The sequence below is a fragment of the Mesoplodon densirostris genome, chromosome 5 (genome assembly GCF_025265405.1).
Source record: "Mesoplodon densirostris isolate mMesDen1 chromosome 5, mMesDen1 primary haplotype, whole genome shotgun sequence".
Taxonomy (NCBI): Eukaryota; Metazoa; Chordata; class Mammalia; order Artiodactyla; family Ziphiidae; genus Mesoplodon; species Mesoplodon densirostris.
In genome coordinates, this window is record NC_082665.1 from 120,843,538 (window position 1) to 121,091,091 (window position 247,554).

Here is a 247,554-nt window from a genome sequence, read left to right on the forward strand (position 1 = left end):
CATGAGCATTTGATTTCCTTTGGATTTACAAAGAATCTTTTACTAATACACCTTCTGGAAGGGCAACACATAATGGGCTCAGAGATAAGTCATTTGTTCCTTTGAGAGAATGGATTTACTGCATATGCTTGATATAAGTATTTGTTTCCCTCTTAAGGAATATATGAGATTTGCTGCTGGAGGGAAACAGGTTTGTGAAGGGGGGAGAAGGGGTGAACTTCGGGAGCCTGGACCAGGCTGAGGGGTGGGCGCCGTGGGCTGCCTGCATGTGGGTTCTGCGGGGCACGGGACGTGGGCTGGGGCCTGGGACAGTGGGGGGCGGGGGCTCACTCACTCCTGAGGACAGTCTTCTCCCAGATGTGGGTACTTTCTCCCTGTCCTGTGGGCATCCCCTTCCCCTGGCTGTGTCACCAAAGCCGGGCCCCTCCAGAGACCTCAGTGGCCTCCTGAGAGGCCTGCCGGGTGTCCTTCCTCCCTCATCCCTGCTAGGGCCTCTCCCCAGACACTGCACCCTCACCCCAACGCCATCCTCCCTGGCTCTCCTGCATATGTCCTCTGTGGGGGAAGGAAGCACCTTGTTCTGGTTCTCCTCGTAACCGTTGTTCCTGAACTCTAAACCCATAGCCCCCACACGTGGTCATAAAAGCAACCATTGTTGACCTTGGGACATTTCCACCAGGCTCTCCGGTGATGAGGTCCTCCGGCTGCCGCTTCCACTCCCTGTTGCGTGTCTGTCCCCGCCTCGGCTTTCCTGTCCTCCTTTCCGCTGGGCACCGGCCAGGTGGCTGCCAAGTCGGCTGCCCCTGCTGCACTCCAGAACACTTCAGGAGTGTCCCGGCTGAGGGCTCCCCACGGTGAGGCAGGCCTCCAGCACTTCTTTCCTTGTCCTCTCAGCCCAGTTACCACAACAAACAGCAGAGGAGACATTGGTGAGTGGGCAGAGTTTAAACTGTGCTGTTGACCCCGCCCCCTCAGTCCGCCCTGAGGAGCTGCCGGAGGGGAGCTGTGTGCCTTCCTGGGCATCCGGGAGGGACCACAGCCCCCAAGGTGAGATGACACCTGGCCAGGTGCCCAGGCAGGTGGGGGTGAAGTCAACATGCTTTAGCATTATGTGTTGACCTTGGCTTAGCCGGTCAGAATTCTAGAACTGGTCAAGTCCGTGGGAGCCATCGGTGGAGCCAGCCAGGAATCAAGATTGCTTAAGTGCCTGCTGGGTGCCCTGGCCTCTGCTAGAAGCTATTCGTACTGCCAAACTGGTGCTCCAGCTTCCCGACTGCCCCAAACTTCTTCCTCCACTGCTCCAGGAGGCTGCTGTGGTGAACTCCATTTGTTTTTTTGTTTGTTTGTTTGAAATTAATTAATTAATTAATATTTATTTTGGCTGCATTGGGTCTTTGTTGCTGTACACGGGCTTCCTCTAATTGCAGCGAGCCGGGGCTACTCTCCATTGCGGTGCGCGGGCTTCTCATTGCAGTGGCTTCTCTTGTTGCAGAGCACGGGCTCTAGACACATGGGCTCAGTAGTTGTGGCTCACAGGCTCTAGAGCACAGGCTCAGTAGTTGTGGCTCATGGGCTTAGTTGCTCCGAGGCACGTGGGATCTTCCCGGACCAGAGATCAAACCCGTGTCCCCTGCATTGGCAGGCGGATTCTTAGCCACTGTGCCACCAGGGAAGTCCCTCCATTCGGTTTTGATTTCCCCTTTGACCCTGTGTTTACTTGTCAAGCAGACCTCGTTGGGGTTGGCACACAGGTAGAATTCCGTGTTAATGTGGGCCCAGCTATTCCGGGTGCTGACCAAGAGCTGCACAGACGTGGTCATCTCCACTCTGTTTAGTGAGAAGTCCTGTGTTAGGGTAACATAGAGTGAGTGTTTAGATGGGGACTTCTTTGGGCAGCTATCCAATGGTGAATAATATTTCAAATAATATTCTGAAATATATTTCTCAATAGTATTTCAAACATGTCAATGATCTTTTGGGATTTCCTATGTGTTATTTGAGGAGGGGCGGGATTCATTGCTTTTTGCAGGTTTAGCCAGTGAGGGAGATGGGTTTTCTGTTGTCACCATGCTGACCCTCAGGCTTATAGCGCGTCAGGGGTCCTCAGCCAGTGTCAGCCAGGGGGCCATCTGTTCACTCTCAGTGCAAAGGAGGCTGATGGGGCCACAACCAATTCTAGTGAAGCAAAGAGTATGAGAAGGAAGAGGAAGGGAAAGAGGAATTAGTGAAAGGAAGCATGGCCTGTGATTTTATAGCACTGATTGTTTCCCCCATGGTTCTAAAGGTGCTTTGAACTATGGCCCCATCACTGAAGTGAGAGAGTAGCCTCTTAGACTACTTGGAAAGGCAAAAAAAAGTATGTAGGGGCTGCTCTTTCATTAAGAAAATAAATCCTGTAACTTTAAAGGAATTAAAAAAAAATGACAGTGAGGTTGGACTCTAAAGTGGCTGATAAAGAAAAAATGTAGTGGTGTCCTACTGCTGCCTGAAAGAAAATACAGAACCTGCATCTGAGATGGGAGGCATTATTTTAGTATTCAGGGGAGGCTGGATCAAAGTGAACACTCTGTATGTCTGAGCATGGCTCCCTTGGAAGGCGAAGCCTTAAAGCCATGACTTTGTGAAGCAGCAGAGGCAGAAGATCAAAAGATAGAGAAATTAACACAAGTCGCTTTATTTTAAAGGCAGGTTTGCCTCGGCTAAAATAGGGCTGAAGGTAGAGCCTCTGGTGCTAAGAGGGCTGTGCATGAAGCCCTTTCTGTGTAGTTACCAGCTTTATGCTCAGGACAGGGAAGTTTGCAATGAGGAAAAGAGGACAGTCAAACTTCTGTTGTAAAACCTAGAGCAGATGGGGCTGCAGAGATCATCCAGTACTCTTTTTCCTCCTCAGTGAGGAAACAGGGCCTCATGAGCACAGCCGTTAACCTGGTCGATGTAGAGGCTGCCCAGAACTCGGTGCCCTTCTCCAGGGTCCCTTAAAGTCTGAGCCAGTGGGCCCCTCGTAGATGATGCAGGGACCTTTAGCAAATGTTTCTTTCTTTTTAAAAATATTTATTTATTTATTTTTATTTTTTGTGTTGGGTCTTTGTTGCTGTGTGCGGGCTTTCTCTAGTTGCGGCGAGCGGGAGCTACTCTTTGTTGTGGTGCACAGGCTTCTCATTGCGGAAAACGGGCTCTAGGCATGCTAGATTCAGTAGTTGTGTCACGCGGGCTCGGTAGTTGTGGCGCACGGGCTCTAGAGCGCAGGCTCAGTAGTCGTGTCGCACGGGCTTCGTTGCTCTGCGGCATGTGGGATCTTCCTGGACCAGGGCTCAAACCCATGTCCCCTGCATTGGCAGGCGGATTCTTAACCACTGCGCCACCAGGGAGGTCCTGCATGTGTGTATTCTTTTTCAGATTCTTTTCCATTATAGATTATTGCAAGATATTGACTATTGTTCCCTGTGCTATACAGTAGGATCTTGTTGTTTATTTTGTATATAGTGTGTATCTGTTAATCACAAGCTCCTAATTTATCTCCCTTCCCCTTTTCTAACTGTAAGTTTGTTTTGTGAATCTGTTTCTGTTTTGTAAATAAGTCATTTGTATCATTTTTTAGATTCCACATATAAGTGATGCCATATGAACTTTGTCTTTGTCTGACTTACTTCACTTAGTGTGATAATCTCTAGGTCCATCCATGTTGCTGCAAATGACATTATTTCATTCTTTCTTATGGCTGAGTAATATTCCATTGACTGGGTTTTATTGATCTGTACCTGTGGGGGTAACCAGGTGTGAAGGTCTGGCCATCTCTGACTGGGGACAGTCTGTTGTGGAACAGCCTCAAAACCCCCTAAGGGTTGGGTACATTAGGAGTTAATCTGAGTAGGTAGAGAGATGAGTTTTCTGACAATCGGGAGTCTGGGATGAGATTTGGATCCTGTCCTGTATCTTACACAGATATAATGAAACCAGAGGACCGTTGGATCATAGGAAAGCATAGAAGCAGTTTCTGGATGGGACACTGTGAGAGCTTTGAAGAGATGGGAGGCCACCTTGAGGAGGCAGGACCAGAAGTTGAGAGCCCTCTATAACACAAGGGAGACTTGGGGTGTGGGATGAGAGTTTAAGCTGGTAATAAGCCTGCAAGCCAAGGATCCATCCCCTGGAGTTATCCTGGGAACCTAATTACTAAACTTTCCTGAGTAATCCTTGATCATGGGGCCTGATAAAGTCCAAGCTTACTGCTGAAACTATGTTAAGATAAAAGCTGTTTTTATTCATTTGATATCCATTAAAGCTATCACAGATTAATTATTTTTCAAAAGAAAGAAAACTATGCCACAGTTCTGCAAGTAACTTATGACCAGATGTTGAGATCTTGGTATACCCAGTCATGCTTAAAAATATTGTAAGAAATCTTCAGACAGTAAAATCTAAAAATAAAACCCCTTCAATTTAAAAAGATGAATAAGAGAAAAAGCATTGTAGTTCAAGAGATTTATTGGCTCACTTATTTTTATTTATTTTTGAAAAGAATCATGTTATAATTTAATGCCAGATGCTGAGACCCAGATATACCCAGTTTTGTGGTGGAGAAGGAGGGTCCATATAAAATGCAAGCAAGTACCCAAGGGACAAAACGATGAAAATCACTGGTTGCTTATCTGAATAGTCAATGGGTACCTGTGAGCTACAGTTTGTCACGTGCATGAATCCTTGATCTGAAAATGAGGGACAGTGGTAGTGGCCGTGGTAGAGGATGGGAGTAAAGATCTTGTCCCACTAATTTACGGTGTCTGAAGAAGATTTGGAACCACGGACAGCTTCATATCTACCGGCCTCCTACTAAGCTACCTGGGGTGAGTTGAAATTGCGTTTCATAATATTGTCCCTAACTGTGCCCCTGTCTTTCTTAGTGCCAGAGAGGAGTCTGAAGCACATACATGGCAGTATTTGCACTTCCCTACCCCATTCACACAGCTGCCTTCTCAGATCTCGACTTGCTCTGGGTTACAGCCTTAGTGGTTTTAGGCCAGATTTCCCAGCAGGACGTGGGTGTTCTTACCTCTTCTTCCCTAACTACACCAGCTGGTGTCCTGCTGATCTTCAGCTGTGTCACATCCCATAGGTCACACATCTCTACCTTTCGGAAGTGAAGGTGTTAATATAGAGGCTCACCCAGTGCTCTCAGTAAAGGGTAAGGGGAGAATAAAGAGCATCCTAGGATGATTGTAGAACTCACCGTGCTCTTAGCCACAAATTGAATGAAGGTAGAAACTTGTCAAGAGCTTTATACAATTCAAACTGGTGTCTCATGCTACGGATGAGAACCTAGATTTAGAAGGAGGGTCTACCTGGTCTGGTGGGAGAAGTGAGTGGAACAGGAGGAGAGACTGTGGTCTGTGCACCTCTGACAAAGGCACTGGAAAGGGGGACCTTCAAGTTCAGAAGATGTCTCCCCTCAAAAAAGCTTTAGAAGGCACCTCAAATGAAAGGAACTTTCGATTAAAATCAAGAAGATGAAAATCGAAATGAATAAATAAGGAAATAAATAAAAATTCTTCACTTAGAATTTTTAGAAAATCAGCTAAGTGTAGATAGACTATGATAAGGTTGATGATAGTTTAATATCTTTACTGTAGGGGTCAGGGGGTGGTTATTTTGTCACTGTCTCTTCTCTAGGTTGTCTTTAATCACTATGGAGGGTCTGAGATTTCACCAATTGGCAAGCTAGTGAGTTTGCTGCCAAGGTTTCATGAATGCTGGCAGAAGATGAGCTCCATGGGTTAGGGACAGGACTTTATGATTCATAACAATGACAGTGACAAGAGAACCAGCATTTTCTCTCACTGGTTCTTTGAGCTCCAATCTCCATAGGGTGACGCCTGCCCACACAGTGGAGAGAAATCCTGAGATTAGGGAACTCAGACCTTTTATAATGGACAGTAAGTGTGCCTGTTCTTTGCTCCAAAGGAAGACAGTCTTTCTTCCAAGGTTGTTTATGATACAGATATTCTTGAAAAGATAATCTGGAGCAAAGGCAGTGAGTGCCTGTGCTTGCCAGATATACAGCACATGAGAGACCCATAGAGAATGCCTCCTAGCTGCTGCGTCCGTACAAAGGAGAAGGAAGCTAGTGTATATGGCCTGCTTGTTCTGCACCACGCACTGACCAGGAGACTTCTCACAACTTACCTCATCAAAGCTCAGAGGTGGGGGCTTCCCTGGTGGCGCAGTGGTTGAGAGTCTGCCTGCCGATGCAGGGGACATGGGTTTGTGCCCCGGTCCGGGAAAAAAAAAAAAAAAAAGCTCAGAGGTGGTACTGTTGTTTTATGAGTAAGAAAGCTGGTGAGTAATGGAGTATCAGTTGCAGGATTTGGATATGCATTGCATACTTCTTATGCTAAGCATTGTGCTAAGAAGTAGCTGAGACTTAATTAGCTGCTTATCAGCTGCCTTTCCAGGCACAGTTCTAAGAGTTCGCTATGAACTGACTTATGCATTTCTCATAACCAAGATTATCAGGTGCTGCAGAGGAAACTGCAGAGGAAATTGAGGCATGGGGGATGATGGCGCCGAGATTCAAACCTGTGGTTTATCCACTGTGCTCCTGTGTTCTTTCTTCAGTCCTCAGGGTCACACCAAGGGGGTCCTGGTGAAACTAGCATGAACCCAGAGGATGTGAAACGGTTTGGAAACAGTGGCAAGTAGGAACAGTTGAAAGGGTCGAGTGTGTTTCATCTGCAGAAGGATAAAGGGTAAATGATGATTGTCTTCAGATATTTGTAGCCATGTCTTGTAGAAAGGTAGAGTTTATGTGTCTCCAGGGGACAGAATTGGGTCCAGTTAGGCGAAGCCATATCATGGCTCAGCAGACCCTGCTGTACACAGTGACTGGAACTCCTTCCCCTGCCACCCCTTCCTGTCCCCTCTCTGAGCATTTTCCCCTGTCAGACATGCCCCAGAGAGGGTTCCTGCATGAGTGGGGCGGGAGGGAGTTCTAACTCTAGGGAGCCCCAGCCTGCCCTAAGGGGGCTGGAGGGGTTAGTCTCAGATGCATCCCTAGTCCTGCAGTTCCCAGCATTCTTACGGAGGGACCCACCAGGATCTTGGCTAAGTCCTCCCGCCATCCCTGATGGGTTTGGTTCCATCCCTGTAATCACCAGCCTCACGGCTCAGCCAGGTCCTGGCAATTGTCCACAGACATATCAGTCCCACCCTTGCCCAGTTTGAGGCAGAACAGCATTCCTCTACTGGATGGGAGGTTGAGTTCGAAGATCTCCCTGCACTCTTAACTGTGTCTGTGGTTTTGTGACTTACTCTTTCCTTGTCGAGTAGCCCATGCTTTAAAAAGCAAGTGGGACCAGGCGGTTGGGTCCATTGCTGCTCTGTAAGGACCTGGCTGTGGACCCGTGGTCACTCCCCTGGTCTTGGGCAGCTCCAGTGCTGAGTGGAACAGGTCTGGTCCAGATGCAGGTCCAGGAAGGAATTTGGGAAGATGGTGAAAAATAGGAATGGTGGCAACTGGTTTAATGGCATCTGTTCCACTCAGCCAGAAACATCTTCTGTCAGAAGCTACAGACACCCTAAATGCGGTCTCAATTAGCCTGTGCATATCTTTGCAATAAGTACATTCTCATCAAAGGATTTTAGAGAGTGATGTTTAGCCCCATGTAAAGGGCATGATCAGGATCTGATCTCTGATCCCGAAATAATGTCTCTGCTATCCCAGATGTCGGGAGTAGCTAAAAATATACTTAAAACTCTGAGGAATTCTTGGTTTACTGGACCCATCTCCTTTTTCTATTGACCTCCCTCCGGAAAGCAAGGGAACAAAGAAATGAGCCAAAAAGCTTTAATTATCCAGTCTGCTGACATTATTTTATCTGAGCCGCCGATATTAAGTTTGCACAGCATTGCATTTCAATCACAGAGCTAAGAGCAACCTCTGCAAACTTGGGCCTTTGTCCTGCTGATCGTTGTGGCCAGTATTCTGTTTTCTACCCCATCCCACCCTCCCTCAGATTTCTTAAATTCCGAAGTTCTGTGTGGCACTGGAAATTATCTGTTTGTGGAATGTCCATACTTTAGGAAAGTCCCTGAACTTGTGTGTTTATTCCCTAGTTCCATTCCCCTCAACTCATCGTGGCCATTTGTGGTTGAGTTCTGGCATGTGCCCATCATTGAACAAACCTGGATTTGGTAGGAGCATTTTGCCCTGTTTCTATCACTGACATAAATGAAATTCTATCAGTTTCTATCATTGACATGTGGAGAAGGAAGAGAAAGTCTGGCCAGTTTGTTTTTTTCTTCCTTCATATACAAATTTAATTTTCCCTGTTATATCTTTAACATTTCTGGCCCGTCAGATGTACCTTCAATTTCCATTTGGTTCTCTGGGCTGTGACCTTTCACCTGGTTTAATGTTGACACTGTCACCTATGAGCTGGTTTATTTAGCACCCAATTGATGCTATTGTTATTGCTACAACTAGGTCACATTTACTGAGGGCTTCTGGTGTGCCAAGGACTGTGCGGAGGGCTTCCATCTTCAAGCCTCTTCAAGCAAGCACTGTTACAGTCCTGCCCATTTTACAAGTGAGGACACAGGCTGAGAGGTTAAAGCATTTGCTGAAGGTCCTACAGCAGAGCTGGGATTGGAAGCCAGGCACCATGGCCCCAGAGTTGGTTGATTTCACGCCCTTTTTCAAACTGCCCACAGGCCCTCTGCTGTGCACACAAGTGTCCCCACTAATGCTCCAGGGAGTGTCAGTGTCTTTATAAAACCCCGTCCCCAGCAAGTGTTTACTAAGAAGTGACTGTGCAGGACACCACCATGGAGATACAACGATGTCCAAACCTGAGCCCTTCCCCCCACCCTCCTGGGCGCTGCGGACACAGAGCCTCCACAGTCAGAGCAAGGGCGCTGTTTCAAGGCCTTCTCAGCCTGGTGATAGTGATCCTGTAAGCTAGAGACGCCTGGGGGCACTCCCCTGGGCCGTGCTATTTGTGGTGGCCCCCCACAGACATTTTTCCACCTGGAGCCAATGTTGTGGCTGGACCGACCCTTGTGGTTCTTACTAAGACTGCAAGACACAGCTCAGTAACAACCATCAGGGAACTTAGAAAAGACAAGGCTTATTGCTCGCAGGTCCCTGAGGGTGCAAGACCTCCCCGGGGCCACACAGCGAGGGGTCGGGGGAGAGAGGGAGAGAAAGCACGAGATGGAGCAGACCTGGGGTTCTGCCTTTATTGGGGTCGAGGGTTGGAGGACCTAGAGTTTCAAGTGTTCACTCTTTATTGGTGAATTTAAAGCATAAAAGCAGGAATTAAAGCACAGGAAGGGAAAAACCAGCGAACGGTCAGTTATCTAGGTCACCAGAGCTCTCTCTAAAAAAAGGGAACCTCATGGGTGGGGCGGCCTGGCTGTTTATCTAGTCCTGTAGCTGGCAGTGTGTTTATTCGAAATGGCTGTCTTTGAAGTGGAAGCCTCAGCAATCAAAAGCTACATGTCAGGCACTTATGTCACAATCAGAAAAGCTAGTTGTCAGGCACCTTTGTCTCTTGTGTTTGCTGCTCTGTCTCTAGGGTCTAGAATAGCACCTGGCAGGTAGTGAGCTGTCAAAACATATGCGATAAATAAACGAAGTACTAATTAAACAAAGCCACGGACAATTTTACAAATAAATGAAAGAATACATTAATTCCAAGAAAGTATGAAGGACATAAACTGAGATTACAGGATGGCCTTTTAAACTATGTGCAATGAGCTGTATGAAAAATTCCACGTATTGTCCTCATTTTCTGTATTTTATCACAGATTGGAAAGTTTGTCCGAATCTGTGCTCAAGAACCTGTGTCATAAATCCTGCTGGGAAGGCCTTAGAGAAGAGGATACCTTGAGGTTAAGGTAGGACTCAGCTCTGCAGAAAAGGCTCAGAGGCATCCAGGGCTGCCCCCATTGGCAGGATTACAGAGGAGAGAGAGCAGAGACCCCATGTTTTGCTTGATAACAATAGTTGTTTTGAACTTCATGACTCCTTGGGGTGGGATCCTTCCCTGTCTTGCTCAATACTTGCCTCATTTCCCAAGCCTTGCCTAACTTGGTCAGATATCTAAGTGCACATCCCTTCAAACTGTGCAGGAATCCCTGGACCTGGCTCATACCTGGGCCCTGGCACCAGATCAAGGAGCTCAAGATCAAACTGGGGCTGAGGAAGGAGAGCAAAATATTTGGGGAGCCATGAGTCACCCCAGGTAGTATACATTGACAGAAATTAAGAGGACCTAGATTTGAGAGCCATAAAAATTTCAAGCACTTTGCCTTAGTAATCGAAATTCTTGAAATATATTTTGAGTATATTATAATCTAGAGTGAAGGAGAAGTTATGTTCATGAAATTGTGACTTGTGATTTTGTTTGTTTTAGTGAAATTGGAAACAACGTAAATGGTAAATAACAGGGATGTGATTGAGTAAATGATGGTTCATCCACTTGATGGAATGTTACAAAGTTATTAAAAATGAGACTTAGGAAGAGTGTCCTGTAACCAGGAAAAATATTGTGGTTTAGCCTGAACAAAAGTATGAAGATGAAGGCAATGATAGTGTGTATGTATAATTTTGTTTTAAAAAGTACATATATAGAAAAATACTGGAAAAAAATATAAAAAATGACGGTATTTATGTTAGGAAAAAAGTCATTTGCAATCATACTTACAACCAGACTTTCAACAAATATTATTTATTTATGAACAATGACAAAAGTGGATGGAACAAAGGAACTAGAGTGAGTTTAAAGTTCATGCAAAAAGTTAGCAAACAGTGCAGAAAAGGGAACCCTCCTACACTGTTGGTGAGAATGTAAATTGGTGCAGCCACTCTGGAGAACAGTATGGAGTTTCCTTAAAAACCTAAACATAGAGCTGCCATATGATCCAGCAATCCCACTCTTGGGCATATATCCAGAAAAGACAAAAACTCTAATTCAAAAAGATACATGCGCCCCAGTGTTCATAGCAGCACAGTTTACAATAACCAAGACACGGAAACAACCCAAGTGGCCATCAACAGGTGATTGGTTAAAGAAAATGTGGTATATATATAATGGAACATTAGTCAACCATAAAAAAGAATGAAATATTGCCATTTGCAGCAACATGGATGGACCTAGAGAATATCATATTAAATGAAGTAAGTCAGACAGAGAAAGACAAATATTATGCAATATCACTTATATGTGGAATCTAAAAAATGATACAAATGAATCTATATACAAGACAGTATACAAGACAAAAACAGACTCACAGATATAGAAAACAAACTTATGGTTACCAAAGGGGAGAAGGGATAAATTAGGAGTATGGGGTTAACACATACAAACTACTGTACCTAAAATAGATAAGCAGCAAGGATTACTGTATAGCACAGGGAACTATATTCAATATCTATAATGACCTATAATGGAAAATAATCTGAAAAATATATATGTAACTGAATCACTTTGCTGTACACCTGAAACTAACACAGTATTGTAAATCAACTGTAGTTCAAAAACACAAGTCAGAAACTAAGACACTGATGGTCTAGAAAAGGAGCGAGGACAGATATGAGAACATGTCCAAATATAACCCAGTGCGTGAAATAACATAACAGTTTCCTGGACTGAGGGCACGTGAAGTACAAGCTTGGCCAGAACAGAGTGAATGTGGCCAGGGAAAACATCCTTGAAGTCATGTGTCACATCCAGACTTAAGGAGATGGTGGGAGTGATTAGGGTGGTCACACACATCCTATTTCCCCTGGACAGTCCCGGCATAAGTGTTAATAGTCCCTCTCTTCACTCTCAGAAGAGTCCTGGTTTGGGTAATGTGTCATGTGGTCACCCTAGTTATTGAAAAGGAAGGAGGGGGACAGTATAGGTTGATGGTAATTGCTCTGCCGGTTTCCTCTAGTGCATAAGAGCTGGTGAGTTAAGATTCCCTGATGCTGAGGCAGGCCCAGGCCTGCCTGGGAGAAGTGGCTCATTTGAGTATAGCTCTGCTTCCTGATTAGTTGTAGGATAATCACAGTGGTTGTTCCTAAGCTGCTGTAGCATGTAGCTAGAATTCATATTTCACTCTGACCCAGGAGCTCCTCTTCCACCTCCATCCTTCCTTACCTATCCCACAAATTGAGTTCATGACCATTCAAGTTTCATTGAGCAGAAGAGGATCTACAGTGAGAATAGATAATTTGCCAGCTGAGCCGTCCTCCTATTTGTGTACCTGGGAGCAGTTCTCCCTAGAAAAGTCCTTGAATTTTAATAGAAAAGCCCATATATGGCTAGTGCAGAAATACATTGAAATGGTAGAAAATAACTTGAAGCAAACAAGAACTCGGCCTGGGAGGGCTCTGTTTCTTTCTTGGTGTCTACCCCGTGTTCCGTTGACTCCGTCAAGGCTGCCTTACTGGGAACCCCCTTTCAGAGCGGAGCACCAAGCTGACTATCTGTGATGCAGGCTGGGAGCCCAGCCTTAGGTTCAGCTTGCAAGAAAAGTGCGATTGTGGGGGAGGCCCCTCCCCTGTGCCCACAGGAGGATGGGTCTGACCCCGAGTGCCCAGAGTTGCCCAGCTGGACCTCACGGGGCTTGGGGAGCAGACTCAAGGGACGTCCTTTAGGCAGCATCTCCTCACAGTGTCAGCTCGGAGGGGCTTCCGGTCAATGGGGAAGCCATACAGATGCAGCTCACTGTGCACACGGACAGGCAAAGAAATGCTTCAGGGATTGCAGAAGTGAAGAGATAGCTAGATCTTTCGTAGATGGTTTGTCCTGTTGTTTGGTTGAGCATGGCAGGTGGCAAATGTGGGGATAAGCTAGCTCTCTTTGGCTTTTCCTGGGCTTAAGCAAGAAATTACCTTCTGGAACCTGGATATTATTTTTCTAGTTAAGAGGTGCGGGAAGAGGGTCGGGGGGAGCATTGTCTCAACTAAGAGAGACTTGCCAGGAGCCTGCAAAGATCAGCTGAGAGAGAGGACACCCAAGGAAGTACGCACTTGTGCCAAATTGCAGCTTCCCAGAAGCTCACTTTGGCCTAGAAACCAAGAGGAACAAAGCCATCGGGGAGATGGAACCCAGCCCCAGCTAACAGGTGTGGGGAGGAGCGGAGTTCTTCAGTATAAATAGTTTCCCCCCATCAAACACTGGACTCTAGGAAGTCCCAGGGGACTGCTTTCTCTCAGAAAAATCCCGAATTGAGTAACCATAAAAAACCAGAGTGAGAGTAAAACTGATTCTTACTTCAAGAGTGAATGATAAATTATTTCATTAGAGTAATTAGAAGTGCATTATTAATTCAATAGGTCTATTTGGTATGGATAAGCACATTTAGTAGTCCTATTTTGGCCTAATCTACCACACCTGGAGAGGCCTAGCTGGTTGGCTGCTGTGTACAGGGGGTGGAAGCGTACCTAAATTGCCCTGGAGAAAATGTTCTAACAACTAGGATGGCCATTTCAAAGCTTTGCAGTGATGGTAAACAATGTACTTCCTTTCAGAGTCCTGTACCCATCTGATTACTGCGGGGGAGAGAGAACACTTAACACCCAATAAATGCTGGGCCCATGCTCCCCTCTAGGCAGATGCTAAGAAACGAACTGCTGATTTGTGTTGGCTGAGTGTCCCGAGCAGAGTGCAGAACTGGGGGGTTCAGGAGTGGAGAACATGAAGGGTTTACCAAGTCCCGTGAACAGGCCAGGGCCCACCAGCTGTTTTATTTCCAATCCCACTTTCCTGGCCCCTGTGGTTATATTGTTCTCCTTTGTTGATCTGGCCTCCCCAATAGGATTCCAAGCCCCCTGTCTTCAAGGTCTGTGCTCCCCTGGCCAGGCGTGAGCCCAGCTGACACATGGGGTAGCCCTTGATCTTCCTGCTGGGCCCCTGTTTCCAAGAGAAGATTGGAGGGACAGGGGCCCTCTCCTCCCCACTGGGCCAGTTGAGCTAACACCTGTGAGCTTGGTCCTCTCTCCAGAGGATCGGTCACACTTGGCCGTGTTCCTGCTGATGCACCATCAGCTTTCTCCATGCCCTTGCCTCCGGGTTCCCAGGGGTCACCATGTTCTTTCTCAACAGCGCCCCTCCGGAGCAGGTTTGGGGCGGGAGAGGAGAAGAGACACATGTTAGCCTTGTCAGTATCTTCAGTGACGCCTGAGGAGGAAGGGAGGGAGACATGATTGGTGGGAAAAGTCCTTACAGGAGAAACTGCGTCACTCTCTGTTATCGTCCATTGTTGCAGATGGTAAGAACTGGATGTTCTCGGCAGCATCCCTAATCGCCTGCCGAGACAGAGAAGCAGAGGGCGTCCTTTGGGAGGGAGGAAGGGAGGCAGGCAGGTGTGGTGGGGAAGGGCCTTGAGCCGCAGCCCAGCGTGAGGGTTCAGCAGGGCAGCCGAGGGCCCGCACACCGGGTGCTTGAGTGGCTTCTCCCGCCTATTCAAGGAGCACGAAAGGGAAGGTGAGAGGCGGTGGCCTGCCCGCCCCCAGCCAATGTCCTGGGTCCCGGAGCCTGTCTAGAAGAGGTGTGAGGGGCTCCCCAGTCAGCAGCTCCGGGGGGAGCTGGGACAGGCTTAGAACATCAGGTAGGGCCTGTGTGAACCTCGAGTTGCTCAGCTTTAAAGAGCCACAGCTGGAGGCGAGACTCTAGAACCTGCAACATGCTCAGGGGGAGCTGCAACAGTGTGGGTGGGAGCTGAGGGGCTGGGCTGGGCTGGGGAGGAAGCAAGCAGGCTGTGAGCTGCCTTTATCTACTCTCGGGTGGGGCTCTTCCCCAGCAGGTTGATGGTTCCTGCCGTCCAGAGGCCTCCTCAAGGCCAAAGTGAGGAGTGCTGGCCCTTCCAAAGCTGCTCCCTGAGTCTCAACTTTCTCTCACTCCTGTCTCTTCACCCCCTGCTGTTCTGCTCCCTTTTCCTCCCAACACACAGAGCCCCGTGGGGTCCGGGACAGAGCTGGGTAAACACACAGTGATGGGTGTGTGGACAGACTGTGTGTTCTGACCCTTCAGCCGGGCTGCTTCCTGCCCTGCTGGGAGCACAGTGTTGATAAACCTGGCTTGATTGGCTCAGGCGATCAACATGGATACCAAAGATAATGTAAATATTCTAAGTAGTCACAACAGAGTCGCATCTTTTCAGCATGCTTTTGTCCAGATGTGGAGTAGGCTTTTTAGACAACATCAGGGACCTAAGAAGTTGGGATCTGGAAGAAGATTCTTGTAGATGCGAACCACAGGAATGAATGAACTTCTGGAATTTCCTTGCTGAGAGGGGTGTGCGTGCTTGTGGCTGTGGCTTTTGGCTACTGTGTATACATTCTGCTTCCTGGCATACAGGGCTTAGCTAATGACTAGCAGGCTGGTTGATCAGTTCAGAACCAGGAGTGACTGGCAATTGTCAAACGAGTTCCCTTAGCACGACCTCCCCACCCCGCAACCCCCCCCCCCCCCGACCCCGTCCAGCCCCCTGGTGGGAGGTAAAGGGTAGCTTGTCAGAGCTGCTGTCTGCAGACCAAAGTGAATGAGGCCCCCGCAGGTGCTCAGGCTCACAAAGGCTGACAGGATGTTCAAGTCAGGTTATAACTGGTACCTTCAGGAGGGATGTTAGAGGTCTTCTAACCCCAGAGAGGTTAGGATACTCCCCCAGAGCCCACTGTTAGCACATGCTGTCTCTGAAATTCGGTAGCTCTGGCCTTAAGTTGGGCTCTTCTCTCTGAGCCTCAGTTTTCTTATTGACAGGCTGAGGGTAAGCTAAGGCACCCTTGTGTTCTGGGGCTGTGCATAATAATCTGGGACAAGACACCAGCACCCTGGACTCCAACCCACTCCCGGCTCCTCCCTCTTGCATCACTGACAGTGTGACATTGTCACCAAGGCTCTGAACCTTGGAGTCAGAGGCCTGGGTTCAAATCCAGCTGATAAGAAGTAGCTGTCGGGCCTCCCTGGTGGCGCAGTGGTTAAGAGTCCGCCTGCCGATGCAGGGGATACGGGTTCGTGCCCCGGTCTGGGAGGATCCCATATGCCGCGGAGCGGCTGGGCCCGTGAGCCATGGCCGCTGGGCCTGCGCATCCGGAGCCTGTGCTCCGCAACGGGAGAGGCCACAACAGTGAGAGGCCCACATACCGCAAAAAGAAAAAAAAAAAAAAAAAAAAAAAGAAGTAGCTGTCATTGTTAGCTTTGCGATTTTGGATATATTGCTCAACTTCTGAGTCTTCTTTTCATCTTTAAAGTGAAAATCATACCTCTTATAGAGTTGCTTTGAAAATGAAAGTTAACTTAAGTAAAACTCTTAGTAGAGTACCTGGCTCCTGGTAAGCATTCAGTAAATGGATTATCTTTATTAGTAATAGTAGATATTGTGGTTCACGGTCACTTCACTTGGCTGGACCTGAGGTTTCCCTTCTGTGATACAGGGTTTGGGTGGGAGCAGTGCTTCTCTGACTTTGCCATCCCCAGGGAATTGGAGAAAGAACTAGTATTCTGAGGGTAGGGGCTTGGGGTGTAGCCTGAAGCAGCTTGCAGAAAGCATCACATTTCTTTGAAGTCTTAGGGTAATTTGTAAAATCAACTTATAGTTGTCATCTGGTACAACAATGTGAACACATTGGTTCCCATATAGAAATGCTTCCCCCAGATCTTTTGAGTATAGTTGATGTTCCAGGAATGAGTTGTTCCACTCCGGGGTTGGGGGTGTGATGGTATCATTGCTTTTTTTTTTTTTTTTCTGTGGACTTTGCCTTTTTTTTTTTTTTAACATCTTTATTGGAGTATAATTGCTTTATAATATTGTGTTAGTTTCTGCTGTATAACAAAGTGAATCAGCTATATGTATACATATATCCCCATGTCTCCTCCCTCTTGCATCTTCCTCCCTGCCACCCTCCCTATCCCACCCCTCTAGGTGGTCACAAAGCACCGAGCTGATCTCCTTGTGCTATGCGGCTGCTTCCCACTAGCTATCCGTTTTACATTTGGTAGTGTATATATGTCCATGCCACTCTCTCACTTCGTCCCAGCTTACCCTTCCCCCTCCCCTTGTCCTCAAGTCCATTCCCTACATCTGCGTCTTTATTCCTGTCCTGCCCCTAGGTTCGTCAGAACCATTTTTTTTTTTATTCCATATATATGTGTTAGCATACGGTATTTGTTTTTCTCTTTCTGATTTACTTGTCTGTATGACAGACTCTAGTCCATCCACCTCCCTACAAATAACTCAGTTTTGTTTCTTTTTAATGGTAGAATAATATTCCATTATATATATGTGCCACATCTTCTTTATCCATTCATCTGTCAATAGACACTTAGTTTGCTTCCATGTCCTGGCTATTGTAAATAGTGCTGCAGTGAACATTGTGGTGCATGTCTCTTTTTGAATTGTGGTATTCTCAGGGTATATGCCAGTAGTGGGATTGTTGGGTCATATGGTAGTTCTATTTGTAGTTTTTTAAGGAACCTCAATACTGTTCTCCATAGTGGCTGTATCAATTTACATTCCCACCAACAGTGCAAGAGAGTTTCCTTTTCTCCACACCCTCTCCAGCATTTATTGTTTGTAGATTTTTTGATAATGGCCATTCTGACCCTTGTGAGGTGATACCTCATTGTAGTTTTGATTTACATTTCTCTAATGATTCGTGATGTTGAGCATCCTTTCATGTGTTTGTTGGCAATCTGTATATCTTCTTTGGAGAAATGTCTGTTTAGGTCTTCTGCCCATTTTTGGATTGGGTTGTTTGTTTTTTGATATTCAGCTGCATGAGCTGCTTGTATATTTTGGAGATTAATCCTTTGTCAGTTGCTTCATTTGCAAATATTTTCTCTCATTCTGAGGGTTGTCTTTTTGTCTTGTTTATGGTTTCCTTTGCTGTGCAAAAGCTTTTAAGTTTCATTAGGTCCCATTTGTTTATTTTTGTTTTTATTTCCATTTCTCTAGGAGGTGGGTCCAAAAGGATCTTTCTATGATTTATGCCATAGAGTGTGCTGCCTATGTTGTCCTCTAAGAGTTTTATACTGTCTGGCCTTACATTTAAGTCTTTAATCCATTCTGAGTTTATTTTTCTGGATAGTGTTAGGAAGTGTTCTAATTTCATTCTTTTTTTTAAATAGATCTTTATTGGAGTATAATTGCTTCACAATACTGTGTTAGTTTCTGTTGTACACCAAAGAGACTGTCTTTTCTCCATTGTATATTCTTGGCTGCTTTATCAAAGATGAGGTGACCATATGTGTGTGGGTTTATCTCGGGGCTTTCTATCCTGTTTCATGGATCTATATTTCTGTTTTTGTGCTAGTACCATACTGTTTTGATTACTGTAGTTTTGTAGTATAGTCTGAAGTCCAGGAGCCTGATTCCTCTGGCTCCATTTTTCTTTCTCAAGATTGCTTTGGCTATTTGGGGTTTTTTGTGTTTCCATACAAATTGTGAAATTTTTTGTTCTAGTTCTGTGAAAAATGCCATTGGTAGTTTGATAGGGATTGCATTGAATCTGTAGATTGCTTTGGGTAGTAGAGTCATTTTCACAATGTTGATTCTTCCAATCCAAGAACATCGTATATCTCTCCATCTGTTTGTATGTCTTTAATTTCTTTCATCAGTGTCTTATAGTTTTCTGCATACAGGTCTTTTGTCTCCTTAGCTATGTTTATTCCTAGGTATTTTATACTTGCAATGGTAAATGGGAGTGTTTTCTTAATTTCTTTTTCAGACTTTTTTGTCATTAGTGTATAGGAATGCAAGAGATTTCTGTGCATTAATTTTGTAACCTGCTACTTTACCAGATTCATTGATTAGCTCTAGTAGTTTTCTGGTAACATCTTTAGGATTCTCTATGTATAGTATCATGTCATCTGCAGACAGTGAAAGTTTTACTTCTTTTCCAATTTGGATTCCTTTTATTTCTTTTTCTTCTCTGATTGCTGTGGCTAAAACTTCCAAAACTATGTTGAATAATAGTGGTGAGAGTGGGCAACCTTGTCTTGTTCCTGATCTTAGAGGAAATGGTTTCAGTTTTTCACCATTGAGAATGATGTTGGCTGTGGGTTTATCATATATGGCCTTTATTATGTTGAAGTAGGTTCCCTCTGTGCTGACTTTCTGGAGAGTTTTTATCATGAATGGGTGTTGAATTTTGTCAAAAGTTTTTTCTGCATCGATTGAGATCATCATATGGTTTTTATCCTTCAGTTTGTTAATATGGTGTATCACATTGGTTGATCTGCGTATATTGAAGAATCCTTGCATTCCTGGGATAAACCCCACTTAATCAAGGTGTATGATCCTTTTAATGTGCTGTTGGATTCTGTTTGCTAATATTTTGTTGAGGATTTTTTCAGTTATATTCATCAGTGATATTGCCCTTTAGTTTTCTTTTTTTGTGACATCTTTGTCTGGTTTTGGTATCACGGTGATGGTGGCCTCATAGAATGAGTTTGGGAGTGTTCCTCCCTCTGCTGTATTTTGCAAGAGTTTGAGGAGGATAGATGTTAGTTCTTCTCTAAATGTTTGATAGAATTCGCCTGTGAAGCCATGTGGTCCTGGGATTTTGTTTGTTGGAAGATTTTTAATCACAGTTTCAATTTCAGTGCTTGTGATTACTCTGTTTATATTTTCTATTTCTTCCTGGTTCAGTCTCGGAAGGTTGTGCTTTTCTAAGAATTTGTCCATTTCTTCCAGGTTGTCCATTTTATTGGCATATAGTTGCTTGTAGTAATGTCTTATGATCCTTTGTATTTCTGCAGTGTCAGTTGTTACTTCTCCTTTTTCATTTCTAATTCTGTTGATTTGAATCTTCTCCCTTTTTTTCTTGATGAGTCTGGCTAATGGTTTATCAATTTTATCTTCTCAAAGAAGCAGCTTTTAGTTTTATGGGTCTTTGCTATTGTTTCCTTCATTTCTTTTTCATTTATTTCTGATCTCATCTTTATGATTTCTTTCCTTCGACTAACTTTTGGGGTTTTTTTGTTCTTCTTTCTCTAATTGCTTTAGGTGTAAGGTTAGGTTGTTTATTTGAGATTTTTCTTGTTTCTTGAGGTAGGATTGTATTGCTATAAGCTTCCCTCTTAGAACTGCTTTTGCTGCATCCCATAGGTTTTGGGTTGTCATGTTTTCATTGTCATTTGTTTCTATGTATTTTTTGACTTCCTGTTTGATTTCTTCAGTGATCTCTTGGTTATTTAGTAGCGTATCGTTTAGCCTCCATGTGTTTGTATTTTTTACAGTTTTTTTTTCCTGTAATTGATATCTAGTCTCATAACATTGTTGTTGGAAAAGATACTCAATATGATTTCAATTTTCTTAAGTTTACTGAGGCTTGATTTGTGACCCAAGATATGATCTATCCTGGAGAATGTTCCATGAGCACTTGAGAAGAAAGTGTATTCTGTTGTTTTTGGATGGAATGTCCTATAAATATCAATTAAGTCCATCTGGTCTAATGTATCATTTAGAGCTTGTGTTTCCTTATTTTCTTTTTGGATGGTCTGTCCATTGGTGAAAGTGGGGTGTTAAAGTCCCCTACTATTATTATGTTACTGTCGATTTCCCATTTTATGGCTGTTAGCATTTGCCTTATGTATTGAGGTGCTTCTATGTTGGATGCGTAAATATTTACAATGGTTATATCTTCTTCTTGGATCGATCCCTTGATCATTATGTAGTGTCCTTCTTTGTCTCTTGTAATAGTCTTTATTTTAAAGTCTGTTTTGTCTGATATGAGAATTGCTACTCCATCTTTCTTTTGATTTCCATTTGCCTGGAATATCTTTTCCCATCCCCTCACTTTCAGTCTGTATGTGTCCCTAGGTCTGAAGTGGGTCTCTTGTAGACAGCATATATACAGGTCTTGTTTTTGTATCCATTCAGCCAGTCTCTGTCTTTTGGTTGAAGCATTTAATGCATTTACATTTAAGGTAATTATCGATAGTATGGTCCCATTACCATTTGCTTAATTGTTTTGGGTTTGTTATTGTAGGTCTTTTCCTTGTCTTGTGTTTCCTGCCTAGAGAAGTTCCTTTAGCATTTGTTGCAGAGCTGGTTTGGTGGTGCTCAATTCTCTTAACTTTTGCTTGTCTGTAAAGGTTTTAATTTCTCTGTCAAATCTGAATGAGATCCTTGCTGGGTAGAGTAATCTTGGTTGTAGGTTTTTCCTTATCATCACTTTAAATAAATCCTGCTACTCCCTTCTGGCTTGCAGAGTTTCTGCTGAGAAATCAGCTGTTAACCTTATGGGAATTCCCTTGTATGTTATTTGTTGCTTTTCCCTTGCTGCTTTTAATATTTTTTTCTTTGTATTTAATTTTTGATAGTTTGATTAATATGCGTCTTGGCATGTTTCTCCTTGGATGTATCCTGTATGGGACTCTCTTTGCTTCCTGGACTTGATGGACTATTTCCTTTCCCATGTTAGGGAAGTTTTCAACTATAATTTCTTGAAATATTTTCTCAGACCCTTTCTTTTTCTCTTCTTCTGGGACCCCTATAATTCGAATGTTGGTGCATTTAATGTCCCAGAGGTCTCTGAGACTGTCCTCAATTTTTTTCATTCTTTTTTCTTTAATCTGCTCTGCAGTAGTTATTTCCACTATTTTATCTTCCAGGTCATTTATCTGTTCTTCTGCCTCAGTTATTCTGCTAGTGATTCCTTCTAGAGAATTTTTAATTTCATTTATTGTGTTGTTCATCATTGTTTGTTTGCTCTTTTGTTCTTCTAGATCTTTGTGAAACATTTCTTGTATTTTCTCCATTCTGTTTCCAAGATTTTGGATCATCTTTACTGTCATTACTCTGAATTCTTTTTCAGGTCGACTGTCTGTTTCCTCTTCATTTATTTGGTGTGGTGGTTTTTTACCTTGCTCCTTCATCTGCTGCATATTTCTCTGTCTTCTCATTTTGTTTAACTTACTGTGTTTGGGGTCTCCTTTTCACAGGCTGCAGGTTCGTAGTTCCCGTTGTTTTTGGTGTCTGCCCCCAGTGGCTAAGGTTGTTTCAGTGGCTTGTGTAGGCTTCCTGGTGGAGGGGAGTAGTGCCTGTGTTCTGGTGAATGGGGCTGGATCTTGTCTTTCTGGTGGGCAGGGCCGCATCCGGTGGTGTGTTTTGGGGTGCCTGTGAACTTAGTATGATGTTAGGCAGCCTCTTTGCTAATGGGTGGGGTTGTGTTCCTGTCTTGTTGTTTGGCATGGGGCGTCTAGCACTGGAGCTTGCTGGCCATTGGGTGGAGCTTGTTCTTAGCATTGAGACAAAGATCTCTGGGAGAGCTCTTGCCAATTGATATTACGTGGGGCTGGGAGGTCTCTGGTGGTCCAGTGTGCTGAACTCGGCTCTCCCACCTCAGAGCCTCAGGCCTGACACCAGGCTGGAGCACCAAGACCCTGTCTGTCCCACGGCTCAGAAGAAAAGGGAGAGAAAAAGAAAGAAAAAAGAATATTAAAAACAAAATTTTGGGGCTTCCCTGGTGGCACAGTTGTTGAGAATCTGCCTGCTAATGCAGGGGACATGAGTTCGAGCCCTGGTCTGGGAAGATCCTACATGCCGCGGAGCAACTAGGCCCGTGATCCACAACTACTGAGCCTGTGCATCTGGAGCCTATGCTCCACAACAAGAGAGGCTGTGATAGTGAGAGGCCCGTGCACTGCGATGAAGAGTGGCCCCCGCTTGCCACAACTAGAGAAAACCCTTGCACAGAAATGAAGACCCAACACATCCATAAATAAATTAATTAATTATTTTAAAGGTGCTCTTATTAAAAATTTTTTAAATTATTAAAATAATAATAATAAAAAAGAAGAGAGCAACCAAACCAATAAAAAAAATCCACCAATGATAACAAGCACTAAAAACTAAACTAAGATAAACATAAAAATCAGAAACAAATCAGTCATAGACAGCAAACCCCAAATCTACAGTTGCTCCCAAAGTCCACCGCTTCAATTTTGGGGTGATTCGTTCATTGCCTATTCAGGCATTCCACAGATATAGGGTACATCAAGTTGATTGTGGGGATTTAATCCACTGCTCTTGAGGCTGCACGGAGAGATTTCCCTTTCTCTTCTTTGTTCTCACAGCTCCTGGGGTTCAGCTTTGGTTTTGGCCCCACCTTTGCATGTAGGTTGCCCTCAGGCACCTGTTCCCTGCCCAGACAGGAGGGGGTTAAAGCCACGGCTGATTAGGGCTCTCTTGTTCACTCAGACCTGGGGGAGGGAGGGGAACGGTAGTCATAATTGGAATGAGGGGCGAGCCTGCAGTGGCAGAGGCCGGTGTGATATTGCAACAGCCTGAGGTGCCCCGTGTGTTCTCCTGGGGAAGTTGTCCCTGGATCACAGAACCCTGACAGTGCAGGGCTGCACAGGTTCCCAGTGGGGTGGGGCGGGGGAGGGTGTGTGTGTGGATGGTGATCTGTGCTTGCACACAGGCTTCTTGGTGGCTGCAGCAACAGCGTTAGTGTTTTATGCCTGTCTCTGGGGTCTGAGCTGGTAGTCGCGGCTTGTGCCCGTCTCTGGAGCTCACTTAGGCGGTGCTCTGCCTTCTTTGGGCACACAGGGAAGGAATCCCCTTTCCTCACACACCCCGAAACAATGGTCTCTTGCCTCTTAGGCAGGTCCAGACTTTTTCCCGGACTCCCTCCCGGCTAGCTGTGGCACACTAGCCCCCTCAGGCTGTGTTCACACAGCCAACCCCAGTCCTCTCCCTGGGGTCTGACCTCTGAAGCCAGAGCCTCAGCTCCCAGCACTGCCCGCCCTGGCGGGTGAGCAGACAAGCCTCTCAGGCTGGTGAGTGCTGGTCAGTACTGATCCTCTGTGCGGGCATCTCTCCGCTCTGCCCTCCGCACCCCTGTTGCTGTGCTCTCCTCTGTGGCTCCGAGGCTTCCCCCCCAGCCCACCCCCCGTCTCCACCAGTGAAGGGGCTTCCTAGTGTGTGGAAACTTTTCCTCCTTCACAGCTCCGTCCCCAAGGTGCAGGTCCTGCCCCTACTTTTTGTCTCTGTTTTTTCTTTTTTCTTGTGCCAGGTACAATTTTTTGCCAGAAAATCACCACCCAGGTACGTGGGGGTTTTCTTGCCTTTTGGGAAGTCTGAGGTCTTCTGCCAGCATTCAGTAGGTGTTCTGTAGAGGTTGTTCCACATGTAGATGTATTTTTGATGTATTTGTGGGAAGGAAGGCGATCTCCATGTCTTGCTCCTCTGCCATCTTGAAGGTCCCCCCGATGGCATCATTTCTAAGGTCCCTTCCAGCCCTGACATTTCAGGTTCCCAGGGTGAGCAAGTCTCCTCCACAAGGGACCTGAAGTTGGTACCCAAGAATCCTAAAGGAACCTCGAGAGACAGGCTCCCCTGTGCCCCTCACCCTAGTGGGGCTGCACAGTGCTAGGTGGGTGCCACCAGCAGAGGAGGGAAGATGATGCAGCCCCTCAGAGTGAAGACTGAAGAAGCCTGAAGGAGGAGCGGGGCTGTGTCTGAGCCTGACTCTCCTCCCTTGGGCTGATAAACCTGGTTGGGTTGGGTTGGGTTGGCAGCCTTCCACCACCCCAGGTAAATTCCAGGAAACACTAAGCCATTGTTTCTCATCCAGAGCTGGAGGCTGTACTGGGGACAGGTCCTCATGTCATGGGAGGGCAGGTAAGGGCAAGGGGTGAACTGCCTGTGGAAACACAGGGCTTGTCACACTGCCAAAGCATCCTCCTGGCCATTCTAATGCAGCACCCAAGGCCAGGGTCTGGGGTTGTGCCTAGCCAGAGGGAGGAGAACTGAGGGGAGTCTGGAGAAGAGCAGCACACTTTGGGGGAGAACACAGAGATGTCTGGCCTGTGAATGGGAAGAGAGAGCATCTCTGTGCGTGGGGTGAGGCATATCTACTGATGGTGGCGTGAGTCCTACACAGACTTGCTAGAGATTAGCCAGTAAGCATGGTCTCTCCCTCAGGCATGAGGGATTGAAATGAAGTCACCCATTTCTTTGGGACAAATAAAAGGGGCTTTCTCTGGGCAAGGGATTGACTACATTAGTCAAATCTGTACCCATCAGATATCATTCCAATAAAATCTGAGGGAATATCAACACAGTTGTTATACTGGAAATTTCCTTTTGGGCATGGTGTTTATTATGATAAGATTCAGCATATCTTGCTAAATCCTCCCCGAGCATGTTACCAAATTGAGCCAGGATTTGGAGTAAGAAGGACTGGATTCTAGTTCTGCTTTATTAGCTATTGACTTTAGGCAAGTCACTTGGTCTTTGAGCCTCAGATTTCCTATCAATAAAATGGGGTTGTAACGTATCTCAGTATGTTGTGAAGTTGAAATGAGATCTTGATTGGGAAAGCATTTCATAAATTGTCAGTAGCTCGAAGTTTATTATAAAGCAAAAGCTTTTGGTAGCATTATCTAAGAACATGCTACCCTCTAGGCCCTCCGCAACCTAGTCTCAATCAATTTAATGACTATATCTCTCAAAACCTCCCCTGACCCATCCCTTTCCCAGGTGAGTTTCCTTGCACTGACACATGTACCACCATCTTCCCCTACCCAGCTCAGCTCTCTACTGCAGGGCTCACTTGCTTAGATGATCATGATTCATTCTAATGAATTCTTGTGCCTTGGAAACTTCAGAGATCCCCGCCCTCCTCTGGTCTTTGAGGATACATAAGTCCACTCTGGGCCCACTTCCTCATCTGTAAAGTGAGGGGGTTGGGCTAGATGATTTAGGTCCCCTACCAACCCTCACATTTTGCGATCCAGCTGTATTCCACTGTTCTAACCAGGAAGCTAGAATTTGGGATAAGAGCAATGCGTATTGTCTAGCCAATGACAAGTAACTGAGTAAGAGAAGTCAATGTAGGAGTGTGAATTAGTAATCTACTCTCTGTGATAGATGAGGCTATGTTTGAGGCAGTATGTCTTTTTTTTTTTTTTTTTTGTCTGCATTGGGTCTTAGTTGCACGCGGGGTCTTCACTGAGGCGTGCAGGATCTTTCATTGAGGCATGGGCTTCTCTCTAGTTGTGGTGTGTGGGTTTTCTCTCTCTAGTTGTGGTACAAGGGCTCCAGAGCATGTGGGCTCTATAGTTTGTGACACATGGGCTCTCTCATTGAGGTACGTTAGCTCAGTAGTTGTGGCATTTGGGCTTAGTTGTCCTGCAGCATGTGGGATCTTAGTTTCCTGACCAGGGACTGAACCCATGTCCCCTGCATTAGAAGGCGGATTCTTTACCACTGGACCACCAGGGAAGTCCCTGAGGCAATATTTCAATGAACGAGAACATATAAGTGAAATGTGATACCTCTGATTGGTCCTCCTAGCTGACTGTTACCAGAGAGTCATCATTTCCTAAGTGCTTGCTATGTGCCAGGCATGGCTAGAAATTGCATTGCAGTTACAGTGTGTTGGGTATTCTGAGTATCCACTTTGTGTTAGATACTTGACCTTCCCTCTAATCTCCACAGAGCCCTATAGAACAGATTTACGGATGGGAAAATTGAGGTTTAGCGAGATTAAGTAAATCACCCATGGTCATCTGGCTACTAAGTGGCAGAAGCAGGTTCAAGTGCAGCATGTCTGACTCCACAGCCTGTGGTGGGATGGCTTGCCCAAGTCCACTGGCTGGCATCACCACCCAGCTCACTCTTAGATTGTCAATTTCTTGTTCCTAGTGTCCCAGGACTGGCGGTTACCCCAACAGTGTTCTTGATTCAGTTCTGGGCTTGACCCTAGAGTAGGAATTGATCATTTCTCTCTGGTTGGGGCAGCCAACCTAAAATTTCCAGGGGAAAAACCCACCTGGATTTAGCACCCTCCCTCCTCTGGCATGTTGGAGACACTGGGTCTTGGCTCCCTCCTCATTCCTCTTCTCTGTGCACCTGCCCCCTTGTCTCAGCGCTAATCAAGAGTGGGAGAGAAACTAGAAATGCATACACTGTTGGCCAGGCCTTTGGCTTCAGCTGGAAGAGGCAGGTTTCCTCTGTGGGAGTAAGTAGAAAACAATTACAAATTCGCATTTCAAATCCCAGAGCCTGTAGGAGTTGGTGAAGCAGGCTGGCTTGCCTCATATTCTCATGCTGTGTCAGGCTTTGCCAAAGAAGGATCCCCACACCTCTCAGTAAGGGAAGCTCGGGGAAACAGGGATGTGGTGGAGCCAGCTTGGGCCCCAGGAGGTCTAGCAGGAGCTGTGGACGCCTACGGCTGGAGAGAGTCTTCAAACTCAGCACTAGTTCTCATGAGCATCCACATCTCTGCAGACCCTCCTGTCGGCTGTGCTCCCGCTCCCCCTCTCCTTGGAAGACACCGTTCCAGCCAGTGCCTGAGCCTGTCACGGGGAAAGGCAGGCCTCCCATAGAAGGGTCTTTCTCATTCTCTCTCCTCGCATCAGCCAGGCATTAGGCCAGCCACAGGGCTAGTGTTTTCCCAGGAGACACAGGCCATGGGGTGCTGGCAACTCCCCTAAACTGTGTGGAGAGAAGCTGGGTCCATGTTCAGTAGCCGGGCCTGGGTGAGCTCCGCTCACAGTTCACTTGCAGCCGTGTTCTCAGAATCCAAGGGCCCTCCCAGCACAGGATCCTCTGGGCCGGTCCCCTCAGATCATTACCACAGGGCCAGGTCCTGGCAGAAAGCTGAGGGGCAGCATGTGCTTCCAGTGGCTCAGGAAGACGGGATGGGACATGCCTGTCTGGAGCTGGAGAAGCTGCTCAGGGTCCCTCCAGGGAGGGTGTGATGAGCAGAATCATGGACTCCCTTCCTGGGCCTTCTTTTCCAGAGCTTTCCTAGGCTTCACTAAAGACCAGGAGAGGAATGGCCGGGCAGGCTCAGGGCACAGAGTGGGGACCCTTCCCTTTTCTCCCTCTCCTCCACTCTCACCCCTCGGACACTACATCCCTAATAGCGCACCCACCACCCCTGCCCACCCGCCACCCCTTCCATGTGCTCCCCCTGCCCAAGACTCCGGTTTCAAAATAAATTACTAAGTGTTGGCTAAATTGGAGGAAGGAGAGGAAGAATGAAGTGGTAGAAAGAAAAGGAATATATTCCACTTACTTTATGAGCAAATGACTCTGCCCAGCACCCTGCCCCTTTAATTTTGCTGTTAATATTTGCCACTTTGCTAAGGGAATCACCTTAAGTACTTAGTCCACTCCTGACACTTTAGTGCTCACTAAACAGGAGCTATTATTGGTTCCTTTTTCTCCTCTTTTTCCTGGGGTTTCCCCTCAGATCTTTCAGCCCCAGCCCCTCTCCGGACAGACCTCAGAGAATCAGAAGCTCGACCTGGGAGAGGCCAGAGGCTGCGAAGCTGGAATGACTGCGTTCATGCCCATTCCTAGCGCTGGCCCAGGCTTCAGTCTTCATGGCTTGTGCCTGTGTCTCACAGGTGTGTGCCGAGGGCCAGATGCGCCTGTCAGCCTGTGAAGCCCTGCGTGGAAGGCCTGGAACAGAAGTCTCTTCTTTCTCCTCTCCTGGTGTCCCAAAGCATCTTGTCTCTGCTGTGGGCTTGACTCCCCCTGCTGGAACCTTTCCTACCTGCCCAGGTATCCTATGGAGAGCTGGCAACAGTCATAGAGACACAGGTGAACTAGGGAAGGAAGGTCCAGAGAGGCCCTTCAGGTCAGAGAGAGAACCAGAGATGGGAAGTGGCTTTCTCAAGGTCACGCAGTGGCTAGGGTGCAGCCACAGTGAGCACTGGAGCCTCTGACTCTCCTGAGCTATTTAACCGTCAGGTGCTGCCCGCCAATTTTCCTGAGCTGGCCCCCTTGTTGGCCAAGGCTGCTTCTATCCTCTGAGCTTCTGACAGAAATCTTAAAACAACAGTGACAGCAACAACATTAACAATAGCAGCCACCATGGACTGAGCACTTATTCTGTGCCAGAGACTGGGCCGGGCTGTTTTTTATACACATTGCTGACCCTCATAGCAACCCTGCAGGTAGGAGAGTATTAATAGCACCTCCATTTTACAGATGAGTAAACTAAGACTTTCAGAGGTTGTCACTTTTTCAGGCCACAGTTTCACAGTGGAGAATGCACATCTGACTGCACAGCAGTCTGTTCCCTGCGGAGGGGCATCCTGTCGATGGAAGCCACAAGCACCGTTCCTGCTCCCCAAGTGGATTTCCTGGGCTCCCACGGACCTAGGTGGGGCTGCTCCTGCCTGAGTCCTCACAGTGCTCATCTCACGGGCACATCGGCGTGGCTTAGCAGGATGGAGGGGGAGGCAAGGTATTTGAGAAAGGGATGGTTGAATAAACACGCCTGTGACCCCAGACTTACTTCTGCAGGGATGATACTGCTAATGAGCTGAGTGAACTTTAGGATGTTGCTAAGATGATAGGAATGTGCATGTTGCTAATTTAATTATAATCAGGGTTTCTGGCTCTGATTTCTTTTTGCATGTGACTTTTACTGCAGAAAGCTTCTCTCATCTGGTCTCATTAAATCTCAAATTAAGCAAGAATCCCAACAGTAAGAGAGCAGCTCCAGGAGGGCAGGCCTCACTTGTTCACACTGTGTGTTCATTTGGCTGTGTTTTTTTGGTTTGATCCCCTTTTAAGAAAATTTAAAAATAACTTTCTGCCAAAGATGTGGGCACTCAGGGTAGAGTTGCTGAGTGGACACCCTCCTCCTGCCCGTGGTCTGCTCCTCTGATGACGTGGCTGGGCTGAAGCGGGTAGGTCACCTGCCTATAGAAGCCCAGACTTCCTTTTAAAAAAAAAATAAATTTATTTATTTATTTATTTTATTTATTTATTTTTGGCTGCGCTGGGTCTTTGTTGCTGCGCACGGGCTTTCTCTAGTTGCGGTGAGCAGGGGCTACTCTTCGTTGCGGCGCACGGGCTTCTCATTGCAGTGGCTTCTCTTGTTGCAGAGCACGGGCTCTAAGCACACGGGGTTCAGTAGTTGTGACACGCAGGCTGCTTGACCCCATGTCCCCTGCATTGGCAGGCGGATTCTTAACTACTGCGCCACCAGCAAAGTCCGCCCAACCTTCCTTTAATGTGTCTTTCAAGAGGAAAGGCCCAGGACACCATGGGGAAGGAAGGGCTGCCTGTGGGCTCAGGGAAGAACTCAGCTGGGGGGTGGGGCAGGAAGGAGTGGGCTGGCTTTACCTGATATCCCTTAGGAACCCGGAAACCTGGGCCCAAGGCTCTCAAGGATGCCAGCAGGAAACCTAGAGAGTGTACCCAGGGCCGGGTGTGATTGTGTTCACTTCACACCCAGGCAGCCTGAGAAGCAAAGAGGGGAAAGGATTTACAAGTTACATGCCAGGTTTAGAGCCAGGGCTGGTACCCATGTGTCTGGAACCAAATGCCTACAGGCCCCAGAGAGGTAGACTGTTTATTGTTGTGACCTGTTCGCCCACTCCTTTCCCTACATCCTCTCTCTAATGTTCACATGTTTGCTCCACAACAAAATTAAGGGATACCATAGTTTGGAAGTGATTTTTTATGCTTTTTAGCCCAACTTTCAATTTATTCATATATCCCACAAGTATTTGTTGAGAACTTACTGTGTGCTCATCCGTATTCTAGGCATTAGTGAGCAAACCACACAGGACCTGTGACCTAGTGGAGGGGCTTATGTTCCAGTGGGGGAGACAGATGTTAATCAAATAACCACATGACTGCATAGCGGCCAACTATGATGTATGTGATAGACACACCTTCCATGATTTTGTCCGAATTACTGTCCTTAGTTCTGTCTTTCAAAATGACTTTCCAGTCTCTGGTTGCTCCCCAGAGTCCTCTGTCTAGGAGACCTAGATCTGGAGTCACCTCTGTTCCTCAGGGCGAGTAGCATTGTTTTTTTGGATTCATTTCTTCCTTTATTATCCATAAAATATTCAAATATCTACCATGTGCAAGATCTTCTGGAGTCTGTGGTGCATATTCAGTCTTGACCAAGAACTCAGTTGCCTTAAAGGTGTACTCTTCATCAGTATCTGTCTTCAAATCTCTCTGGTCCACATATGTTCAACCATTCCCCTTGGAAAAAAAGATGGAATCAAATTAGGTATTGATTCACCCTCTCTCCCACCTGCCCGTCAAAGCCTCACACCACTACTCCTATAAAACCACTATTCCCCTTCCACTTGTGTGCTTTACAGAGGACAGAAGAACAGATGGTGGTGGGGAGAGCAGGAGATAGGGTAGAGCAATGGTTCTCAAAGTGGGCCCTGGGGACCCTGGGACTCTTTCATGGGCCCAGGAAGTCTAAATAATTTTTGTAATAAGATGTCATTTGCTTTTTATAATAAGATGTCATTGCTTTTTTCACTCTCCTTTTCTCTCAAACGGAGTTTTACAGCAGGTACGAACACTGTGATGCCACAACCAACTGGATGCAGAAGCACATATGAAAATCTAGCTGTCTTCTATTAAGCCAGACATTAAAGAAATTTGCAAAAACAAACAACTCTTCTTACTAAACTTTTTTTTGGGTTTTGTTTCAGAAAATGTATTTTTCTTTTAAAAGTGTTATTTATGTTAACCTAATGGGTTTATTATTGATGTTTTAAATGAACTACTATTTCTTAGTTTTAATACAGTAAAAATTTAATTCAATACAGTAAAATATTAATAGCAGCAATTCACACACAAAAGCTCTTTGGGATCTTCATTAATTTTAGGAGTATGAAGGAACCCTGAGACCAAAAAGTTTGAGAACTGCTGAGCTAGTGGCTAAGGGGTCAGCTAGGTGTTAGGAGAAGGTCAGCTAGGTCAAGAATCAGACAAGAGCCAGTAGAAAAGCTTAAATCCACATCATTTCTGATTTGGACATCTGCAGTCTGTCCCAAGGTGTGAGTTGCATAGGATGAGAGATTCCTTTGGAACTATGGAAATACCTTCTGTCCCCTGGAGGAGAAAGACTGGACTGGTCATCACCTTGCTACCATGTTTTAGAAGTATGCGCCAGGCACCACTCCTGAATCTCTCCAGGGGTCAGGACCCACGCTGCTAGGTCCTGTTCTCAACGTGAACACAGTTTGTGGAGCATGGTTCAAATCTCAGCCCAGATTCCTTAAGACAGGAGCACAGGAGTCTCCCATCCCTCTGCTTTCTGAGTTTGCTCCCACTCCGGGGATTATAAAGAGGGCTTCTTCAGCTCAAGGAGGAGGGAGCTAGGTCTCAGGAGGCAAGGGTCCCACGAGCACTGGGTGGTAATCCCAGGCCACATGTGCCTAGGGATGGGTAGTGTTCCAGGCCAGATGTGGAGTTGGGGGTGTGCCCAGCCCCTCCAAGGACTCAGCTCTCATCTTGACAGTGTCCTCCCTTTGCTCCACACTCAGATTGAAACCTGCAGCTCTGAACAAGTAAAAACCTGTGAGCTTCCATCCCTGGTTTCCCCAGGACTCCACTCAGAGCCTCTGCAGCTGGCAGCCAGGGGTTTCAAGGGTCACCCCATCTGGGCAGATTGGAACCACACATCCCTCTGACCGGGTGAAGTTGGCTGCTCGGTGCAAGGCAAGTTGCAACATCTGTGAGCAGTCAGACGAACGCCCCTTAACTTTTCAGTCTGGCCCTGGGCTCTGCTACATCTCTGGCTCTCCTTCACTGTCTTCCTTCTCGGACAGACCTTGGGCAGGCGTCTCTGCAGTACGGTGGTAAAGCGTGGCCGTCCACGCGTCCCGACTCATGGGAGAGCTGCCCAGGGAAGAGGTCACGGTAAGGCGTGTCCGTTCTCTGGTGTGTGACCCTGCCGCACTGCCTGCTCCGGTGGGTCACAGCAAGTCAACAGGCACAGCCCACAGCCAAGGAGCAGCTCGTTAGGATTAGGAGAGATTAGGGAATTTGTCAGGATTTGAATGCTCTGAAGAGAGAGGATTAAGGTGGGGAGAGGAAGCTGTCATTGCCTGTGGCATTTGCACCTCAGTGGTTTGCTGTGTTTGCTGTGTGCCTGTGGCTCCGGGGGTTCATGGCTTCCAGTGCAGAGCCCACTGGGAGCCCTTCCCTGTAGGGAAGGTATGGTATCTCCAGGATGCCTTGCTGCCGGATCAGGTGCTTAAGGACTACGATCATTTAAAATGTATGCACTTTGGGTAGGGAAGGGGGCAGCTGGTTTCTCTAAACTTGTTCTGCTGTGTACCTTGATTCTTGACTTTAAACTTTTCTCTGAGTCTTTTTGCCCTCTCTCTTGGCCATAGTTGAAAGTGTTCCTTTCTGGGTTCAAGAGACAATTGAAAGTGCTTTTGATCGAATTAAAGTCAAATTAATTTAGTGCTGCTTTGAAGGATTAATAAATTCTGCTACTTGTGAAAACCTTATTTGGCGGTGAGCTTTGGCCCAAGCATTGTGTGTATATGGCGGCGTGTGGCTTCCAGCCCTCAGACCACTGCTCTTCTGATCCCCGCCTCCTTTTTTTTCTCTTCTTACTTCTGTCTCTTCTTTTTTTTTCTTCTTACGTCTTTATTGCAGTATAATTGCTTTACACTGGTGTGTTAGTTTCTGCTTTATAACAAAGTGAATCAGTTATACATATACATATGTCCCCATATCTCTTCCCTCTTGCGTCTCCCTCCCTCCCACCCTCCCTATCCCACCCCTCTAGGTGGTCATAAAGCACCAAGCTGATCTCCCTGTGCTATGCGGCTGCTTCCCACTAGCTATCTACCTTACGTTTGGTAGTGTATATATGTCCATGCCGCTCTCTCACTTTGTCACAGCTTACCTTCCCCCTCCCCATATCCTCAAGTCCATTCTCTAGTAGGTCTGTGTCTTTATTCCTGTCTTACCCCTAGGTTCTTCATGACATTTTTTTTTCTTAGATTCCATATATATGTGTTAGCATATGGTATTTGTCTTTCTCTTTCTGACTTACTTCACTCTGTGTGACAGACTCTAGGTCCATCCACCTCACTACAAATAACTCAGTTTTGTTTCTTTTTATGGCTGAGGAATATTCCATTGTATATATGTGCCACATCTTCTTTATCCATTCATCCGATGATGGGCACTTAGGTTGTTTCCATCTCTGGGCTATTGTAAATAGGGCTGCTATGAACATTTTGGTATATGACTCTTTTTGAATTATGGTTTTCTCAGGGTAGATGCCCAGTAGTGGGATTGCTGGGTCATATGGTAGTTCTATTTTTAGTTTTTTAAGGAACCTCCATACTGTTCTCCATAGTGGCTGTACCAATTCACATTCCCACCAGCAGTGCAAGAGGGTTCCCTTTTTTCCACACCCTCTCCAACATTTATTGTTTCTAGATTTTTTGATGATGGCCATTCTGACCGGTGTGAGATGATATCTCATTGTAGTTTTGATGTGCATTTCTCTTAATGATTAATGATGTTGAGCATTCTTTCCTGTGTTTGTTGGCAATCTGTATATCTTCTTTGGAGAAATGTCTATTTAGGTCTTCTGCCCATTTTTGGATTGGGTTGTTTGTTTTTTTGTTATTGAGCTGCATGAGCTGCTTGTAAATTTTGGAGATTAATCCTTTGTCAGTTGTTTCATTTGCAAATATTTTCTCCCATTCTGAGGGTTGTCTTTTGGTCTTGTTTATGGTTTCCTTTGCTGTGCAAAAGCTTTGAAGTTTCATTAGGTCCCATTTGTTTATTTTTGTTTTTATTTCCATTTCTCTAGGAGGTGGGTCCAAAAGGATCTTGCTGTGATTTATGTCATAGAGTGTTCTGCCTATGTTTTCCTCTAAGAGTTTGAGAGTTTCTGGCCTTACATTTAGGTCTTTAATCCATTTTGAGCTTATTTTTGTGTATGGTGTTAGGGAGTGTTCTAATTTCATTCTTTTACATGTAGCTGTCCAGTTTTCCCAGCACCACTTATTGAAGAGGCTGTCCTTTCTCCACTGTACATTCCTGCCTCCTTTATCAAAGATAAGGTGACCATATGTGCATGGGTTTATCTCTGGGCTTTCTATCCTGTTGCGTTGAGCTATATTTCTGTTTTTGTGCCAGTACCATATTGTCTTGATTACTGTAGCTTTGTAGTATAGCCTGAAGTCAGGGAGCCTGATTCCTCCAGCTCCGTTTTTCGTTCTCAAGTTTGCTTTGGCTACTTGGGGTCTTTTGTATTTCCATACAAATTGTGAAGTTTTTTGTTCTAGTTCTGTGAAAAATACCAGTGGTAGTTTGATAAGGATTGCATTGAATCTGTAGATTGCTTTGGGTAGTAGAGTCATTTTCACAATGTTGATTCTTGCAATCCAAGAACATGGTATATCTCTCCATCTATTTGTATCATCTTTAATTTCTTTCATCAGTGTCTTATAATTTTCTGCATACAGGTCTTTCGTCTCCTTAGGAAGGTTTATTCCTAGATATTTTATTCTTTTTGTTGCAATGGTAAAGCAGGATACAAAATTAATGCACAGAAATCTCTGGCATTCCTATACACTAATGATGAAAAATCTGAAAGTGAAATTAAGAAAACACTCCCATTTACCTTCTGTCTCTTATTGATCTGCATTTAACTGGTGCTGAACAAAACCCCCTGGGTAGGTGTATTTGACTCCAGCCACTGAGTACTGCTCTGTCGATAGAGAAATTATTGCAGAAGCCACCCAGGACCTCTGGTGCTCTCGACTGGAATGTGGTCAACAGGCTGGATGAGGCATTAGAACGGAACAAGGATGGTTTGGTTTGATTTATAATAATTATTATAATTATTATTGGTAGAGCATTCCAGATATGCCAGTAACCATTAATTTGCAGTGTGGACGGAATATGTTTATGCGGCTGATGGCAGTGGGCAGGGTGATGAGCCGAGCAGAGCTGTTTGGTGCGCCTGGCCAGCCTGGGATTGGGCTCTGGTTCTGCCTGTGTGGTGGTTAATAACTGCCCTACCCACCCCAACCCCCCCCACCCCTCGCAGGGCACTTGCTGTATTGACTTGCCTGTTCTGTTTCTGACCTGAAGCCAGACCTTCCCTCCCGCCCAGGGATGGAAGACTTCTATCTTCTGTGTGTATGGGGCCGAGCATGTTCCTTTTGATGATAGCATCCAGGGCCTTCAGGAGACCTCAGAAGGTCAAGATCAAGAGGATTTATAGAGAGGATTCTGAGCCTGATGTCACCACTCTTAGTGTTCTATATACACTGTCATTCAAATCCTCCCGTCAACTTTGTGAGATTGATATTATCATTCTCATTTTATAGAAAAGGAAACTGAGGCCAGGAGAGTTGAAGTCCCTTGCCCAGCTAATAGCTGGAAAGTAGCAGTGCCCTGGACTTGCGGCTGGCGGCGACCCTTGTGATACCTGCCCTCACTCCACGCCACCCCTGGCGCTGGCAGCACAGAGTGTATTTGTCACCTGACTTCAGTGGCAGTGGACGAGGGCAGAGGGAACAGTGTCCCCTCTGGGGTATGGTCCTGGGCTCTGCAGGATATAAGAACCCCATGTTATCACACTCACCACATACACACATGTAATTGTTCACTGCTGTATCCCTAGCCCCTAGCTTGCAACGTGGTGGATGTTCAATAAATATATTTTAATTGAGTGAATGACTATATCTTGATTCTTGCCATTAAAATTATATCCTGATTACCTTGAAATGGTTCTGCAAACACATACACAAACACAATGATATAAATATGGCAAAATGTTAACTGTTGAATCTAGGTGATAGGTATTTGAGGTGCTCATTTTATCATTCTTTCTACTTTTCTGTTTGAAATTTTCCATAATGAAACTTATTTTTAGTTTAAAATTTCTGTATCATTAAATTCCTATTATTATTTTCCTTGTAAATATACACTCATATAACTGCCTGATATTCTACTGTATTTAACCAATTCTCACTGTTGGATATTTAACTGGTTTTTTTTTCTTTTCTATTTCTATTTAACTGGATTATTTTTCTGTTTATTTTCCTATAAGTAATGTGATTAGCATTCTCATATATAAATTTGGGTCTGTATCTCTGAATCCTTCCCAATAATACATTTCTAAATGTAGGATTACTGGGGAAAGAGATGGACAGTTTTTTCAGAATCTTTTTGACAAATTGCTTTCCAGAAAGATTGCTTCAGTTTATACTCCTCAGAAGGGTATGAGTACCCAGAGTCTCACCGGTATTGTATGTTATCTTTCTTTTTAAATGTCAGTTTGGTCAGTTTTTTAAAATAATAACTTGTCCTTAATTTGCACTCTTGGATTCTGATTGAGGCTAGGCAGCTTGCATTTGTGTTGTGGTCACTTGTCTATCTTCTGTGAACCATCCAAGTGATAGCTCTACCCATTATCTGTCAGGCTGTTTTCTTATATATAAAATATCCTGGTCCTTCATTCTTGTTGCAAGCATTTTATCCCAGGTCATCAAATGCCTTTTAATGTTGTCATTGGTATGCTGTGTCATCTGGAAGATCTCAGTTTTATGTGTGTATGGTAGCAGCTGTCAGCTTTCTCGCTTATGACCCCAACCTCAGACCCCCTTCCCACCAGCCAGCTCTGACTCCTAATAGGAAGCAAGAGGGTCCAGTGGGGGACTTCCCTGATGGCGTAGTGATTAAGAATCTGCCTGCCAATGCAGGGGACACAGGTTCGAGCCCTGGTCTGGGAAGATCCCACATGCCGAGGAGCAGCTAAGCCCGTGCACCACAACTACTGAGCCCACGTGCCACAACTACTGAAGCCCGTGCGCCTACAGCCCGAGCTCTGCAACAAAAGCTGCAGTGAGAAGCCCGTGCACTGCAATGAAGAGTAGGCCCCGGTCGCTGCAACTAGAGAAAGCCCGCATGCAGCAACAAAGAACCAGCACAGCCAAAAATAAATAAATTAATTAATTAAAAAAAAAAGAGGGTCCAGTGGTTAAGAATAGGAGCTTTGGTGCCAGACACTTGGGATCAAATGCCAGTTCTGCCCCCTACTAAATACTCTGACCCTGGGCAAATGACTTAATCTCAGTGAGCCTCGGTTTCTAATCCATAAAATGGCGATGATGAGATCATCTGTCTCACAGTGTTGAGGTAAGGAGCAATTGAGCTATAATTTATAAAGTGTTTAGAATAGTTCCTGGTATATAGTAAGTGCTACATAAGTTTGGTTTTTATTGTTACTTACTACAGTGAACCTGTGAGTCTTATCATTTGGAAAGGATTTTGTTTGCAAAGCTAATACGTCATCAGTGAAAGAGAAAGCTGGCTTTGTCAAGCAGGGGATGTGCCCTGTTACAAACAAACCTAGGTCTTTGTTACTTTAACTTGTAACCTCCATTTTAGTTTTGTTAGATGTTATTAAATTTAAACAAACTAATTACATGCCCAGATTATCACTGTTCATTTCTGTCAGCTTACCCCACTTGGCATGGGAAATAGTCTTGTGACTGACGATCCCAAGAAAATGAACAGAAAAATAAAAACTGGAAATACTCTTCCTCTTCAGTTTAGCAGACGTTGCAGGGCTGTGATAGGCCAGGTACCGTGGATTCCATGCTGAGTAAGATGTGGTCCCCAACCTGGAACCATCCCAGCCTGGTGAGGTTCCTACCTGGACTTGAAATCTGGAGCAGGGATACTTGGGACATATTCCAGGGGGTGGCAACGGGTGTCCAGTGACCTTGGCTAGGTTCTGACAACCTGGCTTCTCTCGATTGCTGCCTGTTTTCCCAGCCTGGTTCTCCAGCCTTTCCTGTGGACTTTGATAGCTTCCCTACTCCCTGTCTTTCCAACAGATCCCTTATCCATTTATAAGAGCCAGAGTCCATTTCTGTAATTTGCAACCAGGAACTGATTCATACCTGTTCCTAATTCCACTTCTAGAATTAACCCTAAGGAAATCCCTTTGTTCCAATCAACCTGTCAGCCCCCATAGACATCTTGTCTAGTCCCAACGGGGCCCTGGACCAGGAGTCAGGAGCCTGAGGTTTACTTGCCAGTGATGCCATCATTTTACTTTGTCTCTTTGAGTGAGTGACTTACCTTCTCTGGGCCTCAGTTATAAATGGAGGAGTTAGCCTGGATAACCTTAAAATGCTCCCTTCTCTGACATTCTATGACTTTTGAGGCTTTTTCACAGTCCGGTCCCCAGAAGTGGCTAGGGTCCTCCCTAGCCTTGCTTCCTTCCCTGCTTTCAACCCCTCACTCTCACCTCACCTCACCTCACCCAGGATCCTTGCCGTATTAACCCTAAACTCTTTTCTTTCTTGGACTATGGATCCCATTTTTCTTTAGCCCAAGAGCCCTCACAGTTCAGGCAAAAGCAGCTTTTACTTTCACCTTGAGTGACTAATGCAGATATAGATTCTGAAGGTTGAGTGACTATTAAGTATGACTTCAGATATCCATTGTAAAAACGCCAAGAAACATCTGATGTCTCTGTTCCTGCTCTAGCTGCCCCCTTCCTGGAAGTTCTCCATGGGGTTTTGGGGAGACCAGGACGTGGCCCTGGGAGCTGGCGTCTGGGGCAGACTGGGCTTCACCCCTGCAGCTTTGTGTGTAGGGGACACAGGGACTCTCATTCCCAGAGAGGAGCTCCAGGCGGCCCTTGACCTAGTGGGGCTCCCTGTAAAGCCCACGACACTGCGGCCCCAACCAGCACCCTGGGCACGTCGGCCGCCTGCAGGGAGGATGGGTTGTACTTTGTCTCCTCTGACCTGATCTTCCTTCCTGTTTGCAGACCATGGGGGATGTGAAGCTGGCTGCCTCGACACACGTTTCCAAAACCTCCCTCACTGTGGATCACACAAGAGTCGGCTCCATGCCCCTGACCGAGGCCCCTGCTTTCATTTTGCCCCCTCGGAACCTCTGCATCAAGGAAGGGGCCACCGCCAAGTTTGAAGGGAGGGTAAGGAGTGAGGCTGGGTGGGCGGCTTGCAGGGCACGTGGGGCAGGGTGGTTGCTTCTGCTCCAGCCTTCTCCTCGGCAGGCTGACCTGCCATAAAGCCTGCTTTCCTTTTGGACTCACAAGTAAAGTGGATATATGCCCATTGGCCCTATTTCTTTTGTTTATGGTTGACTTTGGGCCGTGCTGGAGAATTTGGGGGTGGGGAGGGACACTGATGTTTTGCTATTAATGCAAGTCGTGTTCTGGGTTCATGCACCTGATTCTAGGAGAAGAAGAGGGGGGCTGGTGGCAGGAAGTCTCAAATCTGACAATTGAGAACTAACTCTCACTTTTCTCTCACTTCCTACCTGGAAGGAGTGTTTGGTTAACTAACCCTCTCGTGTATCCACACGGTACATCCAGAGCAATGGGGTGGGAGATAGGACCCCTTATCTCAGTTCTGTCACCTTTTGCTAATGGGTACTGGTCTCTTGCCCTTACTGGGCCTCCATTTCTTCCTCTGCAAATAGGCAATGATAATTCCTCGTCCACCTTGTACTAGAAAGGAGAAGAGGAAGATGAGAAGAATATCGAGGTTATGCCCCATTGGTGACCTGCTGGCTCAGGTCACCAGGAAGTCAGATCATCAGCTTGATGCAGAGATGCACGTGGAAGTCAGGGGTTAGCAAGTAATATTTGTCCTGGATTAAACACGGACGATCTCCCCCAGGAAATGCTTTAGCAGCTAGAAGGCTTTGATCCAAGCAGAAGACAGCTGAGGTGATGAGGAACTCATAGGTTGCACTATGAGTCTACAAGTTAAGAGCAGGTACCTGAAAGCTTGTGGAATGAAGGAGTCAAGAGCATCACTCTTCCTGGATGACACTGGGCCTTGCCTCTGTTTAAGTGGCACGTTTGGCTGCGTGGTCCTCTGGAGAGTATTCAGGGGCTATGTGCTCTGCACAGGCCTGTGTAGTTAACTGTTTGCTGGTGGATCTGACGTTCCTTGTCATATGTTTTACTTGAAGAAGGGGAATGTTGGTGATGCTGCTGAGGGGTCTGTTTCTTCTCTCTGGGCTCTACCAGGATGAGGGCTTTTTTCTGTTGCCCTGACTGTGGTCCCTCCATCCCCACATCCCCACAGCTGGCAGGAAAGAAGCAACAAGAAGAGTCCCTGGGGATTTAGAAATGGGAGTGAAGTACTGATGCACACGACAACATGGATGAACACTGAAAACACGCTAAATGAAAGAAGTCAGACACAGAAGGTCACATATTGAATGACTGTATCTGAAATGTCCAGAACAGGCAAAAGTATAGCGACTAACAGTAGATGAGTGTGGTTGAGGGCTAGCGGGGAGGAGTGGGGAGTGACCGCCGAGCGGTGCAGGGTTTCTTTAGGGGATCATGACTGTTCTGAAATTAGGTAGTGGTGGTGGTTGCACAACTTTGTGAATATGTTATAAAACACTGGATTTACACTTAGAAAATTCAAAGTGAACTTCTGAAAAACAGCTTAGCAAAACTGATCCATACCCACCCTCCTGCCCTATTGCTTGTCAGAGATGAACTCCTCCCTCAAATTCAGAGAGTAAGAGATGACTTAGCTTCTGCAGATGAGGAGGGCTTGCTTCCTCTGCTGACTCTGGAGGTCATGAAGGAGTGGAGCCTTCGGGCTGTTTGCCCTGGAACCTTTGTAGAATGAGCACTGGCCCAGCAGTCCACACACTGGAGATCTCTGTTGCTCAGTTATCCTCTAGTTGGCAGGTCAGACCTTCTCTGGACCTCAGTTTCCTTATCTGAGAAGAAATAACTAGTTGTTTCTATATTTTCTGGCCTGCAGGGATGTGAAAAGAAAGCGAGTTGAAGAAGAAAATGGTAAAAGCAGTTCATAAAGTCAAGAAGTGTAGTAATAACAGTATTTTTTTAATGAGGTGACGTTCATATACATAAATTTAACTGTCTTAAACAATTCGATGGCATTTGATGCATTCACAATGCTGACTGCAGTATTCTTAAAGTAGAGCATTCTCTATGTGAACATTTTATTTTACTTATATTGAGGAAATGGTTGACTTTGTATATTACATGTGGGCTATAGGTCAAAGGGAATGTGTTCCTTAGAAGTCAGCCTTCGGAGCTCTGTTACCACTCACCAGCTTTCTGGAATTAACCCAGAACAGCACCTTGAGAGCATGCTGGTGTATAGTGGACACAGAAGGAAGACAATTCCAGAGATGTTAGGTGGAATGTCTGGCTCCATCTCAGAACTTGCAGAGAGAAACACAGAGGGAGGGGCTGTCTTAGAAAGCGCTCTGTAAACTAGCATGCTGCGAGTGTGTGTTATCACTGAAGCAAAGGAACACCTTGCATCAGGGAAGGGCCACGTCAAGTGACTCCAGAATGAGGAATTTTTGTTTGGATACAGAGATGCAGATGAGCAGCGGGTGTTCCTGACCTGGCCCCCTCAGAGAAGGGAAAGGTAGGGTGGTGGTGACCTGCGTGACACGAGCTTAGAGCAGGAGTTTCTAGTTTTAAAAGACCGAGCGCCAAACGGTCATCCCCTGATCACAGCCAGGGGTTCTCTGCCTCTAGGGCATGTTAACCTGCTCTGCTGTGGCCACTTGACCTGTCCTGCAGCTGACCCCTCTCTCCAGGCCCTGGGACGCATCCTGTTCTAGAGGCTCATTCTGTACCAGCCAGTCCTGGTGTCAGTTTCACAGCGATCTCAGGACCTCAGCTCTCCAGTCACTGGGCTCTTGCAGACTCTCTTAAAACTGAGCGACTTTTAAAATAAGCCTTCAAGCTACTTCTTAGGCCCAGGCTGGCACCCATCGCAGCCAGCAGGAACCCTTCTCTTCCTTGCAGCAGCCCTCAGGGCCTCTGTCTGCTTTCCTCTTCCCCCACGCCCCTCTAAAAAGTTGCCACTACCAGCTCAAGCCCTAAAGCCTGGGTGTGGAGGGTACTAGGATGTCCCAGCTTCTTCTGCAGAGGGCACGGGATCCTCCCATAACTGTAGAAACACAATGAACCCCACAGATGTGAGGAAGTTATAAAGGTTTGTTTCCTACTGCCTTCTGAAGCTGGTAATCAAAAGTTGGTTCAACCTTGTGTTTTCTGGTTTTATTCCTGAAAGAGGTAAGAACTGTTGCCCGGCCCCCCTTCCTCTTTATCCTATTTTTAGGCCAAAGACTTAATGAACCCCTTCCTCCCCGCCTTCCTCTTTCTATCAAAAAGACTTGGTGACCCTAAGACAGGACCACAGGTGCCCCTTGTGTTTCTTGTCTTTTTCTGAGAAGCTCCAAACTGTGAGATGTTCAGCTCTGTGGGTCTCAGTCCATCACATCCTTTAGGGTTTTTCCACTTTGTGGCAGATACTTTGGACCAACATGTAACCCACGACCAACCCTCTTTGCCCTTCCCTTTTCCATTCTAGAGGTCATTGTGAAGTTTTCCTCTGCAGCTAAGAGTTGCTCAGTGACACATTTGGCTGAAGTCAGCTAGGGTATTCCTAGGAAAGCGTTTGCTTTTCTGATTAAAACAAAACAAGGGCTTCCCTGGTGGCGCGGTGGTTGAGAGTCTGCCTGCCAATGCAGAGGACATGGGTTCGTGCCCCGGTCCGGGAAGATCCCACATGCCGCAGAGTGGCTAGGCCCGTGAGCCATGGCCCCTGAGCCTGTGCGTCCGGAGCCTGTGCTCCGCAACGGGAGAGGCCACAACAGTGAGAGGCCCGCGTACCGCAAAAACAAAAAAAACCAAAAAAACCCCAAAACAAGTCACTGGTTCTCTCATATTCCACCCCTCTCCTGCTTCCTGCCTTGAATGCAGATTTGATGGCTGGTGCTCAGGCAGCCATATTAAAACCATGAGGGAACAAGCCAGAATACAAAGGATTGGTTGGGGTGGGCATAGAGGGTGGGGGTGGTACAGCTGTTGAGGGAGCATAAAGACCAGCAGCTAAGAGACAGAAGTCCTAAGAGAGTTTCCTAGATAGGATCTTTGGCTGTGGTTATTCACACAGGAAATTTTATAGAAAGTGTTCCTAACTGATAAACAACACCTAATGAGATGCATGTGGAGATATCGTCTCTTTAAATGATGGGAATAACAGGGGAGAAGACATAACACAGAGAAGGACTAAAAAACCCTTTCAGACCTGTACCAAATCTACCAACAGTGAGGGGAGTGCTTGAGTTGAATGTGGCCGTGCAGTTAAAGCATTCTAGAGGAATTTGTTCCTCCCTGGCTGTGGCCATCTGGCTTGAACCAACAGGATCTAGGGTCTATGAGAGAAAGTCAACCATATGGCGCTAAGTGGTGATTTAATGTCATTACAGAAAACTACTATTTGATCGGGGTCTACTGATAAGGGCAAAGCTACCTACCCTGCCCCACCTTTTTTTTTTTTTTTCCTCTGCCAGCTTAAGGAGATTATAGTTACCAGAACTCATACAACTTTGGATCTATGTCTCATCAGTACCACCTTTAGACCCAGGCAACCTGAGCCCACATTCTAGAAACCCCTGTTCCTTCATCTGGCTGCACCCTTGCCCAAGAGCAGGGGATCTCTCTGCTCAAGGGATATACCCAGTGGAGCCACACCATCTGCCATGTTCTGAGCACCCAGGACCCTGGAATTCTCTACCAAAGGGCCCTGAGCCCACTTCTAAGACCTGGGTTGGCCTATTCCCGTGAGAAGACTTACCTAGGCCTGAGTGGAATGGTCAAGGGGCAGCTGTTTGCTTGGGGGGATAAGAAGGTAGATGAAACTCAGATGTGGGGATCTGTTGTCCGCCCACGGGTATAGCAGGGCCCTGACAGCATAGGATGGACGGTGCCACTGCCTCGTGTGTGTTGCTGGGCCCAGGGTGCTGGGGGCCTCCACGGACAGATAGTGGAGGCCCACACATATCAAGGGCTGACTGAAATGCCTCCAGCTGCTCTGTTGCCCCTGAGGGCGGCTAAAGTGCTGACGGGCTGCTTCCCCCAACATGGAGTCAAGTGTGAAAGGAGCGACATGGTAGGAGAAATACTAAAATTACTGGAGATTTCTTCCCTTCTGCCCTGGAATTCATTCTTATCAGAAAAAGCAAACATAGTGATAGGCCCTGGCTGTGCTGTGAATCAAACGAGCTGATACTTTAGTGCCTCTTGAAGTACAGCCCAAATGAGATTTCAGTCCAGACTGAGGGGCTCAGTGTTCACTGAAGGGGGCTTCACAATAACGGGCTAGCCTGGCCTCATTAAGACATGTTTATGTTTAAGGCGTGGAGGGTGGAGGAACAGGGAAGGCCTGACCCATGAAAGCGTGAATAACTCAATTTCCACTTTAACCAACATTGGTATCCTTCCCCCACTAACTTCCCAGTTCGCTTCTATCTCAGAAGCGCTCAACCGCTTAGAGAAGTTTGAAGGAAGCATCTGGTATGCTTTCTGCCCTCAGAAGTCTTGTTTTTGAACATGACTTGCGGTATCTTAGTCCCCATCCCCCCCAACCAGGGATCGAACCCGGGCCCCAGCAGTGAAAGCGTGAAAGTGCCGAGTCCCAACCACTGGACCATCAGGGGATTCTCTGTCCTCAGAAGTCTTAATGATGTGGTTCTTGAGAAAAACATGTGCCTATAAAACAGTAGGATATGACAGTATAATTAGATGCTTGAAATAGTTCAATTAAATAGTTTGTACTATAGGAATTTAGAGGAGATTAACGTGAGGTTTGCAGTGGCTTGGAAACTGGTTTCTTGCTTCTGGACTTCTGTCCTTCCAGTTGGTCCTACCGACAATGCAGGTCTGACTATGTCACCTCCCTGCTTCAATCCTTGAACCTTGGATGAGGCTCCTCAGAGCTGCCCACAAGGCCCTTCCAATCAGCTCCAAGCTTTCCAGCCCTGACCCCTCTTCCTCCCTTCCTCCCTATGGCTCACTCCAGCCCTGCTCGCCCACACAACAGTACTTTGTTCTGGTATTGCCTTTCTGGAGAAAGGGTAAACAAGGAAAGCATTTTATCTTCCCTATCGATTAGGAGTGGGGGCAGAGTGTGATAGGCCTACTGGCACCAGGCATATGGTCTTCGTCATTTTGTCCTCATGGTAAAGCAGCTTTATACCCATTTTTAAAAGTTAAAAAAAATTTAATACAATTTTTAAAGGTTATACTCCATTTACAGTTATTGCAAAATATTGGCTGTAGTCCCCGTGTTGTTCAATACATCCTTAAACCTATCTTACAGCCAGTAGTTTGTACCTCCCATGTCCCACCCCTACAGTGCCCCTCCCCACTGGTAGCCACTAGTTTGTTCCCTGTGTCTGTGAGTCTGCTTTTTTTTTTTTTTTTTTTTTTTGCGGTACACGGGCCTCTCACTGTTGTGGCCTCTCCCGTTGTGGAGCGCAGGCTCAGTGGCCATGGCTCATGGGCCTATCCACTCCGCGGCATGTGGGATCTTCCCGGACCAGGGCACAAACCCATGTCCCCTCCATCAGCAGGCGGACTCTCAACCACTGCGCCACCAGGGAAGCCCATCTGCTTCTTTTTTTATATTCACTAGTTTGTTGTATTTTTTAGATTCTACATATAAGTGATATCATGCAGTATTTGTCTTTCTCTGTCTGACTTATTTCACTTAGCATAATGCCCTCATATCCCCATTTTTTATAGAGGAAGAACCCAGGGGCTCAGAGTAATTACAAACCTTGCCAAGATTACGTCAGAAAGTGAAGGAGGCAGTACTTTAGGGTCCAAATCGTGTATTCCTCGCACTACTGATGTCATCCCTTTTACAGGTCTCATCTGGTTCCTTGAACTCAGTGACTGTTTCTTATTCATCTTTGTGTCCCAGGAGTAGCACAATGCCTGCCACATGATGGGTGCTCTGTTAGTGTTTGGTTCCCTTGAGAACCAAGTTGGTTGGGTCTGACTCGAGACTTCTTGCCAGTCAAGCCCATAGGGATTTGGTCCCATGCTTCTTAGGGTCTTGTCTCCCCTTCCCCCATCCTATTCCCTGCTCCCTTCTTTACCTGAGGCCATGCCTTTATCAAGAATGCCCTTCCTTCTCCCACTGCATCTTATCCAGCATCAAGATCCTATTTAAACCCTACCTCCTTCAGGCTACTTTCCTTAAGTATGTCTTCTCTTTAAAGCATTTTAACAGAGGACAGAGGAGCCATGGTAATAGGATGTGGAAGGTTCCCAATAATCACATAAAATCATTCATGAGTGATAACCGCAGGAAAGTGTTGACTACTTTGGCCTTTTAAAAACGTATTATTCATTAATCATCTCTGTGCCTATAATTTTATTATAAAGAAAAAATGATTTAAATGTTAAACTCTTTTTAAAACAAAAATTCCAGCAAAGTAAAAATGTTCCTTGCCTTGACCTGTACTTCTGCTCTCCAGAGGTAGCCACCATTAACAATTTGGGTATCCGTCCGGAAATATTCTATGCAAATATAAGCATAAATCTGTATATGCTTTTACATATACAAGTGGACCCATGTACATATACTGATCTGCACCTTGCTGTTTTTGCTTAACATCTTTTGGCCTTTTTTTTTTTTTTAACAATAGCACATAGATCTACCTCATAGGTAGATCTGAGCTAATCCTGAACTTTCCAACCCTCAATTGCTCCCTCCTCTGAATTCCTAGAATACTTACTTATCTGACTCATTTTTTCTTTTATTAATGTGCAGCTTTATCAGTTATTGTTTATTGTCTTTTGCTTCCTCAATGCAAATGAGTTGTTTGAGGTCTAGAGCTGCATTGTCCAGTAGGATAGCGATTAGCCACATATGGCTACTTAAATTTAGGTTAAATGAATTAAAATTAAATAAAATTAAAAATTCAATTCTTCAGCCACGCTAGCCATATTTTCAGCACTCAGTGTCCACGTGTGGCTGATAGCTACCGTGTTGGGCAGTGCAGATTATTGAACATTTCTATCATCTTAGAAAGTGCTATCAGAGAGGGCTGATCAAGGCCACTCTTGCATTTAATTCAGTCCCCACGTACTAGAGATCCACAGCTAGAAGATATATTGACAATGGCTGTTCCATTCACAATAGAAATAAGACATTAAATTCTTGATAATTTCCTTAGGGCATAAAATCATTCAAAGAAAAATGTAAAACCCTTGATGAACGAATCTTTGTTTTCCATTTTTGTTGAAGAGTAGTAATCTTGGTATCCCAGAAAGCTTGAATGTGCTCCCCCAAATTTCAATACCTGTCTGTTCCAGGTGGCTCAGAAATTCTCATGACAAGGAGACTGGTTCCTGAAGTATTTAAAGGAAAAGCAGCAGAATGGGAAATGACAGGGCAAGTCATGCTGAAAGTACAGTTGTCAGAAGTTGGTGGCCACTCTGATTCAAAATGCCAGACTGAACATATTTATTAACTTCTCCACCCTCCAAATGTGCCATTGAAATGAACATAAAGGGTTAAAAAGAATTAATTCAGAGTTGCACTGAGAACAGGAGAGGGGAATTAGTGGATGAGGGATTTCCATGGGTTTGCATGGATGGATACATCAGCGCTACCCACCATAACATATAAGTGAGAGCCACATATTTGAGATGAAAGGATTTGGAGACTAGGAGTGGGCTGTAGGGCAGAAATAGGGGTGATTAAAGGATGTTTACTTAATATCTCTATGGAGAAAACTGAAGCTCTTGGTGTCGATATTAATTAGTATCTCCAAAGAAAGTCTTTTTACTTTGCCACCAGGTGAAATGTGTTGACTGTCCAGTTGCTGTCCAGCTGCTCCATGCCCAGACACTCTAAGTGAAGCCCAGCAGTAGACATGCCCCACTCAGGGACACGAAGCTTGCAGTCAAGCCCCTCATTCAGGGTGACAGGACTACACACAGGGATGGAAAACCTCCATTTAGAAACTAGTTCTTCAATCATAGATTGTGAATAGTTAATTCATGGCCACCAAATGTTTGAAGAAAATATTTATACAATATAATATTGCTATCAAGAAAATTGTTCTTTTTTATACTTTTTTTAAAGTTTAATTAATTAATTAATTTTTGGCTGCATTGTGTCTTCGTTGCTGTGCACGGGCTTTCTCTAGCTGTGGCAAGAGGGGGCTACTCTTCATTGAGATGTGCAGGTTTCTCATCACAGCGGCTTCTCTTGTTGCGGAGCACGGGCTCTAGGCTCGCGGGCTTCAGTCGTTGTAGCACATGGCCTCAGTGGTTGTGGCTCACAGGCTCTAGAGCGCAGGCTCAGTAGTTGTGGCCCATGGGCTTAGTTGCTCCACGGCATGTGGGATCTTCCTGGACCAGGGATTGAACCCGTGTCCCCTGCATTGGCAGGCAGATTCTTAAAAACTGCACCACCAGGGAAGTCCCTGTTCTTTTTTTTAAAGTCAATCTATAGACAAAGCTCTAAAGTGTTAGTTAGAGATACAGAACAGAAGGTAAACTCTGTAAGCTTTGGCAAGCCGTAAGTAAAGGAATGTTGAATGATAAGGTAGAGGAGGGAAAGAGAGGAAGAGAAAACTACAAGGGCACTATTGTCCTCATCTTACATGGTAGGAAGTGAGGAGATACCATCTAAAACAGATGGATCAAATAACAGAGGCTTGAGTATATGACTTAAAACCATAATGACGGAGGTAAAAAATGGTCAGCTCATCAGCCATATTTGGTACACAGACATTTTATGTTTGGTCAGCAGTGTTCTCTTTGAGCTAAGATTTACAAATGGAAAACTTACACATACAATTCATTTCTGAATGGCTTTTCTCAAAAAACAAGACCTGACAACACTTGGTCAGTGGGTGCTACCCTTACATCTAAGCATGTCTTTGCCAGGTTGCTGTAGTCCCGACCTACCCCGATTCCCAGTCATCTCCCAACACATGGGCAAGCGTCTGTTGCTAGTTTTTTTTTTTGTTCGTTTGTTTTTATACAGCAGGTTCTTATTAGTTATCCATTTTATACATATTAATGTATATATGTCAATCCCAATCTCCCAATTCATCACACCACCGCCACCACCCCCTGCCACTTTCCCCCCTTTGGCGTTCATACGTTTGTTCTCTACATCTGTGTCTCAATTTCTGCCCTGCAAACTTGTTCATCTGTACCATTTTTCTAGTTTCCACATATATGTGTTAATATATGATATTTGTTTTTCTCTTTCTGACTTACTTCACTCTGTATGACAGTCTCTAGATCCATCCACGTCTGTACAAATGACCCAATTCCGTTCCTTTTTATGGCTGAGTAATATTCCATTGTATATATGTACCACATCTTCTTTATCCATTCATATGTCAGTGGGCATTTAGGTTGCTTCCATGACCTGCCTATTGTAAATAGTGCTGCAATGAACATTGGGGTGCATGTGTCTTTTTGAATTATGGTTTTCTCTGGGTATATGCTCAGTAGTGGGATTCCTGGGTCATATGATAAAACTATTTTTAGTTTCTTAAGGAACCTCCATACTGTTTTCCATAGTGGCTGTATCAACTTACATTCCCACCAAGAGTGCAAGAAGGTTCCCTTTTCTACACACACTTTCCATCATTTGTTGTTTGTAGATTTTCTGATGATGCCCATTCTAATGGTGTGAAGTGATACCTCATTGTAGTTTTGATTTGCATTTCTCTAATATTTAGTGATGTTGAGCAGCTTTTCATGTGCTTCTTGGCCATCTGTATGTCTTCTTTGGAAAATGTCTATTTAGGTCTTCTGCCCATTTTTGGATTGGGTTGTTTGTTTTTTTTAACATTGAGCTGCATGAGCTGTTTACATATTTTGCAGATTAATCCTTTGTCCATTGATTCATTTGCAAATATTTTCTCCCAATCTGAGGGTTGTCTTTTCGTCTTGTTTGTAGTTTCCTTTGCTTTTCAAAAGCTTTTAAGTTTCATTAGGTCCCATTTTTCTATTTTTGTTTTTATTTCCATTACTCTAGGAGGTGGATCAGAAAACATCTTGCTGTGATTTATGTCAAAGAGTGTTCTTCCTATGTTTTCCCCTAAGAGTTTTATAGTGTACAGTCTTACATTTAGGTCTCTAATCCATTTTGAGTTTATGTTTTTGTATGGTGTTAGGGAGTGTTCTAATTTCATTCTTTTACATGTAGGGGTCCAGTTTTCCCAGCACCACTTATTGAAGGGGCTGTCTTTTCTCCATTGTATATCCTTGCCTCCTTTGTCATAGATTAGGTGACCATAGGTGCATGGGTTTATCTCTGGGCTTTCTATCCTGTTCCACTGATCTATATTTCTGTTTTTGTGACAGTACCATATTGTCTTGATTACTGTATCTTTGTAGTATAGTCTGAAGTCAGGGAGTCCAATTCCTCCAGCTCCATTTTTTTCCCTCAATACTGCTTTGGCTATTTGGAGTCTTTTATGTCTCCATAGAAATTTTAAGATTTTTTCTTCTAGTTCTGTAAAAAATGCCATTGGTAGTTTAATAGGGATTTCATTGAATCTGTAGATTGCTTTGTATAGTATAGTCATTTTCACAATATTGATCCTTCCAATCCAAGAACATGGTGTATCTCTTCATCTGTTTCATCTTTGATTTCTTTCATCAGTGTCTTATAGTTTTCTGAGTATAGGTCTTTTACCTCCTTAGGTAGGTTTATTCCTAGTTATTTTATTCTTTTTGTTCCAGTGGTGATTGAGATTGTTACATTAATTTCTCTTTCTGATCTTTCATTGTTAGTGTATAGGAGTGCAAGAGATTTCTGTGCATCAATTTTGTATCCTGTAACTTTACGAAATTAATTGATCAGCTATAGTAGTTTTCTGGTGGCATCCTTCGGATTCTCTATGTATAGTATCATATCAGCTGCAAACAGTGACAGTTTGACTTCTTCTTTTCCAATTTGTATTCCTTTTATTTCTTTTTCTTCTCTAATTGCTGTGGCTAGGACTTCCAAAGCTATGTTGAATAATAGTGACAAGAGTGGCCATCCTTGTCTTGTTCCTGATCTTAGAGGAAATGGTTTCAGTTTTTCACCATTGAGAATGATGTTTGCTGTGGGTTTGTCATATATGGCCTTTATTATGTTGAGGTAGGTTCCCTCTATGCCCACTTTCTGGAGAGTTTTTATCATAAATGGGTGTTGAATTTTGTCAAAAGCTTTTTCTGCATCTGTTGAGATGATCATATGGTTTTTATTCTTCTATTTGTTAATATGGTGTATCACATTGATTGATTTGCATATATTGAGGAATCCTTGCATCCCTGAGATAAATCCCACTTGATCATGGTGTATGATCCTTTTAATGTGTTGTTGGATTCTGTTTGCTAGTATGTTGTTGAGCATTTTTGCATCTATATTCATCTGTGATATTGGTCTGTAGTTTTCTGTTTTTGTAGTATCTTTGTCTGGTTTTGGTATCAGGGTGATGGTGGCCTCATAAAATGAGTTTGGGAGTGGTCCTTCCTCTGCAATTTTTTGGAAGAGTTTGAGAAAGATGGGTGTTAGTTCTTCTCTAAATGTTTGATAGAATTCACCTGTGAAGCCATCTGGTCCTGGACTTTTGTCTGTTGGAAGATTTTTAATCAGAGTTTCAATTTCATTACTGGTGATTGTTTTGTTCATATTTTCTATTTCTTCCTGGTTCACTTTTGGAAGGTTATACCTTTCTAAGAATTTGTCCATTTCTTCCAGCTTGTCCATTTTATTGTCATGGAGTTGCTTGTAGTAGTGTCTTACTATGCTTTGTATTTCTGCGGTGTCTGTTGTAACTTCTCCTTTTTCATTTCTAATTTTATTGATTTGAGTCCTCTCCCTCTTTTTCTCCATGAGTCTGGCTAATGGTTTATCAATTTAGTTTATCTTTCAAAGAACCAGCTTTTAGTTTTATTGATCTTTGCTTTTGTATTCTTTGTTTCTATTTCATTTATTTCTGCTCTGATCTTTATGATTTCTTTTCTTCTACTAACTTTGGGCTTTGTTTGTTCTTCTTTCTCTAGTTCCTTTAGGTGTAAGGTTAGATTTTTTATTTTAGATTTTTCTTGTTTCTTGAGGTAGGCTTGTATTGCTATAAACTTCCCTCTTAGAACTGCTTTTCCTGCATCCCATAGGTTTTGGATCGTTGTGTTTTCATTGTCATTTGTCTCTAGGTATTTTTTGATTTTCTCTTTTTCTTCAGTGATCTCTTGGTTATTTAGTAACGTATTGTTTTTTTTTTTCCTTTCTTGTCTCTTGTAACATTCTTTTTTAATTTTATTTTTTTTATTTAAAAAAAATTTTTTTAATTAACAAATTTAATCAGTTATACATATACATATGTTCCCATATCCCCTCCCTTTTGCGTCTCCCTCCCGCCCTCCCTATCCCACCCCTCCAGGCGGTCACAAAGCACCGAGCTGATCTCCCTGTGCTATGCGGCTGCTTCCCACTAGCTATCTACCTTATGTTTGATAGTGTATATATGTCCATGCCACTCTTTCGCTTTGTCACAGCTTACCCTTCCCCCTCCCCATATCCTCAAGTCCATGCTCTAGTAGATCTGTGTCTTTATTCCTGTCTTACCCCTGTGTTCTTCATGACATTTTTTCTCTTAAATTCCATATATATGTGTCAGCATACAGTATTTGTCTTTCTCTTTCTGACTTACTTCACTCTGTATGACAGACTCTAGGTCCATCCACCTCATTACAAATAGCTCAATTTCGTTTCTTTTTATGGCTGAGTAATATTCCATTGTATATATGTGCCACATCTTCTTTATCCATTCATCCGATGATGGACACTTAGGTTGTTTCCATCTCTGGGCTATTGTAAATAGGGCTGCTATGAACATTTTGGTACATGAGTCTTTTTGAATTATGGTTTTCTCAGGGTATATGCCCAGTAGTGGGATTGCTGGGTCATATGGTAGTTCTATTTGTAGTTTTTTAAGGAACCTCCATACTGTTCTCCATAGTGGCTGTACCAATTCACATTCCCACCAGCAGTGCAAGAGTGTTCCCTTTTTTCCACACCCTCTCCAGCATTTATTGTTTCTAGATTTTTTGATGATGGCCATTCTGACTGGTGTGAGATGATATCTCATTGTAGTTTTGATTTGCATTTCTCTAATGAGTAAAGATGTTCAGCATCCTTTCATGTGTTTGTTGGCAGTCTGTATATCTTCTGTGGAGAAATGTCTATTTAGGTCTTCTGCCCATTTTTGGATTGGGTTGTTTGTTTTTTTGTTATTGAGCTGCATGAGCTGCTTGTAAATTTTGGAGATTAATCCTTTGTCAGTTGCTTCATTTGCAAATATTTTCTCCCATTCTGAGGGTTGTCTTTTGGTCTTGTTTATGGTTTCCTTTGCTGTGCAAAAGCTTTGAAGTTTCATTAGGTCCCATTTGTTTATTTTTGTTTTTATTTCCATTTCCCTAGGAGGTGGGTCAAAAAGGATCTTGATGTGATTTATGTCATAGAGTGTTCTGCCTATGTTTTCCTCTAACAGTTTGATAGTGTCTGGCCTTACATTTAGGTCTTTAATCCATTTTGAGCTTATTTTTGTGTATGGTGTTAGGGAGTGATCTAATCTCATACTTTTACATGTCCCTATCCAGTTTTCCCAGTACCACTTATTGAAGAGACTGTCCTTTCTCCACTGTACATTCCTGCATCCTTTATCAAAGATAAGGTGACCATATGTGCGTGGGTTTACCTCTGGGCTTTCTATCCTGTTTCATGGATCTATCTTTCTGTTTTTGTGCCAGTACCACACTGTCTTGATTACTGTAGCTTTGTAGTATAGTCTGAAGTCAGGGAGCCTGATTCCTCCAGCTCCATTTTTCGTTCTCAAGATTGCTTTGGCTATTCGGGGTTTTTTGTGTTTCCATACAAATTGTGAAATTTTTTGTTCTAGTTCTGTGAAAGATGCCAGTGGTAGTTTGATAGGGATTGCATTGAATCTGTAGATTGCTTTGTGTACTAGAGTCATTTTCACAATGTTGATTCTTCCAATCCAAGAACATGGTATATCTCTCCATCTATTTGTATCATCTTTAATTTCTTTCATCAGTGTCTTATAATTTTCTGCATACAGGTCTTTTGTCTCCTTAGGTAGGTTTATTCCTAGATATTTTATTCTTTTTGTTGCAATGGTAAATGGGAGTGTTTCCTTGATTTCACTTTCAGATTTTTCATCATTAGTGTATAGGAATGCCAGAGATTTCTGTGCATTAATTTTGTATCCTGCTACTTTACCAAATTCATTGATTAGCTCTAGTGGTTTCTGGTAGCATCTTTAGGATTCTCTATGTATAGTATCATGTCATCTGCAAACAGTGACAGATTTAATTCTTCTTTTCCGATTTGGATTCCTTTTATTTCCTTTTCTTCTCTGATTGCTGTGGCTAAAACTTCCAAAACTATGTTGAATAAGAGTGGTGAGAGTGGGCAACCTTGTCTTGTTCCTGATCTTAGTGGAAATGGTTTCAGTTTTTCACCATTGAGGACGATGCTGGCTGTGGGTTTGTCATATATGGCCTTTATTATGTTGAGGAAAGTTCCCTCTATGCCTACTTTCTGCAGGGTTTTTATCATAAATGGGTGTTGAATTTTGTCGAAAGCTTTCTCTGCATCTATTGAGATGATCATATGGTTTTTCTCCTTCAATTTGTTAATATGGTGTATCACGTTGATTGATTTGCGTATATTGAAGAATCCTTGCATTCCTGGAATAAACCCCACTTGATCATGGTGTATGATCCTTTTAATGTGCTGTTGGATTCTGTTTGCTAGTATTTTGTTGAGGATTTTTGCATCTATGTTCATCAGTGATATTGGCCTGTAGTTTTCTTTCTTTGTGACATCCTTGTCTGGTTTTGGTGTCAAGGTGATGGTGGCCTCGTAGAATGAGTTTGGGAGTGTTCCTCCCTCTGCTATATTTTGGAAGAGTTTGAGAAGGATAGGTGTTAGCTCTTCTCTAAATGCTTGGTAGAATTCGCCTGTGAAGCCATCTGGTCCTGGGCTTTTGTTTGTTGGAAGATTTTTTTATCACAGTTTCAATTTCAGTGCTTGTGATTGGTCTGTTCATATTTTCTATTTCTTCCTGATTCAGTCTTGGCAGGTTGTGCATTTCTAAGAATTTGTCCATTTCTTCCAGGTTGTCCATTTTATTGGCATAGAGTTGCTTGTAGTAATCTCTCATGATCCTTTGTATTTCTGCAGTGTCAGTTGTTACTTCTCCTTTTTCATTTCTAATTCTATTGATTTGAGTCTTCTCCCTTTTTTTCTTGATGAGTCTGGCTAATGGTTTATCAATTTTGTTTATCTTCTCAAAGAACCAGCTTTTAGTCTTATTGATCTTTGCTATCGTTTCCTTCATTTCTTTTTCATTTATTTCTGATCTGATTTTTATGATTTCTTTCCTTCTGCTAACTTTGGGATGTTTTTGTTCTTCTTTCTCTAATTGCTTTAGGTGCAAGGTCAGGTTGTTTATTCGAGATGTTTCCTGTTTCTTAAGGTAGGATTGTATTGCTATAAACTTCCCTCTTAGAACTGCTTTTGCTGCATCCCATTGGTTTTGGGTCGTCGTGTGTCCATTGTCATTTGTTTCTAGGTATTTTTTAATTTCCTCTCTGATTTCTTCAGTGATCATTTCGTTATTAAGTAGTGTATTGTTTAGCCTCCATGTGTTTGTATTTTTTACAGCTCTTTTCCTGTAATTGATATCTAGTCTCATAGCATTGTGGTCAGAAAAGATACTTGATACAATTTCAATTTTCTTAAATTTACCAAGGCTTGATTTGTGACCCAAGATATGATCTATCTTGGAGAATGTTCCATGAGCACTTGAGAAAAATGTGTATTCTGTTGTTTTTGGATGGAATGTCCTATCAATATCAATTAAGTCCATCTTGTTTAATGTATCATTTAAAGCTTGTGTTTCCTTATTTATTTTCATTTTGGATGATCTGTCCATTGGTGAAAGTGGGGTGTTAAAGTCCCCTACTATGATTGTGTTACTGTCGATTTCTCCTTTTATGGCTGTTATTATTTGCCTTATGTATTGAGGTGCTCCTATGTTGAGTGCATAAATATTTACAATTGTTATATCTTCTTCTTGGATCGATCCCTTGATCATTATGTAGTGTCCTTCTTTGTCTCTTCTAATAGTCTTTATTTTAAAGTCTATTTTGTCTGATATGAGAATTGCTACTCCAGCTTTCTTTTGGTTTCCATTTGCATGGAATATCTTTTTCCATCCCCTTACTTTCAGTCTGTATGTGTCTCTAGGTCTGAAGTGGGTGTCTTGTAGACAGCATATATGTGGGTGTTGTTTTTGTATCCATTCAGCCAATCTGTGTCTTTTGGTGGGAGCATTTAGTCCATTTACATTTAAGGTAATTATCGATATGTATGTTTCTATTCCCATTTTCTTAATTGTTTTGGGTTTATTATTGTAGGTCTTTTCCTTCGTTGTGTTTCTTGTCTAGAGAAGTTCCTTTAGCATTTGTTGTAAAGCTGGTTTGGTGGTGCTGAACTCTCTCAGCTTTTGCTTGTCTGTAAACGTTTTAATTTCTCCATCAAATCTGAATGAGATCCTTGCTGGGTAGAGTAATCTTGGTTGCAGGTTTTTCTCCTTCATCACTTTAATTATGTCCTGCCAGTGCCTTCTGGCTTGTAGAGTTTCTGCTGAGAGATCAGCTGTTATCCTGATGGGGATTCCCTTGTGTGTTATTTGTTGTTTTTGCCTTGCTGCTTTTAATATGATTTCTTTGTGTTTAATTTTTGACAGTTTGATTAATATGTGTCTTGGCGTATTTCTCCTTGGATTTATTCTGTATGGGACTCTCTGTGCCTCCTGGACTTGATTAACTATTTCCTTTCCCATATTAGGGAAGTTTTCAACTATAATCTCTTCAAATATTTTCTCAGTCCCTTTCTTTTTCTCTTCTTCTTCTGGAACCCGTATAATTCGAATGTTGGTGTGTTTAATGTTGTCCCATAGTTTTCTGAGACTGTCCTCTGTTCTTTTCATTCTTTTTTCTTTATTTTGCTGTGCAGCAGTTATTTCCACTATTTTATCTTCCACCTCACTTATCCGTTCTTCTGCCTCAGTTATTCTGGTATTGATCCCATCTAGAGTACTTTTCATTTCATTTATTGTGTTTTTAATCGATGCTTGATTCATCTTTAGTTCTTCTAGGTCCTTGTTAACTGTTTCTTGCATTTTGTCTATTCTATTTCCAAGATTTTGGATCATGGAAATAGAATCCTGGATCATCTTTACTATCCTTATTCTGAATTCTTTTTCAGGTAGACTGCCTATTACCTCTTCATTTGTTAGGTCTGGTGGGTTTTTATCTTGCTCCTTCTCCTGCTGTGTGTTTTTCTGTCTTCTCATTTTGCTTATGTTACTGTGTTTGGGGTCTCCTTTTTGCAGGCTGCAGGTTCGTAGTTCCCATTGTTTTTGGTGTCTGTCCCTAGTGGCTAAGGTTGGTTCAGTGGGTTGTGTAGGCTTCCTGGTGGAGGGGACTAGTGCCTGTGTTCTGGTGGTTGAGGCTGGATCTTGTCTTTCTGGTGGGCAGGTCCACGTCTGGTGGTGTGTTTTGGGGTGTCTGTGGACTTTTTATGATTTTAGGCAGCCTCTCTGCTAATGGGTGGGGTTGTGTTCCTGTCTTGCTAGTTGTTTGGCATAGGGTGTCCAGCACTGTAGCTTGCTGGTCGTTGAGTGAAGCTGGGTGCTGGTGTTGAGATGGAGATCTCTGGAAGATTTTCGCTGTTTGATATTATGTGGAGCTGGGAGGTCTCTTGTGGACCAGTGTCCTGAAGTTGGCTCTCCCACCTCAGTGGCACAGCACTGACTCCTGGCTCCTCAATTTGGGATGATTTGTTGTCTATTCATGTATTCCACAGATGCAGGGTACATCAAGTTGATTGTGGAGCTTTAATCCGCTGTTTCTGAGGCTGCTGGGAGAGATTTCCCTTTCTCTTCTTTATTCCCATAGCTCCCGGGTCTCAGCTTTGGATTTGGCCCTGCTTCTGCGTGTAGGTCGCCGGAGGGCATCTGTTCTTCGCTCAGACAGGACAGGGTTAAAGGAGCAGCCACTTCGGGGACTCTGGCTCACTCAGGCTGGGGGGGAGGGAGGGGCACGGAGCGCGGGGCGAGCCTGCAGCGGCAGAGGCCGGCGTGACGTTGCACCAGCCCGAGGCACGCCGTGCGTTCTCCCAGGGAAGCCGTCTCTGGATCCTGGGACCCCGGCAGTGACGGGCTGTACAGGCTCCCGGAAGGCCGGCGTGGACAGTGACCTGCGCTTGCACACAGGCCTCTTGGCGGCGGCAGCAGCAGCCCCAGCGTCCCACGCCCGTCTCTGGGCTCCGCGCTTTCAGCCGCAGCTCTCGCCCGTCTGTGGGTCTCCTTTAAGCAGCGCTCTTAATCCCCTCTCCTCGCGCACCAGGAAACCAAGAGGGAAGAAATAGTCTCTTGCCTCTTCGGCAGCTCCAGAATTTTCCCGGACTCCCTCCCGGCTAGCTGTGGCGCATTAGCCCCCTGCAGGCTGAGTTCTCGCCGCCAGCCCCAGTCCTCTCCCTGCGCTCTGACCGAAGCCCGAGCCTCAGCTTCCAGCGCCGCCCGCCCCGGCGGGCGAGCAGACAAGCCTCTCGGGCTGGTCGGCACCGATCCTCTGTGCGGGAATCTCTCCGCTTTGCCCTTCCCAGGTACGTGGGGGAGTTTCTTGCCTTTTGGGAGGTCTGAGGTCTTCTGCCAGTGTTCAGTAGGTGTTCTGTAGGAGTTGTTCCACGTGTAGCTATATTTCTGGTGTATATGTGGGGAGGAAGTGTAACGTATTGTTTAGCCTCCATGTGTTTTTGTTTTTTTATGTTTGTTTCCCTGTAATTGATTTCTAACCTCATAGCATTGTGGTCAGAAAAGATGCTTGATATCATTTCAATTTTCTTAAATCTACTGAGGCTTGACTTGTGATCCAGGATGTGATCTCTCCTGGAGAATGTTCCATGTGCACTTGAGGAGAAAGTGTAATCTGCTGTTTTTGGATGGAATGTTCTATAAATATCAATTAAATCTATCTGGTCTATTGTGTCATTTAAAGCTTGTGTTTCCTTATTAATTTTGTGTCTGGATGATCTGCCCCTTGGTGTAAGTGAGGTGTTAAAATCCCACACTAGTATTGTGTTACTGTCGATTTCCTCTTTTTTTCTTTTCTTTTTTTTTTTTTTTTTTTTTTTTGCGGTACACGGGCCTCTCACTGTTGTGGCCTCTCCCGTTGCGGAGCACAGGCTCTGGATGTGCAGGCTCAGTGGCCATGGGTCACGGGCCCAGCCGCTCCGAGGCAAGTGGGATCTTCCCAGACTGGGGCACGAACCCATGTTCCCTGCATCGGCAGGCGGACTCTCAACCACTGCGCCACCAGGGAAGCCCTCGATTTCCTCTTTTATAGCTGTTAGCATTTGCCTTATGTATTGAGGTGCTCCTATGTTGGGTGCATAAATATTTGCGATGGTTATATCTTCTTAATTGATTGATCCCTTGATCATTATGTAGTGTCCTTCCTTGTCTCTTGTAACATTCTTTATTTTAAAGTCTATTTTATCTGATATGAGCATTGCTACTCCAGCATTCTTTTTTTTTTTTTTTTTTCTTTTTGCGGTATGCGGGCCTCTCACTGTTGTGGCCTCTCCCGTTGCGGAGCACAGGCCCCGGACGCGCAGGCCCAGCAGCCATGGCTCACGGGCCCAGCCGCTCCGCGGCATATGGGATCCTCCCAGACCGGGGCACGAACCCGTATCCCCTGCATCGGCAGGCGGACTCTCAACCACTGCGCCACCAGGGAAGCCCCCAGCATTCTTTTGATTTCCATTTGCATTGAATATCTTTTTCCATCCCCTCACTTTCAGTCTGTATGTGTCCCTAGGTCTGAAGTGGGTCTCTTGTAGACAGAATATATATGGGTCTTGTTTTTGTATCCATTCAGCGATCCTGTGTCTTTTGGTTGGAGCATTTAATCTATTCACCTTTAAGGTAATTATCGATATGAATATTCCTGTTACCATTTTCTTAATTGTTTTGGGTTTGTTTTCGTAGGTCCTTTTCTTCTCTTGTGTTTCCCACTTAGAGAAGTTCCTTTAGCATTTGTTGCAGAGCTGGTTTGGTGGTGCTGAATTCTCTTAGCTTTTGCTTGTCTGTAAAGCTTTTGATTTCTCCGTTGAATCTGAATGAGATCCTTGCTGGGTAGAGTAATCTTGGTTGTAGGTCCTTCCCCTTCATCACTTTAAATATGTCCTGCCACTCCCTTCTGGCTTGTAGAGTTTCTGCTGAGAAATCAGCTGTTAACCTTATGGGAGTTCCCTTGTATGTTATTTGTTGTTATTCCCTTGCTGCTTTCAATAAGTTTTCTTTGTCTTTAATTTTTGCCAGTTTGATTACTATGTGTCTCAGCATGTTTCTCCTTGGGTTTATCCTGTATGGGACTCTCTGTGCTTCCTGGATTTGGGTGGCTATTTCCTTTCCCATGTTAGGGAAGTTTTCGACTATAATCGTTTCAAATATTTTCTTGGGTCCTTTCTCTCTCTCATCTCCTTCTGGGACCCCTATAATGCAAATGTTGTTGCGTTTAATGTTGTCCCAGAGGTCTCTTAGGCCGTCTTCATTTCTTTTCATTTTTTTTTCTTTATTCTCTTCTGTGGCAGTGAATTCCACCATTCTGTCTTCCAGGTCACTTATCCATTCTTTTGCCTCAGTTATTCTGCTATTGATTCCTTCTGGTGTATTTTTCATTTCAGTTATTGTATTGTTCATCTCTGTTTGTTTGTTCTTTAATTCTTCTAGGTCTTTGTTAAACATTTCTTGCATCTTCTTGATCTTTGCCTCCATTCTTCTCCGAGGTGCTGGATCATCTTCACTATCATTATTCTGAATTCTTTTTCTGGATGTTTGCCTATCTCCACTTTATTTAGTTGTTTTTCTGAGGTTTTATGTTGTTCCTTCATCTGGTACATAGCCCTCTGCCTTTTCATCTTGTCTATCTTTCTGTGAATGTGGTTTTTGTTCCACAGGCTGCAGGATTATAGTTTTTCTTGCTTCTGCTCTGTTGCCAGTTATGACTTTGCTTTTTCCCTAGCCACGTTCATGTTAACAGTGGGAAAGCTATAGATGGGCAGGAAGAGCCTCGTGACATTTCTTGTCCCTGCCCACTTTCTATACTTGAGTATCCTGCCCAGGGTCTGTAGGCGTTTGAGTTTGTGATCTTGTCATTAATGTCCAATAGAAGATCTAAAAATCAAAAAAGGACTGGTGAGAGAGGGGCAGTGTAAGCCAGTGAAATTTCTCATCATTCATAGTGGGAATCCACTAAGTGCTCTCTAAATTCTTAAATCAAGAAAGATACCCAGAGTATATTACCTAGAATTACAGAATTTAATGATAAGAAGAATGGAAAGATGATTTCTGTGGTTATATCTGGAAAATGATACTATTCCAGGGAGGGGAAAGAGTGAGAGGGGAGGAAACCTTTCGTCATTTTATACCTTCAACTTTCACCTTTTACCTTGTACACATTCTTACAGCTTGAAATTTTTTAACAGTAGAAAGGAATTACTTCCGTAATTTCTAAAAAAACACAATAAAATTGCCTATAAAAAGACTTGGTATATCTATCTGAGTTCAGTGTCCAGATTCTGTTTGATAAGTGGTCAAAGATGAATACACTGTTTACATTGAAAGGAACATTAAGTGTGGAAAAATATGTAGCACTGCATCAAAATACATTATCCAACACTGCCAGCAACTAGAGAAATGGAAATTAAAATACCTTTAAAGTATTTATGTACCTGAAAAACTAGCAATGCAAAAGATGCCAAAAGCCCACTGTTGGTGCTGTGAGGAAACAGGTGAAACAGGAAACTGTGCCAGGAGCACTGATTGTTGGTTCAGCCTTTTTGGGGCCCAAACTGGTAGAATGTTACAGGCATGGTAAAACTGTTGATGTGCTTTGCCAAGAATTCTGCTTTTGGCGCTATAAGTTAACTCTTAAAGGAGAAGGAGAAAAGTAGATGGTACTAGGATGTTCAGAGCACTATTTAAAATGAAAAAAGGAATTAGTTTGTGCTCAAAAGGAGATACTTAAAGAAACATATCATTTGGGGAGCTATACCCCTAAATGGAAACGTGTGTGCATAACAAGTGGAAAGAGAAGTGGAGTATGGACTCTATGCAGTGTGAGCACTGCCATCTAAAAGCATCTACGTGTTCACTACCTAAAATTAGAAGAGGAATCAGAACCATGTAAATAGAATTTTTTTTTGTTGTAAGTTCTCTATGTGTCTGTGTTTTTTAATTTTGCGGTGACAGTTTACCTCTCAGGGAAGAGAAGACTGTGCTTTGTGGATACATGTGTCTCTACTAATAAGGCCTTTGGGCCTCTATTATTTTAACATGTTTCCAATTACTTGACTGTCTGCTTTGAAATAGAAACAAAATTGTGTGGCAAAATGAGCACTGAGAGATGGAGACACCGGATTCGGCTTTTCTTATTCTCTGTGTTTGCTTGTGGTGGCCCGAGGGACAGGTGTGCAACTCCAGTTTGGCGTTCATCAGTGGGAATCTACATGGGCATGGGAGAGTTTGTGCAGGCCTGGTTTGGTTTTCTTTTTTTTTTTTTTTGCGGTACACAGGCCTCTCACTGTTGTGGCCTCTCCCGTTGCAGAGCACAGGCTCCGGACGCGCAGGCTCAGTGGCCATGGCTCACGGGCCCAGCCACTCCACGGCATGTGGGATCTTCCCAGACCGGGGCACGAACCTGTGTCCCCTGCATCGGCAGGCGGACTCTCAACCACTGCGCCACCAGGGAAGCCCAGGCCTGGTTTTTTTTTTTTTACATAGATACAATTTCTATGGAACCTGAGATGTTCGCATTCCTTGTAGTATACAACTTCCTTCCAACTTTAAATGAAGTTAATTAAGATACAACTTTTTTTAAAGTTGGCCAACATGAGTTGAGTTTCCTCTGTGCTCTGGATCCTGGGACTACAAAGAAAAGGAAAACATGATCACCATCATTAGTGATCTTGCAACTAATGGATTTTCAATTTTGGTAATGGAGAATTAAACTTTTCCTCCTCTCTGAAGCCTTTTCCAGATCCTCCAGTCCATTGTATTCTTTTCCATTGCCACATTCTAGGAGGGTTATATTCTACAAGTTAGGATTTGATTGGATGGATAACATAATATATTGTGGAAAGAACACTGGACTGGGATTCTGGTTCCTATGAAGCTGCCTTAAAACTTTCAACCAACCACCAAACCTCCCTGAGTCTCAGATTCCTCCTTATAATAAATTTAGATGACACTTAAGGCCCTTTGCAATCTGAAGTTCTATTATTTATATATTGTACTGTTTGTTCCCTATTTCACATGTCTGATTTTTAAAAAATGTGTCTCAGTCCCAGATTCTGGTAGGTACCCAGTAATAAGAGATTATTTGTTCAGTCTGTGGATTTTCTAAATTTTAATCTCTTGATCATTAATATTGATATAAGGTAGATTTTGAGTGTTTGGATTTGATTCATTTACCTTGTGTTTATTGAGCACTTTACCATGAGCCAGGTACTGTTTTAGCTGGTCAGAACCAGACGTGTTTAAGGAGGGCTGTATCAGGCTATAGTATTTGGGATCCACAAGTCAGGTTGGGAGTTGCACCAAATAATCTTGACAGTTGTTCCCATATTTAACGTATTATTATTTTATTCAGTTCCAACATCTTGGGGTTGGAGATCTCTTTAAAGATTTTTTGATGTGGACCACTTTTAACATCTTTATTGAATTTGTTACAGTATTGCTTCTGTTTTATGTTTTGGTTTTTTGGCCACAAGGCATGTGGGATCTTAGCTCCCTGACCAGGAATCGAACCCTCACCCCCTGCTTTGGAAGACGAGGTCTTAACCACTGGACCGCCAGGGAAGTCCCTGGAGTTCTCTTTATATTTTGTTCTGATCATGTCTTATTTTTAAATTGAGATATAATTGATATATAGCATTATAGTAGTCTCAGGAGTACAACATAATCATTCAATGTTTGTATAAATTGCAAAGTGATCGCCACAATAAGTCTAGTTAACATCCATCACCACACAGTTATAAACTTTTTTTCTTGTGATGAGAATTTTTAAGATCTACTCTCATCTCTTTTCAAATGTGCAATACAGTACTATTAACTGTAGTCACCATGTTGTACATTACATCTCCAGGACTTTTTAATATTACAACTGGAAGTTTATACCTTTTGACTCCCTTCACCTATCTCAAATCACACCCCCACTCACACCCCGGCAACCAGTTCTCTGTTCCACATGTAAGTGAGATCATACAGTATTTGTCTTTCTCTGTCTGACTTATTTCACTTAGCTTAATACCCTCCAGGTCCATTCATGTCACAGATGACAGGATTTCCTTTTTTTTTTTTTTGCGGTATGCGGGCCTCTCACTATTGTGGCCTCCCCCGTTGCGGAGCACAGGCTCCGGACGCGCAGGCTCCGGACGCGCAGGCTCAGCGGCCATGGCTCACGGGCCCAGCTGCTCCGCGGCATATGGGATCCTCCCAGACCGGGGCACGAACCCGTATCCCCTGCATCGGCAGGCGGACTCTCAACCACTTGCGCCACCAGGGAGGCCCTCCTTTTTTTTTTAATAGCTGAGTAATGTTCCATTATATATATATATATATATATATATATATATATATATATATATATATACACCACATTTTCTTTATCCATTCATCCATCAGTGGATGGATTTTTAATAATACACCATTCATTTGGATAACACATTATAATGTACAAAGCCCTTCTAGGTTTGTGAGAAGGTAGAAAGTGCTCATCACACTGTGTCCCATTTCTAAGCTCTTGGGAAAGAATAGGCAGGATGAAATGGAATGAAATGTATGAATGGAGGCCCAGTGACTCCCAGAGCACAGTGCTCTCAGGAAGAACTAGACCGAAGAATGATGCTGGGTCTCTAATCACCTTCTGTGAGTCGAATCTGCCCATCCACTAGTGGACAGCAGAGCTGAAGAATGGCTGGCACCCCTTGAGGGGTGAGAGCCCACCCATCAGGCGGGGTTAACCTGCCAGGGCTCCCGGGTGCTCCTCACTCAGCCCCATCCAGACTTCATCTTCTGCAAAGTTCTTCTTTGAGCTCTTCCTCTTGGCCCAGAGCCTTCCATGGTTTGGGGTCCAGGCTCCCTGACTGACATTCAGTGTTGTCCACAGTGTGGGTCAGTCCCCTGGGCCAGTGCTTTTCCCAACCACCCTACGACCTGAGCCCACCATCCCTGAGCAGGTCCTGGGCTTTGTCTCCCTGACTTCTGTCATATTTATAACTGGAATCTAGACCCCAGATATATAAGTAATACCCAGGCTCTTTCAAAAGTCACTTCTACCAGGGAGCCCATCCTGCTTCTCCCTGCCAGTTATGTTCTCCTTCCTTCTGAATCACCTGGAGCTTTCTTATACTGTCTATCTTTGGCTTTATGTTCTGGTTATTTATGTGCTTGCCACTAGAATGAGAGCTCTTTAAGGGCCATTTCTTACTCATTTTTGTATTCTTCATAGCATCAAGGATGGTATTCAATAAGGCGTAGTTAGATCATAGCTAACAAGGATTTAAATTTAAATACAACTGCGGTCAGCCTAGTGATACTAAAATCCCATCCTTTGCAAACTTCTTTTCTTGGCAGTTTTCTGGTCATCATAGGGAGCTGGATTGTCTCAGGACTAATGGTGTGACACTGGCAGGAGGGTTGGGCTGGTGGTCATACACCTGGGTCTTGGTCTCTAACTTGCTCTGACCTCTGGACTTTAGTTTCCTCATTTATAAATAAAGAGGTTGGACCAGATGACTCTGATGCCTTTTCCTGCTCTAACATTCCATGATTCCATAAACATACAATTTAAATACGATTTTGGAGTAGAGGCCGAGTGGTTTTATTAGTGTGCCCGCCAGCTGACCCCCAGGGCTACATGAAGTTGCGACCCTCAGGAAGGCTGGCCTGAGTGGGTGGTTTACAGGTGAACTCAGTTCAGCAAACAGTAGCTCTCTGCAGGGTGTTAGGTGCACCTGGGGTAAAAAGATGACAGAGAGGACCAGGAGACCATCCTGTCTCTCCATTCAAAGAGATTCACACTCTCATTCAGCTGAGGCCGTGAATCGGCCCCTCCACACTCGTTCCACACACATGTCCCAGATGGCTGGGACGTCATCTGGGAAGGTGGGATGTCAGACCTGATGGCTCCTTCAGGGTCACTCCTGGTCCTCGGCCTCTGCTCAAGGACACGCTGAAATGAGAGCAGGTGGGGCACCATGACAGTGAATAGATGCTGTGTCCTGACAGGGCTGGCTGAGTGGTGTGAGAATGAGAAATAGGCCCAGTCTTTTTCTCTCACTGGGTGACACACTGGGTCCCTGAGTGGCTCCTCTAAGAGATGCAGGTCCATCCCCCTCAGAAAACTCCTGTGGGATTCAGGGCAGGCTGAGGCGGTGGGAGCAGGGTGGGAGCCTGCGTGGACGGCGGCGGGGGAGGCTTGTCTGTGGAGTGTGAAGGTCTTGGCTCGCCCGGTCCCCCAGCCCTGGAAAGCCTGACAGGGGAGTGAAAAATGAGCCTGGAAGAGCTGGAGCCAGGAAGGCAAGGAAAAGCAAATCAAATCTGGATCCTGATTTTAAAGGCATGAGGCCGAGGGAGCCAGGCACCTGGACATACTTTCCACAGCCTGTCATTCTGGCCTCACCTCATCCGTGAGCAGTGCGGAGAAGCCGAGGCCGTGGAGGCCGGTTCCCCAGGCTGCGGCCCTCACAGCCAGGCCACTCGGGGCCAGGCGCCACCTCAGTCAATGCCATCCCCTGTGGGGCCAGAGGATGGGGAGACTTGCCACAGTTAAGTCCAGAGAGGAGAGGGGAGACACTGGTTTCTGGAAGTGACGAATATAATGACCTAGAACTGGTGGGTCCCACACACATGTAAGGAACTCTGGTGCTTGATTAATGACTTACCTGGGGCAAAGCTCTTATAATAAAGTCAAATCAGTCACCTCCCCATCCCCACCCCTTCCTTTTTAACAGCCAGAGCATGACTTTTTTGGAGTTTGGGGTAAAAATCTGGATACCTAGGTGCCTAAGTCATTGGTAGAGACCCTGTGTAGAGAGTGTGTCTCAAAGTGGGGTCCATCAGAAGCCACTGGGGTGCTTGGAGTTTCCCATCCCAGCCCCACTGAGGTGAGACCACGGGGTCTGCATCTGTGCACACCGGCCCTACACAGGCTCTTCTCCACACCACTGATGTGAAATCATTGGTCTCAGGAGGTAGAAGCACAGGTCACGGCTGCAGGTCTCAGCTGCACGTGGGTGGGGCTGAGGCTGTGAGACAGGAGGGGACTGGACTTGCGTGCACCGGGTAATTTACTTCTGGGAATGATGTGTCTGACGATCTCGGGTCAAGGGAAGGTGTTCTCTTTATTGCTCGAGCACAGGGTTGACTCACAGAGATCAGTGGTTCTCAAGGAGGTACTCTCTCTTTATGAACTGTATGTATATAGTGCTTTATACGTAAAAAAGAGTAAAGTTTTTTGCCCCCTTCTCCCCAAACCAATTTTCACCCCCTTAGGGGTGATATTGCCCTTGTATAAATTAAATTTTATAATGCTTTGAATCCTTTACTGGCATAGAGGTGAGAGATCAGAAAAGAGCAAAGGGGAAATATGGGGAGGGAAATATAGACCTGGGATAAGACGAGCACACAGAAATGAGTTTTGTACAGTCTTGTAGAGTTGATGGAGATGGGTTTCAGATGTGACGATAAGCTTCCTAAAAATCATGATCAGGTACAAGACCCACTTTGTCCTTCAAAAGTAAGCTCATTTACTCAGGAGATGTAATCACAGGACATAACTAGTAGGAGCTCTCCTGTGGGATGTACCTGGGGATGTGTGCACATTTCCTGTGTGTGAATAAGGGGAACTATCTCGATTTTAAAGGCAGTGAGAGATGCTATTGGGCAGAAGAGTGGAGGACCCTGGCTCTGTCGTTGTTCTCTGCTCTGTGATCCCCTCCTCCCCAGAACTCAGATCACCCAGCCATCTGCTCTTTGTCCCTAAACCAGCTCAGGCCACCCCCCAGCTGCTCCACACCTCATCTCCCTGTAGCCCTGAGCTCTGTTCTACATTTGGTGATGCTCCCTGAACCTTTCAGTTCCCCCTAGTCAGGTGAGAGGCATGATCTCTCCAAGGTTTTGGGCGTTAGAGGGATGGGTAGGGAGATGGGACTCCAGCTGTGGCAGAATGTGGGTGAAGGCCTCTGGGAGGCCTAGTTCATCTTGCCTTCTTCAGGGAGCAATGGTCAACCCTGTGCTTGTAAACATGGCCTTGCCAGGGCTTAAATGGTCATAAAATGTAGTGTAGGGAACCAAGAACCTCCGTGCCGTAGGGCAGTGGGAGGAGTAGAAAGAGCACAGGCCTTAAGGTCTGTTCTCTAAGCTCTATAGTGAGCAGGGAATAATAATAATAATAATAATTGCTGCCTCACAGCACTACTGGTTGGAGAGTTGATGTCAACACACAGTACTTCCCTAATAAAATGGTAGGCATTATACTAGTAACATGACCAGGATCACCAACCTGCCCATAGCACCACTCTAAAGATCATTTATACTGTCCTAAAACCACCTAAAATTTGTTTATACTGTTTTGTATCCTCCCTTTTCTCACCCAACATATCATTTTTCAAGTCACTCTGTCAATATAATTTTAATGGTTAATATTCCATTAACTTTGATATGCTACAATTTACTGAACCATTCCTCCATTGGTAGTTATCTAGATGGTTTCCAGTATTTCCTTTTACAAATTAAATTTTGGTGAACATCTTATACATGAAGCTTTCAATTCAATAATTAATATTATTTCCTTGGGGTTGATTAGTTTGCAGTAGAGGGACCAAAGGGACAAAGGCTTTGGGCATTTTAAAGTTCTAGTGCTTTCCAAAAGGCTGGTCTTTGGCTTGACATCTCTCCTTCATCTGTGAGATACAAACTTAGTTTGTCAGTTTGTCTCCAGCTTCTTCCTGCCTCAGCTCACAGCCTGGTTCTTTTCTGTATCTGCCAAACTGCTCTCTGAGCCAGAATCCTTCTCTAGGCCCCAGTCTGCATCTGCCTCTGCCTTAACCTACTAGTGCCAGCTTCCTTGACACTGACTGACAAAGGGATGGGCTAAATCTCAGTTTCAGGCTCAGAGATTCCACCAACCACATAGGGTCAAGTCTTGAACTACTCCTTGTTTTTCTTTTTCCCTTTTCTTCTCCACACATCAGGTCCTGGCCCAAATATTTACTAATTTTAATCTTCCCCTTTGAATCATATCCTTATTCAGAGTATATTTGTCACTTTGTCTTCATTGGATCCCAGAGGAGGGGCCTTTAGAGGTGGATACTGTCTCCCCCAGTAGAAAGGGGTTTCCTAAGATAGGGGCCAGGCCAACTGTACTGACTGTAACATAGGTGTGCAGCAGGTACGGGGCTAGGTCCTATGAGCAGGAAAACACTGAAGACTCGGTTCTTGTTCACTAAGCATTGATGCAGCCTGATTAAGGAGGTAAAGTGTGTGTGTGTGTGTGTGTGTGTGTGTGTGTGCACTTGTCTTATAAGATTTCCTTTGTTGAATCTGTCTTCTCCATCTCCTCTCTGAGAGTAGGTACTCCCTGAGTTGAGACTAGTTCATAATCATCTGTGTATCTCTTACAAATGACTAGCACAGTACCGGGGAAGGGTGCTTTGCAAGCTTTTGTCAAGTGAGTGAATGAACAAACCCTCCTCAGTAAATAAGACCTAATGCCCTTTGGCCAGAGTATAAAATACTATAAAATATGTGATAAAAGCTGTTGGCAAGAAGCACTCAGAACACCTCATGGAGAAGGTGGGATCCATCTTAGGTCATTCTAGGAGTCACTAATTTTTTCAATTACAAAATAAGGTTGTGGTGCTTAAATCTTGCCAACAGACCAGATGGTCTTAGAATAGCTTTTTGATACGTGGAATTTTCTTGCCCACAATCCTATTTGACCTCCTTGGAAGGCTGTAGTGGAAAAAGCATGAATTGGGGATCTTGTACAAATGACTTATCTTCTTTGAACTTCATTTTTATTACCTGTAAAATTAGCATAGTAATGCTGACCTTCTAGGGCCATTGGGAGGATTAAATGAAATGATGTGTATAATGTGGCTTGTACATCGTGAGGCCAAATGTTCAACCCCTCCATCCTTGTGTAGCAGGAGGAGGCATAGTAATGGCCTCAGGAAGCCTGTGCTGTGGTCTCCGCTGACCCTGCAAAAGCGCTGTAACCCCAGCCTGACCTGCTGGTAGGTTGCTTAGGAGAGGAGCTAAGAAGTGACAGGAAAAAGGTTTCATGTGCAGTTCATGAGTTAAGAGAATATTACTTAATTGTGGGTTTGATGGAAAACATTATGTGAGGTTAGTTCAGATCTTTCCAGAGGTCTGCCAGCAACCTCAGAAATGGAGCCTTATTGAAAACAGCTGGGGAGGAGGCTGGCGCCCAGCCTCCCCTTGCTTTTCCATGCCCAGAACTGTCTCGCCCCATGGATGGAGCTCAGCCCCAGCACTCTGCCAAGGCCCTGGCAGCCTCAGCTGGGGATGGGCAGTGGCTCTGCTCAGGATCAGACTCCAGCTCAGAGGCTGAAACCAGTTAAACCCGAGAGAGGATTTGGCCAGGACGACCAGTCGCTATTTCACTCAAGGCTTGGAGTTAACCACTGACTTGCATCCTTGCAGGATGAGTTAACCAATGCGAGGTTCTCTGGGCAGGGGTGTGGGGTGTGGGCTGTCTCCTGGGCGAGCGACGGATGGACTCCATTGTCCTTTGAAGTCCTTTCAGTGGTCCTGCTGGACACCAGCTAGGGAGTGAGGACACTGTCCTAAGCTCCCATTCAGAAGCCTCCCGCCCTCTGCTGCAAAGGGCCTTGCATGGAGAATGCTGCCAGCTCTGCTACAGCCGCAGCCCATTTGGTCTTATTCCAGCTGGTCACCAGCCGTGCCGATTTCAGCTGGATTTTCTTATAGACAAGTATGGCGTGCCATTCCCTCAGTCTTCCTTTCTGAGGGGACTTTTAGTCACAGCCGTTCTCTTTTTTATTTACTTTCCAAAAAATGGGCTCCTAGAAAATTTGCATAATTTGAACTTCAGTAAGTTAGGTTTTTAAATGTTTTTGGTGTTGTTCAAGAAGGTAAAATATATTCACTGTAAAAAAAAAAGTTGGAAATACAGAAAAGTATAGAAAAGAAAACAATCCCACCACCAGAGAAAGAAGCTGTTTATATTCTTGTATATGTCCTTTCAATTTTTCTTCTTTTATAACAGGAGGAACATATATGGTTATTAAACACCATATTATACATACTAAATAACTGTAGTTTTATAAGTTGCCTTTTTATGTAAATTAATATTTAATTAATGTTTTCTTGTGTGTTGCAAGATTATAATTTTTAATAGCTGTATAGTATTTCATCCCATCTTTGTACCATAATTATTTAAATTTAATTTATTTATATGCCTTAGAACAATTCTTGAAACAGATTTATTACACTCTCAGCCCATAATTGTTCAATTAAATTTTTCTCCTAAAAATAACTTAGAGCAAGAGAATCATTTATACATATTCAAAAACAGAACTCATCCATATTCTCCAGTGTTCCATGGAAGGAAAAGCTGGTCCAGTGGAACACATGTGACAGAAGGTATGCTTCCTATTTTGCCTTCTCTGTTTTAATGAGTAGAGTAAATCCTTTTGCTGTTTTCATCTTGGTTTCAACATCCTGTCAGTATCCTTTTATCCTCTAAATTGATGTGGCATCCAAAATTGATCTTTTGCATTCAAAAATGAATATTTCAAAGCTTTGCAGTTTCCTTCCTTTAAACAGTGCTGACGGAATTTTCCTTCTGGGACATGATGGTGTTCCCGCCACTGTAGCCACGACCAGCTTCCATCCCCAGTGGCTACCATCTGGCTGGAAAGTTATTTTAAATAGACTTAAGTTTTGGACATTTGGATTTATAATATTTGCTCTTTTAAATAACTTAAACTTACATCCATCATCATGGACAACTTTGATAATTCCTAAGGCAGATATTAGACTTATTGAATCTTTTAAAGTCTTTTGATAGCTATTTCCAAGTTGTTAAGACAGCCTTGTAAGATCACCATTACTATGTTAATTTCATAGGTAAGAAAAATGAAGTTCAAATTGTAACTCTCACATCAGCAGTGTTTAAGAATTTCATTTTCCCATACTCTTATAAGCACTGGTTATCACTTTACCTATTAAATTAACAAACTTTAATAATGAACAATATCACATTTTATTTCACATTCGCTTGATCACTTTTTTTTAATGTCTTTATTGGAGTATAATTGCTTTACAATGGTGTGTTAGTTTCTGCTGTAAAGCAAAGTGAATCATCTATACGTATACATATATCCCCATATCTCCTCCCTCTTGCGTCTCCCTCCCACCCTCCCTATCCCACCCCTCTAGGTGGTCACAAACCACTGAGCTGATCTCCCTGTGCTATGCGGCTGCTTCCCACTAGCTATCTATTTTACATTTGGTAGTGTATATATGTCCATGCCTCTCTCTCACTTTGTCCCAGCTTACCCTTCCCCCTCCCCATGTCCTCAAGTCCATTCTCTACATCTGCATTGCTTGATCACTTTTAAATTAAACATTTTTTTATATGTTTGGCTGTCTCATGAACTTCTTGTCCATACCCTTTACTTTTTTCTTTATGTACTCATTTTCCTTAGTTATACAAACTTTATGTATTAAGAACTTCCACCTTTGTTTTCTATATGTAATTCAAATAATTTTCGTTCATTTACCTTTTAATTTTGGTCATAACTTTATTTTTGTACAAAAGTTTTAAATTTAAGTGGCTAAATATCTTTATAGTTCCTGCCATTGTTATCATACTTGGAATCTCAAAGATTATTTTTTTCTAGCTTTTTTTAAAACTTTTAACATTTTAATCAAAATGTTTCTTTGTGTAGTGTGAGGTAGGGATCTTAAGTGTGATTTTTAAAAACATGATCCATATTTACTTAATAATTCATTCTTTTCTCATTCATTTGAAGGTACTTTTATCACATACTAAAGTCACATGTATAGAGATTGTTTTTGGATTTTATGGACTGTTTTATTAATCAATGTATGTATTTTTGTATCTGAACCAAGACGGTTAACACTTTAATATTATAGCTTTTTTTTTTTTTGCGGTACGCAGGCCTCTCACTGTTGTGGCCTCTCCCGTTGCGGAGCACAGGCTTAAGACGCGCAGGCTCAGCAGCCATGGCTCATGGGCCTAGCCTCTCCGTGGCATGTGGGATCTTCCTGGACCGGGGTACGAACCCGTGTCCCCTGCATCAGCAGGCGGACTCTCAACCACTGCGCCACCGGGGAAGCCCAATATTATAGCTTTTTAACATTTCCGTATTTAATAGTATAATCCCACTGCTTACTTTTAACCCAAGGACAAAGTATTTTTCTTTATTTATTCAAGACTTCTCATATGTTGTTTAGAAAGATTTGAAACTTTCATTATATAGATCCTTGCACATCTTAAGTTTATTCCTAGATGAAGTGTGTGTGTGTGTGTGTGTGTGTGTGTGTGTGTGTGTGTGTGTGTACCTTTTCTAACTGGTAATAGCTACTAGATTTGAAAACAATCTTGCTTTTTGAGTAGCTGGTTTATAACTGGCTAAAGCCAGTATCAGAGGTATATTCATAGTCTTTAATGTTTTTATTATAGAACAAAAAATACTAAAAAATAATGAACCAATTATTCAACTAACAAAATCAAATAATAGAACAAACCAGAGGAGACCATTTCTTTTATTTATATAAAAGACATGAGTTCATTACAAAGTAGAAAAATGATATTAATGAATATGTTTAAGGACTAGTCTTGGAAATAGGAAATAGGCAAGGCAAACCAGACCAACCAGAGAAAAACAGGAAATATAAATAAAATTTAGAAATGAGACTCTAACCATAGATCTGGAGTTGACAAAATGAGATTTCTGTGTTCAACTCTGATAATACATTTGGAAATCTTGAAAGAAATATATTTTTTCTAAGAAAATAGGAACTACCAAAATTGACTAAAAAAAGAAATTGGAAACCTGAAAAGTTCAGTGGAAGAAATTAGAAGATTGAGGGAACATCTCCTGAAAACATGCTGGATCCACATAGTTTTGTGGGTGAGTTCATTAAACCCTTCAAGGAACAGATCGTTCCAAGCTCTGTATTCATAGCACAAAGGTTATTTATAGCATAAATGTAATGTTTCTTTCAAGTTCTCTCTCACCTTTATGCATTCAGCTCTGTTAATTTCTTAGAAGACTAAGATTTGGGGTGGAAGTCATCTTAGAGGGGATGAAGTTTCCCTGGACAACATCCCAGCCAGATGGTTCTCCAACCTCCTTGTGAAGACTTCTGGGGATGGAGATCTATCATGTTACACTTGGTCCCTTTCATTGTTCAGGTTATTGTTACCCTTCCTTGTATCAGCTTAAATCTGCCTAGATCTTGGACCGGTTCATCCCTGTTCTGGAGCTATGCAGCACATAGATTGTTTTATACAAGAGCTCTTTATATTTGAAGACAGTTATGTCCTCCTTGTGGTGTGTTTTATTCCAGGCTAAATATACCTATTTCCATCAACTAGCCTTTATGTTCCTTCAGTAAACATCTGTTGAGCACCAGCAAGGTACCAGTGGGGCAGTAGGCATGGTCATCACCTCACTGATCATGAGCCCCTTCATCCACGTCCAGTTAACCTGTGGCACCTGGCAGTGGTGGTCAGGCCGCATGTGGCTGCCCTCTCCTTGTTCACACACCATGCTCTGTAATATAGCTTAAGACTGAATGAAGTTTAGGAGACTCTTGCCAGCTCCTTTTACACATGAGCTGCCCCCGCCCCTCTGATTTTGTCTAGCTGATGATTTAGAACCTTCACAGTACTTGTTCTCTGCTAACTTTCTGTTTATTTGGACATTTGTTCTTTTAGCATGTTGATTCTGTTAGCCTATGTGCCCCCAGTATTGATGCTAACTCTAGTTCTCATGAGCAGCTTTGCAGTCTTCGTTCAAGTAATTAATAAAAACGTTGGTGCAAAGGAGAAATATGAAGTCCTGGGACTTACCAGAGAGACCAGGTCATTAATGTAAAAATACTGGTTGATCACCTACTACATGCCAAGGAGTTGGTGATTCGCTGATGAGCCAAACCTCTGTAGTTCTTTCCACAAGCAGTCATGGTCTAGTGCTATGAGACAGGCAAGAATAACTAAATATAGATGAATTATGAACTCTGATGAAACCCACTGAAGAAAGAACATGGGGTGCCCTGAAAGCATAACAGCATGACCTAGTTTGGGACATCAAGAAAGGTGTTTCTGAAATGATAGTTGAGCTGGGACATAAAGATGGGAGAGGAGAGACATCAGTCAACCGTCCACTCAGTAGTGGATTTAGTAGTCCTGCTGGACATGGAGAGACCTTCAAAATAGATAACATGTCTAGTTCCCCCTCTTAGGTAACTCACAGCCTTGTAGGGAGTTATGCTGAATTGCCTGGAATAAACAGAAGCATAAGCTGTGTGATGGATAGTTGGTTGTTTCCAGCTTGGGCTATTATGAATAAAGCAGATGTAGGCATTCATGTACAGAAAAAAAAAAAAAAAGCATAACCTGTGTTACTGGCATAGGTGCTGACATCTCAGATTGTTGTCAGCCATTCTGATTCAAAATATTCTCATTTTTTCCAGTAAAGTCATCCAAATATTCTTGGAGTTCCAGTGTTTTGATGTTGAGACTTTATAACACCAACTCCTCCTTGCACCTGGAGGTTGCCCATGAATCTCTTGTCAGATAATGTGTCCTGATTTTATATGGAAAGTATGGTCACTGTGCTTGCTGTAGGGCAGAAAGAAATATGAAAGGTGATGTAATGGTGATTAGTTTGGCCCAGATTTTCTGGAACAGGCCTGATTTTAAACAGATAAATGTCTGCTTGTTTTTAAAATGCGGTCACTTTAGAGAATAGTGTAAGTTCTGAAAGCTGGGCGGTGAGAGAGATCAGAGGGCGCTGGATAATTGGGGAGACTCTCTAGGGGGGAGTGAGTGATTCTGGAGGAGGGGACAGAGAGGGGGAGGGTGTGGTGTCTTGGAACTGTTCCTCTCTTGGTCCCACTAGCCACACGTCTCTAAGGTATCTATCATGTTCACCTAATGGTGTATGGTGAGCGTTTTTTAAAAGGACAAAATTAGGAGGATAAATCTGATGTAGGACACATCCTGTAGACAAATAGCAATAGAGCTTTGCAGCAGGGAAATAACTGAGAATTGGTTGTACTGGCATTTAGCCCTGGCTGCAGGATATTTCTTTTCAGCTTTAAAAATAAGTACTAGGGGCTTCCCTGGTGGCGCAGTGGTTGAGAGTCTGCCTGCTGATGCAGGGGACGCGGGTTCGTGCCCCGGTCCGGGAAGATCCCACATGCCGCGGAGCGGCTGGGCCCGTGAGCCATGGCCGCTGAGCCTGTGCGTCTGGAGCGGACAGCAGTGAGAGACCCGTGTACCGCAAAAAATAAAATAAAAAATAAAAATAATAAAAATAATAATAAAAATAAGTACTATCTTTTTAGAGAGGGAGCACTGTCCCCAGTACGCAGACTACAGGTATATTTAGAGAAGTAGGCCCTCTGTGGCCTAGGTGTGGGGTGAGGGCAGGAGCAGCAGTGGCCTGAGCCCTGAGTGGTGTCAGGGATCTTTGCCTGGGTGAGTCACGCGGGTCTGGTGACCCAGCTGGGCAGCAGAGCTGAGGACTCTGACGCTGCTGTGGCCTGCATTTGTGGTTTGCATGTCTACTCTGGGGGCAGACCCTGCCAGGGGGAGCAAAATCAGCTCCAAAGAAGCTGAGGGCCAAGGCAGTGCTGGTTTTTTCCACTTCTCCCTGTCCAGCAGAAGGAAGGGAAAAACACCAACCTTGGAAATGGGGCCCCGGCCCTGGACCCAGCTGAGAGGCTCTTGACAGAAAACGGCTTTGGAATAAACACTGCTCTCACGCTTCCCTCCTGTCACTGAGAGTGATGGGCTCTGGACCCCAGGCATGCCCCTTCCTTCTGGGCTGCAGACTGGCCTGCCTCCCCTTGGGATCTGGACCAGGAATTCCCTGTCCTGCTCAGGCTACAGTGGGCTACAGTCGGTGAAGCAGCTACCATGTGTCGAGTGAGAGGCAGAAAGTGTTACCAGAATTCCCAGAGGCTAGGGTCTCCCTGAGAATGTGAGTGGTGGCAGTGGAGAGAGTTAAGCTTTTCTAGGCTAAAGTGGATTCTTAGGGGCACAAGACGTTTACAGACCCTTTAGTACCCAACCTAAAGCTGACCCTTTGTGCAACACAAAGTATGAACCAAGCCATCTTTTCAGCAGCCCTCTTCCCTGAAGGCACCCCAGAGGCACCATTCTTGCCTGTATATTGCTTCTCCCTGCCACTTCCTGACACTCCCCCAGGGACTGGCAAACCCATTCTTACCTCTTCCCTGTTCCTGAGGCCTGGAGTTGTCTGTAGCCGACTTGCTCTAAGTCAGTAAAGACCTAACTTATGAAGGTGACCCCGGTGCCTGCCGGCACATCCACTCATGTTTAGCAGCTTCATGGACTGCACCTGGAATCCTCTGAGCTGGGTGGTCTGAGCAGTCACCCACACTGAGGCCGTGGCCAAGCCCAGCCTACAGGCTCCCCCGACGCTGATGCTCTAACAGTGGCACCTATCGAATTTCTTACAGTACTCTGTGATTAGAAAGGAAAACGCATGCCCAGGCTTTTTGCAGACTGTTTACCCTCCTCCTTTCACTAGGGATATTCTAGGACATGGGGAGAAGGGCTATTTGGGCTACAAAGCTCCCAACACAGGAAACCCTCAAGCTTCTCTTGTAGCAGTCTGGGAAATGGGCTGGTTTTGATACCTCTCGACCAGCCATGTGTTGGTCAGGCAGAAGCAGGCTCCACTGACCCTGAGCACACAGCTTTGGGGGCTGGGGAGGTATCCTAGCTTTCGAGCCAGTGATTATAGCTGGGCCCCAGCCCCCGTGGATCCCTGAGGATCACATACTTTAAAGGGACATTGGCAGGAGGGGGGAAAGGAAAGTTTGGGTTTTGTTTTTACTAAATAACTGGGCAGCTTTTCCCTCCATTTTTCCAGATGCTTCTTCAGAAAAGAAATAGCAGTGGTTCAGACTGGGAAGTCTCAATCTGCTTTAAATGTGTGTTTCAAACTAGGACTCAAACCCCTTCGGCGTTCCTTGCCACCCATGCCACCACCACGCACAGGCTTGTTCACAATGGGACCTTCTGTGAGGGTCCTGGCATTTGTTTCTGCTCTCTTTCCTGTGTCCCCTGGGGCCCTGCCCTAAAATTCCTGAACAACATCTTGTGCAAGAGCTGCACTGCATGCAACTCAGTTGGCAGGACCAGTGAATCAGGCAGAAGTGGCTGTGGAGCACTGCCTGGATGACACTGGGATGTTTGTGGAGGGAGATTGGAGGAGGAGAATGAGCCCCAGGGCTCCTCCCAGGCTGTGCTCCCACCGCCCTGGCCTGGGATCCATCTCCGCTCACCTCTCCTTGAGCCCATCCCAGGGTGGGGACCCTGAGGGGCTGCCGCAAGGCTGGCAGAGCTACTGGGAACCATCTCCTGCCTAGTCAAACTTGAGTGGCTGCTTCTCACCTACCCAGCTCTATCCGCCACCCCACCCCAGCTCCCTGGGGCTGACGCTGTATTGGGAGGTGGCTCCCGGAGTCCTGCTCAGCTCACAGCAGCAGTGCCACCATGGGGCTCCCCCCATCCTCCATGCGCTCCTTCAGTCCTCCGTCCACGCCTCTTCTGCGGCACTGACCGTGCGTGCTCTGGTCGATTGCGTGCCCCTGTCATCCCGCAGGTGGGGACCCACTCCAGGGTAGAGTACCAGTTGTCTTCATCTTATTTCCTGCCATCGAGAGAAGACCTGTGTGGCAGGGGTACAGTGGGCAAGGATGGAGCGGGGAGAGAAATAGGCAGGGGTCAGGGCACACAGGGCCCTGTAAGCCATGGTAATTGGGTTTTATTCTTAGTACAGTGAGAAACCATTGGAAGTTTTTTAAATAGAGGAGTGACTTTGGTCTGATTTACATGTTTTCAAACTTTTATTTCTTTTTTTTTTTTTTTTTCTTTTTGCGGTATGTGGGCCTCTCACTGTTGTGGCCTCTCCCGTTGCAGAGCACAGGCTCCGGATGCGCAGGCCCAGCGGCCATGGCTCACGGGCCCAGCCGCTCCGCGGCATATGGGATCCTCCCAGACCGGGGCACGAACCCGTATCCCCTGCATCGGCAGGCGGACTCTTAACCACTGCGCCACCAGGGAGGCCCTAAACTTTTATTTCTTGATTTTAATACCTAACATAAAGCTATTGTACCAAAGGCAGTGTAGTATTTGGCAAAGGGGTAAATATACAGTTAATTGAAACAAACAGAGTTCAAAAATAGATCCACATATGTATGACTCACTGATTTTTTTTATTGTGTAAAATACACATAGCAGAAAATTGACCATTTTAACCATGTTTAAGTGTACGTACAGTTCAGTGGTATTAAATACATTCAAATGGTGTGCAACTAACACCACCACCCATTTCCCAAACTTTTTCCATCTTACAAAATGGAAATTCTGTACCTATTAAACACTAACTCCCCATTTCACGCCTCCTCCCAGCCCTGGCAACTACCATTCTATTTTCTGTCTCCATGAATTTCATCACACTAGGTCCTCATCTAAGTGTTTGTCCTTTTGTGACTGGCTTATTTCACTCAGCTTAATGTCCTCCAGGTTCATCCATGTTGTAGCATGTGTCACGATTTCCTTCCTTTTTAAGGCTGAATAATATTTCATTTTATGTATATATCACATTTTGTTTATCCAGGCATCCATTTATGGACACTTGGAGTGCTTCCGCCTCTTGGCTATGTGAATAGTGCTGCTGTGAATATGGGTGTACAAATATCTGTTCATGTCCCTCCTTTCAGTTCTTTTGGGTTTATACCCAGAAGTGGAATTGCTGGATTGTATGGTAATTCTATTTTTAATTTTGGGGGGAACAACCATACTGTTTTCCATAGCAGCTATACCATTCTATATTCTCACCAGCAGTACACAGGGATTCCAGTTTCTCCACATCCTTGCTTATTTTCTGTTTTGTTGTTGTTGTTTTTATGATAACCATCCTTAAAATGAGTTTTTATTAAAAGAAAATGAAAACATTAATCTGTGGGGACAAAAAGAATGAGAGAGAGACAACAGCTGATGAGCCATGTCAACAAATTGATGGATGATGGAAAATGAATAGGTGATTGGCTGATGGGTTTTAGTTTTCTGTGTTGTGCTGTGCCTGTGGCTAGGGAGTGGGAAATAAGGAAAAGTAAGCCTGCCTGTGCCAAAAGAATTCCTAAAGAGGCTGAGAAGTGGGAGGCACCATGTATTTTGAAAGGCTGGGTTGTGGAATGAAGCTGAAAACTGGAGGATTGGTTAAAAATGTAATAAGGAGGTGGGCTTCCCTGGTGGCGCAGTGGTTGAGAGTCCGCCTGCCGATGCAGGGGACGCAGGTTCGTGCCCCGGTCCAGGAAGATCCCACATGCCACGGAGTGGCTAGGCCCATGAGCCATGGCCGCTGAGCCTGCGCATCCCGAGCCTGTGCTCTGCAGCGGGAGGGGCCACAGCGGTGAGAGGCCCGTGTACCGCAAAAAAAAAAAAAAAAAAAAAAAAAAAAAATTTAATAAGGAGCAGTTAAGGTCCCCAGTCCCCTTCCATACTCCATGTGCTGGGCCACTGTGCCTCCCCTCCACCTGAAAGATCGAAGGTTCTCTGAGGACAGACTGAACTTGACCAACTCTCAATCTCAACTCCTGGGCACAAGGCACAGCTGCAGGCAGGGTGAGGTGTTGTACTCGAAAGGGCAAGGGGCTAAGTGAAAGTCACCACATGAGATGAGACCCCTCAAGGCCTTCCCTCAGTCAGAGTCCCAAATGCTGGTAGACAGACTTAATTACTGTGTCCAAACCACCACCACCTAAGCAGGGAATCAGAAGATTTTCTCTTTGTGAAAACTGATCATCTCAAGAAACAAGATCCACAGATATGGATAGTTGAGAGTTTTTACCCATTCACACTACTGGGAGATCCAACAAATTGATAAGGCCCCACTTGTGTGCACAGAGCTTTTAATTTCTTCACTCACATGCATGAAGAGTCAGTGAAGGACCATCAGCTGTTCAAGGGAAGCGTCTGTTATGAAAGAGACAAAAAGAACCAGAAAAGGAACCAAGTAGGAACAGAAGACTACAGAAGACTTTGAAGACATTTCATCTCACCACAGAGATAAGATGTTGCTTCCATTAAACAAGAAGAGGAGTTTATTCAAAGCAGTTTTGAAAAACTGAGAAAGAAGATTTTTTAAAAAATTAATGATAACTAAAATATTAACTTCAATAGACTGGCTGGAAGATAAAGTCAAGGAAATCTCCCAGAGAGAACAAAAAGAGGGGGAAAATAAATGAGAAAAGAAAAGAAATATAAAGGGTCAGTCTAGTAGGGCTAATATCCAACTCGGGAATTCTATAAAGAGAACATAGTAAAAAACAGTAGAGAGAGAATTGTCAAAACACAAAAATTCCTCAAAATTGAAAGATATGCATTGCCAATAATGAAAAGACCTATTACCAAGGGTCCAATACAATGAGTGAACTAAGACCCACACCAAAGCAAATCGTCATGGAACTCTAGACTGTCAGGGATAAAGAGAAGATTCTAGAAGTTTGGAATGAAAACACACACACACATGCACACGCACACCACACACCACACACCACATACCAGGTCATAGAGGAAGGACCGCCTTGGCGTTATACCTCTCACAGCAACACTGGATGCCAGAATCATTGCCTGCAAATGCCATGAGGCAATACCTTCAAAATTCTGAAGAGACAAAGATTTTCTGCTCTAATTCCTTTCCTAGATAAACTGTAAATTGAGTATAAAGTAGAATATTGACACTTTTGGAAATGCCAGGTTTAAAAATTTAACCTTAAGAAAGGTTAAATTGTCCTTAAGAAACCACTGGAAGGGGACATGTTTAACCAAAGTGGATGATTAAAGAGGATGGGTGACTGAAAGTCCTTGGACCACTGTGTGTCAGACCTGGACAGCATCGAGTTTAGATTGGAGGACAATGACAGAAGATTCCAGAAGGGGTCTCTCCAAAGAAGAAAAAAATAAAAGCCACTGATGAATTCATTATCTGATGCATTTGACCATTGCTGAGAAGAATTTTATAGTTCTCTTGAGAAGTTGGGTTCTTAAAAAATGAATCAAACCAAAAGTATGGCAGGTATTAACTCCGGGAAAAATGTAATTGTAATATACTGTGTAGCTTGGCAATGAGCAAAGTTAAAATGAAGCAAACACTAACACACTGGCTTAATAAAAATTCAGATGTGGTTATTGGGGGGGTGGGGGGAAGGGTTTATGTGGGGGAAGATTTGAGAGCTGAAAGCTCATATTCCATATAGAGATGTTAAGAAATAAAGTCTAAAATTGAAAAGAATAAAATAAGTAGTTGTGTAAGGCTGTTATTTAGAAATACAGGGAAAAAAAATACCAAAAGGAATGGCTAAAAGACTTGAAGGAAGTGGAAATTGGGGGTGGGAGGGGTAGAGCAGAGGCCTGCTTTTTTTTTTTTTTTTAATGACTTAATGTACATTTTAACCATGTACCTGTCTTGGTGAGAGTGAAAACAGTTTAAGACAGCATGTTTGATTGTGTTTTTCAGCCCAGTGGGCAGTCAGACACTGACGTTGCCCAGGGAGCAGCTTTCGATTCCTTATCTGGCGTGATTCTCTATGCAGATCAGGGTACCTTTGAGCAGCAGGGCCTGGGGAGGACATTCTGCCATAGAGTAGCAAACTCACACAGCTGCATTCTACCCTTTGTGCCAGGTATTTTCTGACAGCATCACAGAGACCCCCTCCTGGCCATACGGATGCAGGCAGCCCGCAAGGTCCTGCTGCCAAAGCCCCACCTGCTCCCCCACCTCCCTCACAGGCTGCCACCTGGGCGAGTCCAAGCAGAATGAAGGCTTTGTGTGATGATGTGCGTGCGGAACGGGTGGTCAGCGGCTGCCAGGGGAGCCCATTTAAGCCAAGGGGGCCAAGCCGAGATGTTCTCAGGTTGTTGGGACCCTCTGGTCACTTTGGCCCACCTTTGCTTTTGAACAGAATCGCCTCATATTCTTTGAGAGTCCTCATAGGCCAGGACCTTCCCAGTACAATCTGTGGCCAGTTTTTGAGTCTTGTGGCATCTGGCCTGTGCTGTTTGAGGGGTCGTGAGCCATTGCCAAGTGGGCTGTGCGTTATTTGGGGAGGAGCCCTGTGCTCCATCTCTTCTGCCAGTGAGGTATGTCCCTGTCTACCCAGATCCAACCATGACTGGCCAGAAACTTCAGATTTATTACCCCAGATTTATTTCCTTCCCGAAACTTGCCCATGCCCTTGAAATTCCAGGGCTGCATAAGTCAGTGAGGCAGAAATCAAGGGGATGGTCTCTGTCTCAGAGTTGCACATGGTATTACAGGAGTGGAATGATGGTGCAGACAAAACTATAGAGTGGCTATTTGTTTTAAAATGTGCTTTGTGATGTTACATAAAATCAGTGATCACTTTTCAAAAGGGGTTTGCTCTTTAAATAAAAATAATAAGCCAGTTCAGCTAAGGCAGAAGGTGTTTTCAGTTTAAAGGGTTAGGTTTTTATCTAATTAAGGGTGTGATGCCTCGAAGTTGTCTATAAGAATTCGAGCTGTGTAAGATGAGGCTCAGCAAGCCCAGAAGTTCACAAAGTAGCGGTATTTCTTAGGGCAGAAATACAGCTTCATGCTGTTAAAGCTGGGAGCCGAATGGATTCTAAGGTAACTTATTATAAGGAATTACTGACTTTGAAGAAGAGACAGAAGATCTAACCTTTCGAATTTGTTAATGTACTGTTGTACACATGCTATCTCATTTGGTCAGAAACTTGTCCATGGAAGTGGATACAGATATCATCCCATCTTACAGTTGTATAAACTGAGGGTCAGATAAGTAACTTGCCCAAAGTCAGGCAACTGTTGCTTGGTGCAGCCAACATCCAACACAGGTCTGTCTGATTCCAGATGCCACGTACCTTCCTGAATTAGTCAGGACTCTTGTTTGCAAGTGACAAACCAACTCCATGGGTTAAGTGAAACACATGTATTGTCTCATATGACTGAGTGGATCCCGGGTCTGCCATAGCTCTGCCAGGCTGTGCCTCCATCTCTTCTCTTCTTCACTGTGTATGTGATGTCTTATTTTGCACATGGCTTCCTTCCCTTAGGTGGAGGCAAGAAAACAGGGGGCAGGGATGGGAAAATATGGCTGTGGACAGATAGCTTCAGGCTTACATCTTCCCAGCTTGGGGTCCCTGTGAAGAGACAGTTTGGTCTCCCTTTATTCTAATTGAAATTGCAGGGAAGAGCTCTGATTGGCTGACGTGGATCATGCTCATTTTGGAAGTCTGAGCGTTTTGGCCAGGAGGCAGCTGCCTAATGCATCTCCACCAGACTCACCTGCGGTGGGTAGAGGAGTGAGTCTGCTACCTCAAAGGAGCAGCTTACACCGGGAAAGGTAGGCAGGAGATCCTGAGCAAATCAAACAAAACCAAGCCACAGCACTAATTTGTTACACTTCTATGATACCACACGCCTCTTATTAATATTTTAATATATTTGAGAGTATATCTTAACTTGGCAGTAGAAACTGGAGAGTAACCTCCCAGGCTAGCTTCACCAGCTGGAGATGCCATGTCCTTGGACACCATCGTGATGGGGGTAAAGCCAGAACTCAGGGCTTTGAGTAGAGAGGTTTGCAGTAAGGCTGGAATCCCACAGCCATCCCACAAGGACTAGAGTTCAAACAGAAGAACACTTGTTTTTATAGGAAAACTCTGAATTTGGAAAAACTAGGAAAACATCAATGTGAGAGTTTCCCTATTACACTTAGAATTCTATTTCTTTGTTGGACTGCTTCAGAATTTTAGGTGCTTGTGTCATTGAAAAGGAATCAGGGGCTTTCCTGGTGGCACAGTGGCTAAGAATCTGCCTGCCAATGCAGGGGAAATGGGTTCGAGCCCTGGTCCAGGAAGATCCCACATGCCGTGGAGTAACTAAGCCCGTGCACCACAACTACTGAGCCTGCGCTCTAGAGCCCATGAGCCACAGCTACTGAGCCCGTGAGCCACAGCTAATGAGACCACATGCCACAACTACTGAAGCCTGCACGCCTAGAGCCCATGCTCCACAACAAGAGAAGCCACTGCAATGAGAAGCCCACGCACTGCAACAAAGAGTCGCCCCAGCTGACCGCAACTAGAGAAAGCTCGCACAGCAACAAGGATACAACAAAAATAAAATAAATAAATAATTTTTTTAAAAAAAGAAAGGGAATCAAAAAGTTGCGTGCATTGATAAGGTGAGCTAGATAAAAGGAAATCAAGCTTTCTGTTTGAAACATCCAAAAGGGCCTGAGGTATAACCCAAGACTGCCAAGCTATAGCCTGTCTCGTACTCTCTGTGGGAGAAACAGGATGTTCTCAGTCTGGCAAATGTAGGAATATGGGGTTGTCTGTGTCTTGGGCCAGAGGAAAAGAAAACTTGCCATAGAAATTGAGAGTGCAAAAAACTAAAAATCAAGTTGCCATATAATCCAGCAATCCCGTTCCTGGGCATACATCTGGACAAAACACTAATTTGAAAAGATACATGCACCACAATGTTCATAGCAGTATTATTTAAAATACCCAAGACATGGAAACAACCTAAATGTCCATGGACAGATGAATGGATAAAGAAGATGCGGTATATATACACAATGGAATATTACTCAGCCATAAAAATAATGAAATAATGCCATTTGCATCTACATGGGTGGACCTAGAAGTTATCATGCTAAGAGAAGTAAGTCAGAAAGAGAAAGACAAATACCATATGCTATCACTTATATGTGGAATCTAAAATATGACACAAACAAACTTATCTGTGAAACAGAAACAGACTCACAGACATTAGAGAACAGACTTGTAGCTGCCAAGTGGAAGGAGGGGTGGAGGAGGGATGGATTGGGAGTTTGGGATTAGCAGATGCAAACTGTTATATATAGGATGGATAAACCACAAGGTCCTACTGTATAGCACAGATATTCAATATCCTATAATAAACCATAATGGAAAAGAATATGAAAAAGAATGTTAAAAAAAGAAAAGAAAAGAAAAGAAAATGAGAGTGGCTGATCACAGATAGAGACTTTCAGCATCTTTCCCTGATGACCCAGGTGGCATTCTCTGGGCCAGTTTGAGGAGTGATTCTCTGCATTCTGCTTTTGTTTTTCATGGAACTGCTTTGGTCCTCGCTGTTTCACAACTTGAACTTAAGGGCAGGGAGCATCCAACAGTTTAAGCCTCTCACTAATTGCTGTTTTTAGCTGGTATGATCTCTTCCTGATGGGTTCTGTGGGTTCAGTTAAGGTTTTTGACTGTTGGTCAACGGGATTATTCAAAGCCTTAATTAAGTTCCGCCTGTCCAATGGGCCGTGTGCCAGTTGCTGACACAGACCCAGGCCGCTAAGCTCGGTCATGCCATGCCCATGGCTCACCCTTCACTCTCCACTCTCGTGATATACCCATGATGTAAGTTTCATAGGCATTTTCTGTGCTCTGATTTGCTGGGGGTGTTAATGTTTTAATTCTCCTTTCTGTGCATCCATGTCCATTTATTATCTGGGTGAGCTTATACTTGGAGATGGGGCAGAGAATTCTTCTTCAACACATTCCTCAGCATCACTGATTAACTTCCTATTATTTTTTCACATTTTAAATCACCAGCCCTGTTCTGGTCATTTATCATAGGAGAATTTCTTTATTATAGAAGAAGCTGTCTTGAAACAGGGGAAGAGTTTCAGAGTGGTGTGCTACAGACAGGCCGGCAATCATAGGAAGCATGGAGACAGTTGTGTTGCAGAATCAGCTTTGTCCAGCTTGCGGGGGAATGAGGTGGGGCACCTGTCCAGCAGGTTTCCTTAATTTCCCATTCTTCAGGCTCAGCTTTTCCCATCATCGATTCAGTTACTCAGCAGGTTTCAAAGAAATGCTTATTGACAACCCCTCCATCTATTGTTCCCAGCCCCAAGGACTTCTCAGCTCATTGCTCACGTCTTCTTTGTGTATCTTCCCAACTCCCCAGTGTCCTGCCGGGCCGTCTCCTTTCACCCTGGCCTTAGGGTAATCCTGGTTTCACTCGTTTTGGTCTCCCTCGGTCCCCAGTGTGGGCAGAGTCTCAGTTTCATGTCCTGCCCAGCTCTGCACTGCAGCTGTGTGGGCTTGCATTGTGCAAACAGGGACAGGCCCACCCAGGAACAAAAGACGTGCAGGAGATCATCAAAAACAGCAAAATCACCCCCTTTCTACCACTCACCGAGCTGCGAAGGCAGGTGTGTTGCTCTGAGTCTTGTAGGGGTTGTGGAGGCCAGAGAACCTGGCCCTGTTCTGGGCTTATGCTCTGGTAGCCTGTCCTGGGCAAACTGGAATTAACTGCAAGCCCTTCACACACATCAGAGAAAAATGAAGAGACAGTGCCCTTAAGAATGTTTCACTTTCAATCATTAAGCAGATCTTCAGACAGCGCCAGGTTCTGAAAAACTCCCCAGCACGGCCGGCTGGTGTGACGTGGCAGCAAGCAGCTGCCCGCCTGCAGCCCAGCTTTCGCCTCACCATCCAACACACACAGAATGAGCCCCCATTCCTTTTAAAGGCCTTTTGAGGCCGTAAAGGCTCTTGGGGACATTTTATGGCACTGGAGCACAGTTTTACTATTTTAAATTATTATAGGGGTTATGGTTACTATATCTTTATTTGTATGACAGATTGTCGGCTATGCCCTTTATTTATTTGATCCCAGGCTTTTGTTCAAGAACACAACCTCCAATTAAATGTGGTTTACTGTGGCAAAAATATGATTCTCCTTAGAACGACCCTCTTTGGGGCCATTTCCAAAAACTCATTATGGTGACAAGTCAGGGCTGCCCACTCATGTTCACAAGCCTTTTTCCTTGTGGTCACTTGATTTTCCCTTATGGAGGATTAGAGAGTATTAAGGCTGTGGGCTGGGGCCCAGGGTAGACTGGAGGGAGAGGAAAGAATCTTCCCCCAGAAGCTAAGTGGGTCACTATTTAGATCCAGACTATTTCAGGAATGGAAGGAGCCTGAGCTATCAAGAGCTGTTTTCTCTTCAATGAAAGGAAGGAATTACAACCTGAAGAAGCTAGGAAGACAAGTAAGACCCAGGACTCAGGCCTGGCTCTTACACTGTCTTCTCTGTTCCACACGGACTTTCCTAGGCGTGTCTTGGGTGTGTGCATGGCACCCATCCCTGTCTATCTTTTTTTTTTTTTTTTTTTTTTTTTTTGCGGTACGCGGGCCTCTCACTGTTGCGGCCTCTTCCGTTGCGGAGCACAGGCTCCGGACGCGCAGACTCAGCGGCCATGGCTCACGGGCCCAGCTGCTCCGCGACATGCGGGATCTTCCTGGACCGGGTCACGAACCTGTGTCCCCTGCATCGGCAGGCAGACTCTCAACCACTGCACCACCAGGGAAGCCCGATCCCTGTCTATCTTAGACCATTGGGGTATTTCTGCTATAACAGAAATACCACAGATGGGGTGGTTTCAACAGCAGAAATTTATTTCTCACGTGTTTGGAGGCTGGGAAGTCCAAAATCAAAGCACCAGCAGATTCAGTGTCTGGAGAGGTCCGGTTCCTGGTTCATAGCTGGCCAGCTTCTCACTGTGTACTCACACGGTAGAAGGGGTGAGGAAGCTCTCTGGGATCTCTTTTGTAAGGGCACTAATCCCATTCATGAGGGTTCCACCCTTCTGACCTAATCACCCCAAAGTCCCCATCTCCCGATATAATCACATTAAGGGTTAGGATTTCGACATGAACTTTGGAGAGACACATTCAGTCTATAGCACTGTCCTCCTGTTACTCCAGGGAAACAGCCCAAGACTTGCTTATGGGAGGGCAGGGCTGCCGTCACACAACCATGGTTGTGAGTCCAGGCTTCTCTTCTTTTCCCACCCAGGAGCCCAGGATAGTGGGCCGGCAACAAAAATGAGTTTACTTGAAGTTGAGTAATTTTTAGGTAACGTTAGGTAGTGGTTGGACAAGTTTTTCCATATTGGGAGGATAAGAATTGGAGCTGAAAATCATTCAGACCTTGGAACGGAAAAAGGTCATAGAAATTCCTGCCTTTGCTTCAGATGCAGGGTGTACAAAAGTCCATTGCAAACCGCAGCTTTCTAAGTGGTACCAATTTCAGCATGTTTTAAAATCCCTGGATATTTATTTTAATATATAAGGGTGTTGCAGAGGTGGATCTGTTGGTATGGGGTGGAGGGGAATGTATATGTATGTAGAATATGAGAGGGACTTCCCTGGTGGGGCAGTGGTTAAGAACCCACCCTCCAACACAGGGGACTTGGAATCGATCCCTGGTCAGGGAACTAGATCTCACATGCATGCTGCAATTCAGGAGCGCACATGCCGCAACTAAGGCCTGGTGCAACCAGGATAAATTAAATAAATAAAAATTGAAAACGAGAGGAAAATGGAACGGGAAAGAGAGATCTGTGTCCCTGAGGTCTGGGGCACTTGTAATGTCCCCAGTTAAACATTGACGCCTCAGGCCCTGTTGGCCACAGAGTTGGCACCGCTGCAGGGGGCCAGAGTACTTGCTCGTGGAATGCTAAGGACGCCTTTGGTGAAGTTAATGATTCATCTCCTCCCAGCCCCAGGGTTCTGCCCTGCCTTTCTCTGACGCTGACAGAAGGCCACCTGATCATCTGGAGGTGAGGCTGGCTCTGCCTGACAGGATGGAGGAGAAGATGATGATTCGCAGATTCACTATATGACCAGACTCCCAAGGGGCTTCCTTCTGTAGGAAAGAGTTTCTTTCCATAGTTGTTTCCTGACAATATGCTTCACAGAGAAAAAGAATGCTTTAACAGAGTGATTTGCTGACATTCCTTGGCATGAACCTTTGTGCCAAGATAGTGCCACAAGGTGATGTGTTTTATACGGATATGTGTCATTTGCTACCTTCAAACATGCATAATGTTTTTGTGTACCACTTTGATTTCCATTTCTAGATTTAAGTACCCTGAGGGGCTCCACAGATGAATGAATGGTTGTGCTATACATTCATTATACAGGCACACGGATATAAAAAGGAACACACATTTTCATTTAAATTTTTTTCTGTTTTACCAAGGTCAGGGGTGTTATTTGCAGGAATATCAGAAAATGATAGTTAAGTAAAAGGAAAAGAGAGACCTAGAGGCAATCGCTGTTAACACTTTGTTTCAGATTATAATAGGCATTATAATATGCACGTAGTCCCCTTCAACAGCATCACCCTGAGATAGGATACATGCTTGGTGAGGCTGGAATGGCTAGGCGTGAGGGCACAGCCACCTCCCCTCGCCTTTCTCCCACGTGCTGATAAAGCATCCTCTCTGACCTTGCTGGGGCATATAGGAGGATTATTGCTGTAGGTCACTGAAGGCTTTCTTTGTAAATGTAATTTGAGGTCATCCAGGGAATTTTGGTTTGGCTTCATCTGTATCTATGCTCTCTTGTCTTGGAGTGGATACGTGGATAAAAGCTACTGTTACAACCTATTTGTAACGCCAACAGTTTCTTTCTCAGGAGGTTTCTGTCATGTCTTCTGTGCATTTCCAGTGCTAAAATCCCCCAGTTCAGGTTCCAGGCTGTGCATTGATGGGCCAGCCTGAGCCCTGCTCCTCCAAAGATGAGTCCATTCCAAAGGGCCTGTTGAGTTTCAGGGGTTTCAGTGCCCTTGGGGAACTTTCTCTGAAACTCAAGATGATTTCTTGGAATTTGTCTCTCTCTGCATTTTCCCCTCTTTGGGGAAATATCTTCTCTCTGAACAAGTTGCTGTGAGGCTCAGATATGCTAAGTATTTAGAACAGTGCTTAACACTTAGCACTCAACAGATGTTAGCTGCTAACTATTTGTAGAGAAAGAGTGGCCTAGGGCAGCACCGCCTGATGGAAACATCAAGCAAGGCATGTATGTAGCTGTACCTTTCCCAGTAGCCACATTAAAAAAGTAAAGAGAAACAAGTGAAATTAGTTTTAACAATATATTTTATTTAACCCAATATATCAAAATGACTATCTTTTCAATATGTAATCAGTATTTTTAAATTATCGAGGTAGTTTACATTCTCTTTTCATACTAACTCTTCAAAACCCCACGTATAATTTACATTTACAGTGCAGTTACAGTGCAACTCAGGATCAGCCGCACTTCAAGTGCTCAGTTGCCATGTGTGGCTAGTGGCTGCCGTACTGGGCAGCTCAGATCTAGAACCTTGCTACCCAAGGTGAGTTCTAGGGACCAGCAGCCTCAGCATCATCTGAGAGCTTGTCTGAACTGCAGAATCTCAGGCCCACCCCAAACCTATAGAAGCAGAATCTGCATTTTTAACAAGTGATTCATGTTAGAGTAGGAAGCACTGCTCTAGAATCCCCATGCTCAGTCCCCCCTCCCGGGGTTCTGATTTAATTGGTCCAAGGTTGGACCTGGGCACTAGTATTGCTTTAAATCTCCCCCTGGTGATTCTAATCATGCATCCAGGCTTGAGAGACACTTGTGTGGTGGGCTGTGGAGCCAGGATGCCTGACTCGGTTACTTGCTACCTTCAGGACCTTGAGAAATCTACCAAAACCCTGCGTCTCAGTCTCCTCGTCTCCAAAATGGAGATGAAAATAGTATTTGTTGCAGGGGATGTTATGAGGATTAAAAGAGTTAATACATGTAAAGCACCCAGAACAATACCTGCCACATAGGAAGTACTCCTTATGTACAAGCTCTCACCCTTTCTTCTTTTCCTTGAAGGTCCGGGGTTACCCAGAGCCCCAGGTGACATGGCACAGAAACGGGCAACCCATTGCCGGTGGGGGCCGCTTCCTGCTGGATTGTGGTACCCGGGGGACTTTCAGCCTTGTGATTCATGCTGTCCGTGAGGAAGACAAGGGAAAGTATACCTGTGAAGCCACCAATGGTCGTGGTGCCCGCCAGGTGACAGTGGAGTTGACGGTAGAAGGTGAGTCGCAAGAGGTGAAAGCCCTGGGGTGAAATGAGCCATCAGTTTCCCCAAGGCCTGCAGCTCCTGCCTCAGCCCTCTCTTGAGAGAGGGACGCACAAGAGAAAGTATCCCCATCCCGGAACTCAGGACCTGTTAGTCTGATGGGGGCAATGTGGTCCCTGGAACAAGGGAGGCATCCCAGGAGACAATGTCAGACTACACATCACCTCCCTTTCTACTCCAGCCTTCCCCTCACTTCCCCTCACACTGAGACTGGTACCAGACTCCTCATCATGGCCTTACAAAGTGCATCCTGCTCCTGCCTGGCTCTCCAGACCCTTCTCCTACCACTCCTCACCCTGCTCGCTCCGCTGTGGTCACACTGGCCCTCTGCTTGTCCTTGAGCAAAGCCTCAGGGCCTTCACCCGGCTGTTCCCTGTGTAAAGAAGAGCTCTTTCTGCAGCCCAGCCCCTGACTCAGCCCCTCACTTGCTTCAGGTCTCTGCTCAGACGTCCCCTCCTTAGAGAACCCTCTCTGACCACCTCAGCCCCGGGACTCTCCATCCTCTCACTCTACCGAACTTTTTCCTCTAGGACTGTCACTGCCTCCCATTTGATTATCTCCCCCAAGCCCCACCTCTAACTGGAAGCTCTAGGAGAAGAAGGACTTTATCTTGTTTACTGCTGTATCTCCAGCATCTAGAAAACTTCCTGGCACATGCTAGATACTGAACTATTTAGAGAATGAGCAGTGTTTATTATCATTATAAAGTAGTACATGCCCATCATAAAAAACTTTGTAAAAATATATAGGAGATAAACATACAAGTGTGTTAGCACTGATTAGTTATTTTGCCTTTTTTTCCCTTTGTACTTAAATAAAATTCTGTTAAGTTTATTAACTTTAAAAATTCCAGGAAAACATTTGACCATAAGTAAAACTGTTCCTTTTGCTGCTGGTGTTATCTCCCACATGCTGAAGGCACTCCACTGGTGAGAACATTTCCAGTTCAGCCCACTGGCTGCTGCTTAAAGCCCTGATGTCTAAAAGGACATGTGGGTTCATCAGACCCTCAGAAATATGGCAAGGTTCCCTCCACCCTTCCGGGCCTTTCTAAGGGCTTATAAACCAGAGGGTCAGACTCATTTCTCCTCTCTCAGCAAACAGTCCTCCCAACCTGGTTTTCAGAGAACACTGTGTGCCAGAGAAGGTTCCAGAAGGGGGCAAGGTGTACCTCGGCCAGGGTTTTTCCTGTTTGCTTGCATCATGAAAGGACAGACAGGCTGTTTCACAGAATAGAATATGCATAGTTTGGATGCTTTCCCCAAATTCTTTAACTGAGTGACTCATTCCTTTTAATGGCCTTCAGGTACCTGTGGGCTGGGGCATTCCACGTGGAAGGTGGCCCCTGGTCACTCTCTGAATGACCCTCATCTCAGCCAGTTCTGATGCTGTGCTTTCCCCTACAGTATACACTTTTCAATGCCCAAACTTTGAGTTGAGGCCCACAAATAAAAATTACTTTATCCCCTTGTATTAGTCAGCCCAGGCTGCCATAACAAAATACCACAGACTGCATGGCTTAAATAACAGAAATGAATTTTCTCACAGTTCTGGAAGCCGGAAGTTCAAGATCAGTCCAGCAGGATATGGTTTCTGGTGAAGGCTCTTTTCCTGGCTTGCAGATAGCCACCTTCTTGCTGTGTCCTCACATGGTGGAGAGAGGGAACTCTCGTGTCTCTTCTTCTTCTTCTAAGGGCCCCACCCTTAGGACCTCACTGAACCTTTGTCACCTCCTCACGGGCCCTGTCTTCAAATACAGTGACACTGTGTGGGGTGAGGGCTTCAACATAAGAATTTGGGTGGGGACACAAAAATGTAGTCTATAACACCCCTTTTCTGATTTTCTATTTGGAGCTGGGGAAACGGGGCATCAGAGGTTCAAGGTTCTGGTCTCAACTTTTGCCGGTCAATGTGAGACTTTAAACTCTGGATCTCTGCTTCTGTAGAATTCAGTGGACTCTACAACCTGGGCTAGCCCTTGTTTTCTATGATCCATTGTAAAGGAATGGAGTGGGTTAGGAGTACAGGAGAGCTTTATAAAACCCAGGTTGTATGAAACCTTTTTCTTTTTTTTAGTTCCCATCAGTGAGGATGTTAGATCTGATGTCTCAACTAAGCAGGAAAATTTCTATTAGATCATGGTACTCAGGGCAGAGGAAAAGAAAGAAGGCAGGAGAACTATAGCAAATGAGAGAAGGCTAAGGCTCTCAACCCTGCGCCCTCCCCTTTGGTTTCAATTTGAGGAGATCATCGAAGATGTTTTATGCCTTCTAACCCTAGGAGGTAGAGAATGACCTGAAGGCTGCAGTACCTTTAAATGTGAATGGCCCTGTATACTTTCTGCTTCTGCATCAAAGGCCAGTTTCAGCCCATGTGTGGTTTGGGACTACCCCATAGACCATAGCCCTGGAAGGATCCACTCTGGTCCCTTATGTGTGGATAAGTTGTTGACGGTGCCAGGCTAGCCCAAACCCTTACAAAGGGAATCCAGCAGCCCTCCTGCTTCTCGCCAGCTCTCTGTGCTTTGCTTCTTAGTTATGCTTCTTATTCGGAAAGAGCAGAGCTTCAGGAATTAAAGGTATGACTCGTATATGGAGCCTTTTGACCCCCTAATGGTCAAGTGTAGAAGGCAGTGTTATGCAACGGTCTTGGATTTTAGCTCCACTAATTTCTAACTATGGGGAAATTAACCTTTCCAAACCTTATTTCCTTTTCCGTAAACTGATGCTAATGGCTGCCCCATGGGTTGTGTAAAGATCAGCGCAGCACTGACAAATGGTAGGCACTCAGTAAATGGTAACCTTGTGATGTTCAAACGTGGCATTAATATCCTGAGAACTACTTGCAGAGGGAAATCCTTGTGTGGAGAATAGAGGAGAAAGCTTTCTCCCCTGATTTCCTTTGGTAACCAGGGCCAAGAAGCATGCACTATCCTCCTGGAGGGCAAGCATCTTCATGACAGGACCATTCATGACCTTGTGCAGCCCTAGTCTGAGCCCTGGAAAGGCTTTGTGTAGCCAGCCCTGACACTCACCTACCTCCAGAGGACTGGTCACAGAGGCTTGGTGCAGAGCGGGGAAGAGACGTGGTGCCCGCTTTCTGGGAGCTTTCTGTATAATGTAGGGGCCACAGCCTGTTCTCTAGCGCCACACTATCCAGAGAAATACAATTGATCCTTGAACTATATGAGTTTGAACCTCGCAGGTTCACTTATATGGGGAATTTTTAAATAGTAAATACCACAGTATTACACAGTCTGAGGTCGGTTGAGTCTGCAATGCGGAACCGCAGACATAGAGGAACGACGCACGTGCAGAGGGCTGGCTCTAAGTTATACATGGATTTTCAACTGCGGGGAGGGTGGGCACCCCGACCCCCTCATTTGTTAAAGGGTCAACTGTGTAATGTGAGCCACACGTGTTATCTCAAGTTTTCTGGTAGCCACATTTATTTATTTATTTATTTATTTTTTTTTTTTTTTTTGCGGTATGCGGGCCTCTCACTGTTGTGGCCTCCCCCGTCGCGGAGCACAGGCTCCGGACGCACAGGCTCAGCGGCCATGGCTCACGGGCCCAGCCGCCCCGCGGCATATGGGATCCTCCCAGACCAGGGCAAGAACCCGCATCCCCCGCATCGGCAGGCGGACTCTCAACCACTTGCGCCACCAGGGAGGCCCGTAGCCACATTTTTTTTAAAGTTGAAATCGATTTTAAGAAAATACTTTAACTTAACCCAATATATCCAAGATACTATCATTTCAACATATAAAAATTATTTCTGAGATATTTTACATTCTTCAACACTTGCAGCATATTTTACATGGTAACACATCTCAATTCAGACCAGCCGTATTTCAAGAGCTCAGTAACTACAGGTGACTAATGCCTACTGTACTGACTGGACAGCACAGCTCTAGAAGCTTGAATAGGCATAAACAAGGCTTACACGGAGAAAAAAGAGAAGCCCACGTGTAGGAACAAGGTGGCAGGTTGTCCTGGGCACTCACATCCACAGAGTGAACCTAGGGCGTGGGGTGGAGTGAGGGGCGGGGCTGAAATGAGAGATATACCCGAGACGTGGTGGTCTGACTTTGAGAGGTCCTTTGTGTTTCAGGGACCAGAGAGTCACTTAAGTCATTTCAAGTAATAGAGGGTTAATTTTAAGGCCATGAGCTTAGGATCCCCGGGGAAAGCCAAACTGGAGGCCCAGAGGTGATCCAGGCCTCAGGACAGCTCATACTCACCTTATAGGCTTGTTTAATGCAAATGCAAGGGCACCCAAATCACCTGGGGGAATCTTGTTAAAATGCAGATTCTGCTTCTGTAGGCCTCGAGTAGGGCCCAAGTGTCTGCACTTCTAACCAGCCCCTGGGTGATGCCCGTGCAGCTGGTCCACAGGTCACACTTTGAGTAGCAAGGAAGGATTCAGTTACAGATGTGATATATTTTTCCTAGTACAGATGATTCTCAAATGTGAGCATTTGGGCAAGTGGTTGCCCTTTTGCAGACCCATGGTCACAGCAAGTGTCCTTAGGGTGACCATTTATCCCAGCATGCCTACTCTACCAATGTAATTATAAATAGAGCCTCCTTTGACTTTCAAAAGAGTCCCGGTTTGGATAATAAATTGCATGGTTACCCTAGTCATGATCAACATGTCTGGTGCACTGGGCAGCGAGTAAAGCTTTAAAGATGATGTTGAGAAATAAGGGCTTATTCTAGGGGAAGAGGAGTAGCAAGAGAGTGGAGAGCGACAGTTTCAGAGGAAGTGGATAAAGTTTATTTTCATCTCTGAAAAATAAATTCCAAGCCATTAACGACTCCGCCTAAGAGTGCAATGAGCAACTGAAAAAATAACTTTAAAAATAGTAAATATGTATTCGCTGGGGAATAGATTCGGCCAGGGGCTCCTTCCTCTTGGGAGTTTTCTTTGAAATGAATAAATGGGGGTGGGGGGTGGGCAAAGACCTGTTTCCTCCCTCCTTTCTGGATCCAGCCTTGACCATCACTCTTTCTTCTCTATTAAGTACACTATCCTTCATGCAAATTCCTCCTCCTTCACCTCCATTCCTGGGTGATTCTTCCCCCAGCTCCCTCCCCTGTAGGTGATAGGTTCTGAGGCTGCCACTTTTGTCTCTGTCGAAAAGCAAAGCCATGTCCCCTCATCTTGGAATGTCTCACACAAGCAAAGAGTGCATCCCTCTATCCATTGCCTCATTCACCACTCTGTTTCTTTCTGTGTCAGGCCCAATTCAGACAGGCTTTCTGCCCCCTTGGAGTTTACTTCCAATGGGGAAAGAGAGACTATAAATAGGTAACAAATATCACTTTTGCAGTAGAATTAAGTGCTCCCTGACCATGCGAGCGAAAGAGAGCCAGGTGGCAGGCCACCTAGAATGTGGCGGCAGAAAGGAGAGTGACCCCATGTCATGGGATTTAAGGCAGAAGACTGGCCTTAGTGACCGCTAGCCAAGCTATTCTGGTGCTGCTGGCACCAGCATTCTCTGGTGATTTTGAATTTGTAGGAAATGCTTCTGCGCCATGTCTTTTGCTACCTACCCTTTTCCAGGGTCAGACTTCTCAGATCCCTTTTATTTTCACATTGGATTGGATTGATGACATTATATATTTGAACCCATGTCTATTTACAATGGCTGAGTTTTAAATTATTGTATTCCTCAAGAACGTCTTTTGTGATTCTCCTTTTGTTTTGTTGTTCTCTTCTTTTGTACTGTCTTCTTTTACCTAAATTTTCTACCTTCTTAAAGACCTGTAATTATATTTCCCATTTGTATTCTTTATAAGCTCTTTTCAGTCTGTTATACTCCCTGATGACTCTTCTTTCTGTAGGGGCGTATGCCCTATTTTTTTTCTTACCCAGTCAGAATATTAAAATGTTCTGGGTTCTTGTCCTTTTCTGTCTCATCAAAGGGAAAAATATAAACATGGCAGAGATAAAGATTATTCTTTTTGCCCCTCCAGTCTCTTTGCTGTGAAACAGTTGTGTGTCTGCCTCACTTATTTGCTACACACAAGAGTTAGATGACAAATGACTTGGTCCCATTCTGTTCTGGAAGCATGCCTTCCAAATCTCCTTCTCCCTTCCATCTGTTGTTTTCACCTTCCAGTTTCACTTTGCCTCTTTTTCCCTCCAAAATACACGCCAGTACCCCTGGCTGGCCCAGCTGCCATCTTTTCTTCCCATCTGTAACTCCTTTACCCATTTCTCCCATCTCCACCCCCAGACCTTTCCCAGTTGCTTATAGTTCTAGCCTCTTCTTCATTCATCAGACTTCATTGCATGTGCCAACTTTGTGCTGGGATCTAAGAGCAGCAAGACTTGGTTATTGCTCTCAAGAGACTGACTTTCTTGACCTCATATTTCATCGTTATGTTGCAACTAAGCAACAACATCAGGATGCATTTAGGAAGTGCTGGCTTTGTGCGGTGCCGTGTGGGAGATGAAATGCTTTGTCAGATCCTTTCTGCAAGAACCTGGTTGGTCAGCGAAGACCTAGACACATTAAAAGCTAAGTAAAAGCACAACCTCAAGGCAGCACAGGTTTATTTGCCAAATGATTGGCACTTCCGCTCTGTAAACTTAGAAGAGGATGAGACATCTGGAGGCTGAAATGGTCTGCGATATCTTCTTGGAGGAGGAGGGACTTGGCTAGCCCAGACAGAGCGAGTGAGATTGGATGGCAGATTATGATTCTGATGCTGGGGATGAGAGGAAAGTGGTTAAGAGTTAGGGCCTGGGGTGGAGGGTGGGGTGAGTAGACAGGCAGGAGCAGAGTAGTGGGAAATAAAACTGAAGGACAGATTGGCAGGAGCAGAGTAGTGGGAAATAAAACTGAAGGACAGATTGGAAGGAGACTGTGGGAGGTCTGGAGCACGAGGCGAGGCGGTTTTTAGAGTCATATCTCTTCCAGAGTATGAGTGGACGATTCTGCCCTTAATTGTTGCTTTTCCATTTTCCTACGGCATGTAGCTCTCCAGATGAACTGCTGCCCTTAGCCACACCTTGAGGGACAGACCTACTATGTGCTTGCTTTGCTTCATGAATCTTTTTAACTTTACCTTTATTTTTCTGAGCACATGGGTTTACTACAAGTATTACGATCACAGATTTTTCATGTGTTCCATTAGTCTTTTTTTTTTTTTAAAGAAGATGTTGGGGGTAGGAGTTTATTAATTAATTTATTTATTTTTGCTGTGTTGGGTCTTTGTTTCTGTGCAAGGGCTTTCTCTAGTTGTGGCAAGCGGGGGCCACTCTTCATCGCGGTGCACGGGCCTCTCACTATCGCGGCCTCTCCCGTTGCGGAGCACAGGCTCCGGACACGCAGGCTCAGTGGCTTTGGCTCACGGGCCTAGCCGCTCCACGTCATGTGGGATCCTCCTGGACCAGGGCACAAACCCGTGTCCCCTGCATCGGCAGGCGGACTCTCAACCACTGCGCCACCAGGGAAGCCCATCCATTAGTCTTTGATACACCATCACTCTGCATGATTCCCGACAAAAATGGGTTGCTTGTTAGTACAATGAATTTCTCCAGAACCATGCTTAAAATAACCTTCCCATATGCTGCACTTGCTCACTGGGTGGCTTCTGATCAGACACCTGTACAGTAGCCACAGCCAGATGACTCCACATCAGACCCACAAGTGGGGAGTGGCTCAAACCAGAGGTAAATTTCTCTTTGTTTCCTTCCTAATAAATTGATACAAAATCAGTCTTTATGACTTAAGTACTGAAGGGAATACCTGCTACTTGGCTTGGTGTTTTGGGAGGGAATCACAGTGGAAAGTGACTCTTGAGAAATGAGCTGGGATGCCCGTGATCCTTGGCCTCAGAAAGAAGACTCTAAAGAAAACAGCTATTTTATCTCTGCAGAGGATCTAAATTCCTCTTTAGAGTACTTATTTAAGACAGTTGAGAGATCACTGGCTGCAATTTATTGAACTATTCCCCACTCCAAAACAAAACTTCGTGTCACTACTCCTTTGAACTCATTGGGTAGGATATATGACTACCTTATCCATCAATGACCAGGAAGTAATTTGTCTTCTAAGTGGTGGATATTTTATTTCAACCCCCTGAGGAAGAATTGGTTCTTTAGTGCATCAGTTTCCTGGGGACCCAAATAGAACTCCCGAAATGTCTACTAGGCGCCCTGGGATAACCTCCTTAGCCTCTATGCAAGGATGTGTGGTTGACCCTTGAATAACAGTGTTGAACTGCATGAGTCCACTTATATTTGGATTTTTTTTCAGTAAATAGAGTACCTGTATTTTCATTTTACAGATATTTAAATTAACTTAGTGTGGGAGGAAGTTTGTGTTCAATTAGAGATCACAATATGCAGAATCAAAAGAACTAGGGTTTGAGTCCTGATTATACAGAACAGCTTCAGCTTCCTGCCCTTGGGTGAGTCATGTATCAATTCCTTCTTTTTTTTTTTTTTTTTGCTGTATGTGGGCGTTTCACTGTTGTGGCCTCTCCCGTTGCGGAGCACAGGCTCCAGACGCGCAGGCTCAGTGGCCATGGCTCATGGGCCTATCCACTCCGCGGCATGTGGGATCCTCCCGGACCGGGGCACGAACCCGTGTCCCCTGCATTGGCAGGCGGACTCTCGACCAGTGCGCCACCAGGGAAGCCCAATTCCTTCATTTTTTTTTTTTTTTTTTTTTTTGCGGTATGTGGGCCTCTCACTGTTGTGGCCTCTCCCGTTGCGGAGCACAGGCTCCGGATGCGCAGGCCCAGCGGCCATGGCTCACGGGCCCAGCCGCTCCGCGGCATATGGGATCCTCCCAGACCGGGGCACGAACCCGTATCCCCTGCATCGGCAGGCGGACTCTCAACCACTGCGCCACCAGGGAGGCCCCAATTCCTTCATTTTTGAGGCAGAGATAGAGTACGTAGATTTTCCACTGCACGGGGGGTGGCATCCCTAACCACTGTGTTCTTCAAGGGTCAACTGTACTTGTTATTGAGTGTCATAGTGTAAGAATAATGTACGTGTGTACATTCCATTGAACGTGGGCTGTGGCAGTGACCTCCAAAGCTCCCTGCCTGAGTGGAGGCTGTAGAGTGAACTGTTTATATAGGGTGAGGCCCCCATTTATACAGTGACAGGCAGCCCCTGGCAGAGGTGCATTAACATTTATGGTTAGGACTTTAGTGCCCTCTGGAAGACACAGCTGAAACCTTGACAGGTGATAACCCAAACCTCCTTTAGAAGCAGGGTAGCCCAGCCACCTCGTCATCCTCAAGTGCTCCCTCCCTCCCCTTCCCTGGTCAGTCACCAGATCCTGCTGTGCCCATTCTCGTTTGTCCCCACTGCCACCATCGTGGTCCTATCCACTCTGTCCTGTTGCACAGATTTCCAAATGGTCTCCCCATTTCTACCCATACCCCACTCTAATCTCCACATTGCTGCTAAAAATATCTTTCAAAGAATTCAGATGGGATTTTATCATTCCCTCCGTTCGAATCCTCCAATGATCCACCTTTAAACTGAAACTCAAGATCTTCAATAGGCCCTGCTCTGGGGTGTCCCCTCCCCCATCTTTGAAGCACTTTGCCTTTCTCTTAAGGCTCAAGTTTTATTCTAGCTTCTTTTATTACACACATCAGTCTACTTGCTGAAGCTCTAACTAATGCCTTATGCATAATAGGGACTGAATCAGTGTTTTAGTACAGATGAGGTCTCAAGGATCCCATGTCATACAGCAGAAAATTGTTTTGACACCACACTTACAGTCATTTTTTTCCCCATGTTCTCTACTTCAGTGGTCTGTAACTTGTTTTGCTGTGTTATCTTCTTTTAAGGTTTCATTCTTTCTTTGTTATATAATGTCTTCTCTGTTATTTATCCTAACACTACTCTTTCTTTTTACTATACTAATTTTTTCTTTTTTCTCTTTATTGAGATATAATTGACATATAACATTGCTAACACTACTTTTTATTCTAGCATCCACCTGTATACCTGTGTTCCTTCATTTCCATGACTACTTGTACAGTGTGTTTTTTGATCATTCACCTTCAAATCCAAACATGCATATGAGTCAGTGCAGGCATCTATTTCATTATGTCTTCTAAAGTGCCTGGGCATTTACATTGAAATAGACATGCTTGAACATCTATTGATGTACAATATCAAAATATTGAAATTTCATATTGAAATAAACATTATTATACTTCCCTTTCCTTTTGTTTCTCCTTAACATTTTAGTCAGGGCTTTACATTTGTTTTCTTTTTGAAATTATATATGTGGATGGTTAGCAGCAAATATTGATTCAACATGGCACAGGGGACATTGCTAAATACATGTTATAAAAAGTGGGTATTTGTTCTGATTGAGTGAAGAACCACTATTTTAAGCAGTCCTTAAAATCTGCTTTGAAGTTGCCTGCAAGTGGGGTGACTGCTCCCTGGTTTGCCTGGAACAGTCCTGATTTACTCCTGTTGTCCGGGCAGAGTTATTAATTATGCCCCTTTCAGTGTCCAGAGTCTCTGTTTGGATGATAAATTATATCATCGCACATTTTTAGAAGTATTTCTTCTTCTTACCATCATGATCACATTATTCCTCTTTCAGCAGCATTCTCTGTGTCTACTCAGTCTTTGACAAAATGTGCTTAGTATCTCCACTATTGAACTTTTCATTCCTAAAACCTGCTAGCATCCTCTTTTACTCATTCTTGAACAATCTGAGATGACTGTTTAAATACCTTTGGTGCCTTGGCCTTTTTTTCCCTCTCACTAACTTGGTCCTGTCTTCACCGATTCTCTTAACTTACTCTTCTATTTTTGGCATTTCTACCTTAATCCCCTTTCCACTTATTTTTCTACATAGCCTTGCTGTTCTGCCAGATTTTCATACTTTCACAAAATTAATTTTGCCTTATCTGACAATTTGCAACTTCAAATTTTTGCCTATAAATAGACCCTGTTAGCTATTTTAGCCCAAATTCTCTGTTTGCTTTGATGTATGTTTCTGGTGTTGACACACATTAAGATGAGCATTCCTCAATTCCATTTTTAGCTGACTGCTTTATATGTTACCTTTGGATTGTACCATAAACTGCTCTTACTCTGATACAGAAGTACCTCCAAACAGCACACTTTTGGTATTCTTTGAGGAAATGCCATATTTTTGCTCTATCTTTTAATGAGTAAAGGAATTTTAGCCTTTGGATTAAGACATTTAGCTCCCAAGAGTTTTAAAGATTCTTAGTATAATTTTTTTATTGTGATAAAATACATATTACATAAAATTTGCCATTTTAACCATTTTAAAGCATGCAACTCAGTGGCATTAAGCACATTCACAATGGTGTGCAGCCATCACCACTGTCTAGCCCCAGAACTTTTCATCACCCCAAACAGAAACCCCACACCCATTGAGCAGTCACTCCACTCCTCCCTCCCCCCAGCCCCTGGCAACCACTCAATCTGCCTTCTGTCTCTGTGGATTTGCCTCTTCAGAACATTTCATATAAATGGAATCATCCATTTTTTGTGTGTCTGGCTTTCTTCACTTAGCAAAAATTTTCAGGGTTAATCTTTGTTGTAGCATGTATCATTACTTTATTCCTCTGCATGGTTGAATAATATTTCATTGTATAGATAGACCTTATATTGTTTATTCATTCATCTGTTGATCAGTCTAATTTTTAAAATTAATTAATTTATTTTTAGTAAAGTATAGTTGATTTACAATATCGTGTTGGTTTCAGGTGTACAGCACAATGATTCAGTTATATGTACACATATTCCTTTTCAGGTTCTTTTCCATTATAGGTTATTACAGAATACTGAGTGTAGTTCCTTGTGCTATACAGTAGGTCCTTGTTGGTTATCTATTGACCAGTCTAATTTTTATCAAATCTTTACCCCAATGTGAAATGAGTGGTACAGTAGCATGTTAAGTGCAGTGAATGGTACCTGGATATTTTAGATGAGAGTCTTAGTGATTGGTGTGTGCCTAATGCTGTGGAATAGAGCCTGTATAAGAGGCAATTACGTTTTGATATATTTTCTTCTGGTTGTTTCACTATGTTTGGGTATTTTATCTTATTTTTACCTGATTATGATCACATTGAATAGAAAATTTTGCCTGCTGCTCTTTTTTTCATAAAATTCATTCGTTTAACAAATATTTGAATACCTACTATGTGCTGGGCACTGGCCTGGATACTTCTGAGGAATAAAAAGTTCTGGTGGGAGTATGGTTTGGGAGTTATTATGGATATTATTTAAAGCTATGGGACTAAGACCCCCCTGGGGAAGAGTCCATAGTGCTGAGGAAAGGACCCAAGACTCAGCCCTAGGGTACTCTCAGAGATGAAGTTCCAGAAGAGAAGGAGGTTGAGGAAAGAATAGGCAACCTGGTAAAAGCAGGAGAGTCTGGAGGAGAAAGTGCTTTGGAGAGGAGTAGCCCCTGCTGTCAAGTGCTACTGAGTGAGATTGTGAAGAGGATTAACCACTGGGTTTGGCAAGATGGTGGTCGGAATGGAGCTCAGTGGAGTGGAGAGGATCACAGCCCAGCTGGAGTGTGCTGAAGAGCAAATGATATAATATTTTTAACATATTTCTGCATGTTTCATATATTCTTAAACATAATATGGTGGCAGAATAAGATGTCTAATTGTACATTTTACTGTGCCACTTATTGCCTCCCTACTGTGTGACATTTATGTTGTTTCCAATATTTACTACTACAAACAAGACCAAAGTGAGTAGCTTTGTAAACTTTCTTTCCTACTTTTAGCATCATTTCCTTTAACTGGAGAGACAGCAAGGAAGATGCTGATCTAAGAGCAGAGCATCTTTAAAGCTGATGATTCGCATTTGCTCAAATACCTTCTAAAAGAACTTCCTCCAGTGGTGTCCGAGGGACCCCAGCATCTTGACTGCAGTTGTCAGTTGGGCCCTCCCAGAACAGGTCTCTCCTTTTATCAGCTTATAAATTCTTTTAACCTTGAACAGAGAATTGAATGACAAGAACTAAACCCACATTATGGGATGAAAACTATACACGGCTCACTAAATAGTTACGTTAAGCAGAATGCATGTACAACAGTTGTCAACCCATGTGGCATCACAACTTAAATGTGATGTTTTTATTGTTATTAACCTTGTTAATAACATAATTGTTATTATGTTATGTTATAATAACATAATTGCTAATAATTGTTATTAACCCTTTTTCACTAAGGTCCTGGTATAACCTTAAACCAGATATGGCTGAGGGAAGTACTCAGCCATGATCTTCACCTTCCATTCCTATGTTCCTATGCATTCACATAGATGTGATCAGTGCTGGAATTTAAGGAAGTTTACCCTTTTCCGGGAAACACCCTGCAGATCTCCCACTGCAGCTGCCTGCCGATATCAGGGAATGACTTCTACCCTTTCCATTCGTGCCTTGGGTGGAGTTTTATAAACATTCCTAGTTTGTTGCAGAAAGAGAACGACTTCCAGGCTGATTGTCATCTCAAAAATGTCCTCCTCTCCCCCTCCCCATTCCTCAAAAACACCCCACTGCTTTGTAGTCACTTCCTGGTCACGTGATGAGTTGTTCCTCAAAAACACCCCACTGCTTTGTAGTCACTTCCTGGTCACGTGATGAGTTGTTCCTCCCAGCAGCAGCAGTAGGATAAAGGAGCTGACCCCAGCTGCCTTGCACAGTCTGCTACTTACCTGCTTCCCGCCCAGCACAGCAGCACCTCACCCAGGACTGGCAGTGCCCAGTGTCCTGCTGGTGCAGGTTCTGGGAGGTGCTGGCTGCTCTGGAGCTTGTCTCCTGTGATCTGCTCCATTCCAGCAGGACAAATCCTGCTGTTTGCTGGGCTTTGAGTGGAAGGGTGGAGTGGTGACTGGGTCAAACAGGAATAGATGTAGTAAGAGAGATGCATGTGCATCTCCCCTGTCTGTTCAACTGGCTCCTTTTCTGGAGAGGTCCTGATCGCCACAGATCATCCCCGAGTGGAAGGTCCAGGGGCATATAACCACTCAGCAGAATGGTGGAGTGTTCTAGAATAGGTAGACCGGGATGCTTTCCTGTACCATTACTGGCTCTGTGACTCACGTGGGCGACTTCATGTCTCCGAATCTCATTTTTCTCACCTGTTTAAAAAAATAGAAGGATGTTGTAATACCAGCCTCCTTAAAGTATTGCGGGAAATCCATGCAACGATGAATGTAAAGTGCCCACCATAGAGCCTGACCCAGTATGGGCTCGGTCAGGGTGAACTGTTACCGTCATTATCCACCCCCTGCCCCCGCTGACTCTTTCTGGCTTTTGTTGCTCCCAGTTTGTGGCTCAGACCAGACTTTTCAAGCCTCTTTCTCTTTGTTTCCTACTTACAGGGGACTTTGTGAAGAAGCATGCTCAGCCTCTTGTTTCCAAAGCCTTGGGGTAAGTTCCAGGATGTCCAACCCAGCGTAAGGTAACTGGCGTTTCCTGAGGCCTTGGCAGAACAGCCTGGGGAGCAAGTCTTCTCAAACATCTTGGCTTATGATAACTAAAGCGGGAGCCTATTGTGGTGTGATGTGTCAGTCACACGGCACCTCCTGACCTGGAGGCCTCTATAGATACCCCTTTGACTAGTCCAGTTGCTAAATGGAAGTGGGCTATGTGGCCATAGTCTGCAGGGGTCCCTAACAACCAAGGCAATAGTCAGAAGACTTAAACAAGCAGACTTAGAAGAGGCAGTCAGTATGTGAATTTCTTATGGCAAGTAAGCCTAAATTGGTGAGGGTAAGTAACAGTGGCTGCTGTAACAGACAAGCCCCCAAATTGGAATGGCTTGACACAGGAAAAGGTGATTTCTTACTCAAGCAAAGTCAGTTCACATATTCTTGGACAGGTAGAAAACCTTCCCATTATCTTTCAGGGACCCAGGCTCCTTCTGTTTTGTGGCTCCATCATCTCCTAGGCCTTGGAGCCTCAGCAGGACTCTCTGCATCTAGCCAGAAAAGTGGGCAAGAGAGACTGTGGAGAATAGCACAGGAGGTTTTGATGGGTCCAGCCTAGAAATGGCACATGGTGTTTCTGCTTTCTGATCACAGTCTGTTGGCCAAAGCCCAGCTTTGGCCAGACCTCAGTAGAATTCAAGCATACCTAACTTCAAGGGAGGCTAGTAACTGAAGGCTAGCTGCATGCTCAGGAGGTGGAGGAAATAGGTTTGGGTGCCACAGATTTTTCCAGAAATGTGTTTGAGACACAGAATTGGGAAGGTTGTCCTTTGCTGGTTTCTGAGCCCAACTTAACTTGGGTGGGGACAGAGAGAAAAGCATCTGCATTGCTGTAGATTCTCTGCTGATTTCTTTCCAGGGACAGATTTGCAGCCCCTGTGGTGGAGACCCGTCCTAGCATCTGGGGAGAATGCCCACCAAAGTTTGCTACTAAGCTGGGCCGAGCAGTGGTCAGAGAAGGACAGATGGGGCGGTTCTCCTGCAAGATCACTGGCCGGCCCCAGCCACAGGTCTCCTGGCTCAAGGTGAGGTTTTGTCTGCCCTGACTCTGGGTTAGATCCCTGGACTACGGGGAGTCTGTCTCCCCAATCAGTCCCTTCCACTTCAACCGTAGAGTGTCCTTGAGGTTCTCATGTGTTTGTTAGCCGTGTCCGTTCTTACCCTTGTTTGCACACTCTCCCTGTGTTACTCAGCCCACGATGTCCTGTAATCCACACACTCACAAAACAGTATAAAACTTCCGAGTCAAAACAGACCTGACCATGTCAAGAGAATGGAGTTTGAAGTCTGGGGCTGATTTCAAGCCACAGCTCCCCGATTGACAAAGCATGAGGTGCTGGGCAAAGCATTTGATCTCTTAGAACCCCAGTTTCCTTATCTATGAGGCAGAGATAATCCCACCTACCTCCAAATACTGTTGGGAGGCTCCATGTGGGAGTGCTTTATAAATCATTCAGGGCTGAACAATGTGAAGACAGAGGTGGGGGAGGGGTGGGGGAGGGGGAAGAGGGGGCAGCAGTGGGGGTGGGCAGCCCATGTTAACAGGGCAGCGAGGAGCTCTGGGGGTCAAGGCCAGGGAGAGCAGCTTTTTCACAGATGGAACTCCTGAATAAAAATGAGTGACAGGATGCCTTTTCCCTGTTTCCTGATTCTCCTGTACTGACCCTGGAACATCAATAAAAGGAAGAGGGAGACAGAGGAGAACTAAAGTGAGGAATATAGGATTTCCCACCTCAAACTAGGGCTCCTTCGAAACAGGTTCCATACACCTGCCCTCAGCTGGACCAAACACCACAGCGCATCCATGCACCTCGAGTCAGGACCCTTGGGTTGCCCTCAGGCTGCTCTCCAAGCACGTTGACAGAGCCCAGAGCAGAGGGCCCTGCTGTGCATGCCTGGTGTCTGTCCCACCTGGATTGACAGGAGGTAGGACAGAGTCAAAGGTGAGCAGTTTCTCTGACCAAGCTGCCTATGCCATCCACAGGGAGATGTTCCCCTGCAGCCCAGTTCCCGTGTGTCTATGTCTGAGAAGAATGGGGTGCAAGTCCTGGAAATCCACGAGGTCAACCAAGATGACGTGGGAGTGTACACGTGCGTGGTGGTGAACGGATCAGGGAAGGCCTCCATGTCTGCTGAGCTCTCCATCCAAGGTATCAGGTGGTGGGAGGGCTAGTGCTGGACCATCCCTTCCTGGAGTCCCTACCCTCCTAGAAGGAGCTGCTTGTTCATTACGTATCTGTGTGTTATACGTGTCACACTTACCTACTCATGTGTCCCTCCCCAGGGGCAGGGTCTTGAATCAGAAGAAAGGGTAGGCGGGTAGCACAGACACGGCCACGGAAGAAGATGCTTCACGTGTGTCTGCACACCTGTGTTCAGTTTTTCCTTCTTGCTCAGACTCACGGGCCTCTCACTGTTGTGGCCTCTCCCGTTGCGGAGCACAGGCTCTGGACGCGCAGGCTCAGCGGCCATGGCTCACGGGCCCAGCCGCTCCATGGCATGTGGGATATTCCTGTACCGGGGCACGAACCCGCGTTCTCTGCATCGGCAGGCGGACTCTCAACCACTGCGCCACCAGGGAAGCCCTCAGACTCCTTTTTTATTTACATCTCTAATTGCCTTTTGGAAGAGTGGGCATTGCTAATGTCTTGCCATCACCTCAGATTTAACCTGCCTGAAATTGATCTTGTCATCCATCCTGTCGTTCAGATCAGGTGCTCCCTCAACGTAACTCTTTGCTTCCCACCAGACTGGGCATTTCGGCGTCGCCTTTGACTCCTGTCTCTTCTTGCTGTAGTCATCAGCCCCAGTAAACTCTTCTCTTGAAACCTCTTTGAATATGCCTCTCCCTTACATTCCCCTTGGTTCTGCCAAGTCCAGCCTGCGGAAGCCAGAGTGTGTGGAGGGGGAAGGGGATTGACATCACTTTATTCTAGCGGGAACCTTGAGCGGGGTGGGATTTGGGGATCTGGGAGGGAAATGACCTTACTCTCTCCTCCTCCTTTCTTACCCTCATTTCTTTGACTTTCCTCTTCCCCATCTCTTTCCTTTCTCAGAAAATACCCCTTCTTGCTTTCTGTACATTTTTGGCCCAAGTGTGTTCACTACCCACAGAAAGAAACTTATTCTACATTGCAACCCAGGAGATAGATAGATAGATAGATAGATAAATAGACAGATAGATGGGGAGAGAGAGAGAGAGAGATTTAACTAAAACAAGTTTTATGAAACAATCCTGAGTAGTAGTATGTACAGTACATGCTGGCATTTTCTCTTCCATTCTACACCATTAAAAGAAAAAACCCTGCGGACTTTCCTGGTGGTCCAGTGGGTAAGACTCCATGCTCCCAATGCAGGGGACCGGGGTTCAATCCCTGGTTGGGGAACTAGATCCCACATGCTGAAACTAAAAAAAAATACAAAATCCTGTGTGCCGCATCTACGACCCGGTGCAGCCAAAATAAATAAATAAATAAATAAATAAATATTTTAAAATAAAAAAATAAATAAAGTGTAGGACTACCACATAAGAAAACGTTGGCAATTTTTAAAAAAGAAAAGAAGGGCTTCCCTGGTGGCGCAGTGGTTGAGAGTCCGCCTGCCGATGCAGGGGACACGGGTTCGTGCCCCGATCCCGGAAGATCCCACATGCCGCGGAGCGGCTGGGCCCGCGAGCCATGGCCGCGGAGCCTGTGTGTCCGGAGCCTGTGCTCTGCAACGGGAGAGGCCACAGCAGTGAGAGGCGCGTACAGCAAAAAAAAAAAAAAAAGAAAAAAAAAAGAAAAGAAAAAACCCTGGTTCTGACCATAGCATTTGACTTCACAACTCACTACAGGCTCAGGACCTGCTGTTAGTCATCTGGAGAAGTGTTTTAGTCCCTCTCCCTTTACTTGCCCCAGCACTGACTTAGAGAACTGTTTCCTTCTGAAGCACTTAATGACATTTTGTTTGAAAATATTCCCAGAAAAAGCCCCTCAAATAACCAAAACAAAAAGGGATAGATAAGATTGGCAAAAGGTTGATATTTCCCTAATCTGGGTGTAGGCTTTCAGTGTTTGTTATATCCTTCTCTGTACTATTGTATATTTTGTAATTTTCTGGGATAAAAATGTTTTAAAATCATGTGGCAAGAAAAACATATCTAGTAATTGTATGTTTTTTCTTTGAAGAACTGAATAAAATTACACTTTCTCTGTACACTTTAAAATGAAGCAGGTATTTGTCAAAAATGATCACTGGGGGTTTCTTTTTGAGGGCCACGTGCAAGTTCAACTTTCTGGGTTTGAAGTTTTCAGTAGAGTGTTTTTTGTTTCCTTCTGTGGGCTAGAGAACAGGAAGCTCCAGTGCCCAGGGCGGGGCAGCAGAGGTTGCCATAAAGGTCCCAGGGCAGTGCTGGAAGCTTAACAGTGTCTCCAGGATTCAGAGGAGTTTATCAGATTAACCCAAGAAGTTCAGGACCAGGGAAGCTGAAAGGAGAGAGGGAGGGAGGACCATAGGTGATGGGGAAAGTGAGAGTCTGGGAAGCCAAACTCTGTCATAAACAAGAGATGGTTGTCGTATCACTTGCTGTTCTTGGTGTATAAAACATTCCACTAACGGTCTTTCTACCTTCTCCCTTTTTCCAGGCTTGGACATTGCCAATAGGTATGTGTAGGCTTTGTGATTATCATGTCTCCATCTTGAAATGCCCTGAGAGAAAAGAGGGCTCGTCATCAAGAAACGCCCTGAATTTCTGAGTCACCGTATAGCGGGGAGAACTGACTGTTTGGGGGGCATTGTTTTATTTGGGGTGTTTAGTTTTATTTTATTTTATTACTGGACAGTAATTTGCTGTCCAGGTCCTGTGTCAGGCTTGCCATCATCATTGAGACTCTCAGAGACCCTGCTCAGTATCTTTACTAGTTAGCTGTCATTAGGAAGGGCACTGCTCTGCAAGGATGCCCTCCACGTTCAAGGCCAGAATCTACTTGCTCACCCAGCATGTCTTCATCGGGAGAGCTTCCTTTCCTGAGCGTGAGGCTCTGTGCTAGATGCTGGGTATGCATGGTGAGCTGTCTGGTGCAGAGAAGGGCCTTAAACAGAGCCACACAAAACATAAGCGCTAAACATAAGTCTACGAGAAGCGCTAATTTGGAGTAGAGTGTCAGAGGACCCCTTTTTGAAAGCTTGATGTTTGAGCTCAGGCCTGTGAGGAGTAGTATGAGCTAAGAGAAGAAAAGCTCAGGGAGAAAGTGTTCCAAACAGAGGTGTTGCAGGTGTGAAAGTGGTGAGGTGAGAGGGAGCCCGGGGCCCAAAGAACCCTGAGGGGCTGCAGCCTGGTAGGCACTGGAGACAGTGTCTTGGGGGGGGTCCACGCGGAGCCAGCTCCCGCATGGCATTCCTGCAGCCCATCTTGAACAGCTCAGTTTTACTCTTAATCGAGTGGAAAAGCTGTTGGAAATTCTTAAGCTTAAAATGGCATCATTCAATTTATGTTTTTAAAAGATGGACTGTGCATGCTATGTGGAACCTGGGTTAGGGCTAGTGTGGACAGGGGACACCACGTGTTTGAACCAGGTCGGGGCTCGTGGAGAAGAGAAAAAGGGCAGATGTAATAAGTGTTGATAGAGCACTGGGCTGGGGATGAGGGGCAGGGAAGACCGAGAATGGCTGCTTGTTTTCTGGCTGGAAACTGAGCAAACTGCATAGAAAGACCTCGGCTCTTACTCTGTCTTGATCTGTGGGCTTTTGTAATCCCTGCCGTCTGGGCTTGTAATGAGTAACCAGATGATTGTTCTATTCCTTCTTCTGCCCCACTGTCCCCCGCCACACACCCACCAAACAGATCGCTTGTGAAAGGAACAAAGGTGGCCAATTCAGACATCAGGAAGGAAGTGACCAATGGAATCGCTCAGGGGCTGAAACTGGATGGTCTGGAGGCTGCAGCTGAGAGTAAGAACTGCTCCAGCACCCAGAGAGGTGGCTCCCCGACCTGGGCCACGGGGAGCCAGCCTCAGCCCCCGAGGGAATCTGAGCCGGAGCCAGTGGGGGACTCACCCGGAAAGGCTCTGAGGACCCCCATCCTGCAGAAGACTTCCAGCACCATCACCCTGCAGGCCGCAAAAGTGCAGCTGGCACCGAGAGTGCCAGTCTCGGGTACCCTGTCTCCTTCCAGAGAAGAGAGGGAGAAGCCAGCTGCTCGCCCTCCAGCCGCCCTCCACACCAGGCAGTGTGGCCTGGGAAGCCAAGACACTGTGAGCCAGGTTGCTTCCAGGAAGGTCCCCACGGAGGGCCAGGGGGACACAACATTCCCCAAATTTGAGAGCAAGCCCCAAAGCCAGGAAGTCAGTGAGGATCAGCCAGTCAAGTTCAGATGCGAGGGTGAGTAGAGCTGCCTGAGGCCACTGGTGCCCACACTTAGCCCCCGGGTGGCCACTCCCTTCCTTCCGCTCAGTGGTCAGAGTCTCCCGTATCCCCTGGCCCCTTGGACTAGAGCCCCATCCCCGACCCCAGGAAGCACCTTACAGGGGTCTCCCCTCCGGAAAGACTCAATCTCGTCATGTCTCTTGTTCTGGAGAAACTCCCAGCAGTGACCCATTGTCCATGGTTGGAGACAGCATTGACCCTGAGCCCTAATTCTCACCACCCTCCACAGGAAACCTATCTCCACCATCTCCACCACACACAGGCCACAGCGTCCCCTCCTCTTTCCTCCCTCTGGCTGACCTGGAGACCTAGCTTATCACCTTGTAGCCCTCCTCCCCAAGGACCCTGCCTCTGTCTTGGGATGTGGGGTGGAGGGGTAAGAAAGCAGGTTCAAGCGGGAGGGCGGCTGCACACGGGACTGGGCTCTGCCCTCCGGCTCAGCCTCTCCACCCCTACCTGCGCCCCACAAGTACAGCGTGCTCTCGGGGGCCTCCCGTCCTTCACCTGGCCCTGTAGTTTCAGGGATCCCGAAGCCCGAAGTGACCTGGTTCCTGGACGGTGCCCCCTTGAAGAGAAGAGAAGGCACCATCGAGGTTTATGAAGCTGGGGGGACCCATTACCTCTGCCTCCTGAGAGCCCGGGCCAGGGACAGTGGGAACTACAGCTGCACAGCCACCAATGTCCGAGGCCGGGTGTCCTGTGGCTGGACCCTCCTGGTGAAAAGTGAGTACATTCCTCCAGGTCACCCCGGGTTCCCTGAGGGAGGACCTTTGTGGGGTGCTTCATACACCACACAAGCGTCACCTCCTGCAGCCCCCTGCCCAGGGTGTACCACCCAACAGAAACATCGCCCCCACCCACCGGCCAAGGCCAGAGTCACTGCTCCAGGAGAGTGACTCCTGATCAGGAGTTCACATCCGAATCACCTCAGAATAAACATGCCCAGGCCCCAGGCCCAGCCCAGCTGTGAGCTGCCGAGTCTCACAGAGAACCAGATCGACACACTGAGAGTGATGTGAGGTGATGCGAGTGCCATATCTTCTGTGCTCATTATAGTGTCTGTTTATAAAAGTAGTGCATGTTCATTGAGAGGAATTTAAACAATGTATATAATCTTATGACTCAGAAGTAAATGATAGTTTTAATATTTTTAAAACAAATTTAGCTTTGTGCTGTTTGTATACCGCTTACTATTCTAATTTGCTCACATTACATAAGCATCTTTCTATACTATTTCTTTCTATATTTTTTAATATCATTTAAAAACATGCTTTGGGGCTTCCCTGGTGGCGCAGTGGTTGAGAGTCCACCTGCCGATGCAGGGGACACAGGTTCCTGCCCCGGTCCGGGAAGATCCCACGTGCCGCGGAGCAGCTGGGCCCGTGAGCCATGGCCGCTGAGCCTGCGCGTCCGGAGCCTGTGCTCCGCAATGAGAGAGGCCACAACAGTGAGAGGCCCGCGTACCGCAAAAAAAAAAAAAAAAAAATCATGCTTTGTAATGGCCGTATAATATTTCATAGAATGATGTTTAGGCGTGGCCTTATTGTTGTTTCCATTTAGATTGTTTCTATTGTTTCCATTTTTTCACTACTGTAACAGAACTGTGTTCAATAGCCTTGCACCTATCTATCTCTCTATAAGATTTCCCCTTCACTTTAAATGCTACTTAGGGACCCTAGACTCATGTCATACTACTGAGGAACTTATTAAACCACAGCACATTGCAGGCTGATGGAAACTCTGAGACAAATAACCTTCACCTATTTTTTCAACAAGTAAATTGCAAGCCAAAAGGAAAGAAGGAACAAACTGTAGGAAACTTAGATGAAAAGACACACAAGAGACACCAATAGTTGCAGTACATGGACTTTGCACGGATCCTGATGGAGACACCTTTAAACAATTTGTTTTGTAAGAACATCAGATAAATGTGAGCACTGACAAGATATCCAGTGTAAAGGAGTTAGTGCTATGTTTAAGATGTGATGGTGGATCTCGTGGTGATTTTTTTCAAAGTCCGTATATTTTAGAGATATAAGCTGAGTTATTTACTGGTGAAATGATATGATTTCTGATATTTACTTCAGATATAATCCATGTGTGGTGGGACTCAGTGGCGGGTATGAATGAAGTGAGATTGGCCATTATGAAAGTTGAGAAACAGGGATATGATGATTCACTATACAGCTTTCTCTACTTTTGTGTATGTTTGAAATTTGCCATACTAAATGTTTCAAAAAAGAGAGCTTACGAGTTCATTCACACAGTAAGATGCCATGAAGCCAGGGGAACGAATGTGCCTGACCTGTAGACCCTGCTAGTGAAACCTGTCCAAGATATGTTAGCACAGGGGATGTCCAAGATATGTTAGCACAGGGGACAAGCCAAGTACAGAGAGAGCCGTGTGTATCATATGCTGTTTGTGTTAAAGGAAAAAAAATCTATGTACACAAAGCAAACTGATGCTTGTGTGTGCATAAACACTTCTGGAAGGGTCCACAAGTTACCCCTAGGAAGAGAAACAGGGGGTCCAGGAAGGGGTGAGACTTAGTCTTGCTTTTCACTGTATACCATTGACTCACTTCTTCATTGGGAATTTTACTACATTGGTGAATTCCTCTGCAAGGAATATTATACATTCATTTGGAGGTGGGAGCGCCTGTAGGCAGAGGTCCCAGCTCGGGGAACCTGAGCTTCATCATCCAGGGCTCTGTGTCAGGGCGGGGGACTCACCTAACATTGTGTCCACCAAAGGTTAAAAACCAAGGAGCTTTGGTTGGAGTGTTAGTTACTCTTATTAAACCGAAGCTGTGCGTGGAGACTGTACCTGCAGCAAGTTGGGGGTGAAAGACAATGTGGGTTTTAAAGCCACCACAGAGCTGGGCAAGGGGGTGGAAACTGGGCATGCCACAAAGCTTGCTGTTCTTACCAAGATTCAGCTGTGTGCTTGTTTGTTTTAGAATGAAGGCCGCTCAGAATGCTGCAAGCCTTTGGGTAATTTCCAGAGTTCTGAGAAAGGTGATGTTGAGTACTTTTTTTTTTTTTCCTTGCGGTACGTGGGCCTCTCACTGTTGTGGCCTCTCCTGTTGCGGAGCACAGGCTCCGGACGCACAGGCTCAGGGGCCATGGCTCACGGGCCCAGCAGCTCCGCGGCATGTGGGATCTTCCCGGACCAGGGCACGAACCCGTGTCCCCTGCATCGGCAGGCGGACTCTCAACCACTGCGCCACCAGGGAAGCCCGATGTTGAGTACTTTTGCCAGCGTTCCTGTTCCTTGTCTGGAGGAGCAGACTTATGGAGGTCCTTAGTCTGCCATTCCAGAAGTCCTGCTTGACTGCCTTTCTCCTTAGCTGCTCTCTAGAAGGCTTCACCAAGATGTAGGTTGTCTAACGCCTCTTCCTCTCTTTCTTCCTGTCACTGCAGAAAAGCTGCCTGTTTCCCTTACCAAGACTTCTCTTTCCATCCCTCCCATCCCCACAGAGATCGGGTCTAATAATGATTGACTCTCCCAGCATTTCTTCAGTCTCTCCCCGTCCCCCTATCTAGAGGCCTCTTTCTCCTCCCTACAGGTGTGCTCTGGTCTCCCCTCAACTAAAAAGAAAAAAAAAACCTTCCTTCTGCTTCACTGACCCTCAAGCTCCCACGCTCTCTCTCCACTCTCTTTTACCCCAAAACTTGCTGCTTCCCTGGCTTCCCTGGCTTCCCTGGAGTTAGTGCTCCAGTTTCCACGCCCAGCTTCCATCTGATAATAGCAGCTAATCCCCCACTGAAAGCCTGTTCAATGTGCCAGACTTCCTGCTCAAAGCTTTACTTGCATGGCCCCATGTAGTTATCCCAACAATCTTATGAGATAGAGTTACACCCATTTTCCACATGAGAACACTGAGCTGGAGTGAGATTAAGTGACTTGTTCAAGGTCCCATGCCTTGTAAAAAATAGCATATTCCTAACCCATGTTGGTCTGACACAAAAGCCCATATTGTTTTCAGTGACTCCCAAAGGCATTTCTCTAATGAGGGAGTTCGATGCCGTCCAAAGGGGTGGAGGTGGTACCTTCCCCCACCTGTCCAGATAGGCTGGCATCCCTTCCCTCAGTACCAGTCCCATTCAGATGCACCACATCCTGACTTGTAGCTGTGCTCCCCCTGCCTGCTCTCCCTTTAGGGGAGCTTGGGGCTAGAGGAGGAAGTGTGGATGTAAAGTCAGAGAACTGGGTGTAAAGCCTTGCTTCACCATTGGGCTTGACTATGGGAAATGATGAACTTCATCTATAAAACGAGCTAAAGATAGCAGTCTCGTGGCATTGTCACCTCTGGAAAAGTACCTGGTAAGCCCTCGAATATTAGCCTTTGCCCTTAAACCTTCGCTGTATAATATGGTTTTCCCTTCATCACTGTATTGAATAGCTTCTCTTGAAAAGTACCAGTGAGATATCTTCTCATCACCAAACCCAGTTGCCTTTTCTCAGCTATCAGCTACCTTGACTCTTCTGCAGCATATTCTGGGTATTGTAGAAGAGATTTTCTATCCCTATTGCTCTTAATTATGGCCCCCAAACTACAAAATACTCCCCAACTCACCTATTTAGAAGGCTTCTGGAAAGTTCAGCTCAGTGGTTCTCAGTGAGAATGTGCATCAGAATCATGAGGGGGACTGAGTAATGCATTGTCCCAGGCCCCCAGTGCTTCTGAATCACTGGCCTAGGTTGGAAAACTAGAACCCATGTAAGTCCTTGTCATTTGATTCTGTCCTGGAATTGGAAAAATTAATTATAATAATTTAAAATTGAAATGTCCTCACCAATGGGCATGTGGTCTCTACAAGTGAAAAAGATATTCACAAGAGTGTGCAGGGCCTTTAGCTATTACATACAATGTTTCAGTGTCCATCCTTGTACATATATCTCTTGAGTAAACCATAAGGGGATATTTCTATGATTAGATCATAGAGGTTGCCCGTCTATTTTTTTAATTTATAAATTGTTCTTTGAGTCAGCTTAGGCATTTATGTTTTCCAAAAAAAATCTATTTTATCCACATTTTCAATCTAATGAAACATTTCGGCCAAGGATTTAAAAAAAATAAAAAAATGTGTGCATCGTCTGATGGGATACGTCAAAGACGATAAAAGACACCAGAAAGTAGAATAGGGCCAAGAAAGGGGGAAGGAGGAGCTCTGCGGATGCTCCAGGATAGTGAAAGTCAAGACAGGATGGGGAGTGGGGGGGGACTTGTGTCCCGGAGGAGAGGAGGCCAGCCTCATCCTGAGCACTCCCAGACCTGGGGTGTCTTGTGACAGTGAAAAAGCCCCTGCCAGTGACTGCCTCAGGCTCCAGGTCTCTGCCTCAGTGGTGCTGCCTGCTTCCCTGTGTGATGATGGGTCAGGCAAAGCCAGGCCACCAAAGAAGCAAGCCCTGGGTGCCCAGGGCAGTGAAGTGTCAGCCTCTGGTCAGTCAACAGCACAGGTCAGCTGTGATCTGAGACGGCCTGTCTGTTCTTTGCCTTCACAGGGCTGGCCGTGATGGAGGCGGCCCCCTCATTCTCCAGTGTCCTAAAGGACTGCACTGTCGTTGAGGGCCGGGACTTTGTGCTGCAGTGCTCGGTGCAGGGGACCCCGGTGCCCCGAATCACTTGGCTGCTCAATGGTGAGTCCCCCCTGCTCCAGCTGCCTGGGCCCTTGGCCCTGCCTGCATTCTCACTTGGCCTCCCCACCTATCACTCTGAACCGTTTATGCATGAGAAGGAAGCACGGGGTACAGAGAGAGCACGGGACCTGGAAGTCTGCTAATGCCTGGCTGGGGACACTGGGCAAGTTTTACTCCCGTCTGAGCCTTGAGCTCCTCGTCTGCAAGACGAGAATAATGCCACCTACCTTCCAGGGTGGCGGTTGTGAAAATTAAATTAGATCCTTTATATAAAACAGTTAATGAGATGCCTGGCACCTAGGTGCACAAGCAATTTAGTTCCTTTTCATATGGCCAGGCTCAGAGTGGGCCTCGATTAATATTTGTTGAGTCAATAAATGAACAAATATACCAACAGATTAACGAACCACACTCGCAGTTGCTCATGGGATATTGCCTTTTATTTAGCGGCAAGTGGTTTGTGGGTTTATAGACCAGTAATTCTTTTTAACATTATAGTCCTATAGAGACATCCTAACTTTTTTTTGTGTGTGTGCCAAGTAAGGTCCTTTGGGGGAAAAAAATATATTATCACCCTAATCTTTTTTTTAAAAAAAAAATCCTTTAAATTCCAAAAGTATGGGAGTACTCTATTATTAGAACTGAGAACAGTTCATAAGATTGGTGAAATTGCGTGTGGCCTGCTTTGGGGATCTGCGGGGAGGATGAAGCATCTGCACTTGTCCTTCTCCCTATCGAGTGATTGGGTGACCTTGGACACCCCCCTTTACCTCTTTGGGCATCGGCTTCTTTATTGGTGAGGAGTTGGGCTGGAACAGAAGGTTCGGGTCTCTGCCAGCTCTCACGCTGATGGGATAGGCTCCTTAAGGGAGCAGCGGCCCGTCACCTGCGCACCAAATAGCCCTGGTCATTTCTGCACCATTGCCGTGTTGCCTGTGAACCTACCTCATCGGTATAGTTTGCTTAGGCTTTGCTAGAAATGATCTTTAGTCAGTGAGAGAAGTTGCCTTGGGGTCTCCCTATTTGTGGTCTTCTTGGGCAGAGAGGTGAGAATTGGGGTCTCCACCCCTCACTACGGACAGAGCTCCTATCGGATTCGGTGACTGACTGCGAGGAGGCAGCCTCCTTGCAGCTGGAACAGAGCACGGATGTTAAAGACTAAAGGAAGGGCTCTGAGCAAGAGTTTCCCTTCCGCCTGGCTCACACTCCAGGCCAGACATCAAGAAACATTGTCAATAAAGGACCAGTTGGTAAGTATTTCCAAATTTGCAGACCATGCAGTCTCTGTCACAGCTACTCAACTCTGCTGTCATGGCACAGAGTGCAGCCAGAGACAACATGTCAATGAATGGGTGTGGCTGTACTGCAATAAAACTTTATTTATGGACATGTGAATTTCACACAATTGTCACACGTCATGAAATATTCTTCCTTTGATTTTTTCCCACCATTTAAAATATGAGAAACTATCCTTAGCTTTTGGGCTATACAAAAACAGGCGTCAAGTGGGATTTGGCCCACGAGCAGGAGTTTGCTGACCCCTGGACTACACCTCTCCAAACTGAAAAGCAACCCCACCTTACTCTTGGCGAATCTTGGCATTTTCACACTCTTCCCACTAGAGGGCGATCATGCACAAGTCGGGGACCCTTGGCCGCCAACTCTGATCTCACCGGTCTTGGAGCTGGGAGTTCTGTGTTGCCTAGTTCTGATTGCCCTGAGTCAACAACTCCTTTCTGGAGCCACCATTTCACCCCATGCCTGTGGAGCCAAAATGAGCTATGCTCCACTAAAAGGAGGGCTCTCAAACAGCTTGTTGGCACAGGTTTCAACAGCAGAGGCACTTAGATGGCAGTCATGGAATGCACTGGTATTCCCAAGGAAGAGAGGTTTTAGGTACATGCACACACATGCACGCAGACACACACACACACGGGTGTTCAGTCCTCTCAGTAGCAGGACCCTGGCCCCTGGCTCTCCCAGCCCCCAGCCCCACTTCTATGAAGTGCGGTCTCTTTCCTCTGGCCCTGTGGCTGACTTGGCAGTGCCTGTCATGGAGATGTGAAGTGTTGCTATGTGCAGAAGAAAACATTGGATTGCAGGGAGAGGACCTTTTTCTTCACTTTCTCCCTCTCCCACTGCCCACCCCCAGTTTTATGATGTGCAAACCAGGAGCCTGGGCTGACAAGGGAAGGAGCCGACAGTTGCTTCATATGTGGTGAATGGAAACATTCCTGCTCTAAGGCCAGGATCTTCAGTAATGAGATTCTTTTTTTTTTTTTTTTTCCTGGAAATGAAAGCTCACATCCTGGAATGATAAAATCCCGGGAACATATAGCATTAAAGAAACCACTGAATTTCACGCCACACACTTCTATCTCCATGCGGGACTTTATGTAACCTGAATAAAGGGCCCTCCATGCAAGGGACTCTTGGAAGAAAGGGCCAGAGTCGTTTTTTAGTTCCCTGTATTTATCTTTTCTGTGAATCCTAAAATGCATGTCATTGCAGTGTTAGGTTGAGGGTGCAGAATTGCTTCTGGTAAATATCTGCAATGGGAAATGGAATCATTGTTTCTGGAGACATCTAAAAGGAGCCGGGAGCCTCATGTGCAGTCTGGGTGAGGTCTGTTCTGCCTGAGGCTGGGCTATGGGCCAGATGACCCTGTCAGATTCTTTCTAGGCTCAGGATTCTGTGAAGTCTAGGATGGGGATTTGGGGACTATTTATTTAAACAGAATGCACAGAACTCTGTCCCTTTCCTGCCTGCATTCTAAGTGCCTCCAGAATCTGTCCCCCAAGTCCTACCAGCCCCAGCCTTGCTCCTCCATCCACATAATCACTCCCTCTCCTTTACCTCCCTAGCACCTGCCTCTTTTTCCCCCCCTTGAACCTCTGTCCAGTTGGCTGGGGGTGGTCCTGACACATCATTAGCCCTCAGTGGGGCTGAGCAAGTATAGGGAACATCAGCGTCATGACAACAGCTGCCCTGCTGAGGACAGGGCTCACACCCTGCCACGGGGTGCTCCCTGCCTGAGCCTTCCTGTGCTTCCCTCCACAGGGCAGCCCATCCAGTACGCTCACTCCACCTGCGAGGCTGGCGTGGCTGAGCTCCACATCCAGGATGCCCTCCCAGAGGACGATGGCACCTACACCTGTCTGGCCGAGAACACCTTGGGGCAGGTGTCCTGCAGCGCCCGGGTCACTGTCCATGGTAGGAGCCCCTGGGCACCTCTCTGGAAGCACCTTTCCTGCCAACACATCAGCTTTGGAGAAAGGGCACCGCACCTAAAGGCAGGCAGATGGAGGCGATGGCCTCCAGGAGCTCACAGTGACCAGGGTCTGCCATGGGAGATAGACATGCAAGGCCAGTCCACCCCTCCTTCACCCCACCAAGGCTGAGGGAAGACGCAGGGGAAAGAGGCAAAGACTCCCTTGGCTCAAGAAGCTTCCAGTCTGGTAGGCAGAAAACCGCACGCACTGAAAGATAAAGTATCCCTGGAGGACTTAGGCTCTCATAAATGACCCCTCACGCACTGGGGGACACTGGGAGACACCGGGTAACGTGTGCCAGTATTGAGGCTTCCAGAGGGCCACTGTTTGTCCCCCTTTTCCTTCTGCCCTTGCTCCTCCCCACCGCCCCAGGCTTGCTCTTATACCTCACCAGCCTGGTGTCCAGTAATCTGATTATTATGGCTGTCATCCATTGATCAGCACCAAGCGCTTAGTCCCAGGAAGTCCCTGGAGAGCCACAGACTCAAGACAGAGCTGTCTGGGCTGTGGTATCAGCAGGCATGGTGACAGTGCCAGGGAAGGACTTCTTGGGCCCCAGGTGTTCAGGTAAGCCTGACTCCCCAGCCCCAGCTGAGCCCGGGCCCCCAGCTGCCCCGGTGACTGGGGCCTGGGCGCTTGGAACAGATGCGCCATGCCCTGCTTTTCCAGCAGCCTAGCAGGAGACATGCCTCCCCACTCTGTTCCCGCAGGGCTCGGCCTCTTGGGGAGAGTCTCCCTGTATGTGAGCAGCAGCCGCCCAGGGGTGGGGGGCAGTGCTCTTCCCATCTTACATAGAAGGGTCTGAGGGTCTCAAGAAATCAATGTCACTTGTCTAATCACCCCAAGGTCGTGAGCCACACTGGCCTTTTTAACCCAGATCACCAAGCTACTGAAACTTCCTGCCCTTTTGCAGAGTGCAAGTCCCCTGGCCCCAGAGTGGGGCTGACCCTCGCCCCTGGGGCTGGCCATTGTCGCCCCTAGGGATAGAGGAATAGCACTGGTGCCCTGACTTGGCTGTGGCCTGGCTGCAGAGGCTCTCTCCAGCCTCTCTGAGTTCTCTGCAATTCCTGTGAAGTGCCCGTGTGCACTGGCCAGCCAGCCGGGGGCTGGCCCTGCTTCTTCCCAGGAGGCCCTCCCACTCGGCCTGGGGGCCGTCCTCCTTGCCCCCAGGTCTGTGGGAGGGGCAGGTCCTGGGTGGTTGCCCATCTGAGCATGTTTCAAAGCAGAAACAGAGAGGTCCCCGGCAAGAACTCTGCCAGAGCCACGTGGATCTGCTCTGAGAGCAGCCCTGTGTGAGCGAGGGCCCCCTCCCAGCGTGGGGATTGACTGGCCTGTGAAGGCCAAACAGAGGCTCAGCTACCATAAATGGTGAAGGAGGCTGAGACGTGGCCGAGCTCGGGCCGCCGCGCTGGGCTGCCTGCACAGGGTCGGGGCAGGCCGAACCTGGCACCGTGACAGCCCTGGCTCTGCTCCCAGGGTCCCCAGGAGGCTCCGGTCCACGTCCCGCACCAGCCTCAGCCGTGGAGTTTTTCTTTCTTTATTGGCAGCTTCTTTGGCTGCAGTCTCGGGGGCAGCTCAGGGGCAGGGAGACGACTGTAGTGGAGGCATTAGTCCCCTACTATGCCGACCACTGTCCTGGCCTCTCCCTCAGCTGCCCAGGCCTGGCCTTTTTCTCCCATCCGTGTGGCCCCAGACCACGGCTGGAGCGTGGATTTGGAGCACCTGCCCAGGTGTGAGTCCTGAGCACGGCTTGCTAGCCCTGCCGCTGGGCTGCTGTTTCCTCTCCGGGCCTCACCTTCCTCTTCTGTGTGAAGACATGGACACTGAGCGTCACCCCAAGTACTGCGAGGATTACATTAACAAACACACTAATGATCTCCAAACATGGGACGTGCTCAGTAAGTGGGTGCCTTTATGATTGTCCAACGGAGTCCCGACCTTTAAACAGATGAACTCCCTTCAAAATGCAAGTCTAAGGAGCGGTCTTACCAAAGGATCAACTTTGCCACACTGGGTGGTTGTTTTTCTGTCTGTCTGTCTGGTCGTTTGGTTTTGGTAAAGGGAAGAGAGAATCAGAATCGAGAGAAGGGAAGTGTAGGGCCGCACACGAAAGCCATAGTCTGAGCATCCGTTCTGGGGGCTCTGGCCACAAGAGGGCGCCATTCGGCAATGGCTCTCCCTCCCCGGTCTGGTTTCCAGGGAGGAGCAGGTTCCCCGGCAACTTTTGCTGGAGGAGAGCTCAGCAGATACTTTGTTGAAGGCCAGACACGGGTGCTCTTTCTCACCTCTTTAACCTTTCGCCAAGGTTTTGCAATCATCCAGAAATTGCTGGCTCAGCAATTTCTGGCAGTCAGTTTCTGGCAATCACTCTGACATGATTTCTGCAGGCTCTTTTCCCTGCTTTCTCTGCCTTCTCTCCTCTGTAACCTCTTCCTCCCCAAATCTAACTCCTTCCCACAAATGTCACTTCCTCTGGGGTGAGTTCTCTTACCAGCTGTACCTCCCTTATGGTTGTGCTTACTTATCAGCAAATCTCTACTGAGCACCTCCTTGGTGCCAGGCATCGTTCTGGGGAAGCGGCCATGAACAAGAGACAGATTCTGTATTCCTGCCGGTTACATTCTGATGGAGAGATGGGCAATCATCCACACCTGGCTTAATCCAATCCCGGCAAGTGCTATTAAGAAAACGAGAATAGAGAGTGGGGTGGAAGGGATCCTTTCTTCGTTAGGTGCTGGAGGAAACCTCTTGGGGAAGGTGACTTTTGAGCAGAGACCTCATGAACTGGAAAAAGAGTGCTCCAGGCAGGCAGCACAGCAAGTGCAAAGGCCCTGAGTTAGGAATCAAGTCGGCCTATTTAAGAGACAGTGAGTCTGGAGCAAAGGGAGTGAGGGGCCCAGTGGTAGAGACTGGATTCCGAGAGAGGCAGGGTATGTGTTCAGTGAATGAATGAAAGAGCAACGGCGGTGGGTGAGTCTGCCCGGTAGTGCAGGGGGTGTTCCCTCCACATGACTCCTCACATGTCCGGGGTCTCAGGGTTCATGGGAGTGCTCAGCAAACCCACACACACTAGCTCTCAAAAGCCCCCCAACAAATATTCCTGCTTTCCTCCTCCCACACTAGGAAAAATGTCCCCAGTAGTTAACCAGGCGGTGAAAGTCTTCCCTCCTGACCCAGATGGAGCCTAAAGGATGATTAATCTAAATTCCTGCAGAAGCCAGGAAGATCTGAAGGAGAGTAAATATTTCAGTGTATTTGCACTGAGTCATTGGTGTGGAGGCTTCCTTCGGCTAGAATATTTTAATTTATCTCCCCCTGGAGTATCTTTGTCAAGGCTAAAATTCTTAAGTGACTAGATTTATTAACCTGCTAATAGTGCCCAGTTAGACAGTGTCTCAGCCTAATGGTTTGTTTATTTAAGTGAAGACCTGCTGGGCTCTTAAAGGCACCTAAGGACATAAAATGTGGGTAAGTTAAAAAAAAAATTAAAAAAAACCTGATTTCTAAAATAAAAAAATGAAACAATAAGCATATTTATTAGAGTATTTGTTTCGATAAAGAGCCTCTAATGAAAGCAACAGGCACCAGGGAAGTCAGCCATTCACTAGGCAGTGAAAGCATCCGTAGAAGCCCAGCTGGTTTTCAGATTAGTGACAAGCTCTCTGTGGGGCAGCTTTGAGTACTGACAGCCTCCCGACATTTTAATTGGAGGATACTGGCAGGCACTTTGGACCTTGTATAATCTTTCCCTCTATGAGTTTAAAAACACTGAAAACATTAAAAAACTTTTTTTAAGATAACCCTTTTTTTGTTAATTTTTATTGGAGTACTGTATAGTTGATTTACAATATTATGTTAGCTTCTGCTGTATAGCAAAGTGAATCAGTTATACATATACATATATCTACTCTTTTTTTAGATTCTATTCCCATATAGGTCATTGTAGAGTATTAAGTAGAGTTCCCTGTGCTATACGGTAGGTCCTTATTAGTTATCTAGTTTATATATAGTGGTGTGTACATGTCAATCCCAATCTCCCAATGTATCCCTCCTCCCCGCCTTTCCCCCTTGGTAACCATAAGTTTGTTTTCTACATCTGTGACTCTGTTTCTGTTTTGTAAATAGGTTCATTTGTACCATTTTTTAAGATTCCACATAGATTGAAAACATTTTTAATACTTATGTCAGCTAAAGAGAAACTTATTGAGGGGAAAGGATAAACATCAGTTTTACCTTGTCTTTTTTGTTTGTTTTTTAAGAACTTTAGTCCACCTACAATATGTGTCCAAAGTCTTCTAAATTCTATGAAGGCCAGCAAATAAATGTTAACTTATTTTATAACCAATATTTTAGTTTTATACAAGTTGATACAACAGAACTGGTGTTGTGCACCATGTGAGCCCTTCTTGTCACAGAAGGACTTCCGAGTATTTGTTTCCGTGTCATGGAGCTGGAGCCTTACTTTACTAATTGGACAATTAGAGCTGCATCGTGGTCTACTTCTACAGCCATTGCAGGTCATCTTTAGCATTTATTTGCCCAGAGTCCTTGGTCAGGAATGCCATCCAGAATTACAGCTTTGTGTTCCTAATGGCAAAATGTGATGCGTGCTTTGACAGTGTGGTGGAGAGTATGGTTCCCAGACACGCCTCGGGAGGGAACGTCAGCTGGCTTGGATGGTTTACCTTTACATTTAGAGTTTGATTATAATTTCTAAGGCAGTAAGAAGGCTATGGTTGCAATGATTCCTGCCTCCCATCTGGCAACCCTATCATTACTGGTCAGAGATACTTTGGGGGATGTCATACGTCATTGTTTCCTTTCATTCTTTTTCTTGCCACTTCTTCCCATTTGCTTTTTAGGTTCTGGAGAAATCAGTGGGGAGAAGAAAAGCCAAAAGAGAGAGCAAGGCTATGGGGGGAAGGATCTCTTTTTATGCCCACTGAAGTAGACCTTTTGCTGATGCTCCAAGTAGGTTTATTTGGTTAAGAGACAGACTTTTGTTGGAAGAGAGCTCGCATCTGTCCCTGGGGAGGGATTTGCACCATGCATAAATGCTCTGCAGACGGGGAGTGTCTGGGTGAAGGTAAGCTTCCTTGATGAGCCCTCTAGAGTCAATAGTCCTGGAACTTAGAGAAAGGAGGAAGCTAGACCATGATCCCTGGACCTTGCTGGATTTTGAGCACCAAGTAAAGAAGAAGGGAGGATTGTGCTTCCAGAACTGCCTTTTGTTGGTAATTTACTTAATTTCCACAGGATAACAGGGTTTGGGGTGAATCAGATTTGCTGTTGGAATGGTATTTTGCATTTTTATGACTAAGCAAAATAGCTCAGGTTCAAAGCTTAAGGAAAATCTTCAGCAGATCGGAGATAAACACAATCATTTTCCCTCCCCCTAACTATGCATCTTCAAAAGGTCCACGTGTCTGCACACCTGAGAGGAGTGGGGGATGCTAGGAAGTAGGGGAGGGCCCTTCCATGTCCACCTTTATTTGGTGACAACCTGTGGGTCCAGAGACGCTGGTGTCAGAGCAGGGAAGGTGCTGAGAGACTGGGCCTGAGGCTCTGACAGCAGGACTTAGTAAAAGCTGTGACAGGCAGTGGTCCCTCCCCAGGTGGGAAGCCCTGGGGAGTGATGCCAAAAATCTTGGCTCTCTCTGCATGGATGCCAAGCGGAGATATGGAGACAAGAGTTTAGGAGGAAAAGAGAGAAGCTTCATTTGTTGCCAGGCAAAGAGTAGGCTAGCACCTCAAGAACTGTGCCACCCCCCCCTCCCTGGGGAATCCGAAGAGGTCTTATAGGTGGAGCTCACAGTCTGGGGTAGGTGATAAGGATCAAAGTAATGAAGGTCTTGCATTTTTCTTCTTCTTGCATTATTTCAAAACAGTCACAGCTGGTGTCAGACAGCCTGGGAATTGCCTGCAGCAGCTCAGTCTGTTGTGTCTGAGTTATTGGCCCTCATCTTTCTGAAATGCAGAATGCTACAAGGGGTGATTTGCTACAAGAGAGTTCAGGGAGTGTAAATGCCAGGTGCAGGATGTAATTCACACAGGATCAGAGAGTGTTAGGGGCAGGATGTAATTCACAGGGAATTAGGGCCTGATAGGTGCAGGATGTAATTCACATAGTGTCAGAGAGTCTTAGAGGTTAGCTTTGTGAAGTCTAGTTACAGACACTACAGATTAGTAACAGTTAAAGTAAAACTAGGATCGATTAATTCTTTCAGGTCAGTTTATGTTTCTTCTCTCACATGTTCACTGTTCCCTTTATTTTCCTTGTTATCAAGAGAGGAAAAACCTCATTTCTGTTTTTGTTACAACATGGCAAGGATCCAGGGACTTGTACATGGTTTCAGGAGCTCTTAAGATGGTAAGGTATTCTGTCTCTGTTTCATATTTGTGTCATTAAACACTTGAAAGGTAACATTCTATATTTTTTTGTTTTAATCTGACACAAGTTTTGAATGAGCTGGGAGCCTGCTAAGGGCCATTTTCAAGGCAAACTACTCAATGTGTATGCAAATTCAGATCCATAACCATGGGGGCGCTTTAGAGAGCAGCGTGTAAAAGTTGACAGGTGGAGAAAACTTCCAAGAGAAAATTTCTAAGGAGAAATTCCGAATTGTTTTTCTTGCTAAACCCATAGAAAGAGAGGAAGGACCCAGAAGGGAAGAACAGGAGAATGAATGCAGTATAGAGGGAGACACTGCCATCACACCAGCACTGGGACAAAGGCTGTAGGGGCTTCTTAATTTCAAGCCCAAGAGAAGCCAAAGCCCTCAGTTGTGTCTCCAGGTTTGAGGAGCAGGGTTATACCGGTTATTGTATGCGAATTCATGAGAAAGGTAACAAATAGCACCTGTTGTGTGGGTACTTAACTTCCTCTAAATAAGAGCTTTTCAAAATCTAGTATTGGGGGGCTTCCCTGGTGGCGCAGTGGTTGAGAGTCTGCCTGCCGATGCAGGGGACACGGGTTCGTGCCCAGGTCCGGGAGGATCCCACATGCCGCGGAGCGGCTGGGCCCGTGAGACGTGGCCGCTGAGCCTGCGTGTCCGGAGCCTGTGCTCCGCAATGGGAGAGGCCACAGCAGTGAGAGGCCCGCGTACCGCAAAAAAAAAAAAAAAAAAAAAATCTAGTATTGGGTTAATACCAGTTCCTATAAGTGTTGAAACAAGACCAAGATCAATTAGCTTTTCTGATGAGGAACATTGTTTTGATAGACAAAATCTAATCAGTTAGAAAGGCTGGTTTGTTTTATTTAATTCCCATAACAACTCCACTTTCCACTTTTGAATAACTCTGCTTTACAGATGAAGAAAATCGATGCTCGGAGGTCAAGTCACAATAACCCAGCTAATAGGCAGCAGCTCTAGGCCTCCAGCTGCCTCAGCCCATCTGCTTTCTACTTCGCTGCTCTGGGACCCTGAGAAATCATTTGTTTGATACTTTTGCTTCTCCAGAGCAAGAATTTTATGTTTAAGTTCATGACTAGGAACTGTCTTCAAAAACAGTTTCTGATGAGTCAAAACAGAGCAAAAATGGCCAAGGAGGGAAAATTTGGAGGGTCTGTAGGGTCAGAAAGCAGTGCTCCCCGCCATCTCTCTCCTTCCTTTTCCCTCAGACTGTCTTCCATGTCCCTTCTTTCTCCTGCCCTCTCTTCTCTCCTCTCGCTCCTCTTTCCCTTTCTTAAGTCTTGCTACAGCTTAGTCTATGTGGCATCATTTTTACTTGTCAATAAACTGCTTATAAGCATTCTTTTTTTTTTAAGTTTATCTATTTATTTTTGGCTACATTAGGTCTTCATTGCTGTGCACGGGCTTTCTCTAGTTGCGGCAAGCAGAGGCTACTCTTCGTTGCAATGCGAGGGCTTCTCATTGCGGTGGCTTCTCTTGTTGCGGAGCACAGGCTCTAGGCATGCGGGCTTCAGTAGCTGTGGCACGTGGGCTCTAGAGCACAGGCTCAGTAGTTGTGGTGCATGGGCTTAGTTGCTCCACGGCATGTGGGATCTTCCCGGACCGGGGCTCAAACCCGTGTCCCCTGCATTGGCAGACAATTCTTAACCACTGCACCACCAGGGAAGTCCCAGCATTCTTAATCTTAGTTCTTGTCTTTCCCACTGGAGGACAGGCTGGGTCCTTTTCCTTTCTCTCAAAATGGAACAGAGCCCCCAGTACCTGACTGCTCAGTTTAACAGCAGAGTAAGTCAGTGAGTGAGTGGAGAGCCACTGGCCAATTGACCAAGTACCAGAGCAACAGATGAGTCCACTTCAGATCTTTAGTCCTAGGCCAGTAAATCGAGGAGGCTTGGCCCATCCTTTATTCCAGAAAGAAGGGCCCCTCTGGGTTTGGTCTCAGCAAAGCAGGGGAAGCACAGGTGTGGGGAAGCCCTGGGGTCTATCTAGTCTGGCCCCATTTGAGCTGGGTAGCAAGTCTGTCATAGGGTCCCAGGGACCCCTCCCTTGCTATTGGTGTGCCACGGCCAGCGCCTGCCTTCCCCAAATGAAGAAGGCTCAGGTTCCCTGAGGCTCCATGGCCACTGGGGGCCTCTTCCTCAGACCCTGGCCCGCCTTCCCCGCCTCAAACCAGGACTGTGCCAGGTGACAGCTAAAGCACAACCCTAGAAGAGACATCTCTAGGAGAACCGGTGACTCTGGGTGTGAGCACAGTGACGGAAAGCTCCCAGTGGAATCTAGGTAACTGGCCTTTGTTCTCAGGACAGGCAGGGGAGCATCCAGACCAGGACTCCGTTGGCCATGTCAGCTCTTAGGACAGAGCAGCTTCCTTCTCTGAAGGAAGTATATAAAATCAGGGCATGAACAGGACTTGATACATTAAGTAGACTTAATTTCAGTACTATAATAAGAGGCACCAATTCAAATTCTCACAATTTGTTTCATACCCACGAAGACCACTTCAAGGGCATTTACGATCTCTCAGAACGGATCAGTTTTGCGCAAGTAAACCATGTTTCTTTTTTTTTTTTTTTTCTTTTTGCTGTATGCGGGCCTCTCACTGTTGTGGCCTCTCCTGCTGTGGAGCACAGGCTCCGGACGCGCAGGCCCAGCGGCCATGGCTCACGGGCCCAGCCGCTCCACGGCATATGGGATCCTCCCAGACCGGGGCACGAACCCGTATCCCCTGCATCGGCAGGCGGACTCCCAACCACTGCGCCACCAGGGAGGCCCACCATGTTTCTTTTAAAAAGACTCGTGCACTTGCCCAGGCTCAAGGATATTAAAATCTAGCACTTAAAGCTCATTACTAGAGGTAGAAATACAGGCGATAATATACTATTACGGCAGCAACCATCAATTACAGTTAAGAATTTTTCTGTAACAACCAAATGGATAATCAAATATTGCAACAACTCAAGTATTACTGAGCAAAGTGCATTTCTACAGTATTCAGTGTTGCTCTTCAGTTTTCTGACTTAAAACAGCCTATGATAACTGGCAATAGACTGTCTCTGCTTGAGAACTTATGATGTAATATTGCATGCTGCTAATATACTATCTAAACATTAAAGATACTCCCAAAATATTTGTTGGTAGACTATGATTAAGACATTACACTACAAAAAAACCTTATGCAGAAGGAAATCCTAACTGACGTGCTTCTGCTTTAAATATTGTGAAAACTTTACAGCGGAATGAATTTTCACAGTGGTTAGGTCAAAGGCAGTTACATCATACTCACAGTATGTTTTCCACAATTTAAGGCTTTGGCTGGTTCTTTTAGTCAGCTTCTTCTTCTGATTCTTCTTCTTCAGCAGTTTCTAGCCAGGTTAGCCACTGATTCACCTGGAGCAAAGCTTTGCCTTTCCCTGGAAACTCTTGGGTTATATCTTCTTTCCAAGCCAAGAAAGCTTCTTCTTCAATAATCTCCACGTCATAGAAGTGAACAAAAAAGAGGAGTAACATGCCTTTTGGGAAGTTGCTATTGTAGCAGTGCACCTGAAGAGCATAGAGGGCACTGACTTGTAGATCAACGTGACCATGAAGGAATTTCTGCATTACTGACTTGAAGGAAAGAAGCAGTTGTTTTCCGGAAGGGGCAGAGAAGAATCTGTTTCATCACTGGGTGGGTTTACTTCACTAGAAATGTACTATAAGAAGCTAGTCATTAAGATGCTGACAAATCCTTTCTCTACATGAAGTTTGGGAGAGATGTTACCTTTAATCCACTTATATATGGCTTGAGGGGATGGATCCAACTTTCTTTGCTTTAACAGTTCCTTCTCCAATTTGAGCCTCAGCTCCTTCTGCTGTAAAATGAGGGCACAATCTTCCTTACTTCAGGGGGTGTTGAGGATAAACTGAGAGCTGCAGACATCCTTTAGAATCCTTTAGAATGGTGAGGTGCTGAACTTTGTAAGGAATTATTATAATGTTATCTCAGTGGAAGCTGAGACCTTTCAGATCTCTGCCTGGTTAAATGTGAATGTCCAGATTTGGGAGACTTTTCTCATCGTAGTTACTGTCAGGTTGAGTTTGCTCAACCAAAAACAGTTGGGTTAGGAAAGGCACAAAACATTTATTCCTGTACTTATTATGTGCCAGATATTCTTGTAGCTGTTTTATGGGTGTTATTTCTTTGAATCATCTGAAAACCCTGCAGTATTTGTCATGCATTATACTGATGATGTGTGCATTACCCTTATCACTTTTGCATGATTGTCAGTAACTGATGATAACTGTAGTCTTCTTATCAGTTTAGAGGAGAGAACACTGAGGCTTAGGATGGGGAACTTGCTTCAGATCATGCAGCTCAGGCTGTGAGTTCACAGCACCTGTTTCCATCTGTCTCATTTTATCTAAGTCCACACAAGAGTGAGCATAAACTGATATGTGGTCAGTCAGCCACAGATGAGCGAGAAGAAGTTGTGTGTGGCTTTGGAATTAAATGACATACACACACCTTGCCCTTTTCCCCACTCTGCGATAGCTTTCTCCCTTGTCAAGGGTCAAGAATGGGGGTCAGCATAGGACCTTTGCCCTCACGGGGAGTTCAGCATGGGCATCACGGGAGATGGCTGGCTCCCTTGGAAGAGACAGCCTCCAGAACACCTTGGCCTTGCAGTCAGGAGACCTGGGGTGAGCTCTAGGTGTGCCTGTCACTGGCTCTGGGACCTCAGGCAACTCCCTTTACCTGAGCACGTCCTGGCCTCACTACCAGTAAAGTGGGGCGGTGGGGTTAGGACTGGGGTTTCAGGATTCAAGTTAGGGATGCTTCTCTCAGGTCGCCTAGAGGAAGCTGCTTGTCTCAAAACTGACATCCTTGTTGGCTCCTGAAGCCCAGCGCAGAGTGTAATTGTAGGGGGTTGGTTTTCTCACCCTGTGAAGACTCTGGAGAGGTTGAATGCTGGGGATGACTCAGCCACCCACTAGCCCGATTCACCGTAGCTCTAGTCCCATGTGACCCTGAACGGCAGGTCTGAGAACAGGTTCATTCTGCACATTTCCTCCCAGTCACTTCCCTCTTCTCTCTGTTCTTACAGTGGGGCTTTGGGGAGGCAAGAACAGGGTCAGAGGCGATGGGTGACATTGGAACTAAATGCCTGCCAGGGGCAGTTCCCACAAATTCAGGCACTCTCTCTCATCTCTCTCTGAGAGAGTGCAGTGAAATTTTGTTCTCAAATTGCTTTAGATTTACTTTAGATATATCCATGATATTTTTAAGCAACACATTTGTATTCCTAACAGTATTTCCCTTAGGTTACATAAGAATGAGTCTGTAATCCTGGGGTGAGGGTCCAGCCTCTGTTTGTTCTTCTGTTGCTGATAAACCCACCAGCTAATGGCGCCCGAGCGGGTAGGTGTGAGTCAGCTCTTGTGCCAGCCTCACACACCTGCGACTATTGATGATGGATGGCCGGACAAAGTATTTTCACAGATTATCTCTTTCAAACCCCCAGGTCCTGTGATGATACTATTACTACCCTAAATACAGATGAAGAAGTCGAGCTTCCGAGAGAGGCAGTGACTTGCCCAAGACCAGGACCCGGCTTCAGATCCTACATTTCAGTGGCTTTCAGAGAACCAGTGAGCTGCCACCTGGGAGTCAGTGCCCAGGCCACCCTCTCAGGACAGGGAGCTATAGATAGACATTTAGTCCCCACTGGCCGAGACCCGTAGGGTGGCCTGGCTTTGCCAAAGCCCCAGGCCAGAAAACTGGGCAGTAGGAAGACCCAGGAGATGGTGGGGGTCAAAGAGGAGCTACACTGGCTGGAAGGAAAGGGAGCTGGAGTTTTTGATGTTTCCACAGCACTTAGGAATAAGAGCCCGTCTGCAGGGAGCTCTGCAAAGCTGGGGACTCTGGCTGAGACAGCGGAGAGGCGGGAACAGGGAGGGCCCTGGACGGGCAAAAACATTTTGTCCTCGAGCCTTCTCAGTCTGTGCAAGACAGGAAATTCCTCAACTCTCCTGAGGCAGCCTGCTTCCCTGGCTACTGCCACTCAGCCAGAGAAAGGAGATCTCTGCATTTCCAATATTGGGCCCCCGGAGCCCACTCCCGGGGCCTTCTGCCAAGGCCAAGGCTGCCTGGCTGCCCCCTGTCGAAGCCAGTGATGCCAGGGGCTGGGGCAGGATGGCTCCGAGAGCCCATCCTCTGGTCATGGGCCCTGTCTTCCCTTGCACTCTGGCTCCAGGCCCTTCACACGGCACCTGCCTTGGGGGAAATTGTCCTCCTACCTACCTGGTCTTCCCAGCCTCTCTCACCCTCGTTCCCAGAAGCCGTGCTGGGTGTGCTCTGCAGTGCACCATATTTTGTTTTCAGTGCCAGCAGATAAAAATCTAGTGGCCAGTTTGGAGTTAGGCCTTTCCCAGGTATGTAAAGCACCCTGGAAATGTGTCCTCATGGCTGCAGGCTTCCAGGAGAAGGTCTGGTATGTGTGATCCTGTGCTAAAAATAACTCAAAATACCACAGTCCCTCTTCCCCCAAACTTAGAGTTTAACTTAGAGATACCATAGCCTTCTTTGTCCCTACCCCTGCCCCCCTCCCGCAAAGACAAAAATAAGAAGGCTAACAAAGAGTTATTGAAGGTCAAAGCCACCTGGCTCACAGGACAAAGGGCAGGATCAGAGACGGGGCGGCTGGGAGCTCGCCCTGCACGAGGGCCATCCTGTGTGGGAAATACACACCAGCCCAACCTAACCTTATGGCTCCTTCCCCTGTGCGGCTCACACGAGGCAGGTCAGAGCCCGGCGTAGGGAGGATTCTAAGAATAATGGAAAACCTATTTGTTAACCCATCTCCCCAGCGAACGGAGTGGGAGTGAGTCGGCCAGCCCTGAACCCAGAGAGCTGTTCTAGTTTTTGTCTTTGTCCAGCCGGTGCACTCCTTCCCCCTCCCAGAGAGAGATTCCACCACCGCCCCCGCTCCCCGTTTTGGTTGTACAACAAACTGCATATATTTATGGTGTTTAATTTGAAGGCTTCACCCATGAAACCTTCACCACAATTTAAAAAAATGAACATCTCCATCACCCCCAAATGCTTCCTTGTTTCCCTGTACAATCCCTCCCCACAATGCCTGCCCCAAGCAACCTTTCTGTCACTATATGTTGCATTTTCTAGAATTTTATGTAAATGGAATCATCCATTAGGTACTCTTTCTTCGCCTGGCTTCTTTCATGCAGTGTAATTTTTGTGAGATTTGTCCCTGTTGTAGTGTCTCTCATTAGTGCTGAGTAGTATTCCATTGTACGGATATATCATAATTTGTTTATTCATTCACTTGTTGATGGAATATTTGAGTTGTTTCCAGTTTGGGGCCATTAGGAATAAAACCGCTATGAATGTTTGTGTGCAACTCTTTGTATGGATATGTGCTTTCATTTCTCTTGTGTAAATACCCAGGAGTAGAATGAATGGCTCATATGCTAAATGTATGTTTAACTTTTTAAGAAACTGCCACACTGTTTTCATTTTGTTTTGTTTTTTTGTGGTATGCGGGCCTCTCACTGTTGTGGCCTCTCCCGTTGCGGAGCACAGGCTCCGGACGCGCAGGCTCAGCGGCCATGGCTCACGGGCCCAGCCGCTCCGCGGCATGTGGGATCCTCCCGGACCGGGGCACGAACCCGTGTCCCCTGCATCGGCAGGTGGACTCTCAACCACTGTGCCACCAGGGAGGCCCACCAAACTGTTTTTAAAAGGCTCTGTACTATTTTACACTCGCACCAGCAGTGTAGGAGAGTTCTAGTTGCTCCACATCCTTGCCAGACCCAGTACTTAGGTTGATCAGTCTTTAATTTTAGTCATTCTAATTATGTAGCATCTTTGACTTTCCTGAGGTGCTTAAAATCTCAGGAGACGGTAAAGGAGCATCATGCAGTCATAGAAAACAATGAGGAAGCTCTCCAGTTCTGTTTTATGAGAAACATCAAGATATGCAGTCGGCCCTCTGTATCCATGGGCTCTGCATCTGAGGATTCAACTAACCGCATATCAAAAATATTCGAGAAAAAAAATTCCAGAAAGTTTCAAAAAGGGAAACTTGAATTTGCCGCACTGGCAACTATTTACATAGCATTTACATTGTATTAGGTATTATAAGTAATCTAGAGATGATTTAAAGTATACAGGAGGATTTTAGGTTATATGCATTTTATATAAGGGACTGGAGCATCTGCAGATTTCGGTACCTGCAAGGGGTCCTGGTACCAGTACCCTGCAGATACTGAAGGATAACTGTATTGTTAGATGAAAAAGCGAGATGCCAATCATTGTGTATAGTGTGCTATCTTTTTTTTTTAAGAGAAGAAAAATTAAAGAGTATACCTATCTGCTATTGTGTGTTATACGCATGGACCATCTTTGGCAAGGTGAACAAGGAACTGAAGATCGGTTGCCTCTGGGGAGAGACATTTGGCCAGAGGACAGGGGTAAAAGGGAGACTGTACACATACTCTTTGTACCTTTTGAATTTTATGCTGTATGAATGTATCACTTAGTCAAAAGAGTAAGTACAATTTAAGGGGGAAAAAAGTCTCATAAGATGCTCCCCCACTCCCAGCCTCCATCCCCTGGAAGTGCTCCTGGGGAGCCAGAGCCTAGGTTGGATATGGCCCTACAGAGGCCTCGTCCTTTCCTGCTGTGAGGCAAGAGCACTGTCGTACCACACAGGGCAATGGGCACGCCTTGTTCCTAGGGATCTCCAGGGCCTCCCGAGCTCCTTATCTGGCAGCGGTCAGTTTCTGGTGGGAACCTGAGCCCCAACACATTCATGTGCTGAGTGCTCATTTCGTCTGTGTCTGCGGAATGAATGATTGTTCACCCCACATTCTGTTTGCCACGCAGAAAAGAAGAGTGACGAGAAGAGTGAGTACCTCCTGCCCACGGCCTCTAGCAAGCCCGTCGCGCCCCTCTTCCTGCAGGGCCTCTCTGATCTCAGAGTCATGGACGGGAGCCAGGTCACCATGACAGTCCAGGTGTCAGGTCTGTCCCTGCATCTCTGTCCCCGGGGTATACGTGAAAACGGGCATGGTTGCAACATGGGCTTTGCTTCCCGACATCCCGCTCAGATCACTGTCCACCAGAAAGGCAGCCTGGGACTGTCAGTCAGTGGACCCAAAGAAGTGGAGCCTCTCGGTCCCTCTCTTCTGCTTTCTCTGGGCTGGATTTTCTGGATTCAAGGTTAAGTGGTCCAGGGAAGAAGATGGCCATGCTAGAGAGATGAGGGATTAACTGAGAACATAGTATGGCCAATGTAGCTGGAAGATTGTGAACACAGGTCCAAAACCAGATGATGTGAAAACTTTCTAACCCTTGGAAGATAAATCTCTGTTGCTCTATTCAAATGTTAAGGAGAGAAGATAGAACAGGGGTCCTTCTCAAATGGGTGGGGTGACAAGAGTGTGGGATGAACAGCCCAGTGTGAGATTTTACTGTTTTTGCTAGAAGCCAGCAAGTGAAGCCTGGGGAATGTCCTGGCACAGACTTACTGACGCAGGCTCATGCTGGCCTCTGATCAGTCCCGCGACAGCCTGGAGGTCCTGTCTGGTTTTTCAGTTCCTTTTGAGTTGCAGAAGCGATAAAGATGAGTTGGGAGAGAACCCATGGGCTCACCCTTTTAGGGATCCTGGGATGAACTCCCTGCTCCCGAAGACTGAAGGCAGTCCCGGGACAATGTAGGCAGAGGCTGGGTCCCCTCCCCTGCACATACTCCTCGAGTTGATAGAAATCAGAGGCACCCTGCACCTGGCCTCCAGACACATGCTGGCTACCCCATCAGAGACAGATGGTGGTCTCCTCTGTCCCTGAAAGAGCTTGATACCACACAGCCTCCCTCAGCAGCCGTTCCCAGGGACTTGCTCCCCTGGAAGCAGAGTGCAATGGCTCAGCTCTTTCCGCAGAGGAAACCCTCACAGGTGGCCATTGTTTTATGCCCCAACAAATGGCTAGAAGCTACCCAGGGAAGTAGACTAGTAAAAGTGAAAATGCTATCCACCATGAGCTGGGTTTGGAAAGCCTGGTACCCATCTTCACCCTTGGACAACATTTATATGGTAGCAAAATGAAGCTCTAAGGGAGCTTTCCCTTGGTGAAAACTGACAAGGGAGTTTCTGTGAAGTCCCCATGGCGTTGCCTGGGCATGCACACAAGGTGTGAGGTGTGCACAGCAGGAAACAGTGCTGGAACCCACTGATCCAGCTACCACTCAGCATCATCAAGCAGTTTGAATTCTAATTTTAAAAACCATTCTTCTAGGTTTCCTCTTTTGTCTCTGAAGTAATATTTTTCACTTCTGGATTCTTTCTGGTTTCCCCAAGTCTGTTGTTAAGTAATTACGATGAACATGCATTGAGTACTTTCTTTGTGCCAGATGCTATTCTAATCAGCGTTTCTAGTGGGCTGCTAAGGTATTAATTTGTTTAATCCTCCCAGTAAACCTTTGAGATAGATAGGGTTAGAATATGTTATGGATGGGAAAACGTATGCAATACAACGTCATAGTATTAAGTAGAGCTGCTGCACAGCCCAGGGAAGCACCTCCCTGACGAGCTCCCCTGCCTCTCCTCCCTGTTCAGGGAACCCACCCCCTGAGGTCATCTGGCTTCACAACGGGAATGAGATCCAGGAGTCAGAGGACTTCCACTTTGAACAGAGAGGCACTCAGCACAGCCTTTGTATCCAGGAAGTGTTCCCGGAGGACACGGGCACTTACACCTGTGAAGCCTGGAACAGCGCAGGAGAGGTCCGCACCCAGGCCGTGCTCACAGTGCAAGGTGAGGCTGACCTGCTGACCAGTGGCGGGCAGGGGCAGGGGCAGGGGCAGGGGCAGGGGCAGGGGCAGGGAGGCTTTGCTGCCATGGTCTCTCCAAAGGTGATTTGGAGGCGAGGAAACCATGTGAGCCTACTTTGTCCCCACCACGGACCCCACGCTCCCTTGGTCCCATCCCAGCCCCAGTGGCCAGCTCCCCATCCTACATCCGAGGCTCTGGCTGAGTGGGGCCACCGTTCCCTACCTTCTGAGGTTCCTGCCCTCTCTGGGGTACTGGTGTCAAGCTGCGGAGAGTGCTGGGAGAGATATCTCCTAACACACTAACAGTTTGGCAGTGACAGATGAGTTACGGCCTATGATGGTCCTAGCCTTTAGAGAACCCAGATTTAAGAGGAGAGACAAATTAAGCACGCATGAAGCAAGTGACAACTCTTAATCATACACATGTCATGCAGATCATTGGTACCTATCCCAGTGCCCCTGTACCTTCTGGATAACCTCCCCATGCTTTGGATATACCAATTCATGTTAATATTATCCTGTGAGAAGTAACCGAGACAGATTTGCCATGAGAAGGATGTGCTCTACCTGTATGTTCAATAAAAGTGATTTCTGGACAAGCTGTTCTTTGGGTAACACTCTGTCTTCCGACCTTCACTGCCATGCAGAGTTGAGTGAATGCTCTCTGCTGAAAGGCCTCCCTCTCTAACTCAATCCTTTGCTAACTTCAGAGCCTCAGGATGGCACCCAGCCCTGGTTCATCAGCAAGCCGCGCTCAGTGACAGCCTGCCTGGGCCAGAGTGTCCTCATCTCCTGTGCCATAGCTGGGGACCCCTTCCCCACTGTGCACTGGCTCCGGGACGGCAAAGCCCTCTCCAAAGACACTGGCCACTTCGAGGTGCTACAGAATGAGGACGTGTTCACCCTGGTTCTAAAGAATGTGCAGCCCTGGCATGCCGGCCAGTATGAGATCCTGCTCAAGTGAGTCTGCATGACCTGCCAACCTCCTTTAACCCCTACCCCCCAAATTCCTACCTCCCAGCAAAGTCCCTACCTGGGACTGGGAAGCCAGAGGAATCACAAAGTAATGCGGGTTTGGGCTTCAAGGTAAAGAAAGTGCAGGCTTGGTGCTGCTGCTTTTGTTTCTTCCACGTCAATACAACAGAGGTTCATTGAGAGCCTTCTCTTCTGAGCTCAGTTCCCCGGAGTCCTCTTTCTTATTACATCCTGGCTTTTGTTCCCCCATTATTTGGTATATGAAGACTATGAAGGAGGGAAGATGGATTAAAATTGGAAAAGCAGCAGGATAGAGGGAATGTATTCATTATCTATTGCAGAGTAACAAATTACCCCCATACATAGCAGCTTCAGACAGCAAACAATTGTATTCTCATAGTTTGTATGGGTCAGGAACTTGAAGCTGCTTAGCTAGATGAGTTTTGGCTCAGGGTTTTACGTGAGGTTTCAGTGAAGATGTCAACAGGGGCTGCTGTCTCTGCAGGCTCGACTAAGGCTGCAGGGCCCACATCTATGAAGGCTCACTCACAGGGCTGTTGGCGGGAGGCCTCAGCTCCTGGCTGTGTGGACCTCTCCCTAGTGCTGCTTGAGCGTCTTCATGACATGGCAGCTGGCTTCCCCCGAGTTGGTGGTCCAAGAGAGAGAACTAGTTGGAACTTGCAATGTCTCGTATGACCTATCCTTGGAAGTCACACACCATTACTCCTGCTACACTCTCTTTGCGAGAAGTGAGTCACTAAGTACAACCCATACTCCAGCGGAGGGCAATTAAGTTCCACCTCTTGGAGAAAGGAGTATCAAAGAATTGGTAGACATTTAAAACCACTGCAGGGACGTTAACTATCCCCATTCCTTCTTCCTCCCTTTCAAGGTCTTTCTAGGGAACATGGGAAGGTAAGCTCCATGAAGGCACACTGCCGTGTTCCCAGGGCCTAGAACAGTATCTGCCCGTAGTCAGCATTTGGTAACTATTGGTTATACGAATGTGATCCAGAAATGTTCTTCTACCTTTAAAATGTTCTAACTCTTAAAATTCCATGCCAACCCTGGGTTGACAGAGACAGAACGCCAGCCCCTAGGGCTGGTATTAGCATTGAAGGAGAGCACTTGTCTGCACCTGGACTCTGCAAACAGGTTGTGCCACATCCTGAAGATGGCTGGACTGCTCTGGCTCAGGTGCCTGGCCACTTTGCAAGGGGCTTACTCTCCTGGATCAATCATTTCCCTGTACTGAGCCCATCATGTTCAAGTCTCTGAGCTCTGTAGCAATATGCCAAAGCTACTGCTATGATGGAGCATTGTTCCTACAGTAATGACAAAACCCAGCATGTGCTCCATCTACTTGTGTCCTTTCTGGGCATGTGCTTTATATTTGCATCATTAGCTTTTGCTGCATAACATATCATCCCAAGACTTAGTGACTTTTAAGAAAATACCCATTTATTATTCATTGGGCATCTTTGGATCTGCTAGGAAATTCTACTTAGCTGGGCAAGGCTCAGCAAACCTCAACTGAGCTAATGACATGTCTGTGGTCAGCTGATGAGATGTTCGTGGGCTGACTGGTCATCCTACCACCATCAGCAGTATGCTCAGAACACATCAACGGCCTTTGCCTTGTGTCTGAACCATTTATTATCAGGAAGGCCAATCTGCCTCCAAAAGAGAGAGGAGATAGTTTCTTCTTCCTCTAGGCCAGTACAAATAGTGGAAACTGATCGTATGTTAGAATAGAGCTTGTCTGTATGAAAGGAGTGGTGCTTTGAGATAATACTCGTGTAATCAAGCTAGGCATCCTAGAAGAGATGAGCTTTTTGTGGGATTCTGAGGCAAATGAGTAAAGTCTCATTGGATAGGCTGAGCACAAGAGGGTAGGAAAGATCAAAGCAAGGCTGTGGGAAGTCTGCCAGGCCAGAGTGGAGGGTTGCACTGGGAGGTCAGCAGGCAGACTGTCTGGGCCCAGCTGGGGACAGTCATAAAACTTAGACTGTCCTAGCCGGAAGGAACTTCAGAAGTTATCTAGCCACCTCCTTGTTTAATAATGGGGGAAGCTGAGGCCTCAGGGTCACGGCCACCCAAAGGTGAGTAGCAGAGCCTAGACTGGAACCCTAGCTTTGTCCTTAAATCAGATGCTCCTCCATTCTTTGTTTCAATGCACTGGGAACTTGGGAAGCCTGGGACATCGCACTAGGGTCCCCACACGTGCAGCCCTTGCTCCTTTTCCCTCCCCAGAGTCCAGCCTCTTCATTCCTTTGGGAGGCTGCTGCCCTGGCCTTGGCTTTGTCCCCAGTGAGAAGGAGCCAGTCCATGGAAAGTTGCCCTGGGGAGTGTGTGCCAGGCCTGCCAGGGGGCCCGCTGCCCTGTGGCTTTTCTCAGACCCAGACCTAGAGAGAAATCAGACCTAGACCCAGGACAGAATGCCTTTCAAGGAGGGAGACTAGGAGGCTGGGAGGAAGCCAGGCTGAGGGTGGGGGTGGGACAGGTGTTCTCTGTCCTGCTGAAGTTGGGGGTACACACGGGTGGTTGGTTTCTACCTCCCCTCCCCTAGCCCTTGTCTCCTGAACTAAAATGGGAAATGTCAAAAAGTCAGCTCCAAATTCCAGCTGAAATATTTCAAAAATTGATACTTGCCAGGAAATTAGTTCTTTAAACTAATTTTGCATATAAAATCCATTCCAGGGGTGGGTGATTCAGAGTGGGACGGCATCCAAGGCTTTGTAACCAAAGACTGGGGCTTCTTATTCAGAGTTTAGGAGGCAGGGAACACAAAGGATTCTGTTAGTTGTAAAAGGTATAGCTTATAGGGCGATAGCCGCATGTCCTCTGTGGCAGCACCTGGGCTGTGCATGGGGGTCGTGCCTCAGCCTCAAGCCTGACTTTGTAACTGAATACAGTATGTGCAGACACCAAAGAGGCCCAAAGGGACTTCCCTGGTGGCGCAGTGGTTAAGAGTCTGCCTGCTAAGCAGGGGACAAGGGTTTGAGCCATGGTCCGGGAAGATCCCACATGCCACGGAGCAACTAGGCCCGTGTGCCACAACTGCTGGGCCTGCGCTCTAGAGCCCGCGAACCACAACTACTGAGCCCACGTGCTGCAACTACTGAGGCCTGTGTGCCTGGAGCCTGTGCTCCACAACAAGAGAAGCCACCACAATGAGAAGCCCGCGCACCGCAACAAGGGGTGGCCCCAGCTCACCACAACTAGAAAAAGGCCCGCGCAGCAATGAAGACCCAACGGAGCCAAAAGTAAACAAATAAATAAGTTAAAAAAAAAAAAAGAGGGCCGAAGAGGCTGATCAGCTGGTTAGATTATCTGGGGTGTGGCTTCCAGGCAACAGGCCTCTCTGACCTTTGCAGGCTCCAAAAGAACCCATGATTAGCCTTCAAAGTCTAACAGAGACTTAAGTTTGTGGCTGCAGGCATAGTGACCCCCATGCCAAAGAATGATTTACATAGTGGGCCAGCCATGGTATCCCAAGTTCTCTACCTCCCATCTGCCCCCTCAGACTGCCTGGGTACCTCAGGGTGAGGCCTTGGGAAGGCCACCTGTACCTGCCTCCTTCAAGGCAGGTAATAGAAAACAACAGAAGTGCTTACCTGCTTCCCCCATGGAGAGATAGAGCTTACTCCAGCTTGGGGGTCAGGGCACCCCACCATTTAGAGCCTCTGAGGGGCTTGGCTAGGGCAAAGCAGGGCCATCTGGTCAGTGTCTGCTCCTGATTTTTGCATCTGGGCTGTGTGCTACTTGTGAGAGGAGGAAACTCAGCTGAGGAGGTGTCGAAAAGGGCTCCCCAGAAAACATGGCCCTTGGGCATCTTGTCGTCCTGCTCCACGCCAACCCCAGGCCCCGCACCCTGTGCTTGAAAGAAAAGTGGGAACAGAGTGGGCTCTACTGGTCAGCAGCCTGGCAGAAGGGGGTGCCAGGGGGCTGGGCCTCACCCCCAAGTGACCTCCCATGGTTGACCCAAGCCCTGTTAGTCTTCTGAGCTGAGTTCTCAGGATGCTCTGAGGGCCTCCCAGCCTTCCCAGGGCCTGGCCCTGAGGAGGCACCTAAGTGCTGTTTGTGGAGCACAAGAGCACCCTGGGCCCTCAAACTCCCCGAACCTTGAATCTGCACCCCCAAGAGCTTGAGCATTCAGGAAGGTGATGAGGAGGGGACCCCAGAAGGTGAGAGGAGGGTTAGGGAGCACGAAAGATCAACCTCTCCTTCTGTCATGTGGGTCCCAGTGTCTAGGAGTGAACAGTGACCCCCCGGGACCCTCAAGAATCATCTGCCACACAGTGGGCTGCCAGTACCTGACCCGGAGCTGGTCTTCCACTGGGAGGGAGGCCAGGCAAAGCAAGGTAGATACCCACATGCATCGGCAGAGCTACGGGACACATGCTCAGCTCTCTGTCCACGTGGGGGTGACATACACACGTTCCCAAACATGGGCCTGCAGGCACAGGTGCCCATCAGGTGGAGCCCACGTACCTGCAGTTGATATACACATACACACAGAGACACACACAAACACACACATGTCCCAGAATAGATTTGTACTGATCAGCAATCAGTAGGGTGGGATGGGAAAGTTACAGGTCTTGGATTCAAGTAGACCCAGGTCCCAACCCCTTCCCCGCTAGCCAGCTCTGTGAGTTTAGGCAAAATTACCTAACCTTGATGAACTTCATTTTTCTTACCTATAAAAACAATGCTGGGCTTCCCTGGTGGTGCAGTGGTTAACAATCCTCCTGCCAATGCAGGGGACACGGGTTTGAGCCCCGGTCCGGGAAGATCCCACATGCCGTGGAGAAGCTAAGCCCGTGCGCCACAACTACTGAGCCTGCGCTCTAGAGCCCGCGAGCCACAACTACTGAGCCCACGTGCCACAGCTACTGAAGTCCGAGCACCTAGAGCCCGTGCTCCACAGCAAGAGAAGCACTGCAATGAGAAACCTGCGCACCGCAACAAAGAGTAGCCCCTGTGTGCTACAACTAGAGAAAGCCCATGCACAGCAACGAAGACCCAACACAGCAAAAAATAAGTAAATAAAAACAAAACAAAAACAAAAAACAATGCTGACCCCAACCTTTCAGAGCTGCCTTGAGTAAGTGAGATGGATTGTGTCTACGGTAGGGTTTGGGGCATCTGTCAGCCCCTGAAGTGCAAGTAAGATGGCCAAGTGCAGGGAATGAGTGCGAGACCCCAAGAGCCCAACACTGCGTCCCGGAAACTGCTGGGCCTCCCTTCCCTTTGCAATGGGCAGAGCAGTGCTCTGAACCTCACTGGGCTGTATGGGGACAAGAAAGATAGTGGCTGCAAGTCATGAAAGCTGGAAGGTGCTGCATACGACGTGGATGTTATCAGGCAGAGTCACCTTTGGCTCTCAGATCTGCCCCTCCACTTCCCCTCGCCTGAGCAGAACCTTCTTGGCTGGTCGGAGCACAGAAATGCCAGCAGGTGGCAGCCTTGTGGGGTTGGAGGGCTGATCTGCTGTAAGCCCAGCACAGCGAGCCTGGTTGCAGCCCCTTTCCTGAGCAGAGGGGCCTCAGCTGGTCATGAACAGCTTTAACAATGGGCTGAAGAATCCGGAGCCCTCAACGGAAGAAGAAAATGGGTCACCCTTGTAGGGAGACACCTGTTAGGTTTTTAATACAAAAAGTTCTGATCTGAGGGCATTCGCTGATGGGTAGGGATTGGAGGGTGTTTTCATTTCATGAGCAGGTGAAGGGGACCTAGCAGGTAGGGGCACCTTGTGAGGAGAAGGAATAACCACCTCTTTATTAGGGGAGCATGGAGTCAGACTCAGGGTCACTGGGCAGGCTGACAGGGGCCACACAGTCTAGACCAAGGGGCTCCATCACAGCCCTTAGCAGTATTAGTCTTCACTCTTCCTTGACTGAGTGATCGATTGATTGTATAATTTTTGTAATATACTTACAGAAAAGTAGTCCTACCTCCGGATGCCTACCGTAGCTATTGCCCAGAAGATTCTTTTTTTTTTCCTTTTTAAACAAGAGCTGGAAAAATAAAGCGTGACCAAAGTCGGGGAGGGCCCTGCCCTAAATCTAGGTCTGGTGTGGGTGTGTTAGGGTCACAGCTTAGCCCAGGGTCCCGTCTTCCCTGGGGTCAGCCAGCCAGCCCATGGCCAAGTTCCTGACTGCCCTGCCCTCCTCACAGCCCTAGGCTGGGCAGGCCCTTGGCCCAGAAAGCCTCTTGATCTGTACTGATCCCTTGAATTCTTCAGGAACCGGGTTGGTGAATGCAGTTGCCAGGTATCACTGATGCTACAGAGCAGCCCTGCCAGAGCTGTCCTGCGGTGAGTACCACCAGGGGCTGCCCAGCCAGGCCCTGTACCACCACCCGCCCACCTTCCTCCTGGTCCCAGCAGGCCCAGCCCAGCAGCCCCAGATTGTTTGTATCCTCCAGTAGAGGCTGCCCGAGCCAAGAGGGAGAGATTGGAAGGGGAATGAGGGAGGGAGAGCAGGGGAGGAGAGGGGGGTGAAATTTTTTTTTTTTTTTTTTTTGGCATACACCCTTATAAGGCTACTGAAGTCATTACCGATGTAACAAACCAACTAAGCGAGCAAGCGCCTCTCACCAAAGTTCCCTTCTATAAACAAGGCCTGGCCAGCACCCCCCCTCCACCCTCCCTCCCTCCCTGGGGATTTGCTCTCCCCTGACGGCTCTTTCTTACCCAGCCCCTTTTCCTCCTGCTACTTTCCTTTTTCCCTTCACTGGTCGCAGGGGGAGGGAGCCTGCCGGCGGTGAGGACCTCTGCAGCCGGGAAGCTGGCGCTGATGGTGGTGGCGGTGGCGGCTATGGGAGCCTGAGGCCCGGCTGGCCAGCAGGAGGGCAGGGCGGGCCCGACGAGGGAGACAGCGAGGGCGTGCGCGGGGTGCTCACGAGGCGCGTGGAGACACGGCAGCACACCGAGGAGGCCATCCGCCAGCAGGAGGTGGGGCAGCTGGACTTCCGTGACCTCCTGGGCAAGAAGGTGAGTACCAAGACCTTGTCTGAAGAGGACCTGAAGGAGATCCCAGCCGAGCAGATGGATTTCCGCGCCAACCTGCAGCGGCAGGTGAAGCCGAAGACTGTGTCGGAGGAAGAGAGGAAGGTGCATAGCCCCCAGCAGGTGGACTTCCGCTCTGTCCTGGCCAAGAAGGGGACTCCCAAGACCCCCGTGCCTGAGAAGGTGTCACCTCCAAAACCTGCCACCCCAGATTTTCGCTCGGTGTTGGGCAGTAAGAAAAAATTACCTGCAGAGAATGGCAGTAACAACTCTGAAGCCTTGAATGCCAAGGCAGCAGAAGGTCCCAAGCCTGTAGGCCATGCCCAGCCTTCAGGGTTTCTGAAAACCGTGGGCAATGCCAAGCCGGCCGAGACTCCCAAACCCGTGGGTAATGCCAAGCTGGCTGAGACCCCCAAACCCATGGACGATGCCAAGCCGGCTGAGACCCCCAAACCCTTGGGTAATGCCAAGCCGGCTGAGACCCCCAAACCCTTGGGTAATGCCAAGCTGACTGAGACCCCCAAACCCTTGGGTAATGTCAAGTCAGCTGAGACCCCCAAAGCCTTGGGCAATGCCAAGTTGTCCGAGGCCCCAAAACCAGCTGGGAACGAAGAACTTAAGAAGGAGGTTAAGAATGATGTGAACTGCAAGAGGGACCATGCAGGGGCCACAGATAAGGAAAAAAGACCCGAGAGCCAAGGGACAGCCCCAACCTTCAAGGAGAAGCTACGAGATCTCCATGTGGTGGAGGGTGAGAAACTGCTGCTCCAGTGCCAGGTGTCCTCTGACCCCCCGGCCACCATCACCTGGACACTGAATGGAAAGACGCTCAAGACTACCAAGTTCATTGTCCTCTCCCAAGAAGGTAACACGGTTGGGGCCGGGAGGAAGGGTAGCCCTGTCCCAGCCACCGTCAGCTCCTGGAGCCCTGGCTTGTCAATGGTGTTAGTAGCCCAGAGCCTGGGTGGGAAAGGCCACTCTCTGTGCCCCTCACTCACAGGATTGGTGCCCGCCACACTCCATGGCTGGGGGACAGGGTTGGGTGCCTGGCCCCCCAGGCACATTCCCAGATCTCGGCATCTGTCTGGCAGAGCCCCCTCACGGCACCCCTAGGTGTTGCTCCTCAGAGCAGGCCTGTGCTAATGCCCAGCTTTGGCCCAGAGAAGGCTCCGATCACGGGCTTGGAAATGGGGGCGCTGGGGCTAGGGCTGACCAGGGGCTTGGGGCTGAGAACTGCCTTTGAAGCCGTATTTTAGGTTCAGGTCAGGGTGTGCAGTGACGGGATGTGATTTGGGGTCAACAACTTAAGTCTTGATAACATTGTGTGTTTGAAGGGACCCGAGGGGGAAGCCAAAACCCCAAGCAGCCCCTACGGCACACACTCACAGGCAGACAGAGCCACTCGCTTCCTAATTTGGATGAGACTTTTGTTTGCTGGTATTTCACATTCTTGGGTTGTGGAGAGAAGAGGGGGGGCCCTAAATCCTGCCATCTGGGGCCTCTCAGGGTTTGGAGTTCTCAGATGGGCCAGTTTAACCTAGAGAACAGATGGGGACGAGAGGGGTATTTTCTCTGACCCCTCATTTGGTTTGAAACGTTTCTGTAAATCCCAGTCCTGGCTGGGAGCTCCAAGGCCAGCAGGCTTCCCACGCCCCACTCTGGTGGCCGGCCCCAGGATAGAGTCTGGCCTGACTCGAGGCTGCTGCTGGCAGCTCTGGACAGGGCAGGGCACAAGCTCCCGGGGACGTGGCATTTTCACCTTGACGGGGAGAGGGCAGTCAGGGCAGAGGCCCTAGCAGACAGGTCCTGTCAACTCCAGATCAGCTGAGACAGAAGCACTGCCCCCGCTGCGCGGCCTTCCTTCCCGTCCTCTGACGGCACCCCTCTTCACCCCTCCCTCACCCCTCACCTGGCTTTCTTCCTTCCTCTTAAAAACCCTAATGAAGCATTTGAAAATAGCATTATCCCTCTCAGCTCATGATGGAGTTTGTCTTCACTCTGCAGCTCAGACAGCAAATCTGGAACACCTGAGCGTTTTGAATCTAACTGCTGAAGGAGTAAAGGGGAAATTGGCCAGGAGAGAAAAAAAGGGTGTCTTTTCTGCTAACGTGTTGACACGATAGCTTTTCCACATGAAAATCCTCAGCTTGGTAGGGGCCTCCAGAAGTCATCTCATCCATCCCCCTGCCTCTGCTAGTTCGGCCCTTCCACACACAGGAAGGTATGGGGGATCGCCATGGTGGGATGAGATGTCCAGGGGAGTGGATGCCAAGCCTTCCCTGCCACCTCTGTGGGCCCCTCCCTGTTGGAAAGTTTCGGGTAAAACTGACCCGAAACCTCGACCAGGAGAATTTCCCAGGTTACCCTGTGGTGACCTCTCGGGGTGGGATGGAAGGTGGGCAGCTGCCATCGTGGGGACATGTGTGGTCCCATAGTCCTACACGCTGTGAGGTCCGTGGCTGTACCACCCTCGGGGAAGCTGATGTTGGGACAGCTGAGGGCAATGCCCATGGCTGTGCAGCTGTTGTGGGACCTGCGTGGAACCTGCAGAGCCACCAAGAGCTGCTTATAAACAATGAACTGGACAAAGCAGTGTAAGCACACCTCAGCTCTGGTCTCAGAAATGCACCTGAGCCCTTAGAATGGGCTCTTCATACCCAGGGTGCCTTGATGTAGCATAGCTGCTGGGCGCCAGACCCTTTTACACTGGCTACTCTAGTGTCATCTCCCACAGAAAGCACCTCAGACGGACCCTTTAGGTCTAAAGCTGGGGAAGAAGACATGATTAAATGAAGGCCAGCACAATGAGAGGATAGAGAGAGACTGGGGTGTGGGGGGGGGGCGGAATTATGGAGATAGCCCCCAAACCAACTTTTAAAAAGGTTCTAAATATTTGTAATTCTCCTTTGAAAAATAAGAATAGCCTGCACTAATGGAACACCACGTGCCAGACACTGACCTAGGCATCTTACTATGCTTTTCACTCATTTAATCCTCGCAACCACTATACTGCCTATCTAACAGAGAAGTTAAGCACTTTGCCCAAGGCTGCACGGCTAGTTAGTAACAGAGCTGGGATTGGAAGGCAGGCAGTTGAGTTCCAATGCCTAGACCGCTGTGCTCTATCACCTCTTAGTTAATTCTTGTTAGCGTGTCAGCATCCTGGTCCTTCCCTGATCAGCTCCCGGAGAGCGTTGTCTATCAAGGGAAAAGGCTAATGGCTGTTTATTCCACAACACTGTCAACAGTTGTCAGGAGGCTGGAAGACTGGCGGTGCCCTCTGGGCTTGTGAGCTTCTGGTATTTTCACTGCAGTAGAGGAAGCTGACCTTGAAACAGGACTGGTAGGGAGAAGGCCTGGTCTCAAAGCAGCAGCCACACTCAGTCCACTGTCCCTTCTCTAGTGCTTCCCTGCCCAAATCTACAAGAGCCTGGGTCAAACACAGACCCAGGAGAAAACCTGCGGTAAAGCCTCATGAGTGACCACTTCAGGAGGCTCCGCTGCAGGGAGTGGGACCTCTGAGAGGTATGAGTAAATCTGCTCTTGATAGATCTGGAAAGAGAGGACACACACACACACAGTGATAAACCTCTTCCAGCCAAGTGCCGATGATGAGCTGCTGGGAGTGAGAGGAGAGGGAGCTGAGTGCTGGGCCGCAGGGAGAGGCTGGTGGTGAAAGAGCAAGGCCTTGATCTGAAGTGTGAAGGCAGGCAGGGCCCGCAGCAGGAGGGAGGGTGTGGGCTTCCCAAGCAGGAGCACAGGCAGCAGCCAAGGCAGGCCCGCTCCCAGCATCATCTGGGTTGAGAGGGAGGCGCGGCCCCATTGCATCCTCTATCATGCTAAGGAACTCAGTTCTAAAGGCAGTAGGGAGCCATGTAAGAGTTGGGAATGGAAAGCAATAGACACAAAGCTGAGGTTTACGGGTTTTAATTGATTCTGTGCCCAAAGACAAGGAAGGAGCTTACCGAAGAGGGTGGGGAGAAAGGTGGTGAGGCCTGGGCGAACAAGGTAGCCATGGGCACAGACAGGAGATAACCAGTGCAAGAAGCAAAGGCAGAATGAACAGAACCTGTTGCCTGGCTTGGAAGGGTGGGCGGCTGGGGTAAAGGAGAGGAAAGGGTGGAGGAGCGCTGAGTGGCCGTGTGTGGGTGACTGGGTCACAGTGATGGCACCAGTGGAAATAAGGAAGGAAGCTGGTGTTTTGAGGGGTTTGTAGGGAGAAGGGGGGTTGCTAAGTGGGTTTCCCCATCCTTCACACCCTACTGGGCATCCCCTCCACCCCCACCTCCCTGGCTCAGAACCGTTCTCGCTCCACTGCACTGAACCCCCTTCTGTTACCTCATCTAAGATCAAGATTCACTTCCCCCAGGACTCCTTCCCAGACTGTTGTCCCTGGGGCCTTTGGCCATGACAGACTCTTGTGCTCTTCCCCCATCATTGTGTGTGTCTGCGACCTACTGCTGGTGGGCACTGTTGATAGGTTTCAGGGGTGCTTCTCTGAACCCTGTACTTGGATAGGGCTCATAGCCCACAGGCCCCCCAAAACATGATTATGTCCGCTCTGTCTAGCACCAAGGAGAGCAGGAGAGGTGCGAGGGCAGTCAGTCGAGTTGACTGTTCATTCTTGGAGGGACCTGTGGAGGTGTCCTTGCTCTTCCTGCATCCCCCAGAACGGCAGGGCGGATGGTGCTCATGTACAGCAGCTGGGCCTGCCCTCCAGGCCTGCAGAGTGGCCTCACCAGGCCCTTTCTGGACCTGCAGCAGCGCTGCTCAGGCCTTGGCCCAGGACTGAGAGGCCCATGGCTGGCCAGTGGGCTCTGCGCTGCTCCTGAGAAGTGCTTTTCTCTTTATGCCTTGTTTCCTGCCCCCGGGGCCAGGCTTCTGTCCCTGGCAAACATCTCTCCCCGTCTATGAATGAGGGTTCATTTTTGTTGCTGCTGTCAACCAATGATTCATTTTTAATTGCCTTCAATGTGGGATCTCGCAAAGGCTTTTTCAAAACCCGTGTAAGTCCATCCTACAAAACACAAGGGTTTATACAGCACCTCCTATGTGTGAGGCAGTATTCTAGCCCTTTTCATTGTATGCATAATCCACTTGAAGAATTCTGAGTTCGGCTTTTTTTTTTTTCCTTTTAGAAACTATACTGTCTTTTTCAATGGTAGGTTATGTTTGATTAAGTGTTCATGACTTTCTGTTGCATAGATCCTACCAGATCACCTGCTCCAGAAATACGCCTTGGACATTCTCAGAACGGCAAATTTTTGTTTTTAAACTGACTGCATTCCAGGCTCAGGAAAAACATTCATAATAGTCACAGTCACTGCCCTCCACGATCTAGCGTGGGAGAGAGGCGTGTGTTTCAGTAATGGCCTTGGGAGACCAGCTCTGATAAAGGTGAACTCAGGGCACGGAAGAGGTCCACCTATGGCCAGGGGTGCTTAGAGGTGGCAAGGAAGGCACCGTCCCTGAGGAGGTGACCTGCAGCTGAGTTGTACTGTCCCGGCATGCCGGGGGACCAGCTCAGGAGATACTGCTGACTGAGGGCAGCCTCGGAGCAGAGCCTCTAGGGCTTGGGACCACTCCCCCTACCTCGTACACCCCACGCCTCCTCTCCCCACACACTCAGAGAAAGCACAAGACGGTGGGGTGGTCTTCAGACTCTGTGGCTTTGAGGGGCTCTCCCAGGGACCCGTCTAGCTGAGCCATTCATTGGATCCCTGGTTCCCATCCCCCTCACCTTCCTCTCAAAATTCCCCACCAGGCTGAGGCTTCTCAAAAAAAAACTCTGGGAAACAGTTTTTCTTCTGGAGGTCAGGAATAAGCTGTCCCACAGGAAATACCAGATGCTTCAATCTGGGCCAGCCCAGCCTCCAAGCCTGCCGGGGGCCCTCCCCCAGCGCACGCACATGGCCAGGGGTCCAGGCTCTGAGTGGCCTGGAAAAACTGCCTTTCTGATGCTTTACCCCCGTGAAGGGCAAGGGCTGTGGTCTACATGCTCCACCTCTCCTGGGGGTCTCACTACTGTTTTGTCCCATTTGGGTTTAAGGCTGAAGGCAGCTGGGGGACTGAAGCTGAGAGGCAATCAAGGATTCGACCAGGATGTCTGTTGGCAGTGGGATATCTGCTCCCCGAGCCTTAGGCTCAGACTGAGGGAACATGGCAAGATGGGGTCCGTTTCTTCTAAGCCTCAAGTTTGGGGGCCAGAGGTCATCTGCGCATGCCCCTGCCCTCCCAGATGAATGGAAATTTCTCTCTCTAGAAGATAGGAACCCTCATTCCCTGATTCCTGTGCCTTATAGTTCTTGCTCTCACGACAGAGTTCCTAAAACTCCAAACTAAATCCTTTCTGCTGCAGTGTCTGCAAATTCTGTCTCCTAGCCACAATGGGAAGAGATCCTGAGGCATTGCCGACCCCGGTGGGAGAGCATAGTGAGGTCCTTCTGAGAGGTGGGGTCTCAGTGAGAGTGTAGGAGGGAGGGGTGCAGATCAGCCATCCTGCCCCAAGGGGTCGGCAAGACTGAGGTTGCCCTGTTGAAGACCTTACCCAGGTGCCAGGAAGTAAAGAGAACCATTCTGTCTCTGCTTTCTCCTCCAGCCTTAGTGAGGTTCTCTGGGCAGAACTGACGTCACCCTTCCTCTCTCTGAATATCCTGGTATTTGTTGGTCAAGTCTGTGCATCTGTCTCATGGGGGTGCGGGGACTTTTGAGATCAAAGGCCATGCTGCTTCGCATACACACCTGGGATGCACACAGCTCTGCCCGCTCAGAGCCAGTGACTTGTGCCGGGCAGTGTGGCAGAAAGGGAGGTGGCCGGAGCCAGTGGCTCCAGGCGGCAGGATGCACGTGGCTCTGGCTGTATCCTCCTCCTCGTACGATGACGGCTGCCCTGACGACAGGGCAGCTTTGGGCAGGACGCCGTGCTGCTGGCTTGTGTGTGTGTCTGATGGCAGGAACGAGGGTACTGCTGCCCTCCTGCTTGGCCCAGCAAGCCCAGTCCTCAGCTGGTGTCTCCCCACACCCTAAGGGAAACTCCCCAAACGTGTCCCCCAGGGAAGTAGCCAGCCCTGGGATGAGAGAGCTAGGATGGGTGAGGACCAGACTTCTGTTCATGCCCAGCCTGACCCCTCCTTCCCCCAACCAGGCCAGAAGAGGTGTGCTGGGGCAAGGGTAGCCCCGTGGAAAAGAAGGCCATCCCTCTCTCAGGGGACCAAGGGACCCTGCACTGAGAGGGGCAGCCCCACAGAGCCCCTCTCCCAGCCCAGGGTCCCTCATCGGCCATGATTCTCAGCTCAGATACCATTCCTGAAAAGCCAGCTCCAGGGTCCCAGGCTAGTCACTGTCTCCTCCCAACAGATCTGCCCACAGGCCAGTGTCCCCGCTGGACAGGGGCTCCTGCCCTCCCCGCCTCACCTCTTTGTTCAAAATGCCCTTTTCTAGGATGCATTCCCAGAAGCATTGCTGTAAGCAGGGCAGAGTGTCCTCACCTGCCACTGTCCCTACCACAGTCTGTGGACCGGAGCCTGACTACTGCTTGTCTCTCTTGGTGACATCCAGTGTGAGGGCCTGGGTCCGTCTGTGCCTTCTGTTGTGCTGATGCTCTCCAAAGGCAGAGGCTGTTACTCTCTCTTCTTACCTTTCTATCATATCCCCATGAGAGAACTTGCTGGGGTGGGGGGCGGTTGAGTATATTTAGGGATCAGTTATTTTGGGTCTGGGTTATCGGCAAAAAGTGCCTTGGCTTTGGTGGGGCGAGCAGGTTGGTTCCCACAGGGCCTCTGATTTCTGAGCCTGTGAATAACACTTGCTCTGATGCTCCAAGTGCCCGGCAGGTGTTGGGCTCAGACCTGGTCCACTCAACAAATGTTCCTCTTCCCGCCCAGGCTCACTGTGCTCCGTCTCCATTGAGAAGGCACTGCCCGAGGACAGAGGCTTATACAAGTGCGTAGCCAAGAACAGCGCCGGCCAGGCTGAGTGTTCCTGCCAAGTCACCGTGGACGGTAGGTTGTGCTCACCCACCCCTGCCACACGTAGAATCCCGTTTCTCAGCGCCCCCTTCCCACCGTACCTGAACAGGGCTGCAGCCCAAGGCTGCCATCCCAACGTGAGGCATTCACTTTGTGGGTGACAAACCATGTTTTGCAAAACAATGAGACAGGAAGGAAAGTGGGAGCGCTACTTGGTGGTCCCCTGTGGCCTCACAGCCCTGCCCCCGGCTGGGAAGAGGGCTGCTCCCCTTGCTGGTCCCTCCTCCCCAGTCCTGACCCCTACATGCCAGGAAGGGAAGGGTGAGACAGGGCAGTAGGAGAAAAGACACACCCACAGGAAAATGACTACATAGTATTTTACAAGCCGCAGCGAACAAGTGTCAGTGCCAGCAGGACAGACCCGTGAGGAAGAGGGAGCAGAGTGAGGTCCAAGTGGGGACACTTCCTCCAGGAGGTGAGTAGGGGCTGAGGCTTCGGGTAATGGGGACAGGCCTGCCTCTGCAGTTAGAGAAAAGTAATCATAATACAGCAGAGGGAGAGGAAGAGACGCGTGGGGACGGAGAGACTTACCAGGTCTGAGTGGAGTTTCTTGTGAGGAAGGGGCGAGTCCAAGCTGTAAGGAATGGGGATTTGTCCTAAAGAAATGCAGGTAGGGCTTCCCTGGTGGCGCAGTGGTTGAGAGTCCGCCTGCCGATGCAGGGGACACGGGTTCGTGCCCCGGTCCGGGAAGATCCCACATGCCGCGGAGCGGCTGGGCCCGTGAGCCATGGCCGCTGAGCCTGCGCGTCCGGAGCCTGTGCTCCGCAACGGGAGAGGCCACAACAGTGAGAGGCCTGCGTACCGCAAAAAAAAAAAAAAAAAAAGAAATGCAAGTAGTGTGTGACTTTCCTTTTCTCCTCTGTGTAGGGTTAGAATTAGAGGCTTGGAAGTAGATGGTTTAGGCCACCACCCTCACTTGACGGGGCGGGACACCCAGGCTGTTCAGAGAGGGAAAGCTTCCCGCATGAGGTTCCCTGCTCTATTGAGGTCCAAGCCAGGGCCAGAGTCCCATCTTGGGACTTGCAATCCAGTGCCCTTTCTTGGTATTTCGTTACTTGCCTGGAACTGTCTAAAAAGGTAGTTTGAGGAAAACAATTTCTTGCCCTTGAAATGCCTGGTTAACTATCAGTAACTATCAGTGACACGTTAAAAGCTAGTGTCCAAATAAGGCATCTTGAAGACCAGTTTTGTTGTTCCTCTGACTTTGAATATAATCACTTGACTTCTAAACCCCTAACCTGTTTCACCCCCATTCCACAAGACGTGGAATCATTGTCTCCATTCTGGATTTTGTATATGATTTCCTGATCATAAAAGCCGAGATCTGTGATACATAATGAGTGGGAGAAAAGAAAAGAGAGTCTTAAAAACCAAAGTCTTTTTTAATAAAACATATAATGGCAACACAAATTGTCAGTAGCCAACAGTAAGCCTGAAACTAGAATATTGTGGGTGTCTCCCTGGAGTTCTATGAATGTGTTTGTCACAGGGGCTCTTGAGTCTAAGGGAGCAGATTCCATGGGTCAAAGTGTATGGTCAGTTCAGAAGGGGGCTTGAAACACATGTTTTGAGGCCAGGGCTGCTGCTTCTGATTACTCCTGTTACCCACCCAGGTCAGAGTTCTGCTTCTTTCTAGACAGGTACTACAATTTAAAAAACAGTGTTTCTGGGAACTTGACCCCAGAGACCTATTTCTAACAGCGCCACACTTGGGACCCATGCTGGTTCCAGAAGGAAGCCCTGCCTGTTAATGAGGTTATCTGCTTTTGGAATCCCTAGCCTCTTTGGGTCCTATTTACATGGCTAGCTGAAGGCAGGATGGCAATTCATCCTCCTTATCTGCAAAGTGTCAGCACCTTTTCCAGAAAGAGCAAATGGCTCATTTTTAAAAATTTCCTTTTTCCCTAGAGAATACATTTGGGGATTCTTTTTTTTTTTTTTTTTTTTTTAAGGTTTGGGAATTCATTCTGCAACTTAAAGGGCTTTCTTTGCCCCTAAGTTGGTCTCCTTCTAATCTTGGCCATCATAATGTATCTATAGTTCCTTCAGAGGGGCCTCTGCAGGGTTTGGCCTCAGACTACAGACTGGGATGTGGGTCTTAGGAGAAGTGCTAGGAAGGGGATGAGAGGGAGACCAGCTGAGATAGCAGGGCGGACTCCGGGTTAATTGGGTTTTGTTTTGTATTTTTTCAAAGAGAAAAAGGGAAGGTCAGCCCCCCTCCACACCCACTCTCCTCCCTGTTGCTACACCTGGACTATGTTCCTGTCCTTCCTGCCACGTTTAACTTTATCTTTCCGTCAAGAGCCACCTCTGGGCTAATAGGAAAGGACTACAGGCTCCTGAGCTGCTCCCCCGCCCCCTTTCAGCATCTTTCCCCCTGTGCTCCTCTCAGCTAAATAGACTTCAAGTCCTGCTCTGTCCCCGATCCTCTTAGCTCTCCCCGCACCCTTAGGCAATAGTACCTGGCTTAGAGGTCCCAATGGGCCCATGCACCCTTTGATATTATAGGCAAACTTTTATGTGTTTGTGGATTAGAGCATTTTTCTGAAGAAAGGGTCCACAGTTTTTAAACAAATGCTTAAAAGAAGTCATGAATTAAAAGACAGTGAAGGGGACTTCCCTGGTGGCGCAGTGGTTGAGAGTCCGCCTGCCGATGCAGGGGACACGGGTTCGTGCCCCGGTCCGGGAGGATCCCACGTGCCGCGGAGCGGCTGGGCCCGTGAGCCATGGCTGCTGAGCCTGCACATCCGGAGCCTGTGCTCTGCAGCAGGAGAGGCCACAACAGTGAGAGGCCTGCGTACCGCAAAAAAAAAAAAAAAAAAAAAAAGACAGTGAAGAACCGCTTGCCCTAAGAAGTAACCTTGACTGAACTTTGAAGCCTAGCTGTTGGGCAGGGTCTTCCATTGCTCTCCATCTGCAGCTGCCCTGCTAAACCTCTGGACCAGTCTTGCTTCCCTCCTAAGGGGGTGCAAGGTCCTTCTCCTCTCGAGGTGGGGACCACAGCTAATGCTGATGTCAGGCTGGCCCTGCCCCCGACAGTCACTCACTATCACTCATGTAGCCTGTGCTGGACACCATTTAGACTATATATCTGTGGCTAATAGAATGATGTATTTCAAGACCTCATGAAAATGACGTTGGCTCATTGGCTGTTCCGTATTAGCCACACTACTACTTCCCTCTTATAGAAAAGACAAAGGGAGGTTGCCTTTATAATGCAGCACATCTGGCTCTTTTAATCCTGCCCTTTGGGTTGTTTCCATAAGAAAATGGGTGCTCTGTGCACTTTCTTGATTATAGTTATACCGCCATTCCTTCCAGGTTAGCAGCAAACATGTCAACCGGTACCACAGAAGGCAGCTGAAGCCTGGGGTGGGTAAGGACTTGTCAGAAAACTCACCCAGGAGGAGAAAAAGCTGACCTTCAAGACCTTCCATGGCCTGCCGTGGCCAGAAACTCTTGTGCATTTTTAGTTTATGCAGCAGTTGGGCAGGGTATCTTTCTCAGTGGGAAAACCCAGGCTCAGTGAGGATCAGCAGCCTTCCCCAGTCACTCAGACAGTAAGCAGGAGATGCCGTTTCCCTGGGTGTCTCTGATCCCAAAGCCCAGGCCCCTCGAGCCACCCTGCACAGGGAGTCATATGACTCCCTGGCATGAGTTACCCTGGCAGGACTCCAACCCAGGTGTGTCTGGTTCCAAAGTCTGCACCTTTCCACCACCTGCATGGCCTCCCTATCTAGTGAATAACATGGCAGTGTCCACTGTCCGAGAGATCCAGGTCTTCCTTACTAACAGCCCTTCTCGCTGGGAAGTCCTTCTGCACCTCTGGCCTGAGTGACCCACTCCCTCTCATTCAGACCCAGGTGAGAGGTGAGGAAGCAAAGCCCTTTGTAGGCCCAAATCCCAAGACCGGGCAGATCAGGCCGCCCTTCCCAGCCACCTTGCCAAGGGCAACGGGCCTCAGCTACCAGTGAGATCCGGGGCTTTGTAACCATGGAGGCTGGTGTGTGCATTTGGTAGGCGTGGCGTTCCCATGGGCCTTCTCTCAACCCGTATGTCAGTGCCCGCTCTGCTCCTGGGGCTGGGGTTAAAAGCAGTGAACGAAACAAATTCCTGTTCTCAGAGCCTTTACAGTCGAGTGAGGGAGAGACAAAAATACGGGTGAACAGATATGTCATACGATCTCAGGCAACAACACATGCTGTGAAGAAAGCAAAGCAGGGTGATGGGGAAGCGTGCTGTTGTTGGAGAGGGTGAGGCCTCTCTGAGGAAGAGGCATTTGAACAGAGGCCTGAAGGCATCTGGGAAGGCGTCCCAGCAGTAGCACGGCACAGGTAAGAAACAGGAGCAAAAGCCTGAGCTGAGACTGTATGGGAGACACTCCCAGAAGGAGAGGTAAGGAGGCCAGGGTGGCCGAGCCCCGGGCCAGGGGCAGAGTGGTAGGAAATGAGACTGAGGAGGACCAGATCTGCAAGGCCATGTAGGCTGTGACCAGGACGCTGGATTTTATTATAAGTGCGGTGGGCCAGCCCTGGCCGTTGTAAAGGATCACTCAGGCGGTGACCAGACCCAGGAGGGGTAAGAGGGAGAGCAGATTCGAGGTTGCCACGATAGCCCAGGCATGAGATGATGGCAGCTTAGACTCTATGGAAGAGGTGGGAAATGACCAGATTTATAATGTTTTGACAGTACAGCTGATAAGATTTGCTGATGAATTGGAAATAGAGAGAAAGGGAAGTCAGAGGTGACCCTTAGTTTTCATGAGGGAGCACAGGTCAATGGTGGTACCACCTACTAAGATCAGAATGGGTAGGGGTGGGGGACAGTCAAGACTTTCGTGTATGTGAAGTTTAAGGTGTCCATTAGACGTCCAAGTGGGCCCGTCGTGTAGGTTGACCTTTAGATGAATCTGGAGTTGAGGAGGGAGGTCGGGGTTAGAGGCAGGACATGAGGAGCCATCTTCATGAGGCCACTGAGTGCCCTGGGCGTAGATGAGGTCCCCAGGGGTGGATGTGGAGGCAGGAGGGAAGGAGAGAGTCCAACACTGACAAGTAAGGCAGGACAGAGGTCTGCGAAGGAGACGGAGAAGGACTGGCCATGGTGAGACCGGAAGAAATCAAGCAGAGAGGGGTGTCCCAGAGGCCAAAGGGTGATCATTTCAATAAGAAAGGAATGATGGAGATCATTGTGTCAAAAGGCTCTGCCGAGTAGAATAAGATGAGCATGAGCATTAGCCATTGGATTTGGCAACTTGGGGCAATTTGCAACTGTAAGAAGGGAGTTTAAAGCCTAATTTGAGGTGTATGCAGCTAATAACTAGCTGGGTGGGGATTTAAACCCACACCTTGGCTCCTAACCACTGTGGTCCACTGCCTCCACGGCCAGGGAGCCCTTGTGACTGTGGCTGAGCTGACCCCCACTTCTTTTGTTGGCCTCAGTCTGCTCCCACTCCCATTTGTTCTTTTTTTTTTTTTTTTTTGCGGTACGCACGCCTCTCACTGTTGTGGCCTCTCCCATTGCGGAGCACAGGCTCCGGACGCACAGGCTCAGCAGCCATGGCTCACAGGCCCAGCCGCTCCGTGGCATGTGGGATCCTCCCGGACCGGGGCACGAACCCGTGTCCCCTGCATCGGCAGGCGGACTCTCAACCACTGCGCCACCAGGGAAGCCCCCGTTTGTTCTTTATATTGTCTCGGGCAGCTAAAATGTATTAGGTTGAACTAAATAAAATTGCTGTTTTAGTAGGTCAAAAACACTTGAATATTGGCCAATGGTGTGGTTCAACCTGAAACACGGGTGTAAAGCACTTAGCATCGTGCCAGGCACGGCCTGAGTACCCAATAAATGCCAGCTCTTACTCCTCATCTCATTCACTCCTCTGTTGGGGTGTTGTTATTCCCTTTTTCCTGGTGAAGAAGGTCAGGAACTTGCCCAAGGACTCACAGTCACCGGCCTGCAGAGCCAGGAAGGCACTCATCCTGACCAGAGCTCTCTCCCTCCTGATTTTGCCTGCATGCTGCTCGCTCCTGGGCAGAGAGAGAGAGAGAGAGAGAGAGAGGCCAGCCCCTCTGCCCTGCCCCCTCCTGGGGCTCCTGGAAGCTCAGACCCCCCTCCCAGAAGCCTCCCAAGACCTCCCTCCCCCTACCTAGGGTTGCAGCTCTGGGAATGACCTCTCTCGGGGGAGACAGAAGAAGAAATGCTGGGTTGGAAGGCTGAGCTCAGAGCTAGCCCAGGAGTGGAAGGGGTGAGGCATTGTCCATATAAGGACACGTTTTCCTCTCTATGTTGAGGCCCCCCCACCGCCGCTCCTCACACAACCACCTTCCTCCCCCCCTGCTTCTTTGGTGGCACCAGCAGACCAGCAAAGGACTCCAGCCCTGGGGCCCAGATCTAGAAATGCAGTTCAATTTCATCACAAACTGATTAAAATAGACAGAAAATACATGCTGCTCTTAAACTTTTATTACTATTATTTTTATCCCCTGGGCAGCCATGTGAGCGCAAAGCTGGTTCTGATTAAGCACGTGGTCCTCTCAGCCCACTCCTTGCTGCGATTCTCACGGACAGACTGATGGCTAGTGGCTCGTGGTGCAGGCACAGCACACAGGGGGCGGGGGTGCTGCAGAGGGAAGAGGGGGCTCGGTCCACCCCTGTGGGGCTCCAAGTCTGGGGGTGTGCCTGGTCTGCCCGGGAAACCTGAGCCCCTTTCCTCACGGCCAGATGGAAAGATAAGGAACATCTACAAACAAGGCTCAAAGCACATGATGGGGTGGTGTACTCACAAGTCAGTGTAAAGCAGGCACCCAAGAGCTGAGGACGGATGAGGAGGCAGGAAACATACAGCAGGGGCCCATCCGGGAGGGCTTTGTGAAGGTGGACGATTCTAAAGCGGCTTTGGGAAGGAGGCGAGGAAATGCGGCGAACAGGAGAAACGAATGAACAGGTAAATGATCACCGTCTCACGCAGTCTCTCCCTAGAGCCTCGTAGTGCTGTGAGGCAGAGAAAATAAGTGTAGTTTCCCTTGTACAAATGTGGAAACAGAGACCCGGGGCAGCTGAAATTATTTGCCCCCGATCCCAGGATTGCGGATGACAAAGCTGCAACGAGAGCCCTCTTCTCTCCATCGCTACTCTAATGGTGCTTGGAAGCAAAGCCCATCATGACCCCACGAGGAGAGAAGGAATCTCAGTCCCCGTCTCCTTTCTTTCAGGAGCCCAGGAAAATTGGGCCTCTCCTCCTTTGCTTGCTTATGCCTCAGTTTCCCCATCAATTAAAGAAAAATCTTGGTCCTTCCTCATCTCCCTCCTCTGATGCCCCGGAGCTCACTGGGAAAAAGACGGCAAAGCGAGTACTTATGCCAAGGAAGAGAGGACTGTCTGTGCACTCTCTGTCCCCGCCTCCTCTTCCTCAAAAAGGGGGAAAACGAAGACATTTCTGGGTGTGCCTTTCTTTAAGTTGTCATTGGTGCTGTCAGAAGTGCTGGTCTTGAAGGAAGGGAAGAAGGGAGGGCCCCAGACAGGGAACCATAGGCTCACCCCATGACCTTGGTTTATGGCAGCCTGATCTGCAAACGTCAAGGGAAGTGTACCCACCCAGCCCCTAGTTCTGTGCTTCCGAGCCCACCCCGCAAAGCCCCAGAAGCCCAGTCTAGGCGAGAGCACGTGGTAGAGTCTGGGATTGCCCCACCGTGGAGGCGGGGACAGGGAGATGGCCCTTCCTCCCCAGACAGGCCACAGGAATGTGGCCAAGCGTCAGCTGGAAAGTCCCACCCCCTCCTTTCTCCCTCTGCGCTTCCTCTTCAGGAGCAGGAAAAGGATGCACAGGAAGGGGCTGGGAGGGGGAGGCTCCCTCCCAGCTTAGTCCCTGAAGAGAGTTCCTTGTGGAAAATGCTGGAGCCCAGTGATAGCGGTACAACCAGCTCCTTCTTATCCCGGTCCCAGCAGCTTGCTAGAGTCCAGTCTCTTCTCGGCCCAGTGAGGGCCTTTTCCACCCAGCCTAGTGCTATGTCACCCTGCTGCCCTGACAAGGGAGGGTTTCCCCCGGCATCTTCCACTCTGGGCATGAATGGGAAGAGGGGGAGTGGAGGACAGCCCCGCGGAGTTGTGCGCTCACCCGGGCAGCATTTCAGCTCTGCCCAGAGGCTGCCGCTGCAGGGTTCCAGTGGCTCTGCTTTGGAGGGGGTGCAGGAGCCCCCACAAGGGCTCCAAGGCTCAGTCCAGACCCCGTGAGGCATGCCGGCCGCCTGCTCAGAGGCCCTCATCTGGTCTGGAGGTCTGACTGTCAGTATCCCTCGGTACAAGAGTCAGAGACAACAGGCTGCAAGCCCCCTCCAGACCATGAGCCCAGGGCAGCAACCCATCCCCTGCTTCCCCTGTTCAAGAGACCTCTCTACACAGAGCAGGCTTTTGGAAATCCAGAATGTTTAGCCCAAGTGAGTTAAGACCCAGTGAAGGGAAAAGATAGGCGCTGGTGAGCAGAGGGGCTCTGACTACCCCCAGCCCTGCCAGTGATGCGATCCTGGCAGCCCGTGCCTGCAGCAGAGGCGAAAGCGCTACCCAGCTCCCAGGATAGCCTGTCCATCCATCTTCAGGGCAGCTGTGCTCGGCACCTGATTTATAAGGCAGGGTGGCGAGGACACTCCTTCTTTGGTGCTCTTGAGAGGAAGGTGCCTGGCCTGCCCAGCAGGCACTGAGGGCCCTCAGAGTGGAGCCGGGACGGGGAGGACGTGTGGGTGTTGAGGTGGGATGTTTATTGCGATGCCTCTTCTGCTTCCTTCCCTGGGCAGCTGCCTACTCATGTTTGTCGTTAACCTGTTTTGTTCCAGATGCCCCCACCAGTGAGAACGCCAAGGCCCCGGAGATGAAAGCCCGGAGGCCCAAGAGCTCTCTTCCTTCCGTGCTAGGAACAGAGAGTAAGTACTCGTTCAGCTCTTCCAGGCAAACCCGGGACTGAGGGCCGGCCGCTTCCCTGCCTGTGCTCCTCGGAGCCTGGACCCTGCCACCACCCTGGTGCCCTGTGAGCCCCCGGTGACCGAGCCACTGGCCTTTTCTCACCCCTCCCACCTCTCCCAAGGCCTGAGTGGTGTTGCACATCCACATCCTGTGGCAACGTCACTCAGGCCCCTTCTGCTTCCCACCAAGAACCCTGGGAGATCTTCCCCTAATCTCTCCCAGTTGAGTCTTTCCTGCCACATAGACCTTCTTACACAGTGGCTCTGATCAGATCACTCCTGGTTGGAGTACCCAGCGGTCCTCAGGGCCCACCAGTCCCGTGCAAGTGAACCTCTCACACGTTGCCGTCCTGGCACACCTGCCACGTGTGAGCACACATTCTGACATCCAGCCTCAGCCTTTGTTTCCAAGCGCTGCCCCCTAGCTCCTTACTCCTGTTTCATCCTCAAGCCAAACTGAGCTCCTCTGTGCGCACCGGATGTCCCTGTGTTCCTCCCTTTGTGCCTTTGCTCTGGCACCTCTCTTGTGGGACAGGCTCCCACTGAAAAGTCATCTCATCCCTGAGCTCGTCTTTGCTCCAGCTGAAAGGAACTCTCCCCTCCCGTGAGCCCCCCTAGCACTCAGCATCCATCCCCCTTCTTCCATTGGCTGTCCTCTTCCCAGGCTCACGGTGACGTGTCTGTGTCTCATCCTCCTTCCTCCTTTTTAAGTTCCGTGGGCCTCCAGCTGGGCCAACTTAGGGGTGCACCTTTCAGGATGCCAGTGCCGTGACCTGCTCATAGAAAGGCCTTACCAGCATCTCTTGGAACAAACTTGCAGCTGTGGTCTAAATAGCCAAGCAGGGAAGGGGCTTCTCCTATGACTCTGCCTGACTCTCTCCCTCTTTTTGGATCTTGGCTTTCCCCAGAACCCCTTATAAGCTTTTAGGCACTGTGCCTAGGGTCCACGGTGCTTTTACAGGCCCACAAAAATATTGCAATATCTTATAAAATTAGGGAAAAATTTAACTTTTAGGTCAAAGAAAATGTTTTAATTCATAACATTAATATATTCATCTTTATACCAGTGCAGTTGTAAAATATAATTTATGTATGTATGTATGTAAGTATATACTTTTTTTTTTTTCTTTAGTGAAGGGAAGGAGCCTTCAAAGGCAAAAGTGCTTAGACTCCACAAAGGTCATAATGCAGCCCTGGCTTGCACTACTGATTAATTATTGGTCTAATTTTGTTAGAAGTACGCTTCAAAACCTCCAATTTTAACAAAAGATATGGGGTTGCTTGGGCATCCCCAACACACTCTGTGTTTTAAAAGAGCAAAAGACAAGACAAACTCTTAATTACTGACACTAATAAAGGGAAGTGAGCTAGATTAATTCAAAGGCTGCCTCTCTTCTTCTGTTACAAGGCAGTGTTCTGTAACTTAGTTTTGTTCTCATCTCTTCAAAGCAACCTATTTACCTTCCCAATGAGGAGCTTGGGTTCCTCATGCACATACCAGCCAAGCTTGTGGGGTGGGGAGCACGCTCAGCCTTCAGTATGCCAGGGCAGCCAAATTGGAATGATAATTTCTCATGGATATTTATTTATTTATTTATTTTGGTCTGTGTTGGGTCTTCGTTTCTGTGTGAGGGCTTTCTCTAGTTGTGGCAAGCGGGGGCCACTCTTCATCGCGGTGCGCGGACCTCTCACTGTCGCGGCCTCTCTTTTTGTGGAGCACAGGCTCCAGACGCGCAGGCTCAGGAGTTGTGCCTCACGGGCCTAGTTGCTCCGCGGCATGTGGGATCTTCCCAGACCGGGACTCGAACCCGTGTCCCCTGCATTGGCAGGCAGATTCCCAACCACTGTGCCACCAGGGAAGCCCTCTCATGGATATTTAACCACTGGGAGCCTCCGATTATCAAAAGTGGACGTTTAATAATAAGTTGTTGACAATGCATAAACAATTCTAAGAAAAACCTAGCGAGAACGGGTTAATGATTTTATCTTCCGAAAGGATTTCTTGGTCCTGTGTTCTATTTAGTTATGGGACAAAGTCCTCGGGAGAGACATGGGATCTCATAAGAGCGCCAAGTGATGGTGAACTGGGTCTGATGCGATTGTTCTTCTCTCCTGGGGGCAGAAGCAGGAGTGCCTGGAGTTAGAGCTGGGAGGTCAGCAGCCTCCTGTCCTCAGCTCTGGCACATCTATTCCAGTGCGATCCCGAGGGAAGTGAGGTGTGGGGTCAGAGGAGAGCCGTGAAAGAGAAAAACAAACTGGAGGCAGTGAGCAGACCCGGGACCTGGGCTCTTTGCCCTGGAGAAGAGAAGGCTGTGGAAAACCCCAGCCAAGTTGTCATCATGAAGTTCCAGGGCAGGGGCTCTCAACCCTGGCTGCATGTTAGATTCACCTGGGGAGCATTTAAAACCACTGCTCCCTGCTGCACCCCAGACTAATTAGATTAGAATCTCTGGCAGTGGGATCCCGGCTTCAGTGTATGTTTACGCTCCCGGGCCATTCCAAGGTGCTGTCAGCCAGGCTGGAAACCAACTGTCCAGAGGGAAGCCAGGTGCCCTAGCACCACTGGTCTTGAGAAGCAGAACCGGGTCTAACTCTACCAACTCCATTAAATGTGGAACCACCGCGGGCCCCCCGGCCCAGGTCCTCAGGGCATTTCCATCACCTGCCTTTAGGGAGAGAGCAAGATGCTCTGGTGGAGTCTGGGCGCCATGGTTCTTTCCCCTCCGAAGGGTGCAGAGAAGGGGGCTCAGTGGGCAGTGCTGCTCGGGGGGGGGCAGCTGCAAGTGCTTCATCTCCGTGGCAAACACACTCGTGACTGCATCACCTCCAGCTGACACTGCTTGTCTGCTGAAGGGGAATTTCACTCTGTGTAGAAAGCCTTCACGTGGGAGTTACAGACAGATGTCTTACTCCCAAAAGAATGGAAGTGTGTGTCTCTATGTATAGTAATGGCCATGTTGAATCCCTCTGCCGGCCCACGCCTCCTGGCCCCCATCATCCCAGCCTGTCACTCCCTGGGGCACTGAGAACATTAGCAGCATCTTTCCTTCGAAACCTGCAGTTTCCTGGGTGCCTGTGTACCACTGTGGGGCTTCCTTCCCAGGAGGCTCCTGAGAAGGCAGCTGCCCAGAGACAGGGAATGAAGGGGGTCTCTTTTAGGTCTGCACCCCCAGTTCTTTTCTCACTTTGGGGGATAATTTTTTTTTTTTTTTTTTTTTTGCGGTATGCGGGCCTCTCACTGTTGTGGCCTCCCCCGTCGCGGAGCACAGGCTCCGGACGCGCAGGCTCCGGACGCGCAGGCCCAGCGGCCATGGCTCACGGGCCCAGCCGCTCCGCGGCATATGGGATCCTCCCAGACCGGGGCACGAACCCGTATCCCCTGCATCGGCAGGCGGACTCTCAACCACTTGCGCCACCAGGGAGGCCCGGGGATAATTTATATGATTTATCAATTACATAAGTTAAATATGCATGCCTTCTTGTTGAAACATTTTAACTAGTACAGAAGTTTACCAAGTACAATGTGAAAGCCCTCTTTCATCTTAGCCCTAATTTCACTCACCTCCTCAAATATATTCACAATTACTTTTTTCTGAATATTCACATATACACATGCAAATATTTCAGTTGGACTTTTTTCTCACAGAAATGGAATTATGCAGTCTGTACACCTCTGCAACTTGCCTTTTTCTCTCAGCATTGCTGTCCCCAGTCCCAGACATCTCTGATTCCATGAGAAAGCCCAGATTCTCATGTTGCTGAGTGGTCTGGCTGTGTATGTGTGTTCATTTTCATCAAGGGCTGGGAAGTACCTAATCTAACCAGGAAATCCATCTTTCCTCCAGTGACCGAGGGAAGGCTGAGTGGTTTCCTTGTCAAATAGATGGCGGCCAGATCCCTGTCTGCATGCCCTCCCCTCCCCAGCTCAGATGTTTGGTCCTGTGAGGGAGCTGTCAGGCGTGAAAGTGGATGGTGCTTGTCCACACTGGCCTGAGAGCCCCTGGGGGCACCGTTGCTGCCTAGCTCTGGGGAGCATGAGGGAAAAGCCAAGCAGATTTGCCCAAACCCAAGGGGCCAGATGAGAGAAAACTGACGAGAGTACAAGTTAACCTGACAGACACCAACTCACAAGAACAGAAGTGAGGAGGGGGTCATCTGGGAAGGTTTTGGGATGAGGGAAACGCTAGGCCAGGTTATGAAAGAGGAGAGGAATGTGGTTTGGTTGAGGAGGAACTGTAACACTCCTCTCGTGAGGGGAGACTGGAGGGAGGAATGCACAGGTACTATCGTGAGGGCCCCCGATTCAGTCACCTGCCCATCACACAAAACAAGAGTTTTTTGAACACCCATGCAACAGGCATCATCTTAGCCACTCAATCTATGTCACTTCAGGCTAGTCTTATTCAACTGAGCTACAAATAGTTGTTCCCATTTTACAGATGAGCAAATCGGAGTCTTAGAGAACTAAACTGTCTTGCCCAGAGTCTCACAGCTCACAGCTAGTTACATGTGGGCACTGTGAGGGCAACCCTGATCTCCGTTCCTCCCACGCCACCCTGTGCCTTCCATAGTCTCAGGGCCATCCCTTGTGCTGTCCACACAGTGGACACTGTCCACCAGCGGGGACAGAGGTCTGACTGCCATCAGAGCTGGGGGGAGAAGAGTGTGACAGCCAGCATGCTTCCCTGGATCTTAAGACCTGTCAGGGTCTTTGCTGCATGCCTCTCAATGGGAATTTTTTTCTAACTTTATTTTGATATAATTTCAAATTTACAGAAAAGGTGCAAGAATAACACAAGAAACTCTTGTACACCCTTTACTTAGATTCATCAATTATTTGCATTTTGTTCCATTGTCTTGTCATTCTCTGTGTATAAACTCATATATATATACACCATTCATCAAATATTCATATCTATGTATGTATATACACTGTATATATACTATATATACACTATATTTGTTCATATATATTCACCATTCATCATATAGACATATATATACCATTTACAAATAGAGACATCATGCCCTTGACCTCTAAATATCTACTGTGTATCTCCTAAGAACATAACCACAATGCAATTATTAAAATCAGGACATTTAACATTGAACCGATACTGTTTAACCCACGGTCCCATATTCAATTTTTGTCAATTGTCCCAGTATCCTTTATGGCTGCTTTCCCCCATCTTGATGGGAATTCCGTCTCAGCACTCCTGGAAAACTTTATGCACTCCTCCAGCCCAGAGTGGGTCATCTCCCACCTTTGGAGAGAGAACAAGAGAGACGTGCGTGGGCCTGGGGGAGAAGTATCCCCACCTCTGACGGGGATGGGGGGCGTGGGTAGACGGCAATACCCTTCCTTGTTGGCCCTCCAGATGCCCATTTACTGTGGCCGGTGGGGCAGTGCTCAGGCACAGGGCATAGCCAAACAAGCCCCTGGGCTGGAGAGCAGGAAATGAACGTCTTGGTTCTGCCTCTAATTGAACATGTGGCCTTAGTCAGAGCCCTTCCTCGCTCTGCAACTGTCAAATGGGGACTTTCTCCGACTGACCCCCCAGGCCTTTTCCAGCTCTGACATCAAGACATTCAATAGAATGCTTTTCTTTGGAGTGATACAGCACAGGTGGGGTTGGCCAACACCCTTTGTATCATCTGGTACATGAAGGGTGGAAAGCTCCAGCAAGCATGAACACACAGCAGCAGAGAAATCCTGATGGGGAGGAGGCCATATGCATAGAGTCCAGGCTTAGTGTGTCCAGCTGGAGGGGATCTGAGTGGAATTTTGTGGGAGAGAGGCATTGATGGGGCTGAAGGATGGTTTGAGAAAATACAGAGAGGCACTGCCTGTGCGATAACAGGCTCAGGGCTTCCTCCTATCAGTCCGTAAAGCTGACGGTCTTTCAGAAAAGAGATAGAGGAACATCCACAAGGTGCTTTTACAACTAGGGGACAGGAACCAGTGCCTGTCCATCTCTGAAATTTCAGTGCCTGGTGTGAAGTAGGGATATAATAGGTATTTCACTTTTCAAATGTATTTATGAGTTCCCCTGCTTCTGGGATCTGGGGAGGATGCAGGTGGAACACCACTTCATATTCCATGCCTGACCTCGGCCTTGAGCTTCACCTCTGATATCGGTCACTTTGACCTCACTGACTACTATCCCAGATTACGATGCTCTTAGATATCTTTGCTTTGGTCTCCTGTATGTGTCTCTCTCTGAACCCAAAAGTCAGTCACCTTGAAAACATCTTTGGATATCAAAAGCAGTGTCCAGTTATCCAGAAGATTTTCTCCGGGATCAAATCTTCCTTTTGATCAAACTCTCTCCAGGATTCAGAGGGCTGGAAGGAAATGCTGGAGAGGTTAAGACTTGGCATCAAGACTTGCTTGACAGGGAAAGATATGGGACCCTGGGAGAGAAGTGGGGCTATTTCCATGAATGTCTTTGAAAGCTGGCACCAACTCCTGGTTATTCCCAACCAAAATACTGGTCTCTGGAGAGTGACGGTGGTCATGCCACCCTCCACCCCACCATGCATGTGGACCTGTGCTTCCACTCCTGGGCTGCCACCTCCAGATCCTTCCCAGCTCTTCCCTTGTCTCCCACAAGCCAGTTCAATGGCAGGTGGGTCCTCCCAGGGGAGGGCCTGGAGGATGCCCATCAAGCAACATTGACACTGCTGTCCTGGCCATGCTGGGCGCCTCTTTCACAACTGCCCTGATGCTCTGTGCCCTGGGGGCTCAGGGCTGGGTGTTTGCAGTAACAAGAGGAGCAGTGTTCCTCTGGAATCTTCTTACGTTTGCTATGAGGGGATGTGTATAGGAAATTTGCCCAGAGATGTTCATTCTGGGAAAATGACTAATAGTTTTCCACAGGTTTGTAAGGAGGGGTTGGAAAGGGCCTAATATGTGGGGGGAGGGAGAGAGACATTGTTGAGGGGTTTTCAAGTCCCCTGGAGCCCTGAGCCTCCCCCAGTGCAGGACAGTGAGATTCAGCCTTCCATCCCCAGGCCCTCACCTCCACCCTCCTGTTCGGACACAGCCCTGCAGGGTGGGTGCTCTCCCTCCACACGTCACCCAACCCGAGTCCCCTTCAGGAGCTTGTGGCAGAAAGTTAATGCTGATTTTGGGAATTGTGAAGGGTTTGATGTCTATTTTTAGCTAGCTACCTAAAAAAGGAAATGTCCCCAGAGAGGCAGAGATCCAGGGACCTCCCTGTACCCTAGGCTGTTCATGCCACCTCCCCAGTTCCCTTTGGCTTTCCATTATCTCAGACCCTTTTGAAGCTGTAAGACCCGCCTTCAGGCTCTGTAAATATCTCCCAATTGCTCTCTCTGATCTTTCCGGAGATCACTGGAGAGAGGGACTCATATGTGTCTTCAGATTGAGCAGTCTGGAAACTTCTGTGGGGTGCCGACCTCTGCCATCCCAGGGCAGAGGAAGGTTCCTGAGGCCAGGACTAGGTGGGTGGGGGCAGGCTGGGGCAAAAGCAGAAGATGGATTATCCAGACAATTGGAGGCCAGCCTTCCCAGCCCAGCCCCATGTTTCCCAGGAACCTTCTAAATTCAGTGTTTTGATTTGTGATGTTTTTATTGGGCTGCTTCACTTCTTCCAGCCTCAGTCCCCTGTCTGGGGTGGAAGGCCCAGTACCTGGCAGCTTTGATCTAACTGGTAACAGAGAAAGGGACCTTCTCTTTGTGGAAAGTTGCACAAGGATTCAAGCCAATGGGCTTTATCTCTGAGCATCAGAGCCCAGGGGTGGGTTGGAGTGTTCTCGGGAATTCCTATGTTAACAGAGATTCTCGGGGGTTCCATTTATTCCTTTAAGAGCTGTTTTCAAGCCTGTGCCAGGTACTGAGCTACATACTGGGGATACAGAAAATGAACAGGATGGGCCCCATTCCTGTCCCCAGGGAGCTTTCTGGGGTATATGCGCGTTGGGGGCAGGTTTCTGCAATTGCAGTGCCTTGTGATGACTACTGATTGAACTGCCTTAGAGGGGCATGGAACCCAACCTGGCAACAGTGATGTGTGAGCTGAGACCCGTCCCAGAATGTGCAAGAGTCAGCAAAGAGTTGACAACAAAATCCTGGCATTGCAGAAACTGAAAGGCCTTCAGTTTCTGTGTAGAGTACAGAGCAGTCTCCCCAGAAGCTGGCACAGGAACCAGCAACATCCACACCCCAGGAAGATCAGGAATCTGTGTTTTCAGCAAGTCTCCCGGGTAATCATCATGCACGCTAGATTTTGAGAACCACTGACATTGAGCATACAGGGCATGGGTGAGGGTGTTCCCCAAGAGTTAGAAAGAAGGCTGGGGATGAAAGTCGGGGACAAATCTTGAAGGCCCTTGTCTGGTGAATTGGACTTGATCCTAAGAGGCAGTGGGCAGCCACTGGAGAGGTTTCAACAGTGGAGTGACATCAGACGTGCGTTTGAGAAAGACCATTTTGGCCACTGAGTGATGGATATATTAGTGTGGGGACACGGGACCAGAAGTCTAGGAGGTGGTACAGTTAGGACTAGAATGGTGACAGCAGGGATGTGGAAGTGGGACCAAGGAGGTTATCTTGTTGATGGAATTGAAGGATGCCAGTTCGTGACCGGATATGGGCAGGGAGGGGGCCTTGGGAGAAATGGGGATGAGAAGCAGTATGGGAAGAAGAAGCTGGATTTGGTTTTGGATGTGTTGGGTTTGTGGTATGTGCCTAGGGAGATGGTGTCAGGTAGTGGGATGTATGGGTGGGCCCAGGAGAGAGGTCTGGGCTCCAGGAAAAATGAGGGCAGCAGAAAGAGGGATAAAAAAGAGGAACTCAGAGAAGTTTGTGGAGTTAGAGTTTGGGGAGCAGTGCTGTACCAGGAGGGGTGTGCCACCTAGGGCTGACTGTCTGGGAGAGGGACAGACCCAGTGGCGAGGAGAGGGAGGACACTCTGCCCTCCTTGCCTCACCCTGTGTCTGGGGTTTGCAAAGAGGGTTGGATTTTATTTTCCTTCTGTGATACTCCTCTCTGACAATGTCTAGCACAGAAAGTTTGGGGTGCTGGAGAAGAGGGTGAGAGACAAAGGGCTGACAGCAATAATAAGGTAATAAGAAGGGTGCACCCAGAGGAGAAGAAACTAGTTAGTGACCCAAGAAGTACTGAGAGCTTGGGCATCTGGACCAGCAAGAATTTTCCCTCTACTGAGGACGTGAACTGGGGAAGGAGCTTCAGGTGCAGCATGAGCGGCCTCGTGTAGGTATAAAGCTGACCTGACCAACAGTGTGGAGACTAAACAGGTGAAGAAAAGTACAGAGCAATCCTCTGGGGATGTGTTTGGGGAAGAAAGGTGAATGGGTGGTAGGGCTGGTGTTAGAGCTTGCACTTTATTGCTATACCTTCTTTACAATGTAGCTTAATTCTTTACAACAAATTTTATTTATTCTTCCCACATTCTTTGAATGAGGAAACTGAAGCTCCAAGAGGTGAAATAACAGGCTATAAGTCACACAGCTTAGGAAGTAACAGGGCAGTATTCAAGCCCAAGTCCGGTGCCAGAGCCTACACCCACTGCATTTCTGCAAAGGGACAGAGAAAGGTTTCAAGGACCTGATTTGAGGATGGAGCTGAGGGTCAGCTGGAGTCAAGAGGAAACAGGAGGAAAGCAGCCATACACTGGGCAGCAAGAGGGTTAAGTCCTGTTTCTAACTTGGCCACATGTCGTTTTATAAACCCAGCAAGTCATCTAACTTTTATTCAGATCCATCTCCTTCTGCATGAAATGGAAACAACGTGAAGTGCCCTGCTTGTGTTTGGTTGGGGTAAGAACCCAATGAGAAAAAGGATGATGACATCATAGGTTAGAAACTCAACTTGCTGAGTCTAGCTCTCTACGAGAAACCAGGTTTCGAATCCAGTGACTCTGCTTTCTAATCCATTAAATATGTTCTCCTAAGCCCAGAAGGCAATTAATGGATTTCAGCAGATGGTCCTATAAAATATGTATAGAATAGGATACAGAACATTGTTAATGTTTCAAATAGTTGTTACTGATAGGAACCAAACCAGTTTCAAATGCTAACCAATTCAAGCAGGAGGCGCTCGAAATTTGTAGAACTACCATAAACTTTTGGCCTTGAATCTTATTTAACTGTAACATAGAAATATTGCTATTAGTTCAGGCTCTACTTCTGGCCTGGTAGGCTTACCCAGAGCCCCCAAGAATAGTATAGTGGGGCACTTTGGAGTCATCTGCTTTCACTTTGTGCCCTTGCTTGCCTTCTGATTACCTCCTAGCCCACCCCTCCAGGGGCTGGCACCTCCTTCCTTGCCCCCAGAGCTCACCCACAGCTGCAGTAGGGCTGCCATAACAAACTACCGCAGACTGGGTGACCTAAACATCAGAAATGTATTGTCTCACGATTCTGGAGGCTGGAAGTCCGAGATCAAGTGTCGGCAGGTTTGGTTTCTCCTGAGGCCTCTCTCCTTGGCCTGCAGGTGGCAGGCTTCTTGCCTCACGCGGCCCTTTTTCTGCATGTGCATCCCTGGTGTCTCTCCGTGTGCCCAAATTTCCTGTTCTTATAAGGACACCAGTCGGTTTGGATTAGGGTCCACCCTAACAGCCTCCTTTTAACTTAATCACCTCTTTCAAGTTCCTGTCTCCAAATATAGTCGTATTCTGAGGTATTGGGGACTAGGGCTTCAACATATGAACTGCGGGGGACCCCACTCAGCCCATAACAACAGCCCTCCACACAGTTCCTCTGAAGAGTTGGCTTTCCTCCCTCCCAGGAGGTCAGATCCTGGCTCTGGTAGGAACCCCTCTTTCCTTCCCTTGAGAGCTGCTCTCTTCCAGTTGTGCTGTCTCCCTTCCAGCTGCCCTGGATGCAGGGGAGCAGGGGTTTTGTGGCTCAGCCAATCCTGAGGGTTCCGTATCCCATCCAGTACCCACTCCCGAGGGATCTGGCTTTCCCAGGCTCTTCCCTGCCAGCGTCTCTGGGCTCTCCCTCGCCACCTAGTCCTAGCCTTCTGCTTTCACACCTGTTCTCTTCTCTCTCACCTTAGAAGAAACGTTAGCTTGACATTTCCTCTTCTTCACCCTGCTTCTCTTTGTCCCTTTCACCTCCAGAATTCTTGATGGATTAGTTGACTCCCTAGCTGTTTCCTTGAGAATCTACTCTAGAGCAACTTCTGACCCCACCATCCCACAGAACCTGCCCTCTCAAATACCACCCATCACCTGATGCTGGTCTTCCCAGCACCCATCCTCCTCCACCCTGGGTTTCAGGGACCGTCCTTCCACAGCCCCTCTCCTTCAGCCCCGCTCCTCCCTGAGAGCATCACCTCAGATCAGACCCTGGCCCTTTCTCATCTTTCACTGTACTATTTTCCCCGAAGAACTGACCCATCCTCACAGTTTCCGTTAATGATTGCATGTTGGATCCTGAAATCTTTCTCGTTCAGCTTCCACCAACTATCTCTAGAATTCTGATCCTGGGCTTCTAGCCAATACACAGATTAAACTCTTTCATCGACCACGTTCTCTTGAGCCAAGCCAAACTCCTCATCTTTCACTCCTAGATTCCACGTTCCATCGATAAAATTTTTCCCATTTATTCAAGCAAGAAGTCCCTGAGAAATCTTTGTTCCTCCCTCTTGTTTAGCCCCGGAATTCTTTTAACTTTTCTTCCATCTCTTATTTGTATTTTCTTTTCTGCTGCCTTTGCCAAGGCTGGACCTTGAGGTGTTTCTCCTAAGAGTATGGCAATAGCCTCCTAATTGGATATTCTTGTGCCCTGGAACTGGAAAGACCTCCAGGAGTCCTCTAGCCCAGTTGGATTGCTGTTTGTGTCAGGACTTCCTGTTATTCAGGACAGAGACCTAACTCTCAAACTTGACATTCTAGACCAGCACTGCCCAATAGAACTTTCTGTGATGATAGCAGTGCTCTCTGTCTACACAATATGGAAGCCACTAAACATGCATGGCTATGAGCACTTGAAATGTGACTAATGTGACCGAGGAACTGAATTTTTTATTTTCTTTAAATTGTCACGCCATCTTCGTGCCACTGCTCTCTGAAACCAGCCCTGTGCTCCAGCCACCCTCCACCAAACATCACCCTGACTCTCTACTCTGAGTCACTCTGTTCCTGATCAGTGGGGATCTTCTCTCCAGGTCAGATCATCTCGAGTCCTCAGGTCCACCCTGTGTCCCACCTCCCAGCCATCTCCTCAACAGACGCTGCTTTCTCTTTCTCCCTCATTTGAACAACTACATCATGTTGGCTGGATAAAACATTGTTTAACTTTCTGTTTAACTTTTATTTTGAAATAATTTCAGAACTATGGAAAAGTTGCAAAAATAGTACAAATATTTCTTGTATACCCTTCATTCACATTCTTCAAATATTAATGTTTTATCATTTTTGCTTTGTCATATGTTCTCTCGCCTTCTCTTCCTCTATTTCTCAACCTCTCTTTCATTCTACCTCTTCACAAACACATATACACGTATACATACATACGTACACATTATTGTTTATGAACAGTTTGAAAGTAAGTTGCACATGTGGTATCCTCTATACCTCAATACTTCAGTATATATTTCCTAAGAACAAGGACAATCTATTATAAAGCCACAGCTATTTGATATAGTGTGGTTAAGGAGGATCTCATTGATTAAGCAACTCTTTCCCGTTTTTCATATTATAATTTACATACAGTAAACTTCACCCTTTCTGTTGCACAGTTCTTGACAAATGCGTATAGTCCTGTAACTACCACCACGACCAAGATATGGTTTCTACACCTTAAAATATGTCCTATGCCCCTTAGTAGTCAACCCCTCCCCACCCACCTTTTCTCTGTCCCTAGAGTTTTGCCTTTTCTAAAATGTCCTACAAATAGAATTATACAGTACACAGCCTTTGAGTCTGGCTTCTTTTAGCAGAAGAGAAAGGTGAATCATTGAGATTCATTCATGTTGTGTATATCAGAAGTTTGTTCCTTTTTATTGATGAGTGGTATTTCCTTGTATGAATGTACCACAGTTCATTCATTCTCCAGTTGAAGGACATTTGGATAACTTCTAGTTTTTGGCAATCACAAATATACCCACTACACACATTCATATACAGGTGTCTGTGTGCATGTAGGTTTTCATTTCACTTGGATAAGTATGTTAGATGACTTTTGAGCAAAGACCTGAAAAAAATATGAAACTAAGCTATGAAGATAGCTGAGGATATTTTTACATATTCACCATATTGCTATTTAGACAAATGAATAGGTTTGTGTGGCAAAACTGGTCTGTTTGGGTCATTTTTCTTATGTGAGTTATTTGGAGAATGGGGGGCGGGGGGTAAGAATGAAGGAGACCATTGGTTTGTTCATTCATTTGTTTGTTCATTCATTGATCCATTCAACAAACATTAAAAAAAATAAAAGCCACAGTCCACAGTCTGTGACCCAAAGGAAGCCTGAGACCCTTGGATCCACACCAAGGACTAAATTTAGTCAGTTTATCTGACATAATTTCCCTTATGAGTTTCCTGAAAGTTAGGGTAAGAGAAGAGTCAGTGAGTTTGGGGTTATCATCATTGAAATGGACAATGGAAACTTAAGCGTTTTTCAGAGTTTTTATCTCCCTGGAGGCTCCAGGGACCCCTCCAGAGGCCCTGTTGAGAAGTGATATTCATTCGCTCATGAGGTTGTCCATGTGAGACTGCAAGGTCTCCAGAAAGACATATCCAAGGGAGGGCTCTATCTGGATGAGGGGCCAGTGGATAAGACTATGCCCTCCTAGGATTCAGAAGCCTTGTAAAAAAAAAAAATAACAGAAAATAACCTGTGAACTTCTTTGTTTCAGGTGATGCAACTGTGAAAAAGAAACCTGCCCCCAAGACACCTCCGAAGGCAGGTAATTGGTCACAGCAACATTTGCGGGCGAGGGAGTCATCTGCCATGAGGGGTTTACCCTTTGCTCTGCTAGACTGACCACTGGGGATGTGGTCCCACCCCGCTCCCCGATTCAAGCTCTGCATTATTCAGGCTGAAATTTCCCCGAGAGTCTCTGTACGCCTTGCCCCACCCCCTCCCCTTCCACTACTTGCCTTTTCTCCTGCTTCCCTGGTATGGACAGCATTACATGATACTGGTGACTTTCCCATCCCTTCTGTGAAATCCTGCTCACCTCTCTGTCCTCCAGTCTGCCCCTTACGTAGATAATCCACTTTGTGCTGTTTTCATGCTCTGCTCTGTATGTCCCTGTTATAGGAAGCCCTGTCTGTTTTCCATGGAAAGACATTTGAGGATGTGAACCATATTGAGCCTGTCAGCCAGGGTGACCTGGAGGTTAGAAGGCAAGATGCTTTGTAACTAATAAAGGAGTAAGGTCACAGATTCAAAAAATTAGGGTAAGGCACAAATTCCAGAACAACCAACGAATGGAGAATCATGCCTTGTAAATTGTGTGGGTCACTTCTGAGGGAATCAGGATCAAGAGACCAACAAACCTAGCAGATCCGTCAGCCCAGGTGTCTGAAGCAGTGGTCACTGCTCAGCCTTACCCTGAAGGTTCCAGAAGGTGAGAGAGGAGCGACAGACCAATGTGGCTGGCAGCGTCGAATGAGATTAGAATGTCTGAGGCTCCCTCCTCCTCGGAGCTCACTCTCTCCCTTGTCCTCCCCCAGCCGTGCCCCCTCAGATCATCCAGTTTCCTGAGGACCAAAAGGTGCGTGCAGGAGAGCCTGTGGAGCTGTTTGGTAAAGTGGCCGGCACCCAGCCCATCACCTGCACCTGGATGAAGTTCCGAAAGCAGGTCAGTAACAGAGGGTAGTGGCCCGAGAACAACCCACACGAGTTCCAAAGCAGTTCTGGGCCAAAAGGGATGAGAAATGCTGTGATGAAGGGCATCACAGGGGCCTAAGAAATGGGAGAGCCCCTCACACCCCTGTCACCCACCCACCCAATCTGAGCTCTTAATAACCTTTTCTTCTACATCTAGCAAGAATGCCTGTTTTATAGACAATTTGTGTGATAGAGAAGAGTATGAAGGAAGAAACAGAAACCACCTATGGCCCCCGCCTGATTTTGGTATCTCTGTCTAGAATTCTACTTGGAGTCAGGAAAATCGAACCAGTGACCTAAATGACCTCTCAGACTCTTGAGCTTTCCGTGATTCTGTGCCAGCTCACCGAGCCCTATCTGTGGCAACCACTTAAACTTACCACATGCTGGAGAGATAAAAGTGCACCTGAGTATTTGAGTAGATAAATTGTACGTTAAACAGAATTTTGGCTTACTGACCCAGAAATCTAACTTCCATTTATAACAACAATCCTACAGGAAAATGTTTGAATTTCCAAACAACCAGTTCCTTTTAGAGAAACTTGGGGAGCCTGGCCATTTTTCTGATCCCACGTTGGTAGTGTGTGCCCATGTGCCTGATCAGCAGGGGCCCCAGACCGGCAGGCTGGCCCTGGATCAGGACCTCTACAGAAGGTGTGATGACTTCTTCTGAGCCCTCTGTTGCTCTATTTCCAACCCATTCAAATTTTCCTAAGGCCCAGAGGTGGGAGGCTAGTCCTGGGGAAGAAAGAAGAGTTGGACTCAAAAGATGAAGAAGAGAAGCTGGCCTTATCCCAAAGCATGTTTACTTGGGTTTTGTCTGGGCTAGTGGTATCTGAAGTAAGATGGAATCTCAACCCTCTTCAGAGACATTGAGCCAAGTCCCAGCTCCATCCAACAGAACTTTCTGTAGTGATGTAATTGTACTGTGTCTGTTATCCAGTAGAGTAGCCACTCACCATATGTGGCTATTGAACATGTGAAGTGTGACTAGTGCAAATGAGGAACTGAATTTTACACTTCAATTAATTAAAAATTGTTATAACAGCTTTGTTGAGATACAATTCACACACCATAAAATTCATCCTTTTAAAGCGTACATATATTCACAAGGTTGGGCAACCATAACAATTTTCTAATTCCAGAACATGTTCATCACCTCGAAAAGAAACCCCAGACCCATTAGTAGTCATTTCTCCCCTTCCCCCAGACCCTGGCAATCTCTAACCTGCTTTCTGTCTCTTTGGATTTGCCTATTCTGGGCATTTCTTATAAATGGAATCATACAATATGTGTTCTTTTGTGTCTGGGTTTTTTCACTTAGCGTTATGTTTTCAGGGCACGTCCGTGATGTAACATGAACCAATATTTTATTCCTTTTTTATGGCCAAATAATATTCCATTTTCTGGATGTACCACATGTTGTTGATCTGTTCATCCACTGATGGACATTTGGATTATTTGCCACTCAACTAAAATTTGAATAGCCACATCTGGCTGGTGACTATGGTATTTGACAGCACAGAAGAGGTCAGAATCCACTGGGTGGGCTTTGTAAGTGACTTTGATCAAATGTGTTCTCCCACCATCCCATCCCAGAGCAGTGGAGGGGGCTGGAATGTACCCCGTTTCCGGTCTGGAGCAGAGAGTGACAGCTCACTCCCGACCACCAGACCCTGCTCAGCACCCTCCCTGCTTGTCCCAGATCTCGACCCTGTCACGGCAGCTTGGCTCTGGATGCAGGAGAGGGGGAAGCTCAGAGTCTAGGCCTTAGCGGGTCTTCCCCGCTTAGGGGGAAGCTCAGAGTCCAGACAAGATCAGCCCACACAGCTCGGGCAGCTGTATCCACATCCCCAGGGGTGAGGAGTGTGGGTCGGAGCCCCCTTCCTTTCTGGCTCAAGCCTCCAGTGCCTGCCCCACTCTCTGTCCCAGATCCAGGAGAGTGAGCACATCAAGGTGGAGAACAGTGAGAAGGGCAGCAAGCTCACCATCCGGGCTGCACGCCAGGAGCACTGTGGCTGCTACACTCTGCTGGTGGAGAACAGGCTGGGCAGCAGGCAGGCCCAGGTCAACCTCACCGTTGTGGGTGAGTCTGGGGACGGGGCGAAGGGAAGGCGGGATGATGGACTTCCAGGCCTCATCTCCCGGGGCCACTCCTTCAGCACGCGTTCCCTCTGCCCACAGGCTCCCTTTCTCCCTGCTCTCCCACTCCCTGCTCTCACACTGTTGCTGCCTTTCATGCTTGTTGAGAATCCCAGACCTTGCACACACAGCGTTTTCCTCTTCCTATGAATCCCCTCCCGGTTTCTAGCCAGACTCTGAACTCTACCACTCCAGCTCTCTCCAGCTAGTCCCTGTGACCCCTGTGACCCCTTGGCCCCCTGGTCCACTGCCTGCCCCCACCCCAGTCCCCTCGCAAACCCTCACCTTGAATCAGTGCTGCCTTTCAACTTCACTGCCGCTCTGCCTGAGTTTGGGGCATGGCAGAGAGATCACATCGATCTGCAGACTCAGTGCTGGGCTCTGTCAATGTCAGGGCTCAGCCAAGGCGTCAGTGCTGGTCAGTGCCCTCTCCCACACCCTGAGATAGCCATTCCTCGAGACCCTCCCCCCTACCCTGCAGGCCTTGGCCACTGGCCTCTCTGAGAAATAGGAGGCATCTGGCATGAACTTGCTTAGCTTGGTGGTCCCACACCTGCAGGCGTCTCTCTATCTGTCCCCGTGCTGACTCCACCCTCCAGGCTCTGGGTGTTGCCCACCTTTCTCCTGTGCTCCGGACCCCAGGCTCTTGAGGGCTCCAACCCCCGCCACCCCAACTCTCTTCAACTTCTCCCCAATTTCTCCCATAAATGTTGCCAGGTCTCTCCCATCTTCGCCATGCGCACAGGCACGCATAACTCCTGCAGTATCTCGTCTCACTCTGGCCACCCTAGCGTCTTTCTCCTGCTCTGTCTTCACGGCCAAACCCTCTGAAAGAGCCAGTCTCTCCTCTGAGTCTCCTTCTTCACCTCCCTGGCAACAATCTTCAACTCCCTGTAGCCTCACCCCCAGGCCCCATTAGTCTTCTGGGACTACTCTTCTGAGGTCACCTTGCCCTCCTAATCCCCAATCCACTCCCTTTTTCTTATCTCCTACATCCCAGGATTGAGTTCAGAGTCTGTCTCCAGACTGATTGTCAAGGTCACTTTTTCCTCTCCATCTTAATCACTGTGTTTTTCATGCCCTGGTCAACTCTCTCCTGAAATATCAAACTAGCTTCCTAACTGGCCTCCCACTGTCCGTCATGCTCAACCCACTGCCCCCCCCCCCCCCACGTGGCAGGCGTTTGGGACAGCGAAGGAGCAGCAGATGGATAGCAGGCTGGTCCTAGAGCACTTCTGGGCCTTCATACGTGGTGCACACAAAAGCCTTTCACCTGGTGTTCTTTTTTTTTTTAACATCTTTATTGGAGTATAATTGCTTTACAATGGTGTGTTAGTTTCTGCTTTATAACAAAGTGAATCAGTTATACATATACATATGTCCCCATAGCTCTTCCCTCTTGCATCTCCCCCCCTCCCACCCTCCCTATCCCACCCCTCTAGGTGTTCACAAACCACTGAGCTGATCTCCCTGTGCTATGCGGCTGCTTCCCACTAGCTATCTATTTTACATTTGGTAGTGTATATATGTCCATGCCACTCTCTCACTTTGTCCCAGCTTACCCTTCCCCCTCCCCGTGTCCTCAAGTCCATTCTCTAGTAGATCTGCATCTTTATTCCCATCCTGCCCCTAGGTTCTTCATGACCATTTTCTTTTTTTAGTTTCCATATATACGTGTTAGCATACGGTATTTGTTTTCCTCTTTGTGACTTACTTCACTCTGTATGACAGACTCTAGGTCCATCCACCTCACTACAAATAACTCAATTTCATTTCTTTTTATGGCTGAGGAATATTCCATTGTATATATATGTGCCACATCTTCTTTATCCATTCATCTGTTGATGGACACTTAGGTTGCTTCCATGTCCTGGCTATTGTAAATAGAGCTGCAGTTAACATTGTGGTACATGACTCATTTTGAATTATGGTTTTCTCAGGGTATATGCCCAGTAGTGGGATTGCTGGGTCATATGGTAGTTCTATTTTTAGGTTTTTTTTTTTTTTTTTTTTTTGCTGTACACGGGCCTCTCACTGTTGTGGCCTCTCCCGTTGCGGAGCACAGGCTCTGGACGCACAGGCTCAGTGGCCATGGCTCACGGGCCTAGCCGCTCCGCGGCATGTGGGATCTTCCCAGACCGGGGCACGAACCCGTGTTCCCTGCATGGGCAGGCGGACTCTCAACCACTGCGCCACCAGGGAAGCCCTATTTTTAGTTCTTTAAGGAACCTCCATACTGTTCTCCATAGTGGCTGCATCAATTTACATTCCCACCAACAGTGCAAGAGGGTCCCCTTTTCTCCACACCCTCTGCAGAATTTATTGTTTCTAGATTTTTTGGATGATGCCCATTCTGACTGGTGTGAGATGATATCTCATTGTAGTTTTGATTTGCATTTCTCTAATGATTAGTGATGTTGAGCATCCTTTCATGTGTTTGTTGGCAGTCTGTATATCTTCTTTGGAGAATTGTCTATTTAGGCCTTCTGCCCATTTTTGGATTTCACCTGGTGTTCTTTGATCTGCTCCCCTTTCTTTAGTTTCCTTAGGCCAGGAGTTTTATCTCTGGGAAGGCCAGTGGACCAGAGGCTCAGGGAATAGGTTTCTCATCTATAAAAGACAGGAGAGACCCTTGACCCCCTCGCTCTGTCTGTGGTGACTCTGGATGCTTATTTTAATTGTCTCCTCCTGGAGTCAGGAACACTTTGGGGGCGGGGGATTGGTGCTAGTGATCCAGTTCGCCTTTCCACTTAGACCGGAACCTAAAGTATTGATTTGGTGCCACGCCCCACCCGTCAGCTGGAAGCAGTTTCCAGTTTTCCTTGGTGTTCTCTCTCATCTGCTCCTGCTGGGGGAACTTTAGGGTCAAGTCCATGGAACTGCTTTTCTGTGACCAGTGCCCCCTGCCCCCATGCTCTCCACGGTGCCACCCGCTCCCCTCCCCCATCACTACCATACGGGCTGCAGTTGTGGCCTTTTATGGTTGAGTTTCTCATTCTCCTCGGCCGGTGCTGACAGGGCCATTGGCGTGGCTGTCCGCCAGCTGGCAGGAGCGGCATGTTAAATGCCGTCCTGGGAGGGGAATGGAATGGAGGGGAAGGGCTTTCTGTCTGCTTCCCCCTTGGAGAGCTAAGAATAGAATTGCTCAATAAAATGAGGACTCACGTTGATGGATACAGCAAATCCACATTCATTCAGAGCCTGTGGATTTAGAATCAGTCCAAAGTAAATCTGGATTAAGCCCAGGTTTACCTGCATGTCTCTAGGGACATCTGTGTATTATCTGATCAGGGTTGATTAAGTAGATGTAAAATGTAAATGAGATGAAACAGGAATTGTTTGGCCTACTCCAGACAGTTTCAAGCACTTTGGAAGCACCCACTTTGTAAGCCAGCTAAATAAGGCCAGTTTAGCACAACTTCTACTAATTAGCTGTAAACTTCTCTTCTTGTATGTTTTTTAAAGTACCCCTTTCTTTTCAGAGAGTCTCTGACTCCTATTTTTTAAAATGATGATAAAAATTAGCTTTTCCCTGGGCTTCTCTGGTGGTGCAGTGGTTAAGAACCCACCTGCCGGGCCTCCCTGGTGGCGCAGTGGTTGAGAGTCCGCCTGCCGATGCAGGGGATACGGGTTCGTGCCCCGGTCTGGGAGGATCCCATATGCCGCGGAGCGGCTGGGCCCGTGAGCCATGGCCGCTGAGCCTGCGCGTCCGGAGCCTGCGCGTCCGGAGCCTGTGCTCCGCAACGGGAGAGGCCACAACAGTGAGAGGCCCGCATACCGAAAAAAAAAAAAAAGAACCCACCTGCCAACGCAGGGAACACAGGTTCGAACCCTGGTCCGGGAAGACCCCACATGCCACGGAGCAACTAAGCCCATGTGCCACAACTGCTGAGCCTGTGCTCTAGAGCCCGCGAGCCACAACTACTGAAGCCCACATGCCTAGAGCCCGTGCTCCGCAATAGGAGAAGCTACCGCAATGGGAAGTCCGCACACCGCAAGGAAGAGTAGCCCCCGCTCACCACAACTAGAGAAAAGCCCACACACAGCAGCAAAGACCCAACACAGCCAAAAATAAAAAAATAAATACATAAATCCATTTAAAAAAATTAGCCTTTCCTTCAGTTACTTTAAATGAGTGATGTTTAGCTATTTTGAAGGCTTATTATTATTATTATATGTTAAAAGACAGTGCAGGGATTTGTGACGCGCAGAGGGCCTCTGCCCACGAGTGGGCCTCCAGCCTCAGCCTTGGAAGGGTGAGGGAGGGGCCTCTTGGGCAGGAGAGAGCAGCTGGACCCAGATGAAATCCTTCATGCGACTTGTCCAACACAAGAAAAACAGGCCACTCTGCCTATCTTTAAAGGAGAAAAACAAAGCAGAGAGAATCCCAGATACCCAGTAATCCCCCAATACTATCTGAGATTGGAACTTGCATGATTTTTAAGGGCAGGAGATTTCTCATGGTAATGCTTGGCTTGGGGCTTAAGCAAGATGCATTCTTGATCTTATTCAGCCTGATAGCTGGGAAAATAACAGGCCCCTGGAGTGAGGGTTCAGAGACCTTTTAGAATCTCCTTTTGGCTCTGTCACTGGCCAGCTGGGTATTCTTGGTAAGCAAAGTGCCTTGCCTAATCCCGAAGGGCCAGGATTACCCAGATGGATAACTTGGGGGCCCTTGCAGCCCTGCCATTCTCTAAAAGCTGCAGGTGGCTGCTGAGGTGCCAGTGAAGGGAGGCCCAGGTGGGGTTAGGCCCAGTCACAGACCATCTTCAAACACACAGGCACGCAGAGACTGCCAGCGCAGTTACTCCAGAGAAGCAGTAGAGATGAGATCCTCCGTTCCCAGGAGTGAGAATATTTGCTGAAGAGAAGATCCTGGAACTGGTGCCATCGGAGCCCCTTCCGTTAGACTCAGCATTTCCCATTCTGCTAGTCAAGTCTCCAGGGAGCCATGAAGGAATTCCAAGGAAGCATGGAGCTCGGGGCCCCAGACACTGAGCCCGCCTGGCCTTTGCCAGGCCATGCCCAGGCCTCCCTCCCAGACTGAGTGCGTCTGTTTCTTTGGCCCTGAGAGCAGGCTGTTCTGAGGACGTCTATTCTGTCCTGAGGGTTTTCCTTCCCAGCTCATCCAGCCTCCATGTGGAGCTCCGTAGGTTGGAAAGAACAGAAAGCATCAGGCTCAGCCCGTGGCTCCAAGGGCAGGCATGCGGGTGGGGCCTCCTAATCTCCTATGACTTCAGACTTGAGTCTGTTCTGAACTCCTTAATATGGCATCAAATTCCTTGAAAGCATTGAGGATTCACTTTGAATTAAAGCCACCCTCCCCAAACTTTGCATCTTCTCTCATGCTGCAGGCAGTGACCTATGTCCTGTGTCAGTTCGCTCTCTTTTAGCCAAGAGACTAAATTTGGAACAGGGTAGGGGATTAATAGTACCTTTTCCAAAATACCCATTTCTCAAAGTTTTCTTTTCTTGACCGAAGCAGGAGGGGAGAATATCAGTCAGTGGAGTGTATCTGTATTCGTCATCTCAAACTACAGGACATTAAACGTGTCCAGTCAGAAGTTTTCCAGGCATTTCCTTTGAGGGAGGGAGGCAGGGAGTCTGTCTTTCATCTTTCTTTAGGCCTTTTTACTTCCTTAGCTGGGTCTTGAGAGGACTTGAACCACTTGCCTGTAAGAGAGTTTAGAGTAATAAACATCTTAGCCAACACCAGAGATATTTCTAAAAAGACCAATATATCTTTCAGAACAAACAGTTTTTCTAAGAGAACATATTGAACAACCAGTGAAAGTGGTTCCATCATAGGAGGCCTCCAGAGTGACTGCCACTGGTGGGGAGTGGCTGTCACAGTCCCAGAGTCATTCCAGGGCGAGTCAACCCAGGCTGGGGTTGCTGGGTATGGATGGCTTCCAGGGAGTGCGTTCTTGGCTGGATGTAGAAGCAGCAGGGCTTGGGGGAGGGGGGAAAATGAATATGTATGTGTATATGTATATGTGGATGTGGATGTGTGTATAGGTATATATGCATGTGTTTGTGTGTGTATGTGTATGTATGTATAGGTGTATGTGTATGCATATGCATGTGTATGTGTTTATGTATATGTATACTTGGGCACACATACACACAGGCAGAATGTTCTTTTTCTTCTCAATATGCTTAAGTCATTTGCAGGGATTTCCTTTGGCCTTCCTACCTTGCTGAGGGGGAGGAGAGTAGAAATGAAGTACTTTTACCTAGGTTTGCTTATTTGATGCCTGCAAAACCCTTAAGAGGTAGATATATATTAACCCCATTTTCCAAATGTAAAAGACAAACTTGTTCTGGAAGTTAAGGAATTAGCTGGAATTCACATAGCTTATAAATTCACAGATCATAAAACATGGCTTTTAATTGCTCGTTTGGGGAGCTCTAGGACTCAGATTGTCTTGGTGGAGATGAAGGCTTAGTGAACACTGGTATCTATAACTAAACCAACCACCTACAGAGACTAAATCTGAAAAATAGAATTCTGTTCAGATGAGCACCTGCCAAAAATCAGCAAAACTAAAGAACCTCATTAATGAACACACTGACTACCGTGATTTGCCTTGAAGTTGGCAGTGTTACTGGTTCTTAGCATTACTGGTCTGAATGGGAAGCCGGCCAGACAAAGGGCCGCTCCTAGTTTGTGTCCTTAGCTCATTTTCTGGCCCTCAGTCAGGGATGATTGTGATTTGCTACTGTGGTTCGCTTTGAAATTCTCTATCTCATTTTATACCAGTCCTAGGAGGATGACAGAGAGAGGGTAGGAGTAATTTTTTATATATTATAAAGTTAGAAATAAACTTCTGCAATAATGATGACAGTAACGGCTACTCAAACAAGACGCTTGTCTAAGAATGTCTCACAACAACCTTGTGATCCAGTGCTATTATCATGCACATTTTACAGACGAGGAAACTGTGGCACGGAGGGGTTAACAAGTAATGAATGAAGACAGAGCTGTATTCAAACCCAGTGTGTGACTTCAGAGCTCACTGTTCTGTACCGACTGTCAGCGGGGCAGGTGTTTCCCAGGTCCCAGAGAAAGTGGAGACTGACCCCTGGTTAGGTCACAGGTCACTGACCTCAGGCCTGAAGGAGACACGCACACACACACACACACACACACACACACACATTGAACTCTCCCTCAAAGCATATTTTTGATGGGAAGCAGTCCACGCCTCCTGGGCAGCTTTCTAGGTCTGTTTACACTGAGAAATATGTTTTTGACTTGGGCAAAGCACAGGAAACCTTGACGTGTAGACTGGAAACTAGCCAAAAAAGAGGTTTTTTCTGAGCAAATCGGTATTTGTGGGGCTTTCCATATAGGCAGGTGTGTACATAGGTGTGACCGTGTGGATGAGGGAAGGAGAGCCAGGACCAGGGATCGCAGCTCCTGTTCTCCAGGCTTCTCCCTCATGACAGAGCAAATTAAAGAATGTCTCTCCCTGCAGTCCTGCAGAGTTGGGTGATGTTGTGCTTCTGTCTCCCCAGACAAGCCGGACCCGCCGGCCGGCACGCCTTGTGCCTCTGACATTCGCAGCTCCTCGCTGACCCTGTCCTGGTACGGCTCCTCGTACGATGGGGGCAGCGCTGTACAGTCCTACAGCATCGAGATCTGGGACTCGGCGGACAAGAAGTGGAAGGAACTAGCCACGTGTCGCAGCACCTCTTTTAACATCCACGACCTGCTGCCTGACCGAGAATATAAATTCCGTGTGCGCGCAATCAACGTCTATGGAACCAGTGAGCCGAGCCAGGAGTCTGAACTCACAGCGGTGGGAGAGAAACTTGAGGGTAGGCTGCCTTCCTTTCATCACTGGCTTGAGATAAATGTGCATGACTTACCTTGTGTGTATAGAAGGCTGAACTGAGACGGGTACAAGGGAACTGACAAGACATCACTGATGACTGGCAGAGTCTTTTGGGATCTTGATTTCCAATGTTGTGATGCTGATCCATACTCTAAAAGAGGTACCTATGATCCTTCAAAAAATATTGAACCACCGGTTTTGGTACGCTCCCAGCAGGGGCGTTGGTGTGTTAATCAGGGGCACAGTCCTGGGAAACGGGAGCTCAGGTAGACCTACAGTTTCAACGTCTTGCTTTACCCACTCATCCAGTTCCCTCCTCTCTTGCACTCATATTTGAGGGTGAACTCAGTGTCAGGGAAGACCGATAAGATTGGGAGCATAAAATCTAACAAGGAGGACAGCTAACTATAATGAGATGGGCTGCATCCTATTAGACCAGTATAAACAAATTGCAGAGACACAGCGGAAAGCATGAATAATTTTGCCATGAAGGTTGGGAAAGACTTCCTAGACGTAATACTTATGCTGGGTCTTGGAAAAAGGAATAGGATTCCAAGAGGTAGGGCAGATTGGGAGAGGCATTCCTCGCAGAGGAAACAGCGTGAGCAAAGGTACAAAGTGGTAGAAATGCATGGCATTTTGAGACTCTTGTGTGTGGCCAGGGCATATGGTGTGTGAGATAGAACAGGAGGAAGCAACACAAAAGGACAGTGTGGGTAAAATTGTGAGGTCATCAAAGGTTTTCAGGCAGGGGCTTGATGCAATTAGCTCTGTTTTTTTAGAAAGAGACTTAGAGGAAGAATAGACCTTTGGAACTCAAGGGGTGGTCTGGACCACTAGTCTTGAGATCCTGGGAGCCTGTTAGAAACGCAGACTCTCTGCCCCCCACTTCCCTAGTCCCTTCTGAACCTTCATTTTAACATTATCCACCCTCACCCCCCATGGATTCATATACACTTGAAAGTTCGAGAAGCACTGAAGTGGACTAGGGGGATGAGATTGGAGTCAGTGAAATACCGGTTGAGCCTCTGTGGTGTAGTCCAGGAGAGGTATAGTAAGGGCTCCTTAGGAGGTGGATTGACCATTCCTGATGACTTCTGGGGCAGAGAATTCAAGGGAAAAGTTAGAAGAGTCTAAGATTACTCCCAGGTCCCAGCTTGGGCAACTAAAGACAAGTTCAAGAGCCATTTAGAGGTTGATTATTATGATTCATGGTGGCTAACATATATTAAACACTTGCTGTATGCTAACCATACATTAAACACTTTACGTGCATTATGTCACGCATCTAACTCAACAAAGTAGATACTGATATTACCCCCACTTTACAGGTAGGGGAACTGAGGTTTAGAGGGGTGAAGCTAGTTGCCCAAGGTCACAGAGCTTGGAAATGGTGTGTTGAAGCTTGAACTCGGAGCTGTCTGACCCTGAGCCTGAGCTCCGTTGGTTAAACTAATGGAGGAGGCCAGGCTGCCTCCCAGTGACTTGGAGGTTAGATAGCAGGGAGTCCCAGAGAAGGTGGAAGTTCTGGTTTTAGTCCTGTTGAGTTGAGGTGTCTGAGGGGTATCCATGGGGAGGTGTCTTCAGACTGTTGGATGGCTGGATCCAGAGCTCAGGAGAAAGGTTTAAGCTCGAGCTACAGGTTTGGGGGGGTGGTCTTCACTATTTAATTGGTAATTGAAGCCATGGGCATCAGTAAGTTCACGGAGAGGGGGGTAAAGAAAGTCTACACTGGTGCAGAAATGAAGGAGCCTGCACGACCAGGAGAAGGGACTGAGAGGGGAGAGAACCAAGGGGAGGCTGGAGCTGTGTTGCAGAAACATGGAAGCAGCGAGTGGCAAAGAGGAAAGAGATGAGGATGCAAGATCTTTGGATTCAGCCCTTTGATAAGCTGTGATTTTTTTTTTTTTCTTTTTGCGGTATGCGGGCCTCTCACTGTTGTGGCCTCTCCCGTTGCGGAGCACAGGCTCCGGATGCGCAGGCCCAGCGGCCATGGCTCACGGGCCCAGCCGCTCCGCGGCATATGGGATCCTCCCAGACCGGGGCACGAACCCGTATCCCCTGCATCGGCAGGCGGACTCTCAACCACTGCGCCACCAGGGAGGCCCTAAGCTGTGATTTTTGAGAGCAAAGTCCATAACATTTCCACAGGGTGGAAAATGGTTGGCCTGGGGCTAAGGAATAAATGGAAGAAGGAGAGGCCAGGAGTATGGAATGTTACTTCAAGAAGTTTCATGTGAAGAGAAGAAAACGAGTGCTGTGAATTTAAGATGGAGGCAAGGTTGGGGGCAGGGAGGAAGGTGGAGGGGAAACAAGTGAAAGACTTCTAGGAGAAGAGAGAGCTGTAAGATGTGAGGTAGAGAGAAGACTAAAGGACCAGGAGCTGGACAGGGTGCAGGTACTGAAATCACCATATAGCCAGAGGCATCATACGTATGGAAACTGTCATTACAGTTTGATACCCCTCTTTAGTTTCAAAATTTAGGCATAAAACAGATATTAAACTTTACTTGCAAATTAAATGAGGGCTCCAGAAAGAAAGTTTGGAGGTTGCCAGTGGAAAACACACCAAATTTATACTTTTGCCTGTGCAGCCCTGTCTTGGGGTCCTTTGCCCAGTGAGCCCTAGAGATCCCCAGAGGGCAGGCCTCTCTGAGAGCCACAGTGTGCTGTGGCAGCGTGGATTGTGGAGCCCGGCCCGAGAGAGCCCTGCCAGACCTCTTTGCAGTTTCATGGGGCTCCTGCCCACTAGCCGCTCACAGATGTCTTCTGGGAGAAAGTAACAAAACTGCCATCGGCCGCCCTTTGACATCCCCCTTTGACCTGAGCAGAATGGGAAGCAGACTGGTTAGAGTGGGCGTGCCAGGAGAGGCAGCCAGGTTCCAGTCTGCATGTTTTTAGCATATTACTTTGTCCAAGAATATGACTCCCAACTTCTTAGAAAAGTGATAGAAAAGGGGTAACATGGCAGTGAGATGTGCATTAGCTGGAAGGGAAAATTTCCAGGTCTTTTATGGCATGTACCAGGAGAGACTGTAGAATACCTGTTGAGCCCCACACAGAGGACCAGAAGCCACAGGAGCTGCACGTGTGGCTCTTAGGAGGCCAGGACAGCAGCTTCCAGGGCTGTGAGGATGGTCTATGGGGAGGAGGGGCTGGGACCACGTGGCTCCAGGCAGGTGGCCTCTCCCTTCTTGCCTGAGGCCAGCTGAACCCCCTTCTGTGGTCCTCAGATTCTCTTCCTGGGGCCCATCCTGGCTGGGAGCAGACAAAGGGAAATGTTGAAATTGCCTGCAATCCAGAGGAGGGGTCCAGGGCTTCCAGGCTGGAAGATGCTCCGACCCCCAGGTCCAGCTGGCTTGTCCCTGACTGGGGAGGGGGGAGGGGCAGAACAGCACAGGATATCCTCTGAGGGGCAGAGGATGAAGGGGGGGATGGGAGGGTGAGGGTAAGGGGATGTGGCTTCCAAGTGAAGCTCTCTGTGGACGGCTCAGAAGCCTGTCAGTTATAGCCTGGGTTGATCATCTCTCTCCTCTTTAAAAGTGCAATGGCTCTCAGAGAAGTGGAGGGTGTGTGTGTGTGTGCACATGTGTAGAAGAGGGATGTGATTATAGTAGATCATTTCTGTGAGCCCGTGGGGTCTGGTGGTCATAAAAAGGCAGTGCCAATTAACCCTCCCCCCTCTGAGCACAGCTAACGTTGGCTCTCACCTTCCCACCGCTACCATGGCCCCTCCAGCCTCTGCCTCAGCAACTTCAGTTTTTGGCTTCATCCGGACCTCTCAGTTCCATCCCCGCCCTCACTCTGCATTCACTCACTCAGTGTGTCCGGTGCCCCTCCTGTGTTCCAGGTGCTGCAGGGGCGCTAGGGATACGGTGGAGGACACAGCATAGCATGTAGGTCTCCACCCAGCTCTGTGGCCTCCTTATGCCAGAGCCGCCCCCCCTCAGACTAGGACCCCTAACCTGACAGCTCCCCTCCTCATCTTCCCAAACCTGAGTAAACGAGCACCTCCCCTTCCCCCTCCCACCCAACGCAGCCGCTCTCTCCCATCCCAACCAGGGCTGGATCTCCACTCCCACCATACTCAACTCTAACTCTGAAATCCGCTCCGTCCTTGCTCCTAATCCTAATTTGTCCTGGTCTATACAGTTGTTAGCAAACAGCTGTGAGAGAGGCTGCTTGCAGAGTAGGGTAGAGATGCAGAGCCCCTAGAGAAGCAGCGGAAATCAACCGCTCACCCTGAGCTGCCGCGGCTGCCCTCCCCGGTGCGCGGGCGCCCTCTAGTGCCCGCTGGGCGCCCAGCAGCCCTCCGCAGTGCGAAGGGACCGCTCTGTCCAGGGAGCCGGCTAGACACGTGACACGTGAGGGCCAGAGCGCTCAGCCGGTCCTCCCCGAAACACCACTCCAGGGGGATGGTGTCATCTGCCTGAAGAAATATCTCGGAACCATCTTCCAAATAGTTCTTCCACTTAGCCCTTGGATCTCACAGCTCTTTCTGAGTGGATTTTTTAAAAAGTATTTCGTTGAAGTCCCTTATACTGCAATTTAGCTCCTTCCTGAACGGAAAGATGGACACCACGTGGCCACCTCTCTCATTACTACCCCTTTATGCTCAGAGAGCTTGGCTAATTGAATTGTGGTCTTTCTCCCGCGCCTCTGGTGTTCCTCCTCTCATGGCCGTTTCCCTTCCAAATAGAGTGGAGACAGGACGAAAAGGAAAAGGAGGAAGGGAAATGTCTCAGCCTGGAGCCTTGGTCCGAGTTCCACACAGAGGAAGGGTTGCTGTGTAACAGTGAGCCAGAGGCAGGGGCCTGGGTTCCCTGAGATTGAGCTGGACCCCACAGCCTTGGTACCAGGAAAGCACTCTACATCTTGACTGCTAAGGAGAGAGGCAGGAGGTGAGGGTAGGTGTGGTATTTGAGATGAGGGCAAGAAGGCTATCTCCATTTCTAACTGGTGTCAAAGAGATGGGGAGAGGCCAGTTCTAGAACTGCATGCCCTTTCAGGGCCACCTGGAAGATGCCTCCGGGAAACAGGTCATGTGATTTCCAGATGCCTACAGCCTTTCTCCTATGTGAGGTATAACGCTAAATTGTTCTCCCACGTTATAGTATTCATTAGTTGGTGAAAGTTTGTATCCCTAATCTCACCCTTGGCTATTGTGATTTTTTTGTTTTTGATCCTGTCTGCTTTAGGTTTCTTTCCCAACCAGAGAGGCCTAACCTTTTCTGATTGTCTTCACATGGCAGCTCTTCCTTTCAATGGCCCATGCCTCCTCCAGCTCCACTGAGACTTTCTCAGTGCCAACAGCCAGGGTTCTAGGATCACATGACCCCAGGCTCTACCAAGGGCAGAGTAATAATACCTGTTTGCCGCCGGTGCACACATCCCCAATGACAGCATTCTGTTGGCCAGAGCAGTTGGTTGAGGAATGGGGCTCCCACTTTTGGTTCTGACTAGATACCCTAGGGCTTGTCATGCTGAAAGTCTGAATGATTCAATTCTCCCTGAACACATGACTCCATTACTACCTTCCAGGTGTGTTGCTCTCAAGTACAGTTTGGTCGTCTGTGAATTTGACAGTGTCACTCTCAACTCTCAAATCTGTGATTTAGAAGACTTGATCAGTTATACTCACATCCCGACAGTATCTGTGAACCCCACCACTAATCTGCGAGTCCCCGTCGATCTTATCCTTTTTTATTTTTCCATGGCATTTTCCTTTCTGTGACAAATATTCCTCCCAATCCCACTTGTGTTGGTTTTATAAATTAAACTTCATCAACAGCATTTTAAGAACTCTAAACAAATCATAGCCTCTCTTGTTCCCGGTCACATGCTTATAAACTCTCTCAAAACTCTTTTCCAGCAAGGGGTGCTTATCTTGCATGGGAACTGTGTGACTTCTCTCAGGTTGCCTGCTTAGGTTTCAGTAATTTGTTCTGCCCTCAGCCTAACAGAGAGGCTCACTGTCTACAGTTTCAAGCTGCACCTGGTCCCCGACCCGCACCTTCACCGTCAGCGTTCCACTTGTGAAACACACAGAGCTGGGCCCGCTCCCACACAAGCCCTCCTTGCTGGGCAGTGCCTGACCAACCCCTTGGCCCCGTCTGCTCTGGCCTTCCTTCCATCTGCCATCCCTTTCCTGTCCTCAGTCTTGCTCTGCTGGGAGCTTCAGCAAATCACACCCTTTCCCCCAGTTGTTCACACACACATACACACACACACACACACACACACACACACACACACACACACTTGAGAAATCCTTGGCCTCCCTCTCTGGCTTCCTCGGGTTTTTCTACCTCTTCAGGAAGCCTCCCTTGGTTCCCACTGTCAGACGGGACATAGCCTGCATCATGGCTGAGCAGCACTTAGCACATCACAAAGCATGGCGTCCAGGGCTAGCCAAGGACCTGAGAAATCACCCAGAAATACAGTGCTTTCCCTTTACAGATGAGGAAACTGAGGTCCAGGAAGGGAAAGGCACTTGGCTAAGGTCAAGAAGCCACAGTGGCTCTTTAGGGACTAATTATACCAAAGCAAAGGAAAGCCTGGATTTCTGAAGTGGGTGTATTCCTCTGGCCACCAGCCTGTCCCCTCACGACCCCCCATCCACTACTGAAACATCTGTGTGGACGGCCAGGGTGGGCTGCTCATGTCCCTCCTTGCCATACCCATAAACACCCGCTGGCTTCCTGCATGACGTCACCCACCTCCTCGCTGTGTTCCATCATTTCCTTTAAGACACAACTCAAGGCCTCCTTCTTCCTAGACTAATTGCTCTGACTTTATACTTGCCCCGCTTGTGTCACCTTCCTCCATTGTCTACTCAGTTTGTACTGCGATATCATGTGCTTGACTTTATAACACTCGTAGTGGATATTTCAAGGATATGTGGTTTTTCCTCTCCAATGAAATTATGTATAAGCTCCAAGAAAAGAGGAGAGATCATACCATCTGTATTTTGTTTTGTACACCCATGATCACTGGCAAAATAACTGGTACCTAGCTGGAATTCCAGAACAAGTTCTCAGCAAATGGATAAATGGATTTGACACTAGTAGCAATTATAAGTTGCCGACTTTCGAGCCGGAGTGGAAAGGGACTGTCGCAGTTGTGTGTAGGTTCTGAAAGTCAGAGAGACTAGAAAAGATGTGAAGAAGGGCATGCCTAGGGGCTGGAGGGGAGTGGATGGAGGGGAGAGCTGGCAGAGGAGGGGCTGGGTGAGGTGAGGGGGACAGCGCCTGCCGGTGTATACGTGGCCCTGTTGCAGCGTGGACCCACTGACCCCGTGGTGATGCCCAGAGCTCTGGGCTTGGTGGTCTGGGGCCTGGGAAGGCTGAAGTCTGACAGGGCCCCCGGCATGCTTTGCTCTTGGTGGGCCTTCATTACTAATCGCCCACGCCCTCTCTCCCCCTAGAGCCGAAGGATGAAGTGGAGGTGTCAGATGATGGTGAGTGCTGGCCCCCGTCCTCGGGAAGACTCGAGGGGTAGAGGGGTGTGGGTGATGGGTCTGATGGCTCACACTCATCCCGACCCCCACCCTGCAGATGAAAAGGAGCCCGAGGTTGATTACCGGACCGTTGCGGTCAATACTGACCAGAAAGTGTCTGACTTCTACGACATCGAAGAGAGACTAGGATCGTAAGTGGAGTGGGAAGCATCCTTCCGGAGCCCAGGGTGAGGGTGGCGCAGGCCCCGAGGTTAATTTCTCTGCATCCTCTTCCTGTCCTTCCCTGGGTTCTGTCAACTCCCCAGACTGAGGTTCCTGCGGAACCGGGAGGGCTTGACCTGTTGGCACCCGTGAAAGCATCACCCGGCCAGGGCTCTCTTAGGAGCTGCTGTGCCCCGGGCTCCCTCCACAAGCTTGAGCAGGCCCGTCCTCCTCTGCAATCCACCCCGCACATAGGACATAACCCAGGGCAGCGGGTCTGGCCCGACTTGTCTTTAGGATCCCTTCCCTTTGATCTGTGCTCACCGTTCAGTAGTTCGAGCTCTAGTGCTTCAGGAGAACGCGCCCCCTTGACATGCACCTCCTGTCATCACCCCTCGCTTTGTGAACTCAGTCCACAGTCTCCGCTCAGGCTCTTCCCTCGTCTGCAGAGACACCAATGGACTCAGACCGCAACCCTGGGCCCTCGGCACAGCCAGGCTGTGCCCACCAGCAGCGGCACCCAGGGCTGCCTGTCGCCCACTGACTATCCCTGGAGGAGGAGGGGAGGTGGAAGAGAGGAATGGGGCTCAGCTCTTATTTCCGGAGGGTTTCTGTCCAATAAAGGAGTGACACCAACCTCATCGCAGTCCTGAAGAACGAGGAGCCTGCTCTGGGGCGGGAGTGGTGTCAGTGGGATGGGAGGCAGTGGTCCTTGCTCGGCTGTCTCCAGGGCCCCGGTACTGGAAAGGCGTGGAAGGAAGGCAACCACTCAGAAATTCTCGGTACTTGGGGAGGACTTCCCCAGCCTGTTGTCACGGGTCCTTTTGCGGGGGAAAGGGAAAGAAGTCTGTCGCCAAGGTTGGGGCCTCAGCCCAAGGAGATGACAGTCCTAAAAGAACAGCAAGACTGGACAGAGTTAGGCTGACATTGACAAGTGATGGAGAGTAGGTCTGTCTGCATCAGCAGTGTGCTTCACTGACCCAGAGCAGGGACTGGCAGACTTCTTCTGTAAAGGGCCAGATAATGGATATTCAGGGATTGTGGGCCATTTGGTTTATGCTGCAACGACTGCTCTGCTACTGAAACCCAGAAGCAGCCACAGACAATCTGGGCACAAGTGGGCATGGCTGTTTTCCAGTAAAACTTTATTTAGAAAAAGAGGGAGGCCAGATGGGTCCCACAGTCCATCACTTGCCAATCCCAGGTTAGTGGAAAGCTGGGCTAAATTGCTTTTTCTCTCCTTTCATTCACAGTGGAAAATTTGGACAGGTCTTTCGACTTGTAGAAAAGAAAACTGGAAAAATCTGGGCAGGGAAATTCTTCAAGGCATATTCAGCAAAAGAGAAAGAGAACATCCGGCAGGAGATCAGCATCATGAACTGCCTCCACCACCCCAAGCTGGTCCAGTGTGTGGATGCCTTCGAAGAGAAGGCCAACATCGTCATGGTCCTGGAAATGTGAGTGTCCCGCCGCGGGGCGGCCCAGGCGCCATGGGCCTGGGATCCCCTCGTGTGACTCCCCCACTGTCCCGCCACCACCCTCCGCCCCAAGATGGAGAGCACTGTGGGCCAGGGTGTGATGTGCACGACACTCAACAGCCCGTATGGCCGGGCGCTGACCCCTGGGGACAGTCCGTCTGTGCATGGTGCTGGCCCTGACCCACTGCCCACCAGCCCCCTCTGCTCATCTCCAGAACACACTGGCAGGTCTTTGAGGACCCCTGCCCCCTTCTCACCCTCACCTCCCTGTGAAAGGCTCAGGGCTACCCCTCGGCCCCTTGGTTTCATTCAGGGCATTCTGACCTAGAGGTGGCTTTAGAGCAGAAGAGGGGGGACAGGGCAACTTCCCGACCAGCCTGTGAGAGAGAAGGGGGCCCAGGGCTGGGAGCTCAGAATGCAGGAGTGTAAGCCTCGCTCCCGTCCTCCTGCTCTGCTCTGTGTGCCCCTGGTCCACGCTGGTTTGTTCTCTCTTGACCTCTCACTCACCAAAGAGTAGCGTTTTCTGAGCTGGGCTGTACAGAGAGGCAGGGGGAGGACCAGATGACGTCCAGCCAAGGCTTTCCTGGACTCCGTTGTTTCTTCGAGTCCCAGTCCTCCACCTCTCTCCCCTCTGAGTGCTGGTCTGCATGTGCGCGCGCGCACGCGCACGCACACACACACACGCACGCGCACGCACACACACACGCACGCGCGCACACACACACACACACACACACACACACACACACACACACACTGGAGTCAGTAAGCCAGACATGCTCCGTAGTGTGGTTTTTTTTTTTTTTTTTGGCGGTACGCGGGCCTCTCACTGTTGTGGCCTCTCCCGTTGCGGAGCACAGGCTCCGGACGTGCAGGCTCAGCGGCCATGGCTCACGGGCCCAGCCACTCCGCGGCATGTGGGATCTCCCCGGACCGGGGCACGAACCCGTGTCCCCTGCATCGGCAGGCGGACTCTCAACCACTGCGCCACCAGGGAAGCCCAGTGTGTATTTTTAAAGTATTTCTTTTCCTTTTTTAATCTGAATTTTTAAAGTATATGATACAATCATATCAAAAAATATAAGAAAATACACAACGAGAAGTCCCGTTCCTACCCCGTCTCCCATCTACCCTGTTCCTACCCTGCCTCAGCACCACTGGTAACCAATTTTGTTGGCTTTGTCTGTGTCCTTCCAAAGTTTCTTTAAGAAAATGCAAGCATATATTATTTATATATATATTATTCATATTCATATATGAATATATATATATATGTATGTATGTATATATGTGTATATACACATACTTCCCACCTTTTAACCCAAAGACAAGTTTCACTCAATATTCTATACTTGGCTTCTTTCCATTCAACAGTGTATCTTGGAGAGAGGCCCACATCAGTAGCCAGGGGGCTTCCTCTCTCTCCCTGCTCCCTGGGATCTCAGCGCATGCATAGACCACAGGTTATTCGTCTTCTTTTGATAGGGTTTTGGATGGTTTCCAGGCTTTGGCTTTTGCAAAAAGGCAGTGTTTATAACCTTATACATACAGCTTTACACTCAGGCCTGTGTACATCTGTAGGGAAAATTCCCAGAAGTGTGGGAGTGCTGGATCAAAGGGGATGTGCATTTGAAAGCTTTAGCAATATTCTGAAATTGCCTTCAGCATCCTTGAACTGCTCATCCCGAGCTTCAGGGGTCTCAGTCCTTCGGAGAGGACTCTGTCAACATCTCGGTGTTCTTTCCTGGGAAAGCTGAAGCCAGTGAGGCATCCCCAGTTTGAGACGTGACTCCCCTCACTCCGTGTTTCCTTTCGGTTTGTGTTCCTCAGGAAGGGCAGTCGTGGTTAAGAGACAGACTGGAGTCTGAGAAACCTCACTTCAGCCCCTGCTCTGCCCCTTGTTGACGACCTTGAATAAGTTGCCCAACGGTGCCAATCATTCGTTTTATTATCTGTAAAAGGAGGCTATAACCCATCTCGTGTATAATGTGGGGATGAGATGGAATAACATGTGTCAGGCACAGGCTGTATAATTGCGAGTTATTCTTAGGAGTATGATGCATTGACTTTTTCTGTATCCTGGTCTTTTTTCCACTTAAAATTATTTTGTGAGCACTTTAACACCCAACTGGTTGTGTGGAACAAATCCTACTATTCAGGAAACCTGGGGTCAGCTTCTATTACTGTCGAGCTGTGACTTTGTAATTATTAAATCCTTTCAGCGAGGAGAGGTATTTGGATTAGACTCCCTTTTGGTTCTAAAATTCTGCAGTTCTGTGGAACTTTTACACAGATTCAGAGAAAATCTTCCTTCGTCTCTTAGAATCAGTTTTCAGCCCCGAATTCCAACTTCCCTCCCCACGTTTGGGAAAGATTTAGCCCATGTCCATGGCCTCACTCATGATACCCTCACAATAGCCCTATGGGCTGCAGCCTTTCACATTTATTGTAGAACAGGTTGCTTGGTCCAGGCAGCGTGGGCGTGTGGGGACATGTGAAGAAATGTCTTATCTTTGGAAGTTAAACCTTGAGCAAGCTCGTGAGAAGGTGCAGGAGCGGGTAGGAGGCAGCCAAGCCTGGGTGAGGCTGGGCAGCAGCACCAGTGGGCAGAATACCATACTTAGCTTGGAATTGGAAGTTGGCAAGCTGGATGGAAAATGTTGGGAGAAAACGTACGAGGGCTTCAGCTGGTCTGGCTTTCATCCCTCCACCCCACACCTCCCCCGTGGACAGGAGTGAGTCTTACATTCACAGATGCCAGATGATTCTCCTGCACTTGGGGTAAGGAGCTTGCCCCTTGATAGGAACTCGACCAGAGAAGAAGGAGCAGATTCATACTCAATCTGTACTTCCCTCCTGGCTTAAACAGACCTGGCCACTGAGGAGGCAAAGGTTGGCTTTCAGCAGTATGATTTGCTCTTCTCCTTGTTTGGTGGAGAAACTGAGATTAAGAGAAGGGCAATCCCTGGTGATACAGAAAAATGAAAATGTATTGCAGGGTCCCAGCCTTCAGATCAGCCGCCTCAGATACAGTGAGAGACCAGAATTAATGTGTCTTCAGCCTTTCTGACCTCCGATTATGAGACAAGCCCCTATTGTTGTAGCAGTGTTGCTCTAATACAGGAGTTCCTTCAGGCTCCGGGCCGGGAGTCAGGGCTGGTCCTTTTGGGACATTCCAAGTGGGTGGGCCCCTGAGCACTGAAGCAGATGTGCAGCTTAAGCTGGGTCATCCATTGCCCATCTCACCTTCATGCTGCCATTGGCAAAACTGATCAAAGAATAAGCAGCTAGCTGCCATGAGACAAGGAGGAGAGGGTCTGGGTTTGGAGCCCCATGAAGTGTCATCCTTCTGGCTGCCAGTGAGGGCTGGCCAATGTCTACAGTTGGGGGATAAATTTGATCCCTTGGAATAAGGTAGGTATTCATTCATTCATTCATTCACTCACTCGTCACTGTTAATTTATTAAGCACACATTTCCTCTGCCCAATCTTGGCCCATGGCTTTATCCCATCTCTGTGGGTGGCAGCTTCTTTCCACCCACAGTCTTGAGCGATTTGAAAAGAAACCTATATAGAACCATTAATCCTGTTTATGTAACCCCTTCCATCCTTGAAAATGGACCACAAGGACAGTTTTCAAAATACACTAAATAAATTTGAATAGGTTTGAACCTATATTTGCACCTCTACTGAATAGGTTACCTCTAGAAATGCAGCAGTAATTATCTCCATGGCTCAGATTTCCACCACTCATTGCCTCAGACGTTCCCAAGGACACTGCAAAAAATGGTTTCTTGCTTTTTCAGAATATTTTAAATTTAAAACCAAACATTTTGGGGTACCTTGTCTGTGCCAGGTATTGCCAGGTAAAAACAAGGGTCTAGAGATGAACCTTACCTTTTGCAGACATGTTCACAAACAACTTTAAGACAAGGCAGACTTGATGGGAAAAGTGCAGAGATGAGACTGTGGGAACCCAGGGAGGGAAAGATCATATGATGAAATTGGGAGTGATTTCTCAGAGGACATGAATTTCAGCTGGCTTCCCAGGGGTGGTAACTGAGTAAGCCAATATTTCTCAAACTTGTCTGATCTTAACAATGACCTGGGGTACTCATTAAAAATATGGATCACAACCCTTCCAAGATTTTCTAAATCAGAATCTTCAGGGGAGAAGCTTGGGAGTCTGTATTTTCAACAAGAGCCCCCACTGGTTCTTTAAAAAAAAAAAAAAGATAATTAACATCGTTGAGCACTTACTATGTGCCAGGCACTTTTCTAAGCACTTTACCTGTATTAATTCACTCAATCTTCACAGCAACCCTATGAGATAGTGGTGTTTTTATCTGCATCTTACAGATGAGGAAATTGGGGCTCAGAGATGTTATAAGAATGGCCTGAAACCTAGGAACCTAAGAACGGAGATTAGAGTTTGACCTAGAGCCTGGGTGGAGGGCAACAGAAATGAAGGGCTTGAGGACAGAGGCGCCACCTGCTGGCCACACAAGGACCTCCTTCTCGGTTGGTTCTAAAGCATTGGTTCTAGCGCCCCCCAGCGGCCACTGGCACAAACTGACCTTTACCCGCTCAGACCTCCCAGAAGTCTTTGTCCTGTGGTGATGGAGACCCACAGAGGCTTCCGTGTGCTGGGCCCCATGGTGCGTCCTTGTCTGTCTCTCCCTCAGGGGTCAGTAACAAGATCCACTTGGCCCACAGCAGGTTGTCAGATGATAATTAATATGTGCTGAGCACCCACTGTGGGTCAGGCATGATGCTTTACAAAATTTCCTTCATTCCTAACTACTATGACGTAGGGACAGATGAGGAAACTGGGGCTCAGAAAGGATAAGTAACTTGCTCAAGCCACAGAGACAGGATTCAAACTCAGCTCTTTCCCATCTTTGCGATGACTCCCTTAGAAGAGGGAAGCCCCTTGGAAGAGGACAGGCTCAGAAGGAAGCCCACTCAACATTGTTCAGCTGGTGGATCCACAGGACATTGTAAAAAAAGAACTTACTGATGTCTGGATGCTACATGAGTTACCAAGGGGATGCTTTAAGGTTTCTGAGCAGCGAGCAAGGAAGGTGGGTTCGGGAGGCTGGGAGAAGGGAACAGAGAGGCCCCATGTGACTCAGCATTTGCACTGAAGGGAAATATGCTGGCTGGCCAATCCTTAGAAAAGATGCCCACTGCAGGCCCCAGAACCACCATGGCCAGGATCCAAAGTCTATCCAGGCAGGAAGGATGTACTACACACCCAGCCTGGGCCGGGGAGCAGGGGAGGCAAGTTAGTTATGGCTGGAAGGAGTAAACTGATGTTATAGGCCTAGCCAGAGGAAGCAAATCGATCACAACTGTAAGTATAATAGGTTACAGCCAATGAATTTTACAAAATGTGCTGATGCTCCGTATTATTGAAGATATTTTTCTGTTTCTGGCTATGCAAAACAAATGCTTATGGGTACTGTGAGTTTTTAAACTTCAATTCTTTATGACTAAAAGACATGGCTGGAGAACAGGATAATCCCTTACATCTATAGTCATTTGGGGGAAAGAGGTTGCCTGGCAGTTACCCTTTTTGCTTAGGAGATCATTCTGGATATCTCAGTTCATGGCCACCTCTGAAACTGCCTAGTAGATGCCTCCCTGAACCCCTCCAAAGCTTAGTGGGCTCAGGCAGGGTCCCCCAAACAGGAAACCAGGAGGACCGGGCCATCCTCACATAGTGGAAGACTGGGGCCAACATAACGGGGCAGTGGTCTGGGACTCAGGAAGCTGCAGAAAATGCCTGGCACCCCCATACACTGGGCTTTCCTGGCTGTGACCCCTTCCCCCAGCCTGCCCTGGCCAGGCTCCCTGCTCCTGTGGTCTGAGCACCCCCTCTGTCCTTGCAGCGTGTCTGGGGGTGAGCTGTTCGAGCGCATCATCGACGAGGACTTTGAGCTGACCGAGCGGGAGTGCATCAAGTACATGAGGCAGATCTCGGAGGGGGTGGAGTACATCCACAAGCAGGGCATTGTCCACCTGGACCTCAAGCCCGAGAACATCATGTGTGTCAACAAGACAGGCACCAGGATCAAGCTCATCGACTTCGGTCTGGCCAGGAGGTTGGGTAAGGCTGAGCCACCTCTCCTGTTGTCACCAGCATGTCATGGCAGTGGCCATGGCTGTTTGTGTTCCATGCACTGTATTAGAGACAACGGTATTAGAGGGGATGCACCAGATTGGAGCTGAGATCAGAGACCGTGGAGACTGCCCCTCCCACTTACTAGCTGTGGGGACCTATGTCTCAAATTTCTTATCTGTAAATTGGGATAACAGTAGGACTCACCTCATAGAGTTGTTATGGGATCACTGAGTTAATATAGGTAGAGTGATAGGAGCAGTGCCTCGCACATAGTAAGCACTATGTAGGTGTTTTCATTTATTTTATCATTATTATTTTTTTCACTCTGGTGCCTTCGGCAGCAGAACATTTTGCTGATGGTGCTTCCTCACATTTGCATCCTACTGTACAGTTTCCAGAGCACTTTCACCTACTTTCTCTCATCTGATTCTCACAGCAACCCTTTGAGGCAGGCAGGGCAGATTTTATGAGCCTCAATTTATAGACCAGGAAACCGAGGTTCACAGTAGCTTTGCCCAGCAAGTCCCACGACGAGCTGGGGTGGAATGAGGACCTGGGGCCTAGTCCAGGGCTCTCTGAAGCATCACTGCTGTTCCTACCCTTTCAGGAGGCAGGGCACGATAGGGGAAGGCGGTCAGGGCCTGAGTACCCAACCCAGAGTCATTTTGGTGGGTGATGGTCCTCTATGGCTCAGAGGCACCACCTCAGGGTTACGATCTTTCCCAACTGACCTCCCAGCAGCTCCTGGGAAGAGAGATGTGACACTACGTGTGGAGAGGTGGGTGGGGGAGGGGAGGGACATGGCTCAGGAGTCAGACCCCCTGGGTTAGGTCCTGACCACCATTTACCGGGAGGCGGGGGGGGGAGTCACTCCCTGGGTCTCCCTTTTCTCCTTGGGAGATGGGGGTCATCCTCCTTAGGGTTGGCCAGAGCATTAAATAGGAAAGTCCTCACAAAGCAGGCAGCAGGGTACAAATGACAGACTGAATGGTAGGGATTATTTTCAAGCACAAGTCACAACCCCTGTCTCAGGGAACTCATGGGAGAGACAGACACATGGAAAGCCATTCCATCTGGGGCAGGGCTGTAACGGGCTCTCCCGCCTCCGTCAACCCCGCCCAAACATTTGAGGTTCGCATGCAGTTTGTCGGTTTCACTGGTGTATCGAGGAGGCTGTTGTCTCTGTGCCGTCCTGCAAGGGGAGAGCCGCTGAAGGCCAGCCTTGCCTGTGTCCCTCCCAGGCATCTGCTTACCTCGGGTTGACTTAGGGACATTCTGGTGATTGATCCCTCTCCATCCTGGTTGCAGAGAACGCGGGGTCTCTGAAGGTCCTCTTTGGCACCCCAGAGTTCGTCGCACCTGAAGTGATCAACTATGAGCCCATTGGCTACGCCACAGACATGTGGAGCATCGGGGTCATCTGCTATATCCTGTGAGTCCTGGGGCACATGGGGGGAGGGTCCCCAGGCTGCCCTGAGGTTGAAGGGACCAGGGCGGGTCCTGATGGGGAGCCCGCCTAGAGTCAGGAGGGCGGTAGGCCCCCATCCCCCTCCTCGCTGGCCTGCCTGGCTTCTGTGCTCCCGGTGATGTCCACAGCCCACATCACACTTCTGCAGGAGCGTCTAGCTCTACACAGCAAGAGCCCCATTCTGGGCCCCTCACCATCCTTGATGCTGGGCACCTAGGGGCCTTTGGTCAGGAGGACAGGAGCATGGCTGGTGCCGTGGAATTTACCTTCATGTGTGTACATGGGTCCATAGAGAAGCAGGGAGAGAGCCCAGGTGTACATCTGCTGTGGGTGTCATCGTCATCTTCAGAGGACCACACCCCATCCTCACGGCAGAGGGACCCCAAATTCCAGCCTCATCTCTGCGTCCAGTATGTGGACTAATTAATAAGCACTTCTGATGGTTGAGCCTTTAGTGGGACCCATAGACAACAGAAAGCTACTGTGTAGTAATTAGAATTGGGAAATTAGGTGGAAAATAGGAAGCCATTCTGTTAAAAAATGCTGGAGAAAAGAGGGAAGGCCAGTAATCTAGACCAGTGCTTCACAGACATGTAACATGAAGGAATCACCTGGGCTGCTCCTTAGATTACAAGTTCTGATTCAGAAGCTCCAGGGGACCTGAGAATCCACATTTCTAACAGGTGCTGGTTGCTGATGGTGCTGGTCTGAAGACGGCACTTTGAGTACCAGGCCCTAGAGCACAGTCTCTTGTTGGGATCTGGCTGATTTAGTCTCTGAAGCCTCAGGCTGCAAGCAGGCATTAGCCTTAGTGGCAGCCCCTGAGTTTGTGTGGCATCACACAGTTATGGGATGGTCTCCCTGAAAATGCAGATATGCATGTAGTCATTTTGGAAAAAAGTTTTTGTTGTTAAAGCAAAAGGACAAATTAAACATTTTCGCAGAAAACTTGAATATGACCTCTAAGAATACTTTCTTAGATCCATGGGGTCTTCAGACCCCAGTGTGAGAAATGGCTTTAGGTGACTCTACTGCACAGCCGGGCTTAGGAACCACTGTTACAAAAGCTTTAGCAGAAGCAGAGTGATTTTGTGTGAGTGTGTGTGTGTGTGTGTGTGTGTGTGTGCGCGCACGCGCGCGCGTGCGTGTGTGTATGTGTGCGCACGCCAATGTGGCTTTTTCACGTGTTCAGGAGTCTTACTCTCCCTGTGGGCTATTAGGACAGCCTACCTCAGTTGAACCTGTGTCACAGGTTCTGTACCCCAGAGAGTCATCTTCTTCCCTGCTTGGGGTCACCCCCACCAACACAGCCTCCCCCAGAGCAGCAGAGAAGAAACTCTGGCCAGGAGTGCATCTCCCTGCCTCTCCCTACCCAGTCCCCTCCAGGAGAAAGGGAGCTGAGGAGTGAAGAAAACTGTGCCAGATTCTGTAGGGCTGGCCCCTTGGTAAATAAAGGAGAGCAGGGCAGTGGGGACTGCCCCAGGCTGGATGGGGCTCATGCTGGATCTTTGCCCAGGAGAGGCTCTTGGGAAACGGTCTTTTGTCAGCTCCCTCTGTTCAGACCCAGCTGCCCTGTGGCTTGGCTTGGTCCTGGGTCCCCCTGCAGCCATCAAGCAGACTTGCCTTACTCCCTCCATTGGTTTTCCCACTGCTGTAGAATCAGGACCATCTGTTTGGTCCTCAGAATAAACCTGGGAGTGGGGCATGGCAGAGATTTGATCTTCATTTGGCATTGAGGTCACAGGAGCCAGGGAAGCCTGCATGGCTGCCCACTTCCCACAGTCCTAGAGCATGGCCAGCTGTCCCAGTTCACCCAGCACTGATGGGTTTCCCAGGATACGGGACTTTCAGTGCTGAAGTGAGGACCATCCTGGGCAAACTAGGACGATTGGTCTCCCTACGGGTCAGGGCCAGACCGGTGACTAGACGCTCAGTGAATTTGCACAGTGAACACACCTATACCCAGACCCGGAAACCACACAATACCAGGCCCGCAGCCCTCCCGGTGCCCAGGCTCTGGTTACTCCCTCAGGGGTAATCTGATCCCCATTCTAACATCACGCACCACGTTCGCCTGCTTTTTTTTTTTTTTTTTTTTTTGCGGTATGCGGGCCTCTCACTGTTGTGGCCTCTCCCGTTGCGGAGCACAGGCTCCGGACGCTCAGGCTCAGCGGCCATGGCTCACGGGCCCAGCCGCTCCGCGGCATGTGGGATCTTCCCAGACCGGGGCACAAACCCGCGTCCTCTGCATTGGCAGGCAGACTCTCAACCACTGCACCACCAGGGAAGCCCTGCTTTTGAACTTTATATAAACGAAATCATACAGAAAGGTGTGTCTGGCTTCTTCTGCCCCCCCTTGTTTGTGACCCCCATTCATGTTATGGTGTGTAGCTGTAGGCTGTTCATCCTTGGTGCTGTATAGTGTTTCACTCTGTGAACTTCATCCAGTTTACTTATCCATTCTGTGCTGATGGGCTTTTGACTAGATTCCAGTTTGGGTTATTGTGAGTATTCCGGTACATGTGCTTTAGTGAATATCTTTATGCATTTCTGTTGGATATATAATCTAGAACTAGAATTACTGGGTCATAAGAGCACTTTATTTTAAAATGAAAATTCTTTGAGGTGGAAGAAGTAATTTGGATAACATGTTACATGGTTTGCCAGATTACTTTTAAAGCTGAGACCTAGGAATAGGGAAGGGCTTTTGGAAATGGGGGGGAAATAATTTTGATGAATGGGGCACCAGCCTGAAGGCATCTGGACGGAGGCGGGAGGGTGGAGAGGTGCCTGTGGAAGGGGGGCAGGTGAGCAGTGGGGGGTGATGGACACAGGCCAGCCCTACGCAGCCTCCTGTAGCCTCCCCAGCATCCTGGCTGCTGGGGAGCCAGCACCTCTGCGGGCTGCTCTGCCCTGTGGGACTTCTCCTGCTGGCTCTCACGGTGGGGATTGAGGTCTGGGAGTCTCTCCTCAACTAGGGCTGTCAGCAGGGCACGTGGTGTGAGAACAGAAGGTGGAGCCAGCCAGGTGGCTTCCTCTCAGCCCCTGCTCTGCAGAATTCTGGAGCCACTGCCGGAAGCCCCCAGAAGAGGTTCTCTGGCAGCCCTCATGCACCCTCCATCCCTCTCTTTGGAGCTTGGAGTCCTTGTCAGGGTCACCTTCCTTGTTTGTTTGTGCCAGAGGATGCCCCCCCGCCACCATCTCCTTTCTGGGGCCAGTGAGATATGGGGAGCTTGGGGACAGGTGATAACAGATGTATCCCTCAGTGCAGATTTGGTGAGCACCTTCTAAGTGAGCAGCTGTGTCCCATAGGTTGTTTTGACTTTGCTGAAGGAACTCCTTCTCACACCCTCGGAGAGATCGGGGCAGATCCTGTCACGGCACAGGAGACCTGGCTCCACTGCCTGCCTAGGGTCCCCAGGCAGGGTAGAGATGTAGCAGGTGGGGTTGGGGGCCCCTTACCCTCTCACCCCTGATTCTGAAGGGAGAAGCAGATTTCGTGAATCTGCTGGAGACTTCTGCTATTACCAATACCCATTGGTTTCTGGCAGGAAGAGAGAGGACCAGGCTCTCTAGGCCACACTTCAATGGTGAAGAAATTCTAAGCCCCACCTCCTTTTCTAAGATCTCCTTCCCTCTCTTATCTCCCTCCCCCCATTTCCTTAGGACTTGCTGTTCCCTTACTGCCTGTGGAGATACCAAAACCCTTCTCTGTGCCCTGCCCTCACCCCTACCCCAGAATTCCTTCTCCTCCTCCTCTCCCCCAAACTGCTGCCCTGCTTTCTCCTCCCTACCATCTTCCTGCTGTGCTCAGCAGCAGACTTCCCATCTCAGCTCATTTGTGAGCACGCACCATGGTCCAGAGAGCCAGGTCCATCCCCGTCTGGAATCTAACTTCTGGGGACAGCAGCCTAGTGAGCTGGGGAGAAGTCCCAGTGCCCAAGCATCAGGTACCTACTCAGACTCAGATTTGGATGCAGGCCTCTTCAGAGGGATCCAGTAACTCCACCCAGGGCTGCTTCTGCCCTCTTAGCTGCTGAGTCCAGACATGCTCTCTATTGCAGGTCCTGAGACCTCCAGGCACCCCACATCCACAACAGGCCCAGACACCACCTGCAGGTTTTGCTCTCCAGGGACTTGGGCTGTGGTTAACATGACTAAACCCTGGGTCTGTCTTTCCTAGGCTACTGTACAAAACAATGCCCAGCTCTTCCTGTGGGGCCTTCCCAGCCCTCTCAAATCTTCCCACCACACCAGGGAATGAGTATCCCAAGGATAAAAGACTAACCCCTTCCTAAGCGCTCAGTAGTTCTGCTGGAAGATGTATGGCCTCCTTTGCTGGCCATTCATGCAGTGGAGTCATCTGCTTAAAAAACACCATAGAGAAAGTGTAATTCAAGAGGCATTTCTGCCTTCTGTCTCCTGATGTTCTGTCCTCCAAGCAGAACAGGCCCCCGCATCAGATTCCCTGGTGAAGTTTGGCTGCAGTAAGAGATTAAGAATTAAGAAATTAGAACACCCTGCAGTCATGTCCTTAGTTGACTCATTAGCACAAAGACTAATATTTAACCATTAAAAATGAACATTAAGACTCTGTATACACTTGTGAAAGACAATGTCAAGTGAGGAAAAAATAGAGCATCCAAGAACTTGCCCACACTGATTACAATTTTGTGAAAACCAGACAAATTCACTGGTTATGTTAGGGAGGAAAAAACTTTCCTCTACCTCTTTGGTTCAGTTCTTGGGGGTCTGCAAGTCAAACTGACAAAAGACAGATTAACGGGACTTCCCTGATGGCACAGTGGCTAAGACTCCACGCTCCCAATGCAGGGGGCCTGGGTTCGATCCCTGGCCAGGGAACTAGATCCCATATGCATGCTGCAACTAACAATTCACATGCCACAACTAAGGAGCCCACATGCAGCAACAAAGACCCGGCACAACCAAATAAATAATTTTTTTTTAAAAAAGGACAGATTAACAAAAAGAAAATAGATTTAATTATGTACATATGCACAGGTGTTCATAAAGAAATGTGACTCAAGGTACCTTTAAAATTTGGGGCTTATATACTACTTTAACAAAGAGTGATAAATTATACAGAAATAACTAGATGAAGGAAAAAAGGTTTGGAGGTTCTGGAGGGAGTAAATTGTGACAAGGTGACTAGGAAATTTATAGGGACTGTCCAGCAATATCTAATATGCAGATGAGGGTCCTTCTCCTCTTCCTGGGAAGAGAAGAAATGGACAAATAGAACAAATGGAAATTTATGTCACCTTAATGAAGAGAAATTTATGTCCTGCTTTTAGACAGAAAGAGGGAGGACAAAGGGCTAATTGCCTTCAGCTCAAGGCAATTTTTATGCCCAAGTTCATATTTTGGGGTGGTATACTTTGATCCCCTTCAGTTAAAACCTAGGTAAGACTAGGAAAAGAGGTGAGTAGCTGTGTTTTTAATGCTAGGGTTACTACTATGTTTGTTGATTGGGTTGAACAACCCAACCATATATGATCCTATGCAAATTCTAGCAATAAAGAAAAAGTACAAGAAAGGAAGTTTAAAAATTCTGGAAAATCCCACCACCACGGGACGGCATTACTAAAATCCGAATACTGTCTTCATCATCATGCTCTGCATATTTTGCAAGTTTTATTTTAGAGATGTACTGTTTATCAGGGGGAATGCTGGGGGAGCTGGGGCAGGTGAGGAGCCAGCCAAGGCTTGGGAGGGATTTCAGATGGATGGGCTGCCAGGAAGGAGCAGTGCCAGAGGCCAAAGGAGAGGAGGCTCTCCCCAACTATGAACATCACAGAGATTAAGCCCTATCTTTGCAGGATGACAGTTCCTAATTAGGAAAGGAGGTTTACAGAAGGCGGCCTTTCAGCATTCCACAGCAGGGTTGTTTGCTTCCCTGCCCCCCACTCCCAGCAATCTCTTGGAGTGCTGTAGGACTTCCCCCCTTTGTTTCAAATGGAAAGTGCAGAGACAGAATGAAGCATGTAGCTGGCAAGCAAGAGTCAGGCTGCTTCCTGATGGGACTAGTTAAGCCTATGGGCTTCCTGGGAGCCCCTAGGAATTCTAGTCCAGGACCCTTGGTGTATAAGAGGGGAAAGGGGAAAGGAATAGCATGTAACAGCACACACTCGGGCCTGGTGAGGTCCCACCCTTCCCTCATTGTGATATGATCGAGAATGATTATCTCCATGCCTTCTCAGAACATAAATTGGTGTCTTGCTTTAAGACATTTTAATGCCATCTATAAAACGCTTTTTTTCAAAAGCACAAATATGTTGATTAGGGTGAGATAATTCACACCAAAAAAGCTCTTTTTCTTCGTTTTAATGAAGATTTTCACGAGAGGGTTCCTCCCATGGCAAGCTTTCCTTACAATATTTCAATAGATTTTGTTTTACAAAACTTAGTTTTCAGGGCCGAGTGTATTTCATAAGCTGAGGCCTCTTGGATGCCAAAACAGCTCCCGAGGGGTTTGCATTATTGTTTATGATGAGGGATTTGGGGAAAGGGATGTTAGTGAAGCCTTAACTTGGAAGGTTGATGGCATGAGGGCCCTAGATCCATTTCGTGGGGCTCAGGTGGGGACAGGGCAGGACCAGCTACATAAATCATAGGGGCCAGTGCAGCATAAAAAGGTGGGGTGACTTATGTGAACATTAAGAGTTTCAAAATGATGGCAGCAGAGCCTTAAGCCAAGAGTGGGGCTCTTCCAAGGCCCATGAAGCTGGCCCTAGGTCAGGGTGAGTGGCGGGCTGCATGGCTGGGGGGAAGATGAGGTGCCCGCCAGAGGTGAGAGGTGAGGCCAGTAAGCCAGACGTCTGCTCCATTCAGCTTTGAGATACTTTACCTTCCAAATTTTATTTGGCTTAAGCTATTGGTAAGTGAGTCATTCCAGAGATCACAGATTGATGGGGCAGTGGGGGTGAACTGTGTACAGAAGAACTGCCTAATAGCTATGGTCACAGCAGACCAAGCTGCTTACTGCGGACCAGGCCTCCTGCCAGTGCTGTGCGCTGTGATTTACTTCATCTTCCCAGAAATGACTGTACCAATGAACGGTTAAGAAATAGGCTCATTGACTGCAAATCCTTGGGCAAGTTACTTACCCCCACTCGGCGCCTCAGTTTCCTTATCTGTTAAACGAAGTAATGAGTTACCTGCCTTAAAGGGTGGTGTTAAGACTGAATGAGTTAATCTGTTTTAGCTCTCTGCCCAGTGCATGGCACGTGGTGAACAGTTGATAGATGTCTGCTGTCATGAGAATGAGGACGCAGGAGAAGGAGGACAGGGAGAGGTGGCGGTGGTGACCACTCCAAGTAGCAGGTTGTCCATCTAACAGAGGAGGAAGCTGACACAGAGAGATGAGGGGAATTGTCCGAGGTCACCCAGCGAATGAACAGGCCATGGCTCCTCTGAGGGAAGTTTTCTGGTTTGGTCTAAATGATCACCGACCCGCATTGCAGGTCCACCCTTCGTGGACACACCCTTGCTGAGCCCCGCGTGGGCTGGCCCTCTTCTTGATGCTGAGGGTGAGAGGTGGGAGGGCAGGACAGGGCGCGGTGATGAATGCTGTACCACGTGACCAGTCCACGTGTGTGTGTGTGTGTGTGTGTGTGTGTGTGTGCGCGCGCGCGCGCGTGCGCATGCATGCCTGGAGCCCTGCGAAGGAGGCCACTCCTCCCCCCAGGACCTTGGAGAAGGTTCTGCAGGGCGAAGTTCTCGCCTGGGTGTTGGGGAAGAACAGAAGGCAGGGAGGAAGGCCCTGCTGTGCTGTGTGGAAGTGGTAAACTGAAGAAAAGTCCCTCCGCCTCAGCTTCACAGGCAGGTGGTGTCAACAGGCGGGCGACACCCCAGAAGTAGTGAGTGGGCCATCGGGCAGAGGCTGAGAGCCACGCCCCCTTCTCTCCTGGGTGGGAGGAGAGGCAGGCGCGGGGGCGTTGGGGGCGCTCTCACCTCTGACCTCAGGGAGCGCTCCCCTGGCGGGACCGTCTTCTCTGCTGGCCTCCCCCACTCACTGCTCTCCTCTCTCATCCCCCAGGGTCAGTGGACTGTCCCCCTTCATGGGTGACAACGATAACGAAACCTTAGCCAACGTCACCTCAGCCACCTGGGACTTTGACGACGAGGCCTTCGATGAGATCTCGGATGACGCCAAGGATTTTATCAGCAGCTTGCTGAAGAAAGATATGAAGTAATGAGTCGAGATTTCAGTCTTTTCGGCCTCCCCACTCCCTGGACTGGGGTCCAGAGGCAGGGACTCTCTTTCCCTGTCGTGGGCCCCTCCGCACCCGAGGAGGGGAGGATGGGCACTGCGTGCGCCAGGGTCCTGCTCCCTGGTGCCGGACACTCTCCTGTCTTTCGAAGCACAGAAGCCTCACCTGAAAAGCAACGCTTGACTGAGCGTTGACGGGATGAGGCAGCTTGCGTGTGAATAACGACAGCCCCTTTTACCTTCCGTGTGCCCTAGCTGAAACCTCAGACCCCCTGCTGGGGCTTGCAGGGGAGGTACCCTATTTGCCGGTCCTGATCATACTCCTAGCTATTCTGGCTTGATGCTTATTTTGTATCTAAATCATGTAAGAGCTGCCTGCCTGAGTGTGGCCAGGTACCTTCCACCACTGGCCAGTTAGGCTGTGACCCCAGGCCACTGGGCCCAGCTCCATCTCTGTCCCCTGCAGCCATGCAGACTGTGAGGTTCTCTCCTCCACCTTCTGGGGCTGCCTGGAGCTGCTCAGGTGGTCAGCAGATGACTATAAAGAACATCTGTGAACATCAGGAGGCCCGAGCGTTCAGGCGTATAGACGGCCTAAGGCTGTGAGGAAAGGTCAGACGCCCAAGGCGCTCAGTCTGTATTTCAGAGGGAAGAGGATGGAGGTGCGGGCAGGAGAGGAGGCTAGAGCAGAGGACGGGAGGTTGAGGGGGTCTTGGTGTGGCTGGAGAGAATTCACTGGCGAGGGGAAGCAGCTACCATAAAGCAGGAAGTGGAGAGGGGCCGTGCACGTGCCGGGAGGGCCGGCCTGCACCAGGGCAAGGGAGTGGTGGGGTGTCGGGCTGTTGGGCGCCTCACCCACTCTGTGAACAGGTGGCCAGATGAGGCAAGGCCTGGCTCCAGGGGCCCCGGGGAGTCGTATTTGGCAATACAAGCAGCTATAAGCTTTTCCCCAGAAAGTGGTGTTGAAACGGGTGGTGTGCCAGAGGAAGGTGGGAGGGGTCAGCCCAGAGGCTCTGCAAGTGCACCAAGGGGACTTTGTGGCCTAGGTTCTGCCCTGTCTGCCTGGCCCACAGACCCCCGTGAGGCTGTTGGTCGTCTTGCCCCCTCTGGGGGAAATCCTGTCTGGGACATGAGAGCACAGTTGCTAAAGGAGCGAGGCTGGAGGGTCTCTTAAGTGGTTCGGTCTGGTTTTCTGGTTACGCACCCACCTCTCAGTCCTTTTTAGCCAGCTCAGGGCCAAACTCCTCCAGAGGAGACATTCCACACTCCTTGACAGCGAGGCCTTTTTAGCACTTTGCTGCCCCAGTCTTTGCCTCAGAAGCAGGTGTGACCCAAGGAGGATCTAGATGTTAGGGGGGACCGAGATGCCCCTCCCGTGTGAGGGGTCCCCGCTCCCCAGGTGCCTCAGGGAGGTGCGGACCTCCTTCCTAACAACTGTGGTCCAAGGATGGCTTTTGTCAACCAGGCTTCATTCACCCAAGATGTGGTAAATGAGGTATTGTGTATATACCCTATTTTCTCACCTGACCTTGAGTTTATTCAGAAACATGTTGGCTCCTCTGTGCTCATAAAATGGACTCACCAAAAAATTGATTTCATATAGATCAAGACACTAGATTCCCATAAACTCAAACTCAGCATCTCTTCAACCAGAAATCTCCATCTATCAGCACTTTTAAAAATGTTTTTCTATTATAAATTAATACATTAAGTTGTACAAATTTTGAATATAAGAAAATTAAAATAATCCATATCCCCTTATCTAAAGATCACTACATTTCCTATAGTTAGCAAATTTACTTTTACTCATTTTTCTACATGTTAGCATTTGGTACTTTGGACTTCATTAGTCCTATGACAATTAAGGTGATGGCCCTGAAATATTTCTAGATTCCCAGAGCTTTCAGAAGATTAAATGAGTTTCAGTGCAGTTCTAAGGTTGTCATAATTCATAGGTTGTACAAAGGACATACCTCTTTGAGTTTTAATGGGAAAAACCTGATACTCAACCACACCATAAGACTTGAGAGTTCACTGATTCTCGAAGGTTTGGGCCTAAGGTTTCACTCTTCTCTCCATCAGATAAGGAGGCAGAAGGATCGGGCCTCCACAGTTCCCAGCCCCCACGTGACCAGCAAAATGACCCCACCCTGGAATACGGTGCCAGTCATTCCCAGACATGTCTGCCCTCCAGCACTTAGCCTCCCTAGACCCCAAGGGCAGGTCATGAGACTCCAGTTGCTTCCTGGTGTTTAGGCCTTCTTAACACTAATGTATTCTGGGTCTAGTCAGTGTAACCCAGGCCAAGAGAGGAAAAAGGCCAACAGCACAGTGATTCTCATCATGGTGGATGGACTGGGAGCAGAGAGCCCTGGGCTCTGCCCTGTGTAACTAGGGACAGGTGACCTCCCATTTCTGATCTGACCAGCAGTCTCTGTGGTCCCCTTCTGCTCAGAAACCCTCTGATCTCTGCCTCTATTAGAAACCGCTTGGACTGCACCCAGTGCCTTCAGCATACATGGCTAATGAAAGACACCAGGAACATGGAGGCCAAGAAACTCTCCAAGGACCGGATGAAGAAGTACATGGCAAGAAGAAAATGGCAGGTAATGAGGGGTCACTTTGGACTGGGATGTCGCCCCTCACAATTGCTTTATTCAAGCTACCCTCATTCCCAACTTGCCCTGGTCTCACTCCAAAAATGTTTACATTTGTTTCTGAAATAGTCTGGGACCAAGACTGACATTCCATGTCTTCGTGACTAGGGACGAGCAATGTCACCTTTAGGACTATTTGGCAACCCTGGAGAGTGTGATCTCCTTATAGGTAGCGTGATGGTCTTGCATTTCTTTACAGTGAAGGAGGTGGGCACGTGATCCATAAAGAGAGACATGGGAGAGACATAGAGAGGTTGTATGTTACTAGCTACATGTCCTTAGCCAAGTTACTTAACCTTGCTGTGCCTTCGTTTTCTCATCTATAAAATGGGGATATTAGTGGTACCAAATCTTTGTGAGATTCTCACTGTTGTGAGAATTATATGAGATAATATTCATCTGGCCTTTAGCACATTGCCTGGCACATAGTAAGTGTTCATAAATGAGATCGGTAGCCAATATGTATGGAGGGCTGGCCACATATCAGGGAACATTCAAAGCACTCTCTATGCATTGTTTTTTAATCCTGGGAGGCAGGCACTATTGTTATCCCCAGTTCTCAGACAAACAAAGCAGAGAAAGGTTAGGAAGGTCACCCAGGATCACAGCTAGTAAGTGGGAAAGCCAGGATTCAAACCCAGAGACTGGCTCCAGCATACACAGTCTTAACAGCACACAGTTTAATGACACAAATTGCCTCTGATTGTTAGCAGATGGAGAAAATGATCATCCAAAACCATAGAGAACTTATCATGATCTATTTTATTTTTATTATCACTGCTAGTATTCTAAAATTCCTGGGTTACTGGAGGGTACATGGTTTCTATACTCAAGGAATGTATAGTGTAACAGGGACCTGAAGCAAATAGACATAAAAGGACATAACACACACCAAGAATTATAAATGATCACTATAGCTCTCCATTCCCATATATGTGAGTGCGGACAGAGAATGGAACCAGTCACACCAGAGGTGGATGTGGTTGTGAAGAAAGGCTGCCAAGGGCAGGAGTCTGAAGTTGGCCATGGAACATGAGTAGAACACAGAGAGGAGGGGATAACAGCACAGACGGAGGAAAAGGCTCAGAGGTGGGAACTGGACCTCACCCTGATCCTGCTGGCCTGACAGGAGCAGTCTTTTAGCTGCGCATTCAGGGGACTGGGGCATTTAGACCTTGCCTTTGTGGCAGAGAAAAAGGAAACCACCATTTTAGGGGCAACTGGGACACCGGTGATTTGCCACACAGAATGACTAAACCACAGTTCACTGAAAAGTCCAAGTTCCCACAAAGGTTGAGAGGAGCAAAGGTGAGAGAGGGGCTTCGGGTGTGTGGGTCTGAGAGACTCCACCCCCTGCACATCTCAGCGGCCTCCCCGAAGTGGGAGTCAGTTCTTGGCTAGCCCTACCTGAAGGTTTGGGTGGATCTCCTGGCCTCCGTCAAGTACCTGGTGAGTTGGAACACCTGTGCCGCTTACCTTACCCTCTGGTGCCATTAGGGTCCGGTGAAATCAGAGGAGCAAATATTCTTTTAAAAAAACAAAGCCACAAGGGGGCCACAAAATCAAAGGTTGGCTTTATTAATGATCCTGTGGCCAGTAGATCTCAAAGAAATAGTGGTGTTTCTAGAGCAGATACGGTGACTGGTATGGGGGTGGGGCAGTTCTCAGAGGAGGGAATCGCACTGGGTTTTGGTTGGATGAGGCCGTGGGCTAAAGGGCAGCCTTATTACTTCAGGCTTCTGGAGGCATCCACGCATCTGCCCGTGAACCAAAGCCAGTAAGAGCCTAAACCCAGGGGATAGGCGCAGAGAAGAGATAAGGAAATGGGAGAGGAAATAAATGGAATTTTTCAGTCAGATGGGCCCAGAAACTGTAATTTGTGGTGATATTTGAATCATTTTTTCTTGTTGTTTACAGTGTTATTAGCCATAAGGTTTTCTGAAAGTGAGAAGGGAAAGGACAGAATTCAGAGAAGGAACATTAGTTTCCTATTTTAATATAGGTAGCAGCATTTGGAAATGGCTTTTCCACAGAAAAAGTGGTTAGGTTTCACAAAATTACATAGAAAAGTAGTCTGCAAAATCCCATTCAACACATAATGTCCTTGAAGCATATTGTCACTGGTAATAGTTCAGCTGCATCTGACCATCTTGTGTTACATTTCTTCCTTAGGAAAATGTTTTCCACATTTTAAACTCTGGATACCAGGACCTTAGCACCCCTGGAATAGGGGGTTCCCTCTGAGAGCAGCTGAGGTTCTGTGTGCTGAGGCGGAGTGGAGTGGAGGGGAATAGAATGGGGTGCGCTGTGGAGGGAGAGGGCCAGGGCAAGCACAGGGGGCCCACAACGCTCTACAGCTGCATAAGAAAAGCTTCTTTGCTATCATCCTGGTGTTTGGTTTTTTTTTAAAGCTTATGACATTCTTAAGGATTTTTTAAAATTTATTTATTTTTGGCTGCGTTGGGTCTTCGTTGCTGCGTGAGGGCTTTCTCTATTTGCAGTGAGCGGGGGCTACTCTGTTGCAGTGCGTGGGCTTCTCATTGCGGTGGCTTCCCTTGTGGAACAGGGGCTCTAGGCGCGGGGGCTTCAGTAGTTGTGGCTCACGGGCTCTAGAGCGCAGGTTCAGTAGTTGTGGTGCATGGGCTTAGTTGCTGTGTGGCACGTGGGATCTTCCTGGACCAGGGCTCAAACCCATGTCCCCTGCATTGGCAGGCAGACTCTTAACCACTGTGCCACCAGGGAAGCCCCTGGTGTGGTTTTCATAAAAGGGGAAGGAAGTAACATGGGAACAAGCCCCAACAAACAAGCAATAGATAGATGACTCATTGTATTATTGATCTTAGAATGAAGTTATTCTGAAAGAGGGTAGGTTTTTTATTTATATCAAAAGAATGTTGAAGAGACATGGTGGTGAGTCATAGCATTGAGGGTGGGTAAGTTGAGCAGGATAACAGGGCCTCTGCATGCAAAATGGAAGCAAAGGACTAGGAATTGGAGGCTTGTGGGCAGCCATCTTTATTCTCTGAGAACCACAAAGACTTCAGCAGTATGGACCAAAGGGCCTTGGGGAAGAAAGCTTTTGACTCAGTATAGCATGGAGTACTCTTGGCCATCACATTTAGATAATATGCATTCTCAGGGGAAATTGTAGTCTTGGGGCTGTTGGTGTTTATGTAGGGCCCATGATGGCTGGCTGGCTCTAGAGTGATCACCTTGCCGAGGTTTTCCAGGGCCTGTCTCAGCTTTATCCCTGAAAGCCCCTCATCCTGGGCAATCCCTCAGTCCTGGGAAACCAGGCTGGTTAGTCACCCTCGCTGGCTGTCCCAGGGGAGGGAGTCTGTGCTCTGTTAGGGAAGCCGTTACAGACCCTGCCCGCCTGGAACACAGGAACCCAGCCTTGGCAATTGCCCTCCAACAAGAAAAAGGCCTCCTCAAGACAAGAATGGAACTTATTAAGAATTGAATCTTTCTTTTTTGATGTTTAAAAAATTTCCAAAGGTCTCAGTTAGTAAAGCAGCAACCAATTTTCAGCTCAAAGGCATGAAACTGGAAGGCTAGAACATATAGTTCTGACAAATAACTCCCCCACCAACTATTTTTTCCCATGAAGCAGCTTCCAAAGATTGACCTCTGATGTGTAGGTTATTAAGATTTTCCCTATTGAGCACTTACATTTCTTCCTGTTTTAGAAATTATATGGTCTATTGATCCATCTGATGGAAAATTTCCCCCAATGTGTGGTCTATTCGTTTGTTATTTGCCACCTTCTCTGAAATATTGTAACGCTTTGATTTGCCTTGTTCTCATAGCTTCGTATTAGTCATTTTGTTAACAGAAGAGGAAAGACTTCATTCTTCCACACCATACAAGTGAAGACAGTCCTGCATCCAGGTGTTTGGGATTAGGGAGCCCATGGGCTCAAGGGGAGCGTTCCCTGCTACACATTTGCGTGTCTGAATCATAGTCTTTCTGTAGAAGACTAGAGCTGCAGGGAGATTTGAATCTTCAGGTCCAACAATGAGGCCCAGAGAGGGGAACTGATTTGCACACGTTAACAGAGTAATGAGTGGTTAGAAAACAAACCCTCTGAATTTAGACTCCTGGCCCAGGGCAAACCAATCTGTGTTGGATGAAGGGATTGGAGAGCTGAGAAGGGCTGAATCTGAGAGTTTGGCTGGTTAGGAAGTGGTCTGGTCCGGCATGGACTCCGTAGGGAGGGCTGCCGTGGCTGGCACCACCTTTTACCCATTTCTGACGTCAGGGTAAGCTCCCCTGGGAAGAGCTGGGTCTCTCCACACTCCAGCTAGCAGAACAAACAGATCAGTGAAGTCACCAGTAACAGCCTCTCCCAGAAGGCATGCAAGTTGCTAGAAGTCTCAGTCTCCCGGGGTGTCCTCTGCAGGGCCACAGTGCCTCTGCACACAGTTAAGTCAGTGGGTTGTCATTCCTCACCTTCTTCCCCCCTCATCACCTCCACCTGGGGCCTCCTGGGTTCTTTTCAGAGTGACCCAGCTTCACTGCGGGACAGAGGGTCAGAAGCATAACCACACCTCACAGTGTATATGTGAGAGGTGGATGGCCAGAGGACAGGGCAAGATGGAATGCCTGTCCAGAGTGCATGAAAGTAGTCGGCAGGAAGGATGGGATGTGACATAACAGGAAGCGATTGTGGTCACAGCAGTAGGACTCCGCTTAAACCACACACACACACACACACACACACACACACACACACACACACACACACACACACACACACACACACACACACACACACACACACACACACACACACACACACACACACACACACACACACACACACACACACACACACACACACACACACATCTATGTGATTCCCCAGCAGCCTGAAATTCTTTACTTTTGAAATAATCTTTTACCTGAAGTATACTGGCTTTTCAGATAGTCCAAAATTGTGAGGCTTGCCTGAAATACCTGGGTGTGTGAAGTTAATTCAGGAGGAAAATGGCTTTGCCGGCAGTTTGAGGTCCAGTGGGTGAGTGCCAGCCGTTTGCCTGTGTACAGGCTGTTTCCTTCCTCTCTCAGCAGCTAGTCTGTGGTGACATTTGCTCCCTGGATGCACAGCATCTGGATGCCTCAAAAGATGCTTTGGGTGCAGGGCTGGAAAGCAGTGGTTATGCCTTAGTTTCTTATCTTAAGTCATTCCACTGACCTTAGAAAAGGGGTGAGAATCGTTACTTACAGGTGAGAAACACAGACACAATGTGTATTATTGGGGACTTCTTGACCTAAATCCTATGCTTCGTAGAATTTTCACAATGCAAAGAAAATTTTCAAGTCCTGGCGTCTTTTTCAGTAAAAATTCTGTCCTCTCCCAAGGTGCCTTGACTAAGGAAAGCAATGTGCTGTGCTTTTCATTTCTTTGGGTGCTGCTTTTTTTTTTTTTTTTTTTTTTTTTGCTGTACGCGGGCCTCTCACTGCTGTGGCCTCTCCCGTTGCGGAGCACAGGCTCCGGACACACAGGCTCCGCGGCCATGACTCGCGGGCCCAGCCGCTCCGCGGCATGTGGGATCTTCCGGGATCGGGGCACGAACCCGTGTCCCCTGCATCGGCAGGCGGACTCTCAACCACTGCGCCACCAGGGAAGCCCCTGGGTGCTGCTTTTTGATGCTGGGTGTACATCAGGGAAGAACACCCCTCCAGAACTTCACTGTAGACTTGTGCTGGGGCCAGCCAGAGTATTTCTCGAAACCTCTTAAGTATCTGAATCATAAACAGAACTGAGACCTTGGAGATCATCTTGTCCACCCCCCTCCTTATACAGAGAAGGAAACTGAAGCCCAGGGAGGTTAAGCGACTTGCCTATGGTCAATAGAAGGCATTTTCCCCCCCCAATGGGACCTGTGGGATCTGTAGTAGCTATTCTCTTGGCCAATTAAAATCCTATCACTAGCATTGTTTTATGAGAAACAGCCTCCACTGGGCCCTGTCAGCAGTTAAGTCTTTGGAGCCGTCTCAGCCTGCAGTTGCTTTATATAAACTATCCCTTTTATGGGAGTTGAAGCACAGTATGAAAAGGGTTTTTGTCTCATGTTGACCTTGTTTAGTCACATTAACGCACACATCGGTTCCAGGCCCCATTCCATTCTCCGAACATCTTCTGACACGCTGAGAGTGCTGAGCAGAGCAAGGTTGGGCTCACTCCTCTGCAGGACCTCGGCACTCAGGAGGCCCTTGTTTCAAGGACAGCTGCTTCTCCTGGGCTGGGCTCTTCTCCCTGAGCCCCGCTGCCCAGCTGGAACCAGTGACCCCGCCTGAGTCCAACGCCAGTGTCTATTTTCCAGAAAACGGGCAATGCTGTGAGAGCCATTGGAAGACTGTCCTCTATGGCAATGATCTCAGGGCTCAGTGGCAGGAAATCTTCAACAGGATCACCAACTAGCCCACTCAATGCAGAAAAACTAGAGTCTGAAGGTAAGGAGCTCCAGGAAGATTTTCTCCAGCCAGATGGTGACAAAGGAAGGGTTGGGGGATGGAGAGGCATTGAGAGGTTTTTTTTTCTTAAGGTGGGGGGGTTGGGTTTTTTAATACAACCTACAAGGAAAAATTTGAAACTACTTTTACACTGCCCTGACAATAATTACTAAATGCAGTAATTATTCTTTAATTGTTTCACCTTAGGTTTAACTATTTTCAGAAGTTATTATTTGTCTAATAGAACTAGATGATCTCCGCTAATCTTTTCCCTATATTTTACATAAGAATTAGCAAAGGCTTTATTAAAAGTTTCGTTTTTCTCATTACAAAAGTAATGCTTGTATAATAATAGGCAAACATAAAATAAAAATCACATATAGTAGTGTACTTTTAAAAAATAGCCTTTTTTAATGTGTCTTTGCATTTTCCTTTTAAACAAAAATTGACTCATATAGTCCATATTTGTTTGGTATTTTTCATGATGCTGAAACATGTCGTTTGAACTGGGTAGACACTGACTGGCAGGGCCCCTCCTAGAGACCAACAGGGTTAGTTACTTGCCCACCGTCTTTGAGATGCTGCCCCATCCATCTCCTCAGTGAAGGCCTTGGCCTCTTCCTGCTTCAGATGCATGTAGGGTCTGGCCCTTATCATCTTGAGGTGCCTCATTTGACCTGAGACACTCCTCCACCTCCCACTGCCTAATGCTTTTGGTATCCAAAGGTGAGAAGCTGAGTCTAGCTCCCTTTGTGCATAAGACAGGGTAATCGGTGAGGCTGCTTGCTGAGCTGCTCTGGTGCAGCCAGGGACCGAGCCTGCTTGCTGCACATGGGCCTGGTCCCTCCTGCTCCAGCCCTGCCACTCTCCAGACGACCCAGAAATAGCCTGAAGGGGAAGGAGAAGATCAGGAGCCACTCAAAGTTACAGCTTTTCCCTGGACCAATCCCAAACCCTGGTCCAGAGTCATACACTGTGAAGGCAGTATCCGTGTGGAGAATAGAGCTACTGGCAAATCGAAGATGCCTCTAGGACCTGGGTCTTCCCTTCCAAGGAGCAGATGAAGGGCCTGCTGCTTCCAGAGGAGGGCAGAGGGGATACAGGGATCAGGTGGGCTGGCGTGCTTCCGTCCTTCTTCAATACCCTCAACTGAATCCTGAAACAGCATGAAATGCAGCCAGATAACCTTTTTAAAGATTATTTCCTTTTTCAGTGTGTCAGCATAAGGGAGGGGGAGTCCAAACATTTCCCCAGTTTGGTCACAGTTCTCTCTTCTGCCAAAATCATTTGGCAGCAGGCCAGCCAGTCCCCAGGAGAAAGGTGTGCTTATGATTCAGTCCTCTAAGTGCCATTATTTGCTAAAGTATAACAACTTAAAAAAAAAGTCAGCTTTTTTAAACCACGGAAGAGGAGAGAACAAGGAATAAAGAAATTACCATGTCCTCTTCCCTGTCTTCTAGAAGATGTCTCCCAAGCTTTCCTTGAGGCTGTCACTGAGGAAAAGGCCCATGTAAAACCCTACTTTTCTAAGACCATTCGTGATTTAGAAGTTGTGGAGGGAAGTGCTGCTAGATTTGACTGCAAGATCGAAGGTAAGTTTGTCGCTGTTCTTCCCTTAACTACAAAAGGGGTATGGTTGGCTGGTGGACCCCTACTGTGTGCCCTTGGCAGAATGCCAGTTCTGGGGCAGCCAGGCTGTGAGGGAAAATGGGTCAGGAGGAGTTGGCCCACTGCCCCACTCCACCTGCTTAAGATTAGGGCCATTCAGTGACTCACTGAGGGCACATCTAGTATTTCACCTACTTACATCAGCCACTACACCCAAGTTAAAAGTGGTTTATCATGGACCTATTTGGCTATGGAACATGCTTAATGAAATGAGCTCTACAAGCTTATGGGAAGCATGTGAACTGCCCACCAAAGGCTCTCAAAGGAAGGCTGGCACAGAGCACAGGATGCAGAGAAGGCAGCTCTGCTGTTAATCACTGGGCTCTGTGACCTTGGGCGGTGATTTAGCTCTTCTGAGCCTCTAGTCCTCATCTGTTAGACAGTGTCTAATGCCTTGAGTGGCTCTGGAGACTGTGAGATAACATGTGGAAAGGGGAAACCTTTCAAGTCTTTTAAAGATGTCATGGAGTCAAGGGAAAAGTTGTGGAACTAGTAAGTGCAGAGACAGCCTGCGGTGTGACTTCAAAGTGAGGGAAGTTGGGATCCAGGCCCTTGTGCTGTCTTCCCCATGTCTCTCTGCCTGCTAGAAATAACGTGGCCAGAGTGAGTTGTTAGAGCTCAAGGGACCCTAAGGGATCTTAGCATAGCACCTGAGAAGTTAGCAGTGTTGGTGACACATAGCATTTCAGTTTCAACAGACTGCAACATTCTAGAAAGATAAGTGGCAAGATAAGACAGGCCTCTTTGCTTCAGGTCTGTGACTGTTGTGTGCCAACCAGAGTGGAGGTCTATCTCCCATTTTGGTCAGACCAACTTCCCCAAGGCAGCATAGCACAGGACAGCAGTGATAACGAACCATGCCTCCCACTTTGTAAGATTCTCCAGCAGTATGGCTAGATAATGCCTTGTGGGTAAAGTAACCCAAAGGTAGGAATGAAACAATTTTTCTCCTGCATCACTCTATTATCAAGATGCCTTATAAATGCCTCGCCTACCAAATCTTTCTCTTTTTTCATTCAATGTTTTTTAAAAAGTGGATGTGCTGCCTTTGCTAGTGTGGAAGTGCTCAGATTGGGGGTTCTGCTGAGAGTTCTGGGCCACTGCTTGTAGCTCTCACCATCACCACTGTCTCTGGGTCTTAAGTTCCTTACTTTTTCCTTTAATTTTTAGGAAATATTATTTCATAATAATTACCTTTTTGCTTACTTTTCTCTTTGGGATTATTTTCTTGGTATTTGCATTACTTTGGAGTGCTGAGGAGAAATTAAAGCATATGGATGCTGTTTGTTAAAAACAAAATTCTACTTGAAAAGAATGTTAGAATTCTTATGTGTAATTTGTATTCTAGCTGGGGCTACAATTTTGTCCTGTAAAACTACTTCTCCAAAGTTTAAAAACAAGTCAGTTAGTATTATTATGTTTTTAAAGGCATAAAACATATATATTTTAACGCTGAACTTTGCAGCAACATGACTAATGCATAAAATGAGACGAATGAGTCGTCTTTGGATCAGACAAAGACAAATACTGCTTTCTTTTTCCTAGCAGTATTGTCAGTTCTTCTAATTTACGTTTTATAGGTCTGTTATCATCTTTGAATTATAATTTATATGCCATAAAATGCACCCATTTTAAGTATACAATTCAATTATTTTTAGAAATTTACAGAATTGTGCAGTCATTACCACAATCCAGTTTTTAAACATTTCCATCACCCCCAAAAGATCCCTTGTGCCCATTTTTTCTGACTCTTATTTTTTTATTTAAATTTATTTAAGTTCTTTTATACAAGATAAAACAAGTTTTCTTTTAATCCAAGAAGATATTTAGCTCCAGGCATGTGGTTGGAACTGGGACAGTGTTCCAGGGAGTTATCTATATCTGTGTTAAGGTGGGAGGTGGTACAAGCCCTACATGGGTGGGAAATGGGATGGCTGTACAGTACCTTATGTGGTGTTTCAGATATTAGTGTTTACAATACATGCCCCTATTCAAATGTAAATATCAAAATAGATGGTAAAAGCCAACATCATAATTTTTTCCCCTTTACCCCCTTAATCAATAGAGGTAGCTCAAGAGTTTGCATGAACTGATAAGTTTTAAATAATAGTTTCTGCAACTTGTGTTCCCTCCCTGTGATACAGGATACCCAGACCCTGAGGTCGTCTGGTTCAAAGATGACCAGTCAATCAGGGAGTCCCGCCACTTCCAGATAGACTATGATGAGGATGGGAACTGCTCTTTAATCATTAGTGATGTTTGCGGGGATGATGATGCCAAGTACACTTGCAAGGCTGTCAACAGTCTTGGAGAAGCCACCTGCACAGCAGAGCTCATTGTGGAAACCATGGAGGAAGGAGAAGGAGAAGGAGAAGGGGAAGAAGAAGAGGAGGAAGAATGAAACAAAGCCAGAGAGAAGCGGTTTCTAAGTCATATGACAAAGACTATCTCTCTAAAGCTCAAAAAAACCCAAGACAGTAAAAGCACCTAGTGTGATAGATTGTTTAGTTAGGTCATTTCAGGGTTGATTCTTCAGCAATAGTGCTTGATACCCAGCAGCATTACTGAGGGGCATTAATTTAAATTAGCTGGCACCTTAAGATTCTAGTACAGCTAGATTTCATTTTGGGAAATCACCAGTAAGTTGCCTGACCAACCAATTTTAGAGAAAAAGTAACCAGAAGGAAGCTTTATCTGGGCAAAGTCATATAAATTCTCCAACTGAAAGCACTCATGAAAAAGCAAGGTCACAGCCCTGCCCAGAGGGTCCCTGGAGATGGGGGTCTCTCCCAGCTCCTACTCCAGAGAACCGGGTCTCCTCCAGTCTTGTAGCACTTCATTCTGCAGGCAGTTGAGCCATTTTAACTTACGAGGCACAATATTTCCAAAGTATACTATAGACATTTGAACTTCTCATTTCCATCCCCTGTTCTACCTGCCAGTTTTTCTGGATCTGGACTTGCCATGAGTTTAAGCATTAGGGACATTACCCTTCTTAGATTCTGAAGACACGTCTCCTGCTCATGGATGACTGGCTTCCTTAGGAAAAACAGAATCTCCTTTCTTCCAAAATCAGTAGGAAATCTAAACTTATCCCCTCTTTGAAGATTTCTAGAAGCTTCAGACATTTTTATAGTAACCTATGGAAAAAAATCCTTGTTAATGTGTTTTTCTGAAACCAGTATTCATACCCGCGCTGTTTTAGAATATCAGCTCTGCATGTGTGGTAAAGATCTTTGTGTTTGAATGTATGAAAAAACAGTTTGCTGAAAAGTTAGTCTTTATTTATTGGCCACTATGAAATAGATTTCAGCTATAGAACTCCACATACTTTGGAATCTAATTCAGGATAGTCTGAGTTTAATATACCTTCATTTTTAAACATGCTCCAGAGAACTCTACTTACCTTATGGATTCCACGAGACTTTTCTTCTTGAATGTGCATCAATCATGCCTTGCCCCCCCAACCTTGAAATATATTCTTAACCTGATAAATGCACTCAGACTTGCATCTTTAGGAATTTTTAACTTTCTTTCACTACATTGGCACTTAAATTTTTCTTTATAAAACTTTTTGAAGGGCATAAACAAAGACCATAAACTGATATGCCTAATACAGTTCCTCTCTGTGTGTGTAACATTCCAAATACTTTTTTCTTTTCCACTGTTTGTAAAGCGCAGCAGTTTAATATTTCAAGGGACTTTCTGAGAGTTCCTTAAGAACCAATTTTAAATTACTTCAGTGCAATCCTACACAGTATCAACATTAGAATTTTGATGTTACCTAGTCTTATGTTATCTTCCATTCTATTTTTATCTGCTTCTTGCTGCTAGTTTCAAATTGCCAGTATTTTTCTTTTTGCTTTTTAAGCAGTTACAACATTTTTCATATAGCCACAGTATTGCCACAGTTTATTATAATAGTGTTTTAAATTTGATTTAGAGCATTCAAAGCTTTTCTTCATCACTTCTGATTGTGTTTAGACTATAATCTTTGTGTGCATGTATGCTGTATATGTGCGCGCATGCGTGGTGTGTATGTTTGTTTACAGGTTTTTTGATGCCTTCTTGAAGTTGTGTTAATGTTCTCCCAGTTTATTATGCCATCAGAATGGTAAATGAGAACACTACAACTGTAGTTAGCTCACAATTTTTAAATAAAGGCTACCACAGTGCATGCTGTTTGTTCAGTCTTTGCAGCCTTCTTTTCCCTTCCAGGCCACCAGTTGTAGATGACCCAAACAGATCTCAGAAACTAAAAACAAATGCTCTGCTGCATAAATGGCTTACATGCTGGGAGACTTCCCTGGTGGTCCAGTGGTTAAGAATCCACGCTTCCACTGCAGGGGGCACGGGTTCGATCCCTGGTCAGGGAACTAAGATTCCACATGCCGCGCAGAGCAGCCAAAAAAAAAGGCTTACTTGGTTGTGCTTTACTAAGGAACAGAATGACTTAGGCACTTCTAGTTTATACTAGGTAGCCTAATTTGCACATTTGCTTCAAAATTTCTCTCGAGCATCATTTTGGTTCAATTACATTCTAGTATCTACAGTACACTCATAATGCTAAAATCTAACATTTTCAGTATGTCACAAAATCATCATCGTCATTAATATTTACCAAGGCTTGGTCTGCATTTGTAACTTTGGTGCAATTTGTTACTAGCAGCCGAGTGCTATCTTTCCATGTCTTGATAGTGAAGCATTTGTTCTCAGGAAACCATCACTCCTGCTTCACAGGAAGTCTGTTATCAGACATCAGATGGTGGGGGCCCCCAGGTCTTGAGTATTCAGACAATACTGTAGATATTCTAGAAAGAATCAAGACATACTATTAAATGTTAGACTAGATGATTCTATGATTCCACAGTATAGTCTGGAAAGAATCCATTGTCCAGATAATATTTAAATTGTTTCATTTTTTTAAGGCAACCACAATCCACAAATGTTCCTAGTGAGGAAATTATTATTTTTAAAGAAAAGGACTTTTTATTCCTCGCTAGTGAAAAATGCCCCTTATATTCTGAAAGAAAACAAATAATTTCCTTCCATTCCATTCTCATCCCAAACATATAAAAAACAATCCACTGATTATTCCTTACATTGCAGAGCTTCATATTAAGTGAATTTCTATGTATAACTAAAAAGACATGCTGACTGTTGTCAGCTCTAACTTTACTTAAAGTCTCTTTCTTTTTATCAAGATGTTTGAGTTCTACACATTTTAATAAAATCTGTGCTTTTAATACATCTGTGCTAATGAGTATCAATGAGCTAAAGAATAACTGAATTCTAAAGAAACTCAACTCTCCACTTTTCAAGAAAACACAGGTAATACTACTTTCTTTAACCCTTGGGAACTCCTCTGTATTTCGAAAAGGAAGCTAATGTCTGTGACAGTCATTACTGAGGCTCTTTGCCCCCTGGCACATGATTAGGACCACATTCCTGACTCCCTGTGTGAGATGGGAGATGGGGCTATGTGACTAATTCCGGTCAGCGAGGTAGAAGCAGAAGTGATGTTCATCCCCTCTGGTCCAGAGAATTTAAGTACTGGTGCAAGACTCTCCATAGTGACTGGCAACATGTCAGATGGTGGCTACTTTATCCACCTAGGTCCCAAGCCAATCCCAAATGAGTACCTAACACAAGCAAGAAATAAATCTTTGTTCTTATAAATCCCCAAGATTTTAGCATTCTTTGTGACTGTAACATAGCCTAGACTATCCTGTTATAAGGTCATCACTGTATTCTAGATCTATTCTGACCAATATGGTAGCCATGACTCACCAGTGACTATTTAAATTTAAATTAATGAAAATAAAATTTAAAATTCAGTTCCTCAGCTGCACTAGCCACATTAAGTGCTCAATAATCACATGTGACTAGTGGCTGGCTATCTTATTGGACAGCACAGATGAAAACGTTCTAGAAAGTTCTATTAGACAGCACTGTTTTAGATGGACTAGGAGGAAAAGAGAAACTCCAAATTTTACCTTAACTATGCATATGACTTTTCAAATTGTGAAATTAAAACATAAAAGTTTGCGTGAAATCAGTCTGGAAAGTATGGTCTATAGTTTCATCAATCATATTGGATAACACAAATTCAATACTTACGTTATTGTGTTTGATTATTTACATTCATATATTTTTTTCACTTTTTAAGACATTTAAAAAGTACCAGTTCTGTGCTTCTCACCACAAAAATTGAAATAGACCTGCAATTCACAAGCAATTACTAGATTACTTGTGATATGAAGCAACCAGTTAGGCAAAAAATCTCTGGTGTTTTTGGAACTTGGAGCTACTTGAGATAGGGGAGCATCCAACAGGGACAACCGAGATAGCAGAGAAAGAGACAGCGTCCCTGGGGAAAGATTTCCCCAACAGTGAACCAAAAGGAAGGGGGAGGGGCCATCCTGATAGCTACAGTCATTTTAACCTTAGTGACTTTGATCATAACTCCCTTCCCATTGGAGCTGGAAATACCCAGGAGATCTACAGCACTTGGAGACAACCGTCAGTTTCTAACTGCTGGTTGTTTGAAATTTTAGCTCATAGGCCTTGCCAGTGTTCCAAATGCTTGTACATTGCAAGGAGGGCTTCGTGTCAGAGACCACAGCCCCAGTAGTGACCACATAGAAGTACATGATAAATCTTCACAAGACATCATTATTTGACTCTCTGGGACTAGATTTCTTCCAGCTGGAGATAACTAAGGAAGAAGAAGGTTACAAATTAACCTAAAAGTCAATTCATTATTATTAGCTTCTTTTGGGCAGACATCAGTAGCTTCCAACAGTTAAGAGACAGGTTAAGCTATAGGGCTCCTCCACAGTCTTGCTCCAGATGGTATGTTACAATGACCAATAGCCTCTGGTCAGATTCAACAGACATTTATTAGCAAGCAGTCATATAGCCTATTCTGTAAGCTCCATGAAGTCCCATATCTGTCTCTCCAGAAAGCACATCACCTGTTCACTGAAAGCAAGCACTGCAGGATACGAGGGGTAGGATCTAGCTGACCTGGGTAATCAGCCAAGTGGAATCAGTTCCAGCTCTGCTTCTCACTGGAGTTGTGTAGCTTGTGCTTCAGTTTCCTCACCTATAAAATTAGAGAAATTATATTTCCTCCTTCACAGATCGTTATAAAAATTAAAAGAGCTCATGCACAGTACCTGATCCTTACAGTCAGCTCTATTCTTCTAGCACTCGGAGATGCTAAGATGTGTCAGAAACATCCTCTACCCACAAGGAACTGATAATACTTCTGTAGAAACAAAACAAATATGTGGAAAAGTTATACACTAATGAAAAATGGAAAGAATTATTGAAATTCCACCCACCTCCGGAAAAACATCTTTGTAACTGAAAGTGCACATACAGCTGTATGAAACACAATTGCTATGAGTTTAGGAAATGCTACAACTGCCTTCTTGGTCTCTGGAAAAGTTTTAATTTCCAGTCACTAAATACTCTCTTCTTCATAGTCAAAAGAGAAAAGCTCATCTGACCTTATGAGTCTTATTTTCCAATCAAGAGGAAATTTCTCAAAGTTGGCTTGACTTTAAACTCACACTTAACCTTTAATCCCCAAAAGTTCTCTAATTTTTAATTTATATTTACAAAAGCTAATTCACATTGACTTGTTTCTGGCAGTATATTAACCACAGAACAAATAGGGCTCTGCTAGGCAGTCCCAGGAAAAGACTAGGTAGACACCTTTTTTAAGTTGTCTAGAAAGCTCAAAATGCTCCTATTTTCTGGAGAATCAAGAGATTAAGGGTTTAGAAAATGGGAAGCTACCATAGTCGAGAGAAGACCAAACATGAACTCAAGAAGACAAGCAGTAACTCCGTTCTCTTCAGAACCCCATTAAACTGAGAGTGAAGGAATACTTTTTTTAAAGCTATAAACCCCTCAAAGACAAATATGGGAGAAGAAAGATGAAAAATAACAGAATTTTGGAAGATGGAAAGCAAACAGATGAGCAGGTAACTTACTTAGAGCACAGAAGCTGAAACCTGACTTCCTGCAGAGAAGAAGTCCAATAGGAAGGCAAGTCAGTTTTACTCTGAAGAAGCCTAAAAGGTTAGAGACTGAGGGAACAATGTACCTATGAAGGGGAGCCTCAAAAGGAATGTAAGGTATCAACTCACTGATGCATTGAGGTCAATGCAGGTCAAAAGTCCAACCAGGAAATCAATGTAGAAGTAGGATGGGATACATAGGAGTTAGGACAGACAAGGGTCCAGAGTCCAGGAAGTCAGTCTGAACACATCAATAGTACCCATGTTCAAAGTACAGAAAAGAGCCTGATCCTGGAAAGGCATTTGCTTGCTCAAGGAGTTTTTAAAGACAGATAAAGTCATTTAAAGTTAAATTGGTTGTCCAAGAAACCAAATCATTTAGACTTTTAATAATGCACCCTGTTAATGAGGGAGATCAGCTTGGTGCTTTGTGTCCACCTAGAGGGGTGGGATAGGGAGGGTGGGAGGGAGACACAACAGGGAGGAGATATGGGGATGTATGTATATGTATAGCTGATTCACTTTGTTATACAGCAGAAACTAACACACCATAGTAAAGCAACTATACTCCAATAAAGATGTTAAAAAAATAAAATAAAAATAAAATGCACCCTGTTAATGAATGTCTTATATTCATTTATTTAATGTAGAAGCTCAGTTAACTAATTTCCACTTAATCCAACTTGCCTGACTTAACCATAATTTTCATTCTTTCTGTAAAATAAATGAACTGGAGCCCACACACTTCTGTTCTCCTAACTGATATCCACTGAGTAGTATTATTTACCAATTGGATTTGTTCTTAGACTTCTTTATGTCAGTTGTACAACTGTAATTACATAAGTTAATTATTATATAAATCAATAAAAATGGGGTGCTAAAGGGAAGAGAAGCTGTTTCTATGGAAACTAAATTGAGGCTAGTGGTCATACGTGGTGGATCGGACACCTGAATTTATCTCCTGCCTCCCAAAACCTCACTAAAATGAAAGTAAAGGCACAAAAGGCATTAAACCCACAGGGCAAAGAATAAGAGAGGTGATACATTAGACTCGAGTTGTTGACAAAATTTTGGGATAGACTAATTAGTAAGTAATTTCGTTTCAATTTTTCCACTCTGCAAGCATCTTCAGGGGAGAAAGCGTCAAAAAGCAAGCTGAGTCCTACCACAGAACAAGGCAAAAAACAGAGGAATTAGACTCACTGTCCCCCCTCCATCTCCTCCTTTAGCCCACAGGCCCTCTGACAAGTCTCTCCTCGAACGCTGGCAGGAAAAGGGGTCTTTTAAAGTTAGACCAGAGGGAAAAATAAATAAAATAAATTAAGTTAGACTAGAGAAGCTGTAGACTGGTGGACAACAGGCACAAGTGAGAGTGAGAAGTAGCAACTCAGAAAACACACGGATCAGGTGACAATCCCAACACAGAGAACATCAATGTGTTCTCTGTATCTATGATGTTGGTTGGGTTTTTGTTGTTCTTGTTGTTTTAGATTCCACATATAAGAGAGGTCACACAGTATTTGGCCTTCTCTGTCTGACTTATTTCACTTAGCATAACGCCCTCGAGGTCCATCCATGTCACAAATGGCAAGATTTCATTTTTTAATGGAGATTTTATATATATATATATATAAATGTCTTTATCCATTATCTGTTGATGGACACTGAGGCTGTTTCCATATCAGGGCTATTGTAAATTATGCTGCAATGAACATGGGGGTGCATATATCTTTTCTAGTTAGTGTTTTCATTTTCTTCAGATAAATGCCCAGAAATGGAATTGCTGGATCATATAGTTATATGATCATATAGTTATATTTTTAATTTTTTGAGGAAACTCAATACTTTTTTCCATAGTGGCTACACCAATTTACATTTCCACCAACAGTGCACGAGGGTTCCCTTTTCTCCACATCCTTGCCAACAATTGTTCTTTCTTGTCTTTTTGATAAAGTCATTCTAACAGGCGGGAGGTGATGCTTCACTGTGGTCTTGATTTTCATTTCCCTGATGATTAATGATGCTGAGCATCTTTTCAGGTACCTGCTGGTCATCTGTATGTCTTCTTTGGGAAAAAAATGTCTATTCAGATCTTCTGCCCATTTTTTAATTGGATTTTTTTTTGCTATAGAGTTGTATGAGTTCTTTATATATTTTGGATATTAATTCCTTATCAGATATATGATTTGCAAATATTTTCTCCCATTCAGTAGGTTGCCTTTTTATTTTGTTGATGGTTCCCTTTGCTGTAACAGAAGATTTTTAGTATGATATAGTCCCATTTGTTTATTTTTGCTTTTGTTGCTTTTACTTTTGGTGTCCTGATGTGTGATAATGTCATCACTCTGACAGCTAACATATTCTTGTGATTTAAATTTTTCTTAGTTTTGATTTCTAATATGGATAATATAAAGTAGTTATAAACCACATAAATAAAAGTTCTTTAGGGGCCTCAATAATCTTTGAGTTTGAAAACCACTATTATAGGTGATGATTTAATCCTAAATATAGCTAGGCAGTGCACTTTAGTCTGAAAATCCCAGGCAGCACCCAAAATGTAACCCATATTACTGTTGTCTCCTCTTCCTTTTGAGTTTCCCACCAAAAAATTCAACTCACACAAAAATATAAAAGAATTTACTGATTTTGTAAGGTAGGTAAAGTAAATAAGGGAATTCATATTGATCAGCATTTCATTTGAAAAATCCTCCCAGACCTGTCTCTTCTCCTAGGTTTCTCTCCTCTTCTCTTTATCTTTCACTCTCTTCCCTCCCCACTTTGCAGGGCAATTTAAGTACATCCAGGATGAGGGGAGAAAAAACCAACATGTCACTGCTATCTATCCTCATTAGAAGACAGAAAGACATAAAGGGATTCGTTTTTGATAAACTTAAAGAAAAGAATTTACTCACAAAACCACTCATTGGGGAAAAAAAAGCAGAATACATATAAACAGAAAGAACATTAAGAAAAAAAACCTAATGCCCTTACTCAGCCAAAGATAAACACTAATAATATATTGGTATATCCCCTTACAGATTTTTTTCTCTATAGACATATACCTAACTGTTATAAAAATAAGATCTTACTACACAACATGTATAGTCCACTTTTCCACTTAATATATTCTAAACAATTTCCATATCAAATGCATCTCTGCATTATTTCCCCAACTTTTTATTTAAAATTTTTTCAAACTTGGAGAAAGATTGATAGTACAGTTCGATAAACACTCTTAAACCCTTCAGTAGAATACTGTTGGGAGATGATCCGCGCCATATTGTTCGGAGATGATCCACTCTGAACATCTCACTTTTCTGGACAATTCAGGTCTTCTGATCAAAAGCATTTACAATCAATTCCAGTATTTGTATAAGGAGCTAAAGGGGATCAGAATGTACCACCCCCAAATATGCCACTTTGGCATAGGACTATTTTGAGCTGAAGGCAAGTGAGAAACAGCAGATACAGAAAAAGCTCTCTATCCTCCCCCTATCTGCCTAAAAGCAGGGCATAAATCTCCCTTTGTGAATGTGTCCCCATCCTCTCTCATATATCAGGAAGAGCAGAATAACACTGAATCACCAGACACGAGTTGACTCTAAACTCGTCTCAGCCCACAGATGGCAGCTACATAACAAACTTTACTAAAAACAACCCTTATCTTCCATTAATTTTCCCCACAAGTTTACCTTCCCACAATTTACTGCCCATAAAAACCTAAACCCACGTTCCTTTGTCTTGTCACTTCTCCACAAATTTATTGCTCTTTGTTAAAATGGCATATAACCCTCTGGGTCTGACCACCTCTTTGGGGTTTTCACTTCATTTCTGTGAGGCCCCCCACATGTATATGAAGTAAACCTTTTTCTCCTGTTAATCTTTTATCAGTTCAATTCACAGGGTCCCAGACACTGAACCTAAGAGGGTAGAGGATAAAGGGTTTTTTTTTTTTTCCTCCCCTACAGAGACATTTCAGTAGGGTAAAGATTAGATATGTTTCTCTTCCCAGAGATGTTCAGAATAGTAAAGATAAAGACCTCTCCTTCTCGTCTTGGAGAAGACTGGCTTACATTCTAGAATAAAGACAAGGTTTCTCTCTTTGGAGGGCAGGATAGACAGGTCACCAGCAGCCATATATAAGATCAGAGTTTCCTAATATTTGTATAAGGAGCTGAAGGGGATCAGAATGTACCACCCCCAATATGCCATTACAGGGTTCCTCTCCTGTAATGCACCCCACTGCATATGCAGGTACCATCTGGCCCTCATTATGTTGCCCTTTGTGGATGGGGCTTGGTAACCAACATAAGATGTTGCTCTGGCTGCTGCTTTTGCCATAAATGATAAACGGTTTTTGTTTTGTGGCTCAGAGGGCTCATTATTCGTGTGTGTGTGTGTGTGTGTGTGTATGTGTGTGTGTGTGTGTAACAGTATAATATATATAAAAATAACATGTATATTTTATATATATAAACATATACATACATACATACATCCTCTTCCTGCCCCTCTATCTGGACCCAGACTAACCCCCACACACATACCTTAAGCCACAAAGTGCACCCTGAGATCAAGCTCTGCCCTGCTCCTCTTCCTGGGAAACCCCACACTCCATCCACCTGGACCAGGCCCCAGACCATGTGTGTCCGCCATGGTGTTCAAAAGAAGAGAACATTTCCTCATTGAGGGACCTGGGTGAAAAGGTCAGCTCCCTCAGCACAGGGTACTGGAACTTGGGCTGGGTCACAAAGAGAGAACAATGCCTTGAGGCTGTCCTTTGGGAGGAAGACCCCAAGAATTGGCAGTAATGGTCTCCAGGGACAAAAATCTGGAGCCCCTTGCTGCGGCTGGGCCCTGAAAGAAAAATATACATGAAAATACGAGAGTGTGTGGGGTGGGGGCCAGGCCACCTTGTTAGCTTGCAGGCAGAGTAGACATTTCTGACCTGTTATAGTTTTTGTCTTAACAATCACATCATTTTCCACATTTGCCCTTTGCGCACAATTTCTCTCATACTTGTGCTCTCTGTTACACACACACACACACACACACACACACTTTATTTTTGCTGAATCATTTGAAAGTAAGTTTCTGCAAAATCATTTTTAGTGTCTGAATGTTATACTATTTTAAACCTCTATCATAATTTAACCAGTCTGTACTGCTGGACATTTAGATTATTTACAACAGTTTGATACTGTAAATAGCATTGTGATGAGCACTTATAACTAACTAAATCTTTTTTCACATCCTAAATTTCTTAAGATCAACAGACTCACAGACAGAGAGAACAGACTTGTTGCCAAGGGGAAGGGGAGTGGGGGAGGGAAGGACTGGGAGTTTGGGATTAGCAGATGCAAACTATTATATATAGGATAGATAAACAACAAGGTCCTCTACATGGGAATAGAATCTAAAAAAGAGTGGAGACACACACACACACACACACACACACACACACACATAACAGATTTACTTTGCTGTATGGCAGAAACTAACACAACGTTGTAAATCAACTATACTCCAATAAAAATTTTTTTTAAAAATCAAGGTCCTACTGTATAGTACAGGGAACTGTATTCAATATTCTGTGACAAACCATAATGGAAAAGAATATGAAAAAGAATATATATAACTGAATCACTTTGCTGAACAGCAGAAATTAACACAACACTATAAATCAACTATACTTCAATAAAATTAAAAAAAAAAGTTGAGCTAAATTCCTTAAGATAAATTCCAAGAAGTGTACTTATTGGGTCAAAGGACATTCATGGTTTGAAGGTTTTGCTATGTATTGTCAAGCTGCCTTCCAGACAGTGTATCTATCAGTCTGTACATTCAGTAGCAAAGTTTAAGAATACCCATGTCCTTATATCCCTGCTAACAGTATTATTTTTATCTTTGACATTCTGAAGAAGAAAAAAAAAGAGGGCATCTATCTCGTCATTTTAATCATCATTTGTTCATAAATGTTATTTATCTTCATTGGTGTGTTTATTAACCATTTATGAGGAGACCTATGGCCTGAAGCTGATCATAGAAAGTCATCAAGTACTAAGGCAGCTATCTCACAGTCTCTCATAGAGGGTCTCTTCTCTCCACATCTGCTCGGGTGTCAGTTTCCCCAAGCTCAAATTCTCAAAAGAATAATGTGATATAACCTTTTCATATTAGTCATATCACTGGCCATTCTATGGGCTAACTGGAAGTTTAGAGTGGAATTTAGAGTTTGAATCCTATCACTCACCCCTCCTTTTCTGCAGGTTTTTGTATGATAATGAAACTATAACAATTCAGGAAGGTGGGGAATGACCTCAGCACCATCTCCCATCTGGCAGTTAACAGAGAGCCCTCCACATGAAAAGATGCTCAATATCATTAACTATTAGAGAAATGCAAATCAAAACTACAATGAGATACCACTTCACACCGGTCAGAATGGCCATCATTAAAAAGCCTACAAATAACAAATGCTGGAGAGGGTGTGGAGAAAAGGGAACCCTCCTACACTGTTGGTGGGAATGTAAGTTGGTACAGCCACTATGGAAAACAGTGTGGAGGTTCCTCAGATAACTAAAAATAGAATTACCATAGGATCCAGCAATTCCACTCCTGGGCATATACCTGGACAAAACTATAATTCAAAAAGATACAAGTACCCCTATGTTCATAGAAGCACTATTCACAATAGCCAAAACATGGAAACAACCTAAATGTCTATGGACAGATGAATGGATAAAGAAGATGTGGTACATATATACAATGGAATACTACTCAGCCATAAAAAAGCACAGAATAATGCCATTTGCAGCAATGTGGATGCAACTAGAGATTATCATACTAAGTGAAGTAAGTCAGAAAGAGAAAAATACCACATGGTATCACTTATATGTGGAATCTAAAATAATGGCACAAAGGAACCTATCTACAAAACAGAAACAGAGACACAGAGAACAGACTTGTGGTTGCCAAGGGGGAGGGGGGTGGGGGAAGGACTGGTAGTTTAGGATTAGCAGATGTAAACTATTATATATAGGATGGATAAACAACAAGGGCCTACTGTATAGCACAGGGAACTATATTAAATATCCTGTGATAAACCAAAATGGAAAAGAATATAAAAAAAGAATGTCTATATGTGTATAACTGAGTCGTTTTGCTGTACAGCAGACTGCCACAACATTGTAAATCAACTACACTTCAATAAAAAAATAATAAAAGAAAAAGAGAGAGCCCTATAAGGGTATGTTTTGGGGTACGTGACCAACCATGAAGATTGCTGAAATCTGGACTTCCAGCTTCCTGAATTGAAGATAGCCTGGCCAGTAGCACAGGGCTGATCAGAATTACACCCTGCTCCCTATTCCCAATCACAGGCAGAGAAACTAGAAAAGAGAGAGAATGGTGCACTGCAGGGCAGTAGAGTCAGCCTGGCTGCCTTTCCTGACTGTGCAGAATCTCTCGTCCCCCGGTTAAAACATGGCCCAATGAATTTCACAGATCTTAATCATATTACTCTTTCCTCCTCCCTGCGGGGCCAGATACGTTTATTTCTGATATTTCCTGTGATGGGTGTCTTTCATTTTTGGCCACCCAGTATCTAAACACACTTCCTATTTGGAGGTAATTCCAATAAAGAAGCAAGTGTGGGCAAACAGCCCCTTTCCCATCTGCCTTGTCTCTAGAATTTATGTCAACTTCCAACAATATGCTCCTACCTACAACCTTGACTCTGGACTGAATAACACAGAGAAGTAAATGGCAGTTTAGAATCTTTCCAGAGGTGACAGAGGAAACAATAATGGCAGCATCCAATGCCCAATGGTGGCTATGCCAATGACAGAAGTTGTTAGATACTAACCAGACTCTTCCTGTGTATTGATTTGGTCTCTATTTTTAGATGTCTAATTTCCCTTGGCTCCTGTCGATGTTCCAAACCTTATTCTTCAGCTTTTCCATCAATTTTGTGAGCTATCCAATGTCCTTTCAATACACTCCTCTCTAACTAACCAGTTTTGGTCTGCATTGTTCAGGAAGCTGGAAATCTGATTAGTACATAACCCCTTTTGTACAGAAGTTGCCTTTTTTATGGAGATGAAAAGATGAGGAAGAGGGGTGCCTCCCTATCAATAACTCCTGGATCAGGTGCCCAGCTCCAGTCCAGAAGTATCCACTATCCTGAATGTGTGATAAACATTTCATTGCTTTGTTGTATAGTCTTACCATCTGTATATGTATTCCTATCTGTAGTCAAAGGGATGAAGATCATAGGGTACAAAACATGGCCACTATCTGTCACCAGGGTTTTGCCTCAGCAGCTTCTCTTAAAAAGAGGTGCCAGGGACTTCCCTGGTGGTCTAGTGGGTAAGACTCCGTGCTCCCAATGCAGGGGGCCTGGGTTCAATCCTTAGTTGGGGACCTAGATCCCACATGCCGCAACTAAGACCCAGAGCAGCCAAAATAAATTAAAAAAAAAAAAAAAAAGAGGTGCCAGCAATGCTGTCCCCTTAACATCTTTTTAAAAAAATATTTATTCATTTATTTATTTTTGGCTGTGTCGGGTCTTTGTTGCTGTGCATGGGCTTTCTCTAGCTGTGGCGAGCAGTGGGTACTCTTCGTTGCAGTGCACGGGCTTCTCATTGCAGTGGCTTCTTTCGTTGCGGAGCACGGGCTCTAGGCGTGCGGGCTCAGTAGTTGTGGCTCCCGGGCTCTAGAGTGCAGGCTCAGTAGTTGTGGTGCACAGGCTTAGTTGCTCCATGGCATGTGGGATCTTCCTGGACCAGGGCTCAAACCTGTGTCCCCTGCATTGGCAGGCGGATTCTTAACCACTGCACCACCAGGGATGTCCCCCCTTAACATCTTTATTATACCCAGATTAACTACAATAGCTTCTTACATGATCATCCTGATGCAGTATTTCCTACTATCAGGACTCCTCTTTATTTTTATTATATATCATTTATGTATATCAAGCATATAAAGTATATCTAACATATAAAGTATAAGCAAAAAGCACCCAAAACATAAATATACATCTTAATGAATTATCACTAAGGGCAAACCTATATAACCACTACCCAGGTCAAGAAATAAAGCATTTCCATTACACCCAGAACTCCTCTCCCTGCCACTCTCCCAATCCTTGCTACTTGTCCCCTCTTGGTCATAAATTCCTCCCTCCCCACTACGCACCTGTCTTACCTATCCTGGGTAAGTGTCCACTATCCTGACTTTTGTGATGATAATTTCTTTGCTTTTCTTTAGTTTTACCACCTGTGTATGAATCCCTTAAACAATATAATTTTTCATTTAGCCTGATTTTTAACTTTAGATGAATGAATCATACTGTATGTATTCTTCTGTGCCTTACTTCTTTCACTCAATATTGAGATTCCTCTGTTATAACTGAATAGAGCTGCAATTTGTTCACTTGCATCGTTGTAAAGTATCCCATCGTAAGATATACAATTTATTTATTTATTCTACTGTAGATAGATGTGTTGTATTCAGTGTGGGACTGTAACGAAAAATACTGCTTTGAATATTCTAATATATGTACCCTAGGGAATCTTTAAGGCCATCAACCTGGCATTAGAAAACCAGTCATGAGATATGTGTATCTTTGACTTTCCTAGATAATGCCAAAATGTTTTACAAAGTGAATGCACCAACTCACCACCTGCGGTCCCCTCACCAACAACTGGTGTTATCAAACAGTTTCATTTTACCCACTCTGGAGAATGGCTAATGGTATCACACTGTGCTTATAATTTTCATTTCCCTGATTAATAAGAGGTTGAACATACTTGCATACGTCTACTGGTCATTTATATTTTTTCTTTGGTAAAGTCCCTATTCAAGTCTTTTGCCCACTTTTTCAATGTAATTATCTCTTACAGATTTGAAGGAGTTTTCATGTTGTGGAGACTAGTACTTTATTAATTACATATGTGGCAAATATCCTCTCCCACTCTGTACCTTGTTTCTTTTTTTGCTTGTTTTATGCTATCTTTTGATGAACAAAAATCCTTTATTTTATTTTATTTTATTTTATTTTATTTTATTTATTTTTTTCCCTGCGGCACGCGGGCCTCTCACTGCTGTGGCCTCCCCCGCTGCGGAGCACAGGCTCCAGACGCGCAGGCCCAGCGGCCATGGCTCACGGGCCCAGCCGCTCCGCGGCATGTGGGATCCTCCCGGACCGGGGCACGAACCCATGTCCCCTGCATCGGCAGGCGGACTCTCAACCACTGCGCCACCAGGGAAGCCCCCTTTATTTTAATATAGTCAAAGAAGCAACCTTTTCATTTATAACTGGTACTTTTTTATATCTTGTTTTAAAATTCTTTCCTTACCTTTGAGGTCATAAAGATATTCTCCTATACTAATTCTAAAAGCTTTAAATGTTGACTTTCACATTTTAAGTCTAGAAATGATTTTTGTGTATAGTGTGAGGTAGGAAATTTTTTTTTCCCATACGAATATCCACTTGTCCCAGAATCATTTACTGGAATGTTCATCTTTTCCCTACTGTATCTCTGTCATACATAAAGTGACTATATATGTGTGGGTCTGTTCCTGGACTCTCTATCCTGTTCTATCAGTCTATTTGCCATCCTTATGCTAATACTATACTGTCTTAATTGTAAAACTATAGTTTACAGTAAATGTTGTTATCTTGTAGAGCAAGTTCTCCCAATATCTTGGTAATTTTTAGACCATTAAAATTTCCATATAAAATCTCAATCTGCTTCTCAAATTCCACAAAAATCAAAACAAACAACAAAAACTACTTGGTGAAATTTTGATTGAGATTGCATGCAATTTATAAATTAATTTGGGGAGAACTGTCATCTTTACTGTATTGAGTCTTTCAATCTACGAACTCAGTATCTCTCCACTTACTTAGGTCTTCCTTAACATCATCCAATAATGTTTTATAATTCTCTATGTAGAATTGGAACAGTAGCACAGAGGCCATACCTCTTAAATTATGCATACCTGTTTAAAATTGTTGTTTTCCTGGTGAACAGAACAGTTCATTATTATGAAAGATTTTACCTCTAGTAATGCTTTTTGGCTGCTATTGATACAGATGTATTACTGTATTAGTTTTCAATTACTGATGTAACAAATTACCACAAACTTAGTGGCTTAAAAAACAATACAAATTTATTATCTTATAGTTCTGTAGATCAGCAGTCCAGTATAGGACTCACTGGGATAAAATCAAGATGTTGGCAGGGCTGCATTCCTTTCTGAAGGCTCTAGGGAAGAACCTATTTCCTTGTGTTTTCCAGATTCTGGAAGCCCCCTTCCTCCATCTTCAAAGCCAAAAACACTGCATCTCACTCTGACTTTCTTCTGTAGTCACACTGCCTTCTGGCTGACTGATTCTTCCTCTGCCTCCTTTTTTTTTTTTTTTTTTCTTTTTTTCTTTTTGCGGTATGCGGGCCTCTCACTGTTGTGGCCTCTCCCGTTGCGGAGCACAGGCTCCGGATGCGCAGGCCCAGCGGCCATGGCTCACGGGCCCAGCCACTCCGCGGCATATGGGATCCTCCCAGACCAGGGCACGAACCCGTATCCCCTGCATCGGCGGGCGGACTCTTAACCACTGCGCCACCAGGGAGGCCCTGCCTCCTTTTTATGATTACAGAGGACCCACCCAGATAATCCAAGATGATCTCCTCATCTCAGGGTCCCTGATTTAATCACACCTACAAAATCCCTTTTGTCAAGGAAGGCAACTTCTATGGTCTGAATGTTTATGACTCCCTCAAAATTCATATGTTGAAAGCAATGGGTAGTGCCCAAATAGAAAAAGCCCTAGAAAACTCACTTGATTAGTCTCTCAGCCCTAGCACTGGCATTAGCATTTACCTTCAGAGAAATCCTGGCTTTTGCTTTTACTAACTGATCACTGTTCTGGTTTCAATTTACTATTCTTTACCATCCCCAACACAAGCCCTCACTCCACTTCTGATCCCCACTTTGGAGATACCCTTTACTTTCCTGCAAATTCAGCAATGGTTTAAAAAGAATGTTTATCATTTTTCAAGTCTTTGGGGTTTTCCCTCCCTCCCTCCCTTTCTTTTGGTAATGGAATGTGGTAGGCTGAATAATAGCCCCCAAATATGTCCATGCTCTAATCCCCAGACTGTTACTTATAAGGTAAAGGGGACTGGCAGATGAGATTAAGTCAAGGATTTTAAGATGGGGAGAGTATCCCTGACCATCAGGCTAGGCCCAATGTAACCGCAAAAGTTGTTATAAGAGAGAAGCAGGAGAATCAAAATCAGAGAAGGTATTCCAACAACAGAATCAGAGACTGGAGAGATGTGACTGTGAGCCAAGGAATGCCAGCAACTTCTAGAAGCTGGAAGAGGTAAAGAATGGATTCTCCCTTGGAGCTTCCAGAAGGAACCAGCCCTGCCAACACCTTGACTTTATCCCTGAAAGAATCATTTTGGACTTCTGATCTACAGAACTTTAAGAGAATAAATTCCATGATGTTTCAAGCCACTAACCTGTGATAATTTTTTACAGCAGCAATAGGAAACTAATAAATGGGAGTTGATTTTTCTTTTCGGATAATACTTTCAACCTGTAACTATTTAAGAACCTGATTCATTACCATGTCTTAGTTCAAATTTAAATTCCTCAGTCCAGCAATCAAGTCCCAACTATTTATTTAGACTTATTTTTATCCCTTCACCCTTGTTAGCCTTCTGTAGACACATGGCTGTGTCCTCTTACATTTTTTACCTTTTATCTTCTCTCACTTTAATGACTTTCAACCTTTTCATAACACATCCCTATGATTACGTTTGAGACATGCCTTTGAGAAGCTTTTCCTGACTTCTCTCCTCACAACAATACTGCTTTGTAGTCCTCAGAAACAATGTTTATTTAGACCACTCTAACCTGCTTAACATTCTCAATTATTCTTTGAATGTAGCAATTCTCCAATACTTGGCTTGGAGTAACATACTTGGAGGCATATAATAAGCATTCAGTATCTGTTGTTTTTACCTGCTGTATTAGTTTTCTGTTGCTGCAGTAACAAATTACCACAAACTGGGTGGCTTAAGACAAATTTGTTCTCTCACAATTCTCTAAGTCTGAGATCAAGGTATTGCAAGGCAAGTCTGTACTGCCTCTGGAGGCTCTAAAGGAGAATCCATTCTTTGCACCTTTCAGATTCTGGTGGCTGTCAACATACCTCGATTTGTGGTTCATCACTCCAATCTCTGCCTCTGTGGTCACACTGCCTCCATGGTCCCACTGCCTCCTCCTCTCTCTGTGTGACTCTTTTTCTCTGTGTATCTATTCTATAAGGATATGTGATTGCATTTAGGGCCCACTGGATAATTCAAGATTATCTTCTCATCTTAAGATCTTTAATTTAAATGTATTTTCCAAATACGGTAACATTCACAGATATTTGACGTCAATCGGTGGGGGGGGCATTTTTCAGCCTACCATACCTGCCCAACATCTATTCTCTTCTTCTGATAACAACTCCCTTATTACTTCTGGGGGAACTATATCCCCCAAACGCGGGGGATGTATAAACTCAATTTATATAGTTTGGGTGAAGCCTCCCTCCTCCTGCTATGTGTATATGACAAAGACCTGGCCAGTCAGCATATTCTATCCCCTTTGGCTGCAATGATTGGCTCAGTGATGGGCATGTGACTCAAACTAAAGAGATTAATTTCCAGGGCTTTTATTGGAACAAATAGGATAGAGCTGTGGTTTGTTGTTGTTGTTCTGGGACTGCTAGATTAAGCAAAAGAAATATATTGACTCCCATGCTGGGGAGAATAACGAGAAAACCCACAAAATTGGAAAAGCA

The 247,554-nt window shown here is 46.8% G+C and overlaps 1 protein-coding gene and 1 pseudogene across 13 annotated transcripts; one reads left to right on the plus strand and one right to left on the minus strand.

The window, feature by feature from the left end:
- Positions 1-39,562: 39,562 nt before the first annotated feature.
- MYLK (myosin light chain kinase) lies at positions 39,563-230,802 on the plus strand. Of its 13 annotated transcripts, none has more exons than XM_060099437.1 (32): positions 39,563-39,727; positions 92,822-93,029; positions 107,454-107,502; positions 108,421-108,586; positions 109,546-109,711; positions 112,187-112,205; positions 113,386-113,921; positions 114,483-114,689; positions 119,476-119,610; positions 122,671-122,823; positions 138,180-138,317; positions 139,910-140,107; positions 140,835-141,084; positions 147,350-147,421; positions 147,850-148,574; positions 148,716-148,979; positions 155,998-156,114; positions 164,967-165,053; positions 178,945-178,995; positions 179,768-179,895; positions 181,857-182,010; positions 189,588-189,890; positions 192,565-192,571; positions 197,342-197,360; positions 197,457-197,557; positions 198,821-199,024; positions 204,940-205,157; positions 206,481-206,604; positions 217,356-217,479; positions 223,860-223,989; positions 225,450-225,581; positions 227,802-230,802. In XM_060099437.1, the coding sequence occupies exons 1-32, from the start codon at positions 39,563-39,565 to the stop codon at positions 228,056-228,058; spliced, it is 5,607 nt and encodes a 1,868-aa protein (XP_059955420.1). In that variant the 3' UTR covers positions 228,059-230,802. The 13 variants fall into 13 exon arrangements, with proteins under 13 accessions (XP_059955420.1, XP_059955416.1, XP_059955421.1 ...); XM_060099433.1 differs by lacking the exon at positions 192,565-192,571 and adding an exon at positions 214,700-214,852 and having other exon boundaries at positions 197,334-197,366; positions 197,464-197,557; XM_060099438.1 differs by lacking the exon at positions 192,565-192,571 and adding exons at positions 191,423-191,425; positions 214,700-214,852 and having other exon boundaries at positions 113,386-113,492; positions 147,850-148,979; positions 155,998-156,112; ... (1 more) ...; positions 197,334-197,366; positions 197,464-197,557.
- Positions 132,583-136,002, minus strand: LOC132491040 (eukaryotic translation initiation factor 4 gamma 2-like; annotated as a pseudogene).
- Positions 230,803-247,554: the final 16,752 nt, after the last annotated feature.

Bases quoted from the DNA above. Each gene is read 5' to 3' on its own strand.
- MYLK (XM_060099431.1), top strand. From the start codon at position 39,563: ATGGGGGATGTGAAGCTGGCTGCCTCGACACACGTTTCCAAAACCTCC. The intron at 140,108-140,834 runs GTGAGGCTGACC...TGCTAACTTCAG, and splicing joins GGCCGTGCTCACAGTGCAAG to AGCCTCAGGATGGCACCCAG. The intron at 141,085-147,349 runs GTGAGTCTGCAT...TGAATTCTTCAG, and splicing joins CAGTATGAGATCCTGCTCAA to GAACCGGGTTGGTGAATGCA.